The 280,284-nt window shown below is 31.9% G+C and overlaps 11 protein-coding genes across 16 annotated transcripts; 6 read left to right on the forward strand and 5 right to left on the reverse strand.

Annotated features, from left to right (window-relative positions):
* The first annotated feature begins 232 nt into the window (after window positions 1–232).
* Window positions 233–91,941, forward strand: LOC130453330 (cardioacceleratory peptide receptor-like). Its single transcript, XM_056793005.1, has 9 exons — window positions 233–428; window positions 58,962–59,097; window positions 61,601–61,704; window positions 68,647–68,740; window positions 73,724–73,819; window positions 78,065–78,259; window positions 79,335–79,424; window positions 85,859–86,039; window positions 91,710–91,941. Exons 1-9 carry the CDS (start codon window positions 348–350, stop codon window positions 91,870–91,872), a joined length of 1,140 nt encoding a protein of 379 aa, XP_056648983.1. The 5' UTR covers window positions 233–347; the 3' UTR covers window positions 91,873–91,941.
* A 3,095-nt stretch (window positions 91,942–95,036) lies between these two features.
* On the forward strand, window positions 95,037–97,879 carry LOC130453336 (methylthioribulose-1-phosphate dehydratase). The gene is made up of 4 exons (XM_056793017.1): window positions 95,037–95,259; window positions 96,119–96,446; window positions 97,425–97,551; window positions 97,616–97,879. The coding sequence occupies exons 1-4, from the start codon at window positions 95,160–95,162 to the stop codon at window positions 97,775–97,777; spliced, it is 717 nt and encodes a 238-aa protein (XP_056648995.1). The 5' UTR covers window positions 95,037–95,159; the 3' UTR covers window positions 97,778–97,879.
* Window positions 97,880–98,019: 140 nt separating this feature from the next.
* LOC130453323 (ubiquitin carboxyl-terminal hydrolase 30 homolog) lies at window positions 98,020–107,050 on the reverse strand. Its single transcript, XM_056792992.1, has 7 exons — window positions 106,632–107,050; window positions 106,393–106,562; window positions 106,054–106,332; window positions 103,746–103,964; window positions 103,534–103,686; window positions 102,136–102,326; window positions 98,020–99,721 (listed from the first exon to the last, which is right to left on the reverse strand). The coding sequence occupies exons 1-7, from the start codon at window positions 106,888–106,890 to the stop codon at window positions 99,607–99,609; spliced, it is 1,386 nt and encodes a 461-aa protein (XP_056648970.1). The 5' UTR covers window positions 106,891–107,050; the 3' UTR covers window positions 98,020–99,606.
* Window positions 107,051–108,364: 1,314 nt separating this feature from the next.
* Window positions 108,365–135,039, reverse strand: LOC130444220 (alpha-N-acetylgalactosaminidase-like). 2 transcript variants are annotated; one of them, XM_056779288.1, is made up of 10 exons: window positions 134,878–135,039; window positions 126,863–127,040; window positions 125,608–125,782; window positions 121,478–121,652; window positions 119,910–120,004; window positions 117,626–117,787; window positions 115,937–116,134; window positions 114,644–114,808; window positions 112,794–112,866; window positions 108,365–108,470 (listed from the first exon to the last, which is right to left on the reverse strand). In XM_056779288.1, exons 2-10 carry the CDS (start codon window positions 127,018–127,020, stop codon window positions 108,436–108,438), a joined length of 1,236 nt encoding a protein of 411 aa, XP_056635266.1. In that variant the 5' UTR covers window positions 127,021–127,040; window positions 134,878–135,039; the 3' UTR covers window positions 108,365–108,435. The 2 variants fall into 2 exon arrangements, with proteins under 2 accessions (XP_056635266.1, XP_056635258.1); XM_056779280.1 differs by lacking the exon at window positions 134,878–135,039 and adding an exon at window positions 133,107–133,440.
* A 2,064-nt stretch (window positions 135,040–137,103) lies between these two features.
* LOC130445230 (telomerase Cajal body protein 1 homolog) lies at window positions 137,104–151,960 on the reverse strand. Of its 2 annotated transcripts, none has more exons than XM_056780784.1 (5): window positions 151,387–151,960; window positions 146,957–147,234; window positions 146,701–146,873; window positions 146,460–146,624; window positions 137,104–137,389 (listed from the first exon to the last, which is right to left on the reverse strand). In XM_056780784.1, exons 1-5 carry the CDS (start codon window positions 151,740–151,742, stop codon window positions 137,171–137,173), a joined length of 1,191 nt encoding a protein of 396 aa, XP_056636762.1. In that variant the 5' UTR covers window positions 151,743–151,960; the 3' UTR covers window positions 137,104–137,170. The 2 variants fall into 2 exon arrangements, with proteins under 2 accessions (XP_056636762.1, XP_056636770.1); XM_056780792.1 differs by lacking the exon at window positions 137,104–137,389 and adding an exon at window positions 137,404–137,600 and having other exon boundaries at window positions 151,387–151,958.
* Window positions 151,961–152,138: 178 nt separating this feature from the next.
* On the forward strand, window positions 152,139–159,427 carry LOC130445245 (uncharacterized). 3 transcript variants are annotated; one of them, XR_008910032.1, is made up of 5 exons: window positions 152,407–153,614; window positions 153,695–154,035; window positions 154,106–154,381; window positions 158,784–159,007; window positions 159,062–159,427. XR_008910032.1 is itself a non-coding variant. In XM_056780812.1 (4 exons), exons 2-4 carry the CDS (start codon window positions 153,550–153,552, stop codon window positions 154,360–154,362), a joined length of 663 nt encoding a protein of 220 aa, XP_056636790.1. In that variant the 5' UTR covers window positions 152,139–152,399; window positions 152,467–153,549; the 3' UTR covers window positions 154,363–156,030. The 3 variants fall into 3 exon arrangements, 2 of the variants coding, with proteins under 2 accessions (XP_056636790.1, XP_056636782.1); XM_056780812.1 differs by lacking the exons at window positions 158,784–159,007; window positions 159,062–159,427 and adding an exon at window positions 152,139–152,399 and having other exon boundaries at window positions 152,467–153,614; window positions 154,106–156,030; XM_056780804.1 differs by having other exon boundaries at window positions 158,784–159,427.
* On the reverse strand, window positions 156,271–156,826 carry LOC130445261 (B9 domain-containing protein 1). Its single transcript, XM_056780827.1, has one exon. The coding sequence runs from the start codon at window positions 156,824–156,826 to the stop codon at window positions 156,278–156,280; it is 549 nt and encodes a 182-aa protein (XP_056636805.1). The 3' UTR covers window positions 156,271–156,277.
* LOC130445221 (gamma-tubulin complex component 6) lies at window positions 157,748–181,105 on the reverse strand. Its single transcript, XM_056780775.1, has 15 exons — window positions 180,895–181,105; window positions 180,625–180,845; window positions 177,635–178,094; window positions 177,376–177,584; window positions 177,032–177,321; window positions 175,205–175,427; window positions 173,113–173,347; window positions 172,068–172,260; window positions 171,490–171,977; window positions 168,953–169,371; window positions 165,881–166,275; window positions 163,975–164,278; window positions 162,289–162,405; window positions 159,403–159,647; window positions 157,748–158,079 (listed from the first exon to the last, which is right to left on the reverse strand). The coding sequence occupies exons 1-15, from the start codon at window positions 181,040–181,042 to the stop codon at window positions 157,776–157,778; spliced, it is 4,251 nt and encodes a 1,416-aa protein (XP_056636753.1). The 5' UTR covers window positions 181,043–181,105; the 3' UTR covers window positions 157,748–157,775.
* A 33,190-nt stretch (window positions 181,106–214,295) lies between these two features.
* LOC130445270 (chitin deacetylase 8-like) lies at window positions 214,296–220,945 on the forward strand. Its single transcript, XM_056780835.1, has 5 exons — window positions 214,296–214,593; window positions 216,360–216,562; window positions 216,680–217,063; window positions 218,711–218,903; window positions 220,669–220,945. Exons 1-5 carry the CDS (start codon window positions 214,429–214,431, stop codon window positions 220,858–220,860), a joined length of 1,137 nt encoding a protein of 378 aa, XP_056636813.1. The 5' UTR covers window positions 214,296–214,428; the 3' UTR covers window positions 220,861–220,945.
* Window positions 220,946–229,473: 8,528 nt separating this feature from the next.
* LOC130447661 (chitin deacetylase 8-like) lies at window positions 229,474–238,988 on the forward strand. The gene is made up of 5 exons (XM_056784617.1): window positions 229,474–229,675; window positions 231,581–231,783; window positions 232,721–233,104; window positions 235,484–235,676; window positions 238,733–238,988. The coding sequence occupies exons 1-5, from the start codon at window positions 229,511–229,513 to the stop codon at window positions 238,919–238,921; spliced, it is 1,134 nt and encodes a 377-aa protein (XP_056640595.1). The 5' UTR covers window positions 229,474–229,510; the 3' UTR covers window positions 238,922–238,988.
* A 1,632-nt stretch (window positions 238,989–240,620) lies between these two features.
* On the forward strand, window positions 240,621–279,789 carry LOC130442142 (vascular endothelial growth factor receptor 1-like). Of its 2 annotated transcripts, none has more exons than XM_056776225.1 (26): window positions 240,621–241,033; window positions 244,345–244,466; window positions 246,189–246,372; window positions 246,550–246,686; window positions 246,740–246,902; window positions 247,431–247,579; window positions 248,867–249,014; window positions 250,527–250,653; window positions 251,937–252,118; window positions 253,664–253,818; window positions 254,124–254,265; window positions 255,875–256,051; window positions 256,106–256,258; window positions 257,602–257,726; window positions 260,694–260,856; window positions 260,933–261,039; window positions 263,079–263,229; window positions 265,508–265,732; window positions 268,318–268,486; window positions 269,009–269,130; window positions 270,278–270,438; window positions 271,832–271,954; window positions 272,508–272,719; window positions 273,583–273,688; window positions 277,216–277,426; window positions 279,104–279,789. In XM_056776225.1, the coding sequence occupies exons 1-26, from the start codon at window positions 240,964–240,966 to the stop codon at window positions 279,439–279,441; spliced, it is 4,122 nt and encodes a 1,373-aa protein (XP_056632203.1). In that variant the 5' UTR covers window positions 240,621–240,963; the 3' UTR covers window positions 279,442–279,789. The 2 variants fall into 2 exon arrangements, with proteins under 2 accessions (XP_056632203.1, XP_056632210.1); XM_056776232.1 differs by having other exon boundaries at window positions 253,664–253,809.
* The last annotated feature ends 495 nt before the right edge of the window (window positions 279,790–280,284 follow it).

A 280,284-nucleotide genomic window follows, 5' to 3' on the forward strand; every position in this document is an offset into this window, starting at 1 on the left:
CTAACAGTTTGAACTTCCTCTTCATCGATCGCAATCGTATATAAAACTGGAATCAGTAACACAAAATAGCCACATAATTATTTTCATTATTATTCTTGTAAGGTTTCACACGTTTGTCTAAGGGGAATTCGTAATAGTCTCAAATTTTTGTTATAAATTAAAAAATGCGGAAAAAGCGCATGTGTCAAAGCTCTTTCCGCTGATATATAACTTTAAAAATTAGCAACTTGCCGACAGTCGCTCTCCTTACTTCGTGTCCATAAACCACCGAACGCGGAACGGTAATATAGGGTATCACTTGTTTAAAAATAAACGTACCGTTAAAATTTTTTGGCGCTATTCGAAAAATGGAATCTGTGAAAAATGAACTAAAAAATGATACTATGGTTTCTAATGAAACGAGAATTGATCAGTTTTATTTTTATGAGGTAAATATTCGTTTGAAATATTCAATTATTTGGAAAATGTTCTTTGCATCGATACCTCCTACTGTTTTTCAAATTTACACGACGACAAAAAATAACACTTGTTTTATTAGTATTGAACACTATAAACAGCATTCAATGGAAATACTTTTGTGGACAAAAACTTTATAGCGTGATTTGATTGTTCAATATCTGTACATTGTAAGTTCGACAATATTAGAATTTAGAGTTTCCTATAACTTTGTGAGAATTTTGAGTATATTTGTTTGTTAACTAGCAGTTTCACAATTTTTGGCATGAGGTGTGCCAATTTGAACTCTAGTTTAGCATTTCTAATAGAGGGCGCTAGTAACACTTGATTGATGGGAATGAATCTAAAAAATTTTTTTTCGGCTTGATACTTGAGAAGGAATTAAAAGAAACATCAATTTCTACGAAAAGTTCAATGTGTCCAATTCGTTTACATCAATTTTATAAAACAAATTTTCCAAATCAAATGAGATATAATAAACTTTAAACTAAGTTTCGACTTTTCTTTAAGTCTTTATCAAAATATAATATTGACACTGACAATTTGCTTATTTATATTGACTTAAAGAAAAGTCGAAACGTCAAAATTTATCTTTCTTTTAAAAACTATCAAAAAAAAACTAATTTTAAAACAGAAGAGATCTAAAATGAAGAACATTTAGATGCATTAATATATCAAAAGGTCTAGGAAATAAGAAATTGAAGATGAAGAATGACATTTCATATAAATATTGAGGTTGCCTAACCTAGTTGCTGTTCAATGGTTTTTTGCAATGAAAATACGGTAAATTTTAGGATATCCGTTAAAAGTGACGTTGAATTTTATAGGTTAGGTGAGATTAGTTGGTTACTGATGACGTCAAAATTTAGAGAAGTTACATAGATCACGCTAAAGTAATTGATATCAGTATTCTTAAGAATACACAGATTATTTTAAACAATAAATGTTGGTTCGAAAAGCAGGGGTTTTTGTAATAAGTCGGGTTGAACCGCGTTGGAATTTCAAAAATTCTGGACGTTTCGGCTCCCAATTTGGAACCATTGTCAAGAGAAGTGTAAGGATAGGATGATTATTCGTTCATTAGTAAGAAGTGATCCGATTGCGTGGTATCAATCTGTATACTCTATGTAACGAATTTCCCTTTTTTTAGTTGATTCTGCTGAAATGAAAAAATAATCAATATAGAAAATAAACATCAATAACACTGTTGACATTAACACATTCACTGCTGCGACAGAAAAATGGGTGGTTGAAATGACCTCCAAAGACATCTCTGAATTCTTGAAAGCTATAATTAAAAGAGTTACTCGCATTACGAAGAATCTTTATAGAAATATTCCGTATTCTCCCCATCATGGCATATAGTGATCTTGGTGGCCACTATACTGAATCGATCAATCTAAATCTAAAAACTAGTTCAATTAGGCACAGGCGTACCTAAAAACAAATGGTGATATGAATAAGGTGATGAATAATAGTGAAACTTTTGCCTGTTAACCACACAACCATTTTTATTTAATGTTGCTTCATCTACAAATAGTAAAAGTCTCTCTGTTGATTAACTTCACATAATCATTGTTCTGCGCAGAAATTTTAAATTATTTCTAGAGCTGATCAATATTTGGATTCACCCTGTATAAGATTCAATGAATATAATCTGTAATTCTGTAACACCCTAAAAATAATTTTAAAATTTGAAGACTAATAACGGCTATAATTCCTCAAATTTTCAAATTGATATCTCAAAGAGAAAATTAGGCACTCAACTTTATCATACTAATCAATCATCCTGTATATGTATTATGACCTTTTAAAAAAACGTATTTGGAAAGAAAGCATCTGTCGAGGTATTATATGCTGTCAATAAGTGTCCTCTAAGATTAATTAATTTTTTTGACACAATTTAGCACGGATGATGAATTATATCAGTGAAATAATTATTGGTTGGTGTTCTATCTTTGATTTCAGTGGAGCAGATTGAATAGTGAGATTCTATCTGTAAGCTACTTACCTATATATCATGTTGTTTATATATTCCGGAAAGCTTTGGAGTAACTGATTCATATATGGTAAAGGTGTATAAATAGGTATAATAGATATATGAGGGACTCTGTATTCCATCCCTTTGATTGAATCAATTTCAGTGTGAAATGAGTGATTTGTCATAATTATGAAGGAAAGACAGCAATATTTAGAATTATCCGAAGAACTAATTGATAACAATGCATTATTTGATGAACTTACCAATGATCCAACCATCCAAACAATTGAAAATTATAACAAATTAATAAAAAAATGTTTTTAACAGAAAACAAATTATAGAATCTCAAGAGAAATTGAGAAACTCTAACGGTATATGCGCTAAACTTTATTGTTTACCAGAAACTCATGAATCTACATTATAAGCTAGACCAATTGTAGTGTCAATGAAACCTCCATTTGAACCTTTTACACTGGTTAATAGAAATTTTTGCAAAAATTTATAACTATATATTATAGCAAAGACTCCTTCAGAATCAACTTGTGATAATACTCTGTTCAGATATTTCAGCCATCCTTTACCTTCGAACTTACCAAACAAGTTTAGTAACTTCTCACTAAAACGTTTACTAGGTAGCATTTATAGTACACCAATTTTCGTCATATATTTCGCTCCAGCTTGGCAAAGTAACAATTTATGGGAAAAGAAAAGACAGGCTAGATGCAGAATTTTACGCTAAATTCGATGGTAAACAAATATACAGGATGTCCTTAAAACTTTACCTTAGTCCACAAGTCGTTTATATTACCTATTACTATTACCTATAATTTTCCAGATCTCATCTTTTTTGTTGCTCTTTCTTTACTCATTCGCTCTATATATCCGAGCCACTGTATTCTTGTAGTTTCTATAATCGTTTGAGTTTTATTTCAATATTTAAGTGTGATTCTTGTCAGAAGACCGTCTTAAAAAAGGAGAAATATATTCTCCGCTGTAGTGAGGAGTGTCGCAGAAATTTTTGCATGAGTTGTACTGGACTGGACAAGACCATAACAAAGTGGCTCTATAATCAAGAGTACCATAATATTAGATTTTTTTGCACCGTTCGTGATTCTCCAACTCTAAGCTCTAGTTTCCTGCTTAAAAAAGAACATCTTTTCAACTACCTAGGAAGTATATGACATTCTAAGTGACCATGACTCGAAATAGAAGATTTCATACCAAAAAAATTGAAGATATACGCAGTCTCCATAACAGAAAGTCTGAAACAACAATCTCTATTCCAATTAGTAAGGAAGATGAAACAAGACATTGCTTTGGATCTGCTCAAGTCAGGTTCACGACTCACCAATAGAAGTGTTATCAAAAGAAATATCTGATCTTAGACGAAGTATTAAACAAATGACACTTATGCTGGAAAAGTCTGCTGCCAAGACTAAGAAAAAGACAATAACAACGCAGACCATCCATACAAAAAAAAAAACGAAAATACAATTGTATGTGGTGATCTCAATATTGATTATTCCAGTGTATGTGCTGATCAATAAAATCTTCAGTCAACTTTTTATTCGTTTGATATGGTCAAACCTGAATAACCAAGCTGAATAACTATGACCAGTTCTAGTACTATAGACTATGTCGTGTCATCGTATGATCCAGAATCCAGCGACTGTACTGTCTTTAATTCAGGTCTCTCCGATCATCACACAGTGTTAACAAAAATCCAATACTAAAAATTCTTGTCGCAAATTATGCCGTATTTTTTCGAAAAAAGTTTTCAAAATTTTAAGCTCCGTTGTCAAACAACTAACTTGATAATGCTCTCTGGTGATGCGGACTACGAACTTTCTAGATTCATAAAAACACTAACTAGTCTGGCATACAATTATTTTCCCTTTAGACGTATTAAAAAGAAGTAATATTAACCCTGATCCACTAAAGGCTTACGTATATCTGCAAAGAACATGTTATCTTTATCTCACCTAAGCAAATTCTTGGATAGTGTCTTCTTCAAAAATTACGTAAAACTATACAGGAAAATATATCATGAGGCAATAAGAGCTGCCAAAGATATATATCTAATAAGGAAACTAGCTGATTCTCGTAATATTTCCAAAGAAACATGGTCCATTGTGAATGATCTAAGAAATGAGGCTTCTTTATCGAGCATAATGTCCTCTTCACCTGATAACCTCAATAATTACTTTGTGAATGTAGCCAAAAATTTATTAAATTCTATAACTCCTTCTCATGATTCGTTTTCATATCTTCCTGATGCTAATGCTAACTTGCACAGTTTCTTCTTTATGCCCGTAGTTTTGCCGTATCTAAAAAATATCTCCTATTTTGAGCTGAGATCAGTTTCCAAAGAACTCCACCTCCTCAACACTATTATGCCCTTATTGTGTCGTATCTCCGATATTCCCTTCACTTCTGAGATACGTGTGATGTGAATCAATTGAAGTGAATCTTCAAACTACAAATAAGAGCTGTTAGATATTTACTCGCACTAAGCAGCAGGCTCACTGCAGAAACTTCTTTAAATGGTAAAAAATTCTGAGTTTCCTTTTTTATTCATCTTTGAATTCGTTTGCCGAATTCGTAAGCACGCTTCTCCAATTTCAGAAAGATTGTTGCACAGCTATACCCTTAGAAACGCGCAGCGAATTAGTTGAGGGCTCAATATTTTACAATGCAAAAAATGCACAATCACTTGCCCATTGAAATCAAAACATCTTTTTCCGCATTCCGCAATAATATAAGGGCAAATTTACTGGTAAGTGCATTCTACTTTGTAAACAACTTCTATTCTAATAATAATATTTAATTCCGGGAATGCTGCATACTGGTTTAATTTTTGCTATGGTCTTAGTCCACAAGTCGTTTATATTACCTATTACTATTACCTATAATTTTCTTATTCATTGTGGTTTTCTTCTCTATATTGGAATTTTATCTTATTGGTATCTTTATTTTTATTTGTGGTTTTTTAGTTTTTACAAGCTTACTTAGAAAATTGAAATATATCTTTAAACATGGAAACTTTTTTAAAATACCATTTTGAAAGAAAAATAGGTTGTACTTGAGACATTTTTTTAAAAGAAATTATTGGATAATTAGTTTGATCTCATCTAAGGTGGTTTCACATAGAGATTTCTTAAACCTATGACAATTAATTAAAGTATTTTCAATTCTCTTTTCAATAAATGTTCTTTCCTTATTGTATGTCTCGATGTTGAGTGGAAAGTCAATTGATGTACCAAAAAATGGAGACTGCCATCTTATATTGTATACAATGGGAAGAATCAGCCAGGTTATATCTGCACGTAACGGAGTTTTTCTAAGTTTGTAGAATTCGTTGTTGTACTGAAAATAGTTTCACTCCATACATGTTCGTTTTGTAAATATACTTTTATTATGTCCACTCCCAAAATATTAGATATCAGCCATTCCTCAAGGTACCTCTCTGTACTTGTCACTTTTTTGATAAATTCTAACGAATTCTTCAATGACCAACTCTCCGGTTTGATGCGTACGGTTTCAAACTCCCTCGATAACCATCTGAAAAAAATATTAAAGCTATATGTACAAATTGTTGAAGCAGTAGGTCTCATTGCCTTTGTACGTTTGTGAATTTTAGGAAGGCAATAGTGCTTTGACAATGTTGAGTTACAATCGGATAACTTATATCTGAGTGTTCCGGTGGCAAGTGACTATTTTTAAGTGTTTTTTTTTACTTGTAATCATTTCATTTGAAATAGTCCTTTTTGTCCATTATAATAACCTTGTTCCCTTTATCAGCTGTCAAGTGAAAACCATATTTCTTACAAACTCCTGACAATATCCAAAATTATTTTTGCTGACTCATGTATTTTCATCCTAAATAGACATGTTTTTCGAGATCTGACTTCTGCACGCCTCCCGGACAAAATTCCTAGTGTCATCAGGAGGATACTGAATAGAACTTTCAATATATCCAATCAATTCACTAAGATCGTTATAACCAGAAACAGCAAAACTCAAACCCTTATGCTTTTCGGGGAAGAAAAGATTTCAACAATGTTGAAGAAATTGACTTGGGCTATGGTTTTTAATTATTCAATTTCAATAACTTGGTTATCGAAACTTGTGTCGGACAGTGTAATTGTGAGTATTGGTGTAGTGATAGTGTAAACATTGTGGTCAGTATGAATATCACCAAAAACTTCAACTTAACTGGATAAATAATAGATAATAACAAATGTTTTTTATCAATCATTGTCAAATAGTGTAATTATTTTTGAGACATATTGTTTATATCTATTCAACTATCTATCTATTATTATCTATTACTATCTATACAACTATCTATTCATGATTGTGTGATGTCAAGTTTGTGGAATGGTTAAAAACTGTTTGGAAATAGGTTGTCCTAATTTGCGCGATTATGATGGGTAATGGATATAGATATTTTTTCATCATACTTGGTAATTATTTTTAACATATGGAATCAATTACACGTATTTAATGAATGTCTTAGTAATTGCGCTTAACAATAGACATAATTTTATGTTCGAGATTGTTAATCGCCAATAAAGATATCTCACTTCTAATGTTTAATTAATACAGAATTTATTAATCACTGAAAATAAAAGAAGGAAATGATTTACTGCTTTATAGAATTTTGACAAATTTATATTTTTCTCGATGAACTTCTGTGCTAGAAGAAGTGGCAATGGTGTTAGAAGAAGAACTTTGACAAGTTTTAGTGGAATTTCTTTCCAAAAGTTTTTCAGTCGTCTCAAGTAATTCCAACTGGCTGTGTAAGCTGTTTATTATTTCTTTATAAAATGGAAAGTGATGTATGTGGAATGTCTTAAAGAAAATAGTAGTATGCGTATTATTAATGCATTATTGTTCATATTTATATATACAGTGTGTGTGTAGTAACTCACAGAAAAATAGTAGTATGCGTCTTTTCAATACATTCTCGTTCATATTATTTATAAGAATACATAATGTGTGCCAAAGAGCTATAGACATTTTTCGATAGGTCGATAGGGTGGTTTTCTGTCTTGCCAACCAAGGTTCTTCCAATCAGAATAAGATTATAAAAAATTATTGACCATACAGTGGACCTTGAGTAGATTTTTTAAAAGTTTAATTCAGTTCTAACTCAAGCTAATGAGGTCTAAAATTTAAAACTGAAGTATACTCATCATTCCGATACCATCATTCGATTATATACTCCGGTTCCAAATCTTCAATTGTTCAACGTTTTCCTATAATAACATTACGCAAAATACGCGTTTGTCTTTACCATTGGATGATTGAGTCAATAAATCGGTTCGTAGTTTTTCAGTAAGAGAAGGGGATGATACAGAAATCGCATTGTCATGATAGAACCAAACTCTTCTTCTACAAATGTAGTTATTTTCTAAATACTATATCAAAACGTGTAAGTAAACACCGTGACCATGATCTTATAGGATAAAAAAGGCTTTCGGTTTCCTCGGGCTAAGTCCATTGTTTCGACTGTATTTTTATTTCTGGTGTATAATGCTATACTCAAATTTCAACTACTGTGAAATATCAACGTAAGATTTCACTTAAACTACGTTAGAAAAGTTCGTTCCAATGTGAGCGAGTTTTTGATCGCGGCACCCACCTTACAGATAGCTTATCCATTTGTAACCTTTCATGCAAAATATTTTATACCCATTCGGACGAATCATGGATCAATGCTTATGAACCCGAAACTTATCAACAATAGACTCTATAGGTCTTTCAATATGATCCTCCAAATCCAACAAAAGTTGTTCGTGCACATAACACTTCGAGGAAAATGATCGTCTGGTTTTTCGGAATAACTGGACACGTCGATGTCGCCAATGTTCCATTAAAGAACGGTCAATTCTGAATGGTACAGGTGCATTTTTTTGCAGCATTGTGTTCGAAAAAATCAGGCTAATCAATCGCAGAAGACGAATGATTCTCCACCACGACGTTTAAACGCATGCAAGATTGTATTGATCTTAATGAAGAATTTTAGAAAACAATGAGCCCATTTTTCATATGTCTATCTCAAAATTTAATTATAAACCCTCATAGTCTCTTTGTATTAGAAAATAATTTATCTGACAACCTTGCTTTTTATGTTTTCACATTTATTTCAGGTAAGCTATACAATTTTGTTTTTACTCTCATCAACTTAGACGGTCGAAGAATCCAGTTGTCCAATTCCATTGATAATTTTCATAACAAAAAGCTTTTTTGTAGAATGGCACTCCAATATTACCAAGCACGTTTTCGACCACATAATATATTGTAGATATTCCCACGACGATATTTTGTTAGAAGTATATATGAAAATGGATTTAATATGTTTGTGAGAATGTAGGTGGAATTACTTTGGAAGCTTTTTATATATCGACCTATTCTAAAATATTCCCCATTTTCTAGCTGTCAACATCGTTATTGCAAACAGAACGCTTTGAATATTTTCCTATTTATAAATTCAATTTCAACAGAAAGTTTCATAATAATATCATATTTCGAAGCTACTAAATCACTTTATACTAGTTTTAAAATCGATGCGTATTAAAAAAAATCTAAATGATATTTATGTCTGGAATGAAATCCGAAGACTTTAAGAAATTCAAAACAATTTTGATTTAAGGTTCTTTATTCATTTTATATAAATAGTGATGTAACTTAGTTGGGACGATTATTACTGTATTTATTATATTTATTCATAATTATTTTATTTTCTAGCAGGAACTATTATACATAATAAAAAAAGGTATTTGAATATTAGAGCGAATGATAACTCTTTTCAGAGGTTTTGAAGAAAACTATTAATGATACTAATATTGCTTTCGCTTATTCTTAATTCGTGGAACTTGGATTTTTAATATCAATTATATATCAAAGAATGTACTGGAATACTGGAGTGGCGTTTCGAATCTCTTGCGGTGAAAGTGTTCGAACTCTTTTCTGACATTCTTCCTTTATAGTTAGCGGCAAAGCATACACGATATCTTTTATACGACTCCAAATAAAAAAATATAATGGGGTGATATCCGGTGAACGAGGAGGTCATTGATGCGGTCCATCGTGTGCTATCCATAGGTCCTCAAAAATGAATTCGGAAAAGTTATTTAACTTAAATAATTTTCGAATATTTCTAGATATTATATTATAGGTTAAAGAATGTCCTGGAATAATAATTCAATTCCATTCACTCACATTCATATATCCTATTTTTAACCCTTTTTGTACTACTGAATTTAGATAAGGTGGTCTGTTGATTTTTGTGTCTATTTAGATTGTATTTCTAATAAAATTTTCATAACTTTCAATTAGCCTATTTGATTTGAAGTTCGCATACTTTCTTATTTTGTTGACACTATATGATTCGATGAAAAAATTAATAGAATATTTTTCAATATTTTTTGATTCAATTAATTTTTATATAATCTATATTGTATTTTACAGGATGAGTAATCTGAATTTAAACGTACTCAAGGGAGCAAATGGTAACTGTTTCTAGATTTTTTCCTTGTAGACATAGAAACATCAGTTACAGTTTAATAGCATATTTGAATTCCAATTTGACAATTAAGTCAACTCTGAATGAAATACTGAACACACTGTTCACACTACCACTACACCAACACTCCCAGTTACTCTGTCTGATGCGCGTTCGATAACCAAGTTCTCAGTCTTTAGAGAATAAAGGTAAACTAAGACTTGAATTACCTGTTTCATTCTAAATTTCACAACCAATAAACCTTCTCCCGCGAACAAATAATTCCAGCGGAAAAACCATCTGGCGGGAATCTTCACATTTATTTCTCAACTACTTAACTATAGAGTGGGCTGTGTAAGAAATGGCCCTTTGTTCCTATTTAAACTGCTACCACATTAAACAATTCCAATGGTTTCAAATACATCCATGAATATATTTATATTTATTTCATGATTATAACTGGGAGCCTGATCGGTAATACTCCATTTTTCAGTCCGTTAATTTTTTAAATGAACTAGGTGCTCTTTCAACTGGAAATTATATATTAGAGCAATTTTTTTTCTTTTTTGCCCTGCACCTTTCAATCCTGTTTATACAAAGGGATTGGAAGGAATTTTCAACAGAGTAGGTTTTAAATTAATTTATAAATCCAACTATACATTAAAATAATTGTTGGGTAATCCTAAGGATAAAATACCAAATTTGGAATAGAATGGTAAAAATGAAATCAATTGTAATGATTAAGATGAAAAGTATATCGGACAAATTTCATGTCCAAATTGAATCATATATTGTACATTGTACATTCTACGTGTATGTAGCGTGTTAATAATAAGAACTAAATATACATTTAAAGAATTAACATGCAATTTATTGTTATTGAGACCATATGAAATCGAGACCGAGTGCATATAAACACAATAATATACTGGTATGACATAAAATACCAGAGTGTGTAGTGTAGTGTAGTGTAGCCAACATTTTAGTATTATGTTTGGCGACAAATTCTTCTTTTTCCACACAATTAATTTTTGATAAATAAGAATTCTAAAATAGGTGTTTTTTAATTTGAAACGACAAATTTTTGTAGTTGATTACGTTAGCATTGTTCAAACGATAACGTAATCGTTGTTTTCTATTCAAGAAATTGTCTAGTCTGACCTCAACTGGAAGGGTTTTCAATAATGGATTTAGCATTGTCACACTCACCTAACTAATGTTTATACAAGGAAAATGAGAAGGTAGTCTTTCAGAAAATAATCACACAATGAACTAACTCAATATCAGATTAATTAATACGTAATAATTTTCAACTAAATTATATGCTCAAAGGACCTTCTACCGGTGTCTTGGAAATGAGTGGATCGACGAATACATTATTCTCGCATTTCACCTAACAATTTCCAAAGTACTTTCATTAATTTCGTCTATAATTCGGTCTTGCTGCTCTTGAAGATGTTGTTGGCGTTTGGAAACATATTGATAGGACTTCTTTTTGCAAATATTGCAAATGATGGTTCCCTTTGATTTTATCCAAATTTTGCAATTAATGGGTAATACGAGGGTTGCTATATATTTACAATTGGATATGGCTCTATGGTTTCCAAATATACTTCATTAATATCAATACACTTTTTCATACGTTTGAACCAATTGTCGAAGCATTTTTGCATTCTGAATGAGTTACCTCCAAAACATGTAATTGGAACGCATCAAACGCTTCTTCAGGTGTAGAAAAACGTTGATCTTGAAATTTATTTTTAATCTACGAAAATAAGAAGAAATCATTGGGTGCCAAACAAGAACTATACGGCTGTTTTGACTGTTAAAAAACGTTTTTGTTTGGACTGATGTCTAAGAGATCGCATTGTGGTGGAGGAGAATGATTCGTCTTTCGCGATTGATTTCCCTGAGCGTTTTACTAATACAGTGGTGGCGACATGTCGAGTTATTCCGAAAAAACAATATCTCTGCAACTAGACGGTTTCTCACCATATGTCTCAAAAAATCAACAAAAACATTTATATTAGAGATATTATTATAAGTGGACTGAGTAAGGAAGTTTATAGTCGTGACTACTTCGATTCCCTCACCTCACCGCAATATATTGTCTGTGATGGAGATGTTTCGAGTATGAAATTAATTTCATGATTTTTCCCTCTTCTTTATTGCATAGCACGTTTTGTTTTTTTTTTTCTTAGAACGATACTGTATATAAAATTTGTCTAGTCTAATAATTCCACTTTGGCTGTTAACGGAGACCACACTATTATTAAAGGTGGTAATAGAATACAGGGGTATAAATCTTTGCCCTATAATAACTGGACTAGCGTACGAACTCCTCGCAGAAAAGGGTCATGGTTACTCTCTCACGCTTCCTAACTGGATTTCTTCACAGAAAACCAGCGTATTTTGTGTGTAACTATTCTTCAAAAACAATATTTTTTATTATTGATAATCATCCAAGAGGTTGAAAGCCTGAAAGGACTCCAGCAGCTTTGCGTCAGATATTGATATTGGACTTTCATAAAAATCTTCATCGATACGATGTTTGGGCGTTTTAGCAAAATTTTTTCTCGGACAAAACCCAAAGAGTTGCCTAAATCAACATAGCCAATATGGTCACATTTTTCAAATGTACTACGTTGAAAAATTCCCTTTGGTTAAATTTTGATTACTTACTTTGATAACGTACTTTTTCAAAAAAACACGGCTATTCAGTAACTGCTTCAAAATGTGTGAAAATACTGGGAGATATTTCTTAATCTCAGTTGCATCATTATGAGAACAACAGTAATAGACCATAGGTGCATTAATATGGTGCAACATCTGTTAAATCCGACGAGGATTACCCGTAATTAAAAATATGTTCCCAAACAAATTTATGTCGTCCAGAGGAGATATTCCATGGTCTCCCTGCAGCCCAGGCTAGCTGAGTTCTTTTCATTATTTCCTCAGAATTCGAGCTTATGTGAATAAACCGGACCATTCTCAAATTGAAATAAAACATTTGTCAAAAAATAGATGACATTCCCGGCGCGATGATGAGAAATTTCAAAAATTCGAGTGCCAATTTTAAGTATGCCAGTAGGGAAATTTTCACTACCAGGACGAAATAGTTTTTTTATGTTCTGTTATGTTTTTTTTGGGCCAATCTGAATCATATTTTAACAGTTCAAATAAGAATGAGTGTTTAAATCCAAAAAATGTCCTGTTTGTAGTAATGTAGTGTTCCAAACAAATTTTCAATTTCATAAAATATGGGAAACTAAGACATGAGTTGACATTTGTAACTGGAAATGCTTCGTGTCATAGAAAGCAATTAATTCTTCTCATTACGTCGAAGTAAATTCATTAATACTACTATAATGTAACCAAAATAATACTATCCTAGTTCTCGGGAGAACTTCGCTCTTCGCAAGGTAAAAGAAAACTCCTTATAATTGTTCACGAGGGTTGATACTTAAGTTGATGTGAATATGTCAAATCTGACATTGCCATCACAAAGTCTTTTGATTTATTTTATTTAAATAAGTTTCTCTAGAAACTATTTTAAAATCAAAAGAGACCTAAAATCAATAACATTCCATTCAGAAGCATAAATATATCAAAAGGTCAAAGAACATTGAAAATATTTTTTACCTATTTAAAAAACTGTAATTTTAATGTAATTTTAAGCAATCTATATTCTACAAAATGAACAATATACCAACTGTATTCTAAAAGTAATTGATTTTACTTTTTACTGAAACTTATATTAAATAACTATATATTATTATAGCAGTTATATTAAGGAGGATAAGCAATCTGACTAAATTAAAGTAAAATTATAGAAGAATTTTTGAAAGATGATTCTGATTCCAGTTTTTAGTATTTCTTTTTTGCTTGAAGTAAAGATCTGTCATCTGGTTCATGCATATTTTCATAATAATGAATAAAGAACCTCATTAGAGACGAATTTTATGAAAATACTTGCCAAATGTAGCATCGTAGTTATTTATTTTTGATTATTTTAGGCATCTGAAAGTTGACGGCCTAATATCACAACAACATACATTTATTTTCAGAAATAAAAACAGAATTATCTAAATTAATTCCAACAAAATGAATAAATGTTTTATATTCGAACAAATAGACAATTTCTGTGTGTTTTATTAAAAAAAATTATTATAAATAAAATCTGATTCCAATTTCTATTACTTTACTTGCTTCTTCGAGTAATATATCAATAATCCTGCAGTAAATGACTCGGAAAGGTTAAATGGACTTTTCACGAAACTCAGGTCAAATTTCAATTTTGTAATGAATTGCCGTAGATAATTTACTATCGTCATAAACACTGTTTATAACTTGATTGATTATAACGTGTTTAATTTAAAAAAAATAGAGTATATTAATGTGGTATGTGTATATGTTAATGGATCTGTATAGTATTATCATAGCTTTGAATTTGTCATAACCACAATATATTAAAGGTTCAGCTTTCATACACTCAGGGGGTATGAACAGAAAGTAGATCGAAAGTTTCAAACCCAACACCAAATGGAAACAATTTTTGTTATATCTCTTTGTTTTTGTATAACAGATCTTTTTCTGATCGCCATAGCTATATTTAGTGTCTAGTGTATGACTAACATTAGTTGAGGGTATTATGTTCCAAAAGTGTCCTAAACCAGATCTAAATATGTCCAAAAAGGTTTACTCATATAATTTTGTTTGAAAACTATAAGAAAACAAACTAGTCACATAGCATTATTAGAGATTCTGGATTTTCTAAAATATTTGAGGTTTCATTTTAACTTCAATTTGTCTTCGACGGCAATTCTGTTTAAGTGAGTCTGAGCCAGTTACTACAAAAATTATAATTTCAGTCAAAATTATACATTAAATCAACGGAAAACCTTATTTTGGAGCCAATTGCAATCAAGTTGTATCTATATGCTTGAGAAAAAATTCCATACGTTCCACAAACTTGCAGTGATATTATTAACATATTATGCAACGATCATGTAATAATGGTTGTTAATAGTTTGTGGGGACGATAGTAATTGTTCTATATCCGGATATGAAATATTTTAATAATATAATAGTTTAGCTATATTTTCTTCACTCGTTGGACTGATTGCCACAATATTGATAATCATCCAAGAGGTTGAAAGCCTGAAAGGACTCCAGCAACTTTGCGTCAGATATTGATATTGGACTTTCATAAAAATCTCCGTCGATACGATGTTTGGGCGTTTTAGCAAAATTTTTTCTTGGACAAAAGAGTTGCCTAAATCAACATAACCAATATGGTCACATGTTTCAAATGTACTACGTTGAAAAATTATGAGTTAAATTTGTTAAATTTTGATTAATTGATGCAATTATTACGCTGGTGGAACAAGATGGTTTATGAAATTTTGAGTTCTTGATAATTTTTGATGTGATTTTGAAATAGTTGATTACAAAACTGTTCAAGTTTGAATAAAATTTATGAAAATACCTATTCAGATGCATTTACACCTCTTCAACCTTATACGAGATCCGGAAGATCGAAAACACTGGCTGGATGCATTTTGGCAATTGGAATTCATGTAAGTGTTTAAATTTGCAGCCTGCCGTTATTTTCCACACTCTCATAAAGATTTTATAGACTTCTCAAATCTCAAAAGCTCCTCAAATGAGAGGATATTATCACTTGCTAAAGTCTTTCCAGAAAATGAAATCTATAATAGAAAAATTCAGAAAAACTTATCCATATCATGGACTCTCTTCAAAAATAATATCAAGCATTTTCATGTGAATAAGAATGAGTATATATCTATCAAATGTTTGAAACAAAAGTGAATCAACACCAAATTAATTCCAAATTAAATTTTAAAGTCGTTCCGAATCCTTACCGGCAATTTTATATTGTGTAAATGAAAATTGACTACACCAAAATCTTATTCTTGAACAATCAAGAATACGTTTGTAACATGACCCAAAAATGAATACAAAATACGAGTGGATAGCAGTAATATAAATGGAATATCATCGTTGGACTTTTGATGTGAGTGAATTTTGTTTTACATTATACATTCGTCTTTCTTATTACATAATACGATCGTTAAGATGTGTCTGTGTCCAGCCTGAAGTACTTAGAAGATTATCTTTAACGCTTAATAGAGTTTGAGCTTCATATTTTTGATACATTAAGATGTTCAACATCATTTTGAATATTTGCCAGTTTCTCTAATTTTTAATGTTACTTACTGTTGATCGACTGATAGATCTATTTGGTTAATTTGCATTAATCAAATTGCTTGTACCTTTGAGTTGGGTTCCACCTTTAATTTTGATGTACTTGGCAAACCATCAATTGATATTCCAATTGACATGAGATCATAAACTTATTTTATTCATTAATAGCAACTTGGATTTTTGAGGGGCGGATGTAATTTGGGCGCTAAAGGATTAATGTACTTTTTACAACATGTAAACTAGGCGCCAAGACCGAAGGGTCATTTTAATCCTGTGTGTATTTTAGGCGCTAACCGACTGAAGTACATGATTTATGAAATACAGTTATTTAATAAATCACCGCTGAGATGTACTGGAAAATACCGAACTACCTGAAAAAATGTTCCGATGTCGCCAATTGTTTTGTAAACTACGTCAAGGAGAGAAAACAAGGGAATTTTTACACTGACAAAGAAGAGGACAGATATATGGAATAGATTATTGGGTTCTCGTTAAAAATTCATTTCATAGTTACTAGAGCCTTACAAGGTAGCGATAAAACTTTCAATGTGACAATCTGTAACTAAATCTCGTTCGTCTAAAATTTATATATATATATATATATATATATATATATATATATATATATATATATATATATATATATACATATAAAATTATATGATTCTTTTTCTGCATGAGAGTCCTGCGTGAACATAATTGTCTTCTAGTTCCATGGACCGGATAATATTTCAGTTTGCATAATTGTTTGCTGCAACATCTTCTCTATCTGATTCGACGTCACTAAAATCAAGGAAGGTATCGAACGGTTGACCTAAACTATTTGAATCTACAAAGCCAAAGCGTTAAAATATTCCGTAAAGTTCTTAACCAATGAGAGCAGCGGCCTTTTTTTTCTTCAATGTCTTCGTCAAATAAATGTTCATCGCAAATGAAACAAGTGTTAAATGTTGAGTACAATTAATCAATCCACTAAGTTATTTGCTCGATTTGAAGAACTCTTGCATTTTTCGAGAGTGGATAAATTCAGAGTTTCATCAGAAAAGATATTTTCTAAAATTGCCAGAAAAATTGAAGTCTTCAACTTTTCCGATACCACCTTAATCGAAAAAAAGATCACGAATTTAAAAAATTATTAATTTGTTTTTATACTGATTATGAGTTTGATATGTGATAAAAACAATATATTTATTATTACAATATTCTGTACTTCAGGAAAGGTTAGAACATTTGAGAATTGTTGAACTTTTCGTGAATTGAATGACTGGCCTAACTTACCGTACATCTTCTTTTTGAACATAAAGCTTCTGCTTTATATGAAATTCATGAAAATTGAAATATTCGAGGTAGCGTTTCAAGCCGTGTTCCCATTTGGAGTTTTTGCAATTTTTTTAATGTATAAAATTATTCGTCAATGTGTCTCTTATTTGAATGTTTATTTTGACTTTTAAATTTTCTTATATATTTTAGGTACAATTTCAACTTCTGTACGGATTTTAATTCAAAATCTGATTGAAACATGATTACTTGGTTGTTATTCGGTTCCGTTTTTGTGATTATTCAATATTCTTTGAATTTCCAATTTCTATAGTTATTACGAAAACGTTCATATTTTTTTTTTCAATTAGATGATTTTTCCAACATTTATCCTAACAAACTAATCCGTAATTGGAATCAGTGAAAATTCATGTACAATTTGTGTGTAAAAGTTAAAACAATGGAAGCTTTTTTCATTATTACTTTTCAAATAAAAGTTATTCTCTATAACATGGACTAAAACTTAAAATATAACAATTATCAATATAACATATTACACTACACGTAATTGAGTCATATAATAAGTAACTTATCACTAATACTTAACTAACTTATTTAAATTCTGCCTTTCTATTTCGTACTTGCCGGGAGCTGGAATCTGCTCTTCAAGTTTCTCTAATTGACCAAACTTCTCCAAACTTGCTGATCCTCGTGCGTTCTTGATACGAGCAGGCTAGCGAATAGTTTTCCAGCAGAGCTAACAAATCGCGTTGTTGTTTTGTAATGATACCTTATCTAGCTTTCCGGTATCTCCGGCACCCATAAATTTTTCGAAGGTAGGCTCAGGCTGCTCTCGCAAATTCTCCACTCCGACCTGTAGGCCGTGGTGTCCCGCTAGTCGATTTTGGTAGATTACTTTCGGTTTTCCATTGAGAATCTTGCTTATGCTATAGATGATATAATTGACCCTTTTCTTGATTAAGTATGGACCTTCCCATGAGTTTTGTAATTTTGGAGAAAATCCCTTTCTCCTCGCCGGGCTGTGCAGCCATACATTATCTCACTCTTCAAAACCGACTTCTGTGGTTTCTGGGTCATATCGTTCTTTCATTCTGTGACTGGCTACTTGAGAATTAGTGCCTCATGCCTCAAATTGCTTAACGTAATTAGTTCAAGATGTCTTACCATCGAACGTTGAGTCCTTGATTTATCTTTGGTCTTGAATAGTGATTGTGGATTGCAGGATTTCATTTCGATCTACTTTTCTTCTATTAGAATATCTTCTGCTCTCAAATTTGCAATCTTTCTTTCAATTTCTTGATTTTCTCGTCCATCTGATTTTTAATCGTTGTCATTTCGTAATCCATACCAAATTGTATCTTCACATTCATCGTTTTGTCAATATTCGATTGTATCTGCTCATTCAGCGTCGTCATCTTATTCTCGATATCCGATTTTAGGGATAAAATTCTATTGTCACTTTTCAATGACAAAATATCCGGAGAAATATCATTCCTCAGATACGACATACCATCCTTCATTTCAGAAATTGGCGAGATTAAGGTGGAGGACTCCTCTTTGAACATATAAGTTTCTGGATCAAATCCGTCACATACCAGTGCCACTTTGAATCTTTCTACAAATCCGCTCTTCTTATCGGACGTTTCCAGCTCGCGATTCTCCATTTCGGCTTTCTCGGTTCCGTCTCTCAATCATATTTATGCCACTATTTATTTACAATACCCCACACCTGACACCAATGTAATGTTTTTCTTAATTATTCACACTATTTTTGTTCGTTTGTCTCTTACTTATCTTCATTCAAACACTCACACTAGACTCAACAAACTCATATAATAATTAACTTATCACTAATACTTAACTAACTTATATAACTTATTCAAATTCTTCGGTCACTTTTTTATTTTGTTCCGTTCACTATGACTAATAATTACAAACTAACTAACCTCGAAACGACAAGTAAAGATAAGAAAAATAAACAAACAAAAACAAATAACTAAAAAGATTAGCTAAAAGAATTATGTAAACACATTGCTTGCTATAATAAGAGAATATATAAAAACAAACCTCAAACGAGCTCCGCGGTTTATAAAAAGTATATCAAACGTGCCGCAACTTCGCCAAATTCCAGAATTTCATTATAACCAGACCGGACGGATTCCATGAGGATGAGTTCGTAACAATACTGGAAAGATAAAGTACATAAAGGTTGTACTTTAAAATTCAGATTAAGCAGGGTTTTTAAGGTAGACGTTTCTCTTCATGTAATCTTTTTATTAAAGTTTTCTGTAAGCTTCAAACTTAAATAAGCGTATTTGTATATAATTATACCTTTGAAATTGACGGCGGTGCAATACCGGATATATTGGCTGTTATAATAAATAAGCTAATCAATAGACAACAATTGTTACTATATTTGGTTTCAATTCATTTACGAAGATGGTCTCTTAAGTACTTGCTCCAACAAAAAAAAAACGCGGAAACGGAAAAAAAAATATTTACTTTTCAACGTAATCTCCTTTTAGCTACATACACTTTTCCCAGCGTTGTTCAATAAATTCGATTCCCTTTTTATCATGAGTCGTCAAGCTCCTCATGGCCATTAACTGCCGACATCACCTCTTTGTTGTTGTAAAATCTTTGATCAGTCAGAGAGCAGAAAGTGATCCAAGGGGTTAAATCTGGCAAATAAAGTGCATGAGGTAGCAATTCAAACTTTATTTCATTAATTTTGTCCATTGCAATAACGGATGTGTGAGCTGGTGCATTGTCTTGATGAAACAACACTGAGCCAAATGCGGCCATATTTGCTTGATTTTTTCGCCCAAACGTTGCAATAAGTTGTAGTTTTTCAAGTCTATGAAAATTATTCCAGGCACATCCCAAAAAACCGGCGCCATGACATTGCTGTAAATGGAACGGTCGGTTCTTTCTTCGGAGTCATTTCTCCCTTTTCAGTCCATTGTTTGTACTGATACAGTTTGTGTTTTGTTGTTTGTAGATCGTTTACGTTGATATCATTAAAATCCAGTGGTTGTATTTCAGTACGTCTAGTTAATTTGCTAAGTTTGGACAACAGTCATAGTCAATCCTTACGGGATGAGGTAAGTGAAGAATTACTTTTGTTTTTCTGATAGTAGTCTGTATTTTGGTAATGCCAACAAAAGCAGAACACCCTGAGTATAACTGTAAAATAGAATTTTCATTTAAAGTTGATGTTTTGATCGCAGTTAACTGTTATAAAGTGCTATTGAAGTTTGTCATAACTAATCCTGTGACCAATATTTGGTGTTTCAATTAATTTTCATTTTGATCGGTTTTTGATATATTGATGCAATGTGTGGTATTAACCTTCAGACACGTCAAGATTAGCGATTATTGATTTCAGTATGCTACCAATAGCATTGATTAAACGTCTCTTATGCCTTTTATGTCAAAAGATATTTCATTAAATTTTTCACCGATAAATTTCGCCATTTGTTGCAATAATGACAAATGTGATGGATTTTTTTCTACTCTATTTATACGATTTCTATTCGTGGGTTGAATTAATAAACACTGTCTCTTAGGTTGTTGATTTATTTAAATACTTCACACTACACTTACTTATAATATAATACATTTCTCACTATCACTTTACTAAATTAAATAATTTATTTGAATTCTTCGATTACTTTCTGTTTGGGTTTGTTCACTATGGCTTTTTATTATGAAGTAACGGATCTTTCATTTATTGTTCATGGATTTGATGGTAGGGATATTATTTAACATATGTGGAATTTTGGGTATTTATATATGTTTTATTTCATTAATGAAAGTTAGTGCGTTTTCCTTTAAACAAAATATGTCAGAAAAATCAAAACAAAGTTGGGAGATTAAGTCTCGTTCTTCATCGTTAACCTGGTCGAGTCTTTGTTACTTTATTATTTCCAATATTCTTTTGACACACATTTCTTCAGTGGATAATTGAATATTATTTACAGTATTTATTTCATAGGTTTTAAAAATAAGTCCTGGAAATGTTATAATTTTTAAAATACAAGTTAACATTTAGCACTGAAACGGAAAATTCTTCTTTTCCATTTATTTTAACGGAAGCGGTCTAGCATCAGTATTGACCAAGTCGCATGTGAGTTTAAAAATTTGTTCGGTTCTAGGTTTAATGGAAATTGTATTTGGGGAAATTTATTTTCAATTGAAATATTTTGAGTTTCGTTATCTGTAACTTTGAACAATTTTGAAATCAGCTATTAGTTGTTTATTTTTAAATCAACCATGCGAATCATTGACTTTAAATGGAGTAAGTGTAGATTCATTAACTAACATTTTGATTTATTATACTATCAAAAATTAAATTTTCGGGGTATCGATTTCTATAATTTTCGTTTTAGGTTTGAAAATTGACAATCCAGCACCTGTATCGATCAGGATTTTGAAGCTATTTGTTTTATCTTTGATGTAAAATAGTTTTTTTGAATTAACCGGTAGAGGTTAATTCATCTGTACAATTTGTTCAAGACAATCTGATTCTATATAGTTTAAATTCATGGTTTGATTCTGTGTAGTGAGATCTGGGATCGACAAATTTGATTTTAATTGGTCGGCGAATCTGGGGGTTTCGTTTCCAAAGGGACTTGTCGAAAATCCAGATAATAATCATATTTGGATTCAGGAGTTTATCGGAGTCAAAATTATCAATACTGTGACTGAAAGTTTGGCTATTATAAGTATAATAGTCATAACGGTGATGATAGTTTTGAAAAAATTGATTTCTGTTAAAATAAGAAGTTCTTTGTTGATTTCAATTCGTGTTGGGCCTGAGGTCTATAATTTGATTTGGTCTAATTATACAGGATAATTTCCATTTTGCTACTTATTTTGAAATTGTGAGTCCGGCCTAATTTTGGACTATTTATTTTGTGAATTCGGGCTTTGGTACGGTCTGAAGAAACCCGGAGCTAAATTTTGAGATTTTCTTTGACGTGTTAGATATTAATTTATTGCATACCCTATTCTTTCACAAAAATTTCATTCTTTGGGTGGATTTTGTCTAGACCTACGAATAGGTAAATTATTTGAATTACGATTACCTTAAAGTTTGTGGCTTTCGTAGTAAGTTAATTGAAGTTCTTTTTTTATTCGTAAAATAACTTAAAGGACAATTGGGTTACAAGCATCAGCCAATTTTTGGATCCAAACCAGTTAATGAGGTATTTAGGATTAGGGATTCTACAGGACGTGTTTGGACTAATTTTTGATCTCTGGTTACAAGTTGTTGTTTACTAATATTGAATACATTTTTTCTTCTATAGTTTGTAACTTCGAAACAAAAATTAAAAACAATTCTTTTGCTAATTGTTCCATTCTTTGGAGGTCTCTAGGGTTCAACATTTGTCGCCTTATTGGCTGGAGCGACTGGAGCTCTTTCTGTGGTTGGAGGATCGTTGGCATTAGTATTGACTCCGCTACGTGTTTCAGGCATTGCATTTATAATACAAATGAATAGATTCAAAATAAAAAAAAATTATGATAATAGAACCTGAAAAAATAAATGAAAATAATTCGCAAGAGTGTTGAGTGAAATGGAACGAGATGATTCCTACGGTAATATTTTTATTTCTTCGTTGGCAACTGAAATCCTGTCCGTGTCCTTATTTCTTAGACTTGATGACATATTAATGCTCTTGATTTTAGGTCTCTTCTGTTTAAAAATTAGTTTTTTTAATAATTTTTAATTTTTTATCAATCTTTCAATGTAGAAAAGGGGAATACTGGAAAGTTGTAACCTTTTCTTGACACTAAATTTATTAGAAACGACAATAATAGAATTTTGATTGATTGGTAAAAAGAACCAATGATTTCTAGAAAATATATAAATTATCATTTATATCATCCACACAATACTAAGATAAATTCCATCAAACAAAAAGAGTCCTCAAAGTTTCTGATCCAATAATTCTTAAAAAGAGCCTTCAAATACTTTATAAACTTATTATTCATATCTTTTGAAACGAATTCTGCATAACACATCAGACGCTGACATGGATATCGAACCGATATCAACTTTACATGTTAATCCGCATTTCTATCTCACCTTCTTATACATTTTTATATATATGAAATCAGTTACTCCCAAATTTCCTGGAATCTTCAAACACGATATTAAGATAGAGTACAGTCACACCCTTAACATTCAATCTATTTTTACTAAAATGAAAGGTTAAACACCAACCAATAAAATACCTAGAATAGTACATGAAATCTCTGTTCAAATTCGAAGCAGACATTGGTCCGTCGAAGAGGACACTCACCAATCAGATAACCTTTTACAAAAGCGCTAGCGTATTATATCCTTTTTTTTTTCGAAAATGAATCACGCTAAGAGACCTAAAATCACATTGATGTATAAACTTATGGATGCAGCTGCATATTAATTATTGTTTCGATTATGAGTGACATTTTATTTTATAGGCCAGGTCGTTATGAGTGAAGTTGATTTCATAGGTTAGGTAACATTAATTGTTTTATGTGATAGAAATTTTTTTCTAAAAGATTATAGCATAGATTACACTAAGTTGACTTAAATTCTTATTAATGCATTTATCATTTTGGGCAATATAGAGTCATGTGGGTCAAGTGTGCGCAGCGTCTAAGTGTGCGCATTCAAAATATCTTGAAAACTGTAAAGAGCTTAGGAACGGCAACCCCCCTCTCCAGTAACTCGCAGAACGTTCTGCAAAGCGTTCGTATCGTAGTGGCTGCTCGCGCGCCGTTTTGTTCTGACAGGTAAACGAAGTTTTTTGCTAAAATATTTACGATATTTTGTCACATTTGACGCGTAATCTTTTGTAGTGATGAAAACTTTTTTTGAAAATATGCTATTTGCTATCGAGTGCGACATAATGTCTAGTCTATTTGTCACTGTTTAAGTTGTTATGATGACGCAATAATCATTGAAATTCTTACAATTCTGTTTCGATGGTTTGGGTTAAGTATGTGCAGAAGCTTGTCGTGAAAGCGTGCTCATACGCACCTTTACCCCGCTTATATATCTTTGTACATGTGTTGCTATGTTTTGTTTCAGAGTACAAATATGAATTTAAAATGCCTGTAAATTATCTGAGGAAAGCTTCGGATAGTTGAATCGTCACAGATGAACAGGTGGAAGCCGCAAAATTATTAATTTCAAAGGGTGCTAGTAAAAGAAAAGCTTTTGGGCCTCTGGAAACAAAATTCGCTCACAAATGTGATAAATGGCTAAGCTACCATCCAGGCCGCGTGATTGGACAAACAGTAATAGCTCAATTGGTGAATGAGGCCTTCCAAAAAGTAGCAACGCTTAGCAATGCGGTTTCAGGTTTCAAAGTTTCTGGAATCTGGCCAATATACAGAGACCTCTTCTACACAGCTAACACAAGAAGTTTTGAAAAGTGCAGGAACGACTCCACCTTTACCAGATATTACATAACCTTTCTACATCAAGTCAACATTTACAAGATCTGCTGTTGATTTCTGAGCATATATTGGCAGAGCTATTCATTGGGTCAACCGGTACAACGAAAAGCAAAACAATTATTGTTAACATTATCTATTAATTGAATGTATTGAATAACTTTAATTTTTTTGATAATTTTCTATTGATTTGAATTGGGTCGAGGTCGGGGCGCCTAGAAATCTATAAAATTGTATTAATTGAATAGGAAAACGTACTTCAAGAGCTGAACATTGTTTTGTTGTTACCCTACACAGCGATTCGTAAGATATAAGGCCAATAAATTGTAACAGTTCAAATGGAAATGTATAAACGAGTAGTTTATTTCAGTAGCAGTCGGAGAACAGCTGAAAATAGTAATTAAACAATCAATCAACTCGCTGATTCAGTGAACTAGTTCAATTCTGATGAATATTTAAATATAAATTTCATTTTAAATTCTAATGTCATGACACTAATTGTAGGTATTTATTGCGGTGAATAGATACCTAGTTTTTCGAAACGTTGAGTGCTTATACGAGATTACACAAATACTTTAAGATAACATATCTTCCTTCTTTCCTTTTAGGTTATTCAAGATTCAAAACTCCAATGTCAAAAGAAGTAAATGATACTCTAAACTACCCTTGATCATTTTGATCCACAAAAGTTGCTGTCACTGTGAAAACAGACAATACCTATGAAAGTACCGAGAAATCCTAGTTGTAGAGCATTTGATGATGAAACATTCCAGTAGTCTCAGTCCCATTTAAAGAAAGAGAGCTTGAGATATTTCATCAACTATATATAAACTACTGACACACAAGTCTTCTCTGTTATACTTACTGATGAAATGCAGAAATACCAAGTGTAGTGTAGTTGAATATAATTATTGTAATCACTGTTAAGCAGAGCGATCATTTGAAAATAATGTTCACAAAAAAGAGCTCACTCACCACTCGGATAACCTCGGACATTCTATGAATTATGAATCTAACAAAGTTTTGACAATTAAGAACAACTACCAAAACTGCCGATTTTTAGAAACAACATTACTCAAAAGGATCAGTGAATTGATGAGAAAATACAAAACATTTTCTCCTTCCATATGTACAAGGATTTTCGTAACAACTATCTTCTTCTTCTTCCTGCTGTGTATAGGCATCATTGCCTGTTTTTTTTTCACATCATTGCCTCTGCTCAGTCAACTGGGAGGTTGTCACTCCATCTTTTCCTAGGTCTTCCAAGGCTTCTTTTCCTGCTGGAGATTTGTCCCTTGATATTTTCACAATTCGTTCTTCCGTCATTCCGTCATACCCAATCATTGATGTTATCTATCCCGCATGTTCGTCTTATGTTTTCACTTCTTTCTCTATCCATTAGAGTTCTTTCCGCTATTCTTTGAACTATTTTCATTTCTGTAATCTCCAATATCCGTTTCGTTTTAGAGGTCTCAGGTCGGGTCTCTGCTGCATAGGATAATATAGGTCTGATTGCAGTCTTATATATGCGGGCTTTTGCTTCAGTTCGAATGTATTTATTTCGCCAGATTGTGTCATTTAGGTATGCTGCTGCTCTTGAGGCTCTTGTAGCTTGGTTTCTTACTTCCGTCTCCACGTCCCCGTGTCCAGATATTTCGATTCCCAGACATTTAAATTTCATTTCCTGGTGTATTATTTTGTTATCCCAACAAGCTTACATCTGATCCGTGTCTTGGAAGTAACCATTGATTTTGTCTTTGCCGCTGATATTTTCATATTGAACTTTTTTGTTCTCCGCCAACAATACCGCATCGTCTGCATAGCACAGGATTTTGACCTCTTTATTTCCCATTTTGTATCCTCTTAGTTTGCGAACTTGTTTTATGATTTTATCCATTACTATGTTAAATAGGAATAGAGAACCAAGAGCACACACATAAAAAATAAACATCGAATCCATGTGGGACACAACCATAAAAGAAATATTTAACAACTATCGAATTATTTAAATAACTAGTATGTTGTTTTAAGTCATAGAGGACATGAAACATTATCCAAATATTTCACTAAACTGAAGTCTGAAACAAAAAAAGTTATATCGAATACCTTGTTATAATTGTGACGTTGTCTACATAGAACAGACAGCTCAGTATTTAGAAAATAGAGTAAAAGGTCATCAATACGTTAAAAAAATAAAACTGCATTAACGAACCATGAAATATCAAAAGAACATAAATTCAATTATAAAGATTTGAAAATTCTTGAAATGGAATCGAATACACGAAAAAGGAAGTTCTTAGAAATGGTTCGCATTGTGATTAGTGATTAATGAATAATCACTGCCGTGATTAATAGGTATTATTAGGGTCGAGCAAGCAGACGTATAATAAGTACATTATACAACAGACGTCGATAAACTAATGAATTATGTTATAACAATATTTTTTTATTCTCAACAAAATAATTTCAATTTTTGAAAAGCTGCATGTTGCTGAATCTGGTAGGCAGATAAGGAAACTTCGAGCGCCTCAAAGTTCTAGAGTAGAAAGCGACTTGTAGCACATCGGGTTGCCTTTCCGTGTCACATGTTTTTTCTCTCCACATCTTTTTGCAGTACTTTTCGTGCTTAACAATTTCTCATTGAAACGAACTAAGCCGTCAAAATAAAGAAAAAAACTATGATCATGATCTCAATATCCGACATCAATTATGGACGTTTCAAGCAAGATTACGTTAGATTTTTTGACACTTTTCAACTCAAAAGGATATAAAACATTTTATTGCTGCTGTCAAGAATTGTTAACCGTTTTATTTGCTCACACTCCATATCTAATAGAGTGTTTCAACACGTAATAAATGTTTTAATCAATTCGGTGACACTACGTCTTGCATACATACCTCACGCTAACAGGTAATTTAGTCTTTCTTGTCGCATTCGGATAATACAATATTGCGGCGTGTTGACGCTTTTGAATGGAGGTATTAAATAATTCAATTTGTCAAAGTGAATAAGATTACTTCGCAAAGTAAAGTTTTCTACTCGTTGCTACAATCATCATTCAGACACAATTTTGTAAATTGTATTCGACTATTCACTCAAATGATATGTGACTAGTATATAACAAAAGCCCTTATTCGAATAGCGCAATCCGTAATTTATATACGGAAAAGCTGCTCCTGTTCACTATTTTCTATGTGTAAGATCCTTTTTTTTTCTTCCGTATTCCGTAAAAATCACATGAGAATTTATCTCGATTCTTAGCTGCTAGATATCGGCAAAAGGACTTAATTTCAACACCGAAGACGCCAGTGTCGCAAGAGAGGGACATATAGTACAATCTCGTAGAAGCGGACGTAACTGTGAGATTTAGATAAACTGCATGTGGTAACTGTAACTCCTCTCCTTTAATTGCTACCAGCAAAAGTTGGCTTAACGACATTCAACGTGGTCTTCCATCATCATAACGCATTCACCACAGTCAAATTAGTTACATCAGGCTACGAACTGTTGCTCTATCCATTCGCTTGCCGGTCAGCAGTTTCGAATTCGATTTGGTCAAACTTGAGGAATGCATATTTTTCAGACGGATTGAGGAAGTTGGTATTTTGAAACAATGTATACGGCGGAAGTGATTATATTTATGTTATTCTAAATAAATAAAAACTTTTTTTAATCTAGAGAAACACTCACGTAGTCGACATTTTACGACGGAGTATGAGATAGATTAGTGTTTCCCAAATTGTTTCGGCGATGCCCGACCCAAGTCTTTCTCAACTTCTTATGCCCCTCTATGTAACATATACTAGGAAATTGTTAACGAAACACCGTAAGTAAATTTTCAAAACATATAATGGAAAACTAAAATTCAAATTAATTAAAAAAGCTTGAATTGAAACGAATTCTACGACTAAATACACACTTGTCTGTAAAGAAAAGAATTGCTCTGAGACTATGTTGGAGTCAGTCAGCTAACCCGCGACGTTTGAGACTGATCTTCACCCTCCGAGTTTCTTTTTTTGCTAGACATCATCGGACCACTACTCCTCTAAGCTCATCTTCTTCTTAAATTGAAGCTCTTTGATTCAGATGCGTACAACTGCGTTATTTAACGAGATTGTAAAGTGTCTGAGGGTCCACGCAGAGCCTGCCGTCTAGAAACGTTATCTTGAAGATGCTAAAAATTCAATTGATATTTTGATATTTCAGTTTTCCATCGTAATCTAGCATTACATTTAAATGGCCCAATCAAATTGACAATCTGTGGGAGCGTGGGCGCCATGCTGGAAAACACGGAGATAGATGAAGAAGTTTATTTATTTTTTGGGAGAACTTTAAAACATGAGTGGCTTAAGCTTTTAAGATATGGGAACATTGGTTTCAAAAGTGCATTGGTGTAAATGGTGATTACTATCAGTATTAATAGAATCATTGAAATAACTTGTCGTTTTCTTGTATCTCAAATATATAATTTCATTTACAGGTTGTTGTACCGTAGGTAAAACTAACTAAATTCTCAATCTTTTTTTTATTTATAGTTTCATCGATACAGCTAACTAGACTTTGTTTGTTTTAGAGGTTGAATAATATCAAGTTTCTACATTTGTTGCCCCGCGTTAAATTAGTACTGTATAATAATATGTAAATTACTAATTAATATACAATCTAAGTTATTTGAATTTCAAATACCATTCATATATCATGTGATGTACAACGGACTACATCTAACTGTTTTCAATGAAGTACCAACTTTACTAAATTTTGAATTAGTTCAATGAATTTTCTTACAAAATTTCTTACAAAAATATAAACATAAACACTATTACTTACTAATTTCTGATCAGTGTAATATAATTATAATATTAAAAGGGTTTTACGTATTACGTATTCACTATATTTTATAAAACGTCCTGTCTTTGTTGGTTTGTTCAGCTGCAATTTCTGATTTAGTATCAACTGACTTTTGTTCAGCGTAGTAACTAGAAGTTTTGCATACTGATTTGCTTTTGATGAGAATACATGATTATTAGAAGAATAGTGTAAGAATCAATAATATCGTGTGAATTAATTAACTTGATTTGTGAATAAAACTCTAATAGTGATAATAGTGATAAGGTAATAGATATTTTCCATTGAAAATAAATTCAAAATACTTATCACAAAATTAAAAGCGATGATAATAAAACGGAAATAGTTTTGAATAACTAGGATTTCATGTATGATTCAAGCCGCAAAAAAATAATATAAAAATGATTGAAATAGATATATAAGATGTACTTACCATTGAGAGCACCATGTAGACTATCACTGACAATTGTATCAATTCTTTTGTTCATAATCCTGACCACGAAAAGCTTGAGTAAAAGGAGATTGGTAGTTCATATAGGGACTACTATTACTTCGTAGTATAATTTCGAATGTGTTGCGGGTTGAGGAGTCAAAATGAAACTGTCCAACAGTTTTTTAGAATGCCAACGTTTCGATCTTTTATTTGATATTTATCAAGGTTAAAAATATATGGTACATTATAACTTATATACAGTATGTCCTATTCTTTTATATATACATGTATAGATATTTATATTGTTACACTCTCTGATTATTGTTATACTTTTAATTTAACATTCTTTTGCTTACTTGTTTATCTTTATCTACGTTTGAGTTATAATGTATCATTTATTTTTAGCCTTGATACGGATCAAATGGAAGATCGAAACGTTGACAGTTTAAAAAACTTTTAAACAGATTTATTTTGAGTCGTCAAACCGTTACACCATCCGAAATTATACTAGGAAAGACAATAATACTAACAATTACTTTGTAATAATTAGCTGAAAAATTCCCTATTGAATAAAGTTGGCATTAATTGTCATAGATACTAACGTACAGGGTCCTTCACGACGAGCTGAATCGATATGTATATGGGAAAGTACTGCGACTAGTGCTCTGAAAATTTGCTTGCATGGGTTTTCCAAAATGATCGTTTCAGCTAAAATAATTTAAATTCTCTGAAACTTCCGGTTATACTGGAAGTGCACCCAAACTTCTTATTTTAAACGGAATGCTATGGTTTTTCAACATTAAATCACTCGGTAGTTCTCAATTGTTTAAATATGCTTTTTAACGAATCCACTGCAATGAAAGTGAGCCTCATCTCTGGAGCCGTGAAGTCACCATTCTTTTCTCCCTGTGCAACCAAACTATTCAGGTTATTGAACATACTTAAAATTATCAATAAGTTTCAGCTCTTGGATTGAAATTGTAAAAATTCAAGTCTTTAATCAAAATTCGCATCATTGATCTCCATGAGATTTCATTTTTCATTTGTAGAGGACGATAGCGAATGGCTTTTTTACCACACTATCACGATCAATAGCAATGCAAAACGAACTGGAAGAGAATTCACAGGTATTTTCACGTCTCATGGATACACAGTTTCTATACAATGCTTCCAATTATGGACACATTTGGTCGATTATGCCAAGAAATTTAACAAATGTGATCTGATTTTAATGTCCTTTATAATATGCTTCAATAATATTAACGTGCTGTTCCTCCAATAGGACGGCAATGAGAAAGGTGAAGCTTGAGACCTGATTCGAACAATCAAGATGTAGCTCCAAGTCAAGCAGTTATTTCAAAAAAAAACTAATGAAAAATCGAATTTGACGAGAGACGAATTATTTATTTAGAATCCAATATGATATTTGAATATTCGAAGGTCGTAATTTATTCGAATCTAGTTGTAGCAAGAAACATTGTTCTGTTAGGAGACCAATGAGAAATGGTTTGGTTTGATCCTAATATGGATGCATTGTACGATAATAATAAAATCAGAATATCATAAAATTTGCCTTGAGTGGCGTTATAAGTTATCAAATACTTTATACACTGCTGACATCATCACTGACCGATCACTATGATTATAGGATTATTTCAATATTTAATGGCATACACTATAATTATGTTTATAAACTGCATTTCATCACAGGATATTTCATAACCCGAGTTAATTAGTTGCTTCCATGGAATTTATAGAAACATAGCTATTTACATGTGAAATAGATGTAAGATAAGCTAATACTCAGGTACAGAGTACAGTAGTACAGAGATACAAATTCATATAAAACTCGCAATTTCGACTTGAATATAAAAATCAATCATTATCCAGATTTATTTCCCAAATTATACAATTTTATCATCACTAAATTGACTCCTCTCATAAGAAAATTGATGACTGAATTGAAAGTGAATGACAATGAAAGTGAATGAACCAATTCCAAATAATATTTAGAAAATAATGCCGAGATATGAATGAAATGCTTCTTATCACGGTAAAAGTCGCGTATGTTATTGTTTTGACTTTATGTACCAACTAACGGTATCCAGTCCATGCTCACTCAATGTCTTTTTCAATTCAATAAGACTCAAATGATAATGTAAACGTATCAATTTAAATATCCCTTCACATTTTTTCTAAAATAAAGGATACTATAGATCATTTTCATAATTATATCAAACATTGACTCTTTCAAACTTTGTTAAGTTGAATAAGTTCATTGAAAACATGCAAAATGTTAGTCATAATTATATTTTCGGAAAATTGTGTGTGAAATCATTTTTTTGCTACAATATATAAAATGTCTTCATGTCATAGACTTCCATAGATACCATCTATATAATTAATTACTTCAGACACGTACGCGCCGTGTGGGCACTAAGGTACATGAAACAAAATATAAAATCTATCCCATATATTTTTTGTTAATATTCATATAGAATTCGTTAATTCTGGAAGGTTCTGCTCATAGCTGAATTACCTGCTGTAAAAGCTTACTAATGATTCAACGTCTCGGTCTCTAGAAATGAAAAATTCAGATGATATGCCTGCAAATACTTTTTGAATCTCATTTTCTGAAGATCTTATATCATTAAAAAACTGTGATAGCTTGCTGCTACTGCTACTGCTACTTGCTTCGGCTTTTGCTAAAAGGATTGCCGATCTTGGACGTTATGAAGGATTTTGTAAAAATACGTAGAATTTTCTCAAATATGTTGTATGGAATCAATATATTTGGTGATCCAGCAGTTGAATATAATACTACACTTGTGTAGGCACTAATAAAAGGACATGGTCAATATTTGCTTGTAGTTTGTGCTTAATTTCGTGGATCAAATACCCCAAATACTTTGAAAATTGATGCTAATTAGACAATTTCTTTCCCATTTAAAACTCAATAAAGCACTTTTAATAAAACCGTTTGAACAGCCGATGTGTAGTATTATCAGACTACGCCTCTTTCCTGTTGGGGGATTTAATCAGTAGATAAATAATTTGTGAAAGCCTGTTTTTTACTTGTAACAGTTTTATCTTGCCAAAATTTATTTGATGTATTTTTTATCTAGGTAAAATATATTTCTCCTTTGGCAACTCATTTCTTTTATAGTCTTTACATCAGTCATGTCAAAAAAATAGACCGCGGGCCGCGTCCAGCCCCTGGGCCGTTTGAATAAGGTCCGTGATCGAAATGTGTCACAACAAGAAGTATCATGTTTTTTTAGAGCTTTTAGACTTCATTCGATTCCTCTACGGATGTTTTAAATACTCGTACTCTTAAATCTACGGATGTTTATAAGTAATTTCAAGGGAGGGAGGGCTAGACAAGCGAGAGAAAGTATCGCCAACTCTTAGCAGCAAGCGGATATATCCTATTATTTTGGTCGAAAACGATAGAATCTTCTATGCGCTTTGAGTCTAGACTATAACCTTCCTTAACCATATAAAACGAGTGCATCGCCACGACGTGAGTCAGTTGAGTCGAGTAATCGAAACGAAACGGTTGGAGAAGGATTTTAATTGTACTGCGAAGTAATGATTCTGAAGGTATTGCGCATTTGTTTCTGTCGTGCGCGTGCGATATCCATAATTGTTACGATTTTGCCATAAACGTAAAGTTGAAAGTGTGTGCAGAGTTTTCAGTCTAAATGGGAAATTGTATATATAGAATGGAAAGGTAAGCCACTGTATTTGATTTGTAATAAAACAGTTGCTGTTTATAAGGAGTTAAATTTGAAGAGACACGAAGATACGAATCGTAAGTCAAAATTCGATTGTTACACTGAAAAAATAACAATCGACACATTGTTATCTTCATAATCTAAATTTAAAGGTCAACAATCGATGTTTACTAAAGCTAATACAGACAGCGAAGATGCCCTGAAATCAAGTTTAATAGAAATCACGGAAAGATCAAAACTTCTCACTGATAGTGATTTTATTAAGGACTGTATGTTGAATGTGGCCGATGTTTCCTTTCCATTTCAAAAGTCAATAATTCAAAATATTTCGCTCTCAGAAACACTGTTCCTTCTAGAATAAATGATTTATCTCAACATTTGGCTCTTCAGCTGAAGGAGAAAATTAATGAATTTACAAACTTTTCACTAGCTGTTGACGAGAGTCATGATACTGTTGATACAACTGTTTTTATACGAGGCATTAACAGTAGCTTAGAAATAGGTAACTGAAGAACTATTGAAGTGCGTTCTATTAACAGGTACTACAATAGCAAGTGATATTTATTCTGCAATTGAGCAGAATATGAGTTCGATTGGAATATACGCAGTACAACTACGGATGGCGCTCCTGCCATTCCGGCGTTGTAACTAAATTAAAACAGAAAACGTCAGGAAATTTTGTGGGATTACACTGTGGAATTCATCAGGAATCATTGGCATCCAAACATTTAAAGATGGACCATGTCATGTAACCTATAATTAAAATTGTAAATTTTATAAGGAACAGAGAACGAAATCACGGAGATTTCACCGAATTTCGTTGGCTCAGTCGAGGAGTAGTTTTAAAATATTCAAGCTTTCGTGCTAGGTAAAGGCAAACCAATTGATTATGGCAATGACTGGTGGATTGATTGTGCCTTTTAGGTAGATATGAATAAATACTTGACTGATCTGAATATAAAGTTACAGGGTAAAAATCTGATTGTCACTCAAATGTATCCATATATTCAAGCCATTGAAATAAAGTTGAGGCTATGGGAAAATCAGGTAAAAAATCAAACTTTGGACCATTTCCCTCATTTAAAATCACTTGGCATAGTGAACCAAAAAAAATTGGTTCTTCTGAAAAAAATTCATCAATCGTTTCGAAGAAAAATTCAATGAGATTAATGTTTTTACATTTTATACACAATATTTCAAGATTACCCGAAATCAAAAAAGGCATGCAGTACGCATTCTCTACATGTTTGGTAGTACCTATTTATGTGAACAGATGTTTTCCGTCATGAAAATAAATAAGAACAAACATCGCACAAGACTTACGAATGAACATCTCCAATCAATTTTTAAAATAACTACAACGAATATGATACCTGACATCAATGAGCTAGTCAAAAAAAAAAGAGAAGTCGGTCAGTTCATTTTTTTATTTTCAATTTGGCCCATCCACGAATTCAAAATTTAATATATGGCCCTCTGCTAAACTTAGTTTGACATCTCTATTCTAAATAATTTATTCTCCATACTACAATATCGTTTCTTTCTATTGAAATTGAAAAGCTTTTTCCAGCGAGAACCTATTTTGTTTAAAGGTGTGCTACGACTTAATTCAGGGGGAACCTGATCATCTGGAACCGTGACAAGAACTTTGTTTATTGTCGGAAATTCTTTTCTAAAGAAGAACGCATGTACTTTTCTTCGAAGTCTTTCTTGCAATTGATTTTCCACTTGAAATTTTCATTTTCCAGGATTTTTACGTGCTGTTTGAAACTCACCACATTTCTCTTCTATAACAAGTCTATAAATCATAGATTCTCCAACACTAAACGTACTACTAAATAATTCCGCTGTGTTATCATTACTTTTACATACATGTTTGTAAGTTATTGAAAACAATTCAATATGTAAAAGTACCGATTTTGCGGCGTTTACGTTGTTTTTACAGATTTATCATAATCACACTAGAATTCACATTAGATCGTACAATGTACTTTGCAAGTTGCAACTAAACTAAAGCGTTAAGAATACATAACTTGCTCCTTATTATAATAGTACTTAAAATGGCCGTACTTAGTTTTGATTTCGTAATTAGGTTTTATTACTCTCTCATAACATGGACTAGAAATAAGGTTTGGAATTGATTACAAAAGATCATAGACATAACGTCCAGCTGTGATGATATCTCAAATAAATATGAATGGTGATCGACTACTCAAAACATTACCTTAAAATACGCCTTTTAACCCGTTGACAATCAAACACGTTATGTCGTACTGTGCTCCCTGTGCTATATTACATGCAGCACGTGTAGGTCCTTAAGTTGTAGAATATTACTGCTAATACGGATAGATGGCTTCTGGGGAGTGAATAAATATTAATGGTGGCTTACAAAAACAGAACATTCATTGAGGAATGAATAGAAAATATAATTATTGAAAATTTATTTAGAATAAAAAAATAAAAGTACAATTTTATACTCTGAAGAATATTTCAAAACAATTTTCCACACATAAGGTTTCTCTCCACAGATCGGACAAAATAACTTTTCTCTGCGTTATTTTTAGGTACACTTTTGTTCACTGAAAAAGCAAACATTACATTTTTCCTGCATAAATCAAAGTTACTACCCAATGTGACAGATAATTCAATGATTAAATTTAGTTCAGTTAGAGTAAAATTGTATTTAATGCCTTCTCAGTAAACTGAAATCTATAAAGTTGTTATTATTGTCAAATTGGAAGATGGCTGGACTGAAAGGGTTGAAAATTATGGAATAATGGAATTTTTGTGAATATCTAGCTGATAATTAAATATTGTTAAACATGGCAAAAAATGTCAAGTAAATTCACACAACTAAAAAATTTCAAAAGTCTGACTCGAGACTTGTATGTTATTTTCAGGAACTCAAATGTATATATATATATAACATGGTTCATGAGTTACTGATTTTTTTTCTAAAGGTGGTAGACTCTCTAAATAATGAACCTTTCACAATCTACTCTATTCTCCAAGCAGGTTGAATTCCTTCTGCAACCAATGCGAAGACTTATTTTTTCCTTAACTTTATTAGTTTTATTTTAGAAAAAGTTTCTTTTTGAAAAATTTTTGTGGGCAGTACATCATTTGATACGATGGGGCAGTGCTAAACAATTCGTTGTTGTAATCATGCATTCGGTTCCATAGAGAGTCCGCCATTTTCCAATTTAACAAAATGGATGTTTAAAACAGTAAGGACATTCTGTTTAGCTTTCTGTTTTCATACAGACAAGACCATTTCTAAGTTTCCTTTACTGTTAGTCCGCAATTTTATTGCGTTTTCAAAGAAATGAAAATAATGGAGTACAACTGGAAGCATTTCGATTCATATTGCCCCAAAATTCCATTATATACTTGTTTGTGCTTCACTAATGTACAGAAATTTTATCATTGCAGCACTAACGTCTTTTTCATTCCCTGTTAAATTTCCGTATTGTTGTGGGTTTTGCGATTTATCCACAGCATATGAATTAGTATCTTCGATCAGAATGAAAGGGACTGTTTCTTCGAAAAAAATTTCCATTATGTCATTACTATCTCTTCGTCAAATTTTGATTGATTTAAACTAGCATACTGTTTGAATTCATTTTTCGTCAATCAGTGTTTAGTTAGATTCTTGAGAATTTAGTGAAAGTAATAATCATAAAGCAATACACTCATGAAACATGTTAATGTAATGGACCCGATAATATTAGCTATACTATTGACAAATATGAGCATATATTCCTTATTCAGCTTCAGATAAGCGATAGTTCTAACAGTTGTGATGGTTGATGAACGAGAAGGTCGTTAAAAACAGTAAGGTTAACTTTACACCGCAATAAATCAATAAAAGTTAGTCCGACTCAATCTAAACACGTACCATTAGCATATAACAATATAATAATATAATAAACCTTGTATCTATAAAACATTCATCTTATAAATAATAATGATAATATTTGTGTGAATATATATGACAGCACAACAGATGAATAGACACAGACACATATGTAGTTGTCGACAGTGACATTGCTATCAATGCAATTACTGACCAACGTGTCAGTAAACATAATATTGTGTGATTTAATGTGTAAGTTGAAAATATACCAGTGATTTATAGATGTGGTTACACATGGCGACCCTTCAATCACCACATGGCGATCGTGCAAACTTTTAGTGTAATTACAACGGCTGCATCGTTCCTCAGGTACAATGTGAAAATTAGTTAGCACATATGGGAGATAGATTCGAAATAAGAGGGTCAGGACAACGGAGTGGTTGAAAACAACTTTATGATAAAGGAGAAAATTTCTTCAACGCGGACTGATGTCCGTTATTACATATCGTAACAGTTGTCATGATAATAAAGCTCTTATGATTAGTTTGGAAAACCCACCGTACACAAAAGATTAGAGATTTTACAAAAAGTATTAGAGTACAGAAGGAGCAATAAATTAAAATTAATGGTTGTTGATTTTAATAAGCAAGAGAGTGAAATAACTGATAATTCAGTAACTCCTTATAATTTCTGCTAAAGCTAAAACTGGAGTAATTAAGTAATAGTACACAAACTCTACGTCGTTCGAGGCGGTAAATTGTAATATTAATATTCCAAGAAATAAGTATAGTATTATTAGAAACAATAGGCGAATAGTGAAAATAGCTTGAGCTATGAATGACTCTTTAATTCTGCAAGTAAAGTATTACCAACTGAGCTCAAAGGTGAAGCGGGTAAGTTACAATCATTTCTGGATTCAAGAGATTCATTGCAACTAAACACAAGAAACGAGGAAAATGAGGGTTAATTAGATCTGGATTAACAGGCAAGGCCAGAGGATTAATAAACGCGATAAACACAATTACAGACATTAGAAATAAACTCAAGTCTGGAATAAGAGGAGATAATTCTAGTCTTCTTTTAGCTAAACTAAAGAAAGTACGTCAAAATGGTAAGAAAGAAATAAGTTATCCAGCTGAAGTGGGCAAGTTGGCAGAGAGAATAGAGACAGCATACGTATCAGAATAAATGGCCTGCAAAGGGAAAACCACGACAGAAGCGACAGTTACGGCAGTGACAATGGCGCCACAGCAGAATTCTCTAAAACGAAATTTTGCTAATACACAGGAAGTACTATAAAAATTCGTGTCAGCTGAAGGCATAGGTAAGCCGCAAGAAAAGACATACAGATACAATTATAACCGTGAAAATGAATATATCAAATATCAAGGCAGCGACAGGAAACCCAACAGAAATAACAATTATAATATCAACAAAGATGTAAGAGTATGCGAAAGAGCTAAAGAGGAGATGAGTGGAAATCAATTACAATTGGGATTTTGAATGTGCATAATGAAACAAAAGGCGAAATCACGAATAAATCCAAACAAGCCCATATGATAACACAATTTTATAATACATACGAGAGCAGAAATCTCATTAATTAAAATTTTCAAAAATTTCCCACATCGTTTAATTAAAACTAACGATATAATAAGTACTAGAGGTACAAGCAGAAACCCTAGGCAAAGTGAATATTCTATATAATAATAACGGAGCTTTCCATCATTGTTTTTTTGAAGTGAAAAAATTTCCCTATAGCAACTAATGGAAACATAGGTAGAGATTTCATGAGTAAAAACAACTGCATATTCGATTATTCTCAATTACACATAACTTGCAAGTTTACAAAAAAATAACTATTTAAATTTTCGATAATCCAGAGTATGATATATTAGCGATACCCTCCAGATATGAGGAGTACTAGAAAATTCTGAGAATTGGAGAAAAAATACCGTCGTAGAAATAGCACCGGGAGTATTTATTGCCAGATCAATCATATCAAGGAAAAACCCATATTTCAGAATTCTAAATACGAATTTTGACTGTATTTCGATACAAAGAACAGAATGAAAGCACAACAATGTTTATGAACAAAAGATATCGGATATATTAAAAACTATCGCACCTAGCTCCCAAAATCGACTAAATTATTGAACCCTCAATTTCAGATTATAATAGTCCAGTATTGCTTGTCTCGCTTGAAACGGCACAGATAAATTTCCTTCCCCTCGAATAGACTCAATTTTGGACCAGTTAGGCAGGTCAAAATGGTTTTCAGCTTTAGACCTTAGGTCAGATTTTCATTATATACAGAACAATCTTTTAGAAAGTACATTTCTATTATAACAAAAACAGGCACTTTTCGATTGACAAGATTACCATTTGAATTAAACGTCTTAACAGTTCTTCGAGGATGTCAATAACATTCTCAGGCTTAACTCCAGAAAAATAATTTCGTTATATGCTTGATATGTGCTGTTCGACGCATGTCACAAATTCAATTTTAAATTAAATCCACAAAAATGCCAATTGTTCGGGCGAGAATTCACGTATTTAGATCACAATTTATCGAGTGGAGGTGTTCTTCCACCAAGGCGGAATGTTCAGTTAAGGAAAAAAATCTAGTTTCGAAAAATTTTAGCGATGCTAAAAGATTTATTGCATTTTGTAACTATCACAAGACGTTTCATTCCGAATTTCGATTAAATATGTCTACCCCTAAACCAACTTTCAATGAAAAATGGGAAATTTGATAGGTCGCAAGAGTGTAAAAACTCATTACAAAATTTAAAAAACGGTCTAATCACCCCACCAATTCTTAAATACCCAAATTTACATAAACAAATTATTCTTACAATAGCATTGATCTAACCGTAGCATATGGATCTCGAGGTTTTAAGAAAAATGAAATTAACAAACCCACAATTATATCACGATTTATAGTTAAAAAGGATAATAAATCTCTAGTTCATCTGTTTTCAATGGAAGATCCAAATTCGAAGCTCACCAGAATTAAACTTGACTATAAGAATGCAATTTTGAAATAGCACAAGCAAATTCAGCGGACAGCATATCAAGAATCTCTAAAGAAGATAGGAAAACGCCCAATTAGAACAGGATCTTGTTTTGAGCAAGAGGCAAATCATATGTATTAGAAAAACCTTTAGTGATGAATTATTTAAATAACTTGAAGGCGCATAAATCGTCATCCTACATTTTGAAGATAATTCACCTATAGGAAAATTCAACTTCGATTTAGGGCGAATGTTGGAAAAGCTTGATAAGGTATCGGTAAAATTTGATGTGAAAGAAATGAAAATATACGTAAGTGATTAAATATTCAACAAGTGCACAATGAAAAAATAGAAGATGCTAAAACAAGAGTAGATAATATACAATTATGTATCTGCGAAAAAATTTTAAAGATCATAAAAAAATACCACAACGACTCAATATTTTGAGAGCATGTTGGAGATAATAGATTATCAAAGAAAATAATGTCTATAAAGGCTATACCAGGTCATGAGGAAAAATTTATTATTTTACGTACGACAGTTACATCATTCGAAATAGTGTGTACAAAGACGAAACAGAAACCGTTACTGTATCACAATACTGTATCTAAAAAATTATCCGATTGAAAACAAAGAAGCACAGACAATTGCAAAAACAATATTTGACAATTTCACACCAACATACGGTATAATAAAAGGAATAAGGACAGACCAAGGAACAGAATATAATAATGAAATCATGAACTAGCTAGTAGAATTATTAAAAATTGAGCAAAGCTGCTTATCAACGAATCGAAAAGGAGTTATGAAAACCTCCACCGAACGTTTAACAAGTAAGTGAGAACTTTTATAAATGAATCCAGAGATAATTGGTTTAAACTTGTGAGAATGTTGAATAATTGAAAACCTAAAATATCTGAGATTTTGACTAGAAGAAATTGAACTGTCCTAAAATTTCGGAATGCAAAATAATAAATTAAAATATACATTATTATACGAATACGATCGAGCAAAAGAATTTTTACTAAGACATAAATTAATTAGGAAAAATAAAAGTGAAAGAGGCTCTTCACCAGTAAACTGTCAGATTTATCTCAAAATAATAGATAAATCATTCATAAATACCTAATGTGGTTTATATGATAATTCTAGTGTTGTGTAGAGAACATTAACCATGTGACATTAACAGACTTAAAAATAAACAAACAGTTTAGTGAATAATAAACAAGATAATGTAATGTTAATATGGAAAAACTATCAGGGATAAATTTCCTCTTCCAAGATGAGATGATGTGATGGTTGATAAACGAGAGGTTAACTGAAGGCCGCAATAAATCAATCATTTTTTGATGCAGGTTATCGTCGTTATCTTTTTCCACTTGTCAATGTGTTTACATACTAATTTCTGATTATTTATTTTTATGTTCCACTCCTCTTTTGAACAGTTTCACATATCTTTATTTACTTTGGATTACCATTTCTTATCCTTAACTGAGTTATTTTCAGTTCGAACAACTATTCTAACATTTCATGAGTACGTTTTTTTTAACTTGTAGTAAAGCTTAATGTACATGCACTGCTCAACATACGCATTTCACGTCATTCACTGAATAGCTAAAGTAGCATACTATAAGATGGAACTAATACAAAATTGTCACTGCTTGTCTGAACATAACGGCAATAAGTGGGTTTGCTACTTAAATTTTGAGATAGGCACATAAAAACAAATATTTGTAATTGTATATAGCTTCAATATTTATCAAAATATTCTCCATTACGATCAGTACATTTTTACATGCGATTGAACCAATTGTCGAAACATTTTCTCCGTTCCGATTGAGGTACCTCCAAAACATCTGATTTAAAAGCATCAACCGCTTCTTCAGGTGTAGAAAAACGTTGACCTCGCAATTTATTTTTGATCTGCGGAAATAAGAAGAGATCATTGGGTGCTGAACAAGGACTGTACGGCAGATGACACATCAATTCCATGTTCTTCACCACTTCAAAAACGTTTTTGTTTGACCTGATGTGTAAGAGTTTGCATTGGTAAATAATTATCTTGAAAGAACCATACAGTTGATTGTTATTTAGCTCGGATTCATTGAATTTTGCTATTGAATTTTTTCAGAATTTCTTTACACCAATCGACACGAGCTTTTTTCTGAGCGAATGTCAAATTATGCGGTATCTAAGGCATGTTAGTGAAACTAATTACGCACAGCATCAATTCCTCGATTGAATTCGAAAAACTAGCTTCCACGTTGGCTTGAGATGGTGCTCCATCACCAAAAGTCGAATCAAATTAATCGGCACACTACTGTTGGATTTATCCACGTAGAATGTCATAGAAAATCATCGTACGAAAATGTATAATTCCATTTTTTGATGGCTATGAATGTTTCAAGTATCTGTGAAGAACTCAAATAGCACTCGTATGATAACATGTTCTGAGTTCGTCAAATTTTATGATGGCAGTATCAGTTTTGACATAGTTTTATTAGTGTTGCCATATGTCAAAACTTAAGCAGCAATCCTCGTAGTGAATTGAATATATAAAAATTTATTCACTGTCCTTTTTGATCGCACTTCGTGATGTACAACTAGCTCATTTTATCGCTAATAACTTTTTTCTTGCGTTACTATCAAATACTCTTCCTGAATTCGTAATCGACATCGTCACTAGGCTCTATAAATATATGGATGACTGAGAAAGGTAAATCTCTTGGTAAAATCATTCCCGTGTTTAGTTTAATAGATTTTTTCTCCTCTCGTGCATTTTTTTCGCTGGTTGGATATTTGGCGCAAACTTCTTATAGAAGGGAGAGAAATGAATACCTCATTTACTAGGGACCTTTTCGGTCGGTTTAATCTTGGTATTTAAAGTATCTTAAACCAACAGATCTTTCAAAATTTATCAATCAAATGTGAAAACAAAAAATATTGGGAAAGATGATAATGATTTGAAGACTTATGACAAAATACGAGAAATCAGTTTATGAAATTTAAGTAGATTAACTTGAGATACACCTTGTCTGATTTGATTTTTTGAGCTTTGATAATTGTATAATGTACCCATTATACGTCTGCTTTCTTGAATAAATCATTAATCACTACACTCAGATACTTTTGCTACAAAAAATCGGTTTTTATAATTGAAATACTACTAAATGTTCACAATTTAGGTAAGTACACAAAAAAATGTAAAGTTGAATTTTCCTAGACCAGACTCGAATCCATGACTTATAGTTTGATTGTACAGAGAATTAATACTGAGCTATCAAAGACATTCCAAGTATTTGTCGTATATGTGCTTCATAACGTACTATTATATTTAAAACAATTAATAAATTGAACTACCTTTTGAAATAATATAAATTTGACTCAAACCTGTCAACATTATTGCATGTTTAGATTTCTCATATAGTAATTTTGTCTCTTAATGTCTTTATTTTAGGTCTCTTCTGTTTTAAAATTAGTTTTTTCATCAATTTTTAGAAGATAAAATTTGACGTTTCGATTAATTTTAAATCTTTATCAAAAAATTGATATATCAGAAATTAAAAAATGCTTAGACAATTGGTTCAAAAGCATGCAAAAGTGTTTTGCTCTTAATGGAGTATATTTTGAAAAACAATACATTATATGTTTCAATTTTGGAAGTTTATTATTGACAGTTTTATTAGGTGCTATTAAGCGGCCAGGAATAATTTATTGATCGACATAATAGCTCAAATGTGAGTATACAAAAATAGCTGCTACTTTTTGATCCCATAATACACCTTATAATGGAATGGAGAGGGATGTACTGCCACACCCGATATCGTACCCTCGGATATCTATTTATCTTGATCTATATAATATTATCTTGGTAGCAAAAAATGCCATCTTGAGATACTTCACTCCAGAACCAATTGATTTCTATCGGTTCTGCCCTGAAAATTTTCATATCAGATGAAATTATTTTGTTAAGTCATATTATTGACTAAAAATACTTGTTGAAAACTAAATCATCAGAATTTGATTTGAGAAAGAAAGTTGTTTCTGACCTTTCATGTTCTCGTTTTCCACGTTTATATTTTTCCCAAAAACTTACAACATTTGAATATAAGAGAACTGGAACCTTGTGAAGTCGAGTTTTGATTTTCTTGGTTTCGGGAATTCTGCTTTGGAGATTCTGTATGTACATGAGAAATAATACTGGAGACTTTATCATTTTCATTCACAATAATTCGAACAAATGAAATTTCTATTACCTATAAAAATTTTTAATACCTCGCGTTGCCTTGTAATAGCTTGATAATAAACTTCAACTTTCAGCAAACGACATTCAGTTAAGTCGATCAGTTAACATAAATAATCCATTTACCTTCTGTTTCAGACTGTTGCAGTATAATTATTCCTTTGGGTTGTTAGGTTGGATTTAAGTTCGTGATTTAAGTAGAGAAACTCGTCGCACCCAGTCCAACGTAACGCGTAATACCCTGGTAGTAACTAACATGTTTCTTGCGGTTTTCCGAACTGTCCAGTTATTTAGGACAATTTAAGCCAACAATATACTATAATAATATGCTATTTTGTAATATTTATTCAAAAAAATATAGAATCAAAAACGAAAGGTACACACACATATATTTCTCGAGATACTTATGCTAAAAATAATTGATTATGTGGTGGAAACAAATGAAATGCGTTTTATTGTTTTTTCTGCTCTTTTAATGACGATGAAGCTTGAGCAAACAAAAGGGTTGCCAATCTAGAACAAATTAGTTTGAAGATACAAAGATACGGAAACTGTTGAATTCATCTTTATAATTGCTAATATTATAGCTCAAAATTGAATTGAATCTGTTTAAATTGAATTTGAAACAATTATGCTATTTTGTGGAAAATTTCTGTTTTATTAGTTTTATCACGACCCAGTTAATGGATAATTGTTTTATGCTTGTTCCAATTATTGTAGTTTATATTTAATAATACACAAGGTCTATATTAGTGAGAGACGACATATATAATTGGAACCAATAACCAAAAAAATATTCATTAAAGGACGAATTAAAAAGTAAATATTTCTCCAATGAACATCTACACATTCATAAGGTTTCTAAGTACATACCAGAATACAGCCAAATTTCCAAATTCGTGCGACAAAATTCAGGAGGTGATTGCTAGTGTAAAAGTTAGTTGGGTCTTTCATAAAACAACATCTCCTCAGCTCACCCCTTCTCAAGATTCCACCTTTTAAAAGGTGGTGAGTAGAGTTAATATTTTTTTTCTAAAATTTCGGTTCGCAAAGGACTTACAAAATTTCTGTTCTATTATACGGAGGTGAAATTAGCAACACTCACTTTATTTCATATCAAAAACCAAGATGTTTTATGAAGTTTTATGAGATAAAATTACAAATTAAAATCCTGGTTCTCCTAGAACCAATAGCTGCAGATAAAAAATAAAATCAGAACGCCACCTTACTCATAGTAGACATCTTCCCTTCTGTATACTGCCTGTGTATAATCTTTATAATTTTTATTTAAGCAGGTAGATGAAAACACCTACCTCAGGATTGATTTTCAATGAATCCATAAACAAGGATGAAGATGCTTTCCAATATCTTAAATCGAAAGTCCCAAGATTAAGGGATGAAAATATTAAATAGGAAATTTTTGTGGGCTCTCAAATGCGCAAAATAATGAAGGACCCCGCTTTTGGTCAAATTCTGGAAGGGAAAGAAAAAGGCAGCCTGGAAAGACTTTGAAATTGTGGTACGAGAATTTCTATGCAACAAAAAGACAAGAATTATCAACAATTGGTGAAAGAATTCCCTCCAAAAGTTCCATGACCTAGAATGCAATTTTATATATAAAAAGCAAGCACAAGAGGGTGAACACTATTACACTCGAGTAGTTCGAATGGCGTGGGCTGTGTAGAGATTCCTGTGAATATTGATATCGAATTTCTCTTGGTTGTAGGGTTAGGGAAATACGTGTCAAAGAAAGGACTACTTACAAATTGACGTTCTGGGCGTCAGCAGGCATCTGTCGTGCTTGTATCGGTAAAGCAGAATCAGTTCAGCGAACTCTCTTCTATAGTCTAAGTTCTAAATTAGTGAGGAATATTCCAAAGATTGATGAATCTGTGCCTTGTAGAGGGTTATAAAGTATTGTGTCGTATAGCTTTTTGGTCATAAGGAGGGGTCTTAAGCTGCTTGATACTGTACGGTTCTCTAATAAATTTCCAATAAATTTTCTATAACCTACATAAAGAAAAAATTTATTGGTAGTTGGTGCTTTATTTAGTAAACCCGGTATTCCGATTTTTCATATGCTTTTCTAATAAATAAAACTAGTGAATAGAAAGTGCCGGTTTCATCAAACTTATGAATTTTTCTTTGGACATGACATTCTGTTATATATGAACATCTAAATTCAAATTTCGATAAATATTTCTAGTATCCTGATTTGTGAATCAATAAAATATATTATAGGGTTATTGCTCACCGACATGCACCATTAAGCAGCTGTAAAATTTATATCGATTTGGCTATCTTTCAAATCTTGGTTCTCCAAAAATTCGCCCTGATTCATGAAGATAATTTTGCAAACTGTCCAATTCAGATTATCCATTATTAGGAGCGTCGATTGTTAAGAGGTTTTGTGAGACAAGGTTTTACATACAAATTGGTGATGAGAAATGAAAACACTTTCTGTTAGTAGAAGATTTTGTCGACAAATGTTTCTCTTTATCGGGTGACTGAATAAAAATGCAGAATACTATCTGGGAAAATTCTTTCGAAGAGATTCGTAAAAAAATTTTCACTTTAGATATTTATAAATGAAAAAGTAGGTTTGTTTGATAATAATAAGAATCGTGTAGGTGGTAACGAAGTTCGAACAAGAGCCCTCAGATTATCAAATTATGACAATTTTTATAAATTAATGAGAGAATTGTTAATTTCAACTGCTATTTTTGAAAAAAGCCAAAAATGCTCATAGTACAGATGAGAGTAGCAATTATGTCCTCGACAAAAACCTGGAAATTATTCTTAAGTTTGCTTTTTACAGCTAGAAAAAGTTATGGTGGAAATGTACGAGCTAGGGAAGTTATTATTAGTAGATATAATATCGTTCGACCACTAGCTCTGTCTTATGTTGAAGTCAATGTCAGGAGTACTATATAGAATTTCTTGCAACAAAAATTTAGGGATATGAGTTTTTATGCGAAAGTTTGTTAATTAGTCTTATAGACGGTATTTTTATCTGTTTATTGAATCAATTTTAGTATTTGGAAAATGAATAAATGATCATTGACATATTTTTCAGAACTTATTCCTATACAAGGCGATTTGAATTACAATGTCTGTATTTAAAGTCAAGACAATATAACAATTGATTGACATTTCCCCTATCCATAGTAAACTGTATAAAGGGTGATTGATTAGTGTGATAAAGTTCAGTACCTCCTTTGTCATTTAAGATTTCAATTTGGAAATTTGAGGGATTATAGCCATCATTGATATTAACGTATATTTGGAATCAGCTTGACTTTCCTATAACGATGATATAGAGTTGTAATGTAGTTCACGGGTTATTAAAAATGAAATCGTGATAAGTTAAATACCCTGTACAATATAAGAGAAATTCAAGAATGGAATTATGGAAAATTATTTTTTCCCTCAATATTTATAGAATCTGATACAGAATTAATCAAAAGAACATTATGTTCTTGCTTTTTTCGAATGAATTCCACCATGCATTTCATGTTGGTATCGAAAGGTACTACCAACATACTCCTTTTATTATTAGTTCTTAGGATATTTCCATTTTTCTTTGCAAAACAATGATTATGTACCTATATTTAATCATTTAACAATTAATTGTGAGCTGGTTATGATTTATTTGTCGAAAATTACATTTATTTATTTCTATTTGGTATTAAATTGTGAATATAGTAAAAAACACACGAATATCAGAAATAAATAACAGGAACGAAATAATAGAAATAAAAAACTCTCTACGTACACGTCTTGATTACCACAATAGGTATTCAAAATGACTTTCAAATACATTTATAAAAGAGATAATTGAAAAAATTTCAAAACATGTCATACAAAAATTCTGATTTATTGCGTATTCTCTACATAATTAGAAGTTTATCGATTGGAAAGGATTATTAACCATAATATCCATTGTTATATTTATAAAATTCTATCAAAATTTCAGTTAAACAAAAAATTAGAGGTTCAATTCAAAGTATATACTTATGCTACAATTGGTGTAGGGGATAATGTAGGTATAATAATTTTCTGGAAACAGTAAATTCTACGAGAAATACTGTTCTTTAATTTCTGAAGTTTTCTTTTTCTAATTTTGTTACAATTTGACAAATTTTTTAAGAAAAGGGTAAAAATTAAGTTGCTACTTACTACTTTTCCATTATAATTGTTACAATACCTTTGAAATTAGTTTGAAGTAAACATTGATTGTGACGTTTAGAATACTTTTAGTTTTTGTGACAAAATCAAACCAGTAATTTTATACCTTTAAAAACTGTAATTACCTACAAAACTCAAAATAAACAAATTAAACAAAAACAACTAACAATAAATAAGAAAGAACTAAAAACTATTTTATTGAATGTTCAAAATGACCACCATTTACTTCCATACGTATTGAGGTATGCATAATAATCAAAAGCTTTACTAGCACGATCTAACATATTGACATCAGCAGTTTGTACAACCTCCTTAATTCTATTCTTTATGTCATCTTTATGTAATCGCCGGTGGTTTGTACACTTGTTCTTTGACATAACCCCACCAAAAAAAAATCCATTTTTGTAAGGTCCGGTGAACGAGGTGGCCATTTATGGAGTCCTCCTCTACCTATCCATCGTCAGGGAAATTCATTATTTAAATGTGTATTGATCAGTTGGGTATAGTGAACTAGTGCACCGTCATGTAGGCACCATATTCGCCGCCTATCATAAGAAGGTAATTGCTAAGTAGTTGGGGTAATTTGTTTTGTAAGAAATTTAACTAAACTTAACATTCATTTAACATCAAAAGAAATATGGGCCTATGACATGATTCCTAATTATTCCACCCCATACGTTTAATAACCACCTTGTTTGACTGATAGTCCGTAGGTATACAATACAGTTGATCTGTTGCATAATAATGGAAATTGTGTCTATTGACCTAACCCATTTTTATGAAAAATTGCTTCATCGGCAAATAATACAAAATTGAGAAAATCTCAGTTTCGCTGAATTTGTTCTTGAGCCCACTCACAGAAGGTTAACCGCTTTTCATAATCATCATTCAATAGTTCCTGCATTCGCTGTATACGGTAAGGATGCATTTTGTTCTTTGATAGAATTTTTTGGACGACAGTTTGTTTTGATATTTCCCGTGTCTAGATATGGGGATCTTCCTTGACTTTCAACATTACGGTCATCTCTTTGTCCTGTGACATTGCATTCTTCAACCTTTCGGTTTTTTCGTAAGCTACACTGCGAGTTCTGGTAAATCGTTGGTTCAAAATTTCCAATTTCTCTTTTCTTAGCTTTCTTCTATGTGTAAATTTCTGTTGATTATTCCTTTATGCGAGTAAACACTTCTTATCAGTTGCACCCAGTACAAAAATCATATCTGTCAATTCTTGTATCATAAAGTTCATGATTTTAATTGCTTCTTCGTTCTTTGTAATACGTCTAGATAATATCTAATCTTTGCTTAATTTAGATTTGTATAGACCCTATTTATTTTATTACAGTTTTTAAAGGTACAAAATTATTGGTTTGATTTTATCACAAAAACTAGAAGTATTTTAAACGTCACATTCAGTGTTATTAAAAAGTGTCGCGAAAAAGGTGAATATTTTAAAATGATAAACTAAAAATGCAGTTTTCTTAGAACCAGTCAATTTTAGAGTGTACATTATAAGACATAATTTAAAGGGATGAAATAGTTTTATAAGATGGTAGTGAAATCTCCTGAATTAGTGCTCATCTAAAAAATACCCTAAACCCCAAACGAAACTTCTATTCTGTTCAGACATTTCAGTCATCCATTACCTTCGTACTTACAAAACAAGTTTAGTTACTTCCCACTAATAACGTTTCCTAGGCAGTATTTCTGGTGCACCAATTTTCGTCAAATCTTCATATATTTCGCTCCAACGTCGCGGCGTCACAATTTATGGAAAAAGAAAAGGAAGGGATAGATGCAGAATTTTACACTGAATCTGATGGTGAACAAATATACAGGATGTCCTATTTAAAAAACTTTTCTCATGTTGTCACGCTTAGGCTGAACACACTGTATACCTCAAAATATTCTAGAAATGTGTATATGTGTAAATGTAACAACTTTTATTCAGAAATTTGTTTTGTACATTTGATCTTAAGTAAGTTATTACACTTCCACACACTAATGGGCCACTCTGTATATATATATATATATATATATATATATATAAATTGTAAAGAAGTCTTTGCTAGCTATATTATGAATTATGAGCGTTTTTTTATTGGAAACGTGGTAAGGAAACACCAAATTGGATTAACTTTAATATATTTTCCGAGCTTTCGAATACTTATATATTCATTGTCTGGGACTGAAATTATAGTTTAATACATTTTGATATTGTTATTGCTTGTAAAAAATTTTAAACTCATAAAATTGAAAATTCAATATTCAAATTGACGTTGATAGAAATATTGATTAATTGAAATATTGATTCTGGTTACTATAGGAATTTTGTTTAATTGTTGATTTTTGTTAAGTTAGATAAGGATAAGTTTCAGTGAATGATGTTTAATATTGATTGGTGAATTTATGAATAAAATTAAACTTCATTAGCTTAGGTCGTTATATGTGAAGTTGAAGGTGAGGTTAGTTGGTTGTTAATGGCGTAACCTTTTTTTCGAAAGCTCCGAAAATATATTAGTTAGTTAGTCCACTTTGGTGTTTCATTGCCACGTTCCCAATAAAAAAACCGCAAAGACTTCCTTACAACTCACATACATCAATCAACTGAGGATTGTGGTGTCATGATTTCGGATTTAAAAATCAATACCTATTTAAATTGATACCTAACATGAATATTGAATTTATTAAATCTGTTTTTTTTTCAAATTGATGTAAAATTTCATTGGTTGGATTATGAATTGAGTTGAATTTTATAGGTTAGGTAAAGTTAGTTGCTTATAATTTGTTTTTCCATTTTTTTAAACAATTGAATCTACACCAATTTAACAATCAAGTAATGACTATTGTGAAGATAAAGCAGAATTCTTTTGGAAGAGGTATAACTCGGCATTATCTAAATACAGCAATATTTTAAATATTTTCAAACATAGTCACCATTGGAATTGTATCATGAGATTAATATTATCAATATCTCTCTGTCGTTGAACTCTGCCGCCTGTGAATGAAACCATCGTGTGATTGACAATGTTGTTCTCTCTTCAGTCGTGAAGCGATGGTTGTAAATCACACGTCTCTGCACAAACTGAACAAAATCATTATTAATGAGGGACAGTCACCAAATGTACTCTTCATCATGAACAGTTTGAAAGAAAAACTGCGTGCACCATCTGCTTACTCATGATTTTTGGCCCATGAACAAGACATACCTGTCTGGCTGACATATAATTAATGCCTCACAGTTATGATACGTATGCGCAATTCACGGATAATAACTTTACATGTTTTTTATATTGTATTTCAAAAGTGGCTTCATTCATAAAATGGTGATATAGACAAAAGTTGTAGGAAGTTCTATGCTCTACAATATTTATAATTGACAGCATTAGAGCCATAAGAAACAAATGATATTTTCAGAATCGACTTCGACTTTTACGGCAGTAAATCTGAAACTGAGCTTCTTTAAATATCTGGTGATCTCACAATTTTCCTAAATCTTTCTCATTATAACGCATATTTATGATCGATCTGATCCTCCCTCAAATTCTTTAGTAAGTAGATTGTAAAATAAAAAAAGGGACGTCAAATTAATTTTTCATGTTAGATAAAGTATCAGCGATCCTCATGAAAATCATCTAAAACATCATTTTTTCTAAAAATACGTCACCACATAAGTTAACGTATTGCATAAACGACGACGCAAGAAGCACCCATCTACATAAATCTGCATAAAATGTGATCATATTATAATTTCAGCTCCTATATGTTCCATTAGAACAGACATTAACTACAATAACAAGATTCAGAGAGAATTAAAAATGTAATGATTATTCATTTAAAGTGAAGATTTGTGCAAATGAAGCAATCAATCTTAATTTTAGCATTTACGGATTTGATAAATCCTCTACAATCAAAAGATTTACATAAAAAATGGATTCAAAGAAGTAGAAAAAATGATTGGGAGCGATAATAATAGCAACGAAACAGAAACAAAAATTATTGAAATCTTAGAAACAAGGCTGACATCTTTCAAGTACTCGTACAACAAATTTTTGATTTTGTTCTGAACTGAAAATAGAAACACAATTTGAATAATCAAAGTATAGCATAAATCAATCAGTGAAATAAACAAAATAATGATGTCTTGAAAAAAATGTCGATTTTATTTTCCTTATCAGGGTGAACCATCTTCGTGTGATGACAGCATCACTTGTTTTTCAATCAAGGCTCCATTTTTTCAATCTCCTGATTTCCTCTGATTCTAAAAATGCTGTTGCCTCAAATTGATATGAGTTCGACAGGAGTATACAAATTTTTTAAAACTTTAAAAATTTCTTGTATAATTTGGTCTTTAAGCTGGTGGATATATGGATATGGTGTGGTCTTTAAATTGAGCAATTCTCTAAAAAAAAGTCTAATGGACTCATATCAGGTGATCTAGAGGGCCGTGGCACTTTTCCTATTTTCGTATCCTCCGTTATGGAAGGCTCAGTTTGAAAAATCGCCCATAGTTACAACTGCACGTAACCGTTCTGTTGTAACGAGATTAGTGAGTTCCTACATAAATATCAGAAAAAAGCTGGATCACATTAGTTGTAGTTTGTGAGAAAATCAGATATAGCCGCCCTATAAAATTTCATCAAAATAAATAACGACTAATATTTTCAATTGGAAGCTAGAAAATCCTGTAGAAAACATTATCGAAAGTGTTTGGTTACTTTGATAATTTATATGCAATATTTTTCACTATTTGCAATTTTCACAATTTATGTGAGTATTTTTTGTTATTACAATCTATTTCTAACTTAAGTGAATTAACGTGTAAATTTTTAAATCCTAAGCTCTTACTTATTAATATACATACCTTAGAGCCTAATAATATAATTTTAGTAACACTGCCGTTAACTTGTTACGAGAAATTTACACTCACTAACTCAAACGGCTTTTTCAGTATTTAGTTTCGTTTCCATGTTGTAGTAATCGTTGTTCATGATTATTGGCAAATGTACCTTAGTCATATCAACAGTTTCTACATCGAAGTCTCTAAGGAAATTACTGAAAGGCATCTACAATGTTTCTCTATACTCCATTTTGAAGATGTATCACTTTGTTATCTAGATAAATATCCTAAAATTTATCCATGAGGCACCGAATTGAACGTTTGTAATAAAGAAGGTATTATTCAGTATATTTGATGGTTGTCAACGACAAGAGCTTTTATGTATGCCAGTCATACATTTGTAAGTTGAATAACCAGTTTTTGTAGTAACGATAACATGAACTAGAAAAGACAGAAACGAGTAGTCGCCATTATTACTTCTAACATCGGCAACCCTTTCAGCAGAAATTGGAGCCGTACGTTTCCTCTTTTTTGCTTCGGTGCTTGACCGTTTATGTCCATTCACATGATTTTCCATCAATATTAATGGGTAAATGGTAAATATCCCCTGATCCGTTTAAGTCTTTCTGTGATCATCAGAAACAGTAATCTAGAACTGCTCTTTGAAGATTTTGACTCATTTGGAAGTCAACCTTTAAATTCTATATTATTTCCTTTTATAGATATAGTTTTGAAGGTTCATTTGATTTTACATCGAAGTGAAAAATAAAATCTCGTACTCATATGCACTACAGAATTTATGAAGTATGAAATTTATTTTTTTTTTTGGAAAATATATCAATGTTTTTTATACAAATTATCCTAATAATACAGTTTTTTACTTGTCTTGTCTATATTATCTTTCGTTTTAAATTATTTCCTGTGCATCGTTTTACATAATGTTATAATTATCTTCAAACATTTACAAAATTAAATACATCGTAAAATATGCTGGAGGGTCAAATAATAATTTCATGTTTTATGTGCAATAAATTTTTACAACCAATAAATTTGATTTTTCCAAATGTTATCAAATTTAGTTGTAAAAATAAATATTTCCACAATTTGTTTACAATTGAGATATATCTATTTTGTTAATTAATTCTGCGGAAAATATCCGAAAAGACAACAGATATTTTAGACTTGTTCATAGCTGTAAATATTTTATTTACACAGATGATAGATTTTATAATAACTTCTTATTAGTTTCACTTAAACAAGGTGATAATTTATAATGGTAACTGTGGGAAACTCTGTTATTATAAAAATTTGGAAAAAAATAATTAATAAAAATTGTAGACAACGATATGCTTTATTGCTTATATAATTGTCCTTCAGAAATGTTAATTAAAATAACCATCGATTGTTTTCAAACCAATTTTATTCTTATTGATCTTAACTGATCTCGTGAAACATAGAGTGCATACTAAAGAAACTGTAGCCCCCGTAAAGGGGATCAATAAAGATCGAAATCAATTCGTAAACATTTGAAGAGGTATTGATAAACACGACAGCATATTCTGCGAAAAATTTGTAAAATTGCTACTATTACGATTACGCCTTATATGCGCAACATGTGGCAGCCGAAAGTCGAAATCATATTTAAAAATTAGCATATGTAACTCTAGAAAAACCATTTTTCATATCTACGAGGGTTACTACTTATATTTTGAGATATTGCGGCACTGATGGGAGTATTGCAAATTTGACATAACCATCGTAAAGTTGGACATTTTGAATGGTGAACGTATTCAGAATGTGTTGTAATACGAGAGATATTTGAGTAGTTCACAGAATCTTAAAACATTCATCTTGGTCAAAAAATGGAATTGAATCGCGAACATTTTCGTGCGATGACTTTCGACGAAGATAATCGCACTTCGTTGATGAATTTCGTGAGGGTCGTCCAAAATCGGCCGTTATGCCAGTATATATCGATGTAGTGCGTAAACTGATCATCATATGACATATCGTAAGATTGAGGCATATTCGGTCACTAGTTCCACTTGCATGTATTCAATACTGCATGAACATTTCATTGTCAAAAAGGTTTGTTCGCGCTGGATACTCCATAATTTGGAAATTGCTCAAAAAAAAGATGAAAAAATTCAATCGCGGTGCTACTAAAGACGTCTGTAAGATCATCACTAATCATGGATCTATGCACATGAACCCGTAACTAAACAACAATCGACTGTATGGGTTTTTCAAGAAGAGCTAAAATTGAAAAAAGTTGTTCGCACACGAAGCACTTCGAAACAAATGGTCGGAATAACTGAACATGTCGCCACAGTTCCATCAGATCACCGTAAATCGGTAAATCCTATATAGGACACACTCAATGATATTTCCTTATACCCTCAGATTAACAAAATTGCGTTGTCAACGTTCTTCTACTGAAGAAGCGGTTGATGCGTTCAAATTATATGTTTTGGAGGTACTTCAGTCGGAATGGACAAAATGTTCCGACAATTGGTTCACACGCATGCCAAAGTGTATTGATCTTAATATAGAATATTCAGAAAAACAATAAAGCCATAAACAATTATAAATATTTGTATTTCTTGTCTATCTCAAAAAACTTGAGTAGCATCCCTCATTATGGCTGTTTTCTGAAACTCACCTAGTTCCTAAGTGCGAGTATTTAAAGTACACACTTATATTCCATTTATTTATTTTCCAAGCGGATGAATATAGTGTTAAAATTATAAAATCGGATACTACTATTATAATTGTTATACGATTGGATAGATTCTGGGGAGAAAGATGTGTTATAAAGCAATAATAAGAATTGAAATTTTAGTCTACTGAAACTACAATTTAAAAATGAATATATTAGTCTATGACTAAAAATCACTTCAAAACTCGAAAGATATAAGAAATCTGAAATAACGAGAATGATTGAAATGAAAATATGAGAATACGATTCAGGATTTGTTAGTATGTAGTAGCATATTTCGATTCAACCAAAGCGACGGTTAGTTAAGAAACTTTATTGAAGTTTCTAAATATAGTTCAATAAAATCATATCAAACTTTTGATTGACATCTTTAATTTATCTCATTGTATAAATAAACAGACAAGACACTGAAAACTCTCGAGTGCACACATTTTCTCATATCTTTACTTGCGCTCAATGCATTAAAAATTCTTGTTTAGCATTTGACAATGAAATGTTTCTAGAGGCAACTAATACCAAACATATAACCGACATTTGTAACCATGAAATTTTTTGTTACGAATGCAGTGTCACCTAATACTGTGGATAAATCAGTTTAACAATGGATAAAGGATAAATATATCAATCAAATCGTGTAAAATAAGAAGTGAAATGGATCCTTAATGAAACGATAGAAAAAAATTTCCAGAAAGGTTTCATGGGAAGGTCCGGCGATTGATAGCAGAAGAACTAAATATTAATTGCGGAATCGATCGTAATATTACGAATGCGTTGCATTTTCATTAATCAATAGTGACTATAACGAAATGATTCACAATCAAAAAAGCTTGATGAACAAGGGAGTAAAAACGATCACTTATCTATTTCTTTGCTACCATCAGGTAGTCCACAAGAAGTTTTTTCACAGATTGCGTCCCGTTGCTCATAAAATAATCATTTTGGAAACTCTTGTGATATTATAACTGATCATATAATTCATTATGGAATGCTTCGAAATAACTTCCAGCTTAGAAATAAACGATCAAAGCGCACAAATCATTTGAAAGCAGTTTGTTGCACAGTGACAATATATAATTAATTTTAAGACAGAAGATGAAGCTCTCGAAAAGAAGCGAGCCAATAACACCGACTATGAAAAGGAGGAAATTGTGAAAACTGTTCAATCTAAATTCGAAAAAAAAAACAGGAATTTGGCATAAATACGATTAAGCGTGCAGATTATGGGAATAATATTTTTCCGAAATAACACAGTTCAATGATATAATATCTGAGAAAGTATTCAAATTTTTTATCATCCACTACAAGACTTATGACCTCGATATTATTTGTATTTATAAAACACCTGACGCTGACGTGTATAATGTTTGTCACAAACTACTAACCTTACTGGAGTCCTTACCTCTTAAAAGCAAACTAATTCAATATTGATTAATTCAGCGTGTGTGCTGATCAAGAATTACTTCAGTAGATTTTCAATTCTTTTGGTATGGTCGTGCATATAACGGTACCAACGGTACTGTCTTCAATGCAGGTCTCTCCGATCATGAAGCAGTAAAATCCAATACTAAAAATGCTTCTCGCAAATTACGCCGTATCTTTTCGGAAAACAGTTTTCTAAACTTTTAGCACCGTTGTCAAACAACTGACTGCTCTCTGGTGATGTAGACTTAAATTTTCTAGTTTTAGAAAAAAACTTACTAGTCTGGCATCCAATTTTTTCCCAAAAAATTGATCATAAGAATGACGTTACCACTTTAATTAACGTTTCATTTCAAGATGGCATTACTCCCAATTGTCTTAAAACGGCTATAAATATACCTCTGCATAAAGGAGGAGATGAAAATCAAGCATAGAATTATCGCTCAATTGTCATCCTTCCCACGTTATCTAAAAACATAGAAAGATTGGTCAAAAAGCGGCTCCTAAATAATGTCTACTCTAGCCTACTTCGACCAATTGTGGATCAAAAATTTATGTATTCCGTTTATTTGGAACACTACATTCATGAACTTTGAGATAAAAACTCAGATTTGAGATAACTTTGAGATAAAACTCCCAATTTAGAAGTGTCTTTTTTCGGAAAAAAATACAGCCTGCAATAAAAATTTTCTTGTAACTCAATTCAACATCTTTTCATCATTGAACAAACAAACAAAATACTAACAAAAACTTTTTTCTAGGTAGAACAATATACAGTCCTGTGGTTGTTACTTATTGTGATAGTAGCTGGGAATTTAGGAGTTATCTATACATTGACCATAGGTGGAGCAAGAAAAAGTAGAATGAACTATTTTATTGCTCATTTAGCATTTGCAGGTAGGTATATCTTATTGCAGGTAGGTATATCTTAATGACATATATACGGAGGCTGCTACTTAAGTTTTCAGATGTGGCAACACTAATATGAATATGTCAAATCTGACACTGCCATCATAAAGTTTGACATTTTTAATGATAAACATACTCAGAACATGTTGTTATACTAGTGCTGTTTGAGTTTTTTCACATATAATTCATCTTGGTTAAATAATGGAATTAAATGACGAACATTTTCATGCGATAATTTTCTATGACTTGACGTAGATTAAACCAACAGCAGTGTACCAAACAAATCAACTCGGTTCGACTTTTGGTGATGAAGCACCATCTCGAGCCACGGTTTTCCGTATTCAATCGTAGGTCTTTCAATACCAGCCAAATCCAAACAAAGTTATTCGCGTACGAGGCACTGTTTTTTCGAAATAACTAACACTAACACGTCGCCACCGTCCCACTAGAGCAACGTAAAACGGTCAATTGTAAATAGTACACTATCATTGGTTTGTCAGAAGGGAAATCATGGAAATCCATCGTAGAAGTCGAATCATTCTCCATTACGACAATGTGGGCTCTCATACATCAGCTATAACAAAAAAAGTCAAAACATCGAAATGATGGGTCATCCGCTGTACAGTTCTTGTTACGCACTCATTGATTGCGCTTATTCCTACAGATAAAAAATAGATTGCGAGGGTAACGGTTCTACACCTGAAGAAGCGGTTGATGCCTTCAAATCACAAGTTTTGGAGGTACCTCAATCGAAAATGATCTTAATGGAGGCTATTTTGAAAAACAATAAGTATTTATTTGCGAGTCCTGGGCTTTTTTCAGGCATTGAAGCAAGTTAGGAAGTCCTTAACTGGAATCCCTGGCATCCCCCTCATCACGGTTTCCCTCGATTGATGCAAACTGCTCTTCTATTACTTCATTTTTCTCTTTGAGGAACAGAAAAAGACTCAAAGATCCGGCGAATAGTGTGGCTGTGATTGCACAGAAGTCTTTTTAGAAGCTGAAACCTCAAACATTCAAAACGCAGTAGCAGGGTACCCAATTTTCGTGATATCTAGCCGCAATCTGCCTGAAAGACTGAATTTACGGTCTATTTAGGTGGAACGAACTCCTTATATATCAACTTGCTGTCAAAGAAGCAGATGAGCTTCGTTTCCATTTTCGAATTGCTCTAGGAAGCTTTTTTGTTCTTAGATCATTTGGTGATAGACTTTGACACCTCGATCCCAAATCGTACTAAAAAAAAACAACTGTACTCAATAATCACAGCAAGTAGCAACATAGAATCACTTCTAGCCTGTTCCAAACAGTCTTCTGCGATTATTATTCTATATGGTTTGTTATTCTGAAAAGTTTTCATCATCACGTAATGTTAAATTAAAATCTTCTTTTGCATATCGCGATTGATATTTAGATCGTCTGCTATCATTCAAATCGTTTACCAACAATTTTGATGGATTAAGACGAGTACACACAACACGTTCATACTGGTCTAAGTACATCAAATCACGACTATAGTTGATGGCGACTCATGTTTTTTTTACAGAAAATGGGACATGTTGTTGATGAAAATACTGATAAATATTCTGGGCGTTTAATGTAAGGAAGCAAAATGGCGAGAAAAAGAAATATTATAGTTTCAGAAGTATAATTTTTATTTTTACAGGGATTGCAATACTATCCTCAATCCATTTATTACCTTCAAATGATGCTATGCTAAGAAAAAACAATCAAAAAAGAAACAGGAACAAAAATAAAGCTCCGTTTTCCCAAATTACGAAAAATTTATCAAAGCAGTAGAAGTTATGATGAGAAAACTGTAATTCCATAAACCACAAGTGTTCACCGCTTAAAGAAGAAATATTAAATACATTATTTTCCATTTTTATAGTGTAATTCTCGTAATGTCCAACCATTTTATTCTGTTAGTATTTTCTTTCTCATTCAAATTCACTAAATTCGAGCTTTCAATTTTTTTCATTCGATAAATATTCGTGCATCAAAATAATCAGATGATGATTGCATTCAACCTGTTTGTTTTTACAAATTGCAATCGTTGCAGTGGTGTCAGTTTTTTTGTAAAAATGTGAGAAAGAACTCTTAGAATTAGAGAAAAAGTCATTTAAGTTGATGCACTTGTGCAATTAGAAATTTGTCAGATTTTTTTGCAAATTTTTTGGTATATGAAGGTACTTAGCCTACAAACAAATTATTGAAAAAAAGCAATTTATTTTCCAAAATAGTTTCCCTTCAATCTTGACAATGTTTTAAGATACACAACCCAAAATATTTTTTTCGAATTCTGCGGAGTGGCTCACATTGCATTTTTATAGTTGAGAAATATTTATACCATTAAAAAAAACAAGTCTCGCAACAGAAATAAAATTGTTTTCCCAAATAGACTTAGTAGTTTTTTGATATCTCAATATACAGCAACACATATTCACATGTTATTATGATTATAATAATTAATATATATTTCAATTTCTAGATCTTGCAGTTGGACTCATAACTGTTTTGACAGATTTAATTTGGAGGATAACAGTTAGTTGGTATGCCGGAAATATTGCATGCAAAATAATAAAATTTCTTCAGGTGAGTATTACAAATTGACTTATTTATAATTAATCCATAATAAGATGAAATCACTTCAATAATGTTTAGGTACTTAATCTATCTTTTTATTACTACTCACTACTATACAATTAAACGGGTTACAAGAGATATTAAGTAAACATGTCATCGTCCTTGAAGATCGGAGGAAAATTAATATTTATTAAACCTATATATATAGGGTGATTGGTTAATATAATAAAGTTCAGTACCTCTTGGTCCTTGACATAACAATTCGAAAATTTGAGGGATTATAGCCATCATTAGAATTCATATTTTAAAATTATTCATAATCTTACAGGGTGTTCCAGAATGCAGTTACATTATTTCAAATAAAACACATTACAATAATATATGGTTGTGATATGTCCGACGGGTTATTTAAAAAGTAATAACCAATTTTCAATAAAAATCGTAATAAATTTAATACCCTGTATAATGTGAGAGAAATTGAAGAATCAAGATATGTTGCGGCCAAAGCATTCAAATAATAGTGAAAATTTTGGAAAATTATCTATTTGGTTAATATTCATGGAACCTGATGCAAGGTGCATTAAAATACTAAATCATTATTTTCTCGGTTTTTTCAAATGATTCTCTACATCATGAAGTATCAAAAATTACTACCAATATACTTCTTATTTTATCAAGGATACTAAATTATTGGAACAAAACACAACAAACTATCCCATTTACTACAGTATACGTACACGTATTGATTATCAAAATAAGTGCTCGAAATGACCTCCAAAGACAACTATGCATGCTTGAAAAGTAATGAAGTTACATTACGGAACATTTCTATAGAAACATTCTGAAATTCATTCCGAACTCTCTCCATCATGTCATCCCTTGTTGTTGAATGTATTTTTTACACTTCATTCTTAATGTGACCCCAGAGAAATGAGTCCATTTTATTGAAATCTGGTAGCCTAACCAAGCAAATTATTCACCCAGTTTACCTAAGTATAATCATTTGAATATACGTGAACACGCCCACCATCATGCAAAACCACATCCTTTGACGTGTACCAAGTGGGACTTTTTCCAAAACAGAATTAATTGGTTTCCAAAAAAAATTTAATCCAATCTCAGCATTTTAATATTTCTAAAGTGAAAGATTTGCCTGTTAACACAACGTTCTATTGAACGTGGCTTCATCTCCAAGTAGAATACATTCCAGGCTCCGTTGATTAATTTTTCGTGCTGGTAGTAATTTTTCAAAATGAAGCATCAGTTAATTCCTGTTGCAAGTAAATGTGGTAAGGGTCTATTTTGTTTTTATCAAGGATCCTTTACACATCGTAGAAGCTCAGTAACAGCCAGCAAAACATTAATTCTATTTTTTTTTATCATAGGAGTTTTTAATGGTTCAAGCTTTTCACAAAACAATATTGTCATGTCATGTCATTGCCAAATATCAGTTTCTAACAAATTAATCACATCCAAATCACAATTAATTTTTGAATGATTAGATATAGATAGATAATCATTGTTCTGCAAATAAAAATCAAAATACCTCAGAAAATGATAATTCTAGGAATAGACAATGCTTGATAAAAAAGTAGTATGTTGGTAGTACTTTTCAATACTAACATAAAATGAAGGTTAAATGAATGAATGCGAAATAAATAATTTTCCAGACTTTTTACTGATATACTAATGTTTTGGCCATATAAATTACAAGCTTTATGGAGGATTGGTTATAACTTTTTAAATACACATCATAACTCTATATTATTGTAATGGAGAAGTCAAGCTGATTCCAAATAATACGCAATAAAGGTGCTACTCACGTGAAATGTAGACAAATCAGATTATACTAGTAATATGATAATCCTTCAATTATAATAACTTAGACAAAAACCTGAGTAAAATATTACAATTAATCAATTAAACATAATTTTAATAAATTTTATTTCTTGAATTTAATGATAAATCCCTTAAATAGCCTAATTAGTATTTCTTAGGAGCCAGCAGCCATCTATTAAAACGTTTTTAGCCTTTATGAGGATTTCGGAACAATTGCATTAAATTAATAGAATCACATTATTATATACAATATATATTACAAAAAAATTAACTATAACTAACACTTCGCACGTCACAAAAACACTAGCACAATGTATACCAATACTAAAGTACCCAGTTTTGTATCAACTTCTTAATATCCACTAATGTAGAATGACCCATTTCGGGCTCTGAACTTTAATTAGAAAATTGATTCAAACTTGAGTCATCTGTGTAAAACGTTTAGAAAATAGGTGATTTGTGACCAATAGAGTTTTGACTATGAATCTTTCCCAAAGATATTACTCGCTATTTTTTGCCGTCGTACAAATATCAACATAACTTTTACACAGTAGTGCAGACGTGCGTCGGCAATCCGCCCATTCGACGTTGCTCGCCGACTTTCTTAAGGCCCCTCCACACTCTCGCGAGAATCTTGCGAAACATGTGAGAAATGCGAATGTGGAACCGATTCCCGTATTTTTTTCAAGTTCTCGTGCTGTTCTCCGGCAAAGATGGAGATTATACAAGGTGGAACCCGACTCTTACTTGAATACGATGAGGAGTGTGGACTCCGTAAAAGTGCAGTCGGGAGTCACTAATATGTTATTTAGGTTATTTCAGACTACTGGAACTTTGGATATAACTAATATAAATCAAAATTTCAGCAGGATACCATACTATGTAAACACACTCTTTATTACTTCAAACTTAATTCTTTATAGTATATCATACAAAATATAAAGTCTGATTTATGGAACTAGGAGAAAAATTTCTTTCTAAAATTCCTAGATTAAATAAGCATAAAATTAAGAAACCATTTTTATTACATATATTAGATAAATATGTCATTTTATAACTGGCTAATTTCACTTTGTTTAAAGCAATAAAACGTACATCAAAGAACAATTATTATTTTATATTTGGAGAAATAATTTTGGAATATGGGCAAGCCTAATCTAAAGTAACATTTTTGCAATATTTATTGCAAAGCATAAAACATATTAGAATAAATCTTCCAATAAAACTATAAATATATATATATATATAAAACAATAAAAAAAGATTAAAATTAAAACTTTGTACAAACAATTACATAATCTATAACATTCTTAGTTAACTGCTAAAAAATATCAAATATAGAAAGTATTGAAGTGGAAGTATCCACCCTTACATAAAAATATTTATAGTTCTCATTTTAATAACGTAGCCAAAATAGTTGACTTCTCATTTTTATGTTAGTATGTCAGTATTGCAATTGAAGAAATTCGTAAGTGTACTTACGAGTACTACCTTATCTGATTATTCTGATTTTTCGGGAATATAAGCTCTTTAGCTTTATTAAAATAACTAATCTCGGTTGGAATAAGGTGCTGGTAATTAGATTAGCAACCTGTTATAAGGATCTGTACCACTTTCTGTAAATCCCGCTTCCAAAATGACATAACAAAATATTTTTTTATGTAAAAAGCAAGCACAATAGAGTAAACACTCGAATAGTGCCTGTCATGTGGAGATGCCTGAGGATATTGATCTTGAACTATTGTAAGCTGTAGTGTACGGGAACGACGTCCATTGGTGTTCATAACCCGCGCCTGCCTATCAGAAGGTCTTGTAAATACTGCTCAAGGTGGTGATCGGAAAAGTATTTGCTCCGGTAGTATTAGTAAAACTGAGTCGGCGATCTTCCTCATATGCTCTAAGTTGTCCAAGCTATGGTCAATTCAAGATCGCCTATTCGTTGAATTGCTCTCTTCTGTATTGAGTCGAACTTCAAATATACGAGGAATACTCCAAAGATGGATGAATCTGGATCTTGTCGAGGACAAGAAGCTTTTACGGAGTATATAGCTTTTTGGTCCAAAAGAGGACTCCAAGCTTTTGTGAAGCTGCGTTATCTAATTCAGCAATTGGCATTAAGAAACATATTGGCAATCAAATTGCAAATAACTCTCCACTGGTTAATTAAAAAATTAAAGAATATCAAAATAATACAGCATTCGTAATCCATACGCACTTCTTTTAAAAGACAGTTATAATATATTATAATTTTCGTATAAAATAACAATTATATAAATATGATTAATATGTATACACTTATATTTTCACCGAATTACCTTGCTCATAACTTCTAAACAGTTGAAGGTAAGAAAGAACATTTTCTCTTAAATGTTTTATCTCACCATTATGTTAAGAACATTGTGTCATACTGGCTATAAAAGTATGAGGGCTCAGACTTTGACGTTTATACAATCTTACGATCATAAATAATGATTTTAATATGAAAACTTATCAGTATAAATAGTGCTGCTCTTACCAATCCAAATCAGAATCGGAATCATAAGATAACTGTCCCACGAATATTTATAATGAGTGGCCCCATCATTTCATCAGTAGTATTCTCTTCTTTAATTGTCTAATTGACTGTCTTCTCCCAGTTTTCAGGCTTAAAATCATTTACAGCCTTCAACATCATTTAAACGAACTATTTTTCTCTTGAAATTTCTCCCTTTATCTATGTTCAATCAGGCTTTGTTCTTAATGATATGGTATTATCGTCATTTCGCGATTTTATATTTTCTGATTTTTTTTTCATAGAGAAAATACAATACAAAAAATACATTTCACACAGAGCTGGAATGGACCTTGATATTCCTTGAATTTAGCCAATTTTGTAAATATTTTTTCAACCTCTCTGTTGTGAGCATTATCTATCACCTTTATACACTTTTATGAAAGGAGATCTATGATTTGTACAAACAATTTTTTGAAGACATGAGCATTCATGTCCTCATAGTAGTCAACGGTACCAGTAGATTCAAAAGTCAATAAACCTCCTTTAACAGACCTACCTATTATCAGTGTGGTTTTTCAAAATTTTTACTTGCAGTTTGAAATTCACCAAATGTCTCTTCTTCAATAACACTTTTGCATTAACGTATGTCTATGAATGATGACAATATTATTGTCTCAATAACTGTTTCCAAATTAACCATAATTACTCTATATATTCATTTACTATAAAATTCAATAGACTGCACATTGCATGATGAAACTTAACTAAACTGTAAAGAATAGAACTTGGACCTCTTCACTAAATTTAAAAACACACAGTGATATTTTCGGTGAAATTTGATGGGAACAGATTCTTGGAGCTAAAATTCCTAACCTTTTTGGGTACATACTCGTAGGTACTCATTGAAAAAAATCTTTTGATCATTACTCAGGGACTTTGATCGGTCCAAACTTTTTATATTGTTTTGTACTGGTTATTAAAGACCGAAAAGGCGATCGAGATCACAATTGTGGAGTTCTGGATATAACTAAATTTTATACAGACGGTATCTGTCGTCTTTTAGAGTACTTAATAAAGACGGTTGAGATCTGCCCGTGTCTACTGCAATTTGGCGTTAAGTATCAAGATACAAAAGTTTTGCGTTATCCAAAACATCCATCATTTTAAATTTTTACTTACATGTCTGTTTGGGTACTTTGCGTGATCTATTCGTTTGTTTCTCTAGCTATGTATTTTTCTATCAAAGTCTTTTGATAAAAGTGAATTGTTTGCAAAATATTGAATGTATATGATCATTTATCTTCGCTTTCCACATATAGGGTATGGCGAGAAAAGTCTTGATACAGATCTGAAATTATGAAGTTATATGTTATGATTAGATTAAAAATTATTAATAATTAGTTATTTCGTAATTAATTAAACTTTTAGACAAATACTTCTATTTGAAATAAATTATCAGCTTTTATTATTTTTTTTGAAGCCTTACATTAATGTCAAATAATTCAATACACTGAAACTGTTTATTAAAGAAAAAAACAAAAGACATTATTTTCTTAATTTTCAAATAGCGGGACTCTTAACATATAGGTTTTGTATGTGACATTTCCTGTAGCATCGAAAACAAACGTCAACTTTGCTATTTTAAACAGAACCTAATATTTTTTATTTCACTTTCGAATTCTACTTGAAATTTTAGATCAAATTTGTGCATAATGTCTTATACCAAAAATAAGATGTTGATATTTTTTAAAAATTTTGAAGAAATTCTAGCCTACATTGAATAAGCATATCTCCATTGATGAAGATACTTACTGCCATAAAATTATAACCAATAAACGACATGCTCTTACCCGATAACTCCAAATGTCCAGCTCATTAATATTTCATACAGAGTGTTTTAATATTAGCCGACAACATGCACAATTCGAATCATTTGTCTTATCTCATGTCTTATGGAGAATGTGGAGTTATATGGTGTGATAAAGCAAAGTTTAGCAAAAACTCATGATTTAGTCGACACAATTTCCATTTTTGGTCTGATGGAAATCCTTATATTATTGGAGAAAGCTAGTTCTAGGATAGCTGGAGTGTAAATACTTTTCTACAATGAGAGACGATGAAATTTTAACATAAAAACTCTCTTACAAGATATAACTCAATAAATTAATTAATAATTGTTTGGAAGGGTGCTAATTTTGAATACATATTCTTAAATTTCATTTCATATTATATTTAGCTTTTTTTGTGGGTTAACAAATTAAATTTATACAAAATACCTAGGCAAAGTTTCTAATAATATCCAAAATGACTAGTTCTTTCATGCTTTTCATTTCTGATGAAATAATATTACTATAATGAAATATCTCTAACGTGATTGAATGTAAGTATAGGGATTATCGATACCAAAGAAATACGTTTGAAAACATACAGCGGAAAATTCAATCAAGTAAATGCGTACCGTGAGATTGAGGCATACTTGGGAATTAGTTTCACTCGCATACATTAAATATTACATTATCAATGAAGCCATATCATTTCATTTTCATTTTTTTCATTTATATATCTCAAAACTCAAGTAGCAGCTCCCGTATAAATCTTAAATTTGATATTATTTTCAGGTCGTAGTCACATATGCATCAACATATGTTTTGGTGGCCTTGAGTATAGACAGATACGATGCGATAAGGCATCCGATGAAGTTTTCTGGCAGTTGTAAGTATGTAATTATTTAGTAATTATTTTTATTAATATTTTAAATTGTATAATGAAATAAAATTATTTCAATAGATCTGTTGTTAATTATCTTCTCAAAAACTTCACCCTTGGTACATGTAAGTGATATTAGTCTAGGTCTAGGTTCTAGGTCTGATTTCGGCATACGTGGATTAGGAAAGGGAATTATGATGTCCATGCTTTCGGGAGTTTTTCTTTTGTCATTATTAGATTGTATATCTTTGTTTGGTTATTCAAATTTCTCAGAAAAATGTGAGGAATATTGTCGGGTGTTTATAGAGTATTGTAATGTATTTTCGAGTTCGTCAATGGTTATTGTAATGTTTAAATTGTTCATTTGCTGAATATTGCTAATGTTTATTTACTGCTGCTTCTCTCTTATTTTCATAATTCAAAGAATCTTTTCTATAGTTTGAGTTACTAGAATGTTTTTTTATTGTGTGGGATTGTTTTGGCTTAGATATTAGACATTTTTTCATATATTGGACATTGGAGGTGAGCTATATATGTTCTTTCCAGAATTTCTGTTCTGCCTTTTCAATAGTGGCTCTCTAGCATTTAGTTTCGATTGAGTTTGGCTCTGTTCGGCTCTTTTTTACATCTGTTAGGTTCTTTTTTACATCTGTTAAATGGTTCTTTTGATCTATTTACGGCTTGTTTGCAGTTATAGTTCCATAGGGCAACCGTGTTCGTTCGCTGCGTATTATTAAAGGTACTTCTTTATCGACGTCTACGTTCTCATTTATTTCATAGAGATTTTCTTGAATGAATTCTCGAACTTTGCTCCAATTTTCTGAGTTAATTTTCCATTTTGTTAATCGATGTGGTACAATTTTCTCTTCATTATCCATCCCCAGTTTTTATGTTATGTCTAGTTTTTTTGTCCCTCATTCAGGAGAGATTGTACGTTTTCAACAGTTTTTCAAGTTTTTTTCTAAAAGGTTTTTGTTTAGGTGAGCCCCAGATATAATTGTGGCATTGAAATCTCCTATTAACTGATGAGCTGATTTGCTCTAGTAGCTCCTCTGTCGAAGGCTCGTTATTTGAGGGAATGTGTAATTTACACAAAGAAAAGGTGATCATATCTTTCACTTTCACAGCAACTGTTTCAATTCCTGTTGTAAGGTGGGTTGGTGTGACATCTATTATTTTATTTGAAATAGGCATTTTCGGATTATCGGGATTTATCTGTTTGAGAATTTTGTTCCTAATTTGAGTGCATCTATTTTTGATCTTTCTATCTTTTGAGTGAGGATATATTGTGGTAAGTAGGTCGGCGGCTTCTATTATTCCTTCAGTATAGATTTTCACAACACAGGGTCTATGCAGGTTAAAGGATAATGATTGTCTGTTTCTTCGAAAAGTACTTTAGCAGAACTTAATATTTCTCATAATGTTTTCTTAGTATTACCGAACTTTTCAATTTTCTTATCGATTTTTTTGGTTTTGTAAAAGTAAGTGGATATTATGATGTTTAAGGTGGCGGTGAGAGTTCCACTGCAGCTCTTTTATTCTGTGGTTTAGTTGTTTCAATTTAGGTTTTTCCAACTTTCGGTGTGCGTTCTCCACTTTTTTCCATTTTTAATGGACGTATACTCATTTTGAGATATACTGTTATTCACTTTTGGGTATCATTTAAATTTTTCAGTACGTATCTGGCTGAATACTTTCTACCAGGTATTGAATCAGGATTTGATTTAAGTTGATTTCTTAATTGTCTATTTATTGCAGTTCAGTTAAACTATTAAACTGGAATTCTCACTGTTTGTTTTGATTCACTTTGGAATTTATACTAATTAGTTTTAACTACTTATTTCATTTAACGTATGGGAAAATATGACTGTACACTACGACGGTTCGATACAGAATAAGAGTTTGTTTTCAAATGATTATTTTTACACAATTTATGAATATATTTATTTGACGTATTTCTTTCTTTCCCTTTGTGAAATTACATAACTTTCTTTACGTTACGATTAACAAAATATATTTTGATGATAAGAAAATTTGTCAACCAAAACACACATTTGGGTTTACTGTCGTTTAATCAAAGTTATGAAAAATAACATATATAAAAGAGAAACTTTCAAGTTTTTCAAGATTGAATAGGATTTGAAATGTTTCAATACCTTAAAAACTCATATCAAAATTGTGTTGCGAGATTCCTGCTTTAAATGAATAGAATAAAAGTAGAAAGTGATATCAGAAAAGTACGTCGTACTTCTAGAATATGGTTATTCAAAGTTTTCAGTATTATATTGCATTTTGTTTTGAATACAAAAGAAACTGCATAGAAATATAGATATTTCAAATTACAGTTGACTACAGTTGGAAACTCTCTTCGAAATACATTGAAAATAACTAAAATTATTTATGAAGAGAGTGGATTATATGGATGAAAGTTCATGTCTCAATAACTAAGAAAATGTAGTGTTTGCTATTGTTATACATGCTGGTTTGGTCTCAGAACCAATGAGATCAATTTCTTAAAATTCAGAAATCAGCAGTCATTCACGAGGGCCAATTCCTTGACCCATCTCCAACGCATTGTCACCAAATATTAACAAGACAAGAAGACTCACTCTCGTTGGAATAATTGAAGTAAAGCTTACAAAAGCGTGCCGACACGACCGGGTATTCGCAGTTATCATTGTTTATATGATATTGTTGCAGAGCTGTGACGATTGGAATGAATACATGCTCACTAACGGGGGCGATTCGAAGATTAGTGTGCAAAAAGACCAAACTGATATGATAAATATGAGTTACGTGAGCAAATGAATTCATTGATGTTTTAAAAAATTTCCTATTTGAAATAAACAGATTTTTAAATATGTAAAATATTCAGTTTGAGGTTGATTGATGTTTTTGAAGACTATGTTCTATATTTCGGTTTGCAAATTTAAGTGTGAAATATATACGCAGCATTATGTGGAATCTTTCCACAAGATACATGAAGACTTAAGACAAAAAAGGCACATTTTTATATGACTCAAGTTCTGCTCCGACATTTCCATGACAACTAAATTTTCAGCAAAGAATATTTCTAGTTGTTTGACATTTTCTACGATATTACGTGAATTCATACCTCCAGAGCTTTTGTAACTGGAATATGCTCTATGCTCTAAAAAATATCGGCTCCTTTTTCAAAGTATTTTCGTCATTAAACATCATACAGGTAACACAAGAGTGTTGCATTGTACATTTTTTCATTAAATAGCCAGTAATATAAACCAAAGCATTACTGTCCGTAATTGAAAGATTTCTATAGTCGCATGTAAAAACTACTAAAAAAATTATTACTGGTTACCATTTGTAAATCGATATTTTTTTAGAATATAAGGAGTTATTTTGAGAAGAACTTTATTAATATTTTTTATGCAATTTGCACCTCCCACCTCATCAAAATTTTTCAAGTTGAATAATTTTATGAAACCTCTACAAAATTGAAACGGGGTTGGATACCTCGAATCTCTGCAACAATTTCTTGTCAACCTAAGAAAATTCTCTAAGCAATTTTGATTTAGATTTCTTGTTAAAAGAAATTAATATTTTATGCATTTCAGGGTTCCCTATAAAAAAGAGAACTTATCGTTAATTTCCAACCATTCGTGAAATCCATCTATACGTTTTCCACATATATAACTGTTCCATCGTTCTGTTTTACGTCTATAATTATCTTTAGGCCATTCAACAAACATCTTATATCTTCAAAAAATTGTGATTGTTTCTCTGTGACCATGAATGCGTTAAAGTTGTTAAGTTAGCAACAACTCAACAAATCAAATAAATCATTGTTTGTTTGTATCAATTTTGCAGCAAGCGTTGCTTGTGGAGGTTAAATCTTGTAATTTATGTAAGTATATAGGGTTACTTCAAGAGAGCGACGAAGAGTTGCAATGTCCTTTTTCTTAACGTGCTCAGAAAAATATCTATACAACATTTTTTTAACAACCCAATTGATAAACGAAATTCGTAAGGTGAAAATTGTTTGTTTACCAATTTTCTAAAGTTACATCCTTAATCTGGGACCACAACCATAATATTAAAACCCACTCGATCTAGTTTTCTAACACTTTTATATATTACATATTTTATTTAGCGAAATGTAACTCACACACTCTCAATTTATAACTTAACTAGCAGACCCAGCCACGCGTTGCTGTGGCTGAGTGATTTAATTTGAAATAATTCTAATGACAATACAATTTCTCTCTCTTCTGCTTGTTCAATGAAATTATATTTGCATCGAGTTGTTACACGTTCTCACAATTGCCCATAAAATAGATCTGAAGAAATTTTGGATCTTCATTTGGCATTGACATGAATGATCCAATTTTATGATATACCTGGCCTTGAATTTTGAATGTTGTCTCAAAATTACGACCATCAGATGACAAATAACAAACTTTGGATGCTCCAAACGACGTCATTTGGAAGCAAGAATTAAATTTTCGTGTCTTACGCAAAAATAATTTTGATTCATTTGAAAGAAAGAAGGGATTTCAAAGGTTTAGTTCACCAATACTTATCTGGTGAGATCCGAGAGTAAAAGATGAAGTTGAACATGCTGGCAACTCTGAAAACATTCGTATTTATATTCTCATAAAAACAAGTAGATTTTGAGGAACAATTAAATTTTAAGAAGAGGGACAAATAAAGTTTATAGCTGTATAGCCTATTACAATTATGTTATTATTCAACCAAAGGAGAACAATAATTAGTTTGTCATAACACTCATAACCGACACTGCCTGTTTTATTCTATTCATGATTAGTATTTTTTTGTTAACTAAGTAAAGTATAACTAGTGTGTCATTTAGACCAATATATAACATAACAATTTCGATGATTACTTTTCTTAACTTTTTCAAAAGTCATCATGAACAAGTTCACTACTATTACTCACGAAAAACTATAGATATACGGAATTCATCTGTTTTAACGTAAAATATTTTTTTAGGGAGAAGAGCGAAATGTTTGATAATAGCTGCTTGGTTAGTTAGTGTTTTATTCGCGATACCAATATTAATATTATATGAAGAGAAATCGATTCAAGGTAATTATTTCTTTAATTTCATTAATATATTCCACAATTTACAGAGAAAATGTTTGTCAAAGTCACATTTATCCGCAAATCTTATTGGTGAAAGTAGTGACGCTTGTTAGTTGTCAAATTTCAATATCAGACATTTAATCAGCCGTCACATGTCACTCTAACATGTGAATTATCATATTAAAAGCTTTGTCAAAATCATTTGAAGCTCATTCAAAAATGGTCGCCGTAGGGTAAATAAGTGCTTTTATCTACGTTGTTTGTGAAGTTATTAGGTGGAGCTTAGACCTGATTATTCACAGTTTTATTGCAATTGCACTTCTTAAAAATTACTACTAAGAGAAGTGCGAAATTTCCACCCGGCAACGTGACTGCTGGATTTTTTGGAGTGTTGTTTTTGGTGAGAGTAAGCATTAAATATATTCTGAAAAGCAAGTATATTGCAAACTTGTGGAAACATTCTGTTTAAACTAGTTGTTTTAAATTTTATGAATCGATCGACTGACTGTAGACTGACTAACAAAAAACTGCAAAAATACTTAGTTTGAGCTTCATTAGTTTCAATGAAACATATTTAAAAACTATCTATGAAGTCCTCTCAATATAATTATACAAAATAACAATACAAAACAACTCAACAAAAATCAAGAGAAATTAACACCGGTACATGAGAGAAAATCGATTGCTTACCTCACGCCCGTCATTTTGATATATCAGCTGTTTTCTTAGTTTGCCTGATAACACAAACTGTCAGACAATGAATCAGCTTTGATAACAGATATGTTATATGTCACAATTAAACTATGACACAAGCTGTCAGGCATTCAATCAGATATTATATGTTATGCTTTGACAATAGGTATATGTCATACTTAAACTATTACACAAACTTTCAAACATTAAATGGGAATCGTAATTCAGAAAACTTATTACATGTGAACTCTGATATAGTAGTGACATTTGACGTGTCTCGTCGTATAACTGCGTTTGCCTTTCCGAATTCTTTCTAAATAACCAATTGTTTTAATTTAGCAAAGGAAACTTCATTTCATTATTTCCAGTTGTGAGTTTTTATAGCAGATCCAACAATTTCTGTGTGGTTGCGCCGTATTACTAATGAATTGGTCTTCAGGTGATGTTTCTCGTCACATTTCGGGTCTATCCGGTCCCTCCTTTATTACTACCATTATCCAAAGTATGTCTGTTACTTCTATTTCTTTTTATATTCTTAATTTTTGTGTGTTTGAAAAAATAAGTTGTGTCCCATTCTATTGCTGTGCCACTGGGGGGTGCTCAGTGTTTAGGATGTGGGATGGCTCTAACTGCTACAAATCTTCATTTTTGATTTCATATGATCTCAGGTATGATGCTATAGAACACTCATATAGTTCAAGAGAATGTGGATAGAGGTTTTTTCTCTATGTGGCATAATCTGTACATTTGAATTTTCTGTTAAAACTAGCGATAATGCCTCGACAAGACCCCTGTTAATATTCGTAAATTGTTCTTACTTAGGCCGATACGTTCAATATATCTTCATTAGTCATAGTTTCCCAGGAGTATCATCCTGTCTCACCCTCTGTAGATTATTGTGTCTTTGTGTATAGTGACTGATTTTTTCTTTATTTACATCCGTTTTTAGTGTTCTCTTGACTATATGGCCAGTAGTGAAATATATTCTTATATTAAGACTAAAAACAATATAAGTAATCATAGGTATTGAGAGAAATTCTCTTTATAATCCTCATTACTATACAGAGCGCTTTCAATAATAATGCCATGGAATTAGTCTATTTTCATGCATTTTAACTGGTTTATCACTTTCGTTTTGAAGAATACAATTTACACCGTCAACACTTTGAATGGACCTGTATACCTAGATCCGACTTTGCTGTATTTTCGTTCCTTAGTACCCCTACGTCACCGGATTGTAAGAACAATTTTTATCGTTACCATCTATACGTTTTTTTAGATGCTGCAAGAAATTCGCCAACGCGTTTATTGTCTAACTTAGTGAATTTTACTTCTTGATAGTTAGCGTTATGAATAGGGTCTACCGTTTGATTCTAGGTCTATCTTCTTGATTCTAGGTCTACCTTACTGTTTTTGGCCAAATATTAGCTCCAATAGTGCAAAATCGTGGTAATATTGTAACAAAAAATGTAATATCGACCCTATCACCCGATTCCGTTTGAGCTTTGTTGGGGTACATTCTTTTATACTCGTTCGAAACTTTAGGATTTCTTTCACAACTGCCCATAGTTTGACTGTTATAATCAGTACATAAAAACTGTCTCCTTCTTCTTCTTCCTTCCATAATAGGTCTAATGCCTGTTTCTTCTTCGATATATTTCCTCATACTAGCTCTAGATTGTCACTCCACCTCTTTCTGTAGTTGACCTTTACTTCGTGTTGCAATTTATTCCTTCATATTTTCACCAGTCTATCATCTGTTGATCGACTTATATATTGGTTCCATTGGTTCTTACGCTATTATACGCATTTGTTGATGTTACCTGAGTCACATAATCGTCTGATATTTTCGCTTCTTTCTGGATCTGATAATATATTGACCAAACTTTCACAGTGTTTGGTTCAGGTCTTGTACGCTCCTATTCCTGTTCTGTCTAATCCTTTGGAGCCATCCGTGTGTTTTGATCACAGGTCTAGAGATATGCTAGTAAATTAAATTTTGTGATGCAATTTTCTGTTTGTCCATAGACAGTTTCAGGTCTTGACATCTTCTTCTTATGAAGCTTTTCATTTGTTTTCACTGGAACCATTGCGGTGAGTACTTGATTGTCCTAGCCACATTCGTAAGATACGTATAATCTATTGTTGAAATGTCAATATGAAAATCTGGAATTTTGGAAATCATGACGATGAAATCTGTCGTGGAGAAAATATTCGCAAACGACTCAAAATAAGCAGCTGCATGAATCGCTATTTTGGCTGATTAACTGACAAAATAACTAAAAGGACTAATTTCAAAAAGAAGAATTGGAAAATCTTTCTATTATTTTCAAGAAATCAGAAAGTAATGTTTCTATCCTCTTCTGCTAATCAAAGTTCAAAAAAGTAGGAAGGCATAATTTTTAATTGATTTCTGAATAATGAAATTCCTGTTTTAAAAAAGTAAATTGACAATTCCCACTGGTTCACGTTAGTCCTCGTCTTTTTTTTTTTTGGAGAAAATAAAAATCCTTAACGGTAACGGTATAACCAGAGGCAGATGAGTACAATGAACCGTACCAAATAAAATGCTGCAATTTCTCTCAAAAATAAGATCTTGCAATGTTCAGAGAATGTCGGACATCTAAATATTCGTCAACGCTTATTAGCGGTTTACTCTGCAGGGTACTCTAGATTAAAACTTTCATCCTTGTTGTTCTCTCAAGTATATAAAAAAATCTAGGTAACTGGGTAAATTGTTACGTCGAATTTTGCCATCTTCAGAAATAGCTGACAGCTGCTTTTTTGTTTTATTTCTTTACTTCAATACAGTTAAATTGGTGTTTTTTCGTGCCATAAAGGTTTTGGCTTGTTTGCATCCATCAGGCTGGCGCCATGCCCATCCACAACTTAGGTATTCCTCAATTCGCGATTCCTGATGCAGGTCCAAGCCCTGTCAACGGATGAATCAGTTCCACCATCGCTTGTAATCTTATTGTGCTCCTCATGGTCTTTCAAAATCAGCTTTGATTTTGAGGGGTGCTTTGCAGTGTCACTGTCCATACAAATATAGAGTATTATATTGCGCATAGAGCTGGGCTATGGTGTGTATGAAAATTTAGCTCCATCTACCTATGAGTAGCCGCAGTTACGTAGCTCCGCGTCACTTACAACCTCGCAGTAAGGGTGTCTGACGGACCTACTTCAACTTTACCAAATATAAGCAACTAATCTGATTACTTGTACATTTGAAAGAGAACGACACAAATTTCAGTTTATGGTATCGCAAAAATATTCTAATAAGTGAGAATGTGAAGCATACATTCGATGAACGCGATCTTAGGAACGAAAGAAAAGGGGCCTCCCTGATAAGTCTATTCCCCCTACGCCGTAATCGAATAGGCATATATAAAAACCTTTTACTGAGTTGACCATAAATACCCATAATGATATTTGGCTGTTTCTAATATCCAATTTAGGACTCTAGTATAGTCTAGTCCTGCTATCCATGAGATTCTTTTTGACTATTGTTATGATTTGTTGGTGTAAAACATAAAATTTGTGTGAATTTTTTAGGACAAACTCAATGTTGGCTAGAGTTCTCGGCACAATGGATGTGGAAACTTTATATGACTTTGGTTTCTATAAGTCTATTTTGTATACCAGCTATCATCATCTCAACTTGTTATGCGATTATCATAGTCACAATTTGGACTAAGAGTACTACTACTTTCCATAACTATAAGAATAAGACAAGTGGAGAAAAATCAGGTAACTTTTTCAACATATTTTATTTTCGTTAAGAAAGGGTATGAGCACAGAAGGAAATCCGGATATGAACACAGTTTCCTAGTGTAATTGTTAGTGTTGTAGTGGTAAATAGTGTGTTCAGCATAAATATGATAAATGATTCCAGAAATTCTAACTTCATTCCTATTAAAAAAAATTTCTTTGAGATAATTAAAGCAAGTATTTGTTCAAGAGATAATTCATTAACGTGTAGTCAAATCTCTTTTCATTGAACTATTTCTTCAGGTTTGGAAACAAGAAAAATAGTCACTCGAAACTCAGTACAAACATGTCAGTTTCTAGCGTGAGCTTATACATATTTCAATGTATGAGCTCTTGCAATTAAGCTATTTTTCACTACATTGGTCTTTTTCAGGACAATAAGAATTTGGCATGACTTGTGATAAAGGTCATAGAGAAAAGATATCCAGTGATACCTCATTTCGCGTTTATTGAGTAACTTACACAAGCACTAATACAAAACTATCATTTGTGGGGTAGATCCTGCTGAATATATATTATACAGAATGAGTGTGGTACTCCTTTCTGTCTTTATCAGACTTATGATTTCTCATTTGCCATCTATAGATATAATTTCCTCACCGTAGACACTGCTCAAAAGTTTTATAAGAGGGCTCGTGTAACTAAAGAAAAATTATTCACAGCAGTAATCATATTTTAATATTCATATTGCAGGTGACCTGTTTATTAATGTAAAGCAAGTCGTTAATGTTAAGACCGAAATGATGAAGACCAAAATAGGTCGAAACGTCAATATTTTTACTTTTTACCTTTTTCAAAAACTTTCAATCAAAATCAAAATTCGATCTATCAACAAAAACTTATCATTGGACTATTTATAGTTAATATGAAACCATTAGGATGGAAATTCATTTTTATTATTTGTGAATATTTTAAAAAATTTGCTTTCATGTTTATTTATTAATTAAAATTGAAAAGACTAGGAAATCTGCATTCTTTGAATTCACTACTTTAAATAGTTATTTTTATTGATTATTGATTATTGATAGAAATATAGTATAAATTTACCTTTAAGGTTCGGACAACTTGCGGAGAGCCAGTTCAAGAGGAATTATACCGAAGGCAAAAATCAAGACTATTAAAATTACTTTTGTGATAGTATCAGGTAAATCAATACATTTATCTAAATTTTTGTGAATTATAGATCTATTTCCAAAGTTTATTTTACCAAAATACGAATGCACCTATCGAACGAAAATGAATTAAAAGTCATGCGCCTTTGCAACCCAATAGGAAGTAGTATTTGCATTGGCTTAACTCCTGTTATTAGTTCAATATATAAATTTTTATATCAACAATTTATTTAAATTAACTTTATAATAGTTCGAACTGAGTTTAAATTTCATTTCACAACTTGTATTTGAACGCTTAGATTGTTTATATAGCAATTTAAAAGATTCAGTTAAACATACGAAACTTTCTGCATAATTACAAACTGTGTCAGTTTGTCAAGATTATCCACCAGCTTTGTGATTGGATCTACGATGTTTTAACTTCCAAATTCATACTCTTTGTAATTAAGCAACCAGTTATTTGCAATTGTAAACAGAACACCGTAAAGTGAATCTAGTTTATCAAAACTATAGTACATTATGCCAAAGAATTTTTTATATGACTCTTTTGTCGAACATAAGATTGTAAATGTAGTGTGAGATGAAATAATCTATTTAAATTTATGAAATAAGGGGGCCCAAAGTGATTAGTCGGGCACACATTTTCGATAGGGCGAAATGATAATTAACCGCAAGTTACTGATGAAACATATCAGTTTAGTATTTACACCACGGGTTAAAAATTTTTGCCTGCCGCAGAGTCAAAGTAACAAAAAGCGGAGCTCTTTGGACAAAATTTCTCTGATACATTCACTCTCCACTATGAAATAGAACCATGAGGAATAAAAAGTAATCAAGCTCTTTGGTTCAACATTCATTATTTTTTACCATATGTTCCCAACGTATTATTTTTTAACTGTGAAGTATTTCTTCCATGGTAATGATTTTAGTTCAGTCCCTTTGAGACGCAAGAGCGTGCTGTGGACCAAGACATCCTTTTCTGAAGTTTGTATATGAATTATTTTTTTTTCTCGCAAATTCAGACTGGATAATTGTTTCTCAATTTTAGAGCTATTTTCAATAAGATAAGATCTAAATTTTTACTCAAACTCACGGTAAATTGAAAAAGTTTAATAAAATATTCTCGACTTCAACACGTAATCTTTACCTATAACGTCTAAAGAAACTAAGAAAGAGAATAGAAGAAAAGGCAAAAAGAAAAACAAAGGAAAAGAAAACCAAAACATTGTTGTTAATAAAGAGCTACTACTTTTTCAATCTAGGATAGAACTTTGAATTCATCGCTATTGTAAATGTGAGCCAAAAAAATTTTCAATATCAATACTAAAAATATAAAAGACAAACAATAATTGAAGGAATGTCCTGCCTGGTAGAATAACCAGCACACTTGACTCCAACGGAAAATAATTGAATGAATAATTAAGAACTAATTTGTTTTCTAACATGACGAAAAAGGAATGTCTAGAAACTTTCTGACCTAACAAGACGTTTTTTCATAATTATTTCTGTTTTTCACACTTTAGACAACGATGCTGATCTTTTTAATCCTTCCAAGCAATAGTTTCTGTATTTTTTCTCAAAATTTTTACATATGCAATAACATTATAGTGTGATGGGAAACAAGGAAAAGTCGCTTTGAGCCAGATCTGGTAGAAACGGTGGCTGGTCAACCAATTCGAAGTGAAATTCGAGAAATTCGATCTATCTATGGCGATCACCGAAGTGTGAGAAGGTGCAGTCATCTTTTACCTCATCAAGCAATAATACGTTATACTCTCTGGACATTCTTTTTGAAGAAATTCGATGTGGAAAATGTCATCTCACAAAAATGTCCCCTGTTTCCAGCCGATAAAACTGTCTTTCCCTATAAGCAGTGCAGGTTCACACTTTGCTATCCACTGCCTTGGCAATTTTTTCGTTCGACAAGAGATGTGAAAAATCAATTTACTCAAACCGTCAATAAGACCAGGGAAATGTTCATTTTGATCCAAATTGATCAAACGCGACAACCAACGCGCGGATAGCTTACGAATGTTTCAGTCAGTATATGAGTTATTTTGATAGTAGTCGATATACCTCTTTAACCTTAACCAGCCGGTGGTCCAGTACCTTTTGGTGAACTTTGTCGCTGATTATCGACAGTTAAGATGATACCGTTAAAATTGAATGCAATTGTCCAAAATTTTTTGGTTGTAAATGAAAGTGTGAAGACGTCGTACACAGTATCCAACTCCGGTTTCATTTGCTCAGAATATTGCCTTGCAGACAATAATATTCAATTCTTTTAATTTACAAAAAAATTCTTTCATTTTCCAAAAAAATTCTCACAACGACTCACTTATACGACTGTGAACTAGAAATGAAGCTTTCAAAATGGATGAAATTTAAACGAGAATATCTCATGATATGATAAGTGCTGAAATCTTCAGGTTGAGTTCGAAAACTCGTAAACAACCCTAATAAATAATATTATATATTGTTCCGCTGCCTAATCAGTGATATCAATGCTTCAGTTTTCTTTCCACGAGTCTTCTTTGTTCCTTTTTCTGTTATTCTCGGTCAACTATCTCTGCAATTAATCACTCCATATCAGAACCAAAGTTAACAACTTATTAGAAAAACTGACTAGTGGGTATAAGGAATATCACTGCAAATAGGAAAAGACAAACTTTAAATTGTTGCCTCCGGAAGCAAAAACTGATATATACGAGGGTTGCCACTTCTAGTTGCTAAGCAAATAAAAACAGATATTTATAATTGGATATGGCTTTATTGTTTTTCAAAATCTTCTCCATTAAGATCAATACACTTTATCATTGGTTTGAACCAATTGTGGGAGCATGTGTGATTATGAAATGTGTGATTTGATCTCATCAACCACCTCCTGGGTTGCAGACAAACGTTGACCTCGCAATTTATTTTTGATCTGCGGGAGTAAGGAATCATTAGGTGCTAAACAAGGACTGTATGGCAGATGAACCATCAATTCGATGTTTTTAAGGTTCAAAAACGTGTTTTTATTTCAACGTATCGATTGAAAGACACTCAAATAATATCATAAGCATTCTTTTTTAGCATATTAAGTGAGACTGAAATATTTATAAAACGTAATCACTATTTAACTTTTACTCTGCGAGATGAGGATGTAAGAGATTTCTCAGACTTCGCATTATCAATAAGCAGAAAACTATACATTGGCAAATTTGCTGAGTGAGAAAATCACTCGCTTCACGTTTTGATTCAAATATAATCAAGGTGTTTGGCATGGATCCATTTTTCTATCCTGTGTGAACTATAGCTAATGGCTGCCCCTTCGACACTTGCTTTCGTAGCCCTTCGTTACTGGGTCGATCCTCGTAAAAATATTGCCTAATATTGTCTAATGTTATACCGCTCCTGCAACAGCTTACGTTTTGTCTTTATTTCGCGTCATCGAAAATCTTTATCACGGAAGATTGTACTTCTTTTAACGTTTCACATTTATCGTGTTGGGTATGGAATAATGCACTCTCTTTAATATTTTTCACTTGCTTGATAATGATTTCTGATGATGCTCTAATACCATCTGATTGTGAAACGCATCTTTTTTGCCAAAGTAATCAATACATCACCACATTGTGCTGTATACTGTACATAAAATTAGACAAGGTGAACTGTATTATTTATATTCACATATCTTAGGCGATTTATATAAAGTTTCAATATTTTAAATACTTCTTTTTCTACTACATTTATCTTCAGGAGCTCTTCCTTTCCTGACACTTTTCGTATAAACTTGGCATTGTATTTGAAAGTCTTATTCTTCTTCGTTGACAGATACATGTAGCAGAAAAAGGATTCAAGTTCACTTTCAATCAATAAGAGATTTTAAATCGGCTTGAACAGTAAAAGCAGCAAACGAAAATAGAAAGAGGTGTCGTATTTTTTCAATAACTACGTTGTAGAGACTATTATAGGAATAAGTCGATTCGGGATACATTTTAGAGGAAAAGAATGACGATGCTCATTTTAAGCTGATAGGACAAAATAAAGTAGAGAATATACGGGCTCAACGTTTAATTTAAAATTTGGAATTAATCTTTATAACAAAATAAGTGAGTTTCATGTGAAATTAGTGAAAAATTTGTAAAAGAAAAGTGTTGTAAATTTAAAATTCCATCTACTCAAGAAAATGTATCTTTACGTTATAGATGCTGTATAAATTGTATTTATTGTATATAAATTATCTCTTGTTTTATCAGCAAATACTTGTAAAAATTAATATTGTGGCAACGTCGCCTAGAACGGTGAGACGTTGGGAGAAGTCTAGAAATACAGTCCGCTAAACCTATTTCAAAATCTATTTTCTTCCAAATTGACTTTGATAGAAATATTTCTATCAAAATCAATTTGAATATTGAATTTTGAATTCCATGAGATCAAAAATTTTTACAAGCTTTAATAATATTAAAATTACCGGAAATCTTAATTAATTATTTCCCAGACGATGAATACAGAAGTATTCGAAAGCTCGGAAAATATATTGAAGTTAGTTCACTTTGGTGTTTCCTTGCCACGTTCCCAATAAAAAACTACTTGTATATATTATCTCTTCTGTTTCAAAATTAATTTTTTTTGATAATTATTTAGAAGGAAGATTAAAATTGACGTTTCGACTTTAAGTCTTTATCAAAAATGATATTAACACTGTCAATTTGCATATTTATATTGATCAATAGATCACCTTCATAATGAATCTCTAAATAAGAATGAAAATTAATTTTTTCTTCCCATCTCAAATATATAGCAGTTGTCAGTTAAATTTTCAGTAGTTTTATTAGAATTTACAAAATAGAGCTATAAATTTTACCTAAATTATTTTGATCTTTTTTATTATTTACAGCTTTTTCGTTCTTATGAATGTGAACCATTTCTAAAAATTCTCTTTTTCGTGTATTAGTTTTCGTTCCTAATTTTTAAATTCTTATAATTGAATTTATGTTTTTTTGATATTTCATGGTTCGTTAATGCAGTTCTATTTTTTTGACGTATTAATGACCTGCTAGTCTATTTTCTAAATACTGAGACGTTTGCCCTATGTGAGAGCGTCATAATTAGTACAAGGCACTTGATAAATAAATTACGTCTTTAGTTTTATGGTGATTTAGATTTTAATTTGGTGAAATATTTGGATAATGTATTATTATTTTAGTTTATCATTTTCATGAATATGTTATTTATCATTTTTTCGTGATAATTATTTTCTTTCAATTAAGTTTTTGCTTTTTGAATAGCTAAGCATCTAAATTCAGGAACTGATAGTTAGATAGATATAGATCTATCCAAACTAATAATCATTGATCTTTTTTTTGACATAGGATGCCACGAAGTTAATATGTTGACAATCAAGTTGGTTTCGTATACAACTTGAGTCTGTCACCTTCTGGCTTCTGTCTCTTAAGAAAAAGAAGGAAGATTGATCCCATTTAGGTCAATATTCTAGGACCTGTAATCAACCCAAATACGGTTATTAAATACATCGGCGTTTGTATTTACAAGAAGTTAACTTTTGGGGAGCATATTCGGCGGACTGTAGTTTAAGTGGAGAGAACAGTTTCAGTTCTCTCGTGCTTAATACTGAATGTTGAAAAACTAAGAGCTTTAAAAAGGAAAATCCCAGCCAGTGTAGAGCATTCTCAAATGTTATACACTGTTCCGATCTAGCACGCGATCACAGAAAATAAATCAGTGGTAGAAAAAACTGCACAAAATACAAAGACTTCTTGCCATTAGAATAACAAGGACATACGATCCATATTACTAAATGCGGCAGAAATAATCGCTGGAATTGCTCCGATAAATCTCATAATCAAAGAAAGAGGCGTGAGATACGAGGACCAACAAAACGGAAACGCGCAAAGAAACCCTGATGCATATGTGGCAAAATAGATGAAAACACTCCCAAAAAGGACGCTGGGCCTACAATTTAATACCTGAGATCAACCAATGGATAAATAGACCTTACGGCGATAGCGATCCAAGCCTTGTCGAGGTACGATTATTTTTGAGACTATCTTTACAGAAAGAAGCTGGGCGATGGGAAAAGTTGAGGCAATAGTACAAAAATATCACCTGAAACAGCTTCCACTTAAAAAAAATGAAACTAGCCTTGGTAGCTTATCCGGAAAATTATAGAGATTGAAGAAAAATAATGTAAACAAACGGAAGCAATTTCCAGGATGAGGTAATGCTATGAGAGATTTGTTTTTTTAGCCGATCGGCGATCCCTCATTAACACCGACGAAGCTCGAATCGAGCACAAGATCTTTTGAAGATTAGGTTTTATGACAGTGTAAATTGCAAGCTTTCGAATACTTATGTATTGCACATGAAATCTTTGAACAATATTAAAATAGAGTACAGTATATATATTCGTATTGCTCAATTTTGTCGTCCATCACAATATATAAATGTTTTTTTTTTTTAGTTTTTATTCTATGCTGGAGTCCCTACATGATTTTTGATCTTCTTCAAGTATACGAACAGATACCTCAGACTCAAACCAATATTGCGATAGCAACATTCGTACAAAGTTTAGCGCCGCTGAATTCTGCAGCAAATCCCATTATTTACTATATATTTTCAACGCACTTTTGCCGAAGTATATGGTAAGTAACAACAGAAGTTATTAATATCGTTAAACACAGTTATTTCCTTAGAAATCCATCACAAACGGCTGAAAGAAATATATAATTTAGATTTATAATATAGAATAACATCAAAGAAAAATGAATGTTCCCAACATACTTTTATTTCAATACACTAGTAAATGAGATTGGTCTTTTTCGGAAATGGTATTGATTATTATGTATTATTAAACATAATAGCTTTGACCACAGAGTATAAACAGAATCACTGTTTCAATTTGCTTCGTTATTGAACCCATGTCGAACCGTCTATTCGCTCTGCGGGAAAAACCATTCTAAATGTTCTAATCTGGAAACTGAATGTATTTGCAACAAACCGAGAATATCTGAATTGATAGTATTTTTGAGGGTTGAGCAAAATAGAATTGTCACTCGAAAAACTCACTTTTTTGAAAACACTCTTGTTAACTATAACTTTTACAAGAACTTCAAAAATATACACAATTAACAATATGATAAAACTAAGACTAAAGTTAGAGCGAGTAATTTTGGTTTGGTTGATTTATATAAAAATATTGTTGACTCGAAAATTACATACTGTAATTAATGTTTAGTAGATTTCGATTTTGCTGAATCAATAAAGACAGCATTCAATATAATTTGCTTATCCTAACATGAAGAGTTTCTGATACTAATTTAAAGGGGTTCATAACTTGCATGAAAAGCTTCATTGTATTATATAACTGTTTATTTTGTAATGACGTTTATCATTTAAGGTGAAGTGAGCTTTTCAATTAAAATAGAGTATCAGAACACAAAAACATCCATTTTAAATAAGAGTTTTAAGTGTAAAAAGGATTTGAAGTGGTTGAGTACCTAAATATTTAAATCAAAATTGTGTCCTGAAACTGTTGATTCACGAGTTAATATAAGGAGTTAAGAGGAGGAGGTTACTCAGTATCCTATAAAAATTAATTTTCAGTTATTTTCACAAAAATATATTCAAAAAATAATTGTTCTTATCAATATTATTACTTTTGATAAATAGTATATGTTACTGACTAAGTTAGTGATGATTGAAATTTTGTCTCGTTCAGTTGATGAGTCTTATGAACAACTCTGAAAATAAAGTTATTCAAAATATTTGTTTTTCTTGTTGTTGGAAATACTCAAAAATGTTTGTCACTGGATTACTTTTCCTATTTTTAAGACAGAATGCCATTTCTGTAAAGGATGTTGGGGGAAAAATATATATTATTTTTAACATGTGTGAGACAAGATAAAATTCTCATGAATAAAAAAAAACATTACCGAGTGAAATAGAAGTCTGACGGTAACAGAATAAAAATAAAAATAGAGACAAACAATCTTTTAGAAGCGGACAAAGTAGAAAAATTTGACGGGAAACGGATAACTTCCTCACGTATAGATAACAAACTTTTAAATATTTTCTAAAACTGATCAGCCGTGTACCACAGCAAACCATTTAGAAATAGCGACATCAACGGGCCAAGCAACACCGGCATATAACTGTTGAAAACGTGAATCGTATAAATAGGACAACTCATGAAAAGTATGTAAATCACCATTACTATAATCACTCACAGATATGTTTCCTCAACGAATCAATGTTTACAATTTTGGTTCATTGGCGCCCTGGTGAGTAATTTTATCTCGCCTTCCTTCCGATTATAATTATGGTGGACACTGTCATCTTAGTTAAGGGTATTGGGTGCCCACACATTATGGAAGTATTGTAGTTTTGTAGTTTTTTGGCTTTTTCAGAACTCAATATATTTTTACACTGCACGCTAGTGTTTTATTTGCTTGTAATTTTTCACAATTGTAAAGTTTCTGTCCTGATTTATTCAAAAGCACTTTTAGACCTAAAAGACGAGATATTAGTTACGTTGATTTAACAGCACAATGTATAGTAAAATATCAAAAACACGAGCAAGAGTTTGAAAATCATTATGATTTCATCTATATTAAATCGAGTATATGTGTCAAATACAGAGCATTTCAAAACTTGCAATCTTGAACTTATTATCTTTTACGAACTTCTAACGTTGATTGACTTGCCGAGATTTTCTTCTTGTATAATCTAGCACACGCTTGTCGACTTGAATTTTGTTATCCTACCGGAAAATGAACTTTTTAAAAAGGAAAAAATACATATAATTATAAAAAAACTCATTAGTACGATAGATGAACAAATCTTGTCCCACACATTATTTGACTTACTATATTAGTCTGTTCCGATATAACTTTCTAATTGAATTCTATTTAATATTTGATAATGTATGAAAATACAGAATTTCTACTATTGAAATCTTTTCGAAATTCAATATTTTGAAAATGAATTCGAAAGAGAAAACAATGACTCTCCTGATTAATGCCTCGACGAATATTGAATCACAACTCCTTTGAAGATCGTGATGTCAATCGACCCTTTATTCGATAATAGCCCCTATGGCTCACAATTGCGAGGAGATGCTGTAACTACTGACTAGTTTCAACGTCATTACGTCTCATCAGCAGTTTCCGGCTTGAGACCCGAACAGAAAACAACGTCAAAGAGCGTCGCTATTTGATATATGTAGTTAAACATTTTCCGGCGAACGATAAGTGGTGCAATCCTCACTTTCAACTGCGAACTATTGGTCAGGTAGAAATCTACCGTAGACGCCAATAATATAGATTTCAATAGTGTGTGATGTGTGGAATATGTATCACAGTAAAGGATTTCTAATATTCACTTCTGAAATAATTTCGAAAATCAATATTTTGAAAATGTATTCCGCCGATCTTCAAAGGGGAAAACAACTACTTTACTGGCTAATACCTCGACGAATATTGAATCACAACTTCTCTGAAGAGCGGGATGTCAATCGACCCTTTAGTCGATATTAACATCCCCTATGGTTCACAATTGCGAGGAGACGCTGTAACTACTGATTAGTTTCAACGTCATTACGTCTCATCAGAGCAGTTTAACAGCCCTCGTTCGGGCTTGAGACCCGAAGACAATGTCAAAGAGCGTTGCTATTTGGTACATCTCACAATGTGAAATATTAAAAACATTGTTATCATAAGTCAGTCGGAGGTTTGGACTTGGACTCACATGTCCATTGATAAAGGATGATTTTGATGATAAAGGATGATGTGTTTGAGTTTCCAAGACGAAAACATGGATATCAGTGAGAACATACTTCTATGAAACGAATTAAAAAATGAACTTCAATTCCACATACCGCCAATGATATTATTCAACGAAAAGCATATTAAGTCAATTAGGAGTTAATCTTAGTTATGATTCAGAAAAAAAGGATAAAATGTGAATGTTAATAATCTGAATTCTATATTTTCTCTCCAACAAAGCATGTTAATATAGAAAAAACAGGTATCTTATATTTTTTTCCAAATTTGTATTTTTGAATCACTTGAACAATCAAGGAACAATATAAAAATTCTGTTACAGTAATATTGTCAAGAATAACTTCATCAATAAAAATTAGGTAGATTATTACCTTTTGTTATAGATTTTTGTTTTATAAAATAGTAAATAAAATGAATGTTTGCCTCAATTTATGGACGCATATATTTTGTCTGGACAATAGAAAAATACTTTCTCTCTCGGCATTATTTACTTTCGTAGAGTAATGTCTAATTTGATGTCATTCTTCCCAAAACTTATTATAGACCATAGTGAAAATACGCTTTGTTAACATAATAGATATGAAACTGTGTAGAAACGACTTTTTTATGCGCGTTGAGATAAAGGACGCGATGTTATCTCATTTAGATAATGACCTAATACTCTAATAAAATTCAAATGGAAATTGAGCTGAGGCAATATGTCCTTGGAAAATATGGATTTAGTATTTGATATAAGTAACAATTACACTACCTAATGCACATTTCATCAACTAATTTAGGGTCATGTAACGTGCGTGAGGACCTCGGAACCGCAATAACGTTGAATGATGTCTTCATGATTGTGTTTAATGTCGTAATTTTTCAATATACGAAACTTTACAAATAGTTCTCGGCTATTAGAAGTGAGTAATATAGAATTGTCTTAAAAGAGGGAATATCGAATCATACTACACGATTGTGTTATTCATCAATGAACAAAAACAAAGCCTTTATTAAATCAATGATCTAATCATCCACAATCTTGAAGATCTACAGAACTCTTTCTAAATTAGATAAAACTCCTGTAGGTATCTTCATCATATATTTCACCTCTTATTCATTCTTACCACATCAGTTTTAAATACAAAAATAGTGGTGCATGCCTATTTGAAGCCACTTAATCCCTGTTAGCACCGTATGACTTCTTAAAACCTATCATATACAAGACATAAACACTAAACTGGATTCAAGAGCTCCAACTAATCTTCAACCGATATAGATAAGGGACACTTCGTTGTTCCACTTTCTCGATGTTCAAACTGTTCATATTCTCATTTAAATACCACAACATTCAACTTCTTTGTCACCATATTACAATTGAATATCAATAGATCCCAAACTAGTAAAGAGGAGTTCAGGTTCTGGCATCTCTTCGTTCCGGATCTCTAGCACCAGCCAACGATCTTATTAGATTCATATAGTTAAAGACACTCTAGTGCTCTCTGGCGTCATTCTATCTTCCAGTTGCAAATCACCACTCAGATAAATTCGAGCTGTAGTCGCCGATAACATGAAATAATTTTTTCTGATATACGAGATAGAATAACTATTTTTCACCCGATGTTATTTAGAATGTAATAATTTGAGAACGTGGTCTGCCGTTCCACAAATGAAAAAAAAATTGTGTTCCTGACTACTACTGCGACGAATGTTGAAATATATCTTCTTCTGTGAAAACATTTACCAAGTAGGCTGGTGTTATCAGTATTGTCGGGTTCACTGTCGTAAGCCTTTGATTTAACTTACCTCCACATAAACAAAAGTGAAGATATGGGGTCCAATGATCGAGTTGGCCATACCAATAAATCCTGTCCTCCCATCCATCTACCACAATAGTCCTCCTCCAAATACTATAATAGTCTAAAAGAGCAGCATCTAGATATCAAGGATTAATGATTCTATTACATTATGCTACATCAGCAGATGAACCTGAGCAGTTGAATTAGCTTTATAAAAAACAGGTCCAATTTGATGTCCTAGGATACTTATCAAAATAACTGAATATGAAGATGTCTTCAACAGGTCCATAGGGATAGTATTTTTATCAGTAAAACATGGAAAAGTGTAGTCATGAAACGACAATAAATTGGTCAGAATTTGAGAAACCTGTTCCTCTAGATAACTACGTACCTATTACTTATGTTTCTGTTATTAAAAATTTGAAATCGTTCGAAATTGTTTACTTACTTTTAGAACAACTAGGGTGTTCTAGTACTTATTTCCAAATTTTTGGAGGTATTATCTCAGAAGCTATCACTTATAGTGATAGGGATATTGTCGTTTTAAAAAACTAAAAGACGACGTATTCAGAGATATGGTTTGTCGCATTAGAGGCAAAAGTAAATTTAATACTTTGATGTGTTGATGAAACATTCCCTAATAACGAAATTTCAATGTTTCTCATCCAAATAATCATACTCTATGTATATTTCTACATTTAACTACATTCTAAATCTATACATAGGAATATTAATTTTTATTCTTCATTTTTAGGATATTACCGCCGTGTAAATGGATATGCAGGAAAAGGAAACGCAAACCTAGAGATTCTACCATTACTACGCAAAGCAGTAGTTTATCAGAATTTTTAACCAATAATCATAAAAAAAGAAATGGAACGAATGTTCGCACTCATACAGTATTAATAAATGCCTAGAAATCAATATTCTATTTTGAAAAATTATATGTCTATTAATGTTGTGTAATATATGTTTTGAAAATGAAACTTGTTTTACGAAGGTTGCCACTGAAGTTTTGAAATATGGCAGTACTGATGTGAATATCAAATCTGACTTTGCATCATAAAGTTTAATATTTTTAATGGTAAACGTTTTGTCATAAAAGTGCTATTTGAGTTGTTTACAGATACTTGGAGCATTCAGCTTGGTCAAAAAATGGAATTAAATCGGGATCATTTTCGTGCGATGTTTTTCTATGACATTCGACGTTGTAAGCGCACGAAATACTTCGAAGCAAATTGTCGCCTATTTTTTCCGAATAACTAGATATGTCGCCACCGTTCCTTAGACCTACGTAGGAAGTCAAAACATCGAATTGATGGGTCATCTGCCGTACAATTCTAGTTTGGCACCCAATGATTCCCGCAGATCAAAAATAAAAGTCGACGTTTCTCTACACCTGAAGAAACGGTTGATATGTTCAAACCACATTATTTGGAGGTTCCTCAACCGGTATGGAAAAAATGCTAGGACAATTGCTTCAAACATACGCAAAAGTGTATTGATATTAATGGAGATTATCTAGAATCAAGTGATTCTTGTTAATGTTTTTTTTTTTGTTTTGGATTCGTTTTTGTGATTATAATTCAGGATTTGTTTTCTCTACAATGTTTGGATGGATATTTGCATTATTATTGAGTGTGATATTTAATCATTCTTATGCCAGCGTTTTGCAAAAATTGCGCAGAAAGAGAGAGAGAAGAGGATGCAGCTTCGGCTACATTATTTTTTGTCGTTGGTTGAACTGTTCAATAAGTTGGGCTGATTACAAGAAAACGACACAAAATCAGTATGGCGATTACATAACATTATCATCAGTTGCTGGGAAGGTTTAGTAGATCAATACTAGTAGCCGAAGGGGAGAATAAGGCAATTTTTTTCTTGGGAATTAGAATGTCTTCACTAGAAGTGAAAATTGTATTGGCAGTATTAAAGGATTGACTTTTTCAGTAGGTAAGTGGGTTAGATACAGTAAATGTTAACTTGTTGAATGGGTGAATTTCGGGGATGGTATATAATTGCATGGTTTATGAGGGACTTCGTGGTACTGGAATATGATGCTTAAAAATAAATAAATTGAGTGGGGAAGTTAATATAGTGTCTTGTGGAACACCACTTAGGATGGATAACAGGTTCAGATAGCAATGAATGACTGAATATGTCAGAAGTACATTTTGAGACGAGTGCACACGAGCTTACAAAAAGTCCAGTCTACCAGGCATGGTTAAAAGTTTCCTGAAATTCCATGAAAATATGAGGGCAGCAGTATCTTTGGTCCATTGTTTTGGTTATTACCATAAAATAAGTAAAGGGCAATTTTGTATACTTTGATTGCCACTAGTTTTGTTCTTTATTATTTGGTTTTGTTTTGTAATGTTTCTTCGGTAAAGAATTTTTCGTAAAAATTTAATTCACTTAGAATTTATAACAAAATTATCATACTAATTGAAACACTACGGCGAGCGTGCGGCTGTGTCCCGGTCACAGTATATAAGAGATTGTGAGCCACAACGGCGAGTCTCTTTTATTTCAAAACTATGTTTATAGTTTTTTTTAATCATATTTAAAAGATAGATAACTAATCAATTAAAAAATAAAGCAGAAACGAAACATCAAACATAAAACATTTTTCCTTACATTAGTACAAGGACTTCCCACCAATTATCGAAATGTTCATTTTTATCTTCCTTTCAAAAATTGTTGAAAAAAACTAATTTCACAACAGAAGATGCTTAAAATCAAGAACATTCGGTTTTTGACCAATAAGTCATTGCGAACTCACAATTAATTATTAAATCATTAGATATAGGTACATAATCATTATTTACAGACAAAAATCAAAGTATCTCGAGAACTAATAATTTTAACTATGCTTCACAAAAAAGAAAAATGTTGGTAGTACTTTTCGATACTCATTTAAAATACAGGATGATTCATTTGAAAAAAAAAAACGAAAAAATAATGTATTAGTATTTTCATTCACCCTGTATCAGATTCAATGAATAAATACGAAATAAATAATTTTCCAGAATTTTTACTACTATTCGAATGTTTTGGCAGTAACAGATTTTTTTTCTAAAATTTGTCTTTAATTGTACAGGGTATTGAACTTGTTGATGTTCAAGGAAAATTGGTTAGAAATTTTTTAAATGCCCCGTAGAATACATCAGAAACCTACATTAATGTAATGGGAAAGTCAAGTTAATTCCAAATATGGAATATAATATAGGGTGTTCCATTTAAGAAAATGTAACTTTGATATGGCACAATATTCTGGAAAACCTTGTAAGATTGTAAATAATTTTAAAATGTGAATACTAATAAATAAAAAAAAAACAACTAGCTGTTGATAAGGAACGATGAGTGAACTTAAATCGTGAATATCTCATTGGATACTTAAACCAACCAAATTTCGTGTAGACAAATATGAATTAATTATCTACATCTTCGATTTCTCATCTTTGTATAAACCATCCGACAATGTTTGGTCTTTGTATTGCAATTCCCAGAGCTACTTAACATTGAAAAACTATAGTGGAGCGTTATATATAATTAAGGTTATAATCAATAATCAGTAGAATTATCGAAAAGGTATAAATAAAATAAAAATAGCATAATGCACAATAAGCACAATTTTTGTCTATTTATTCTGACAGACCTAAGTGAAAATACAGAATCAACTTGACCTCGAGTTATTTGTGTAAAATGATGATTTGTAATTGTAACGCGAAATATGTCTCCATAAAAAAAGAGGCTGACGGCACATACCCCACCAAGCATTTCTAGAAACTTAGTGAGATCACCAATGTTCCTTGTGGCTAAATTCAGTTCTCAACTCATTATTGTACAAGCAATAAATTATTATAATCGTTTGAAATTTAAATAAATCTAATAAAAAATCTTTTTAAAAAAGCTACTTCTCGTTATCAGAATTCACGTAAAAAAAGCTACTACGTTAAAGGGTGCCCGTGAATATTTGAATTAAAAATTTTGTGGCCAAAATACATAATACAAACTCGATTAAATAACTATTAACTACGCCTATGGTTTTTGTTTATATTTAACTCGTCAAACATAACCTGATAAAAGTAAGATAAAAGGTTAGGTTATAGGTTTAGGTCAACATAAACAGATTTGTAGTTAATGTACAATTAAAATATTCTAATAGTTTAAGATCCTTTATATTATATTAAATTTCCGAAATATGGCCTACAAGAATCCCAAATATTCTGAAGAACATCCAAAAAATTTGATTCCGGAATTATGCCGTCAGTTTTATGATCTAGGATGGGTTACAGGAACTGGTAAGTGACTATAAAAATGATGGCTTTTCTCATTAAAATAAGAAAAACAAGTATAATGGGTCTTATCCTGGTGAGTACATATACGGTCAAAAAAATGGGGTACAGTAATTTCATTAATTTCTATGGGAAGCAAAGATGCAAAGGAAATAATTACAAAATCTAAAATGTATGTAGCTATATAAGTGATGATCATTCATTTCTATTGTAGACAAAGTAACAACTTATATACTAAATTTTCATTTGATATTGAAGAAATGTGAATTGAAAATTGTTCTTCAAAAATATATATTTAAAAATTAGTATATTATTAGTTTAGAAACTAAGCTTTCTGTTTTCAATATAACTATCCTTTTAGACCTCTCTTTTCATACTTTTTTGAAATTATCTCGAACATAACTGTAAAAAATATGTATGAATAGGGCAGGTTCGTTGTTCAGTATTACCACAGGCGCCAATCTCATCCCTTAATTGTCATACCTGGTGTGTAAAATGCCGGGGAATGATGCACGAAGGTGTTCTATTACATTGAAATAATGCACCCATTCACAGGTCCACCATTGCAGTATATTCTCCAAATTTAACTACCAGCAATTAATAGAAATGTATCCATTAATAGACATCATTAAACAAAGATTTTAAGTGCGTTAAAATAAACATGTATTAACTTTTACAAAATGGTTGAACATTGATTATTTAATTGGGAATTATTGTCCAACAAAACATGAATCCAAGACTTTTCTAGGTTATTCTACTTTTTTCCATAAATTTATTTTTCTCCATATATAACGTAGAACTTTTTAATCTATAATTTTTATTATTCCTCTATTTCTAGAATAAATAACATATCAAAATATTATAGGTGGCGGGATAAGCATAAAGTACGAAGAAAAAATATACATCGCTCCGTCGGCTGTACAAAAAGAAAGAATAAAGCCGGAAGATATGTTTGTACAAACTATAGATAATAAAGATTTAGAATTACCGCCGCCTGAAAAGAAATTGAAGAAAAGCCAATGTACACCTCTATTCATGTGTGCATATACGATGAGAGGAGCAGGTGCAGTTATTCATACCCATTCGAAAGCTGCTGTATTAGCCACACTTCTGTTTCCTGGAAAAGAATTCAGATGCACACATCTGGAAATGATTAAAGGAATCCGTAACCAAAAAACGGGAGTTAACTTTAGGTAATATACTTTTAACTATATAAGCAATAAACAGAGTGTATCATGTTAAACTGTGGATAGGTATTAATATATGTCACTAATATTCCATAGATATGGTTTTTTTGATAATTAATTTTATGCACCAGGAGATACACCCCAAATATAATAATTGATAAGTCGCCGAGAATTTCTAAAATAAATGTTTAACATTTAACTAAAAACTTTTTCCAATTTAGATTTATTTCTTTGTGATTATTAGACGCAGAAATAGAGTAGTCGTCACGAACCATTGCGCACATGTTGATTTAAATGAATCTTCGTGAATTCACAAACGACTCTCCTGGCATGTAGGGTAGATGTAAGATGTCCACAATTGTTTAACATTTCTAACGTTACCCGCGCCATTCTTAGTAGCTCTGTCTTTCAGAAATTGTCAAGTGTTTGTGACACACAATGAGTAGCAATTTTTTGCCACGAATATGTAAAATTCAATTTGGCTTGGCAGGAGCCTCTTGGATCTTCTTTGGGTGTATGTCTCAATGTTTTCAATAGTAAATCAAGAACGGGCCAGCGATATGTCCTCTTTTAAAAGCGCTAGTATTGCCAGGGGAAGGAAAAGAAATAAATGTATTGAAAATCAGCGAAACAGAAAAGGAACAATGAAGGTACAGAACAAATACCATATACACTACTCAGGCAGAAAGGAAGGCCAAACAGCAAAGGAAGGAGTAACAATTGCAATAACAAAGAACTTGAATAGGAAAGTAACTAATATAAGGGACATATCCATATCCAAATATTGGTTGATGCCTTGTATATTCACATTTAATAATATAATTAGCAGTTTTTTCTGTAAATAGACCTCTACAGTAAAAATAGTGCTAACATACATTTCCAAACTATAAAAATTACTAATAAACCACGCTTTTCAATCGAAATTATTGAAAACTTGTCAAAACTGGTCATCGCCCCATAAATATTTAGCGAATATTTGTATAGGTACGATGAAGAGCTTATAGTTCCAATAATTGAAAATACACCATTTGAAGAAGACTTGCGAGATATGTTAGCCGAGACAATAAAGAATTACCCATTTACATGCGCTGTACTAGTCCGTAGACACGGGGTGAGAAAATGTGTATCAAGTATATTGAAATATTTAAGTGTTTATTGTGAACTTCAATTTCCAGGTATACGTTTGGGGAGATACTTGGCAACAGGCAAAAACAATGACGGAATGTTATGATTATCTTTTTGATGTTGTAGTTAAGATGAAACAATTAGGACTCGACCCCAGTTTAACACCCGATCAGTTTGAATTGAAATATCAAAAAAATCAACATAAAATTTGAAATGCGATATATTTGAGATACTTTTGGGGCAACGATGGATGAAACCAAAATTATTTAAACTCAGTTAAATGGAAAATAAAAAGTTTTTTAAAAAAGCAAAAATATTAGTAAATTTTATTATTAGCATATTCATATATTTTGAATTATATTTTATATTATTTATATATGTATGTATATATATAAATACATATATAAGGAGTGGTTTCTTATTGGGCACGTGGCAAGGAAACACCAAAGTGGACTAACTTTGGTGTTCATTATTAATCAATACTCAAAAATCACCGGAAATCTTTATTAATGATTTCCCAGACGATGAATACATAAGTATTCGAAAGTTCGGAAAATATATTAAAGTTAGTATTAAAGTTAATTTTTTGAGAAAACATGTCTTTAATTCGGCTGCTAGTGCCATATATCCAACAAACTAGAAATCTATAAGATCTTGGAAACTTATAGAAACTGCTTAATTTGAATGAAATCATTTGTCTAAATTTAATTCACTCCATGTCAAGACGAAAAAAGTGGTTAAAAAAACGGAGCTCTAATTAATTACTGAAAATTATGTTTCCTATTCAATTATTTCTTGTCAAATATTTTAAACATTTGTTCTGTTATTTAGTGTTTTATCATCCTTATAAGTATTAATTTTATTCTGTATATATCAAGTTTCAAGCTTAATTCTTCTAGTAGAGGGACTGATCTATCCGCCAAATCATTACCAAGATATTTACTGAAATCAGACCAGATAGTAACCTAATTCGTTTTTCTGGAACGAACCAATACGATTTGTTTTCATTATGTAGCTCTGTTTGGTAATAACATTAGAAGACTTCATCGTTTTATCTTCATTGTTCCATTGTAGATCACTATGATTATTTTTTCTAATGTTCAAGTTTTTGATCAGGTGTCCATATCAGCTCGAGTTCTCCTAGATTGATTCAAAAGGACGGAATAAAATATGTATTTGTTGTTATGGATACAACAACCAATAGATATTTTTTAGTATCAGTGAGTGATGGACTTATTGTGGTTTAGTAGTCTTCTACTCCGCTGTAATTTTCAAACATACCTTGTAACGAAAAAATGAGTTTGAATGTAAGGAATTACAAGAGTCAGCTGGATGGAAAAGGTTAATAATTATGGTGAAATGAATTTTTTTTCTGTAAATACTTATTTGATAACTAATATTGGTAAACATGGCAACAAATATCAAGTAAATTTACACAGCTAAAAAAATCCAAAAATATGTTCCAAGACTTGTATGCTATTTGTACAATGTACAAAAGTGTATAATTGAAATTTCTACGTGGAGGTTATTTTCAATGTCCTCATTTCCCCTTTTCACATTTACCTTCCTTTTAAACTCAAACTCCCACTTCTATAAATAATATTTCCACTTTTAAAATGAATTTTTCATTTGTAAAGTGAAATTTTTCATCTTACACAATCACACATTTCAAATTAAAATTTGTAAGGCTCCATGTTTATTCCAATACACATTTTTACTTAATCTAAAAACAAATGTTATTCCAATAGAAAGAAAAAACTTTTATTGCTGTAACATTTTTTAATTAAGTATTAAATTTCTGATATAATCAACACATTGAGTAATTAAATACAGTTTATAGCCTTTTTGGAATTTTATTTTAGTTTATTATAACTTATTTAACAGTTCAATGAAATTGTGTGCTAATAGTCTTTGAAAAGGTGAAATTCGATAAAAAAATAATATTCTATTTAAGGAATGATACGCACTATAAATAAAAAAATATTTTGTTACATCCCAAATAAACACATCACAAGGAATTTTTTTTTTTTTTGGTATCGTTTCAAAATATCCCAGCCATCGTAGAGCTCTTTTCATAAAAAAGCATATAAGCTGTACTTTGTAGTACCTCATCGACTGATACTTCTCTAATTTCAACATCTGAAGTATAATACCACCTATAACAAAATCAATATTGTAATATGTCACATAATGTTGAATCGTCTAAAGCCAGCGTAAACGTAAAATCACGGAGGCTAGATAGGGAGGAGGACGATCGCTATATGGTTTTCGACAGTTACTGTGTCCGGTAAACGGAGGATACATTTTACGACTTATCGTGTATCGTGAGATCACACGATTTCATGTTCAATCATATGATCTCATGATATTTGTTCTTATTCTCACGGTTTCTTGATTTTTGAAAATTTACATATTATAACTATAATACTCCAACAGCACTGACATAAGTACATGAAAATAATATTTTATTATGTGTACAAGGAAAAAAAAGATCAATATTTAAGTGTCCAAGAGGCCTATTAATAAATCGAAGGAACAGAACCATCGGTGCCCTTCAAGAGAAGAAGCGAGCTGTTGTTAAATTAAAACTATTTTAGAAAACTAACTATTTTTGAAACCCCTATAAAAAGAAGACAACACCAAGTCATTAGAGATGGCGCTAAACTTAGAAATTGTGACATTCACCTATCATGGAATAGTATTTCGAATATAAATCACGGCTAGGAGTAGTGTATCCAAATTTTTTTTTTTATTATTTTAGGTTATTTATTGAAATTTCACACTCTAACCTAACCTAATCTTCCGGCGGGCGGTCCCTCTTTTATGACACCAACAAGCGCGCGTTGTACTGAGTACAACACAAGTTTATTTTATTTAAAACCTTCATGTTAATGTTTATTTCTACATTACTTTTGCTTAAATAGATTATTTCATCTTAACTGAGTTTCTTACAATCTCACACGGTTTGTTAGGGTACAACTAACTCAACTTTGGGTTGTCGAAGTGGAAAGGCGATCATTTTGGAACAAATAGTTCAAACTGAATTTTCTTCTTATCTTGCAAACATCACATTTACGAACTATTTTTGTTTTTATTATGAAAATACCAGGTACTGATGGTCCAAACGTTCCATTGTTTAAGAAGGTTGGAGAAACAAATGCCAAAGTTCAAGAGTTTTTGTGCTTTTTCTTACCTCTTGATGACTACAAAGAGTTCTTAGAATTGTCAGATTTTCCTATATACAATGGATGTTGAAAAAGTCAAATTTCACAAAACAGGAGCCTTTCGACATGCTCGCTGAATGCCTAAGGAGATTTACACTCTAAAAATTCATATATTTCGGGATATTTATGAATTAGATACACAACTGAAAAAGAACCTAAAGATTTGTTTATTTATAATGTTTTTAAAAGTTGTTTGTCAATACAGAACGATTGATAAAAATTTTGAAATCTGTTCTACACAAATTTAAAAAACACTTAATTATGGTATTTAAATTCTGAAATAGCTGCTCTTTGACATTGTAAGGATTTGTTCAAATGATATATTATTTTTGAGGTAAAAAATTTAGAAAAGAAAGAAAAGAACGGTATTGATTTTTTATTAATTCGGATTCGTTAAAACTTTTCGATAGATTTGATATGAGGAAAGATTTTATAGAAACTAATGCTGATACGTAGTTGAAATGATGATTTTTTGAATGGTCTGGCATAAGTTAATAATTTGCAAGTTTTAAACGTTGTAGCCGAAATAACTATTCAATTAACAAAAGATTATATCATTAGTTGCAAGAGTAATACAGAGCCAAATATCCTACTGCAACTGAAAAAAGTTTGACAAAAAAAATTGTAGAAATTTAAAAAATACTATAAATATTTTGATATTATTATTTATAAGCAAAAATATACTTTTAGATCCAAATTTTGTATTTATTTATTTCATTACCTATCTGTAGGCGTTTATAAAATGAAAATTTTGGTGGAAATTAGAAAAAAAAAGATGAATTTAACTATGTATACAACTCTATTATTCAATAATGTTTAAACTGTAAATTTTATCGAAATAGCATTCAGATCTTTTTTTGAGCATTAAATTTCCTACAAGAAATAGCCTTTCAAGTATTTTTACCTACAGTTATTTCAATAGAAAAAAATTAACTACAAAAAGTGAAACAATCTCATGTTATTTGAATGAGAAATGGATTATGATTTAGGCACGGGTTAATGTGTATATTAAGGGCTAGTTTGGGTCTGATACTTTTTTGTGAGGCATTTGAAGACCAAAGCTTGTTTTGGGAAATAACAGTCACCCTATTCTTTACCCTTTCCATACTCTATAGAGTATACCGCATGGATGTAGAAGAATATCCAGCCAAATTTCTGATCGCTTGTTGGTTTTCATGATAATAAATTCGTTGGGAAACTTTTCTCTACATATGAAACCAGTTTTCACAAAACGAGATATTGGAAAAATAAATTTATCTCAATTTCAAATTATTTTTGATCAAGTAAATTTGCGGTTCCATTTATTTAACTGATTTTGTTGACTTAAAAATTGTATATATTCTCACCTGCTATTTTGACATCCTCTTCTGTATGTTATAAAATGTCCCGAATGAGCATTACCTGTATGTACAACAACGGCGGCTAATTGATACACGTTTCTAAATTCGTTTGCCATATCGCTTAGAGAACTTCCCGTCCAACACAACGGCGTACTACTTGAAAGGGGACTTCCACCTTCGCTAGTACTTGTATAAGCCTAAAAAACGTCAATGTTCAATCTAGAAAAATAGGAAAGTTCTAAAATTTCGAAGACAGTTATATTCTATTCATAAAGTACATGGAATAGTTGGCGCCGAACATTTTCTATTGGTTTATTGTCAAATTAAAGGATTATAGGGTAATATTAAAATTAGTCAGCACTTACTTTCATTCGGTTAACAGCTGTGTTTTAAAAATTTTAACTTGTAAAGAAGATAAAGTGGCAAATTGTCATTCACTCCCTTAAATTGAAGGAAAACAGATAGTGTCATAAAGGAAATTAACTAAATAATAGAAAATTTCAATAAGCGGTTATATGAATACTTTATAACCCATTATTTTTATACCTAAATTAAACCACACTCAAATTTTTGGGGCCACCCAAGACAACCTACATAGAACTACCCTACAGCTTAAAGAAGCACTTAAAGAGCTCAAAAAATAACAAAGTAACAACTTTTTAGAAAATATCTCTCTTTTAGGAGAAAAAATTTGTGTGTATGGAAAATTACTAAAAAACTGAAGAAGAATAATCATTAGTAAATGAGCCAGAAGTGTAGAAAAGAAGTATTTGTAACACATTTCAGCTACATTTTCATACTAAATACCAGAGAAGTCACTGACAAAGAAAATAAATCTATCCAAGACACGCTTGATGTTTCCTTGAAATAAGAGAGTTACAAGCTAATTGTTTTGAGATATGGCAACACTGATGTGAATATGCTATTGCCATCATACACACCCTACCATATGAGTGCTATTTGAGTTGTTTACAGATACTAAAAACATACCTCTTGGTCAAAAAAATGGAATTAAATGGCGATCAATTTCGTGTGATGATTTTCTATGACTTTCGTCGAGAATAAATCAACATCAACTCGCATCGACTTTTGGTGATAAACAACATCTCGAGCCACTGTGTTTAGCTGGTTTTCTGCATTCAATCGTGCCTATCACCCTTTTTGACTGAATTATTCACGAGTTATTTTGAAAAGCAAATCAGTCAGGAGTTTCAGTATTTTTCTAGGGTATGGTACAGGTATATGCATGATATTTTCGTTAAAGGCAAACGTAGCGCTGTTTTTCATTACGTTCCACTGATGGAACGTATTCTACGCGTTAAGAGGGGACTGTACAATATTTGAATATGTTGACAAGATAATCAAAATATACAGTAGAAAATTAAGTTAAGTAGAGATACTTACAGAATTTGTTACTTTCCTTTGATAATGGGCTTGAATGAAGGTATAAGCAGACATTGACAGCCTCATAGGAAACTGTACATAATCCTGTCGTTTCGATACACCACTACTCTGCCATGTATTTCTTGAAATATGGATACAAAGGCAAACAGGTAACTGAAATTAATCGTTTTACACTAATACTTGAAACGAATTTTAATGAGGATGAAATTTACCTTTCCAAAATTGAGAATTTTTACTTGTTTCGATAGGATCGGTGGACGCGCTGGATCTCTATCACGATTGCAACCCTCACAGTGTACGTCATTGACAACCTCGGGAGTAACAAAATTGGTAAGCAGCTGATGTAATTTGTGCCTACCCCATCCAAGATCCCCGGCACATGATGGCAAAGCCAAAGATAAACTTTCAAATTTATCGTAACGAACTGCAGACTAAAATTAGAAAAAGTTGGTTAAAGTTGAAATTTCAATTACAATTTACATTTTTCTGCATATAGAAAATAGTTTTTGATAAACTGAAAATTTCAAAAGAATAACTTCTTATTACCAAAAGACACAAGGGAAACGCCGAGTGGATAGCAGCCGAAGAGATGCGATTAAATATTGTTCCAATGCATTTTCATAACTTCACACTAAAGTAAATGACTGACGTAATCCAAAATACCAACAACTGGAAAGCACCGGGAGTTGATAGCATCCAAAACTTCTTATATAAAAAATTCTTAAGTGTAGACAGGGGATTAGCGACGAAATTTTCTTACCTCCTACAGAACCCAGAAGATACCCTAACTTTTCTAGCACTGGGTTCCACTCATTTGCTCCCAAAGAACTTCCAGACGAATGACCCCATTCAGTACAGACCTATCACGTTCCTTCTCACTCTAAATAAGATACTTAGAGTTTGTATCACTAACAGAATTTATAGGCACGTCAAGGAAAATAACATCTTATCGAGTGAACAGAAAGGTTGTAGAATAGATCACCAAGGGTGCAAAGAAGAGCAGATTTGAGGTGGTGATGGAGTGTCAAAAAATGGTGTTGGAAAAAAAATGTGTCAATAATTAGTTTATATAAAATATTTATTTTCATTCTTTTGTTTAATTTAGATATATTTAGAAGAGTTTCAAAATATTCTAGTACCCAATTGTTTTCTCTTAAGTGTTCATAATTGATACATTACCATTTTTCCTTGTTAAATGGGGACATAAAATCAAAAGTAATTCAAGAACATTGATTTGTGTCCTTAAAACTAGAGATATGATAATTTTTCAAGTTTTAACACTTTAACAACCAAGCCATTTTATTGAAACTTTCACTGTACCAAATTGGTATTTTCTCCCAAAAGTTATATTCTAAAGATGTTATTATCCACAAGGATTGTAAATTTTTTTAATGTTTCTCCCCTTACTTCACCATTGCTAGTTATTTCTTACATTTTCATAATTATATTTTAATTCCTCTTTGAAATTTAAACAAAAACGAACCTAATCATTGCAAAAAAATTCTATCTAGATGCCATATACAAACACTGCTCACTTACTTTTATATTCAGCAAAAAATGTAATTTTACCTCTCTTTAAAGGTATAATTTGCTGTAAAGTACAGCCGTACTTACTCTTTCCCCATTCTAAGGTTTTTATCCGTTAGGGATCATGTAACCCTTATTCACCTTCAACCCCTATCCTTTAACTCAAATTTGAACAATCAAGATTTAGACCCATTAATTGTTCAGTTATTTACCACTTGTACTAGACGGCATAGAATGTTATCAAGTGAATTCAGTGTTTTGAACTATTTTGTGTGTATTTTATTAGCTAATATTTATTTTTCTCTAGATATCTGAAACTTTTTGTAGCAGATAACTTATACCATATGATAAAAAGTTGTATTCAATATTAGTGTCCTTTACAATAGTTAAAAAATTTGGAAGAATTTCGGCTTCAATCTCAAAAAGAATTATGTGCATCAACACGGGAATGTAAGCTACATGTTCTTCACATTATCAAAAATATTATCATCAAAATTTTTTGTTAATACGTTCCTTAAGGAGTGTCCTTTGAAATAGTTAAAGAAAATTTGAAAAAGAAAAACAATATGAATTCATATTCCCAGTATTTTTTGGCCCTAATTACAAAAAAAGTTCATCCTAGAGTTTTAAATATGCTCACAATACACTGTCATCCTTTAGAAGTAATTTGATGTTTTAACTGCCAATCAATTTCTGGAACGAGCTTGTTTGTTAATCTCAATGCCAGGTATATACACCCACCCACTGCAGTAGTAGTGTTAAAAAGCAAAGAGAAATATTTGTAATTATAATGATGTCCAGGAAATAGGAGAAAATATTTTAAATTTTTGTTAGTTTCAAAATCTAGAAATACAAATTGATAATTGGAAGAAACTGTGGAAATGTTTGGAAAAAAGTAGGGACGTCATAAATAAACTTGACATAGCCAAACATTTATATTGTATTCAATATTCTAACAAAAGCACCCGACTCATATTAAAATAAATATTTTACCTTATAACCACAGTCAGTGCATCTTAACTGGCTTGTCAGGGTCCCAGTGAATGGATGACTAACTGGTTGTTGTGGAGGTCCGGTCATCTGAAGAGCTCTACAAGATCTGGAAATCCACCTGTTTCTTCTAATAGCTCCTCCGCGCCAACCAGCACTCATAGGTCTACATAATTCATTCAATGACATAACACTACCTAAAGAATCAAAAGTTTCTTGCTCTGCAGGACAATCTTCATTTTGTAATTCATTCATGCCTAATGCATCAGACAAACAGCCAGCCTAAAATTTGTCCATTATTCGTTGTAGCAATGAAATATAACATATTCAAAATAATCATACCTTCCTTTCAATCTTCTGAGTTTCTTCATCTAGAGTAGTCAAAATTACATTCAACAATTCGTGTGCATCTTGCTCACCAGCAGGTATCACCCAACCTAGTCGTTTTAAAGCATTTATAACTGCAGCAGGAGCATAAGTTTCCTGGACAGATTTATTGGTACCATTAACAACTAAAGAATCAATATAATTTCACACCACTGTACTATATTTCATTCATTATATTTATATATTTTATTTACCTGATAACACGGTGGCCAAAGTACTACGTAGGCTAGTTTCTTTCACAAATTTGTCTTTTTCTAGCCAAGTAATGAAACTTGGACAAGCTGCTAAAGCGTGAAGTACAGCATTCAAAAAACAAGTTTTACCGAGGTTCACTAAGCCCGCTAATCTACCTCTACCACTTCCAGAATTCGGGGAAGGCCCCCAAAATATGAATGCTCCAACGACTGCAGCTGCTGTTAAACCAGCAGCTACTAAAATTCTATCAGACTCCATAACTGAACAATAAGCTTACATATTTATTAAAATGAGATGTAACATTTAATCTAAGTAATTTATGAACATTTTATATGAATTAATTATTATACGGAGTAAAATTCAAATCATAACAAATTTGGTTGACAATTTTATACTTAAAATGTCACATGTCAACTGTGTAACCATAGCATAGAACATAAAATTTTAAAAATATATTTTGTCTATGTGCCTAATGTGCCTATATTGTTTTTCGTATATCAAGCAGCATGTTTTCACGTCGTCTGCGAATTGTATTAAAAATAAATCCTTATATGATTCTTGATCTTCGCACATGATGTAAATAAAGACTACAAGGCGTGCTATATCGCACCAGCTGGGTAGCAGCCAATGAGAATTCGCTCCCAAAACGACGCGCCAATTTGGGATATATCATCGGCTTGAGTGGCGAACCTCGTAACTTGGTAACACCAAATTTTACAGTAAACACAAAATCTTAGCAATGAAAAAAATGAAGATCTGTTTTTTAAAGTATTTTTATAAAAAGATTACTGGCATTTTGTCCGTATGATTGTAGCAGCGATGTCTCCACAGGAATCATGTAAGAAGCTCGAGTTTTCTGCATTCAATTCCTGTACAACTGTAGATGTACCAAAACGAAAGAAACATTGGGCTTCTAATTGAATGTATTTCATGGTTTGTTAATGCAGTTCAATATTTTTTAGTATTCATGACTTTTCAATCTATTTTTCAAATAGTGAGATGTCCGCTCTATGTAAACATTCATTACAAGGTACTTACTTCTTCGTTTTTGGTTGTTTTGTTTAGTGAAATATTTCTATACTGTATTAAATCCTCTATATATCATATTTATGGAAATAATTCGATAGTTGTTGGGAAAATCCATGAACATAGGCAAGAAAAAATGTTTCATGTGTGGATATTTAGTTTCTGTTTTGTTCCTTATTTGATTATAGTATCATTTTATCCTTTTTTTGAATATATTAATTATCATTTTGTTAGGATAATTATTTTCTCTTAATGCAGTTTTTGTTAGTTAGCTAACAGCCAAACTAATAATTACTGATCTTTTTTGTGATATAATGTAATGAATTGAAGTTTAAATATCTTGAGGACCAAGTTAGTTTTGTATTCCATCCTATCCTCATCTTATTTTTAATTTTATAAAATTTTATTATTTTGTTCGATGATTTCGATTCAATTTTTTTATGATAAGAATTGAATATTTGATTGTATTCTTTTAGAAAATTGTTTCAAGGAATATCTTCATTTTAGTAGCTTTGATTATTTCGAAATTGTTTCCAGCTTATTAAACGCTTTTTTTATTTTAATTTTTATTCATTAAAAATCTGGTAGCGTTTAATTATTCAACAATAATTATTCATATCATCTGAGTACTAGTCATATATAATCTAACTAAGGCTGAATTGCACTTCCTGAGAAATATTCGGGATTCTTAAGGTGACAACAATTACATCGATAGGTTTTGAAACCAAAAATTATGAAAACTTTTATTATAGAAGTATATATAAAATTGCATCGAAATTATTTCTGTTGAGTGACTACAAACAAAGCACCACCTGAAAAAGATAAATCACAAATTAGAATCACATTTCACATATTTGATGTTTGAGCCTGAGACCATTTCGTTGTTACTCTTCCTATTATCTCCAGCAAAATGAAACTGGCAAAACATTTATTAGGACTCACGTAAACAGATTTCCATTCGCTATCTTAAAAATGGAAATCCAATTTTGTAAAAATTAATTCCAATTCATGTGTCTTCCTACGCCCTCGGTTTAAAGGTACAACGACACCTTCTTGCCATCGAACGAAAATTACGAAAATCTGAGAGATTTGTTGATTTAATTTCAAAATCAAGCTGACAATGTAAATATAACATTGGGAAGGATGAACGAATTTCTTCAGTTCCTGAAGATGCTTTTAGGCTAAATGTATATAACTGGATTTCAGATACAATATATCAACCAAATGAAAACCGTTTTGCCAAGGATAAACAGCTGTCTTCGACCCAAGAAGATTTCATCAAATGAAGGCACAATTGCGAGAAAACTTCTCAGACAAAGTAAGAGCATTGATTTGGACAAAGTCAAACTCAGAGAAGAAATTATAAATGTTTGGCCCAGCAAAATAATTGTATACGCATTACTAAGAAGAAAATAGAAAAAAAATATGGTGAAAGCCTTAACTGAAGAAATTTCTAAGAGCAGAATTAAGTAAAGTTTCAAAATGAGTTGATGTAATAAGAATTGTGGTTTTTTATTCTGAGCTTAGTGTTCAACACATAGAAACAACACATCCGTACAAAAGTTACAGTGAGAGAAGACATATTTATTATGAAATATATAATTCTTCTTACCTGTTCTACCATTACTACTAACAGAGAACTAGTAGCGGTTTATCCATTGTTATCCAATTTTGACACTCTAAATATTGTCTCAAAAGTCGCACAAAATATCATGTCTGTTTCGTAAATTATTAAAAGTAAAAAAAATCATCCAAATATTTATTTCCTGTCAACTTACCATTTACTTAAGTGGTCTTAGATGTAGTCTTCTAAAGTTCATGGACTTTGAGGTCCAATATCGCTCAGGTATCAACTTACCCAAAACGGATTATGTACAAAACAAAAGTTTTGATTTTATATCATAACAACTAACTAAAGAAATTCTATCGGTTTGATATTGTCCTCAAAAAACACAAACATTCAATTTCAAAATATTCCCAGTGGTTCACGACCTTTTTGTTCTCGTTTTGATAATGATAGGTATCAATTCTAATTCGATTCGACTAACACAAATATCTGCGAACGAGTTAAAGTTAATTAATACCAAATTTTCAACAATTTAGCAATTTTCCATTATTATTTTAACAGAACCAACAGTTTACCTTTTATGTTCATCACGTTGCGTTATAAATTAGTTAAAAATATTGTTTTATATCTAAAATGTTTTCGGAAATATAGTATTTAACGTTTAAATCTTTGAAAAATGCGTGCGTTCAAGTTTAGAAGTACAGAAACTCATTTTACATACTTACAACACTTGATTCCAGACATGCTCTGGAGGTTTTTAGTAGGTCTTTGTAAATATTAAAATAAATAAATAGAAAAATATAATCGTTTCTAGTTACTTCACATCCCCCCTCTTTTAATAGTAAAGGGAAAGCCAGGCACGATATTCACAGTGATTCGAAAGCTTTAGAAAACGGACATTGGGTTTTGAGTTCTAAAATTTTTATTCTAGAATGTCCCATGTTGAAAATATTGAATTACAACCCCTTTGAAGAACGTTATGTAAATCAACCTTTTTGTCGATATTAACATCCCCAATGACTCGCAATTGCAAGGATAGGGAGTAACTATTGACTAGTTTCAACGTTATTACGTCTCATCAGAACAGTCAACACCCCTCGTTCGAACTAGAGAGCCAAGAGCGGCGGAATATATTTTTTGGAATATTGATTTCTGAAATTAGAGGTGAATATATATATATACATTAAATTTCTTCATCCATTTGAATATAAATTCATTTTTTCCCTCTCTCTAATATTTGTAGAATAAATAAAAACAAATTAGTAGATATCTTCAAAACCTAGTATTAGAATCAGTGTATTTACCTCGAAATTGCAATAAAATGATATTATACCAGGTAGATTGAAATAAACTCATTGATCAAATTATGGTAAATTTGGCTGAGGTTTTGTCTATCATTCACAGAATATTTATCTTGTTTTAGTTGTATCTTTTCTTTGATTAATAATTTTTGGTAGTTCGTGTCTTGAGCTAAGATTTTTGTTTTTTTCAAAATCAAAATCAATCTTCGTACATTGCAAATATAATCCGTTTTGGAAAAGTTGATACTTGAGCTATATTGGACCTCAAAATCCAGCAATATTTGAGGACTACACTTCTAGATAAATGATAAGTTGGTTGGAAATAAATACTTGTATATTCAGGAACTTTTTTGACTTTTAATAATTCACGAAACAGACATGATATTTTGTGAGACTTTTCTTTTGAGACAATATTAAGTGCGGCAAAATTGATTAGCAATGGAAAAGCGCTACTAGTTTTCAGTTGATAGTAATGGTATAACAGGCAGTTATTTACAAGTGTAAATCATGTGATGAAACATATGTCCTCAGTGTAACTTTTGGTACAGATATGGTTTCCATGTGTTGAACACTAAGCTCAGATTCGAAAACCACAATTCTTATTACATCAACTCATTTTTAAACTCTACTTAATCCTGCTCTTAGAAATTTTTTCAGGAGGCTTGCGTAACTTCGCATATCAACATAGTTTTTATTAATGATGGTACTCGTTATTATTGAGTAATGGGACCATAATGTTGATAGTTGTTTGTTATGGAAAGGCCGGCAAATATTTTCATGGTCGATATTGTCGTCAACATGAAAAACGTGCCGTATCAATTCCTAATCTAATAATTCTTAGTTGATTTGGTTCAATATAAGAGTGAGAAATTATTTATATACAGGATAATTCTTAGTGTGATTAAGTTCAATGTCTCTGCAAATTCATTCTGTACTCTCTCCATCATATCATCCCTTGTTGTCGGAAATATTTTGTACATTACATACTTAATGTGAACTCAGAAACATTGGCCCATTTTTATAGAAATCTAGTGACCTTGGTGACCACCATTTTTTCCGATCCATCTTTCAGGAAATTGTTCATTCGGTTTACCATTAATTAATTGATTAGCTTGAGCAGGAGCACCATCATGCATAAATCACATACTTTTATCGTGTTCGAAGCTGAACTTATAATAAAGATAATTGGATTAGTAGAAAATCTAAATATATCTCAGCACAAATACTAGTCTTTTTTCAAAATCAACTTCAGTTAATTCCTGTTGCAAATAAATGTGGTAAGGGTGCATTCTATTTTTGTCAACAATTCTTTGCACACCGTAGTAGCTCAGTTCTTTTTCGCTGGAAATACTCTTTAAATTTTCGTGTGGGTTTTCAGTCACTTTCGTTTCCTTCTGTCACAGAAGTTTCCATTGGATCATGTCTTTCATAATTAACTGAACCTGTGTGATTTAACTAACTCTCCAAGCATGCTTTTGTAGGTTGCCACCTTTCAAAATAACGTTCATTGTGTACTCTTGTTGATAGTAGGGCGTTTATATTGCATTCTCCCAATATCCAGATCATACACATAATTTTATCACTAGCGAAATTCATTTTTACCCAAGTCCAAATTCTTGACAACACCAACTTATGTACCAATACAATAAATCGAAGAACAATAATGTACATATTATCAAATATCAGGTTTTGCCAAATAAATCATTGCCAACTCACAAATAATTGTTAAATGATAATATATAGGTACATAATCATTGTTTTTTTCAGAAAAATCAAAATATCTTGAGAATTAATAATCTGAAATATAGAAAATGATTGATAAGAAAAGAAGATCGATAGTATTTTTTGCTACTCACATAATTCATTTGAAAAATCCGAGAAAATAATGTATTTATGGAAAATTGGTTATACTTTCGAAATTCTACATCACAACTATCCATCAATTTGGGTTTTTAACAAATGCACAAATGATGCTATATTCTCCCTCCTTAGTAATGTAAACTCTAGCCTAAACAGCCATCACTCCTCTGCAACAACTTTTTGTGATTTTTCTAAGGCGTAAATCATAATATTTTAATCAACAAATTGCACTTCTACGCTTTCAGGGGAACACCTCTCGCAAGGTTTAAGTCGTACCTTACCAACAGAAGTCAGCTTGTAAGGGTTGATACAATGATGTCTTCTGAAGCGATGAGAAAAGTGAAATATTTTATAGAATCCGTAGAAAACCAATTTTCCTCCGTTTTCATAAAAATAGTTGAACTTACCTGTTGGTTTTATCCTTGTAAATATTAATTCTTTGTCATTGACTATGACTGATGACGTTGATTCGAAAATATTCTGAAAAATAGAAAACTATCAGCTAAAATACATGTAAATAAAGACCTTCAACACAAATCAAATCAAAATATTTACTATCTTAACTGAATTATTCATAACATAAAATGTCTGCTTATTGAGTTACAGTGGATTGTGTTTAACAGGTTGACAACCATAAAAGCCAGGTAGGATCGTGTGAAAGAGAAGTTTAAGGAAATATCTGAAATTTTGTATATATGTAGCAAAAAATAATTATACTAACACGTCTTTTCCCGTGATCCCAAATAATGTTTTTTCATTTCAACAAAATTGTATGCTTGTCTCAAATCTTCGTTGCTGATAACTAAGCGGACAGAGAAAAGGTAAATTCATTTTTTGAAAAAGAGATATAAATATACCCAAGAAAACCACACAATTTATTCTTATTTTTAGATAAATAGTGATAGAGGAAATCCGTATTACTAGCTACCAAAATATTCTGTATTAACAAAATGATCCTACAAAATTTCCCATTTAAAAGTGCTCACGTTTATTCAAATTAATTCATAGCATTTTTCACCGATATTCCATGAGAATTCAGCGAGATCGAGGAGGCTTTCAAAAGAAGCCATTTCAGTTTTCAGTAATTCACTTAATGTTGTAATTAAAATTGTTGAAATAACGTTTTTACGTAACTATTTATAGATATCAGATTCATATTTCATGCTTTTTTGAAAATTTGGTCCCTTTAGTTCCCTTTTTTGTGGCATTTTTTTATCAAAAAACTTTGAACACACTATTCATTAACACCTCTACATTAACACTTACAATGACTGACATCTAACGAGCCTTTAGATAACCAAGTTATATTCTTCAGGTACAATTTGGTTAATATTTTAATTAAACTAGGTGCATTTAAACCGGCCATTCACAGTACTCTTAGTTTGCCCAATAAATTTAACAACACTCTTTTCCAAATAAACTTTCTTATCCTTAGAATTATCTGATAATTGGTTTAACGTATTGTCGGATTTATAAACTGGAATCAAACTTTAATATATTTTCTAGTTTTTTTTTGTACAAACAGAATTGAAAGGTCCCAGAACAAACTTTTCCTGTTCTTCATTTCAATTTTGGGAAAGGTAATTTCACGAAGGGAATTCTTAAATTACGACAGTTATTATTATCGAAAATCGATTCTTTTGAATCGTTCATCTAAAAACCGCTCTTTCGAACGATTCCAAAATAACTGCGACTCTTCTTGCCTTCCCTCACTAGTTCATTTTTCTCGTCTATCCAGAAAACCGACCGACTCTTCGAGTGAGTCGATTCTTAAGCTTACTAGTTCTTTTACGGACATTTGATTCTTCCGACTAGACTAGACCATAGACTTTTGTTTACTCATAGAGCCCTAGATCGACTCCCGGTTCTTTTTTCGATTAGTTTGATTTGATTCATATTCATTAGTTTATGTCAGATCCTTCTACTTCTTAGTCTTGAATTTCCTGAGCATTTTATTTTTGTTTTATTAGGTATTGTTTTGATATTGGTAACAAACATGCGAATAATATAGTTTTAGGTCATGTGCTATTGGGGTACGTTGAAAATCTATTACACGATGGAGCTACCAACTTGATTTTATGCAAAAATTGCTTGCAAACTAACTTAACCTTCTGTGTGGTGATTAGAATATTATATTTTATATGTTAGTTTGGTTTTTATTTTTCATAACGCTGGACTGTTGTGATGTTTCGATTTTAAAACGACTTAATGTTCATAAGATTATATGATATATTATTAATTTTAAATAAAAACTTACTTTGATGTGGAACTGATTGGAATCCGTAATATTTAGTTCTCCTAACGTAAAATTGAATCTATATGGATAACCATCTACTCTATGACTCATAATGGCAATTGCGAAAAGTTTCCTTCCATCTTCTTTAGGTTTCAATGGTTTAGTCCAAATATCCATTTTATCCTTCTAAAAAATGACATATTTTTATGAAAAATGTGAAACAGTAAGAATCTACTCATACAAATTTATGATGTACAGGGTATAATGCGCTGAGTAGACGTGAATATCGACAATCTTTCGATATGTTTTTCTAAAATCGTTCGCATCAATGTTATGTCTGTATTCATTTTAACTACAAGTACAATAAAAAGTATTAAAGAGTTTTGATCGCTAAACTGACATACCATAACTGAAAAAGCACGACAAAAATAATGAATTTTACAAGTTTTGCATGACAACATGAGATTTGTGGGCAGGGGCGTTAACCTGCAAAAACAAAACAACTTTGGATATCTTTCCGCGTCTTATCTCTTTAATTTTTTCCCGTAAAGTGCGCAGTAATTTCGAATAGTAATCTCCAGTTATTGTTTCTACCCTTATTCAAAAAATCAATTATGATTACTCCATGGCAATCCCAAAAAACTGAACTTTTCCAGCAGATTCTGGATACGAAACTTCTTAGGTCTTGGAGAACCAGAGTGTCGCCATTCCATCGATTGTTGCTTTGTTTCTGGATCGTAGAAATGTACTCAAGTTTCATCTATAGTAATAATTTGGTTTAAGAAGTCTACATCGTTTTCAAATCGAGCATAGATCGAACGCGATGCTTCTACCCTTACACGCTTTTGGTAAACATTCAAACATTCGGGGATCCATTTTGTAGCAATTTTTCTAATGTCCAAATTGACGTGAACTATATGATGAACGCATTCGTATGAAATATTCAGTGCTTCAGATATCCATTTTAGCTCAATTCGACGGTTTGATAAAATCATGTCATGAACTGCATCGATATTTTCGGGGACTGACACAGAAACTGGCCTTCCCGACCGGTCGTCATCTTCAATGGAAAATTTACCCCTTTGAAGTCCAATTTTTCACGGTCGCATACGAAGGACATTGATCACCAAGGGTATTAAGTAACTCTGGTTTACTTTTTTGACGTCAAACATTACACTGACCCTTCTAATTGTTCGTTGCTATGGTAAAGCAATATTTTGTTTATGCATTGAAGTAGTCTAGGCTAACTAGATATCAAGACATCCTCGTAGTATATAGTAGTATAAGTAGCAACCCTCGTAATATGTTACTCACCTTTAAGATAAGCCGACCCATAATTCCTAAAGGATCCTGATTAATTGCTATTGCATCTTTATTAAGAAGAATATTTTTAAATTTTGGTTCAATCGTTCGTAAATCAACTGACATTATGAGGGGGGCAGCCATAATACTCCAAATTGCCATTTGAGCTTTACTCTGTTCATAACTCAAGCCATAATTTCCTATTATGAGCTAAAAGCAGGAAAGAAATATAATTACCGTAATCCTATTAGTAACTCAGTCTGTTCCTATACCTTATAGTGGAACTCATTATTAAAGTATTGCGTGAAATGGGCAAACACCGGAGCATCAGAAGCATTGTACGAAGAAGATGCCAAAGTACACAACACAATATAAGGTTTTTAACAAGAGTAAGGTAAAATGTTTTAGATACTACGCATAGAATATCAGATCTGAAACATATTGCTGAAGATTGTACAGTTTTCGGAGAATCATCATCGCATTATCATTTTCAGACTAGAACTAGGCAGAAGTAAGAGAAGATAACTATCTTGGAAAAATATAGCACGAGTTTACGGGTAAACTTAATATACATCCCAAATTGAGGAAATAGTATTGGAGTGGAAGTTGTATATAGATCAATTGTGGAGGCATTTGATTTGAGTAGTCAGAATTTATAGCGAAGTTGTAGTAGCATTAGTTACAAAAAAAAGAAAATCGGAAGGGTAGATTGTATGAGATCAGTGTAATGATTGAAGTTGAGGGGCCTCCGATCCGTGGGAACTTGACAAAATCACTGATATATTTTTACACATTTGATAACAACTAATTTTGTCGAACATGAGTACTGACGGTGACCATGAGTACATTGATCACAACTGTCAACAAGGTTTGTTAAATATTAGTATCGTGTTTCTAACGGAACGTGTCTGTTAATCAACTAGACTAACACGTTTTTCTTTATCGGGACCTACAATCAATCTTACTATTTCTTAACGACCTTCTGGCTCAACAACCATCACATCATCTTCTCTTAGAAGAGGAAAATATAAACGCGAATAAACACGAAAACGCCTAAAGCAAAAATGCTTCTAATGGTTTGCAGAAATGGAGAAATTGGGAAGGTAATTCAAGGGTGTACCTCGCAATCTTAAATTTATAATCATTTACAGAGATAGTGCTTGGAGTAGCAAATGGAGCTTATCGACAACCTCCCCAAAATTAGAAGGCACACCGACATACGTAGAATGGAAGAAATGTAAACATGCCATACGGAGACTAGCGACTATGGAAGTAAATAAGATCTCCACACTACTACATAGCTTTGTGGGAAGTTTATCAAAAAGAATGGGATATTCTCAAGCAGAAAAAATGATAAGCAACAAAAAGAAGCTCAAACATCTTTCTGACTATCAGAGCCCCTCTGTGTAATCAGCGACATTGCTGAAAAACTACGATAGAAGATATCTGCACTAAGAGTTCAAAAAGGCGGCTGTATATACTGTGAGTTTGAAGAGGAATTATCTATTCATATCTTTGCTGAATGTAACGTACCATAGAATCAGTTCTCGGAACCTGGGAGCAAATTGGATAGTACTTACAGGACCTAAACTGGAGTTCCAATAATCTATCATAGGGTCGGAAACAAAATAACTACTAGTTACATGAGAATTCTCTTTCATGTTTTAGTGAATCATCACTTTATCAAGTTTATATACATACCATATCTGGATCATTCCAATGTCCAGGTCCTGAAAATGGCGCAATACGATCTTGATTTCCACTAAACCAATCTAAAATTCCTGTAACACTTTTCCAACTGTCGTCAATATCGTCCCAGTTTCTCCATAAGTTACATGTTTCAGCAAGTGCTGAATAATTCGACTATGAAGAAGGAATAAATAATTATTGTTAATAACATGAATTAACAAGACTATGAATACTGAAATGAACATTTCTTCAAATTTTATAAAATGGTGTGAATAAATTCGATATGGTCTTTAATTGATTAAGTTTTTTCTATTGTCTCTGTAATTTGCCCTTTTCCTTTATGATTGTGCAGTCTTGTAGTATTCTGGAGTGTTCTCAATTTTTCGGACTGTGTTTGAAGTACGTACTTAATCGCTGCGAAATAAACACTTTGATTTCGAATAACCAGTGAATAAATAATCATTTATTTTATGTATTAAATCTAAATTATATTGAAATTTTGAGTAATGAATATGCCAAAGTTTTGGTCAACTCAGAAAAACAACAAAAAACGTCTATTTTTAGAAACAACATACATTGCGGAAAATGATCAATGCATCAATAAAAAACTGATTTAAATAACCTTAGTGTAATCTATGTATATCTCTTATATTTTGAAAAAACAAAATCTATAAAAGAAATTCAACGCCGTTGACAACCAATTAACTTCACTTATATATGTGACATATAAAACAAAAAACGCGACGAACCAATGAATAAAAGATCTGATGTTGAATTATCTCAACATATTTACATATTTATTACACTACAAAAATATACATTCTGCCAACGAATAGTTTGTATTCCAATTATGTATTGTTTTGAGTTAATGAGCGGCAGACAGTGAAAGCTCTTCTGTTTCCCAACTTAATAAACAATTTTAAGACTTTACAACAAATTTTCCAACCCAGGTGGCACAGCTCGGTTATGGGTGCTGGTGGAAGATTAGGTTCATTTGGTTTCATGTTCACAATTTTTGTTTTTGATCCTATATTCACAATAACAACCATTTTCAAACCATTTCGACCGCCTCAGAACCGATTGCTGAATTTTGCATACTTGTTGCTTAAATTACAATAATCACGCTGGAATCAGTAAGGTAGTAATAGAAGCGGAAGCGGCCCGCGGGCCGTATCTTTGACATGCTTGACATGACTGAGTAAAATTACTTGGGAGTCCTTACGAGATTTTATGTCAAAAAATGACTCGTAACTCAAATCATGAACCTTGGAATTCTGCTTGTAACTTTTCTTTGCCGTTTTCATAGCGGATTGGGGTTCAAATTCCAGTTCATAATTAGAATTGGTAATCAGAATCAAAGCTAATATTCAATTTTTTCACCATCTTAAATATTTCCCCTTCTTTTTTCTCTTTTCTTAACACTTACTCTTGTTTCTTCTACTATTCAGTTTCTTGATACGTAGATGTCAAGCTTTCGTGCCGTTTGTTGGTAGGTTGGCCGGGAGGTACCCTTGAACATGGTCCGTCCAATATCTTCGTCTCGATCTCGTGAATCGTACTATATCCTGAATTCTTTTCTTACAACTTTGCTCCTTATTTGATCTTTTAGGTTCACTCCTTTAATAGTTCTCAATATTTTCATCTCTGCTACCCTCATCATATTCTTCGTTTTTGTTGTGCCCGCTCGAGTTTTCCCTGCATATGTAAGTATAGGTCTTACGATAGTTTTGTATACTATCGGTGAACATATTTAATTGGATTCGTACCTTTGTTGTGAGTTTTTGGCCCTTATGATCTCGGCTCCTAAGTATATACATTGCATACATTAGTGAATGGGGTTGTTGTTCACATGTAATTTACATTTTGTTTCCAGATTATGTCTTAAATAAAATATTTCAAGAATTAATGAACAAACAACAACTGAAATATTGGTTAAAAATTCGATTTTCTGTGCCACTTGACTATAATCAAACTTTATTTTATTGAAAACTAATTCATACATACCTTACTGACAAATAAATGAATCCACTGTCCACACAAAATATTTTCACAAATTATTGTCTTTAAAAGTCCACTAAATTGAATTGACAATGGTAACAATTACTGAATAGATATATTAAATACCTACTATGTATAACTAGAAACTAAGGAAAAAATTGAAACGAAACAAAAATCACGCGCTACTAAAATATTCTCAGTCGGAAGAATTCAAGCGAACGAGAGCGCGAAAAGTGTTAGGATAGGTATTTCAAACCTATAATTGTGTTCCGCATCAGAACATATGTTTTTTACTTACTTCCATATTATTTGGTTCTTGATATGCAGGCCAACTACAGGAATAAACTATTGGACGGTTTGTTGCATTTAAATATTTACCCATTTCGATATAACCTACAAACAAGTAAGTTTCAGTTCATATTATGACGAAGTGAAAATATCATAGTTAAAATTTTCAAAATAGCACTTGTCGAGATGACAAAGAAAAGATTAGGGCCAGTTTTATTAGGTAGAAACGATCAGCTGCTAGAATACCAGCTACGTCATTATGTTCACATTTTTGTTTTGTATATATTTTTATGCCAAACAGAACCTCACTAACATTATGTTGGAGTTATGAGGATGTGTGTTATCTCTTGGCTATACAAACGAATATATTTCTAACTAACGAATTTATTAAGACTTGTTGCCGTTCCCACAGCTTTGAAGAACCGGTAACGTCACTTGTTCTTGTCACAAACCTTCTATTATTCTAGTAACCTAACCTCAAGAGCCAATGAAAATTCGCTCCCAAATTGGCGCGTCGTTTTGGGAGCGAATTCTCGTTGGCTGCTTCCCAGCTGATGCTGATTTTAAGAATAGTGAATGTTAGCACCGTAGCGTTTGTCAATGTAGGATGTCGATTCCTTGCCATGCTCGACTATTTCCTTTGTTACCTTGTAGAAATAACAAGAGCTGTCGAAAGTTTTTCAGATGTTCCTTCGGTAGTAATTCTCCCTGCAGTGTCCAGTGCGTATGCCAGTAACTTTCCTGGGATCTTTTTTGCTCTAATGAAATGCCTTTGGGTCTAATAAGACAAAAAAGGAAAAAAAGAAAGTACCTCGAATCAATACCCTCAATGTTGTTTGTAGAATGAAATCCGCAATAATCTGATCTGATAGGGTGATTGATTGGAGTGATCCAGTCCAGTAACTCCTTCGTTCTTTGAGATATCAATTTGGAAATTTTAGGGATTATAGTCCTAGTCTTCACATTTCAAATTTGTTTACAATCTTACAGAATGTTCCAGAATGCTAAGCTATATCAACTATGTTGTGTTCTATGGGGTATTTAAAAAAGCTACTTACAGGAACGAAGCAATGAAAAAACTATTCTATTTACTACAGTAAACGTACGCGTGTTTATTATCACAATAGTTGTTTGAAATAACCTCAACAGACATCTATGCATGCTTGATGCATTTCTATAGAAACATTCCGAAATCATTCCGTATTCTCTCCATCATGTCATCCCTTGTTGTTGGAGGTATTTTGTACATTACTCAATGTGACCTCAGAAACATGAGTTCATTTTACTGTCACTGTACTGGACCATTCCTTTCAATCTATCTTCCAGGAAGTTCTTTGTTCACCATTAATTGATTGATTAACGCGAGCAGGAGTACTACATCCTTTGACGTGTACGATCTAGGGCTTCTACTTCGTATTCGCACATACATACAAAATTATGTCGCGACATTGCGTATTCATTCACTAATAAACAACTAAGAAACGTGGAGAAAAAAATATAGAAAATTAAACATCGTATTACGTTAACTTATGCTAGTTTATACGGTTTCCTAAATCAAGAATTATAACAACATAATACCTTTATCAATGAAAATCCAGTCAGAGTTGCAGCCATCAAATTTCAAGTAATCTACTTCCCATTCAGCAAATGTATCAGCATCAGTTTTTAAATGGTCGATACTGCCCGGATAACCTGCACATGTTTGTGTACCGTAATCTGCATATATTCCAAATTTCAATCCTTTGCTGTGAATCTAAAAAATAAAAAAAGTTAATTGTGATCGTAATCTAATGGATAAGTTCATCTCTCCTAAACCCATCAGAAATAGATAATAACTATCTCTAGTTATAATGAATAGTACTTTTTGATTATTTTACATAAAGAGACAAAGTAAGATTACGAAATCACAAATCTATTTTGATAGTGTGGTTTTCAAAGTTGCCACTGTTTAGTAAAACACTGGAAAGCTCAAAATTTAGTGAATGTGCGACAAATTCTGCTAAATCGAATTTTCATAGAAAAGGCTACCATATTGTTGTGAACGCACCGCGTATATATGTATATTTCTTTCTTGTTATTAATCTGTTCGCCGCATATACTGAATTTTGTTACCGTGGCAACAAGCTGTATTGTGATTTCTATTTTTAGACCTTTTTTTGCTGTCGCCGTCGGCTAGCGCTGGGACAAAAGATAAATAGAAAAAGAAATGTAACACTTGCTTATGTATTTTGTTGATGTCAATTAGTAAGAGTGGATAAATGTTAAATTTAGTTAAATAGTAAATACAGTCCACTAGTTATTGGTTTATAGTTTAATGATGTAGTAAAGGTAAATAAGAAGAAAGTTTAGTGTTTTATTTGCCATTACAAATGAACTAAAAAATAACGTAATCAGGAATCTCCTGTACACATATAAATACGGACTGAAGAGTTTTTATTCAATACTTCAATTGTTGTTAATAAAGATAAACCAGATTTGCTTGTAGCAACTATGAATTAAAGATTATCTACATTTACGATTGCTGATCCCTTCACTTCACTACGCTGCCAATCCAATGTAACCTATTATGTATATATTCAATCTAGAAACAGACAAGTCAGAACCTGTTGAAACGTGCCTGAATTCGAGAGAGTACAAAAATTGATAGTGACCTGTGATTAAATAAAAGCATTTAAAGAGGTTGACTTTAATGCAAATTCACAAAGATTTAGTAGATACATTAGGAAAATTTACAGTATCATATCATATAATGAAGAAGTGGTATCGTGGGTTTAAATATGATACGACTGCCGTGTACAGTAGAAGATACAGGTGCAGCAACCACAAATGCTACCGCATCCGGAAATATTTATGATCCAGTATTGCAATAGCTACACGTATTTATTAGATACATAGTGGTGTTCCATACCACGTGGTACATAATATACTTACTGCCTGACTGAACACGAATGTTGACAGCAAAGTCGGAAACACATTTGTCTTTTTTGTCTTCTAGCGCAGTACGAACACGATAACATTTTCTAGCAAAACTAGTATAAACTGTATAAATCCATTACTATGATGGAGAGACCAAAATCCATAACTTGATAGAATGTTACTAGAGGAATATTTTCAAAAAATCTTCTAAAATCTCGCTGGAGTTTTCCTTCCCATCCCCTTTCAAAAGTACAAAATCCTAAAATTCACGGAAACTCTAATAACTCCTTTAAAAGTAGTTCGATAAGATCGTGATTTTTTTCATTTGTTATTGAATGAATTATAATATTATTCAATAGTTTTATATTTTCGGTTCAAAACTATTGATTAATTTGAAAAAATATGATAAATGATAAATTAATATCATTATTCGTATGAACTGGGATTGAAATGGACAATTAATAATAATATTATCGACTCATATATCGTTTGATATACTAATAAAATGACGTTATGATAATTAAACTTACTGTATAGTTAGTCAAATACTTATTAATGTGTTTTATCAGAGGTATAGCGATAAAAGGTATATTTTTTTTAAATAGATTATAATTTTGGTAGTTTTGGTTCGAAAAGAGCTCCCTTGTTCCTTTATAGGCCTTTCCATTATCCACCACCCATGGACCGACCATGTTTCGGACTGGCAAAACCAGCAGTTGTTTCACTTAGTACTAAGTGCTTTAGACCATTATCCCACCCATCCGAATTTATTTGGCACTCAAGCAAATTTTTTTTTATTATATTCACAAGATATGAACGGCATTACATAATATTTACAAGATATTTACATGTTCAGTTTTAGTCTACAGAAATGGATTCACATCATCTTCTTCGGGATGAATTAGTTCAAGTTCAAGCCTGATAATCCCATGCAGTGCTCACACATTGGAAAAACGGGGCAAATTTGTTTTTTTGCACTCACAGTAGCTACCACACCTTTTTTGCAAGCAACTGATAATTTAATCCACATTTCATCGGGAGCAAATGGTTTGATGCTTGTAACTGGTTTCGGAGTTTTTTTCAAACCTCTATTGTGTTGAATGTTTCGAGCTTTTTACCCCCCACTCTGCGGCAGTTTGTTTCCCAACGACGACAGATAAATAAGTGTTGGTTGCAAGCTTGACACGTTGGTAATAGTAGTACTAGGAAAAATCTTGACTATAGAGAAATTTTGTTTGTCAATGTCACAAATCGGTGAGGTCGTGCCTTGTTTAATGAATAATATTTTTCTAAACCATACAAACGCAGCATGTATTTCTCTTTGGCCGTTACCAAGTCTTCTTTCGATGCTTAGCTCCGAAGTTCAGATGTTGTAAGCAAATCCATTGATTCTATTTTTCAAATGCCATGAATATAAGAAGTGTGACACACGCCGTAAATGCATGGATAAACAATAGAAGCTGTCGAGAGTTGTAGGATCGCTCTCTTCCGGCCGACAGAGGACAGTACTCTCTTTTCGTAATAACCATGTTTTAAAGTTGATTAGAAGCGTTTATCACTAATATTTTCATCTATCAATTAACAACACAACAATATAAAACGCCACTTGAGATGTTACTTGCTTTTAAGATGCTGGCCGAAACCTAAATATGACCAATGAATCTATCAGATGGAAAAGTGTAGGCCTAATAATCACAGTACTACATATCTCACATGACAATCCTAGTATAATAACCAACACATCATAATTCAGAGTTTCCACGATCATACTTTAACAGTGACAGCAACTGCCGCACGAGATGTTATAGCCCATTATTTAAGGTGATTGATTAGTATGATAAAGTTTAGATCCTCATTTATCCCATAAGATATCCATTTGAAAATTTGAGGAATTATAGCCAACATTAATCTTTACATTATAAAATTATTTATAATCTGACATGCTATTACAGAATGCTACGCCATATCACAAGAACTGAGCTACTTCAGTGTGCAAAGAAATCTTGACAAAATGCACCCTTACCACATTTACTTGCAACAGCAATTAACTGGAGTTGATTAGCATTTTGTAGGTGTACTTCACGAAATGTTAATCAACAGAGAGAGTTCTATTTGGAGATGAAGCCACATTTATTGATAATGGTTGTGTTAACAGGCAAAACTTTCACTATTATTCATCAACTAATCCATATCACATAATGACATAGGCAAACTAAATGGTCGTTGAATGTGAGAGGATATATTGTTGGAGAATATGTAGTAGGACCATATTTTTTTGAGGAATCTTTCAATACTGAAATGTATTTAGATTTTCTAGTAATCGAAGAATGTGGTTTTTGCAAAATTGATACCCTATTAACGCTAATCAATTGATTAATGGTGAACTGAATAAACTATTTCCTGGGAGATAAATCAGAAGAAATGGTCCAGAACAGTGCAAGCAGATTTCAATGGACTCATTTTTAGCGGGTCATATTAAGAAAGAATGGATGATATGATGGAAAGAAGACGGAAATGTTTCTATAGAAATGCTCCATAAATTTTAAATCTAATGTATACAAATAGTAAATAATATTATAACCTAGTCAATAACAAATAAAAATTAAAGTTTCTGTGAATGTTATCATTTTTAACCTATGAGGAAGGCTGGGAGAGAAAACTTCAGCAGAATTTTTGGCGAATATATTGATTTACCCTAATTTTTTACGAACTTTGATATGTTTTGATCTTCATTGCTTTGGCAAACGCAAATTTATATCATGGCATGAATCATGAAACAAAACTCAACTCACGTAGTCGGAAAGATTCTTGATTCCGTAAGGGAATCTATCTGGATCTGGCTGCAACCTTCCATTATTATCTCTCTCTTTGGATGTCCAGCAATCATCTATCATTATATATTCATATCCGGCTTCAAGATAACCATCAGAAACCATATGGTCAGCCATAGTACGAAACAGCTTATCACTGTAACAGATTTCTTTTGATCATTGACTTTTTCATAGATGATATTTTCAACGAAGATTTTTCCTACTTAGAAGCAAAAAAGTTACAAAATAGGTAAACTAATTCCTAAGGAGAAAAATATTAGGAAAATTAAGAACCTAATACCGAAAACAAATTTTTTTGATAAAGATAAACTTTAAACAAAACCAAAACGGATTACAAATTGAATAGATACTAAATGGGAGGATTAGTTCCGAATTTTGCACAAAAATTCAGTCAAGGGCTTACCTGTGACCAGAATTTTAATCAAGATTAAATGCAGCACCGGTCATCAACAGAACAAGTAATAAAATACGATCAGATATACTTGTAATTTTGTCACTAATTTTAAAAATATAGTTGAAGAACAGAAAAGAAAATGAAATGCCTCTCAAAATTAAAGCTGAAAAATTAATTATTAATTTCGAATAGGATTAAGGATTGAGGATTAAAAATAAAACTGTCCAAAAGTTTTTCAAAATGCCAATGTTTCGTTCTTTTATTCGATCTTTATCAAAGCTAATAATATATGGTACATTTTAACTCAAACGTGATGAACATAAAAAGTAAACAAAAAGTTGTAAAACAATAATCAGATAGTGTAACAATATAAATATCTATATATGACATTGCATCTAAGACAAACTATATAAACTAAACTTTTTAAATTATTATTAGACGTCTAATAATGTCATAATTTTTTGTTTATTTGTTTATCTTTCCATCAAGGTTTGAGTAATAACGTACCATATATTTTTAGCCTAAAAAATCGAAACATTGGCATTTCAAAAAACTCTTGGACAGTTTTATTTTGAGTCCTCAACCCGCAACACCATTCAAAATTACATACTAGGAAGTAGTTAGAAAACAGCTCAAACATCGTCCAACCTTTCTAGATAACGGCAATTAGTTTAAAATGAAGTAACTGATTTTAAAATTTCATCTGATAATGAAGTAACTATAAAAATTCCTTGAGGCATAAAACCATTGAGGATAAACTCGAAAGATTAATCGAGTAGGCTCGTTTAAGTAACGGTATATCGCATAATATTGTATACTAACCTAATACATTCATCTGGATAAGCTTCGCAATCAGTTAAGCATCTAAATCTTTCCCATTGCATCCATCCCATTGGTGGAGTTCTAGCAAGTCCGTTGTCCAAGCAATCCACAATCATAGGAACAAGTAAAACTAACAACTTTTTGATCGTATTATCCATAGTTTGGCAACGGTTTCTAACTATAAAAAATGTTCGTATATTTTTTCATCAATTGTCCAGTCGATTTATAATAAATAAAAGACATTATGGAAATTTAGAATTGAGATGACCAGAACATTAATTCAAAGAAGCTACCAAAAACAGCAAAAGAATTCGACCCTTTACCAGCGGAAGTATTGAAAATTATAGATGAAGAAGCCAAGTAAGATTTGATCCTTACATATTTTTGTTAATTGTAGATATTCGGCTGTTATATCATCCCCAAAATTATTAGAGCTCAGTAAGTTCTCAAGATACGCAGGGTCTGCGGGATCGGCACGTTGGGAAATGCAGGAAAAATGGATAGTTAGTTAATATTTTCAGAATAAAGAATAAGAATAGGTTAAAAAATAATGTATGTAGGACAAACATCGTAAGGTACATGCGGTTGATTCTTTCCATTACATTCAACATAAAATGGGTAGTCTCCAGTACCTAGCACATCGTTTGAATTTTTCACCGAACCTTCAAGGATAAAATAAGGAAAAGACTTATTGAGGAAACGACTGTATCTCACAGCATGATTATAAAATTATATATGAGTTTATTAAACGTTATACTCGTAGGTTAAAAAAATAAGAATAATGTGAAATTATTTTTTTTATTCATATTTAACGTGCTCGGCTACTATGGCAACTTACACAGGTGCGATTACAATTATATTAATATATACATACAACATACATTAACACATTATCAATATATACTTAATTAGTGTTCTATATTTTATGGTAAAGATTAGCATCCCATAGAAATTGAAGCACGAAAGAGATTTCATCCAAGTCATTCAGGATGTCTTTGTTATTGGTCTTGAATTGGACCTGCAATCTCTGGGGGGCATATTTGTGACATTCAGTTTATATGTGTTTTATCGTCAAATTGGAACTACAGCTAGTGCAAATGGGTCTGGCCATAGTAGACATCAGATAAGTGAGGGAAAGTCTTGAGTGTCCGATTCTTATCCGTCTTACAATAGTTAAGTCTCGTCTGGAGAAACCTGTGAAGTTACTTGATTGTTTTTCATTTAAAGTGAGATTTTAAGTCCTTATATTGTCGGTGATGGTATGAGTTAAAGCAATTTTTGCTTTTTGGTCTGCTAATTCGTTACCTACGATTCCAATGTGGGAAGGCAACCAGATGATAGTAATTCTTATTTTTAGTGATGCAAGAGTTTGGTAATAGTCATGTATAGATTGGACAATGGGGTGATCGGTAAATATATTTTTAATAGATAAAAGCGAGTGAGTGTCTACATATTGCAATCTGCTTATAAGGAAGGGAGATGAAATTGATGGCTTGTAGAATGCTAAATAATTCACCTGTATGAACGGCTGAAAGTTGGTGGAATTAGAGATGATGTTATTGGAAATTGTGACGTTATAACTGCGCAGCCTATTCCTGTTTCATTATTGGATGCATCCGTATATAAAATAAGATCATAGTTGCCACTAATTGTTATTTCCTTAAAAGCTTTTTCGATTTGTTGTTTGGGGGTTGAGTGTTTGTCATATCTCGTAAGGGATGTATTGACTTTAGGAAGGTCAATGGCCCATGGTGGGGTAGTGGCAGTAGGAAAAGGGCTTGTTTGTGAGAGGTCTGTGCCGTCTGGAAGCTGTGATAAAATAAATGGGACAGGCTTTATTGGTGGAATGATTGATGGTTGGTATACATTTAGTTAGAGGTGGTTATAAATAGTGGGTAGACAGGGCTTAGATGATACAGATGCATCATAGGAAAGAAGTAGGTGCTGTCCATAATCCAATTTTGAGCGAATTAAGGCTCTATATATTTTGAGGGGAGAATTTTCGTCAGCTTTCCGATGCTTATGTGAGAGGATTTTGATAATGTTAAATAGTTTGTAGCATTTGCCTTTGATTTCCATAATATGCTGTTTCCAAGTAAGTCGAGAGTCGAATATTAGGCCTGAAATTTTACAATGATCCACAACGGTAAGGAGGATGTTGCCAATGTCAAAAGACACATGGAGATATTGTTGATGGTCTTGTATTTTTGTTTAAAGTATTTACTGCTGACTGAATTAGACTAGTAATAGTTGTGATAGATGAACCATGGCTAAAAATTATAAGGTCATTTAAAACATACGTAATGGGGAAAAGGAGACCAGAGCAGAGATCGTTAATAGCTAGATTAAATAAAGTGGTGCTTCTAACGGACCCATGACGAGGGGACACCGTCATTTTGGATATAAGTCGACCATGGAGTGCCATTAGCAGAGACTTTAAAGAATCTAATAGCTAGTAAATTCTGAATAAAACGAAATATGTGACTGTGGATATTGAGTGAGGTTACTTTATTTAAAATTGATTCTCTACTTATGGTATCAAAAGCACCAACAATATCGAATACCGCTGCAATGACTTCTGGTTTTTTGTAAGTGCCGCAGATATATGGGATTATAGAACAACTAGATTGTCTTGAGGCGACCTAGTTCACCGAAATCCGGATTACTCTTTAGAGAAAACATTGAATATTTCAAGAAACCAGAGGAGGCGTTTATTAACCATTTTTTCTAATAATTTACAGATGGTACATGTGAGTGATATGGGGCGAAAAGAGTTGGGAGAGGTAGCAGCTAGGTCGGGCTTCTTAATAGGAATTATCGTAGATGTCAGCCATTGGTTGGGAAATTGGTTGGTGGACCATGTAGTATTCTAATCGAAAGTTTTTTCAGGAATATATAAAGGATATCATCTGGTCCGGAGGCAGTATTTTTGTAGGTTGATAGGGCTGAGGATAGTTCTAAATAAGAGAAAGGAGAGTTAAGATATGTAATATCTTGGGATTTTGTCAGATGAGGACAGGGAGCATCATCACAGGCGCTTTTTCTATCACAGAATGGGGGATGGTAGGGGATACATTCGGAATTAGAATACGTTTAGCTGTCGAAATGAGTCTTCGAATGGGAATTATTGTGGAATTGATATATATGTGTTGGTGGTTTCTTAGGAGCTCGTCTATAAGTGCGGCTGAAGATAAGTATAAACAGATACGGTTGTTGGAAATTCTTGATGCAAATGTGATATTTTTCAGGGAAACGATATTGCCTATGGCTTTGATGTAATCAAATAGAACGGGTTTCGGGATGGAATGCATGACAATTGCTTGCTCAGGTTTAGGGAATGTAGGGGAAAGGGTCTTTGTTAGAGTTGCATCAACATAAGATTTTGTGTTATGGAGTGGGTTTTGTTGTGATAAGGATATTGTGTTTTGGTTGTTCATAGTAGTCATTTTGTGGGTAGTCCTGGATGCCAAGACAACAATTTTAAAATTGTAGAAAGAATCAGGAGTCCTGAGGACCCTGCGAATTAAGTTGTAGGAAAAATAACAGTACCTGATGTGCTGCTACGGCACTGGAGAGTTTCTGATTTCTGCTGGTGATATGGTGTGGAATTTTAACTCTCATATCAATTTTTATGGTCGCATTCAGTTATTTACTTTTAAAAATTATCAATAGAGTAAAAACGATAAATATGAAATTTACACATAGATAACGTTAATTACCCAGATACTCATTGGCTACCTGACTAGGAATGTGAAATTGTTTGAAAATGTATTCAACAATAAATTGTTATGCATTTGGTAGTGTTGAGATTGTTAAATGTATTAATAGTCCAAATAGGATTGGCAAACCCATTTCTCAAACTCCACTTTATGGTTTATTACAGTATGGGGTAAATGTAGTATATGTATGTACACTAGCGGTCAAAATTTTTTTGCTCACTCTATAGTTTGTATGATACATAATAAATAAAAATAATACAATATATTTATATTTATGTTTTATTTTATGTTTTGCGCCGTACAGTCCTTGCTTGGCATCACATAATTTCCTTTATTCTCTCAAATCAAAAATAAATTGCATGGTCAACGGGTTTCTATACCCGAAGAAGCAGTTGATGAATTCAAATCACATGTTTTCGAGGTACCTCAATTGTAATGGAGAAAATTCGTTAATACTAAATCTCTAATCTAGTATAGTAAATCAATTGTCAATTTCTGGCGTCATTTTTAAACTTATTCACATTCAAAAGAAACAAAATAAATGATAAAATAACTAAATAGGTTATATACACTGTATTGGTGGAGCGACTTATCAAGCCTAAGTTATAAATAGCTTTGAATACTTTTGATGCATCTGTATGACTAATGAAATAAGTATTATTTGGTGTATTGTTAGAAAATATGGCATTTTCCGACCATCAGAAGTTATCGTGAAATATATGAACTTATATGAACAGCCTTCCTTTAAATATCTGTGCCTAAAGGTTTACAACAAACTTTTCCAACTTCATCATCTTTGTTATTATTTAAATTATTCTTAAAAAATAAATTGTACCAAGGCAGAACTTTTATTTTTTAGTGTATTCCAAATAAAGTGGGATTCGAGAATCTTTTCCCCTCAATTTTTTTAACTATATTCCAATGTATTCATAATTTTTTCTAGTTCACTTTAATAATAAATATCTTGCAGCCCAGTTCGCTGCCCTAGGATGTATGTAACAAATCTAGAAAATTTAAAATTCTAAGGTAACATAGGTCTATTATAATAAGGCATAAATAGAAGCTTTTAAAACTAAAATTAAGCAAATCTTAATGTAGAACCATAAGAAAACCAAAGGTGTATACTTTCAAAATTCGAACATCAAGTTACATATACCCATTCTCACTTTTAGTCCACTTTTTTTTGATATTTAAGAATAACAAGGTACCATGATGTTAAATACATATTAGAATGTTTCCCGTAGAAGAGTCATAATCGTCAGCCAGAAATTAAAAGGTAATACCTCGAAGGTTAAGAACAATTTGTACAGAAATTTTCTGTACAAATATTAATTAATATTCAAATAAGCCAGTTAAAGATCTATGCTATCTTTGTGTCGAGATAGATTTAAAGAAAAAAGAAAATATCTAAAAAAAATTATAGAAAAAGAGAAAAAAGACAAAGAGAGAGAGATAAATATTTTTTCACACATCTCAGCTTAAAAGTTTGTTGTGCTGCTTGGTCAGCAGCCGTACAAAAGATTATCCTCCTGGAGAAGTTAATTTTATGCAGCAACAGCTGAGTTCCACAAAATCACAGCTTAATGAGTTATTCTATTGTCCATATTTCACAAGTCACGTTTAAAGTTTAAAGAAGGTAACAATGAAAGTTTCTGTTGGACACTCATGCAACTTAGGAAGTCGATTGAGTACACTTTGCGTAAATCTGAATACTCACCTCTGGTTACTTTGCTTCGGATCCTTATAAAAGTTAATTCTAAAAAACCTTATAGCATACTTCAAATGAGAGATCAAGATCAAGATACTGAGGAAAAATGATTATGCAGTGGGTGGTACTTGCACAAAGTAAATGAAATAAAGTCAGTGTTCAAGTGGGTGCCAAAAAATGATGTAACTTTCTATGAAACTATTTCTAGTAGACTAAGTACAAATAAAAATTTTTCAGTATAAGTGTTTGAGGAATTTGATATATTTTTTAATTTTGGTTTGTTAACTTAACTTTAAGAATTAAATTGAGGGTAATTTTCATTTAATTCCAAGTTTCCAAAATTTTTAAATTTTCAAAACTTATTTGAAAGTAACGGAGTCCTATGTATTTTTGTTTAATTTAATAAAAACCAATAAAAAAAGAACCTTTAGATTTTCTTTATATACCATGTATCATTAACTTATAAAGATATAAAAAACACAGTAAGAAATTAAAAGCTATTTGAATTTAAATAAATCTTAAGGTCAATTTTATTTATATTGCGTTTCTTGAAATTGCATACTTATAACATAAGTCTATGTAATTCTAAGGCAGCAATTTGTTGACACTTTATAAACTTCATGGAACAAGCCTCATCAACAGCACACAGTGAAGTATAAAAATAAAAAGATTGAATTTGAGAAAAGGGCATCAAGTTGAACTTATGTATTGCAAATAAAAAGATTTTTTAATATAATAAAATAAATAAGCAATTAAACTCATTTAAGATTTACCATCTCCCATTTTTCATAAAAGAAATAAAAAAAAACACACTTACATGTAATTTCAGCTCCTATATTTGAACTAATCGAACTACACTAATAATAATAATATATTACCATTCTAGAATGATAACGGTCCTATCGGTGTATCTCAATGTTTGTTATTGTTAATTTAATATCCTCATTCAAGTTTACAAGTACTGCTCAGCAATTTGGTCGTGGTTATAAACTTTTTATTCCTGTTTGACCGCTTTCATTAATGTTAAATTGATAGCATTCAAAATAATATAAATCGATTATAAAATATTATTTATAGCTGATGTAGACTTAAGCAACCATATCTAAAGCTTCGAATCCAAATTTATTTACACATGATCACTTTATTTGTGTGGCTTAAATGTTAGTATATTTGATGGGTGGAATCAAAGAAAACTCGGAATCAGACATTTTTTACTTTATAGTATTGAAAATAACTTCTAAGCAACCACTAAGTTCACAAATTTTTAAATCAAATCACAAAATTAATTGACAGTTATTTGATTACTTCACAATAATACAACCACCAGTCAAAATCAAAATACTTTTTCCCTTGTACAATAAATTACCATTTTTATGTCGCATAGTAGGAAAAATTTGCTTGTAATTCAGTATTTTTCCGTTTACTTGAGCCACAAGAAATATGTAGTATTAAGCTGAAACTCCTGTCATTCGACTCAGAAAAAAAAAGAACCAAAGTGGCACTTGTCTTTCAACTTGACCGTGACCTTCGACTTTGGCCTTGATATAAAAATAAATGATGTATATTAAAATATCAAAGATCATATGAAGCATGTAGATACATCTAACTGTTTCAAGATAATATGTTTAAAATCCACATCACCCCATACGTAATAGTTAAAAATGTATTCAAAGGGCGACCTATCTCAAAATTTTCAGCTGTTCAGTGTTCAGTTAAATGATAAAGCATGTCATTAAACATTCCTGTGTGTGAAATTTTGAAATTAAACCTCAATGATAGAATACGGGCAGCAAAAAATTAAAACTATGCTTGAACTGTTTATGGCACTCTCATCCTACTTCGAAATGAAATTTACAAAAATGTATCAAATGGTGAAAATTACACAATTCTCTACTTTATTTGAATTCAAACAACGTAAATATTAATTTCCTGGTACCTGCCAGGTACCATGTAATCCAGAGATACAAGGTCTTGTGTGTAAATGACTTACTTAATGGGAACCATTTGGATCTGTGATTTATCTAATTGGGTGATACAAAGCTTTCCTTATTTTACCCTCAATTGATGTGATTATGAAGAATCATAAACTTAGCTACTTAACTAACTTAAGGATTATTGTATTCATTAAGATTTATTGTATACGATCCTAATGGGGACCCACATCATAGTTAATTGACTCCAATTGTTTTTTACACACTTGAAGTTCTATTAACGTATCAAATAATGTAATTTCTTTTATGTCGATGTGACTATAACGCCCATACATATATTTATTTATAGCTTAGAAGAAACTCTCCAAAATAAAGATAAGGTCATTCTCAATCAAAAATTAGCTATTAAATCGCATCAAGATCGCTAATCATGATTAAGTATATGGTACCTCTATATCAGTCTCATAGTAAAGCACCATACGAAAACGAAAATTTGAGATAGTCATCCAGTAAATAGAGGTCATTAGAAAATTCTAAAACATCCGGAATCTTTACATGAAAAGAAAACCACCCAAGATTCTGATTACCGGGATTAAAGATGAAGACACATAAGAGAGTAATTCCTTTTTATGACATTGATAGTTTTTCGATACATACTGAATAATATGTTGCATGACCGATTATTCACACGTTTCCGGACATGAAATTACGAATCTCAACGGAAGTAACGGCTTTTGGCATTAATATTTATTGGATATACTCCGTATATGTTGGTTGACCGATTATTGGCATTCACATTCCAAGATTTAAAACACGACTAACCTTAACTGGTCATTGGCACTAACATTCCCAGATATAAAATCACAAATCTCAACTTGACCTTGACCTTTAGCCTTGACATTCTCGATATGAAAACAAATGATGTATATTTAGATATCAAAGATCATACAGAGCATTTCTATACATCTAACTATTCCAAGATAATATTTTTAAAATCCCCATCACCTCATCCGTAATAAACATTAAATATTTCTTAATTTTCGCTGTTATACGAAAATTGTAGTCTAACAATTTACCGAAAAATGAATTCATTTAAATAACTTTTTCACGATATGAATACTATTGTCACCTTCGACGCTCTAACTCTTTGAGGTTATTTTAATATAATAATTTTCTATTTATAAATATTTATTTTTAAAAACATTGCACGAATCACGAATGTATCCCAGACTCAGATGCAACCTCTCGTGTGTAAATTGACTTACCTCCTGATGGGAACCATTAGGATCTGTTAATCATCTGGCTGTGTGTTACAAAGCGTTCCTTATTGTACCCTCCATCAATGCATGGTCTCGGATTACAAAATTTTTGTCTTATATTAATGTGACTGTGAAGAATCATTGATTTAGCTACTTAACTTAAGGATTATTGTATTCATTAAGGTTTATTCATGTTGTCTGTGAGTATTGCCGTATCGCCCGCAAAACTATAATCAGAGCTCTCAAGAGCGTTAGCAAAGACATTCTCTACATAGAGGTTGAACAGCATAGGAGACAAAATACACCCCTGGCGTACCCCTTTTAAAACTTTGAAGTCTTGATTGTCTGATTCAGCATAACCCGTGCTTTCTGGTTCCAGTAGAGGTTCTGAATAATTCTTATATCTCTGCTGTCGATGTTGGCGCCCTGCAGCGTTTTTATCAAAGCGTCATGCTTAACGATATCAAATGCCTTCTCGTAGTCGATGAATGTGATGTAAACGTCTTTTCGTTGGTCAATGCAGTAAGTATTTAGGCAAAAAACTGCCACAATTTTACTAGTAATGTGTATTTATTAGCGCGTTTTTGTCGATGTGTCTACCACTTCTGTTTTAAAAGCAGAATTTATGTGATACGCTTGGGTGTATTTGGAGAAGTCAATAACAGTTGAAAATGTTATCAGTTACATTATAAAAAAAATATAGATGAATAATTTCGAAAGGGTTCGAAACCATAGGGGTAATATTCAATTGCATGTGCATTGTGTTTTGTTCATATTTATAGGTTAGGTCTAAGTGTCCCGATTCGCTGCTAAAAGCTGTTTTCTCTACGTCTTCTTCGGTCATCTCGAACTAATGGAATCCTGAGGCTAGATCCCAAGTTGTAGAATATTGACATCTACCTAACTTAACTGATAAGTCCTCATTTTGTAAATAGGAAGAATGATATTAACAAACATCCAGTTCTGGTATCAAATTCTGAACAACTACAAGTCCAACAGGAAAATATTGGGATACTTTTTTGGAAAACTAATTTTGATGGCGAAAACCAAGACGATGACTTCGACACATTTGTCAACAAGCACAATACCAATTTCCCAGCAAAAAAACTTTGATGATATTCAATGGCATTATTACCTTAGGTTCCTTGAGTTTGCAATGATTTGCAAGTGATTATCCACAAAAAGCCATGGAAGATGATATAAACCTTCAACATTTTCCTAGCTAGAAATTGTATCTAATTGTAACATCTATTTTGAGAATAAAATATATTGGCTTAGTAATGTCTAATTCACTGTTAAATCTTGAATATATTACAACACTAGAACGTGTAATGTAGCAGACGAATGAGTTATTGTCAATAAGTTCTAGTAAATACAATGTAAATGAAATGTTCTGGTAAAATTTTGTTGGAAAAATTCAATTAACTGATGAGGAAATGTGACATGGTGTTGTTTAACTCCGAGGTATATAAATAAAAACAAGAGAAAACAACTTGTCTTACTTCGAAATTATAAGATGTCGCTTGCAACCTTTTGCTTTTTAGTAATCCATTTATATTTTGACTAGCATTCAGAGCCTTCGCGTCGTCTGAAAGTCAAATAATAGCATAAAATAAAACGCAAATACAAAGCAATTAGTTTATTCGGAATTCATAATAAAGAATATTTTTAGAAAATTATATCTTATGATCTTAGGAACGGGTCGTAGCAGCTTTAATAATTGCAGTTAATAAATCGGGATCTTCTTGTTGTGCTCCTATCCACCACATAGACAAAGCATTTTCGTATTGCAAAGAATTTCTAGTGTGATGTAACGGATCCAAAGTATGATGTTGACCTGAAGCAGTCGCCAAAATGGGTCGGTAAGGATGTAGGCTTACTCCGTTGCAGCAGTCACTATGTAACGCCATCTGTTAAATATATTCAAATATCAATACAATTATTGTGAACAAGATTATAAACTTTACCAATGCTTGATATCGAGAAAAAATATCAGTAGGTACTCCTCTGGCATACTTATGTTTACAGATAAAAGTGATTTTTGTTTAAGAAGCAACAAACAAAAACGAATTATCCTGGATGTAAATCCTTGGTTAGAGGAAACGGTGACAATAATACAGCCTGTAAATATTGCTTACATATTACAAAAAATATTTACATCAACTCTTCGATCAAATAAAACTAGACATAGCCATTCTGTTTTTTTTTTTTCTAACAACGGACATCTATTATTTATTTCGTACAATAAAAACAGTCAATTTGAGAATTGTAGCTATAGTAATGAAATTAATTGAGAAGAATAGTTGAATATAAAATCATGACCAGAAAAAGAAGTGATAGGAATTTAATCAAATCTCCAAAATAGACTAGATGAATGAATGGAAAGAAATGAAGAACGATACAAATGACATGATCGGAATAATAGGCAGTACAATAAGGAATAGACTACACAGTAAGAGGGTTGCTACTTAAGTTTTGAGATAGACAAATAAAAACAAATATTTATAATTGGATTTGTCTCTATTATTTTTCAAAGTATTCTTCATCAGGATCAACACAGTTTTACATCCCTCCAAAACATGTGATTTTACCACATCAACCTTAATCAGGTGTAAAATCTCGTGATCAGGTGATCTCGCAATTTATTTTTGATCAGTGGGAATGAGAAATCATTAGGTACCAAAGGTCAGTACGGCGAAAACGTTTTTATTTGAACTGATGTCTTCTGCGATTGGTTACTCTGATTTTTTCGGACACTTCTGGCCAGTTTACGTTGATCTAAGGAAACGGTGGCGACATGTCCAGTTAATCCGAAAAATCAGCTGGCCATTTGCTACACAAATCCAACAACTTTTGTTGGATTTGGCTGTCTTCAAAGACCCATACAGTTGATTGTGGCTTCGTTTCGGGATCATATGTATAGATTCGTCACCTGTTACGATCTTATAGACATCTTTTGAAGCACCGTGATGGAATTTTTTCAGCATATCATTGCACCAATCGATACGAGCTTTCTTTGAGCAATTGTCGAATTATGTAATATCCAGCGCGAACAAATCGCGAGTGGAACTAATGCCCAAGTATGCCTCAATTTCTTGGTATGTCGTATGACGATCTTGCAATATCAGTTTACGCACAGCATCGATGTTTTCTGGTACAACAGCCGCTTTTGGTCGACTTTCACCGTCATAGGAAATCATCGTACGAAAATGAAGCGACAACAGGTTCGAATCGCATATTGGTAACAGCTGAATGTAAATTTGAAGTAATAAACAAAAATAAAAATAATATGAGATAAAAAGGTTTAAATTAAGAAATAGAAATGAGAAAAAATAATTTGGAATTCTTGATTTGAAGGAAAGTTACATTAGAATGGGACAATTGTAAGTGAAACAGTAGAAGAAATTTCTGGCAGAGCAAAGAAGAGGCAAAGCAAAAGATTATAAAGAATTTTGAGCAGAAATGATAAAAAAAATTAACTCAAACCCAAAAAAAATAACAGAAAATTTTGGGCAGGAATAAAGAATAAAAATAAAAAAGCAACAACAGAATGATTGAAAGTATTTGACAAAGAAATGAACATACCTAAAAAACTGATGACTGAAGAGATAAAAGAGGCAAAGAAATAGCTCCATAAAAGATCAGTAAATTAGAGGGACCGGAAAGTAATGTTTCTGCGTGCGTCAATATTTGAATTTACTTGTCAGCTAATTGTTAGTCTAAGTCGTGTCAGAGAAACTTTGAAGTTATTGTGGCTGGTTCTATCATAAATAATTGAGAATTACAGGTTTTTTGCTATTTGGAGTGAAATGGTCAGCCAAATACCAGAAAAGCATTGCATGCTTTTGGGGTTTTGTTTGTTAACGCAACAGTAACGAGCAAATACATTAGGTATTAGACGTTGGTAAGTGCCAATGATGGTTCTATAGATTTATACTTGGTATTTCTGATCTCTCTGACTCCTATCGATCAATAGAAGATCAACATTAAGCAACGCTATGATAAGAGTAGGAATGGAGGCAAATTCATGACACAACCGAGGAACTCTCACATACCCTTAACCAACCCCTGTCGATCTTTTTAGAACATTTACAGCATATTTCAAAGCAAGTGTTTGGTTCCTTTGTAATCTGTCCGAAGAAAGCAAAGCAAATCGATTCATCACACACAACGTATTACTTTAACTGGCGACGAAAAATGGGTCCTGTATAATATTCCAAAAAGCAATGGCTCTTTTCAAATGAATGGGCATCAAGTAATGTGAAGCAGGATTTACATCTCTTCTATGTGTGGAGAATACAGGGAATTGTTCATTTTTAAATGAAAATACCTGGACAAACTGTTAATGCAGATCTTTATTGTGAACAATTGGATTAAATGACCAATGATTAATCGTAAATTATCTGGCTACTGTCAATAAAAAACACGTTATTTTGCAGCACGACAATGTAACATTGGCAAAAATTAATAAATTATGGTCAGTACTGCCGCATCCATGATTCTCAACCGATATCACATTTTCGGATTTCCATTTATTCCAATCGTTATATTTCCTTGGTAGTAAAAAATTCAAAGTATATGAAATCCACTCAAACACCAATTGATTTTAATTTTAATCAAAGCTCGTCTCGATTGGTGCAAAGAAATGCATGAAAAATTAAATCGCGGTGCTTCATATGATGTTTAAAAGATTGTACCAGGCGACGAATCATGTATCTATGCTTATGAATCCGAAACTAAGCAACAAAAGTTGTTCACGCATGAAGCACTTCGAAGGAAATGGTCAGCTGATTTTTCGGAATGGCCAGAAGTGTTCGAAAAAATCAGAGAAACCAATCGCAGAAGACGAATCAATATCAACCACGACAATGCGAGCTGTCACACATCAGTCCAAATAAAAACGCCGCACAGTCTTTGTTTGGCACCCAATAATTTCTTCTTATTCCCGCAGATCAAAAATAAATTGCGAGGTCAACATTTTTCTGCATCTGAAGAAGCGGTTGATGTGTTCAAATCACATGTTTTGTAGGTCGGAATGGAAAAAATGCTCGACAATTAGTTTAAACATAAGCAAAAGTGTATAGATCTTAATGGTTGGAAAACAATAAAACAATATCTAATTATAAATGTGTGTTTTTATTTATCCATCTCAAAACTTAGGTAGTAACCCTCATAACTTGGATAAAATAGGCACACTTTGTAGGTTGTGAATATATTGACGTTTATTAAATATAAATAAATTTAATCTGGTTGCTAAAAATAAATGAATAAATCTTAAATAATATCAAATATCATTTTCGTCTTTCTAATTTATTTATCTCCTATATATAGAACAGTGACAATTTATTTAGAATTTACATGATCGAAGCGTTGACTGACTGCATCAGGTTATTTATTATAAAACATTAACCCCTTATCATTGTTATAATCGTCATTTGCTGTTATTTAAAAAAATTACAACTACTTCAAACTGCATCAAATTTTACTAATATATATTTTAACAGTTTTCTGCAACCAATTAATTTAAAAGTTGTACGAAGATCGAGATTATTTTACAAAAATTTATGTTATTATAAATTTTTGTTTACAACAACGTTTCCAAAAGTTCCAACTTAGTTAATGCACAACTAATCATGAAGACGTTATAATAGGCCGGAAAATAAAAAAAAACAGCTATCAGACGTAACAGACGAATAAAATTTCAGATCAATGGCAAATAATACAATCAAGAGAAATAGTAACACACCAGATGTTAATAGAAAAAGAATAAATAAATAAAAATTGGAAAATCACCAAACAGCCGAAGAACGAACCTATAGAGTTATAAAACATCACCATACTGTAAAAAAGGAAATCCAGAGAACCCCATAAGTATACTTTTTGTAGATGTGAAGCTAGTAGAAAACTACAAGGATGTCTACAAGATAAGAGCAATACAAAAACAAGATAGTCGAAATAGAGCCAGAAACTAATAAAACACCATATTACAATTTTCAAAATACCAACTCTAGGGCCACTGGAATAAATTTTACATGTGTAAAATGTGGAGAATGATACAACACAGCAAGCAGAATGCAAAATGCAGAAAACCTTCAACATATGCATTGTGGAAAGCTACCGAAAAATATATATAAAACATTCATCCCAATCAACCTCTAGTTCAAGCTAATGTCACTATTAGCTTCATGAACAATAATACTGACACAAATACAAAATAAAATCGCACAAGGTACTAAACTCCTTGAAGAATTCAGAAAAATCAATTTTAAACACCAATTTTTAAAGGTGATATCTAACAAATGGGTGTGCTGAGGAAATTTTGTTATAGGAAAGACTCATTTTAATTTCATTCGAGCAATCACCTCCTGAATTTTGTCGCATGATTTTAGTAACACCCTGTATACGTATAGTCTAAACGTAAACAGTTTCCGTAACAACGGTTCAAAATTCTATTATTGCCCGTCTCCCTCCAATGCGGACGAGATATGAGCTTTTTGGCTTAAATTGTTAGTTCCTCAACATCAGCTGAAACGTGACATTCTTACACAATGAACTCCGGCAATATTTTAAGGATACTATGGCGTCAGTAAAACTATTTTGTCTATTTTGCATTAAAAAGAGCAAGAAACTAAACATTTTCACTGCTGATATAATGCAGAAAAGTAGAATGCTTTGAAAATACGGCAAGATAATAATTTGGCAAAGAGTGCTATCAAAGTCGAATCAAAATCAACAATATCAATTAAAGTGCTAGGAACAACAAAATATTTTACAGATGAAGAAAGATTTGAGAAACTCATCAAAAGAAATAGGATCCCGAATTTCTGGTATACCGAAACAAAAAATGTGTGTTGTAAGATCAGTCATATGCAAAAGAGATTAATCACCAAACAAGTGTTGCGTAATTATTTATGATAGCTTTTACATTAAGCATTCCATCAGAGGCGCGCCCATTCAGTAAAATTTAACAAAAATCTTCCGTAAATAGTTCCAAGACTGTGTTGGATCTATAAAGGATGATGAGCATTCGTCAAGAATTAGAGTTAGTGAACAACGTTTTCAAATAAATGGACCTGATAAAAACGTTCATCAAATTTTTAGAATGCATTATAAAACATTTCAAACAGTCGCTAATTGAATTTAATGGCGCCATAGCTCGGAACAAAAACAATTGTCGTCAATTATCTGCAATATTATAAATATGAAGAGCCATTGTTGACGAGCAGGTAACCTGCACGATGTGCAGGTTACGAAGAAGCAGAGGCAAACATTATTTTTTATATTTGCCACTTGAGTTCTGATACTCAAGTTACAATACGCTTCTCGGATACCGATATTTTATCATTATACTGGGAAAGAGTTTACATATCTTTCAATTTTATTTTAAACTTTAGGAAAACATTAATAGTTAATATATAAAAAAATATTTGTAAATTCAGTTTACTTATAGTTAGAAAACACCAAATTTAAGGGCATTTCCTCTATATTTCCATGGACTATTTATTATAGTCCAGTCATTTGGTAGTTCTATCTGGAAAGTTTTCCGGGAGTTTTGGAAATTAGTGGTTTCATAAATTTCAACGTGCTCTTTTCGAATTTTGTCACCTGTTTTCTATGCTGCTCATATTGGGAAAATGGCGAAATAACTCCTTGCCAACTCAATTTACGATGAAAGTTATGTAATAAATTAAACAACGGAAAAATTTCTACAATCAATGTAGAACCTTTTTTTTTGTAAAATGAATAGCTTTAGCGTACGAGCGCCGCAAATTCCACTGGTTTTAGACAAATAATTCATTTTCACACCACCATGAGGTAGAGTGAGTGACGCGTTTTTTGTGATATCCCCAATAGGCCTAATCCACTTTTAATGCAATTACAAAATTTAGTCCATAATCCTAGGCTTCGCTATTTCTGATGGACCAGGTTTTGCAAGTTCATCATCTTCGATACTCAGCAAAATCACATAAATAGAAATTTCTTCCACGTAACTAACGATGGAATCATCAGCTGTTGCAGTCCTTTTGTTCCCCGAGAATAGGCTCTGTATCTTCCTCCAAATCGCTATCTTGTAGTGGAACATGCGAATTATAACAGGTACTATTACAATTTGTGCATGTAACAGAACAGAGTAAATGTACTGCATTACAGTGTCTATCTCGTTTACACACGGACCTCTTTTTTTAATTTCTGCAGTTGGAGGTGCGTGCTACATTTTTTTCAATGACGAATTGTGATATTGTGAATCGACCAAATCAACCAAATCATAAGCATGCTCGAGACGCTCAGTAATCGCTCGACCCCAAAAATCATTACGAGCTCTAGCAAGTTTTGAAATTGTGTTTTCCATCCAGAGATTAATTTCTAATTGTTGTATCGTTTTCGACACGCATCGTGAGTAAATATCGATTTCAGTCCCTCCAAGAGTTTGCCCTTGTCATTCTTTCTTTGATAACTTGACTTACGAAACGTCTTTTATCCTTTTTCCTTTATTTTAATCACCTCACTTCCATGTAATGAATTTTCACAAATGAAACAGTTAGTTTTATTCGATTGATTTTAAAAATGCGAATGATACTGTAGAACGATAAATTGGTACTGAGTATTTGAGCTTTGTCGGCAGATGTCCATATAAAGGAAGGGGTGGGCGACGCCAAGGCGAATTCCAACACGTAGGAAATATTTTTCGTTAATACATAAAGGGAAATACATAAATTATATGAAATGTTCTCTAGTTTAACTTATTATATAACTATTTTCATTGTAAAATGAGTTATCAAAAAACTGGTTTCGGGCTACATTTTCTCAATATGTCGGCGAGACGAGATGACAAAGTGAAAATAGGGAAAGAAGACGTCGAAATCTATAAATTTAGAAGAATTATGACATGATGCGAAAGAATTGATTTAGTTTCCCTAATTACCTCGGATTAATATTGTTTTCTTATGAACTTCCGCTTATTTCGAATTGGTTATTGTGGGTGATAGTCACCTACCCTTCTATAAAGTTAATCTGTTATTTCTTTTGTAGTCTACTAATGTTGTTTGGTTCTAGTAGTGATTGTAATAAGACATGGACACATATATAGAATTTTTTACTGGCTCGTTATATTATATTTATACTTGATTCGCTTGTACATCCCAATATTTCCATTTTGTATAGCCATATTGATTCAATTATAGTTTTGTACAGTAGGATCTTGTTTTTAAAAGATAAGTTAGATCTTCTTGCGATCGCACAGTTTATCTCTTTGATATATAGACCAATTTATTTCTTCTACGTAAGTCTTCTAGTTCCATGTTGTTTAGTTTTGTTAGTAGACAGTTCCTTTCTTATATAATCTACATTTTGAGCTAATATTTATCTTGATTCTACTTTTTACTCACCATTGTTGGGTTTGGTGGAGTTTCATGCCGTTTGGGATTTTCAAGCGTCATTTGTATTACTGTTAAATTGGAATTTCTTGAACCGTAGGTGATATTACTAAATACTTTTTACACTACAACTACACCAACATCTACAATTACACGTCTGATGCGCATTTCGATAATCAAGTTATCATCTTAAGAGACTGAAGTAAACTAAAACCTAATACTTTGACCTACCTACGTCAAAAAATATTCATCCACCAGGAGCTTCGAAATACACAACGATTAAAGACAAACGTGATAAAAATGTAGTGATCAGTAAACGTGATTAACAAAATACTTTCCCAAAGATAGCAACTCAGATCAATAAATCCAAGGATATACCTTTGTGTACTTTTGTTTCGAAAAGGAGATTGAGAGAAGCTGGCCTTTATTTTAGAAGGGTGGGTTTAGATGATCTGTATATGTTCTTTAAAATATCAATTTTATGTATGTATCACGCAAAAACTTTTGACGGGTAGTGTAGGTCAAGTTATTAGGTTTTAGTTTACCTTCAGTCTATGTAGAAGATAACTTGCCATTTAAACGCGCGTAATTGTGAGTATTGATGTAATGGTAGGGTGAATAATGTTTTTAGTATCAGTATTACTGTGTCATTATGGAATGGTCAATGATTGTTTTTGCAGACACCGGGAAATCAGCTGTAAAAAGACATACAGTACTGGTTCCAGAGCACTGCCCTTGAGGATTCCTGACATTATGGGAATTACCTGAGGTTTTGTTACCTACTTTAGTTTTGAGACGTCTATTTTAGAAGTATATGTATAACTTTCAAGATACTGAAGTAGAATTTCTTCAATTTTATAAAGCAATCTAGGATAACAAATATTATCAAACGCTTTGCTAACTTTCATGAATACAGAGGTACAATAAAATTTTTGTTCAATTGCCCTATTGATGACTCAAGTTATTTTGTTTTTTGTTGTATAGTGGAGAGGGCGTTGTCGAAATCCAAATTTGAGGTGGGGGATCCACGGATAGGCTACTAGATCAAAGTATATTCTGTTAAGAAGCAGTCTTTTGAACATTTTGGATATCGAGGATAGCAGACTAATCAAGACGGTATGATGACACTTCATATGTATTGTCTTTTGTTTTTTCACTCTTTTCTCCTCCAGTTCTTAAACTTAAATGGTGTTTTCTGCTCTATTAGTGAATCTTAGATTGTTGTTCTTATAATGTGTCCTTATAAATCACCTGTTTGTTATTCATTTTTTTCTTGTTGCTCTTATCTAGTAACTTTTCTTAGATTTTTCATTTGGAATGCACTTATTCTTGTCCCACGTTTCCTCCTAATTATCCAATTTTCTGCTACCGAATTGCACTGCTATGGTGCAATAAATTTTTATTGATTCATTCACCCTGTGCCCAGTTAATTGAAACCTTAATATTAAATAGATTCTTTTATACCAAAAATATTCAATCAAAAGTGGCATTTCCCTTAATTAAAATGAATTTTCAGAAATAACTTCTCTAATGAGTTTCACATTTGTTACAATTTAAGGATGTTGATTCACTTAATTAAACAAATTACAATCGTTTTTAGACTTACTTGCATATGCACTGAAGGATAAGTTTGCTCAGTCACATTCCACACTTGTACCTTACCATCTGTCCCTCCAGATACCAACCATTTACCATCTACACTTAGGTCTATATTTATCTTCTGGTTGGTGTTGACTTCACGATATAAACAAAACATTGGTCTCCCTGGAACCTAAAAATAAATAATGTTTGAATAATACTTCTACAATGTTATCTTATATATGATAATAATTTATTTAGTTTCTTACACGTAAATCCCAGCAGATAATTTCTTTGTCTTTTCTAGCACCACTGTATAAACGGAAACCATCAAGAGAGAAAGTCATCGTTGTGATACCCCCTTTGTGGCCATTTAATTTGCAAAGATGTCGAAATGAGCCATCACTTTGAGATACAAGATCAATTGTATTCTTCCATGTTCCTGAAAAGAATATCGAAAATGTAGATGAATTTAAATTAAAAAAAATTATGTCAGTCTGTATTAGTCTTATAAAAACTCCTTACCTATAGCTACTACTCCAGGTTGTGCTTGACTAGCTACGAGACAAGACACTTGGTGAGGTACGGGGTATTCAACATATTCTCTACCAGGTCTGCCTGTAGCGAATATTTTAACGTTTTTCTTATATCCACAAAATATGTTCTGGCCATCTGCAGAAAATGAAACACTCATAGCAGGTTCCAATTCATCTTGGTTGTTATAGCCTCTGTAAGTGCATCTTAAATCGCCAGTAAATGCATCCCACAGATGTATGGGACCGCCATGGCCGCTAGATAACCAACTAAAAGAGAGTTATATAAATAATTTTTGAAAAAAATAGGAATTGCTTGTACCTACTACACCACTATTAAGAAAATTCTCCACGAAAAAACCAAGTCTGAAAATTATTCAGAAATTAAATTATATTTTCCATAGAAGAGTTTCATACCACAAATTTCATTGAGATATGTAGTAAGTATAGTGTTTTCGAAATATATTTTGGGAAAAACTTTAAAAACAGAATTAACGTGTTGTTAACTCAATAGTTATTAGCATTACAAATTGTATAACATCTGTTATAAAATAACATTAGTATATTAGGAAGATAAAGATATGAGCATCAACAAAACTGTTAATGCTCAAACTCAATACTTATGGAATATTTACAAATTTCAAAGTTGTGGATTTATTGTTCTTTTTTATTTCAGTTTCAGTTCGCTCATTTTTATTACGCGTTATACCGGATGGATCACAAGGAACCTTACATACTTCTACCATACGTAAAGTCCCTCGAGGAGGATATCATGAGGCTACTAAACAGTGTTAACTAATCTTCTTCCTTAATTTACAAGGTGATTTGTAAAATTGATGATAAATTTTAATTGGCTCATTTGATTTTTCAAATATATAAACGAAAATGATAAACTGTATCGAAAAAATGAATACACTTTTTACATCACCACTACACCAATACTAACAATTATACTGTCTGATGCGAAGGTAAACTGTTTACTTTCAGTCTCTGAAGACGATAACTTGGTTATCAAAACGCGCGTCAGACAGTGTAATTGTGGGTGGGTAATTGTAAACAGTGTATTCAGTATGAATATCGTCAAAGTTTCCAGAAATTCCAACTTAGTTGGATCGAATAACGATAAACACCAAACAACAAAAAATAGTAACTAATAACAATAACCAGCAACAATGTAGTTGAGTCACAAAAATAATAACTAAAGAGGAGATGCTTGATCAAGTACCAAGAGTGCCCTCGAACGTATGATTCTTGGGCACCCACCAATGACTTGGTCTGCAGTTTTTCCCTCCGCATTGCACCTACGGCATTTCGGATATTCTATGATACCTATAGCTTGGATATGGCGTCTTAGATGACTGTGTCCGGTTAGAAATGGAGCAGACGGCTCTTTTATGTGTTCCTTTTTTGTTCCATGCCAGGTGTGTCTATACAAACGAACTTAACCTAGTAGTCAACACTTACCAGGTAAAGCCAATCCATCATTTTTTTATGTCACGTACTTCATTGGGATATGTAGCAAAATATGTTTTTGAAATATATTTTGATAACTATTTTACAAATCAAATAAAGGTGTTGTGAAATGAATATAATATTATTATTAAATAATTTAAAAGCAATTCTTGTTAAGTCAACATCAATATATAACCAAAAGCTTAACGAAACTGAGAGTGCTGAAATTTTACCTTTCGCTCAGTATGATACTGCTACAGCCTGTATTGAGCTTAGTGATTTATTGAAAAAAATCCAACATTAATAAATAATGGATTAAGGTAGGTTTGTGCTTTCTTATCTATTGATGTTATGAAGTTACAGAAATTTTTTCTATTGGTCCGGGTTATTCTAGGTTTGTTCTTCTTTGTTCCAACACAGCATAGGGCTGAGAATAAAACTTTTAGAGAAAATTTAAAAAGAAAATTGATGTGGCATCGCGTTTTCAAGGTATTGAAATTCTGACAATTGTTCTGTATTGTTTCAAAACATACTGTTAAATGAAAAAAAATCATTTTTCACAAATAATCGAAAAATAATTTATTAGCTATTGCGATTAAAAACGTTGTTTTGAGTTGTTTCACTTCCAGAATATTGGTTTCGAAAACAATAACTATTTTCTGTGATGGGCAAAAATATTGACATTTTATATCTGTTGACAAGTAACAAAATGTCTTTTTCCTCGGGTATTGTATAAACGCATGAGCAAATATAGATATTCAATTTTAGAATATTTTATTATACAATAAAGTTACATTTCCTTTACATCAAGAGAACAATTACTGAATGTGCATTGCATAAATGCGTTCCTTAAACTATTCCATACAACTGTCGAATTTTCTTATATTATATTTCTTCCTGACCTTACAACACCCGTTGATATACTTGTTCGCCAATCTGGTGTTATTTTAGCACTACTACCACACGTTCTAAACATTTTATTAGCTATTTATGTCCTGTATGCTACCGATTCATCAACGTACACTTGAGCGACCGCTGTTGACTTCCAACCGCCACGTTTTTTTAGTGTAATCCAAACTCCCTCAGATTCAACTAAAAGTGTAGCTCAGATGATTTTCAAAATAAATGACCTGTATATGAGTTAGAATCTTCAAGTTGAAGAAAATTAGCGACTGTTTAGGGAAACCTATCAAACTGGTTTTATCCACAACCTGATTGATAAATTTTCCATTGTGATATGAAGCAGGTTGCGATCCTATGCTGCTGCGTAGACAAAGACCTATGTACATTCGATAAAATTTAACATACATACATAACAATATTTTTCAGTGACTACAAATCTCCTGTTTACATCATTCAATTAGTAACATTCCCGAATTATCAATATCTTCTAATATACACGACTAATTTCACAAATTTGGCAACAACCTTAACCATTAATGAACTTTATCGAGAGCATTATTTAAAAAATCACTAATTTATGTACTTGTAAAAATTGTAGCTCAAATTTTCAAATTGGAGGATAATAGAGACACTTGACTTAACCACACTAATCAATCACCCTGTATAATAATATCCAATCAATGTAAGGTAATAAAAACTTAGTATATAGTATGCAGCTAATATAATACTGCAAGGTGCTGATGAACCATAGTGGTGAAGGAATCTTAAAAAAAGTAGCAAATAACATCACTATAAATTCTTAGATTTGAGTGCTATTTTGTTAAATTTGTTTTCACGACTGTTGTATAATGTACCCATTATAAGTCTGTTTGCTCGACCTAAATAATACTCATTAATCAAGGCAGTGATTATTGAATGAATTAATTTAGCTATAATATTATAGTTTTGGAACAAAAAATCAGTTTTCAATATTTTATCATGTAAAATACCACTAAATATTTTCAATTCAGTTCTCTACACATAAAAAGATTTTATTTTAAAGTGTATTTTCTTAGACCAGATTAGTAGACTAAAAAAGTATATCCTTTTTTAACGAAAATAAAAAGAACTTAATTATACAAGAATAATGGTGTTTATTTCAAGTTCAGATATATTTTATACCACCCGAGATCCATTCCAAATATGTAAAATAGTAGTAGTAGTAGTGAAATGTGGCATAGGTATCGGTAATATGAAAATTATCCTACTTATTGCAAGTCTGATTATTTGTATTACTTAAAAGATGCTTATATATATAATTAGTATTAATAAAAGAATATGTCATTATTTGATGTAGGTACAATGCCATGAAAATTTCATAGTATTGTGAAATGGCACTAAAGACACTTTTTTTTTAAAATTCAGTGAAAGCTGAAATATTAATATAAGTATTCTGTTGATGTTTACTGTGATTGGTAAATCTTTAGTGTGATTCTATGTTTAGTACAATGTTTAATTAAAGTATATAAATATTACTAATTTTGTTAATTTTATTGTCACAAATTCTCTCCCTTGGCCAAATAAAAATCTACCTAATATTGGTGTTTTTACACTGTCCAATGTATTTATCCTGGCCTTGTAAAAAGTAATAAAATATACATAAAGTGACTTGCCCTTACATGAAAAGATACATAAATATGACAAAAATCATAATATAAGTGTTCAATAGGAAAACTGCAACTTTTCTCCATAGCTGTATTCTCTCTGTACTCTTATCGTAGAATTACCCATATACAATACATCAAAATATATCTTACAGTGGCAATTAAGGAAGTTAAGGGTCTTAAATCACTTAAAAGTCTAATTATACCTACTACACTTTCTAATATAGCAATGCTATCTATTTAAGTTTGAAACCATGTAAACTTAAATCCAAAGCCATAAAAACTAATGTAAATTACTCAGAATTAAGTACATATTTTTAATAATAAATTTGTTACCCTGTTTAGAAAATATAAATTTGTTTTATAATTAAAAATGGGTCAAACATTTCTCGCTTAAGAACTCTTGTTACATAATGTTACTTACCAGCATGTAGCTGGATTACCACTATTCATACCAGGATACCAACAATAATCATAAATAAGTCCTGCTTCAGGGACACTAACTGCTGGAATTAAAGGTACAATGGGTCGGCTGCTAGGAATACTGTCACCTGTATATAAATCACTGGGTAGTTCCATGACATGCATTCCAGCTCCCCTAACTACAGTAAGTAGACAAGTCCCATCTGGCGACCATTTGCATCCTTTAAGGTAATGTTGATCATCGTAATTAGGCCATTGTGCTCTGGCTAACTCTAAAGTAGAATTTTCAAAATTGTATTCTGCATATTGGAAATTTGTATAAGAAACAGAATCACTTTCATACACTGCCTCACTCATATTTAATTCTTTATAGTACCTACACAATCAAATTAGAACTGGACTATACTTAAATTATTATAATAAACTCATTAAAGAAGCGTCACACTTAGCATAACTTCAAAATTCGCAATTAAAACAAAAAAAATTAAAATATAAACAATTTTTAACTTTTTCTTTCCAATTACAATTTCCAAGCTGTTAAACTGTTCAACATGACAGTCGACATTAGGTTCGTTCCAACAAGTAATCCCGGACAAATCGGAAATTAATTCAGGGCTACAAAATGAACATAAATTAATTAATTATTCCGGTTTCCAGTTTTTGGCCTATTTCTGATAATAGCTAAAGTGAACCTAATTAACTATAATTTATTTTTATGCGTGAAATCGGTACTTCTAAAATAACAACTAGTTTTTCTCCGAACTGTTGTTAGCTTATACATTTTTTCGAGTCTCCCTCATCTCGCTTATTAACATATTTAATCCATCGCTTATTAAATTTTAAGCTATGGTTCTGTATTTAGATCATGAACGATCTATATTAATCTGATGTAAAGTCTTTATCACAAGAATAATTTGATGAAATATAAGTCAATCTGTACAAAATGTTAACAAAAGTGTAAATTATCGTCGGTTACGTCACAAACCCCGTAATTCTGTAACACAAAATTTTACGGTAGGCACTAAAAACTTGACAATGAAAGAAATTGATTGAAGACTTGACCTGTTTGTTTTTAATATAGGATTGAAATAGTGGCAAGATATTAAATTTCGAAAAAATTAAAGAAAAATAGTTCAAGTAAATTAACACGAAGTGAGTTAGCTTTAAATAAAATGGCGGTTTGGGCTGCAAGATTTTTTCTCTAGACTTTTAAATTGTGATGGATTTTTTAGCCTTTATGAGCTTTTCTGCTACATGCTTTCAGAAATTATCCTAGGGTGCATTCCACTAAGCACTCACTACAATCACGACCATGATCTTTCACGTTCCACTTAGTCCAGAACGTTATGATTGTAAACCTAAGTGGAATGGATTACAAGGTGTTTTGAGCTTTGAGATAAATATTAGAGAATGGCAAAACAGAAAAAATGAAGTGAAAGCTTTAAGATGTTATATTATAATTTGTAAGTTATTGAATTTTTTTGGAGAGTGCTCAACTGATTTACATCGTAGCCGCGATTTGGAACGCCCAAAAGAGTATTTCAGACGCCGTGAACGCTTAGTGGAACGTACCTCTAATGGTATCAAAATGATGATATAGAAACATATATGTAATACTATTATATGGACAGTTGGTTTGGGAAAAATGCATGTATGTAATACTTTTAAATGGACAGTATAAATGGGAAGGAATGTCCCTCTATTAAAGTGCTAACAATTACTATTTTCTCTCTCGTTCCGGATACCTCGTTCAGGTTGCGCATGCTTGATAATGCGCAGACCCGCGCTGAAACCTAGGAGGAGAGAGAAAGAGTTATCATTCTTTCTTCCTTAGTCGAAACAGCTTCCACTTATAGAAACTGTCCATATAGATGTATTACATATATAGTAAAACTCCTATATATGAACAGTTGGTATGAGGAAAAAACGTCCTACGTTACGGTGTCGATAATATTCATTTTCTCTCTCGTTCGAGAGACTTTATCTATACTGCGCGTGCTTGAAAATTCTGTAAAATATGTATAGACCGAAAATAATTGTAAGAATAATTTTGTGGTTATAATTAGGTTTACGTATTTATTATTAATAATATTTTGGAAAAATTGTGCTAAGTTCTTTAATTTTTGGTGTTTTAACATCTCAGTACTTTATTTTCAATAACCATATGGCGAAATCATGTTATTTATGTGATAGAAAAGCATCTCAAGCTGATAATATTTCATTGCACAGGTGAGCTCAAATTATATCCATTTTTGTAAATTAACAACTTTTTTAAGTTCAGAACAATATTTAAAATTTTACAAATTTAGGTTTCCAAAAAATTTGGACATACGTATAAAATGGCTCAATGCTTGTGGTCTAACTATTAATGATGATGTGAGAAGAACTACTATATGTTCTAGACATTTTAAAGCTGAAGATATTTGTCAATCTAATATTTTTGGAATGGTTAAATCTTCGATAAAACGTAATGCAGTTCCTACAATTTATATTCCAAATCCAACCAATATTAATGCAAGTAATAAACCACAGCTGAACAGTACATTAGAAAATTTCAAAGTTGAAACGTCAGAAAGGAGCATTAATTCTGGTGTCTATGAAAAAGATTTTATTGAAAGTAATTTCATAAAAATTGAAGATGAAAATAATGGTAAGAATAAAGGACATATCCTATGAATATTTCACAAACAAATTTCATACTATTATATATTTATTTTAAGTTCCAGACAAGAATACGTCTCCAAGTCAATGTCAAAAACGTAAATTTTTCGACCCCCGTTATGTTAGTGAAATATCACCAACAGATTTTTCGACGCCCAAAAAAGCTAAAAGAACCCTTGATTTAATTAAACAAACTGATAAAAGAAAAACAGAAAAAATAAAACAGTTACAGAGAAAAATTAGAAATCTTCAACAAAAAGTTGAATCTTTGCAAGATTATATAATTCATCTGAAAGAAAACCATGTTAACAGATGAGAGGGGTAATGCTCTGATGGTATAGTATATTATTATATTATATTATTATAATGAAAAAATTTAACTAATAATTTTGTAAATAAGAATATTAAAATTGATATTCTATTATAGATGATAGAATATTTATCATCGAAAATAAAAACAATTTTACGTGTCTATTTTTTTTGGGATTTAGCTCCTTTTGTTGACAATATTGTTTTGTATATTACAGGCTGTTTCATATAATGTCTATTAGAAGTATATAAACTGGTCACAATAATATTAAACAAAAATTAAGGTGAGGAATTTGTTTACTTTTACTAATGGAATTTTTGTTAGTGGCAGTCATAATGCAATGGCAAGAGACTTTATAATGTCGAGCAACGTGCAATATTCATCTATACAATATTTTGAACTTACATGAATTTGCATGCGATTTCTTCCAAAGTCAAAATATTTCATAGATCAATATTGTAAACAAATTTCTAATGTCAAATTTTATTTAATATTTTGTGACCAGTTTAAAATTGAAAATAACAAAGCTAAGTCAAAATGAACAAGAAAAAATTGGTCAGTGATTTACTGGAACTAATTATATTTGCCACTGCCCCGCTTTTGGATCCTTATGCGTGCAAGAAATATTACATCTTTCATTGCATTGCACGTTGTGTTGCATTATATCAAACGGCCTTTAGCGGGTGAAATCTCGTCATTAAGACTTCTAAGTTTTGATTTTTTTTCCATTTGTTGCATCTCAGAATATTTGGGTGCCAATTTTCTTGATTTTTGAACTTTATTTGGTTCCTTTAGAAGGTTGCTTACATATTTTGAATTGTCCGCCCAATTTTTGCAAACTCATTCCCAGTTTTCCGTGAGCTTCTCTAACCTTTTTTGTTTTTTTTTGCTTTTCTACCTAATTATATCTTTCTTTCACTTGAAATCAATTGAAATACCCGTTTGAACGCATCGACAGATATCGTAAATTGTTTGTCTGGCTATTCCCATTCTTACGAACATCTTGATTTTGTTCAGAAAACTTATTGTTATAATAAATTTCTAACAGGGATGTAATATTTATACTTGGGACAGTTGACAACTCCCAAATTACGAGTAATAATTAATAAATTCTCAGCATACTTCACTTGCTAAGCTATCTAAAAATGTGCGGATTTTTTGTCCCCACATCCTTATCTCAATAACCACGAACAATGTGGAAAAATATATGAGACCTAAATTGTTGAACGCAAAAGAAGAATGAAAAACTATCTCAAAAGAAATCCAATTACTAAAAAAATGTTTTTTGAAAATAGCAGGAAATAAAATTTTGGTCGATAATTTGAAACTTTTTATGTCCTCCCCACGTATCACATAAAAAATCCATCAATCTCGATTCATATACATTTCCAAATGTATATAATGACTGTACTATTACTTCAGAGACGGTTTGTGATAGCTTTCAAAAACTTTTGCGGTGTAAATAATAAGATAGATCACAACACTTTTCAAAATATTCCCTTTGAGATTATTGTCCGAAATTGGTCTTCTTCTCATAAGGTACTGTTTTATGATTGCATTCTTCAAATTGCCAGTTGTTTGAGATAGTTAATTTGGGTAAAGGTGCTGAATTGTGGCCCGATAAATATTTTTTTCGAATTTTAGTTGATTTTAATAAATGAAACGTTTAACAAGTACTAAAGTGTTTAATATTATAACCCAAACCAAATGAAATTCCAATAGTTTCGTTATTTTATTTAATCTAAGCTTGAGTTTAACAAAGTAAACCCGATAAAAAAAAGTCAAAATTTTTAATTGTGATGTAAGGTAAAAATTATACACTTCAAATAGAAAAAATGCGGTGTAATCCATATCAAATTTTTTTGTAAAAACATATACAATAATTTATTAGAAAATATCATGCCAATATGAAAACGAGGAATTAATCTTTGACTACTCCACTATCATAACCCAAGTTTTGAAATCCCTGCGTCACAATATTTATAGAAATTTGCCCATGTCCTGCTGACTCCATGAGTAACAAATTAATTCCTGCAGTAGTAGCCAACATTTTGGGTTGCAGTAATTCAGGTTGATAACCAAAAAACGATGCAACATACCCCAACAACGAAGACGCTTGTGGTTTAGCAAAGAGTACATCCAACTTATGAACACCCGCTTTAAGCGGTACATGACATCTTCCGTATCCTGCTAATTGCATATTTTTATAAACACTAAGAATTATTTGTGGCCAACCATAAGGATTTGTGGACTTAAATTGTATTTCTATTGGTAAGTTGAATATTATTTTATCACCATTATTATTAACATTAACCGTTTGGGAAAGTCCTGCTTCTAAGCCATTCAAAATTTTCCAATCCGTACCTGCTACAAATTCATATTTACAATACCAAGATGTGTTACTTGGTGCCAAAAGATCAATCCATTCTAATTGTCCTGAAATATGAAGTAAAAATGTACCATCAGACATCTTTTCAACAATATTATGTATTGTTTGTATTGAACAGTTTCCTTGGTTACCAAACTTTTCTGTACACTAGGGCGGAGTGCAGACGAACATTTTTTCCTACGACCGTGCGTTTTAACCCACAACGTAAATTTTATTGTCGAAATTGTAAAGTAGTGAATAAATTTTGAAAAAGTGATTTTGCACCTTCGGTGATTTATTTTACGGATTAGAAAATTTTGAATGGTTTAGAAGCGGGACTTTCCCAAACGATTAATGTCAATAATAATGGTGACAAAATAGTATTCAACTTACCAATAGAAATACAATTTAAGTCCACAAATCCTGGTTGGCCACGAATAATTCTTAGTGTTTATAAAAATATGCAAAAAAAAGTTAAGCTACCGCATCTTGTATATTGAAAAGGCTACACCATCAGAAAACCTTAATCAGATAGCACTTTTCATTATGAAAGTGAACATTTCAACATGCTTTGACCTAAATCAAAACCATCGACCTATAGAGTATTGGCTTAAATTATAAACAGAAATTCATTCTTCCTACACTTTTCAGAAATTCGAAAATTGGCTCTTCAAAGAATATTATAAGTAAGAAAATTTGTGTGTTAAAAGCAAACGAGTTGAAAATTTCATAACTTCAAGTAATTACTATGAAATATTCTAAAACAGAAATTTCAAACTTGATTCGTTCGAGAAATAATTTCAGTCAATTTGAAATGTTACATTGTCATACTCAAGCAGACGAAAGGTGTGTTAGGCTTGTCACTGAAGGTATCTGAAGACGATAAGTTCGTTATTGAAACGTGCGTGCAACGGTATTAATATTACTCTAGTGGTAATAAAGAGTCTATTCGAATATCAAATAATAAAATTATTCACAAATATACTTGGTTAAAATGAGGAACGGGAAAAGGAATACAACTTGTAAAAATTAATAAACAATTTTATTGAATTTAACCAGTATTAACTTTAAGAGATTCTGTAAAATAATAATTGATGTCCAACATTTCTAATAACTGAAGTAAGTGAGGTTGATAACCCGATTTAGCAACTTTTCTTATAACTTTAAACATATACAACACAAATTCCTGAAAATTGTTGAAAATGCTCTTTAATTTATTGAAATTCGGATGAACATAATCACCATCTTGACAAATCCAATTTCTTGATCGTAGATAATCGAAAAATTTCAGAATTACCATGAACGTCTTGTGGATTATATTCTTGAGAGCTGTCATTTTTTGTGTTAGTAGACACCTGCATGAAAATTTCTATATTAATGATAATAATACGGAGTTTGTAATTAAATATAGCAACTTAATAATATATTATTAAAAAAGAATAACTTTTTCACGTTTTCAAAATTTTTTTCTGGATTAAATTCAATTTATATATTGCTACATTAGTGGAACTATTCTATTTTTTGAGATTTTTCAGTTGTTGGCCTGTATTCGAAAAAAGGGATTTTATTAAAACAGTGGGTTAACACTATAAAAAAACAAATGAAAAAATATACGTAAAGGGCCTAAAATTATGAGATTTATAGTCACCTCCAGAAAAATGGTTTCTAAGAATTTTAGTAATTAGAATTTGACTAAAATAAAAATTTTCAATTTGCGTAAAAAGTGAGGAGAAAAAATACAGGGGCACATTTTTAGAACTGAACTATACTGAACCAAATTTATACTTTTTGATCATCAACTATTATAATTGACAATGTATAAAAAAATTTCCAGCGGGAATACCACTAGGATGATATAACAGAAGAATATTTACGTTATTACCAACATAAAAATTGATTTTACACACCACATCAATAAAACGCCCTGGTTCACATCGGAAGTGAAATAACTAAATAGTCAAGCAAAAAATCAATCAAATGCGCTTTTGGTTCGAAGTGAGCTTCGTCGTCTTGAAAGCTGCTCGTCAGTCAAATTGATACGGTCGGTTTTTGATTTCAGCTGCTCAAAATTTTACGGTTGTAAATGATGGTGTGAAGTCTCCATACATAGTATTTTAGCGATAGAGATGATATCCTGCACTGAGCGGAGGAGAGTTTAGGAGATATGGGCGGAGAAAGAGCATAGGTTGTTAACAAATTTTATGGCATGCATCGACTAAGGGAGAATGGACCCACTGACTTATTTCGCGGGTGGACAACCGGCTCAGCCACTCCCACGGTAAGGTGAATACTTGACCTATAGACAGTACACGGATGCTTTAGAGAATTCTTTCACAGGTATAGGCGTGTAAGTATTTTCGGGAGTGCCCGACATGTAAAGGAAGCCACGAAAGTGTGGAGCACATATTCTCCATATACCTGCGTTTCAACATGCATCGTCACACCTGCCAAGCTGCAATAGGAATAGAAGTAACTGCTGGAAATATGTTGGAGACTTTGCTATCAACAGAGACTGCATGGGCAGCAACGATCACATTCAACGCTGAGGTGTTGAATTCGCTCTGAAGGGAACAAGAGTCGTATAGCTAAATTCTCCCTCGCTGGGCTACTGCATTCCACCCGGAGAAAAATACATACAAACGTATAGCAAAATAATTTGAAATTGAATCGTAACTTACATAAATAAAATATTTTTTATGTACGTAGTGTGCGTTTGATACAGTTCATCTAAACTGGTAACACTCGATAAATTTTTCTCGAAAACCGACCAACTTGATTGTAATACCTCGCCTACAACGTAATTTTGTAAAGTTTGAACGAATTGCGTCATAATATGTCGACATTGATGTAGTTTTCTGTACTGCGGCGAGGCCATTAGATATATCTCTTTCTTACCAGTTTCTCTTGCAAGAACCTTCAATTCCTACAATATTGGAAATAATAAAATTCCTTCTATTAATTGAATACATGCAAGAATACATAATAGTTATGAAAAGAGCGCCAGCGAGTTTTGCATATTACGCAAGTTGAACAATATCGCTCTTTTCATAACGTGTTTACGTACAATGTTTATCTAATTCCGCGCTTTTATAATATTTAATAGAATCTTTAATTACAATTAAAACATTATCGTGAAATCAAGTGGTGTTAGAAGTCTTGTTGCTGTGGAAACAAACAATGATTTTTCAAAACAAATTAGAAGTAATTACTTGAAATGTCTTCAGATAGCGAATAAGACATTCCATTTGAAGTAAGAGAGTCAACAAATGCTGCAGTGGGTAGTTTTAATACCTGATAAATCAAGAAGTAGGTACGCCCTGTCATTCCAAAAAGGGTGCGATTTGGAAAATATAAAGAACATTAACGAAAAAGTACTTGCTTATTTTGAAAATATTAAAGGCCTTGACTTTGTGGACTACATATTCAATGTTGAGATCTGAGCTCAATGTGCGCAAAAATGTCGATATCAAGAAGTACACTGCTGGAAATATTGCTAGTGTCCATCTTGTTGACCTTCTCAAAAAGTAAAGAAATGTCAGATTTCCTGCTGTAAATCCAGACAGATTTTTTGTGTGATATTATAGTGGAAAATGTGGCATACAACCCGTGGGCATCAATACCATTGGAAAATTGCCAGAAAAGATTGCTCAGTACCTGGGTCTACCTAATTTTGAAGGATACACCGGACATTGTTTCAGACGCTCATCAACGTCTCTCCTGGCAAACTCAGGAGCGGACATTCTGAACACAAAGCAACACGGATGATGGATATCCAACAGTGTAGCCGAAGAGAAGAATTTCAGAAAACATTCTGAGCCAAGTCGCTGGCATACATGTAGATATCACAGCTTCAAATGAATTTTTAAAATTAGACAAGAAGTTTAAGAGAATGTTCATCCAGAAAATGGACTTACTTTAAATAAGTGTGTCTTTTATAATGTTGCTTCAATGTTTATAAATCTTAAAATACAATTGAGTTAAAATAATGAGTTAATTTCCAATTTAAATAATGATATAATTGTCAGTTTTTACATTAGTGAATAAATTATTCTTTGAAACTTAAACAGTTACGTAAAGTTTTTACATAACTACTTTTCATAATTGATATATGAAGGTTATGAAAAGTGTGACGTTTCCAAATGTCAAGGAGTGACTTAGAGTGTCACAATTGCTAGCGGAATTAGATAAAATACGTTTATTAGTTAACAGACAAAATAACGGGAGAACGGTATTTTATTTCAACAATAGCATTCAATAACAATACACAACAAAGAATGTAATACAATATTCTTCATAGCATACGATGGTTGCTACTTAAGTTTTGAGATATGGCAACATTGATTATCATGGTGAATATGTCAAATCTGGCATTGCCATCATAAAGTTTGACATTTTTAATTCGAACTTACTCAGAATGTGCTGTCATACGAGTGCTATTTGAGTTGTTTACAGATTCTTGGAACATTCATCTTGGTCATAAACCGGAATTAAATCGCGAACATTTTAGTGCGACGATTTTTTATGACTTGACTATGACGCGGATTAAACCAACAGCGCTGTTCAACTCTCAAATGTAACAAGGGGGGTGAAGGTGGTTGTGGGTGTCGGAAGGTTGGGATTATGTGCTCGGTGATTTGAGCCAACTACAAGGGGAACTCCTGCACTAACTCTCTCCAACCTGAAGAGATTCGACGAGCCAGAAGACCTAGACTACACATATGAGGTGAAGGACTCCGAAGAGGTCATTAAAGACTTTGTGGAGTCTAGTGGTCCAATAACCTTCCATTTTTCCATTTACTTTCCCCCATTTTTCTTATAATGAAATAACAAGAATTGTATTTTTTATTATGCCGTCTTCATCTTTATATCAATTGAACGAATCACAATCTATATAAAACCATTTTCCAATATTATATTTTTACATATTCCATTCCATTTTAATAACACTAGTTTTGCCCTAGTATTATGTTTAAAATATGTGTAATAGCATTAAACGAACTGTCATCATTGATAATAATTATGATAAGAAATGACGGTTGGTCCAAAAAGTTCACTTTTGGTTCCATTCTAAGCAGGATTTCTTTCTCTTTAACGACTTCGCCGAAAAATATGGAAAACTGATCCAACTTTGATGTGCAGAGTATTGGAACGAGTGGTCAGAAAAATGTTCGACCGGTCTCAAATTTAATGTTCTGAAACTTTTATAATAACCATGTTTTCGATATTGCTAGTCCTTTAAGAGATATTACCGTAAAAATCCCCCTTTTGGAGGTACCTTTCCCCCTACCCACATTAGTACAACTGCGGTGAGAGAGAAAACCTAGTATAGTCATATTGGGGTAGAGATGTTGACATTGAAACAATAAAAATTTTTGTATCAATTATTAACACTACTGGCCTTTCGATTCCTCATCGTAAACTTTTGCTGTCGAAAATCTTTGAAACTTTTTCTAATTCTTCAACTAAGAATAGATACACTTTTCCTACGTAAAGAAGAATCATACTCTATAAGTTCTTATCAACATTATTTTGATAAAATAAATTCGATATTAAATTGTACTTACCATAAAGATTTGCTTCAGAACCCAAGATACCCTATTTAGTTTCATTAGAAATTTAAATACTTCGTCGTATTTTGCTATAGTATCTGTAGGTAGTAAAATATTTAAAGGCCAACTAACCTAAAAAATTATATTTAAATTTTATGGAATTTTTGGACACAAAAATAATCGAGTCAACATTTATTTAAATCATAATAAATTTTTAATTGTCTGGGATTTGCCTTAAAACTAAATTGAGGGAGTAAACGAGATTAAAAATCTAGTTTAGAAAAGAACAGAGATATCATCAAAGTACTCAGGTGGTTCCATAACGACAGATAGATCTGGAGTTGTAGTCATTAGAGTTCAGAGCTCCAATTTCATAAGACCCAGGTGGTCATGGCATTCATGGACTAGTTAAATGAACTAGATAAAACGAATAAAATTACCATCAAATGAGTTTCGGGACACACTGGAGAGGATGGAAGTAAAATGGCAGACACACCTGCTACAGTCATGGTAAAACAGCATAATAACAGGGATCCAGAAGGACCAATGTATGCTAAAAAACGACCACGAGAAGATATCCTCAACCATACCAAATCTTTCGAGTTTATTTTGGTAACTTTTGAATTTATTTCCCGACCTTAGTGGTAATAATAAATCTTGGATAATGATTTCCAAACTTTTAGCGGGTGAAAACTTGTTAGACTTCTAAGATTTTATTCTTTCTTTTCAATGTAAAAAGCACAAGAGTGTAAACCCTATTACACTCAAGTAGTTCGAGTTATGCCTGCCTTGTGGAGATACCTGTGTATATTCGCATCTAGTGGCCATAACTCCTTCGAATATATGGTACAAAAATCATTCACTTGATTACTATCTTTAGTTATTGAATAATATATTATTTCAGCTAAACCTGTATTTACATTCGTTATTAACGTTTTCAAAATTACTCAAAATCATATATTTATTACCCTTATTAGTGCATGATTTTCTGTAAGATGGTTTTCATGGTAATTTCAACGAAATTTGGTGGTGATTAGTGTTGAATTTATCCAAGAAATGGAGGAAGGTGAAAATTTTGCATTAACTCCGCCGGAACTGACAGAAAATGCAAATTAATTCTCTATCTAAAAACTTTTGCCGAAATACTGAATGCTTAAATCGACACTGAATTTGAAAAATAACATTTAATAAATTAATAATGCTTATCAAAAGGAGAAAAAAGATAAATATGGAAGAAGTCAGAACTAATTATTGTAAGTCATTTTCATTATTGTTATACTTTTATATATATTTTTATATTTTACTTGACCATAATTTCAGTCCCAGACAATGAATACATAAGTAATCGAAAGCCCGAAAATATGTTAGATTTAGTACAGTTTATTATTTAATTTTTCCACAATCCCACTTCGAAAACGCTCAAAATCTAGCTGGCAAACACTTAGTTCTAATTCATATAATTAGAAATATAAAAATTAAGCTGGACTGAATATTTTTCTAAAGTGGAGAAAAATAGTGTACCACTTTTAACCAATTTATTAATCATAAAAATAAGTTACAAGGTATTGCACGTTTGTAAATTTCATAGTGGTACTTATTCAAATTGACAACCAATATGTAGCATTAAATTGTGATTATTATTCATATATAAATATATGGTACATTACCGAGACGAAACTGATTAGAAAAATTTATACATACCTTGTAAGTTAGTGATATACAATCTAAAATATCTGGATTTCCCAAATCAAAGCAGTTTGGCATACTGTTGATCTTAAAAGATAAATTAGAAGAAAATTTTTGATTTTTATTAGACATGTCCAAAGCACCGAAAATTAAATCTTGTAGCGCACGACAATTAATAAGCTGTGCTGGTGAATCAGCTTCGTAAAGTCTCTTAAACAAATTATCGTTGATATGCCTACCGAATTCTCCGTCGTGAAGAAAAAAATAGTCTCTTAAACTTGAGAGATGTTTCAAATATTCAAGATCTTCAATGAAGTATCTAAAAAAAATTAGCTTCTGAACAATAGAAATTTGTTCCCTTCCCCTCAATCATCTATAAGGGTTACTACTCAAGCTTTGATATATGCCAAGACTGACGTAAATATGTCAAATATGACATTGTCATCATGAAGTTTAAGTTGTTCACAGATACTTAAAACATTCATCTTGGTAAAAAAATGGAATTACATCGCGATCATTTTCTATGACTTTAGATGTGAATAAAACCAACAGCAGTGTACTGATCAACTCATTTCGACTTTTGGTGATGAAACACCATCTCGAGTCACCGTTTATCGCTGGTTTTCCGAATTTAATCATGGTCGCATTTCGCTATAGGATGAATTTCGTGAAGATAGTTCAAAATCCGCTGTTATGCCAGAAAACATCAATGGGTGCGTAAACTGATATTGCAAGATCGTCATGTGGCATACCGTAAGATTGAGGCATACTTGGGCATTAGCTCCACTCGCATACATTCAATATTGCATGAACGTTTGGTTGTTAAAAAGATTTGTTCGCGTTGGATACCGTATAATTTGACAATCGCTAAAAAAAAGATTGTGTCGATTGGTACAAAGAAATGCTGAAAAATTTCAATCGCGGAGCTTCAAAAGACGTCTTTAAGATCGACCCAAAACTAAACAACAATCGACTTTCAAGTTTACCCAAATCAAACAAAGTTGTTGGCGCACGTAGCACTTCACAGCAAATGGTCGCCTGATTATTCGGAATAACTGGGCATGTCGGCACCGTTCCATTAAAGCAACGTATAACGGTCAATTATTTGCCAAAAGCGTTTGAAAAAATCGGGGAAACCAATGGTAGAAAATGAATTATCCTTCTCCACGACAATTCGAATTCTCACAAATCAGCTCAAACAAAAACAGTGAAATCATCGAATTGATGGGTCATCCGCCATACAGATCTTGTTTTGTATCTAATGATTTCTTATTATTTCCGCAGATCAAAAATAAATTATGAGGTCAACTTTTTTCTGCAAGGTTAATGCCATATCCAATTATAAATATTTGTTTTTTTCTAATTTATCTCAAAACTTACATAGCAACTTTCGTAGAATGAGAAAATTGCAAATTTGCACTTGAACTCGCAATCAAGGCGACAACGTGACCGTTAACGCACTTTTGTTATAATCGTTGAGCTACAAAATTCATATATGAAATTATCATTAATTTGATTGATACATTGCAACGATCAATAAAAATTCAAAGCCAATGCTATTAATATAATTCTTTCATTTTTTTAACATCAGTAGCGTCATCTTTCAGTTGAAATCTTCTTCGTTTTTTGTAGCGCCATCTATTTGTGAAATTGTAAAGTTTCTTGTTCATGTATAACAAACTATTTAATTCATGTGATGTTATTGATTATTTTTCCAAATTTATTATTAAATCATAAATTGTCAATAATAACGAGATTTCAACTCAGAAGGTTGCTGGAAATTTCATCGGAATCTTCCATATAAACCAGACAAACTAAAAGTCTAAATTATTTAGTAAATATTTGATAATATTTAATTACGTATAGTGAATGTTCAATTACGAATTTATTTGTAAATAAGAATAAATGTAGAAAATTTTACCTTAATAATTCGCCATTTATTAACTTAGTTTGAGTCACAAGTGGTATTTGAACACATTCGTGTAAGAATAACCGCAACGAATTTGTGAAAACTCCGGATACCTGTTTTCTGTCAACCCTTTTTGAAAACACATTTTTTTGCATGCGATCTGTACTTTTACTTAAATAAATAGGCAACACTGATTGCGCTTCATGATGTTTTTGGATAAAATTAAAACCCTCTTCGATTTGTTGAGTTTCAGATGTATGTAGGTCGGTTTGAGGAGTATCACAACTACGAAATACTCCAGTGCTTGGTGTTATTAATGGACTATAGGGTACGTCACTTAATGGTGTAGAATCCACAGACATCGGGATCTGTCGATCTGTATCATAATTGATCGATTTTTTAGAAAACTGAAATATGGAAAAAAATGTATATCATTAAAGAAATTACTACAATTTCGAATTAAATGAAGATTTTGTTACCCGAGTTTTAGGAAAAATTAAATATTACATTCGTGTTCAGTAGTTTTAAAATCTAGAAATGAACTGTCCTTAACAACTAGAATGACATTGAATTTTCATCTGAATTCATAGACGACGTCTACTATAAAATACTTTATATTTTTTAGCAAATATTTCGTTCTATAAATTGAAATCAACATAATAACCAGTATAAAATGAATATTTATATATGACGATTATAGTCCTTTAAAAAAATCAAACTACTCTCCTACAGAATAATTCGAATATACAGAGTTACATTATTTTCAATGGTAAATTACTTTATTTTATTGTGAAATTAGAAACTATTATTGATAGCACTAGACAACACTCAAAGTTATTAGAACCAAATTTTTTGTGCAGTTTATTGGTAGCGCCTCAAAAAGTAATCGTTTCAATATAATAAGTAGTCATAATCAATTATTTTCACCAAGTTACCTTTGCAATTTAGTTGACAGCTGAATCGTGTAAAATATCACGCTAATATATCAACTCTCTCGACTTATTTTGTTATATTTGCGGTGAATATACACCTAAAAGCCAAAAAGGCTATTACACCTTTAATTAAAAAGTTCTATCGTATATATTTCCATCTAGATATTCGCAACCAGTATAAATATCGGATGCCACATATCTACCGTATCTCATATCATAGAAATTTGACCGGTTGATCCAATGTACAATATTTAACAATGCGTTTGAACTATTGATATGGTGCGATTCTACTAATCACATAAACGACTGTTTACAGTTCCTGTTACCCTGTACATTTCATCTAGAAAGTTGTTAATAACTGATTCAATAAATATTAAAAGAATATTAGGTTAAAGATGGGAAGAATATGATTTTTATAATTGGAGCATGTTCTCCAAACCGATTTTCATCAATAATCTATACTGGGATGAGATATTTGAGAGACTGCCAACGATAGTGTGTCACTTACAAAAGCCAAAACTCATTAAATGTCATTATGGAAATATAAAATATACAGTTGAAAGTTGTTCAGTTTCTGTTTAAAATCCAAACACAAACCCCCAGGATTATTGCCGACAATTTAATCGCTATTATTTCCGTGCGATGATTTTCTATGACTTTCGACGTGGATTAAATCAACTACAGTTTGCAGATCAACTCGCTTCAACTTTTGATGACTAAGTATAATCTTGAGCCACCGTGTTACCGCTGGTTGCCAAAATTCCACTATCAACAAGAAAATTTCCACGATATAGCCTCAAATCGAACAATCATCTAGAACTACATTGAATCTATATTAAAATTTTGAATCCACCTTTTAAACTCTTAATCCCGAAATGGCAGTTTTTTTTCAAAATATATTGTTAAAGAGCCTTTCACTATCTGCTCCTTATTTCAAACAAAAACCAAAGATTATTGTGCCAAAACTCCGGCATTTCCAGAATTCAACACAAAATCAACGATAAATTATTGTATTTTCAAATTTCATAATTTTTTCGATGGCCTTATCGGTTATGACACTCTAAAACAACTAGGTATCGAACTAGATCTCAAAAACTTAGTCCTCAAAGCAACTAAAGCTCAACTTCCCCTTTCACATTATGAAAGTAAAAGAAAATTATTATTTTTCGTTAGAATTAAACCGAATTCTATCGAATCTGCAAAAATTCCTTTAGATATTCATAATGGTATTGTTAGCATACCGCCACCGCCAACCAAATTATTCAATTGCATAATTATAGACGGAATTCCTCGGGCAGAAAATGGTTATGCCCCTGTAGACATTATCAACAATACAGATAATATTGCAGAAATATACATATACGAACCCATTAAAATCACTCCAATTGTATGAGTATGAAATTTTTCATGTATCAGTAACACCCTCTTTTAACAATACTAACAACGCTAATGACATAACAGAATTAATACGAACTTCTCACTTGAAGTTTCATATTACCAAAATTTGTAGTAAAAATTCTGATATATTTCATAGAGTATATTTTCCCTTAATTTTCACAAATCAAGTTAAACACCCTTCTTTCTGCCCAATCTCCTCCTTCTCTCTATCTTTTCTTCTATTAAGTGTTGAAGCAAATTGTACCTTTCGCGCCGTATCACATATCCCTGGTATGCTGTTTACCTACGCTTCATGTGACCAGCAATCCAGGTTCGCTTACTATTCTCCTCAGAATTTCTTCGTTGATCCACATTTCAATGGATACATAGGCTTATATATATATATATATATATATATATATATATATATATATATATATATATATATATATATATATATATATATATACTGAGTTCGACTACTTATCGAACTTTTATTATTGTGCCTCCTATCCGCAATCCTCGGACTAGCGACCATATTTTGAATAATAGCAAATTCGGAATCCAATACAAAAGTATTTTATTGTTATAAATGACACCATTCTATAATTGACACACAAACTTTATCTTTATCGTATCGAGTATTCAGGTTAGCTGAAATAGTGTGTTCAATATAAATATCAACTACGATTCCAGAAATTCCCTTTAAAACATTAGGTACGTTAAAAATACTGCTTTCAACTAAACACAAAGTGAAGAAAAGTTGTATAACTACCTGATTTAAATTCAAAGATAGCGACTTCGATTTCTTAACAGTGTTGATTTTACTGTTGCTCCTGGAAACTCTATCATTCTCTTCGTTGCTGACATTTTTATTTAAAAAATTCTCATTATCCAAATGATAGTCGAAACAGTCACTAAGACCCATCACTTTATTTCGGTTTAAGGTAGCTGCGGTTACCATTGGAGTTTTAATTATTTCAGGTGTTACTTCTGTACCAATTTCTGATGATAAGACTTTATTTTTATTGATTGCAGCTGCAGTTGACATACGAGTTCTAAAAATGTTCGGTTCCACTTCCATGCCAAATTCCGAAGTTAATACTCTCAGTTTATTTTTTTGTGCCTGAGTTAGATGAGTATCATCAATAGTAGTGGGAAGTTGAAGTTTAATTTCCTCTGTACACTCAAGTCCTAAAAACAAAATAATCGTTTTACTACAATGCTGGAAATCTAATACAGGCAAATTACAAATAATAGATTAGTGGTGGATAATGAAAACAATTGAAATAAGAAAAAAATATTGATCACACATCAAATGAGTCAACCCTTAGAGAAATTAGAGTGAAGAATTGCGCAGCTGGACTAATAAATCCACTTTACAAACTTCTTTCTCTATCTCATAAAAAAAATGACGTTTCTCAACAACAACCGTCCGATTGCCTTAGTCCCAGCCATTGCCAAAGTCATGGAGAAAGTCGTTAACCAGCAAATCTTGACTTCATCAGCGACCATCAATACGGCTTCCAAAAACATGGATCAACTGGGGATCTCCTGGCCTATGTTACCAACGTATGGACTGAAGCTATAGAGAAATATGTAGACATATCGATGGATTTTGACAGAATTCTGCATTCCAAACTTATAAATAAATTTAAGATAGTAAGGTTTGTCGTCCTCACTCATCGACTGGATAAATAGCTTTCTCAAAAACTGATCCATCCAGATCGCTATCGATGGACACACCTCAGAAAGGTTTGAGGTCAACGCTGGTATTGGCCAGGGATGCATCTTGTCACCAAATCTCTTTCTCCTTTACATCAACGATCTACTAAAAAAAACTGCAAAGCCGATCTACAGCTTCACCGACGATAGCACACTGGCGTTCAAATAAACCGCCTCAATAAACTCTGCTAACAGCCAAATCCGTAGGTAACAACATATCACCACCATCTTAGAAACATTTAATGCAGCAAAGACCCAAACTGCTGTATTTACAAAGAAAACTGGCACTGCAGCTCAGGATTTGGTGCTATCTCGAAATAAAATATCAACATCACCCTACATTCGCTTGTTAGGTGTTCAGATGGGAAGCAATATGTCCTGGTATAGTCACGTGTCCGAAATAGACAAGGCAGGTTCACAAAAACTTGGAGCCCTCTATAGGGCTAGGAAGTTATATACACTGCAACAGCTTCTAGTTCTACTCCAAAGCCCAGATTCGCCTATCTTTGGAATAGTGCTCGCACATTAAGAGCGCAGCTAACAAGCATACCCCTGAGGATGCTGGACTTAATCCAGAAGATAGTAATACTACTACGACAAATGGTCTTACGAGATACAGAACTTTTGTATTCATTGTAGTTTAAAAATGCTGTGTAAACACTATAGCCAATTAGAATTTATGGTCAATTTCACAAAATCATCCTGTAAATTAATAAAGAAGAGGTGTTGACACTTCTAGGGTAAGATATCCTCCCTGAGGGACTTTACATTTAGCAGAAATATGTTCCTCATGACTCACACTGTATACTACAATTTATTTCATGCACTTCTAGTCCTTTTACTTTCTTAAACCCCTCCTCCACCGATACTAAATTCTTGCCACGCCCATAGACTCAGTTGACAACATACACATCCAATAACAGCTTAAGAGAATAAGACTGGGTAAAAATGTGAAGGGACCTTACAAACTTCACTTGCGAATGTTGTTTCAGAACTAATAATGATGTAGTATTTCCATCTACACGCGTAAAAATAAGCTGTATTAGGAATTTTATTAATAAGTTTTTTTCTTTCTCTTCGTCTAATGTAATCATTGATTCATAATGAAGTTGAAATGTGGATAGTTGAAGCAGTGGAGAAAAAAGGAATTTAGGGACTTTGTTGACAATATATATATCGAATGAATCAATTCTTGAAAAAAAAGTTGGAACTATATCTGAAGACGCTAGACTGCCTGAAAGTGCAGAATGTCCAAGGTATAAAAATATGAATAATACCACAATGATACCACTTCTATTAACAATGTTTTTGATATGGAGCTGAAATATGGATAATTGAAGTAACAGACAGAAAAAGCATTTTCACATTTTCTAGACAACGCACTGGTAGACCAACTATAGTGATACCAATTTGGAAAGTCGAATATTTTGAGAAATAACAATATAATTAAGAAGTAGAGGGTACTCTGAGGTACTTTGAGACAAAGTTATTGGAGGGTACGAGTAAACAGAGGAGGAAGTACCTGTATGAAAGTATACTAATTTTCTTATCAATAAAAATCATACTGTAGATGATACTAAGACCTACCCAACTCTTGTGTCATAACTTTCAGTTTATTTTTTCTGGCCATTTCAAAATTTTCTATGGCTTGTTGTATGGCAGGTGAAATGGTATCGATGTTTGCATTGTCATCTCCAGTTTTCGTATTAGCGTTAACGATATCCAAACAATCTTCAATTTCGATAGTTTGAGCACCTTTAATTTTTTCTTCTTCGTTATCTCTGGTATTTTCTTTAATAGTTTCCAGACCTGTTTTGGTACCTTCTTCTTCTGGAATAGAATAAAAACTGTCCGTTGAACTATTAGTCAGATTTTCCTGTGTTAAGGAAGAATCTTTTACTATGGGATCTTCAAATTTATCTATGGTGATTGGTGTTAAGGAAACGTCTTTTACTATGGGATCTTCAAATTTATCAATGGTGATATTTTTAATCGATTTTATGTGTGTTTCAATTTTGTATTTTTTCTCCTCGGCCGATTCACACAGTTTGGTATAGAAATCGATTAGCTTTTTTCTAAAAGTAAACATTTTTAATTATATTTAAGTAAATATTATAACACGTTTTAAAAAAAATCTGTTATTTCTCATATTTTCGATAACTTACGCTTCTTCTTTAACAAGATTCTGTCTTTTGAGTTCTGTTCTAAGATTATCTTCCATTTGAACAATTTCTTCTTGAATTTCTCTAGCTATTCTTATTTGTTTCTGTTCCATAGCACTGTCATACTGCTCACGTAAATAAGCCATTTCTTCCATCTTCTTCTCATTTTCTACTAATATTACTTTTTCCCTTTCAACTAAAAGTGATAAATTTAAACAAGAAAACGAAGAAAAATATTTGAAATATAGTGTGTTCATAAAGTATCCCAAATTAAAGAATAACTACTTTCACTACTACAGCCCTTAGTGTGCAAAATCATATGAAAAAACTCGAATCAGAGATTCTATTATCAATTATTATGTACAATTTTAAGATATATATTAAAATTATACACCTCAAATATTTGTATTTATCAATGTAATATGGCATATCACGTTTTTCGAGTAATCAAAGTGTGAAATTTTAATAAACAGCTAAAAATTGTACATAAGAGTTATAAACATTTTTCGGATTCGATTTTCTTTGCATTGACCATTGTTGTCGAAACCAATAATAATCACAATTTTGCTTTTTATTAATGACTAATTACTAGGACTTTTCATTATATGATTTTTATCGCGTTGCTCACGCAGCGCTTTAAATATGGTATCAGATTTGTTCACACCACGGTAGACAAACTTATACTCAACATTACTCCTAAACAAAACTTTTTCAACTTTTAGACAAATCTCATAAATTTTGTCTGATCTATTTATATTAAAAATTATTGTTTCAAAATTCAAAGAACGTAAAATTTTGACCTTCGACATTGAGTAACTTTTTTAGTATACATTGGACACAAGAGGACTCCTTGGAGCTCATTTCTAATGGTAAACTTATTGTATTATTGAAGATTTAATGTATTAAATATAATTGAATGGGGCAAGTTGGGACGAAATATTTAATAATTAGTCCTTAAATACAAAAGATATGTAAACAAAAACATGTAAAAGGTATTGATAAAAGGGTTGAATTACAGACGTAAGCACATTAGATGAGTAATACTCACATTCTAATCTTTTCAGCGTAACTGCTCTCTTTTTGGCGATTAAACCCAATAAAATAGGATGTTCCTGATTATTTTTGAGCAAAACTTCATCTATGTTGAATCTCGATCCATACTCCTCATAAAAATCCAAATAATAATTGATTGTATTTTGACGTAGAGCTGACAGCTGATCCAAAGTTACGCAACATGATATTATAGGTGGTTTTTTACCCATCAAATATAAACGAAGTTTACTCTAGAAAAAATATCTAGTTTGAAAAAAGTTGATAGTAGTTACTTTCAAATTAGAATGTGCTTTATATGATGTATGATACCGATTCTCTACTTAAATAACTTAAATAATATCACATTCAATAAATATTAACGAAATAATAATTCCACAATTGTTACTAGTGTTCTATTCGAAAAGATGTGGCGGCGATAGATCTTCATTCTTTCATTTCTCTAACATTGTATTCCATTTCATAACGATGTGTTATTATACTGGTTAAGTTCAATATGTATTAACTCATATATGGTATCAATCTAAATAATGACAAATGAATTTTAACCGATCAATGTCACAAAAACTTGTACAACACAAAATCCAAATTCAACCGCCTTTCAAAATTACGGCAAATAAAAGTAAAAATAATCAATTTCTCAAAATCCAAAGGAATCAACAAGTGAGAAATATGAATGGCAAACAGTCCACAATAAAAAAAGACGCAACATACGTATCTTGAATCAATGTTTTAATTCGTTCTTATTTTTATTACAATTGATAAGGTAAGTGCAACCACCAACCGGACCTATAAAAAGATTAATTGAATAAAGGGGAACAATAATTTAATATTAGAACGCCCTTTAACTATAAAATTCTTTCAAGCGTAGAAACAATTGTAAATATTGAACCCGCAAAACTGCAAAAAAAGTTTGGTATTTGTTCTCAAACAAATTACGATATCCTATAAAACAGAGAGTTTCCGATCAGCAAGGGAATTCGTTTAGTGACCTCTAGTGGAATCGCTCCCAGATTCAGATATTTTCGAAGCCAAGAACTTGAAAATAGTGGAAATATTTTTCGGGCGAATGTGAACGTAGTGCTTAGTATATTATTTTTTTGAGTTAGGCCGATTTAGTTTTTTTGGACGGTTCTTGTCATTTACTAGGCTTAACATTTGAGACAAGGTATGGCATGTTGGTAAATGCACAAGATAAACATAATTTTGTAGATTTTGGATTTATATATATTTTTGGTTGTCTCTGTTTTTTTCCTCAATTCGTACGGCTCTTTTGTTATTTAAATATTCTTTTATCGTTGAAATATAATTATTATCGTTAGATCTATTGTTTCGATACTTGAGCAAAGAGGGCACCTCGTTCAGGAGTTTGTAAGCCTTGCCGACTCACAGGATTTTCATAAGGAGTAAAATAATCACCTAACGATTCCCCCTCCGCTCGGGCTAATAAACCACGTTTTATTAAAAGAGTAGCAGATAACTTCATTACCCTCATGCAGTTTCGTCACTGGTGACAGCGGCTGTCTTACTCAGGAAGGAATCGATTTGATTGTTATACAAGGTCAAATCTACAGCTATTATAAATATATAGCAAATTCACAGTATTACAGTAGTGTACACAATTATTATTCTCTAGATAAGCAAATATATATTGCCCAAAATCACCAAGATACAGAATTGGGTTTGCTAGCAATTTAATGTCTTAAATCTTGACTTTGTTGAGAAAAAAAAAATGAATAAAATACTAGAACTAACCTGTTTTCTCTTTACTACAATGTAATAAAGAGGTGAATTTCAAATTAAATCAATAAAAATGCCGAAAAAGTCATTTCCGGAAAGCGTCTTGTTATACGATCTTCAACAAAATATTAATGAAAAATTGAAGATATTTAACTCCTGTTATAATCGCTCGTTCCCGAAATGACTGATGCGTTCTTGAAATGATAATAAATGTTTCCAAGGGCGATAAACTTTGAATTTTTATAAATTTATTTCACAAATTCGTTGCTTTTAAATTACAGCGTAATGGAGACTCTTAATAAAGAAAAACAGACTTTCCTTAGCTCATTACAAGTAAATAAAATACTCACCGAATGAGCACAATTCTTTAATAAATTCATTGATTTTCCACATAAAAGAATATCCGATCTCAAATCAACAAGAAAATCGGGTATTATATCTTCCTTGAAACCATAGCTTCTCGTCCAGTATGTTCTTCCTCTCGAAACAATATATTTTGGATTGGCTATTATGAAATATTCTCCATAAGGATCATTTAGTGTTCCTTCTAAAATCCATTGTTTCAGAAAACGACTGAAAATTATAATGTCATTAACTATACAATAAATTCTACATTGTGTTTAAATGTCTTTTAGATTAAAAATTAAAAAAAATTCATCTGCAAAAGTTAATTGATCTTGACATTAATTTTAAGTAATATTAAGGAATATTATTAAGTCGTACGGCATTCAGAACTTCGATAGCCGACGACTGGGGGACCATGAAAAGTGAGCTCAAGTATAACAATAATAAACAATTAAATTATCACGTAATTTTTTAATAAAGCTCCAAAGGATGACAACTTGCGAAAGATAAATATAGTTTAAAAAAAGTTAAAAACCACAAATGAAACTAAAAAGTTGTAAGTACTTTTTAAAATAAGCTTAAAACAATAAATCAATAGATCACTTACAACATAAATATGAAAATAAAGATAAAATAAGAATCTGTTTTAAAAAGAAAAATTAGTTTTTCATTTGTTGTTACATTTAAAAAATATGTAGCTGCAATATATAAAATTATTCGTAGTTGTGTTAAATTTATAAAATAAAATTATAAATTTCTAATTTAATTGTTCAGTTTTTTATCACTGACAGCTTTGTCATTCTTAGGTCTAAAAATTCTCTTTATCTTGAATTCGAATCAGTTTCAAGAATTTCTGAGTGTACGTTTTTCTAATATTTCATAATTAGTTAATGCAATTTTATTATTTTTATCATATTGATGACCTTTTAATCTATTTGCTGAATACTGAGACATTCATTCCATAACAACAAAGGGTGTAAACCTGGCCCCCTAAAAAGTTAACGAAATTTTCATGAGAACCTCAAGATACCGAATTTAACTGCTAGTTTATTGAAGTGTCTGCGACTTTTCTTCCATATAATGTAAGCAAAAGACGTCAAATCTTGTCAACACGTATCCAGACATCAACGCTTGGTCATAGAAGTCAAGTTTAGTTTTTAGTTCATTACGTGTATCAGTGGCCGTAAACTATGGATAGCGTGAAGTTCAAAAAATATGGAAGATAAAAATAAGAGTGAACTATGCACATAAAGCTGGATGTCAAATAAAAAATTATTGAATGCATTGACAACAATCCTAAGAAAATGAAATTGGGTATCGCAAAAGATTTGGAATTGCACCTAACTTCAAAATCGACTGCTATCACTATTTTTTTCTGTGAACCAATTGAAAGTAGCCAACGAATCTTAAAATGCTGACTGAAAAATTCAAACATGTGATTGGAAATTTTTACAATCATTCATTGCTTTGTATGGGTCATTGTTTCAATTGTTGTCAGCATTTTCTTGACTTCTAACAAGTCGTTAGTAATTATATACTACATTTTAAATGCAATGAATTTAAAATTTTGAACTTTAATTTAGGATTGAAAATGAAAAATGTACTACATATGTATTGACAAATAGTATGGGAGTTTTATTTTATTCTATATATTTTATAACGCAGAATCAGCAGGTTAAACATTGATCAAAAATGACAAACGTTGCCTTTGAACCTCTATATAGCGAAATTCCACCAATCAAAATTCGAAATAACGAATTTTTTGTTCAGTCCCATGAGTTTCGTTATATCGAGGTTTGACCGGAAAATTAATAATAAAAAAATTAACTTACCTAAAATAAACTTGACAACAAGGATACAAAATCGAATAAAGAACGTAAATTACTTTCTCATTGTTTAAGCTCAACACTTTGTGATATAAGTAATTTAATAAGGCTACACCATTTTCAGTCTCTTCGGAAACTGTGTATGGTCCTATTTTACATACGGACGCCAAAGTATTTACTTGTAATCGGAGTTGATAAGTTTTTTCGTGAAATTGCAAAAATTTAACTGAATCCGGTATGCTACAAACGGCCGTTTGATAAAATTTTAAGTAACGATTAACGCTTTCACAAAATTCCTGAAAAAATACGTTCAAATTAGATTTTTATAATATTTTTTATACAGTACTCACTGTATATACGTATCCTTGGTATTTGTACTTTCCTGTTTCGATATTTAGAGTGCTCAACTTATTTAATGCTTTACAACAAGTACCGGTAAAAATTAAGTCTTTGCAATAATGTGTTAATGCTTCTGGGGTTATTGCTTCGACACTAATACCGGGAACTAAATAAAACTGACCGAGTTCATCAAAACCGAATGATTCTGAAGCCAAACCAACTGAAAACCTTTATTTAAGTACTGGCATGAAATTGTAGATCATAATTTACCTAATAAGCATTTTAAATCTTTTATAAACTCCTTCCGAGGTATCGTTCTAGTATTAAATACTGCACCGTCTTTAAATAGCCTGAACATATACAATGATTCCAAATTCTCAACCCAAAGAGAAGATAGAGCTCCGAGCTCTGACATAAATGGAGGTTCTTTATCCGGTTCTGGATACCCGAAACTTTCCCATGTCCTTCTAGTACTGTACTTTAATTTTGAGGCCAGTTCCCAAATATCTTCCGGAGTTTTGCTCGGAGATTCATACCCTTCATCTTTGAATAACTCATTAAATGTGGAGTTTTTTATAACTATATTATCATTTGAAGCATCTGTATACTGAATAGTATCACATGTTTGAGAAGATTCCTTTGTATTAAAAGCTTTCTTGAGCGAATATGGTAGTTGGAACATTTTATTGAAATTTTCAAAATCTTTTATAGGTGGCAAAGACGATAAATCCTGTAATAAATAATTTTCTTATATTTTATACAGGGTGATTGATTAGTGTGATAAAGTTCAGTGCCTCTTTTGTCTTTCAAGATATCAATTCGAAAATTTGAAAATTATTTACAATCTCACAGGACTGTGACGTATCAACTTACGTTTTTCAATATTTTATTGTATATTTGGAATTAGCTTGACTCTCCTATATAATTTGATACTGTAGAGGTTGGTTTATTAGAAAAAATCGAGAAAATAATGTATTGGTATTTTGATTAATCCTCTAAGATTCAATGAATATTACCGAAATATAAAATTTTCCAGAATTGTTACTATTATTCTAATGTTTTAGCAGCAGCAGTTACGAGTTTCATAAAAATTGACTATAACTTCTCAAATACCCCGTAGAATACATCACAACCCTACAATATTGTAATGGGGAAGTCAAGGTGATTCTAAATATTCAATAAAATATAGGGCGTCTCATTATCATCAAAATATAACTATGATATGATACAACCCTGTAAGATTGTGAATAATTTTAAAATTTGGAAACCAATAATGGCGATAATTGTATAGACAATAATTGAGTATGTCATCATAATATTTTTGATTGTTTCGGTCTTAAATTTTCTAGGGGTCCCTTTGGAATGTAGAGGGAAGTAGATGTTGGCGATGTGTCGTGAAAAACAGAAACAAGAGAATGGTGAGTACATTCGACGAGGAATACCTACTTTCTGATTTAGATTTTAGCGACAGCGATATCCCGTTATCTCTACTGAAGCGAACGGCGCTATAGATAAAAGGAAAGGCAACTACACCATTGCAAGAACTTGTTTCTGTAACTCCCCCGTTAACAGAAAAGGTCCATGGAATTCCTAAAGAAAGTTTGATAATGCAAAAACAAGATGGAAAAGAGTACAAAGAAAAGTGAAAAGAAACTATGGTGAATAATACATTACAGAGTCTGAGAAACTGAAAAAAGTGTAGATTGTGTCAACCAGTAAGCAGAAATAAGTTTAAAAGCATTTTCTCCATTCTGATTGATGTACCTCCAAAACAAAGGATTTGAACGCAAAATTTTTCATATACCATCTGTGCTCAAATAAATAATGTATTTTAATTAGTAGTGGTAGTAATTATTTTTAACTATTGCAAAGGACACTCATTAAGGAGCCTATAAACAAAAATTGAGATGCTAGTATTTTTTATAATATCAAAAAAATTTCTTGAAGTTCACTTATAGAAATGTATAATATATAAATGTAAAAGAGAATGTAGTGAATTTTTTTGACCCTTTGGTCAATTGCAGTAGAAAGGCAAAATATTACTTTGAAAGGATAATAGCACATGCTCAACAAATACCAGATATCTTAAATTTAGAAGTAATATATTTTAATTACCCCAGATGCCTGTAATTGTGAAGTGCCATTGTACATTATGCTGAAATTGTTGTTAAAAATATTATAATAGATATGAAATGTATCCCAAATGATTAACGAAATTATGTAGTCTATTACAATGTCATTATATGTTTCCTCTATTGACTTATAGTCCCAAATGTTCAGTTAATTTTATAGAATTTATTTATGACAGAAATCTGTGAATAACGTCACATGGGTAAGTATTACACTTAGTAAAATGAACTATAACTATATTACAAGCATTACATGTCAGTGGCTGTAAATCTTTTGATTGATTTATAATATATAATTTATAATATTTATAATATAATAATAAACTTTAGGGAACTTGGTTCCACAAACAGCCCTAAATGCACTGGAGTATAAGCCTGGTTTGTAGTTTATATCAAAACTTCAAGTTAATTTCCTGAACATTTTTAAAATTGATATATCTTTGTCACTTAATGTAAGACATAGAGAAGGCTAGTAAATAAGCTGAAGGAGTAAGAAGATGAAAACTGAGCCAAGTCTGAATAAAGTTCTGCAAATCTTGAAAGTTCCACATTATATGTAACTATAATATAGATAAATAGTCAATAATACATTAAATAAATATCTTCTACAAGCAATAATCTACTCTTACACTACACTAGAGCAATAAACAATTTTTTGTCTAGTTATTATGCTACATTTAATAGTTTGGGCACAAGTAAAACCACGTAAAAGAAGCATTCTTAAGATATTACAGAATGAAAAATTATTTGATGTACCAAAACTAATAAATAAATCTTCCTTGATACTATGTCTCCTTGATTAAGTAGAAAAAAGCTGCATCCATACAAAGTAACAAAACAAAATTATAATTGTTTATATTACATCCCTAAAGAAAACTTAATTTATGACTAGACTTATTTCTAGCAATTATTGTGTGGTAGATGTATATTATTAAGTTAGAAAATTATTTTAGAAGATGTATCTACTTCATTGCCTCAAAGGCAAAATAATATTTCAACACCGGTAAGCAATATACCATTTCTTCATTCTAGCAAATTAAACTGTGAAATGTATCTTGAAAACACTTTTTTAAAATACATTTTAATATTATGTATCAACAGAAAATAGATGAAAATAAAGTTTTTGCTTACCAATATATTTTCATTTTTTGTAGGCACATTTCTTAGAGCCATTAAAAATTGAAGTATTCTGTTAAAATCATCTGGAACGTCTTTATAACATTGCCGAACATTTTCTACAGTTGTTTTCAACTCATGTGCATGATTTTTCATATTATATTCATGAATAAGCTGAAATTCCCATGATAAAAAATTGCAATAAGGATCTGCCATTCCTTTTAGGTCCTGAAAATCTATAAAATAATATAATTTAAGAAAAACTTCGATATTTCCGTAGCTAACCTTTTTTGCATTCGGAAACTCTTTTCTCTAATAATATTTCGTAACATCTTGTTCTTGCTAATTTTATATCTCTTGGATCATTATGAAATTTTTCACAAAGATTAGTTATCAAGTTGAAAACACTATCGTTTTCCTCTTCACTATACATTATTTATATTTGAAATTGTAAACAAAAAAAGATTGAGACAATTATTTGACATTTCAATCAACTGTCGTTGAATTGTTGCCAACATGGGCAAACATAGCCAATACAACTTTATGCAAGTAAATACATGATTCTAAATTCGGTTGTATTCCAATGCGAAATAACTGGCTTCCTTATATGCCAAAGATCATTGAAATTTCTTAGAATGTATTCTTAGAGAATATATTTATTAGAAATATTTCATGGACTATTTGCTTCTGATTGTAACCGATAATTCCGAATGAATCGCCAAAATTTTATTGAAAACAGATGAATCGGGAAGAAAGACAAATGATATTTCACAGAGGTTGGTCTAACTATGGAGGGTAGAGGTAAGGAGAACCATCTCTGTGCTCCAGAAAGTGTCCATCAAATTCTTTACGTTAGGGAGGCGCTACTATCGCATGAGTGTAAATTTCAAATCAAGTGACGACTCTAGTCATTTAATTATTATTATTATTATTATTTGAAGTTGCCTTTCTGCTTGATTTTCTTGTCTACAAAGACGTGTTTGTCATTTTCAATCTTCCTGTTGCGCTGTCGCACCAGGGTTAATTTTTATTTATTGCAATCTAATTTTCCGCTATTTAATTTCTTCTCCCGTCTTTTTCTCGGCGTGAGACGAGATTTGCTTGGGTTAACTAGTCATTTAAATTTTTTTTAACACAGCATATTCGAATAATACGGACGGTAGACTGAACTGAACGATCACATGATATTTCCTCCGACAGGAGCGCCATTCTGGTCAAATTTTGAATTATAATTTACCGTCTACAAGTGGACAGTTTTTAAGCTAAGCTTCCAATGATATGGTACTTCTTACCTCTACCCTCCATAGGTATAACATATATGTAATACTTCTATAGTCTCTATAAGTGGCATCTGTTCCACTAATGATGACAGAATAGCAACGATTGTCGGCACCATAACGTAGGGACGTTTTTTTCCTTACTTACTGTCCATATAGGAGTATTGGGATATAATAGAACAGATACGCTCTTTTAGTCGATGATGATTCGTAATGCAAATCTCACAATATTTTCGCATTTTGCTACCACCATATTTGAACACTACAATCCACAGTATAGACTTTATTTTATTATATTCCAATGCTTTATAATTTGAATATAATATATATATATATATATATATATATATATATATATATATATATATATATATATATATATATATATATATATATATATGGGAACGTGGCAACGAAACACCGAAGTGGACTAACTTTAATATGTTTTCCGAGCATTATGTATCCATTGTCTGGGACTGAAATTATGGTGAAATACATTATATGAAATATGCATAAATTTATAACAATAATAAAATTTTACTTCAATATATGCTTGTATAAATTTGTACACAAAAATCGTAAAAGCCGTTTCCGAGATAATTGAGGCGCGTTCCATAAATAAAACTCACTCCGTATAAATAAACTGTTTACGTCCCGTATGTCGTTCAAGTTCTTGTAAAATTTGTAAAAGCCATCACAATAGTCTATTACATATTTCTTATCCTATCAAACCTGTATGAGAAAGTGAAAATGCATCAAGCTCCGAAAGTATTGTTTGTTCTTCACGAAGCACTTCTTTCAATAATCAAGTATTATTGTCAACCGTTTCTGTTTGCGTATTTGGCAACAACTACAAATCTCACAGACCAAGAACTCCTGGATGCAAGAAGTCAATTAGCTTCATCACTTTCAGTAAATAAACTAAACCTCGAATTATCAAATATCGATATCAAAGTTTGCGACTTAAACCAGGCCTAGTCTGCTGTTAAAAGTAAAACTGTTGTAAATGTGCAAAACAATGTCACCATTAAACTGTTCTGTCTAGTTGTGCCAGAAATAACAGGAGTAATTTTTTGAAAATACTACAATGAACTCATTCATAGAAATAAAAAATATTCGGTTCGTGAGAAATTTGTCATTGATATGTTTTTCCATTATTTTATTGGCTGTTATATTTGAACTGATACTCTCTTCTTCTTCTTTAGAGCTCTTCGTGCCCTTATATACATTTTCCACTACTTCATTTATTGGACGTACTTATTCCTGCCTTCCTTGTTTCTGTGCTACTTATTCTAGCCAGGTTTTCCTGAGTTTTCCTTTTCTTCTTCTTCTGTTACTTTTTATCAGTCTTTCTGATGTTCTCTTCTCCATATATCCGTTTAAGTTTAAATATCTTCCAAATATTTTGTTTTCTATTTATTTGAGCTTAAACTTATCTTCACTTATTTTTTTGATCCTAGCGTTCTCTGTTATTTTTCTTAATTGTTTCATTCCTGCTCATTATCTTTCTCTGTGTCTTCTTGTTCTCAGATTTCACTTCCATATAATAAGGTATAGGTACTGCGTTCAATACACACTTCATTTTTATGTCTTTATCGATTCCTTTTTTCACAGAATATCGTTTCATTTGCAGAAAAGTATATTTGATCGGCTTCTTTTACTTTATTCGCTATCTCTATTGATGTTTTTCTATCCTTTCTGGAACTAGTTCTGATATCGTTAGTCACTTTAACTGTTCTTTGTCCTTTCATTATTAAATATTAATCATGCTCCCTTTTTTGATAACTTATATACTCTCAGGTCTTCTACTGTCTTCTTTCTTGTTTTTATTCTTCTTCCATCCACTCAAATGTATCAGCTATTATTAATATATCTGTAGTTTATAGTTATTTTGTATTATTTATATCTTCTTCTTCTTTTAATGCTTATCCATTAATGGATGTTCGCGTCCACATTTTTGATTGCTTTTCTATCTCTAGCGGTATGGATCATCTTACCAATAAGTATATGAACATTAGAGTATTAAAACTGTATTCTTGTTCTACCCCCATCACAATCCTGATATTGTAGATTTTTTCACTTTTGTTGTCCGTATCTTTTCTCACTAGAAGTACATTTTTCCCATTCCGTCCCATACCATATTTTTGTCCTCTCTTTCATTTAATGATGTAATATTTTATGTACCTATGCCCATTTTCTTTTCTACTTTGTGTTCCTGTGACTTCTGAGAGAAAAATTTTAGAACTTTGTTTTATTTTCAATTTATTTTTATCAAAGGCTACTATTACTACTATATCACTATACCATAAATCATAATTTCTAGATTTTCCTTTCTATTTCCCTCCTAAGCTCCTTCTCCGATTTGTTTTCAAATTCCAAGATCGTTCTTCATTTAAATGGATTCTATCTGATAATGATATCAATTCATTTTAGTTTCTCAATGCTCCTATCTTACCTGAAAAGCCATCAATTTCTATTAGATATACTTTGTTTCCTAGTTTTTGGAAATTTCTTATCTACACTCTCAAACTCAATGCTTTTGTATTTCCCACACTTTCTTCTATTTATTTTGTTATTTGTCGTGTCTACTTCCTGTTGTCATCAGATTTCTCTTTCTATTCTGTTTCTCCATCATTCCTACCTATCTGATCAGTGTATTAATCTCATATTTCATTCCGTTGTTCTCCTTTTTGATTTTTTGTATCTCTCCATTGTTCTCAATATTTAATTCTTCGATTACTTCTATTCCTCCATCATTTTTATAGTCCTTGTCATAAATTTCTCATTTTTATTACTTTCGCACCATTGTCAAAGGTTCACCCATGACTTTTCACCTCTCTACCTAGTATTTAGGCATACATTTTACTAACTTTCCTATAAATTCTAAATCTTAGAATTGTTTGGATTTGATGTTTATATGTGGCTGTTGTACGTGTACCATATTATTTGTCTTATGGTTCTGAATTATTTCCAAATATATCTGGCTTCACACTACAATAAAGATACTAGCATTTCATCTTATTTTACTCGTAATACTTGCGTGTATGAAACAAGTCACGTTAATACTATTGAAAAATATGTTCAATCAAATATTTAATAGTTTTATTATTAGATAAAAGAATAAATCGAATAGTTTTAAAACCTAATACATAACCGTAGTTGGTAAGTTATAAATTCAACTGCGGTAACAGATTGAATATGATTTTCAATCGATTTGAAAAATCTATGTGACAAGGTACATTTTTATTGGAAAATATTAACGAATTTGGTTACATTGTTGACTAATATCCTTCTAAAACTGGCAATATATTTATACAATCAATAATACTATGATAATTCATTCGCTGGAATTGCAGTTTATAATTCAATAATGCAGGATATAACCACTTCAGAATACTACCATATTTTTGCATGGTTTCAGTCAGGTTTATAATCTTCCATGAATATCAGTTTATTGTTCATTAATTCTTAATAAAGAAAATGGAGAAAATACATTTTTCAAGCTTAAACAGAAACTTTGGGAGCTTTAACCCTTTCGATAGTGTAGGGACATATTGTCGTAGAGACATATATTTAATAATTTCTGAAATAATTTGAATGCATACAAATATATTGAGATCTGGGATTTTAGTACTGTTCGGTAAACAAGTAAACGTAAAGCCACAAAAATATGCCACATTGAAAAATAAAACCATTATGTCATTTGCAGCGATGAATAACTTGTAGTACGTATTTAGTATGAGTTTACCCACCACATACTTTATACTTTCGAATACATAAATAATAAAAATTTCACCTATAAACTTGACGTATTCGCAAAAATGTTTCTACTAACACCATTGAAAATGACTGAACATTATCGGAGGCGATAAAAACATGTTCATAATGTGAGTTTTTCATTTAAGATTTTGAAAGGACGTGCAGATGTATGCTATGTCATAACCAATATTTACCAAGAGCCAAAATACATTGATTGAGCAAATCAAAGTTCAGACAGTGATCATAATCTGCCTCTGTTTAAATTGAGAAGATTAAACTCTCAATCAACTAAATCTAAATGGTCTTGTGGAAAAATCAGGAAAATTCCATCCGAACAGCAGAAAGAGGACATTTTTAAAACATTACTAAGGTTCAATCTGCATAATAGAAAACTACGTTTGAGTCCGTTAAAGCTAGAAGAGTAAATGTGTTTCAAATTGTAGAAAAATAAGAAATTGAAAACGAATTGGTTCTAGTCCGGTTAAAGTATTGAAAGACAGAACAATCTGGTACTGATGAGCATATTGTTAATCATACCCATAAATTAAGTATGAACAAAATTAAATCGTATGTAATAGAACATAAAGAGATAGTTATACAAAAAATGATTCCATCAAAGAAAAGCATAAAAAATACATGCTTACTCACCATTCAAGAGAGTTTCTTTGTCCTTTATTATCCTTTATTCAATATAGACGACAGGCTGAATAACAGATGTTAATATTTATCTTTTGATTGAGTGTGCTGAGTTCGAAGTAATGATCGTATTTGGTAGTACCGGAAACCAGATTTTAAGTAAGCATTAAATATATAATTTGAAAGAAAAGGTATAATGACGCGTAAAAAATTTTGTATTTATTTGTGGAAAAATTTGAGTAACTTTTGGTGCAGTTGGTATAGATTGGTAAACAGTACAAATATGAAAGTTCTTGTATTAATATATAATAATATTTATGTGGAACATTTCGAAAGCTTCTTGACCTTAGCGAATGTAATTTTAATCAACTGTACCTGCTTCGCTATGTGACCATTGGATTTTATATAACATTGTACTTTTGGTATTTTAGGTGGTTAGTGATTGTAATATTCTCTCTAAAGGTTCTAGAAATTCCAACTTTCACCTATATCAAACCAAATCTAAAATTGTCTATATAGCATGAAAAATAATCGGTTTTGGAGAAGTTTATAATTGATGTTTGCATAATTTTATAGTTTGGTAATCTATTATCTTTTGCATTCATATTCTAAAATTATTATTAGCTGTAAATATGAGTTATGTGCCCCAATATTGGTGATACTAGACTTTATTATTTTAATACTCGCGTGTATAAATGAAGTCACGTTGAGATAATTGAAAAATATGTTCATTCAAACAATCAATAGTTTCATGAATAATGAATATAATAATTCCAAATTCCAACGCGAAACTAGTTAGTAAGTTATTATGTATTATTAGTATCTCGTAACTGTGGGAACGGATTGAATATGATTATTGAAAAAATTAAGAGAACCAAGTTAGAGGACACATTTCTATTGACAAGTATTTACAAAGTTGGTAGCATTGTTGGCTTGTACCCTTCCAAAACTGGCAGTATATTCTTACAATCAATAATAATGATATGTGCGAATTTTTTTACTGTGATTTCAATCTATCAAGTCATATTGGAAAATATACCTGCTCCAGAATCCTTTCATATTATTGGATCGATTTATGCAGGTTTGCACTCTTTAATGTATATCAGTTTATTCTCATCATTATTACGAAACAGAAAAAAATGGAGGAAGTTCTTTCAACATTTTTCCAGCTTAAAGAGAAACTTGGGGATCTTCTATACTTCGAGATATACTATTATATTGAAAAGTCTTTTTTGGATATTGTTCATATTCACAGGACTGACAACTTATATACCTAATTTTGGAAAAGCTTCCACATCAGCACTTCTTATGTGGATGATTATGTATATCATGATGGTGATTAATACTGCTTTTGTATTGGAAACTTCAACAATTGTGGTAAAGAGATTGATGAAATGCAATAGAAATTTACATACTGCATGTAGAATAAAAAATGATTTCTTGAAAAATTTGAAAGAAATAGAATGTACTTACACAAATATTTATTTTATCGTCGAATTTTTGAATCATATTTTTGGAGTTCAGATTCTAATGATTCTAATATTGGATTTTATCGAGACGCTTGTTGATATAAATATTAATTTGACATTTCCTGAGAGTGCAAGAATAACATTGAATTACATCTATCTATGTTTGATATTTGTAAGTATTTATAAACCATTCAATTCAATATTAATTGTATACAGTATGCTCTTCGTTTTGCTTAATTGATTGTTTATAAAATAATTTTCAAAATCGCGACATAATTACGGCATTATACACCTCAAATTCCAAACACGTACTTAAAATGGATGTATTTTTTGTTAGTCGTAACATTAAATGAGGAATATTATGTCACAGAAAATACCCAATAAGAAGGTCGACTTGCATATAAATTTCAGCAACACAAATTTAGTTCTTACCAATCGTGGCGCTAGTGTGATAAAAATGTGTCCTTACTGTCAATATCAATTGTCAAATAAATAATCATTTGTTTTAAATTTCTAAACGGTTTCATGATGTGTATTCTAAATAGGAAGAATTTAATAAAATTTAAAGCTCAACATCAAATTATCACTTGTGTGGAAATCATTTTCTGAAAATTGATTTTACAAGCTCCATTAGAAATCATTTGACGTAAAGCTATCCCACCTATTCCTACCTCTCATCTGCCTTCATTGTCTACTTCCATTTCTGAAGATCACAGTTACGCCAATGTTAATGACCGTATAGTAAACTAAGAACATCCATATTCTGTGAAGTACAGTAGATACTGATAGGATCGTCGAAGAGCATCAAATTGATAGTCCGTGTCTTCATGCCTCTGGCAATTTACCTATAGAAGAGCCATTGAAGTTTCCAAGCTACAGATCAAATTAGTAGTTTTGACAACCAAAAATCGGGTGTTCTGACTGTAGCTGGAACTAATAAGAAAAATTTAACATCTATGGAAATGGTAATGCATCAAGTTCATCGGAACACAACAGTCAAAACATCAAAATTGAAAAACAGATTGAGGAATAACAAAGAGCAGTTAAATATATTGAAGAAGATTTGTGAAATTAGAACATCTGAATGTCTAGAAGCTTAATACTTTTGCTCTTTCTATGTACAAAAGAAGTCTCTACAACCTTCTATATATATACAAAACATAATATCTATTTACACATATTATTTCAAATTTCATTATATGAAATGTTGGTTTGCCGTTCCTCAAAGGAGAAAACAACTACTTTCCTGGCTAATAACGCGAAGTATATTGAATTACATTTCCTCCTAGTTATTTGAAAATTTGTTTATTTATGCAGCAAGTTTTCAAATATGATTTTAAAAAAAAGCCTCCAAAACGCGAACCATAAAAATGTTTAATACGATCCATTACAAGTCGAAATAACGAACGTCAAAGTTTGCTAAGTACTGACAGAATACTATAAGGAATTTTGAGTTCGTGATTGATTCTTGAAACTGTAGCTTCCGCCACCAAAATGCCGTACCGCTGTCAAGCTATAGTTTCATTCCTCGATGGGAATAACTCTCATTTTTATACATCTTCTTATGGTATTCTGTTAGTATCTAATGGACTGACTTTCGTTATCCCAACTTTTTTCAAATTATTCGGGTTTTAAAGGTTTTGTTTGATAATTCACCGCAAAAATTGAAATAAACTTTCTAAATCAAGCGTTGATAAAATATATAATCAAGTTTATTAAACGACAACTTGGATTCTGTCCATTTGCAGCTAACTTCATATCAAATTTGTTAATGTTCAAGGAATAAATAGCGACTGAGAAAGAAAATATTAAATCGACGCGGATAGAAGGAATATTTAACAGAGTTGGTTTAAAATTTGGAAAAGAGTGGTATATATGAAATTAGCTGTGGTGTCGTTAAAAAATGTTTTCAATAATTGATTGTTGAATCATTTCAAAGCATTGAAATTGCTAAATGTAAGAGTAGCTTAAATAGAGGCAGAGGGCCAATTACTAACAACCCACTCTATAGTTTGTATAATCTATATAAGAAATAGATGTGAACATTCTCGCCAAGGAGGCTTTCCCGCTGGAATTAATTTTCGCGGGGGAAGTTTTATTGGTGCAAAAATTTAGTATGAAATAGGTAAGTCAAACGGGTGGCATACGTTGTAATTGTGAGTGGTGGTGTAAATAGTGTATTCAGTATAAACACCAATTTGTTTTGGAGCATTTTCTTTATACATCCGCTTGTTATAAATTTTATTGTGTTAGATTTTCGTGAAATTAAATACACCCAAATATTATAGAGCACGAAATTTTATTTCCTTTTTTTTCATAAATACATATTACTATTTTAATTTAATTCAATCAATTTTCTTCGGACTATGAAAAAAATATTTTTTACAATAATAGCAAACAATAAACTTGTATGTCTGACGGTTAATAATGCTGGAAATTCGAATATTCTTGAGTTTTTTTTAATATAATTTCTAGTGAACAACAATCAAAACAATTCGTAAATTTTAATAAAAAAATAAATTTTTCATTCAACCGACGTGAGGAATAGTTGAAACATTAATTTGTATATGCTTATTATCACTTACAGCTATACAAAGAAATGAAGATTCAGTTTATGGTTTATTAAGCGAGTAAAGGTGATTATCAGTGTTGATTTGTAAAAACTTATGAGAATTTGTACAAAAAAGGTGATATCCAAGTTTAAAAAAATATATAATGTGTGATTTTCTGAATAATTTAATAATTAAACAACCAACATTGGGGTATCTTGACTAGATGCGTCGGAAGGTGTCAATACCGAAGCAGCCTTATAATTTTGATATGGAATGCTGAATTATTTTGTATGTGATCGCATAAATATTTCTCGATATTTAGGTTTGGATAGGAAATTAATTTATTATATAATTGATACATACTAGTATATTTTACTTACCTAATCTTATACACTAAGTCACAAATTTATTCACTAATATTTATGTACACACGTAACTAAGGTAATCTAATTTATTTGAATAAACTTCCTAGTTCACTTGCGACTATTCCGACAACATCTCAAGTTGACCTACTCACGGCTGCTAGAGCACTGCTTCATATACCCAAAAGCACATTCTATATCCTTGATTTCTGGAAGTTTTAGTTTGCCGTGAACAAACAAAAAGGCCTTTCTAGAAATTGCCTCTCTAAAAATAATCAAAAAACATAATGTGATAAATAAATTGATCACAAAAAATGGGCGACGCATTCGACAAATTTTTATTTCGATAACATACTTTATACATATCATATATTTTTTAGGGTATGTGCGTCATGTTAGCCGTTGCAGGAGATAATATAGAAAGAGCAGGATCGAGCATTATCAAGAAATGCTACATTCTGCAAACCGAATTTAAAGAAATATCCAAAAAGGAATCATTACAAGATCTTTCCGTTTTTCTAGAAGACCTGCGACCCGCGCTGACTGTTGTAGGCTTCATTAATCTTAATAGAAATGTTATTCCTTTATTATTTTCGAGTATTTTATCTTATACTATCATAATGATACAATTGAAATATCAATAAACTTATAAATAATAGCTTATAAACTGATTTTTCACTGGAATTATTTTCTCTATTCATAGTATTTCAAATAATATACTGTCTATTAAATAATATAATTTCGATGGTTATATACAGGATCTTTTTTATAGGTTTTCTGGATTAAAACTATATGTATATCCTAGAATATTTGAACATAAGAAGCCGCGCAAAATCCCAGATTTCTAATCCGCTTTCTGCACATGAAAAATCTAACTAATACCGTTTTTCCAAAAAATGTTTCGAAATATTTTATGCAACATTGTTTATTTAAATTGTCACTGTGATTAGTTCCTTAGATACCAAATTAGCAATGTACATACAAGTTTTTTGACATCACTCCAAAACGAAACAATAAATTAGAACTACTAGCTGGCAACAAAATAAAATTGTTACTAATAATACAGCAGTTAAAAAATTTGTTGTTTGGAGCTTCTCGGACGATTGAGCTGTAGTTACAATAATCTTCTACCAGCTAAAAACACACCTTTTTCTCTACCGGCACACATGGAACCGTTCATAGCGGTTCCTATAATATAAGAAGCCTTCCCGAACACAACACCACGGTTTTATGAATAAAATTTGGATGTTATCATTTTTTTTGCATCAACCACGCAGGGTTATTAGCGAGTAATTGAAGATTAATACATTCGGAATTAGAATCTAAATTTCAATAGATAGTTTACAGTCTTTCAGGAAGATCATAAGTTTCTTTGGGTCTTCTTGAAGTAGCTTCTCCAGTGAATGTGATAGTTGATTCATTTTTCGTTCCTTGTCATATTTTAAACAGTTGAGGGGTGTTTCACAGTTAACTTACTATTGCATATCCGGCACATTGGTTTGTGATTTCCCACTAGTAGGTGGTGTGTGATACGAGAAAGGATCATTTGTTCACTTCTACTTACTATATTGTTGGGGTTATAGTTGTGATAATTTTTAACAGTTTCGTAAGGTTTGTGTTGGTTCTGATTTGCCATTTCTTGAATTTTAATCTGTTATATATGGACCTTATACTTTTAAAGCCAATTTTCTTGCTTGCTTTTCGTGCTTCTAGGATGGCAAACAGCAGCAGAGTGGATAGATGCAGAAGGAGATAGTACAAAGGATTTTGACAAGTTTTCGAATACCTAGGCGATTCCAGTTTCATCTTGGTTTTTTGAAGAGTCTGTGTATACCTACTTCATAAAAGTTGTCGTATTCGCTTAAGTTTGTTAGGAATTCTTGTTTTATTATGTTTCTAATTTATTGAGGTGGGCAATTTGAAATTTTTTTAAACGATCATATATGACGTTACAGACAGTATTTCTTGTATTCGATAATACAGAAACCGCGTAACGAGATGCTCAGATATTGTCTTCAGTAAGTAGTGTTAGCTCTCCAGTCTCTCCCTAAAAGCTTTGTATGGGACTTGTAGGATGGAAACCCAAACAGATGTGGAGTGGTCTGAATAACTTCCAGTAACTGTAGAATCGTTTTTCTAGAAGAATTGTGGACGATCGCTCCGTATTCAAATATAGATTTAATCACTGTTTGTATATGTGTAGTAAACTTGAATAATCTGCACCCCATTTTTTGAATGCTAGTGACCTGAGTAAATTAATTGCAGGTTCGCAATTTGTCTTCAATATAAGAATATGTGCTTTCTATGTTTATTTTTAATCGAATATCATTCCCAGGAAATTTACTTCTTCCATATATTCTAAGTTTTGGGCTGATGTTGAGTTCTTCTTGAGAAACATATCGGTTTTGTTGTCGATATATTGTGGCTATTGTTTTTTCGATGTTTCTATGTGTTGTTATAATATTTTTTCCTCTGCAATTTACTGGTGATTTGCAATTTGCATTAATCGGATTTATCGCTATGAGAAAAAATGTTGTACTGAGATTCGACACTTGTGGTATACTATTTTCTTGTGTCTTCAACTGGGAGTATATTCCATCAACTCGCACTTGATACTTTATTTTAGAAATTTAGAAATATATTGTAGAAATATATATTAGAAATATGTAGCATCGTATTGATCAGTCGTAGAGTGTTTTTATTATTGAGTATTTCCAGACTATATCGTACGTTGTAAGATTATCAAAAAATATTACGATGCAGTTATTGCAAAAGCCTCATAATGTCTGATTCTAGATCTATAAGATTATTTAACGAGTATCCATTTTTCGCCACACTGTTCGGGTATTATCAATTTTTATGATTCAAGATGCCATAGTTAATTATTTTCTTAAGAACTTTACCCACGTTACACATAAGTGATATTGGTTATTTCTTAGAAAAATAAGAGGAATATTGCCAGGACATGCGCAGGTGTTTTAGAGTATTTTAATGAATTTTCGAGTCTGTCAATGGTTATTGCGATGTTTAAATTGTTCGTGTTCTGAATATTGTTGATGTTACTTTGTTGCGGTCTTTATAAACAGTGTTATTGAGCTCCAGAAAATTTATTATGTAGGAATGTTTTGGTTTATATACTCTTTTGAATGTTTCCAATATAGTGGACATGAGGGTTGAACTATTTATTATGAAAAATATTCTTTCCACTATTACTGTTTGGCCTCTTTAATAGTGTATCTAACAGTGGCTCTGAAGCGTTTGAATTCGATTGAGTTCTGGACTGTTTTGCTTCTTATGTATGTATGTACGGATTTGGGGTCTCGTATACACTGCGGCCCAAAGGATCTATTGTATCCCCCTTTCTTGCAGCGATACTGTGGGATCCAGTGTTTACAGCTGATCAATTAATCCCACTCCTTTCAAAAAATCTATAATGTGGGATGGCTTCAAATGCCAGAGATCTTCGTCTTCTATTCTATACGCTCCCAGGTATAATGCTCTGGAGTTCCTTAGTGTTTTTCACTTCGAATGTGGATAAAGATTTCCTCCTCTGTGCAACAAAACCTGCACGCCGCTTTATCTACTAGGCCATGTGTTTGTTGAGGCGAGTTTTAAGATGTTTGTTGAGGCGACAGTGCCCCGATAGAACTCCTGTTAGTATTCGTAGATTGTTCTTACTTAAGTTGATACATTCTGCAGATCTACTCTGGTTATAGTTTCCCAAAAGTGCCCTTGTCTGTCTCTATAAACCTTCTTTTCCAGTGCTTTTTCTATTGCTCTGTAGCTGACTGCACAGAAGGGTTGAGGTCCCATGAAGGGTTTGTCGAGCTCATCAGCTATTTCATTAATTGTAGGGTAATTTAATTTTTCTTGCCTACCTCGTTTAATTTTTCTAGGCAATCCCAAACAAGTTTGGATTTTATGATGTTGGAGCTTAGAGCTCTAATAGCTGCTTGACTATCGGATAGAATGATAATCTCCTGTTTATTGCAGTTCCATCTACTGTTTTTGATTTATCCGTATACCATTTAATAGCATTTTTGTTTATTTCTTGCATGGTGCTTTGGTCCCACTTGCTTTTACAGTTTATTATTGAGGTAAAGTTTTTGCTGAAAGCTAAACTTTTTCTATTTGTTAGTTTGGTAAAAAAAGTGTACTCCTTAATCGATGTCTGCGTTTTCATTTATTTCATGGAGGTTTTCTTGAGAGAATTCTCGAAATTTGCTCCAATCTGCTGATAGTTATCACTATCGTATAAATACGTTGATACATCCCAATTTAGTTTTTGTTAGAGAGGTGGATGACATATTGTCATATTGATAGCAGAGTCATCACCTTTTCTTATGCCATATCCAGTTTTTTTGACATTTTAGGTTTCCAACTGTTTTTCGAATTTTTTCTCAAAATTTGTTTGTTTAGAAAAGAGTCCCAGATGTGACTGTGGTCATTAAAATCTACTACTACTAACTGACGAGCTGGAATTGAATTTTGTAGATCAGTAATCTCCTCTGTTGTAGGCTCATAATTTGGGGAAATGTATAAGTTACCCAAAGAAAAGGTCAACTTCTTCAATTCTTGTTATAAGTTGGATTGTATTTTTGATATAGGTCGCTACTCCACCACTACGTTGGAATTTCTGGAACCCTTGGCTGTATTCAGCGTTCATCACATGTTCCGTCGATACATACATACATACACTGTCCAATTTGGTCTATGTCAAGATCATCATCTGCTAGTGCAGTTCTCCATTCCCTTCTGAGCTTGATTCTTCTTATGGCCTTCTTTCGACTTTTGCTGGATTCTACTACAACTAATTTCCTCTTTTCTTTCCATTTTTCGCCTTGCTTAATTTTTCAATTGATATTTCTAATTTTGTTTTATAAGGGGATGAAGTTATAACTTGTGATTTGACAGGCTTCCGTCCCCTTGTAGTTACTCGCTTCTTAACCAGTGGAACAGGTGAAATGTCCACATTGGTGGAACAAATTGTCCTCCTGCACTCATTGCTGCAACTACAGTTACTAAAGAACCCCGCGCAGCCGATGTTATCGAGAACACCTGGCGTTTTCCTTTCCTTGCAATAACTTTGGGCAATCTACTTGGAACGACAGAAAGGCCTGTTTCGTCCACGTTAAAGACTCTGTGGGGTCCAAAGTTGTGTTTTCAATACAGCGCCTCAAGCTGGTTAAAAAATCGGTGCCAGTTGGTCTACGCATAGACAATTGCTCCTTATGCCGGTTTAAAAAAGCATCTAACCAAATGCGACCGGCAATTTCATTTTTAAAGAGATACTTTATATTATTTCTAATTGACATTGTGACATTTTTTTTGTCAAACCATAAAACTGTGCTCCCATTTTGAGAATATAGTCGACTAACTCGTTTTCTGCATCACGTTCAAGAACTGTGCTTCGGCCTAGGAAGGTTACTAGCTTTGACTCTCTTTGCCAGCCTTTGCAATGAACTTCTTGGCACATTAAACGTTTTTGATAAAGTTTTTAAGCCCATTTGTCTATTATTGACAGAATCAATAGCCTGTTCCATATGTTGAGTGTTTCATTTTTTTCTCAAGTTTTTCTCGACAAATTTTCGATCTCCTCCTGGCGAGGACATGATTACTACCTGCAAAAAAGTTCATATAATACCTTGGTCCGAATATGGGCCCTGGTCCATATTTAACACACTTAGGGGTCTCATATTACATGAACTACAATTCGCTATACTCTCTAAGACAAACAGCAAAAGTGAACACGAAAAATTATTGAGAAATATAGAAAATAAGGGATTTAAACTTAGATTAAGGAGTTATTGGAACGATCAAAACACATCAATCACAATAGCTTAATATAAGCATGTAAGATGGTTTCGGGAAACGGTAAAATAGGTATTGACAATATGTAAATGTAAACTCAAGCCTGATCTGGCAGATAGCGACACGGAGCTTCGAGATGAACCCATATTGGGTGCCTGGCCCATATTCGGACCATCTCCTCTAAATACAATTAAAGTAAAAAAAATACAATGGTACAGACACATTAAAAGAATGGAAAAATGGAAAAACTAATAACCCTACAATGGTTTCCGGGAAACACCGAAGCGAAGGGAAATGAAATATCTGGTAAACTCGCTAAAGCGGGGGCAGACAAGACAAACATTCTCTCGAAGTGTAAAATACTAAGGAACTCCAGAGCACGATACCTGGAAGCGTATGAAATAGAAGACGAAGATCTCTGACAATTGAAGCCATCCCACATTTTAGACTTTTTGAAAGAAGTGGGATTAATTGATCAGCTGTAAATACTGGATCAGTATCGCTGCAAGAAAGGGGACACAGTAGATCCTTCGAGTCGCAGTGTATACGAGACCCCAAATCCGTACATACATACATAAGTAGTAAAACAGACCAGAACTCAATCGAATTCAAACGCTTCAGAGCCACTGTTAGATACACTATCAAAGGGACCAAAAAGTAATTATAGACAGAATATGTTTCATAATAAATAGCTCAACCCCAATGTCCACTATATTGGAAACATTCAGAAGAATATATAAACCAAAACAATCTTACACAATAAATTTTCTGGAGCTCAATAACACTATTGATAAAGACCGCAACAAAGTAACAAACATCTTCACAAGTGAATACCAAAAATATTCTAGCGACAAAACATAATATCATTTAATAAACAGTATATTGTTTGAAACACTATGAATAGAGAAAATAATTCCAGTGAAAAATCAGTTTATAAGCTATTATTTATAAGTTTATTGATACTTCAATTGTATCATTATGATAGTATAAGATAAAATACTCGAAAATAATAGAGGAATAACATTTCTATTAAGATTAATGAAGCCTCCAACAGTTAGCGCGGGTCGCAGGTCTTCTAAAAAAACGGAAAGATCTTGTAATGATTCTTTTCTAGATATTTCTTCAAATTCAGTTTGCAGAATGTAGCAATTCTTGATAATGTACAATCCTGCTCTCTCTATATTGTCTCCTGCAATGGCTAACATGACGCACATACCCTAAAAAAAGTATGATGTGAAAGAGCACTGATTAACTTCCGTAAAATAAGTATGAATAAGAAAATGTTTATAGAGAATTTTTGATTTATCGCTAACTACATTCATTTTTTCATTTTATTAAATACTGTTGCTGAAAAATATCTGAAGTAATCTATTCTATTTTCAATTGTGTTTTCTCATGGATTCTATACTGAAAATTCAATTTATTTTGTGAGTAGTATAGTCATTCATAACAGTGGCGGAAGCGACAGTTTCAATAACCTAAAGAATCAATCATGAACTCAAAATTCCTTATAGTATTCTGTCAGTACTTAGCAAACTTTGACGTTCGTTATCTCGACTGGTAGTGGATCGTATTAAACATTTTTATCGTTCGCGTTTTAGAGGTTTTTTTCAATTCATAACTGGAAACTTGCTGCATAAATACATGGACTATCAACTTCATGCTCTTCGACGATCATATCAGTATCTACTGAACTTCACTGAATATGAATGTTCTTGGTTTACTATACGGTCATTAACATTGGCGTGGCTGTGATCGTCAGAAATGGAAGTAGACAATGAAGGCAGATAGGTAGGAATAGGTGGGATAGCTTTGAAAGTCAAAATTTTTCTAATTGAGCTAGTAAAATCACTTTTCAGAAAATGATTTCCACACAAGTGATAATTTGATATTGAGCTTTGAATTTTGTAAAATTCCACTAGCGCCACGATTGATAAGAACTAAATTTGTGGTGCTGAAATTTAGATGCAGGTCGACCTTCCTATTGGGTATTTTCTGTGACATAATATTCCTTATTTGATGTTAGGACTAACAAACTACATCCATTTTAAGTACGTGTTTAGAGTTTGAGGAGTATACGTATCTCAAAAATAATGCTGCGATATTGAAAATTATTTTACAAACAATCTATGAAGCGAAACAAAGAACTTACTGTACACAATTAATATTGAATTGAATGGCTTATAAATACTTACAAATATCAAAAATAGATAGAGGTAATTTATTGTTATTCTTGCACTATTAAATGCAAATGTCAAATTAAAATTTATATCAGCAAGCGTCTCGATAAAATCAAATATTAAAATCATTAGAATCTGAACTCCAAAAATATTATTCAAAAATTCGACGATAAAATAAATATTTGTGTAAGTAAATTCAATTTCTTTCAAATTTTTCACAAAATCATTTTTTATTCTACATGCAGTATGTAAATTTCTGTTGCATTTCATCAATCTCTTTTTCACAATTGTTGAAGTTTCCAATACAAAAGCAGTATTAATCACCATCATGATATACATAATCATCCACATAAGCAGGGCTGATGTGGAAGTTATTCCAAATAAAGGTATATAAGTTGCCAGTCCTGTGAATATCAGCAATATCCAAAAAAGACTTTTCAATATAATAGTATATCTCGAAGTATAAAAGATCCCCAAGTTTCTCTTTAAGTTGGAAAAATGTTGAAAGAACTTCCTCCATTTTTTTCTGTTTCGTAATAATGATGAGAATACACTGATATACATTAAAGAGTGTAAACATGCATAAATCCATCCAAAAATATGATAGTATTCTGAGGAAGTTATATTTTCCGATATGATTTCATAGATTGAAATCACAGTAAAGAAATTCGCACATATCATTATTATCGATTGTAAGAATATATTGCCAGTTTTGGAAGGGTACAAGCCCACAATGCTACCAACTTTGTGAATACTTCTCATTAGAAATGTATCCTGTAACTTAGTTCTCTTAATTTTTTTAATAATCATATTCAGTCTGTTTCCACAGTTATACTAATAACTTACTAACTAGTTTCGCGTTTCATTATTCATTTTATTTATGAAACTATTGATTGTTTAAATGAACATATTTTCCAATTATTTCAACGTGACTTCATTTATACACGCGAGTATTAAAATAATAAAGTCTAGTATCACTATTCATATTAGGGTCATATTATTATGTTAATAAATTATTATTATTTTCACACAATGAGAAATATTACGGAGACCAGTGGAGTTTGAAAAAACATTCAGTATCATTATTGGGAGACACAACTGATATTTATAGCTAATTATAATTTTATTAATGATATTAATACAAAAGATTAGAGGTTACCAAATTATGACAGTACGCAACATCAATTGTAAACTTTTCCAAAACCGATTATTTTTCTTGCTATATAGACAATTTTAGATTTGGTTTGATATAGGTGAAAGTTGGAATTTCTAGAACCTTTAGAGAGAATATTACAATCACTAACCACTTAAAATACCAAGATTACAATGTGATAAGAAGTCCAATGGTCACATAGCGAAGCAGGTACAGAAGATTAAGATTAAATACGCTATGGTCTTAAACTTTCGAAATGTTCATGTTAAATATTATTATATATTAATACAAGAACTTTCATATTTGTACTGTTTACCTCGCGTATTGATTACCAATCTATACCAACTGTACCAAAAGTTTCTCAAATTTTTTCACAAATAAATACAAAATTATACCTTTTACTTCAGATTATATATTTGATGCTTACTTAAAATTTGGTTTCTGGTACTACCAAATATGATCATTACTTCGAACTCAGCACACTCAATCAAAAGATGAATATTAACATCTGTTATTCAGCCTGTCGTCTATATTGAATAAAGGATAATAAAGGACAAAGAAACTCTCTTGAATGGTGAGTAAGCATGTATTTTTTATGCTTTTCTTTGATGGAATCATTTTTTGTATAACTATCTATAACTATGTTCTATTACATACTTTTTAATTTTGTTCATACTTAATTTATGGGTATGATTAACAATATGCTCATCAGTACCAGATTGTTCTGTCTGTCAATACTTTAACCGGACTAGAACCAATTCGTTTTCAATTTCTTATTTTTCTACAATTTGAAAAACATTCACTCTTCTAGCTTTAACGGACTCAAACGTAGTGTTCTATTATGCAGGTTGAACCTTAGTAATGTTTTAAAAATGTCCTCTTTCTGATGTTCGGATGGTATTTTCCTTATTTTTCCACAAGGCCATTTAGGTTTAGGTGATTGAAAGTTCAATCTTCTCAAATTAAATAGAGGCAGATTATGATCACTGTCTGAACTTTGATTTGCTCAATCAATGTATTTTGGTTCTTGGTAAAGATTGGTTATGACATAGCATACATTTGTACATCGTTCCAAAATCATAAATGAAAAACTCACATTATGAACATGTTTTCATCGCCTCCGATAATGTTCAGTTATTTTCGATAGTATTCGAAGTGTCAGTAGAAAAATTTTTGCGAATACGTCAAGTTTATAAGTAAAATATACAGATACAGATGAACTAGTCATGATTGCTCTCCTTTAAATATGTATAACTGGTCGACTATGTTGTTTATCCATTCGAAAGTACAAAGTGTGTGGTAGGTAAACATATACTAAATAGTACTACAAGTTATTTATCGCTGCATCGGACATAATGGCTTTATTTTTCAATGTGGCATATTTTTGTGGCTTTTTTGGGTCTTGTGTAATGTACGATTTATGGTTATACGGAATGAAAAAATAAAATAACACACATTACTTATTACTATCCGACTTTTGGATACATTGAATATCAATATTTTACCATACTTTGAAGGGTAAGCGCATAAATATTATTATAGGCACATTAAAACATGAGAGGCAGTGAAAATCAGTTCAAATGAGTGTTCCATGTTATGTGCATATCGTATAAAATGTAGTGTATTATAAATGGTTATATACTCGTGCATTGGGCATTAGTTTTTAACTAAAGCTGAAGTTCGTATGTCTATAAGATAATTATGAATAATAATTTTTTGTATATGCACATACATATATTGTTTAACGTAATTAAGTTAACTGTGCGCTTTCCCCTAGACATATTAGTATGGATCTTTATGTTGAGGATTTACAGATTGTTTTGTACTTCAACAGTTGGATTAATGTTTCTGGTAAAGATGTCAAAGAATTTGAATGTTAGAAGAAATAAATCCGGAGTGACTACCATGCTACGATACGTTAACAAATAAATATCCAAGAAAAACGCAACAAGCCGAATGGCATGCTACAAACCCAATAATTAACACTATTGCGACATATAAGACCCATTTTTGTTTTTGGAAATAAAAAGCTCATGAAAACTATTACTGAACACTTAATAAGTAAAATAAAATTATAAATAGCTCTCTTGGCAATTCCGAGCATAGCATATATAAAACTAATTAGTAATAAGCGTGACACGTGTCTACTGTTTGCTAGCAACATCTAGACTGACATCATTTTATAGAAAATAAGGAGACAGCAAACAGAAACATAACAGATAAGTATCCCAGATCCGAATGCATTTTTATGCATTTAAATTATTTCAGTAATTATTAAAAATTATTTGGGACAATATGCCCTACAATATTGAAAGGGTTAAAGCTCCCGAAGTTTCTGTTCAAGCTTAAAAAATGTATAATTTATAACTTACTAACTACGGTTATGTGTTAGGATTTAAAAGTATCCGATTTATTATTTTATCTATTAACGAAACTATTGAATATTTGAATGAACATATTTTTCAATAGTGTTAACGTGACTTGATTTATACACGCAAGTATAAAAATAAGATGTAATGCTAGATATCTCTATTGTAGTGTGATTTGGAAATATTTCAGAACCAGAAATATAGAGACAAATAATGTGGTACATGTACAATAGCCACATATCAACTTCAAATCCAAACAATTCTAAAATAAAATACAGAGGCGAATTAGGAAGTATTTTCAATACTTAATTTATAGGAAAGTTGATAATATGTATGCAAAAATCCTAGGTAGAGAGCAGGTCATGGGTGAACCTTTGACAATACTGCGAAAGTAATAAAATTTATGGCAAGGAATATTAAATGACGGAGGAATGAAAGTAATCGGGGAACTAAATGGTAAGAGCAATAAAGAGATACAAAAAATCAAAAAGGAGAACAACGGAATGGAAGATTAGGTCCCTATGCATACCTAATGAGATTGTATTACTCTATACATTTCTGAAATAAACTATAATTATTCTATTGAAAATGCTCCCAAGGAAGGAGCGAAACGTTAAGTTATACATATAAATGTGGTGATGATGAATATTTTATGTTTTGATGTTTAGTTTCTGTTTTGTTTTTAAATTAATTGTAGTATCTGTTTATCTTTGGATTGAATATGTTATTTATCAGTTTTTGGAAAAGGATAAACAGATTCTACAATCAATTTGAAAACAAAACAGAAACGAAACATCAAAACATAAAACATTTTTCCTTACTATATGTACAAGGACTTCCCCAACAATTATTGAATTATTTCGATAAATATGATATTAGTATAAGTCATAGAGGACATAATACATTATCCAAATATTTCACTAAGTTAAAATCTAAAATACCAAAAAACAAAAGAAGTAATATTATATATCAAGTGCCTCATTAGGTTGTTTCGAAATTATAACTCTCAAATTGGTAGAAAGGAGCTAAGCTAGAAAGTTTGTATAGATAGGTTAAGTAGAACTGGACTGGAGAGATAGACTAAAACTTGTAGAATCAAATATACGCTGAATTTCTCGAAGAATACGATAATCATAGTTTAAATGCATCTTAATTAGGCAAATTTGTAAATTATTCATTTCATAATTTTTGGTATTAAATTACATCCTCTGGCGGTGGACCTACAACTCTGTAAATAATTTCCAGGTTTTTCTCGAGGTCACTTTTGTTATAATTTTTTTTTCCGAAGCTGTACTATAAACAGTTCCCGAGATAAGGCCGAGAGCCATTCTCATCGGGACACATGTTTTATGTTTTGGTTCTGTTTTGTTTTTTAAGTGATTGTAGTATCTGTTTATAATTTTCTTGAATATGTTATTTATCATTTTTTCCGGATAATTATTTTCTTTCAATGCAGTTTTTGCTTTTTGAATAGCTAAGCATCTAAATTCAGGATTTGATACTTGGATAAATCTATCAGCGAAACTTATTTCATTGATCTTTTTTGAGACATAGGATGACTTGAATTGAAGTTCAAATATCTTGACGACCAGGTTGTTTTCATGTTATTGTTAATTTTATATAATGTGACATTAAGAAAATTGATTTAATTATTTTTATTTAAGTTTTTTGTGAAAAGAATTGAATTTTTCATTTATCTTTTCAATTCCATTCTTTGGTACGGCAGTAACGCAATCATCTACATATTGGAAAAAAAAATGGAATATCTATATCAAGTTTGCTAAGGACAGTTTCTTCCATTACTAATTGTGCTATAACACTTGAAATGGAAGCTTCCATAGCACTATTTTTTGTAACGTAAGTTCAGTGTTCGCTTGTGATAAAAAAGCCAGTTATGTAGCGACAAAGTTTAAGAAGACAAAGAATTTTCGTATGCTGCTCTTTAAATTAATAAAAGACTGCTGTTTGTGAATCTATACACCGAACATGTCTTTAACACAATTACAGCCTTACATTTCACGGTAATATATCTTGGGAATAAATTAGGAATAATAAAAAACAAATACGGTCCTCTTACGTTAAATTTGAGATTATTTGTGTGTGTTTAGAGAAATTTTTGTAAGCCCAGTAATTCATTTGCGTAGATTCATGGTACCATTTATAAAAACTAGGGGGGTCGCGAAGCCTTAGTCGCCAACTGAAAGAAAAGGCAAGGAACACAATTTTAGTGAGAAGAATGGGCTTGTTTATGTTTTAAAAGTTTATCAAATCGTGGTGTTATTTTTGAAACGTTAATAATCAAATCATAGCAGTCTATTTCACTTTTTAGTCTTAATGTCTACCAGTCTACCAGTCTACCATTGCAGAAAACGTCAGTCACACAAGTATGAAGTGGCGAATAACACTAATAATTTTAGAGCTTCCCTTGCTAGCTCTGTATATTCGTGTTTTTTTTTCATTACGACCTCCAAACATAAATACACTTCTCTTCATTAATATAGCATAAAAGTCTTGGGGCAGATTTTTGCAATTTTTTATTTATGTAAAATAACTTTACGATTACTGTCATGTTTACCAATATTAAGTTTTCAGGTAAGTATTTACAAAAAAATTTTCATTGTACCATATTTATCAAAACTCTCAGTCCACCCATCTTCCAATTCGGCAATAATGGTAGCTTTCTGAATTTCAGTTAACTGAAGAGGCGTTACACTTTTACTTCAACTGAAGTCAGCTGAATTATATATCACTGATAATGACATTGACATTAGGTAGGAACTTTAATTTACGCAGACAAAATGTAAGTGTCAGCTTTTCAGTGAACAGTGTGTACAATAGTCTTATAGGAACAATCAAGCAACAAGCTGAGGGAAAAAAAATAAACGACCGGAGTTAAATGTCCCATATTTTATGTCACCTTTATTTGAAATTACCTGTTATATCTTATATTATTATATTCTCGTCATCTCAAACTAATCCTCAATTTCAAAAGAAAAATAATATTCATTCTCTCCAGATTATAACAATTTTTCATGGAATTCAACTACTAGTAAGTTTTCCTTTAATTTCTAACAATATTTGTTTTGTAACCCTGATAAAGTATTAAACATTTTGAAAATATAAACATAGTAAAAAAGAGATTAACTTAAACAAAACATTGGTTGTTTTCTTTTGAGAATAGATGTTGTTGATTACCCAAAATTGCCTGTATACAAGGTGATTGATTAGTGTGATACAGTTCAGTGCCTCCTTTGATCTTTGATATAACAATTTGAAAATATGAAGAATTATAGTCATCATTAGTCTTCATATTTTGAAATTATAAATAATCTTACGGGGTGTTCCAAAATGCTGTACTGAACCATTTCTTCCGATCCATCTTTGGGGCACTAGTTTATTAAATCCACCATTAAATCATTGATTAGATTGATTAGTTGACGAATAATAGTGAACGTTTCGACTGTTAACAACAATTTTGATTGTAAGGCGTTTTTATTGCATTCTCCCAATATCCAAATCATAAAATTCTTTTCTTACTATGCCACTGTATGTAAATCAAAGTTTACGATGACGAAACGTTTGTTTAGTTTTTTGTTATAATAGCCTAGGTCTAATCTGAAATAAGGGTGATAAGGATTGCTGGTAATATGGAATATTAGTATTCCATATTTATACCAAATTTTCTTTAGGACGCCATGAACGTCCATCTCGTAGAATAAACGGAAGCAATACAAGGGCCACCCAGGCAGTGAAAGAAAAAACAATGGGATATCTTAATACATCCAAAACCTATAGGGTTCCTCGTACAACACTCTTTCGTCAAATTAATACATTTCCATCAGATAAGACTGTAGCAACTAAGCATGGAATAAATTTTGCTTTAGGACCAGAGCTAGAGAAGCTACTAGTTGATTTTATTTCAAAACTGGAGTACACATTTTCGGACTCACAATGTTAATTCTGAAGCACTTGGCTTATAAATTGGCCATAAGGAATAAAATCAAATACCCATTTTCTACATCTGGATTAGCAGGCAGCCTGGATTGATTTTTTGAAGCGACATCCAAAATTGTCAATAAGGAAGTCAATGGGGACATCATTTAGATTTGTAGGTTTTTGTAAAGAAAGAGTTGTCGTCAAATGTCAAGTTGCTTCACTAACTTCAACAGAGAGAGGCTCTGATTACAGTTATTTTTTGAATGAGTGCGACCGGAAACTTCATCCCTCCCTTGGTTATTTTTCCTAAGACAAATATGAAATTATTAAGTTCATGAAGGGCAGCTTCTCCTGAGTCCGTAGAAGCTGCACACCCATCCGATTTGGTACAGTCCTCTATTTTCACCCAGTGATTCTGTCACCTCATCCAGTACACTAAACCAAATGAAAAAAGCCCCCTTCTGTTAATTCTCAACGGCGCTCTATCAACAGCCACAATATCAAAGTTATCGATTTTATATCTGCCTCCTCACCAAACGTACAAGCTGCAGCTTTTGGATAAGTCCTTCATGGGGCGATTGAAAGTATATAAAAATGAAGAAATCCATATATGAAACTATCAAAGAAGAACGTAGAAGACGTAGATTCAAACCAGAAGTTTGTTCACCCTTCGAAATATCTCCAGTCCCTAAGCATCCATTGTGATTACCTCGTTATCATAAAACTAAGAAGAAGGCGATAGAACGTGTCGTTAAAAGAAACTTGTCTTACAGGAAATCCTTAAAACAGAAAATTATCTCAAAAACAGGAGAAGTCAAAGTACAAATTGAAACGTCAAAATAATGCAGTTTCTGCTGATAAATCTGAAGATTCTGATAAAGATTTAAAAATTATGCCGAGACAACGGAAACCGAATGAGGACGATGCTATTGTCTAGATGGTAGTTGACTTGAAAAAATCCTAATAAGAAACTAGAAGGAATGAGATCAAACTTAATAATTGTCGTTTGAAAGATGCGATTTGTAGTCGCGTCTATCCGTCAAAGCTGACAGTATGATCACAAAGGTGGCGACACTTTATTTTAGGCACTAAGTTCGACCAAGGCCACATGGATCCATATTCTCTATTCAAAGTAATGACAAGAAGAGAAGGTACACCATCAGAATTCAATTCACAATATTTTGGATAACGGGAACTAGACTTAATTACGATAAATACAGATGACGCACCCGCTATGGTCAGGTCAAAGAATACCTAAATTAAGGTGGATTACGACAATGTTATTTATTTTAACCCATAAAATACTGGAAAATTTTATTAATGGCGCTTAATTCAAATTATTTTAAGATAGCTCATACTGTCATCTCAGAAACAGAAGCTAAACACCTTCCAAACCTAAACCACTTACTGAACACACTATTCACACACTACCACTACACCAACACTCATAAATACGCGCGTTTCTATAATCAAGATATTGTCTGAGAGACAAAGTACAGTTTACCTTCAGTATCTGAAGACGATAACTTGGATATTGGAAAGTACGCCAGATAGTATAATTGTGCGTGTTGGTTGAGGGTTGGTGTGTTCAGTATGAATATCGCCAATGGTTTTCGAAATTACAACTTAATCTAAATCACTACGGAGAATATAGCTTTTACGACTTGTAAAATATAGAACAGTGTTTAGAACAGTGTGAATGAATTATACTAGTATTTTTTTAATCAGAAAAATATTAATTTGTAAATTTAAAGAATGATCTGCAATGGAGATAAGATCATAGAAATATTCCATATCAAAAGTATATCTCTTAGAATTGGAAGTCATCATCAAATATATTGAATAAATAACATGTTTTTACAAAGTATTTATGGTCTTTCAACTTCACCAAAGTTTTGTTGAATATCCACCTGGAGGGATTCGTCCTTTTCGTTGAGGAGTTGGTGGTTCTTTATTTAGTTCGGGAGTCTTCTCTGAATTTGTCTGTGACGAGGCAGTATTTGCTGGTGTATTTTCGGCAGCATCTTTTCTTGTTGTATTCGCTTCGTTGTCGGTATTACCAAAGATATTTGTCTGTGCACCACCCGGTGGTTTCAATACTCTACTTGAATTTCTTGTAGATTCACCCAAACCTACGTTGATGCTTGTTGAGGTCATAGTGACTGAACTTTTAGTGAAACAAGATAAATTTGGACAATACGATTTTATATTGGTAAATACAAGATATTTTCTGCCGCATTTAACGGGAAATAAATAACCCACTAATGTCAAATAAATTCATTAATGTCAAATGTTATTATTTCATAACTTTTGTTATCAAGTGCGGTTACGGTTAGTACTTGACATGCAATCGTTTGAGATCAACTTATATTGATGACTTTTGTATTTTTATATTTGAAAAATAGAAATATAATGTTGAGCATACAGAATGGAAATCAACGTTTTCAAAACATTTTCAGATGATATAGACCAGAGATCAAGAATCTTCTGCCCATATACAATTTTGTATGAAGCCAACGAGTCATTATAGGAAACTATAATTTTTATGCGAATAAAGAATATTGTAAAATTGTTAAAAGTAATAAGGTTATAACATAATAAAAAAATGATGAACAAAATTTTGATCAAAAATATACCATAGACTGTATATTTAAAATTAAAAAAAAAATTCATTGCTATCCTTGTTCTTTTCTATTTTTGATTCACGTCTAGTTACTTTTTATATTACTTACAAAAGCCGTTTTCTGTTAGCTGTCTCACACATATAGGACGATTTGAATGCTGAAACTCTTGTTAATGACTTTTTCAAAGCAAATAAATTTATTTGAAAAACTAGCATAACAATTCAGTATTTCGTCTGATTTACACTTTGGATTTGAACAGTACATATATGTATGAGAGGTGAAGTCGCAAATAAATACATATATCTCCATTCAAAAAGATTTCGCGGAATCATACAAATCTAGAGCAGTTGGACCCGATTCTTGTGACTTTAGGTTTAGTTTAGTTCACTCAGATAATTTGTACCATCAGTTAGGAACGTCAAATTACCAATAAATCTTTTATTATCTACTTCAGGAAAGCTTTTGTAATGTAAATGATCTCATTTTTCTTGAGCTAGCGTATACTGCTGTGTAATAAAATATCTAAATATTTCTGGTACAAATGATTTGAATAGTCTGTGAGAAATAAATAACGATCAGCAATACTAAGTCTGGCTATTAAATAACGATACTACACGCCTATAGGACGCCCTAGACAGGTGGGGTGAAAAACGAGTAGTGCGTTGGGTATCTAGATATCTTGTTTATGCACGTCCCAAAACACGCTTCCGCCACTATTATAGTATTTGCGCAGTAGCGGTTTGAAACGAACGTGTTTTTTTCTCATGCCGAAAACCATGTGCGACGAAAAACAGGAGCAATGTATCAATCCTAAATTTCTCGATAAATTGAAAAAAACTCTAACTGAATGCTATAAATTGTTACAAGAGGCCCATGGGCGCGTGTTTTAGAGTGGTGTAAGCGCTTTAGTATTGACCGAGAGAGCACTGAAGATGACCAGCGCCCAGGTCACCCTGTGACTGTTTCAACTCCGGAAACAGTAACCAAAATCAATCAAATTGTGCGTGTATATCGTCGAATGAGCCTCTGGATACCTGTCGAAGCTGTAAACGCCGATGAAGAGACGGTTAGAAAAATTTTAGACGAATAATTATACATGACAAAAGTCTGTGCAAAGTTGGTGCCAAAAAATCTGATTCCTGGCCAAAAGCTCTTGCATCAACGGGTCTGCTCATATTTCCTTGAAAGAATAGAAAAAGATTTGCTTTTGAAGGGACCCGATTTGAGTCGATGAAAGCGGTGAAGCAAAAAACAACACAGCTCCTAAAGGCACTCACCAAAGAAGACTTCCGACTTCCAGCACTGCTTCGATCAATAGAAAAAACGTATGGAAAGGTGTTTAGCGAAGGGAGGGGGGTATATTGAAGGAGAGCATTCAAATGTAGAATAATTTTTATAATAAAATCCTTTTTCGTAACCAGTCTCGTTATTTAATAGCTAGACATCGTAGAGTTGACAATTTTTACAACAGTATCCATCATGGATTTTAAGCTTGTGCTCAAGATCTCCGCGTATAAACTTTTTTGAATAATTCAATGAAATTTCAATAGTGATCGACCCGTTTATAGCGGCTCCATCTATAATTATGTGTTTAAATTTACCATTTAGAGAAAGAATCAATTGATAGTTTTATGAATAATTGAAAATCGTGATTATCTTTCTTATTTTTGTCTAAGGCCAATACAAAGTAGAAATATTGAGCTGTCATTAAATATTAGTTTCTGAGGTTAGAGAGATTGAAAAGGCCATTGGCATATCAAAAAAACGCATTTGCCATATACTGACTGAAAAATTATACACGAGTAAATTATCTGTGCGTTTTTGAACAACATTTCCCAGACCTTGTCGCTGATAAAGAATAATTAGATTTTCTGTATCAATTCATGATTTTAAATTAAACTTGAATCCACCATACTACTACACTCCTGGATTGAACAAATAGTCAAGACAGTAGATTACACCAAAAAAAGCATGACCGATTTAATTGGTCGGAAAAGTAGATTTATAAAATCTGTGCGATTTTAGATAGGCAACTTGTTATACGTTGCCTATCTATCGTGTTTTTGAAGACACATATCTGTATAAAATTAATTATAATAAGTACTGTGTTTCGTTATTGGTAGCCATTTCATACTTTTCCAAAATTCCATTCAATTGACCGCTATAGTTTATTTCACTTGCGTCATTGCAATAACCACTATAACTCATATTAACTTTGCAGAGAAGACTGATAAACTAGACTGGAGCTCACCTCAATTTGTAGTCTAATCTAAACCACCCCTTTCTTCAAAACTGTATTTATACGCAGGATATCAAAAACTAGTTTCCTGTATAATATCTGTATTTTCTTTCCAACTAACTAAGTCAAGCTGATATATCACAGCATTCTGGAACATCCTGTAATAGTGTAGAGTGTGAATAATTTAAAAATGTGTAAACTAATGATGGCTATAATCTCTCAAACTTTCAAATTGTTGTCTCAAAGGACAATAGACACTGAACTTTATCCCACTAATCAATCACCCTGTATATATATTTTATACTATGTGTATTAATGGGGTCAATAAACTATCTTTACAAAATTCTTTGCAAAAATTGGTCTGGTTCAATTTACAACGAGGAAAATAGAGATAAATAATGGTTAACCGGTTAGATGTTCGTCAGACTCTCAACTCGCATCAGTAGTAAAATAATTCAGTTATGTCCTGTAATTATGAAAATGAAAGATAAGAAGTCATCTTAATTAATACCAGATATTAACGTTTTTTATCGACTAATCCATCATTCTCAATGACTTTCAATGTGACATACTTTTATGAAACTAAGACTAATTCAATATTTGATAAACTCAGTAGATGGTTTTAGGATATGAATGATTAAATTTCATAATATTATCTGACAAAAATATGGATTTAAAATCAATAAATCATCTTTATATATGTAATTTGATGAATATATACGGGTTAAAATTCCTTAGTATACTAAAAAATGTCTTCTTCTTCTTCTTCCTACTCCATTTAGGCAGATTGCCTAATTGATGGTAAGATTATCACTCCATGTTTTTCGTGGCCTTCGCATATTTCTTCTTCCCAATGGTGAATTGTCTCGTGCAATCCTCACTATTCCTCTCTCCGCCTGCATAGTTGCTTTGTGGAATGAGTAGCTCAGTAGTAATGCTGCCGGCCTCAAGCCCGGATAAAGGAGGAAGGTTCCCAGGTTAGGTTACAATAAACATTCAGTATTTCCCAGAAAAAAATTTTGGATAATAGGAAAAGTAGTTTTATGTAATCAACCTATATTTATTTGAAGTGTTGTTTAGAATCTGCTGGTAATGTAATAATTTTTATATGATATTTGGATTCCACTATTCGTACGACAGTGCTTTGCACCTTTCACATTTCTCCACCCTCCTTTGGTCCCTACATCTTAGGTCCAAACTTCGTTCCAGCGGGGATACATCACCGGCCAGTTTGGTACGTCGCAGGGTTAGAAAGGGCTCCACAATGCTGCGAATTTTGAAGAAGTTTTATATCGATTATAATATTAGGATGATTAGGCTACATTTGATGAGGTCTTTACGTCTTTCTTCCAAATTAGCACAATGACCCTATTATCCATATTGGTTGAAAGAATCTGGCAGCACTGAATCTGCTTCCTGTAATCCTACATTGAAATAGTCGTTTACATATTGTGATTTGATTCCACTATTTGCAGGCCTCATTTCCATTAACTATTCACCATTCAGTGGTACTTGAAGAGTAGTAGTATTCTAGTTCTGCTTATTGTTTTATATTTATTTCAATATAAATTAAATAGAAATAAACTAACCACTTCATCTTGATAAATACGATAGTAGATGCTATAAATGGTTTATAAGGAAGAGGCCTTCTAGGCAACTTCCCGAAAAAAGTATTAATGAGGAAATTTCAAGTGTTTTGAAATATCTAAATATTATGATATAAGAAAATATAAAATAATATCATAATATTGTTATTTGTTTTATTTTCTGATAGCTATATAGTGAGGGAAGTTAGTTAAAGTCTTTAATTGTTGGATCTTTTACTGTATCGACATGTCATTTTCAAAATTTTTCAATGGCAAATCATTTTTTTTCCACAAAAAATAGATTGCATTTGCATTGACTTTCGCTATTTGGTTATATTGGCTTCTTTATAGACTATAATCAAGAAAATATAGAACAGGATTAGGTAAATTCTTGAAATACAATTGGTTTTATCTGATAAGCTAATATATTTATCTATTTATATTGCAGTTCTAAGTAGTAAGATATGATGTTTTTCATTTCAAATAAATAACTTCCGAAATTTTTATTATAGATCTCAATTTACAAAATTTTAAAAGCGGCTTCGATTGGGAAATATGGATATATTAATCATTTTACAATAAATTCAACTTTTTCTGAAAACTGAGACAAAATGTTACAAACGAGTTAGTATCTATTTAGTATTTTGCAAACGAATAATTGTACATGTTTTGTATGAATAAATGAAACGTATCTTTTTAAACAAACAAGAAACAGTTTAGGGCAGCCAGAAACAAAGAAATGGACCTCGAAGACTGTTGAATACACAATCAAAATTTTATTTGCCAACAAGAGAGGCTAGTTACATCTGGAAAAACATCTCAGAACCTCAAAGCTTCAAAATAAAGCATGGACTAAGATAGACAAGGCCACTCAGTCCTTTGTTGGATGGATGATATGATTGAAGCATAAAAAAAAGAAGTTTGAGTAGTATGCTGATGTTGTTCGATAAATAACCCCAAGATATCGGAAAGAGAATTAAAGAAGAGAAATATGAAGATTAAGTTGAAGAGTCATAAGTACTAAGCAAAGAAGAAACTTAATTTCTGAACACAATGATATTAGGGAAAAATGGGAGTGGAAATGATCAAATATTTAAGCAATACAATGACAATACACAGAGGAGAAACATACGATACAAAATTAAAAGAAAGGTTCTCGAAACTGTATCATGCACTTTCAAGGTCATTCGTAGAGAAAAAAAGGAATCACTAGCAAAACCATAATAACAGTACACTGACCAAGATTAACACATGGTAGTGAAAGCTGGGAATTACCAAACAGAATAGCAAGCAGAAGAGAATAATAAGTGTGACATGGCTAAAATGATAAATCAGAAATCAATTGAAGCTATGTGGGAAGAATAATCAAATAACAAAAGGAAGAGAGGTTGACCTATAAGAAGCTGGAATCAGCAGAATCTCAGAAATTTTGAAAGAAGACAAAAAGAAAGGACCGAGCAATAACTGACAAAAAACATTAAAAAATCGGACCATTTTATTCATGAAAAGAAGAAAAAGAAAATCAGTTTTAGATTTTTGAGTAGACAGGGGCTCATGATTATATATTACATATATATATATATTTCAAATAAAAGGGAGATAAATTTGGTTTACTATAATTTTTTTAATATGCAGAAAGCGTCAATAGTTACAACAAAAATTTTAAAATTAAAAATTTCAAGTTTTTGGATAACAAAAATATAAGATAAATGCAAATAATACGTATTCTACTCAATTCTATTCAAAATAGCTGTCGATAGATATGCATCAAGCGATAAGAGGATACCACTACTCCTTAATGTACTAGATTTGTATATATACAAATACATATAAGTATAAGAAATCAACTCAAATTTCGTATTTGAAATGAGGCATCAAAAGCGTTCGGTGTGTGTTTTTGTTCTTTTACTAGCCCAGTTGGTGATCAGCGATAAAGCTGATGATTGCAAAACAGATGTCTGCAACCTTCCAGAATGCCGTTGTTCAAGTGCAACATCACCTTTTGGCTCTGATATCGACAATTATCCTCAAGTGAGTTATACGTATTTACACAAATAACTTATAATTGAAAATATTCATGCTTCGATAACATATAACGATGGTCTAATTCTAATACTCCGTAACTGTATGTTTCAATATTTTATAGGAAAGCATTTCTTGGTTTATGAGTATCAAAATTTTTTCTAGGTATGCTATGACAATAATTAGCCCACATGCGTTCAATTTCCTTGCTTAATTTCTCTTCCACTTTTTTTGCTCTATCTGTGCGTATGAAGCGCCTTGTATTTCATTTAAGGATTCATGGCAAAAGATTCTAAAGTTTGCCGTTAAAATATATCTTGTATTTAATAACTGTTTTCTGAAGTCACAGTTTGTTCGCTTACGTTTCTTCCTGGTCATAGTGTGTTGTAGATCCAAGTTGTTCTTTTTCCACAATCTAAGAAAATCATATGCTACGTTAATAGCAGTTTAGTCACTTGGTAACTCAAAGAAACGATTTTTTGCATTGCGCTCTATAAGTGAGCGGACAGCACACTACATCTGATTGTGACTTGTCTCTAAGCATATTTGCTTAGTATGTACTTTAGTTGAATAGACTGATTAAGAAGGGAATTCAAGATAATACTGTTACGTTTTGTTAAAAACAGCCTGAGTACACATTTATAGGGATATTCTTATTGTACTCTTATTTAATAAAATTCAGTATACTCTTAGAGAATGTCAATGCAGATTGTCTTCGTTTAAGTTCAGCCGCTAGTTCTTACAAACGAGAGTGTGTTTGTCATAAACAGTAAAATAATGTACAGCTGAGTTTTTAATGTCCGAAAATTCACACACAATATGTATCCCTGTTTTGCTAGCTTTTGGTTTTTGGTTTTGAATCCAAAAGAAATATCGCACCTATTTTTCTGCTGATTCAATGCTTAATAATTAATTTCACAAGATGTTGGAAAATAAAGACGCTTAAAAATAGATTTAAAAAATCGTTTTCGGTTCTCTCTCCTTATAAAGTGTTTAATAAAAACGTTCTAGGTTCAATTCAGAGGAAATTTTTAGGAAAATTAAGACGATATCTTGGTCAAACTATCAAAATCCTTTAGCTTTTTTGCGTTTCTCGATACTTATTCTTGTATCCTATATTACCAGTTAATTAGTAATGTTAATTTCATGCTGTTTTTATTGTTTTTATCCAATCGTGAACCATATCCTTTCCTGGACCAAATGTCCCTAGAAACATTTCATTATACGTGAAATCTAAATGTAAACTCAACAAAACGGATTGTCGTTGATGATGCTCTACGGGTTATTAGAATTGTCAAATTTTTTACGCAAATAGTTTCCAATACCAATGGTGTATCTCGACTCATGGCAGAATAAGGGTAAAATGGACTGGCCTTAAATTTTTTTTGTGAAGATACGTGCTAATAGAATTAGACCATCGAGATTTTGGTCATTTCAGCTAGAATATATTTTATAGTTATAGCTAAATATTTGTAGAATTGATATTGTCTGCACCAAAATGCATAATGCATTTAGTCATTTATTCCCTCACCAATAATTTTCATGATGTAATAAAATTCAATTCTCTGCCTTATCATTTTTCTTGAGTTTTGTTTGCTGCCTTCACTTCAATGATGAATATGAGAAATGACGAGACATTGGGATAGACCACAACACAGGTCGATAGCTAATGCACCTTCATTTAATTGACGATGTTTTCTAACACCATTGATAAACTAAATATAAACATTCTTATTTGTACTTTCTTTTTGATAGATTTGATTTTTTATTTCCAGCTGATCGGCTTAGCTTTTGACGAAGCCGTAACTGATGAACTTTATACAAATAGATGGGTTCCACTACTTTTAGATGCAGATCGAGTTAATCCGGATGGAGCTGGAATAAGTGCCACTTTCTTTGTTCCTCATGAATATACAGACTATAGAAGAGTAAACGATCTTTACAATTTTGGAATGGAAATTGCAGTACACTCCATAACGTATGTATACATGTACATAATCTGTAGAGTGAAATCATTTGAAGTACGAGAAAAATAAGAATATTTTTTATAAACATATTAATTTACAAAACTTTAAAATGTATAAACGAATTACAGCAAAAATAGTGAACAATCTTATTGGAGAACAGCATCTGAAGACGTTTTGGTTGCCGAATTTCAAGGCCAGAAGCAAATTATTTCAAAATACGCTAACATTCCTTCAGAAGCCATAGTTGGTGCGAGAACACCGCAACTTCAACTTGCTGGTGACAATTCAATTAAAGCCTATGTTACTGCTGAACTTAGTTACGATAGTTCATGGCCTTCTCTACCATCTTCAAGGTTCTTCCCGTACACATTAGATTATGCATCCACACAAGCTTGCCTTTTAGGAGCTGAATGTCCCACTGGCTCGTTCCCTGGATTCTGGATTTTACCTATTAATGATTTGCAATCATCAGATGGTACAGGGTGTAATAATTTAGCTTCCTGTGATATCAGGTAATATATGAAAAACTTTTATCCCTATTAAGGACCACCATATTAAACATAGAGAAAGATAAATGTAAAATAGCTTCAACAAAAATGGGATATTTTATTGTTGTTATTCACAGTTTAAAAATCCGTTATTTCTTGAGTTTCTTTCTGTTCTTTCCTTCAATGTGAATATTTCGAGAACCTGCAGGATAAATAAAATGGGTTAAATTGTTCATATTGGTTATATGAGATATTTACGGGGTAAACATAACAAGGCATGAATATGATAATTGTTCTGCTGCTGTGTTATGGATGAGACTGGTCGTCGTATGAGGAATATAGTCACAAAGGTAGGTACAAGATTGGTTGAACTAATCAAAAAAAAGCAGAAACTATTCACAGTTGTATTTAATTCACTTGATTGTAGAATTAACCAATTCATGGTCAATATCTCCAAAAAAAAGTTAAAAGTTCTGTCTTTTCTTTTCATATCAACTATCAACAACAGTTAGTGTTGATTTATATCACGAGTGAAAAATGGAATAGTGAGATTTTATAGTATATCAATTCGCCGATCTAACGTCTACCTCATTTCGTGTTTATATGTCTCCATATGATTTTTTAGCTGCTAAAGCGGTGTTTAAAGTTAAACTTCGTGGAAATGGTTATTAAATGGCTTTTGGAATAAGATGATTAACTCTATCAATATTTATGAGACATTGGCCGCATTCATTGAACGAAACCATTGTTTAGCTGTTATAAAACTAGCAGAATAGTTCGGTAACACATCGCTGCAAACTCAACACGTTCTGGAGCGGACGTCATGCTTCGGGGGGCCTTTGATTTATACTAGGTAGTGGTAGCGGAAGTTAATTCCTTAAATCAACTCTCTTCTATAATCAAACTCTAACTTTCATATAAGAAAATGAATCAATTCGTTTATGAAGATGAGAAAAATTAATTGGAGCTATAATTATACTCTATAATTTCATTTTGAATGATAATATACCGTATTTCTTAAAAAAAGAACTAGACAAACTACCACCACATTTACAATTTAATGTAACACTTGTTAAGTTTAATAAAGCCAACCAAAATATATTTATTCATATTTATGTTGAAAATACACCTGTCATGAACTCACAATCGACAGAAAATAAAAAGACTTGACATCAAACTCTCAACATGTTCCTGACCGCTACCTCTACGCCTGCTGATTGCGATCATTATTTATGTATCGATTTAATCAGCTATGACAGTTAGATATTAAAGAGCAGAGTCAAATATAGGACTAGATATGTTTTCTGTTTTAATTTTACAAAGTTTTTTGGGTAGAAAGGATGGATGGCAACAAATGGAAGTTGAGGCAATCACAATTAACAATTGAGACAACTTGAAACTGGTTTGAAAGAACCTCATTTACAAATCACTGCATTTCCAAATTTTTTGTAAAAATACTAGCATTGGTGTATTTTTACATTTATACGACAAACCTATTCATGTATTCCAACAACACACGGCAAAAGTTGGATATCTACTCATTTCAAAATCCTAAATTCTTCTCGGATTAGTTTGAAATTTCTTGTTGTAACGAACGTATAAAATATTATGGTTTTGTAAACTATTATCATGTATTGTGAATGGTATTTTACAAATATTCCACGATTTTAGTGGAAGTGCTGATGATATCGCTAATTGGTTGACCGACCAGATAGAGCAAGTGAGAACTACTACGAAGACCCCAATGACATTATCTATTGATTCATATTGGTTCAATTTTACTACTAATAGTTTTGAAGGTTTGACCAAATTCATGAACAACATGAAGGATAAATCCGACGTCTTTTTCGTCAGTCAGAAACAAGTAAGTAATTTAATTTTATTATATACCATTTTATATAGAGATAGCAATTATTTGCTTTCTTATTTCAAATTCAATAGAGTGCGTTTTAAATAGAATGGAAAAGTTGATACATGCAAATTTTGAACTTTTCTTTTTAAACTGCAATACAATTTTAGAAACTTCTTAACAACTTTATTCCAAATTTTGAAATCAATAAAGGCAATAAATTAGGGAAGATCAAATATTTTGGCCAAAAGGCCCCTTACCCAATATGAACTGATACATCACACCATAATTACCAAATTACTTTGAAAAAAATTACAGGTTGGTTGAGTTAGTCAACTTGGGTATTCTGTGAATATTCTTTTCTTGTTAAATTTTATTTGTAAAGGATGTTTCTGTTTGCAAAGGCGAATATCATTAATTCTATTTTAATTGTGATCAGATCGTCACTCTGCAGCTGTAGATTTACTTTGTTAAACATACCAAACATATAATTAATGAGATATAGACCTTCTTTACGATTGTTCTTTTTTTTTGTGTTTCTTTGTTTTTTTAAAAATATGTTTTTCCATTTTATAGTAAACTATTGTTATGTGTTATAAAATTGATAACAAAGTATCAGTAGGACTTGAAAAAATAATAATTTATTTCAATTATCTTTTGATTTTAATTATATGAAAACATTTAAAAAATCGAGAAGTATTATTAGACAAAAGAGTGAATGAAACTGAAAATAATTGAAATTGTTTACAATAATCATGAATCGCTTGCTAATTTTAAAATAATAAACAGCTTGATCTAAACCCACGATGAAACCTCATTTTAACTCATTCGTAAAAGTTCTTCCGTCACTTGTAGATGTTCTATCGGTGTCTGGATTTATATCAGAATGGCTATTTAAAATATCAATCCGTTGAATTTTTCTTAGCAGCATATATTTCCATTGCTGTCCATACCAATTCAGGATGGTAAGGAGGCAATCTTAATACGCTGTGACACTTGAAGGTAATGGGATCATCATCTACCTAGGTTTATGTATTTGTTTGAGGGGGTATAGTTTCTGGTTCTTCGTCAAATGAAAGGTGTTTCTTATTGCAAAGATTGGGTAATTTCTCTTTTAAATAGTTATCATAAGGCGCATTCTCAATATCACTTATACTTCCGGTTTGTAGATTAGGTATTAACTTTTCAGTTTATATGAAAGGGGTACGCTGGTACACCTCCAGCATTTACTATTATAAGACGAACGCCTTTGGAAATAGATGTATTTGTCTATCAGTGGTATTGGTACACTATACTTTCAGTGTGAATGAGAGGAATAACGTAAGTTTTATTCAAGGAAACTAAAGGATGTTCTGCGTAATGGTTATAAGACTCATATTATTGACTGCATCTTTAACCTTGGAACATTCAAATTTTGTATATTAAAATATCAAAAAGTGCAACCTAAAGATAAATAAAATCGAATATACCTTCAAGAGATCTTTATTGTGGGAGTTTCATCTTCTGCTTCTTGCTTGTTTATAATTTCACGACTTTGTCTCGTTCAAACTTTATTTTCCACCGCCGATTCCAAGTGCACGAATACAATTTAGAAATGAACTCTCTGCATTAATTAGGTAATGGGACTGGCTTGTTAACGGCGCATTAAAATTTTAGGGGTCTTTCTACATCTTTTCATTATTGATCAATGCCAAAATGACTGTCAAGTTATTCCTTCTGGGTGTAACGCATGTAATGTCGCTGAGTATTTGCACTATTTATAATTTTCGTTTCGTTTCAGATTTTAGATTTCATAAAAAATCCAGTACCAGTATCAGAATTTAACAGTGACAACACTCCTTCCGATCCAGCAAACTGCCACGAACAAAAGTGTCAATTGAAGAAGGGTAACGAAGATAGAAATATGATATCTTGTGTGCAATGCCCAGCTGTTTACCCATGGCTCAATGATCCTGATGGTAATGGTAGTTGATTTAACGGAAAATTACAAATTTATGAATGATATTCTTATATGTATTATCTTATGAAATAAATAAATATAAGTTGTTTTCATCTTATTCTTGATTTTTGTGCTATATCGTTGCTCTCTAGGGGCTCATTCATACTCATCATCTTGACTGTTCACCTCGGGGAATCATCCATGAATCAATTTCATCGAACAGATTATTTACCCATATTTACTCAAATATAAATTATATTATCAATTTTTCAAGATTAAAAATATTGTTTTTTGAAATATTGTGAATCGGTGTGGAAAAATAATTCATAATGGCGAACGTATTGAAAACTGATGATGAAAACCTTGATTTGCACGAAAATATGCAAACAAGGATTCTTTTGAGTGATTCATTTTAGATGAATCCAATGTCAGTTACTACTATTAAATTAGGAATTAGAAAAAATAAAATACTTATGAGAAAAAAACGATTTATTCTTTGTCATTTATAGTTCTGTTGTCTGGCGCACAATCGAATGACTTCGGAACATGGAAAAGAAATTGATGTTCAATTTGAATGGTATGTCGTTCAGAATCATAACGATTTGTGCAATAAATAAATAATAATTTTTAAAGTCAACGCTTTATCTAGATTATACAAAGTTTAATACTTCTCTACCTTTATAAAAGAGATTACTTCTAGGCGCAACAAACTTTGTTAAGACTAACAAATAATATATCGGTCAAACCGTAAGATCCTTACCCAATAGAATCTTTTCTCATAAAAAGCTATTGCAGACTACATTCTGAAACATGTGCACTGGCTAAACATGTTAATTTATAATGATCATCAGATGGATTTTGACACTGCAGGCAACTGATAAACACAACACAAAAACAAGCTTCCCAGAAATGGTCTACATCTCTGAACTTTACAACTGTATCAAGAAAAAAACAGGTATTAACCATCATAGTGGAATTTACTATTTTCTTCTTTTACTAGATTCTCGGGAATCACATGATTTTAACCATAATAATACTTTATTAAATTTAACTTGACAATCAATGAACTGATGACAAATAGGACCCAGAACTTAGAAGCTTTTAGGGCTGATTCTATACTGTAAATGGTCATTGGATCTGTGGAGGGTATTCCCCCACTATACTCTTTACACAAGTGCGTATCATACACGCACTAAGGGTTTTCTATTCTGAAGTGGCCGATTTACTAACTAAACTCGGTTAAGTTTCTCTAACCAATCTAATTGTTTCTATTGGAATAATCGAATATTTGTAATTTTCAACATCCTTCCTCAAATAAAGTCAAATGTCAGTACTATAGTTCCGGCGCATTCCATTTCTCAACTCAATCTTATTTTATGATTCTGAAATATTTGTATCACACTATTTTTGAGAAAAATTTATTGTATCATTCTAATATATTAACAATATTTTACATATTTTTAAATGGTTTTTTGTGCTTTGGCTACTTAAGTGATTTCAGAAATCATAATCAATATGTATTATTCATCAATCATGTTTTAGTAATATTACATCTGGGAAACCATCCTAGTTATTGAAGAGTCTTCATTTACAAATTTACTGCAATCCCAATATCCTAGTTCTATATATACTTCATATTTATGTCACATTTGAATATTGATTTTTGAAACTTATGAATTTGATTATTTTGTTAAATGAGAATAAATTTCAATACGCCACTTTCCTCAATTAACTAAATCCTCCTGAGTACACTTTGTACAAAGTTTAGTGTTTGCCGTCTAAGTATAGGAAAAAGTAACTTAAAACTCGGAAGTTGTAATTACGGCCGTGGTAAATTCGAGTTAATCGTTCAACAATAATCAATTTTTGTTACATCTATCCAAAATAAGGTACCGACTATATGTAAGAATAGCTTATAAAATAGCAGGGGCTTCACCGATGTTTTCAATTGTGATATCATGGTCGCATGATAGCTAAAATTTCAATTATTATTTCTTACAAGTTATAATTTACTGAGCTGGAAAAATGAAAGTGTCAAATTCTAGAAAACAGTGAACTTAAAATTATTTGTTTATATTTCGTTCTAGTACAATACATGTTAACTACATTTAGCTGTAAAAAAATTTATTTGGGGGAATTTCATCTATACATCTTTTGGAGAATTTTTATTCATATAACTCTTTAAGAATGTTCAACTATACACCCCACAAAAATTATCGCATCACTGATATTTTAGGATATTTTTAATACTCAATTTTAGTTTTTGGGACAATTTGTATATGTATCAACTTAATAGATATTTCTGGTTTCTTATTATGGGCAAAAAATATCACAATTTCTACCAAATTTTTTTGGAAGCAAAAATGCTCGAGTAAATCATTTCTTTCTCGATCGAGAACTTTCTAAGCAAATTGTATAGGGAAAATTTAAATTTATTTTGTTAATAATGGATGTGTTGTAACGTTTAACAAGGCATGTGACGAATGAAGAAGCCGCTAGAATCATCGCGCTCATACAAGATGGCCGCAGTCAAAGATATGTCGCCGGGGTAATTGAAGTTCAACAAAGCACCATATCCAGAGTTGTTATTCGCTACCAAGAAACAGGGCAGCTAACCAGAAGACCCAGAAGGGTAACTTCGGTAGTAGATGATCGTTATTTGAGGTTAACGGCGTTAAGAATTAGGCATACCACCGCTTGAAGGCTGCAAACAGATCTGTTGGCTGCTCGTAATGACCGAATAAGCCTACAAACATTTCGATATAGGCTGAGAGAAGCAGGTATAAGAGCCAGAGTGCCAGCTAGAGGTCCTCGTCTTACCAGAGAACATCGAGTAGCCAAATTCAAAGATTCAAAATTCAAGATTGGTCCAATATTTTAATCACGGATGAACAATATTTTGTCTGTATTCATCAGATAGACCTGTACCAGTATATAGGCGACGTGGTGAAAGGCACGATCAGGTTAATTTTTGTCAAACTGAAAGCTCTGGTGGTCGCTCTATCATGGTTTGGGCAGGAATTTCTTTCGAGGGTCGCACGAAGTTAGTACCAGTGAATGATGGAAGACTAAATGCTGACAGGTACATAACTAATATCCTAGAACCCCCCCCCCCTATATACCTCATATCGGTGACAACTCTGAGCTAATGCACGATAATGCTCGTCCACACGCTGCTAGAGTAGTTCGGCAGTATTTAGAAGAGGTCGAGATACCTACCCTAAATTGGCCTGCACGTAGCCCGGACCTTAACCCAATAGAGCATTTCTGGGACCATCTAGGATGTTCTTTTCAACATGCCGCATGGATACGTCCAGAGCCTATTTAGAAGCCTTCCAAGACGAATGGAAGCTGTAATTAGAGCTAGGAGCGGCAACACACGCTATTAGAAATTCATTGGCTGGTTTTAGTTTAAGCACCGTTCATTTTTTTGTATAGATGTTTTGTACAATTTTTTTGATATTTTCTATGTTTTGGTAAATCAAACTTTTTGTCCTCTGTAGATTAAACTGATATAAAATAAATGCTACAAAAGGCGTATCTATTGGTGTTTTAATTTGTAATAATAATAAAATTCGAAAAACAGGCAACACATTTAAAATATTTAAAAAATAATGAGTGATGCAAAAATTTTTGTGGGGTGTAAATATATCATTCCAAGAACATTTATTTTATCTACGAGTATACATATTTTCAAAAAATATATTTCTATATAAACGTCATTGATTGATTGGAACAAATAATTTTTAAGGTGCCAAAATAGGTTTTTAAAAATAGTACATTATGTTACTAGGAGTAGAAGGTTATCATTATTGTTGAGCCCAGATTCTTGCACTGCCTTTTTTTTTAAGCGTAAAAATAATATATTGAAATTCTTCTTCTTGAGATATTTTTATAATACACTTTTCAAAACTGACAAAAATCAAATTAAATAAAAATTAAATGACAGTTCCTGCATACTTGTTTACAACGCCCGTAATAAGACGTTGCTATCGTTTCTCATTATTTTGTTACTAGTAAAATAATAGGTTATTTCTATCTGTCGAAAATAATATAGATATTATATGTTTGAACAAAAAATACATATTCTAAAATCAGAGGTAATTCATACATAAGTTGGAAGCAATTTACTTATTAGCTACAACAACTTTGTTAAAGAAAACAAAACTGAAATGGGATGCACAAAATCCGAAATAGTAACGAAAATATGGCAATTAACTTTTCAAATTCTCGAGTAGGGTTTTTCCATTCGGACTGACACATTTGAAATTTGAGCGCCATATCTCAATTATTGTATGTTTTGTCTCTGAATGCTTACTATGTGAATTTGTCTTTGGTAAAGGAGTTAAAGGTAAAGGTCGTGAAGTCGTTAACAACTTGCCAAAGCAAAGGCGAGTGCGGGGAATAAAAGAGATGCTTAACTTAGTTGAAGACCTTACATTTGTCGAAAGCATCTTTATAGGTGACGTAACGCATCCGCTATCCGGAACCAAAAAAACATCTTCAAAGTCAGTCTAATATCAATGTGCTGTTCTACGTTATTAGTGTAGTGTGACTTACCATGAATTCCTTCCTAACTAATTACTCTAGTGTTATAGATTACCTTGATATGCTCATGATAATAGAAATTTTAGGTCAGAAAACAATAGAAAAAAATAATTCATATGAACCATAAAATACCAATCATGTGAAACTCAAATCTTCACAAATTGAATTAGAAGAACTCTCAGTTCAATATTCTTAGCTGTGTTGGAACATTGCAAGCACTACAAATATGCATTGTAAATTGATTCAAAATACATAAAAATTAGATGGTAAGAGAATAAATAAGCATTAACAACTTAAATTAACAGTTAATAAAAAATGATCAATAAATTCTAACAACTATTCAATTGTATAAATTACGCCAAAGCTATGTTATCGCTAAGTGTAACCAATGATCAATCATAAAAAGTAATCCAAAATGGCAAACTTGATCTACTCCTTTCGCTAGCGGTGAATATAGGAAACGTTATTTCCTTAGCACTTTATGTGTCAAGGTCCTGTAGCTTTGGTTTCGGATAGGCACTTTTGTACCATTATTAAAGATCATTGTAAAATGATAATAATTTGATCTCAACCTACTCGTATTTTAATAGGCTGTGCTCCAAACGAGGGAGTGGTAGATAATTGAAAATCTACGAATTCAAAACAAAATATTTCACTGCAATTGTACCGTTTAACTGCCACACCTGGTAAACCAGCGTATAAATAGCTGTTTAGTAATCAGTATTTTAAAGTCCCTAAGTTCACGAACTTTTCCACATTTTCGTATTTGCGATATTGATGAACCTCCTGGCGCGCATAATTTAATTTTTTAAATTTGTGACATCTACGGTTTTCTACCGAGACTCATCTTATCTAAAGAATAGAAAAACAATTTTTTTAATTGATATCATCATTTGTATCTAGTCTGTTGAATTTGAATTTCTTGTTAATTGTTCATATCAATTGTTTACCAAGAACGATTGGTCTGACACCATTGATAAGAATCAAAGAGTGTATATACTGTTTTTTTCATTAGAATTTGTTATCAATAAAATATACATTATTTGTTATCTGATGAACATTCCGTTCTACTATGTTACTAATAGGAGGATGTGAGTACTTCATTTTCAAGAGCTTTTAATTTGATGTACAGTCGTCACATGTAATTTTGTGAATTTAATCTATTTTCAAATCATAAATTTTTTCATCTAATCAACCATCACGAAATATGCATACGAGATTTGCTGTATATTATTGTACTGATTTTCTCCATACCATCTTCAGAGACTATTATTAAAAGTAGTCACCATCTGATTGAATCACATGTTCCCATCATTCTGAAATAGTCCTAGAAGTCAGTTTCCCAAATCAATGCATTCATCACATTAGTTTGAACAGTCTCTTCATCATGGAACTGGTGTCCTTTGAGCGGCATTTTAATTTGTCGAAACGTCAATTTTTATCTTTCTGGTAATTTTAATTACTAAAAAAATTATATCCATATAGTAACTGACATGTAACCTAAAGGAAAGTAATTCCGTTTCTGTTGAAAATTTGTAACAAGCTGTTATCAATCAAAAATTTGATGAGGGAAAAAACAAAATGTCTGGATTGCCATAAGATGCATATACGTTATTAAAAAAAATGTGAACTTTGAAGCGTCAATATTGGAAAGAAAGATAAAGGGCAAACATCCTCAATAAAAGACAGAAGGTAAACTTATGTGTTTTGAGAAACGAAGCTAGTCCCCACAGATATTCGGGAATCGGGAAGTTTCTAACCCTGTAGAAAATAATATTGGATGGCTTTGAATTCTACATAGTTACAGAGACTGGGAAAAAACTGATTGTAATGTTTATAACAAAAGGTGAATTAAAATAATGACAACAAAAAGAATAATTAGAATAAGTTTATGTTACTTATTTACCATAACACCATCCAAATATCAATATATGATCCAACTGAAATGGAAAGTCCTAATTTTAATACAAAACAAGTTCGAATGGTGTACATTGATAACCAACATTTGGTGTTATGTTAAAAAATGCAAAATATTCCATCAAATTGATTGTCTATAAGAGGATATACCTAAGTGCTGACATTTTCAAGTTGAGGTCGGACCTTTTCAGAAACCTTTGCTGATGATTGTCATTTTATTTTTAGTTAGAAATAAGTATGAACAAGAAAAATGCCAAAAAAACAATTCAATGAAAATAAATAAAAATTGTACACGTTATATTAAAAAAATATTGATCATCCACTTGTGATTGATTTGTATTAAATAGAGTCGAAATGTTTAAAAATGCATTTTCTGTTTGTCAACTTAAAAATATTTTCCCTTATCGTGTTATCAGTATACTGGCCTTGGTAACGTCTTTCAAATTCAATTACGACATATTATCTTTAAATCTCAAATTAGAGTGAAATATGTGCATATTTATATACATTCTGATAACGCAAAAATTCCAAATCATGAAAGTAATTACAGTGTGACAACTTTCAGCTCTATGGATTCTAAGAAAAAACTACTTCAATAAAACATTGTTTCTGGATAGGTTCCAGATATTTTTTCTTCACTTGAGAACTATAACAAATTTTCGATAAGATATTAATATGTAGTAATGACAGCGTGAATATATTCTTGATAATTGCTTCTCAGTCAATATTATATTTTCTTCATTTCTGCCATTAATACAATTTGTACTGTACCACATAAAAAGATAATATGAGTCTTAAGTATATATACATTGTATTCTAATTAAACACATCTTCAAATTTTTAAACAAAATTTCTTAAAAGAATATTCAAATATTAACATCAAGAAAATATCATTATTAATTCCGAATTGGTGCCAATAATATTAAATGACTCTTAATAATTTGAGTTGAATGTCGAACAAGTGCAGTATCTTTAGTACAGATTCCAATTTCCATTGGGGATAGCTACCTTGAAAGAGTGGTTTATTTTACAACTCTGCAGAACAAGGTACAGACATTTTTTCTGTATTTTGGGGTATTGCAGTGGATATCGATGGTAGAACGGGATCTGTGAGATTGTCTCATGAATTTCTACAATTCTAGGCACTCAAATGCTTTTCTCAGCCTCAAATAGAACTGAACATACAGTTCAATATATGTCAAAATTAATATAAAGAAAATTCCATATGATTTTCAATTTTTTTTACTTTAATAGATTCGCGTGTATCAAGTAATTGTCAAAGTAATCCGAAATATGTTCAGCAGACAACATAATTTGAGAATACCAAGAAGATTCTCTATAAAAAATACTGAGAAGCCTTTCAAGGGCAATAAAAACAAGAGTGTACGGAACAATTGTTAAATCAGCAGTTAACTATGCCTAAGAAACATGGACAATATCTGGTAAAGTGTACAAACAGAGAATGATGATACCGAAAATAACACAAATAGTTAGAGCACACAGAACAAGATGGTTAAGATACGTTGCCAGAATACCACAGAAGAGGATTGTGAGAATGGTATTGGAGGAAGGAGAATATGAAAAAAAGAACAGGAAAAATTACTACAAGCTGGATACAGATTAGATGGGAATGTTCGAGATGATATAAATAAAAAACGACCGAAGAAAGTTAAGAAAAAGTGTTAAGAGGATTAAAGTTAGGGTTTTATTTACACAGTCATGAAACCATTCAGTCCTGGTTTATATGTGTAAGGAATTTTTTGGTGCGAAACTGAAAAATGGTGAAATCAGTTTTGTTTTGAGCAAATATTTCCTATAACCAAATGCTATTTTCATATATTATTGCTTATATAAGCATGCGCCATAATATATTTTTTGTTGACCGCTGTAGAAGTAGCAAACATGATAACTCGTCATACCCAACTACGCTCTATGATGAACTTTAAGAATTTTTGGCAACATAATTTGAATCTTAACTTATTTAACCAAGGGAAATGGTTGTAATAAACCGAGTCATCATCATATTTTATCTCGTATAATTTTGGTAAATTAAAATTAGCTTATTGATCTAACTTGATTTATAATGATGTTTAACAAGTACTTTCATTCAATATTACCTATCAATAAATATGTGATATATGCGATAAGAAAATATCAGTAATTTTAGAATACTATAAATATATCTATGTTAAGTGCATGATGACATTTGGTATCTAAAATGAAGCATCAAATCCGTTTGGTGTGTATATTTATTCTTTTTCTAGCGCAATTCGTGATAAGCGACAAAGCAGAAGATTGCAATTTAGATGCATGCAGCCTCCCAAATTGTCGTTGTTCAAGTGCACCATCGCCTCTTGGTAACGACATCGATAATTATCCACAAGTAAGTCCAAAAATAAATAGAATTTGAAAGTAAACATTTCGAGTTTGATTATAGCGTTGAACAGTTTGGATCAATTGCACTATTTTTCCTTGAAAAATAAATAATGAACTTTTATGAGTGATAACAAATACTTTGTGCCGCATTTGAATATCTTCTCGTTTTGTTGAACGTTCGGCTTTACAGATTGCTGGGTCTTGTTATATGAAATTTATTGAAATAATTAATTTTTTATTTACCAATCAACTTCCTCCCAAGAATCGTCCAACGTAACGTCTGTTCCTTCCTATGAAATGTTTGATTGAATCAATGTTTGAATTGTTTGAACAAAACATTTTATTTCAAAACATTTCTTTGAAACTTGAGTCGTGAATGTTTTCTCTACTAAGATAAATCACCTCCATTATCTCTATGCATGTAAAAATTAAGTGGAACATATAGTTTCAGTTCCAGTTTCATTTTGAGCATCACTACAGTTATTCTACCATACCATTAGCTTATTGGTTGACCTTCTTCTTAACCGCCTTAGTGTAGGCAATATTCCCTCTTTCTGTCACCTCTTCCCATAGCATCCACCACGTTTTATTATTAGGGTTGCCATGAATGGTGTAGTTTAAAGCCCATAGCTTCCGAAAATGGAAGTTCTATGAGTTTTTTAGGTTGGTGATAAATGGTATTGCGTTTTTATGTCTCTACACAATAAAATGACTTCGTATAATCTTTGCTATATCCCACATATTTAAAGAAAATTAGACTGCTCTGTAGCATATATTTGATCATTTGAACAATCCTATAACGGGTAATGTAGGCATTGACGCTTTCTGACAAATGAGCCTTATTTTTTCTACAACAATGTCGTTGACAAATGAGGAGTAACTGAATATTATGAAGCTTATTTGCTAGCACAAATTTTCCTTGAAAAAAAACATCAAATCACATTTTTATAGGTCGGTATAATAATTTACAGCAATTCACTGCGCAATGGAAAGACTGACTAATAAGCTCTTGGACAATAATGTATCAATTTCGCTTTCAAACCTGAACATTATTCACTCAAATAACTAATAAAAATGTGTATAACATAAGTGGTGGAACAAAAGGTGCTAGTAATTATTTAGCTTTATAAACTGCGACCTAGCACAACATGCATGCGCGCTCATCAGTCGCCCGGCAGAACACGAGTGCTGTTGTGCTATGCTATGGTTTATGAGACAATCAAATCGACCTAATTTACATTATAATTATCAAGCATTTCTCAATAAGAATACCTTGCAATTCTTTATATTTTATTGAATATAGAAGTTATACCGTTCCACTTTACACACTTTAATGATCATTATACATTATATCACATTTCGTTGAGATTATTTTGAGAAATCCATGATATTATTTTAGATGTGTTAATCAAGTAGTACGTATGCAAATTGTTGTTACTATTAATAAACGGGCTTCGATTGGTTGCTAAATCGTGGATAAATTTGGTTCAAAGATTGTAATGAAGCTTGACATTATTACTAACTTGTATGTCCAGTATAACTATTTTTTCAACATTCCAAATGTGTGCGAGATTCGTGATTGGAGAATAAATTACTAGAAAAAAATATTTTCCTCAATATTCTTTAATTCTCGTATTTACACATGTCAACCAAAAGATTGCGGCTGAGAAAACCAATACAATATATATTTATTAAGGAACATATACAAGCAGAAAAATGGAGTGGTATGATCTCGTACAAGACACAATTGGTAATTGCATGGAGTTTCAGAACATTAACAATCCACAGATATTCTAGTTTTAAATGTATTATAAAAAACCTGCTACTAAACACATTTTTTTAATTATTTCTCGAAATTCTGATATTGGTTGAACGATGAGAACCATTATTCAATTCAACAATTTCTTTTCAGCTTATAAGTTTAGTTTTTGACGATGCTGTTACCGATGAACTTTACACAAATATATGGGTTCCATTGCTTCTCGACTCGAGTCGGGTGAATCCCGATGGTGCCGGAATAAGTGCCACTTTCTTTGTTCCTCATGAATATACGAATTATAAAAGAGTCAACGATCTGTACAATTTTGGAATGGAAATTGCTGTGCATTCTATAACGTACGTATACTAGAAAATTAACTAATAAAAATTGTAGGCAAAGACATACTCTATATCTGGAAAATATATGGTTTGATGAAATTGGACCTAGCCTGGTTCATTCAAGAGCGCTTGTTAATAAAATTAGTAACATTTTTTCCTAAATTAATTACTAATTGCCGACATATAGAGCCTTGATAAATGGGTTCTGAGATCCAGAAACATCAAATAAGTGTTTTTAATATGATTCTGAACTGGCCAGATGATTATTTTTCTCACAATTGACTAATATCAACTGTCTAGTGGCAGTACAAACATAACTCATTTTAAAAGTCATCTATCTTTTCAAATATCTAGCAAACATTACCTTTTTTCGGCAGTTTGTGATAAATTTGATGAAAACTGTGAACAAGTTTTGATCATTAAAAACACGTTGTGATAGTATAATCATTGCCTTTGTGACTACGCTCCAGGTTTTCTTAGTTTTCATGTAATATCACAGTAAATCCTTACTCTATTGTTACACCTTATTAATTTTCAGAAATACAAATAAAAACAACTTAAGCATGCATGAAGGCTCATACTTATACTGATTTGTATACTGAAACGAGGCGTACTGCGATTCTAGCTGTCTGGAATTTTTCGAAAAAATTGTCCTCATGATAATTTACAGTCATGAATCATACATTCAATAAAGAAATTCATTATCTTCCCAAGGTTCTAATTTTGAAACTTTCGGGATATCTGGTATGAAATCTAAAAACTCATCCGAGGTATAACTTTTTTTGGAAATGCTCGCGAAGATCTAGTTATTGATTTTTTATAACATAATAACGGGTATTGTTTTGTATTTTAAATAATAAGTAATGAATAATTTGAGAAAATCATAAAATTCAATACTTTTTCTTAGCCTTTATGTGATTATGTGTGATTATATCAATATATATTTTCTTTATAGGAGAAACATTTATCAAGATTATTGGAGGACAGCTTCTTTGGATACATTGATTAAAGAATTCCAAGGCCAAAAACATATTATTTCAAAATTCGGCAATGTACCATCAGAAGCCATAGTCGGAGCAAGAACACCTCAATTGCAACTTGCTGGAGACAGCTCCATACAAGCTTATATAACTGCTGAACTCACTTATGACAGTTCATGGCCTACTTTATCATATACAAGACTATTTCCCTACACGTTAGATTATTTATCTACAGAGTCATGTCTTTTGGGAGCCGAATGTCCTACCTCATCATTTCCAGGATTCTGGATTCTTCCTATTAATGACTTGCAATCGACAGATGGTACACAGTGTAATAATTTAGCTTCCTGTGGTATCAGGTAATGTACTTTTATTCCTGTAGATTCCAGCATTTCATCAATAATTCGTATCAAATTATGAATAATTCAAATTTATAATATGAAAATTGACTCTTTTTAGTTTGGTGGCTATGACTGCTATCAATTGTCCATACATGATTTTAACTTATGAACTTAGAATGCTGTAAGTGGTTGTATGAGGCGAGTCAAATTCTGGAATGTTTGGAATTTTTCGCCTCTTGAATTAAGGAGGGACACATTTTCATGAAAATAAGTATTTGAAGAAAGAAAAATATTTATTTTACCAGAAAATGAGTGAAGACATTGAATTAAAAAATACATTTTTTCACCATACTTTGAATAGGTACCCAAACATTTCGAAAGACTGGTTTTATAGGATAGGGGTTTATTAAGTTTCTTAAGAAAATAATATCGTATGCTTATTATGTACAATCAGTAGTTTTTTCTAAAACGTGATTGGTTACCAAAATGTAACATTTCCTTTTTATTATTCCAACACTGCGGAATGCTATAGTTAAAAAAAATATCTTCAACTTTTCCTCATAAGGAATGTTCCTAATTATAATATATCGACCCACGATTCTCCTAAACTCTCGAATGAATTCCGCTGGAGCCTGCAAGTACAGTTTAGCGCACTCGAAAATCGAGTCTTTTACGCTGATAAGTCTTTCATTTTAGTTCCAATAAAAATTGTAGAAATTAACATATTTTTTAACAACTAAAATAAAAAAAAATTTCCAGGATTTGTCGTTTTTGTTTTGAATTATAAAAACTTAATGAATCAATCACAAACTCAAAATTTTTTAGTACCTAACTTACCTACCAAAATTAGTACCTAGCGAACGTTGACATCCCTTATTTCATTCAGAACACACTATTTACATGACTAGGTCAGGAACCAAGGGTTTTAACTTGACACTATAGCCAATAGAAATGTTTTTAGTATACGAGCAGTTTTTGAACACTACTTTAATTCAATACAATGTATATGAACAAACTTATAGAATGTGAAAATCTGCACATAAGAGATCGCTGTATATATTTTCAACAAATGCTCCCTTTACGAGATAATAAGTTTGAACAAATGAGATATAACATTAATTCTTACCTTGTCTTTCGTCAAATTCGATCATATTTTTCACGTTGTTTTTTAGTGCGCTCATTTTTGCTAATCGATGTCTGCGATTGACGTAAAAATATCAAAGTGCAGATTCCTGAAAAACGCCTCTTGTCATGCTAGTTTCAAGACGCTGTTCTTTTAGGATATGCGTCTAAAATAATGCGTGCAATAAGCAAGTTTCATTCTTTTTTCTTACATTTTCCGGAAATTTTTCAAAACACATGGAAATTCTAGTAAGTCTATCTTACTGACTATACTATACTATATATAATATTTTATTCTTGGTAATTTCAGGCCAGTTTTATTTCAAAATGGAATCGACAGGGAAGTCCGGGTGGGGCGCTTTGAATAATTGATGTACTTCAGATGCTTACTTACTATCATTTGATGAATCAATAAATTAACACATCTTCAGTCATTCTGATTTGTATTAGTGATTTTTTTCCTTCTTTTCCACTTATTTCAATTGGAAAATTTCAATTTCTTATAAACTTCACTCGGTCTATATGGTTTCATACTTTCATACTCTTACTTTCTGAAATTTATTTCAATTCATGTGGAAATAAAGGATTATGTTGCTATTTGTTGGAATACTATTCAATCATAAATAAATAATTCGAACTGTCAAAGCTGTTTTCAGAAACGGGGAGCGAATTCACAAATATCAATTGTGCATAACCGGCAAAAATCAACTTTATAACAATTATTTTAAGAATCTGATTCCAGTCTACTCGAATAATGAATCCACACAGTTACAGCCCAATTAACTTGAGCATGCACGTCACAAGTTACGTACCAGGGGTCCATTACTGAAATATAACACTTCAAGGCCAAGTATCTCAAAAATGAACTAAATATACTTGTTTTTATACATTATATCGAAAATTTTAATCCCTTCATAGACGAAATACCAATTTTTAGAGTTTTTCCAGTGGTTCACTCCTTTTCCCATGGCCACTCGCACCCAGAACAATTTTTTCTCCTTAAATTACTCTATAAAAACTACTTGTGTATGAAAAATCATCACTATTGGTGTTAATGTCAGATTTTATTAAAATATTGGCTAGTGCGCCTCGACTATACAACTACACCAACACTCACAATTACACGTATGATGTGCGTTACAGTATCCAAGTTCGTCTTCAAAGGCCAAAGATAAAAGTTGAAAAATATATTTGCAGACCACAGTGAAGTGTTTAAATATGAATAATATTTAAGTGGTGATATTGGATAATATTTTTATATATGTTTAATTTCAGTGGAAGCTCTGAAGAGATCGCTGATTGGTTGACCGACCAGATAGAAAAAGTGAGAACAACTGTTAGGGCCCCAATGACTTTGTCTATTGATTCATTTTGGTTCAACTTCACTGCGAATAGTTTCGAGGGTTTTACAAAATTCATGGACAGAATGAGGGATAAATCCGACGTATTTTTCGTCAGTCAAAAACAGGTAACAATCAAGTAATTGTTGGTAAGGTACTGTTGAGTAATCAGGCAAGTTAAGTGTTTATTATAAATGAAAAAATGAACATATCTAGAGTAGAACTCAAAACTTAACAACTAAGATATTGTACTCCTCAATTTGGCCTAAAATAACTTGTTACAGGCAGATAATACGGCGAAAAAAGTGGTCGAGGCATGCATTCAGGGCATATGAAAACTTATTATTTTCCAAGGGAAAAGGCTACGTACTTCTCGAATACTTATACGTAAAGTATTTTCCAATTTTTACAGTAGATATTCTAGGTGATTAATTATGGGAATGGGGAATTACTAGTCCGATGACCTAACTTAGTGCACCTTTCACTATTGGCATTTGAAATTACATTTTTGTGAGAAACCTGACAAAATTTTGCAGCTGATCCTTATAGCTAGGTATCACTATCAAAGAATTTGGGAAAAAAATCTATTGGCCAGATTACACGAGGAGGTTTGAAAGAATGGAAGAACCGTCTTGAGCTGTCAATACAGTTGTTTTCCACAACAACTTCAGGCCACATACATTCGCCAAACATTGAGTGAAATTAGTTGAGAGCTTTGATAGATTCCTGTAGTCCGGATATTGCAGTATCTGACTTTGATTTGTTTGAATATTTTCAAAACTTTCGTCATAGAAAAAAATTAGACAATAAAGGGGGCGTTGAAGAGTTTTACACCAAAAACTAGGGAAAAGAAAAAGAAATCAATTGCTCAGATGTATTTAAATAGCATAAATTTTTATTAAAGATGATTCAAAAATTTAGTAAGAATAGGAAAATATTTTTAGATGATTCTTCACTTCTCTCTTGATTTGACTTCTTAGATAAGCTTGAAGAAGAGATGTTAAGCTTATTATTTCCTTCGTTATCCTTCGCACTATCTTCATTCTCATCTGTACCATTTATTTGTACATGCTCCAAATGTAGACGGCGATAAGTAGGCAGACTTGATTTGAATAGGTGCTCGAGGACTGCAGAATGATTAAAAGGGTAAAAACATGTTGCAATAAAGTTATTGAGTATGTTATTAGGTTTGTTCCAAACCTGTAGTCGGTACCATTCTTGGAACGGTTATCGGAAGCGTTTATAGATATTTTCTGCGCAATCTCCAGCTAAACACGGTTCTTATAACTGTACTTGCTATCTTCCAAGTATCGAAAAAACCGTCCTGGAAACGGATCACAAACGATACCTAAGTCGGTTGGAATGCAAAACAGAATTGTTCGTATAACGGTAACCGCCCGTTTGGAACACGTAATCTCTATTGCGCAGAATCGTCACCGTACCGAGAACGATTTTTTGATGGGTTGGAACGAACCTATTAATTTTCTTGCATTTCTGCCGAAATGTGGTCAAAACAAATATTTCTATATTCAACCTCCTTAATGTGATTCAAATGAATAGAATACTGATTCATCCATTGGTTGCATGTATGAGTCGTGTTACGTAGTAAACACAAAAGCTTAGGTGATCAAAAACTGAACTTACTGCAGATGCGGATATAAAATGTTCCAACAATATTTAAAAAATACATGCTGCCTTTTGGCGTCATCTGAACAGCGAAACCTGTTGATAGTCCACCACAATAGGCAGGTTTTAGCGGCTATACTTCAAACAAGATACTTCAGATCAGTTCTGCCTAATAAGTTTTCCTATGTCGCAAAAATCATTTCCAACAATGAAATCATCAAGTGCTCAAGATTTCTTCGAAATACAATAAGGAACTATTGTGAGGATTATCTGTCCCCTTCCTTTCCAGTTAAATAAAGTTCTCGATTGAATTTATGAGGAATGCCAAATCTCATAAAATTTTTATATACCAGACTATTTTCAACAAATCGACCTCAAATCCTTTATAACCCATCATCTATTTAGTGTATAACATCATGCATTCAAATAGGCACGAAATCTATCATTCACTTTTCGAAATTACTAGGATGTTTTTAAATGGAGTGTAGAGGAAAGGAGAACCATCTCGGTGTATCGAAAAGTGTCTGTTGAAAGGAATCAAATTAAGGTGGCGATATAGTACAAGTGGAAGAATTTTAACAAGAGCGCCACAAACTGTTGGAGTAGGATACTGAATTAAATTCTTTTTTCAAAGAAACTATTAATATACAAATTCATTCGAAAATTGTACTTAAAATACACTGCTAAATTCATATCATTTCCAGTTGCTACTCTTGCGCTATTTTGGCGAGTCTTCGAATTATAAGCTGCTGTTCACAGCTGGACACTTTTTCAACTACTACCCCATACAAAACGGTTATCTTTACCTCTACTCGCTATAGTTTCTATATTGAAGTTATCACTTCACCAAACATGAAATTGCCTATCCATAGCTATCCGCATATACCATATATGTAATACTTTTATATAGACAGTTTCTATAAGTGGAAGCTGTTTCGACTAAGGAAGACAGAATGGACGATTTCCCTATCCTCCAACACTCCAGCTCGGTTCTGCGCATTCTCAATCATGCGCAGCACATATAAAGTGTCTCGAACAAGAGAGAAAATAAATATTGTAGACACCGTAACGTTTTTTCCCATACCAACTGTCCATATAGTAGTATTACATATATGGCATATACTTATTCACATGAATTTCAGTCTTCACAACCCAAATTTCTTTTGGGAATTAGAGAAACCGACCGTATTATCAGATCGACTTTTTATCAACAGTATCTTACGGTTTTATATGAATATACAATGTGTGCTGTCGAGTCATATAGTTATTATTCTAATTATTCTTTGTTTTCACACATCGGGTCATTTATTTTCAGTCAATCAAAATCTATGTTAGTTTTATCAACTTATACACGAATAAAAGGAAATATGTAACACTAATGTAACATAACTAGATTGACCATTATTTTATTAAAATAAATCATAGAGGTCCATTGCACCACAAAGTAGCAATGCCTTTACCTCTATACTTCTGATTTGAATCAAACCATGAAAAAAGTTCACAATCGAACTCATTAAAGGAGATTTTTATTAATTTTAATACATCGGTTTACTTACAGGTATTAGATTTTATGAAAAATCCAGTACCGATATCAGAATTCAACAGTGAGAACACTCCCGATCCAACAAATTGTCACGAACAAAAATGTACTTTAAAGAAAGGTAATGAAGACAGAAACATGGTAACTTGTGTGCCATGTCCAACTGTTTATCCCTGGCTCGATGATCCTGATGGTAACGGTAGTTGAAAATAAAATAATAAATTCATAATATTTTGTTGTTTACTGAAAAAATAAATAAATATGAATAGATCAATATATTTATTTCATCTATAAATTACGTAAAATATGAATCATTATATGAAATATGGAAAATTCACTTTTTTATAAATAGTTTTATTAACTGTGACTTTTACAAGAAATTTAAAACTATACACAATTAACAATATAACGAAACTAGACTAAAACCACAGTGGACGGTTACCTTGCAAACTTCTCTGCATATCAAGGAGTCGACCCCTACATTCATTGATGTTAATTTGCCTCCAGTTTTTGGAAATTGCGCATTTCTTTTTACTTCTTGTTGTAAGGTTATTCCTTATTTTTTGGCAATCTGTTTACCAGGCTTAATATTCTAAATCATTTAAAGCAAATGGGATATCCTGCCGCCGGAACAATAAGGGTACACAGAATTCCAAAAAGTTGCCCTTTAACATCAAAAGCTATTATGAAGAAATACCAAAGGCTCCAGAACCGGACTTAGGCATGGGCCAACCCGGGCGTCTGCCGGGCGCCCCCGCTGCGGGGGGGCCTCGCGACGAGCCATATGATTGATTTTTAAACATATGAATGCAAGCGAAAAAATATATCCATAGCCAATGTTCAGAATCAACATAAATTTTTTTATGCGCAATCATGCGCAATGAAAAATCAACTTGATGTAAGAATTCACGTAAAACACCCGTCTTACATAGGCTCCTTAAGTATTTTGGCCCGGGGGCCACGATGACTCTAAGTCCGGCTCTGAAAGGCTCATATTACTCAGCTCTTGAGAAAAATAATGGCGTAATGTTGGTTATATGGGTAGACAATAATATAGTAACAGAGGCTTCTACCTCTTATGGAGTTACACCTAAAACTAATGTAAAACTTTTTCACAGATAGATAAAAGAATTGTGCACATCTTTAGTAAGGTATAATATTTCAATGGGCGGTACCAATTGAAACAATGAAAAAATATTCAGATATCGGATAGCATTACATAACAAGAAATGGTGTTTCTGTTTATTCACCTGGTTTGTAGATGCTACTATCCAGAATAGGTTTTTATCCAAAAAAGCAGTAGCACAGCTTCAATTTAGAAGACAAATTGTGAAAGCCTATTTTGAGAAAGCCAACATTCCTCAAAACCTGAGGGCCCTCCAAGTATGACTAATTCTAGCAGTTCTTTCGGTAGGGTATCAGATGACATCAGATTTGAAAATACTGGGCATTTACTTTCAGCTATTCTAAATGAAAAGAGGCAGCGTTGTGCTGGAGAAGATTCCAGCTCAAAAATGCGTACTATGTGTATTAAATGCATTGCTTAAATTGTACTATTAACTTTTATTCCCAATTTTAAACTTTCTGTGTTTCTGTGTTATAAATAAATAATATTTCTCTAAAAGTAAAAATATTGGACATATTACATTGGACAGTATCAAATATTGTGATATCGCTAAAGACTAACGTTGCCATATGGCAATACCCGGTTTAAAAAAAAGTATATATATAAATTTTTATTTTATTATAATTTTTATGGTTCACGAAAAATTGTGATTTATACTTTCTTCAAACGCGAATTAAAAGTCAGAAATATAATTATTATTGTGTTTAAGTAATTTCATTCCAGCTTTTGCGCAGATCCGAATACAACGTTTATACTATTCACTCGGTTTTTGTTTCGTTTATTATAGCTGGAAACTCTTGCATGGCAAGTTTCTAATTAATAAAAGTATTTACGCAACAAGCAATCTTTATAACTACTAGCAAACGAATTGTATTTAGAGAAATAAGTTTCACAGTTATTAAAAATTCCAAAACAATCAAAAATAATAACGAGGATATACAGCTTATAATTCTCATGTGGATTTGGTTTCCGACATGCAGATAAAGGAAAACAAGTGTCTTATATTCACTTTTGTTGATCCTATCATGTCGCTCATCGTGAGTTGCCAGTATTATTAAACTCGTCGCGAGAACATAATTTTAGCTATGTACTTTTTTATTCTTAACAATTATTTGCTCTAATCATGGCGTTGAAGAACAAAGTGATATTTTCAGTAATATTGATAAGTGAATTCATGATTAATTTTTCAATAGGTGAGTTTTTAAATTGCTTAGATCATATTATGAGAAAAGGATAGTAATTTAATTATATATAAGACCCAGATATCTTACTGATATCTTTCGAAGTAGATAACTATTCGACATTTTTTATGCGTTTTTGTTCTTATATATAAGACTTAAAGGAAACTCGAAACGTCTATTTATATTCATCTTTTAAAAATTATTGTAAAATCTAATTTTGAAACAGACTCATTTCAGTCTATCAGAATATGATACTGATACTGACAATTTGCTTATTTATATTGATTCATAGATCACCTACATCATGAATATCAAAATGAGAATAAAATCAAAATAAAAATTTGTTTTTATAAGAAAAATGAAGTTTTCCTTAGTTATTACATCTCAAATATGTAATTCGTTGTTTTATCAGAATTTACAAAATAAAGCTATAAATTTTACTTAAATTATTCAGGTCTTTTTTATCATTTATAGCTTTTTCGTTCTTATGAATGTAAACCATTTCTAAAAATTCCCTTTTTCGTGTATTAAATTTCGTTTCAAGAATTTTTGAATTTTATAATTGAATTTATGTTTTTTTGATATTTCATGGTGAGTTGATGCATTTCCATTTTTTTTTATCGTATTGATGACTTCTTGGTCTATTTTCTAATTACTGAAATGTCTGCCCTATGTAGACAGCGTCACAATTAGTAGAAGGCACTTGATATATAATATTAATTCTTTTATTTTTTGGTGTCGTATCTGTTTATCTTTTTCTTGAATATTATAATTAATCATTTTTTCCAGATAATTATTTTCTTTTAATACAGTTTTTGGTTTTTGAACAGCTAAGCATCTAAATCTAAGTATAAATATCTTGAGGTTCAAGTTGCTTTCCTATAACATTCTGTTATTTTGTTGTTAATTTTATATAATGTGACAAAAAAATTGGATATATTCGATCTCGATTGTGAATTGAAGTTTTTTAATATGAAAATTGAATTTTTCTTTTATGTTTTAAATTTGATTCTTTTGTACGGCAGTAACGCAATTATCTATATATAGGAAACATACTGGAATATTTATATCAAGTTTGTTCAGGATAGTTTCCTCAAGATCTTCCATTACTAATTATGCTAGTACACTTGAAAGTCAATTAGTCCTCGTATATCTAACAACAATGTAAATTGAATAAAAATCAAAATATGAAATAAAAAAGCAGTTTTCATACTTGAAATTCGAAGTGTTTATTAATTGTGCATTCCCACAAAATTTAGAATAATTGTAGATCATATCGATAAAGCTTGGTCTTTATCTTTGTAAAGTGTCGCAACTTTTATGTATTTCTATTTAAATCATAAATATTTTTAGGAAAAATGATAACAGCTGGAATATCTACCATAAGCTTCCAGGATGTACGATAAATATTAATGGTTTTAGTGGTAATCCGTACGTTTAAACTAACTCTTAATCACAAATTTTCAACAATGTATAGTTATAGAAAATTCAATACAAAAAAATATATTTCATTATAATACTGTATACTAAAAAATAGGGAGAAGTCAGGGAAAAATTAAATAACTGAAAAAATATTAAAAACAGAAGTGATGCTTCTATAGAGAAATACGAAATTATTAAATATTATAAGATAAAAGCAAATGCCCGAAGAATAGTCGATATCATAAATTTACTTGATAAGATAACAGTGTGACACTAATAGAAAAAGAACTTTCAGATACATTGAAATAGGTAATTTCTTTAACAATATAGTATAGAAGGAGAAAATGTGGATTTGATGAATTTCTAGAAAAAACATCAAAATAATTTCTAATTGCTAAAGATATACACCTATACTTGGGATTACTATTGAAAGACATTTCTACTACACTATTAGAGTATGCTTAGGGTGGCTATTGATTATGTTAGTACAAAAATTATAATGTTACGTGGATGATGTCATACAAACCTCTTTACTGCGTTTTCTAAATTGGTTTCGTTACTAATACAACGTACTATGTAGTTATCCCAAGAATCTGGCATTAGTTAAATAATCTTACTAGTCAATAATAGTCAAAAACTTCTATTTTTGAACAATTATCAATTTTTGATAATTTTACCGTGATATCAACTGTTCAGGATAGACAATTAGAATGAAATGTTTTAATTATAGTTAGACCATGTAATCATTTATCTTTGTGTTCATAAATGTTTTTATATAAGCTCCACGATGACCAGATTTTAATCGAACATTATGGGAGGTAATTATCGAATTTGCATCTTTCAAACACCCTACAAGCAAACATCGACTCCTTTTGTAAATGCCAAGATTTGTGTAGAAGTCTACTTAACTACGGTGTCACCATCTATTTTTTTTGTAAATACTTGTTAATACAATTAATTATGTAATAAACACAGACCTATGAAAGATTAACCGAAAATTGAAAGAGTGATGCCCCTAATTGTGGGCAGCACATTATACAATTTCTTTAAAAATAGGATACGTTTTCTTAAGTAGCATGCTATGAAAATAAATGTCATGTCATTTATATTGTCAATTTCTTGAACAAAATATTGTCTCAACTTTATCTACGAATATGTCTGATAGTAGTGAAAGTAATGAAATGAAATGAAAAGTAATGAGAACTCCACCGGAGATTTTAGAGAAAGCTCAAGTTGCCATAACGTCAAATCCTTTTCGGAAAATGCTTTATTTTTTAATTACAGAAATGGATAATGCATAAAACAGGTTGTGGGGATGAACACAATCGGTAATACACCACGTAAAATTGCTGAATATCTTGAGCTGCCGGAACCAAAGCAATATACCGGCCATTGTTTCAGGAGATCATCAGACACTATGATTTGTTGATTCAGGAGGTGATATGCTACCATTAAAATGACTTGGTATCTGGCAATCTCCTACAGTAGCGGAAAGCTATGTGAATCAGTCTCTTGAAAATAAAAATGACAACTCATTACGAATATCGGAGGCTATTACCAATTATCAATCTTCGTCTTCGGATCGAAGCACAATCGATTTAAAATAATTATTCAATTGTTATTAACAACTAATTAATGGACGTAGAAAAAGTATAGTACGTTACACAAGTTGTAAGCCCATTACGCACACATGAAATTTATGCACTCGCTGCTGCCATTATCTGATTGGAATAATTTACTCTTCTTTGATTTTTCTTGGTTTACGCACCTTCATTATTTTTCTATAAAATCCAACAACTTTTTAGGGTATTAGGAAGTCAATACTGATGTACTGATATTCTGATTTTTTCCATCTGGAACGGTGTGTGTAGTAACATATTGATATAAATCTTCTGTTCCAGCAATTAAGCAGAGACCTAATATCTTAAAAAATGGAGGAGAACATACTATCGACCTGAATTCAAACTACACTCTTGTTTGTGAAGGAAATAAAAAACTAAAGTGGACAATTCCTAAAGTACAGGTAAATTTGTTTTTATAATTAGTGTAGTGGAGGATTCAGTATCTAGAGTTCATTAGGGAAAAAATATCGCAAATAGGGTTTTCCTGCTCGAGTTCTCTCAAAATTCTGCCATGTGCAAGAGTGAAGGAAATATCCGATTGATTAAATAGTTTTGTTTCAATTGATGACAATTTAATTAAAGGGGACTGACAGATAAATAAGTCGACAAATTCGAAAGCACACAAATACGCACACACGCACACACATACGCTCATAGTCTCGCAAGACAGATGCCTAACGTCGGCGGCCCAAAGCAGAGCAGAAGACTACTATTATCATCAGTTGTCACATCGGTGCTCACTTATGGAATATCCATTTGGGCAGATGCGCTGGAGCTGCAAGAGTCATGGAGAAAGGCTGGACCAGTATATCGTCTAAATGCCGTAAGACTAGCCAGCGCCTTCCGCACAATATCAGAGGAAGCAGTCTTGTATCATTTCCGGAAATTTGACACTCAGAGTTTTAGCTGAGGAAAGAAGGAACCTTTACCAACGAAAGAGGTCAAGTACACTAAGTGCCGTGGAGCTTAGAGCTGAAGAACGGCAGAACACCATCACACGATGGCAATCGCAGTGGGATGCCGCAACAAAAGGAAGATGGCTCATACCAAAGATCGACGTTTGGCTGAATCGGAGTTATGACGAGGTCAACTATTATCTGACGCAGATGTTGTCGGGACATGAACATATCTTCACCGCTTCAAGCATGATAATTCACCGGAGTGCCCGTCCTGCCCAGGAATCAATGAAGACGCAGAGCACGTTTTCTTTGACTGCCCACGATTCTATCCACAACGAGATGAGCTGGAGACGATCCTAAAGAAGAGAATCCAGCCAGAGACAATAGTAGAAGAAATGCTGTTATCAGAAGCTGCCTGGAACGCTATCAATTCGTTTGTCACGGAAGTCCTTACGGAACTGCGTTCCATTGAAAGAAGAAGAGCGAATGACGTCCACTAGAAGAAAGAAGATATAAAATCTTAGCTACCAGAAGGAAGAGCAGCAGCTAATTCCTCCCTCTGCGATGTAATGCCTAAAAGGCAGGTCCGCGGGGGATGAGAGGATAGAAGATAAGAGGTTTAGGGTTTAGTGAGTAGGGGCACTAGCGCCGCAAAGTCGAGTCTCACATATCCAGGCGTACCACCTATGCCTGGAATCTGTAAAAAGGATTCCCCCCTTTTATAAAAAAAAAGAAAAAACACACATACGCTCACACACATGTACACACACACACACACACACACACACACGCTGAGTTTGATAGAGTTCAGGAGAAATGGGCGGAGAAATAGCATAGATCACTGACAAACGTTATGGGACGCCTATACCAAGAGAAAATGGACTCACCAGCTTATCCCGCATTTAAATATCCGGCCCCATTGCACAAAAATTTTACTTCATTTTTTATAAAGATAAATGTTTCAGGTATCTGCATTTAACTGAAATAGCACTCGTAATATAACACGTTTTGAGTAAGTTCCCTATTAAAAATGTCAAACGTTAGTTAGTGTTGCCATATCTCAAAACAGATTCTTTTTTCTGTAGGCGAACTTGTAATGTCCCTAAGAATATTAGTGAATATATTTGCTATTTTTCAAGTAAACACCCTCAATATGTTCCAATTGTTATGAACAACCATGTATTCAAATTAAAAAGATTTTGACCTTATCTTTTATTGTTGAAGAAAGAAAATATGAATAGATGGACAAGATTTGAGACGGAAGAAGTTCAGTACAGAACTCAATACAGACTAAGTTTGCATATATATAATATGTCCTATCCATTTGTCGGTTTTTATAATTGTTCATTCGACAATAGTGAAGATAACAATAGCAATCAAAATGACGGAATATATCTATTCGTTAACGGTAAGTTGCTCTACAACTAATCAAAATTTTTTTTTGTTTGAACTAAAATTTGTTAATAAAAGAACTTTGACATTGAATAAAGGAAATTTATTCAGACCATAGAGACTTTTGTCCTTGTAACTCCCCTGGTTATCATTTTTATTGAACATATGTGGAATTTAATCTTTACACTTGTAGATGAGAATAATTTAGCAGTATTTGATAGAAGCTTAAATATTTTCGTTAGAAAAGGTGACATTGCTGAAATGCCTTGCCGACCAACATCACCAGCGGTTAATGTTAGTCTAAAAATGATGGATAGGTGCTCGGGAGAGGTAATATTTATGTAAATTATGGATATTTTGATGAAATTTTTTATATTTTCAAGGTTCCATTGAACGTCCTTACTAAAAATCACAACATGTACAAGTACAATCACTATAAAGGTATTTCAACCAATGACACCAGAGAATTACAAGAAACTCTCTATATGTGTATATTTCAAAGAGACAAGAAAAAAATGACAATAAAGACTTTCTTAACAGTTGAAGGTGCGTACTGGAACTTTCATTGAAATTAGAATAAGTGAAAAAATGTTCGTGTTAACTGATGTATTTGAGTAGTTTATTAATTTTGTAAAGTAAGTGCACTGTACTTTGAATTGGAGAATAAAATAAAAAAAATCGACTATATGTTTAAATATAAGTCAACCTGGTACAAACACGATCGGAGAGCTCTTCAGGCTACCAAGATCCTTCTCAAAAGAAAGACGAGACCACTGTGAAATTTGGGGTTTATATGCAAGATGCGGCTGAAATCGATGGTTCTAGTAATTCTAGACTTTTCTATGATCGATGATTCCACATTTTAGAATATTCGAGAGAGACCCGGTTTCGTTAGAAAATCAGCACAAGACAAGAGAAAGGCGGTTTAAAAAAAACATTAAAATTTTGAGTGAAAAGTTATAAACCGTTATTGTCATATATTTTTGATTTGCTGTAATAAATAATGTAAAACTTGCGGTGTATTGAAATACTTTTGATATATATTAAGGTTATTTAAAATACTTTATTTTTCAGATAGCGTTTCCTCTCTTTCTCCCCCCGTGATTATGGATCAAAATAAGGGACATACAGTTGTAGGTGGAAACATACATCTAAATTGTAATTTACGATATCCTGAAGTCAATAAGGAATTTTTATGGATACCACCCAAAGGACAAATTAACGTAAGTATTTAGTTTGAATTTTACTAATAAATACATTTTTCGATTCCATTTCAAACCGCTGTTTCGTTTTGATAGATGCTTGTCGTTTAAATTTCATTTATTTATTCGAGATTGTGGGAAACAAAGTAGGTGAGGACTTAATTAGTATATATTGTATGAGACAGATATGCAGCACCAAAAAAATCACGTTGGTTAGATATCATAAACATAAACAATCACTAATCAGAAAATATTGGTTTTCTCTATGTTTGCCATGGAAAACTGTCGTTGATAGTTATGACGATCAGTCACCAAAACATTGTTATTTATAAAATTAAATCTTACTAATTAATTGTAGTCAAATATTGGATACGAACATGTTATTTACCTTTAGGTTAGTTTAGTAAACTCCAGTGTAGCTGTTACGCGTATACAGAAAAGCTTCCTATAATACACCAAATAAAAATACATTTTGACCTATTGAACGACGTTGTCGAGAAACTAAGAATGTGAGACAAAAAAAATCTGGTAAAACAAAAACAACAAGAACCATTAATAAAGAAAATATTATTTTAAATTGAGTTGATCAAGTTAGCAAGACAAACAAATACGTTTTGTTCAAGTAATCGGAAGATACTTAAAGAACGACTGCTATAACCAGACGATCTATCGGTTAGAGTGTAGAGTTGTCAAATATTACAAAAAATAATAGCTTTCAATCCAAATTTTTCAAAATGTATTTTTCTCATGGACGAAGCCATTTCTAGAATTCGAAAGGATGTCATATTATTAACACGCATTTCAAGTTAATGTTTGAGTAGCAACTATAGCAAATTAATAGATTATAAGATTCTAGTGGTGATTTCTCGAATGTTCATACATAATTTATCAGTTATTTTGGATTAAAATGGTTTGTAAACCATATTTTAAGACGTTGTTGAAGAGAGAGGAAAATTTCGTCGTAAATGAGATTAGGAAAATGTGATGAACTTTTTTTATTACACTCATACCTAATGTGACATGATATGACAAAATATATTCTCTTCTTCTTTATTCCCTGGTATACCAAGCCATTCATTAAATTCTTACTTTTCAAAATGCTCTGCTCATAGCCACACTTTGGGAATATTTGCATTTCCAAAAAGCATGTAAAAGAAGAAATCGTTTCTGCATATATGTCTGTTCTATGGAACCACATAACCGATCTAATTAGAGATGTAAATTGCGAAAACGGTTGAATATCATTAAAACATTTCACATTTTATTATTTACCACCACACTTGTTATATATTTTTTGTATTTCCCTAGACAAAAAGAATGGTAATCAAATTTGACGATACAAGAAGCTCCTTATTAATAGCTAATGCGACATTAGACGACAGGGGAACTTACGTCTGCAATGTGTCTGACCATCAGGGCCATTTTAATGTTTCAAACATTACAGTAAATGTTTTTGGTAAGTTCATATCTTAGTATAATAAGGTACTAAGTTACTTGATTATCTCCATTTAGAGTGTTCGCTTGAAAAATGTGATGCCTCTTGTTTCAGTTAACATTATAAATTAGAGGAATGTACAATGTTCTGTAGAGGCAAATTTCAGTAATGAATGATCAGCATTCTATATCGATTTCACTTCACATTTCTTTCAGTAACGAAGCTCAGTTTTATCGTTTGGAATACTTAATTACAAAGTTCACTTTCATCTTTTGGAATATGCAGTTCATTTACAAAAATCACTATCTTTTGGGAAACAAAATGTTCAGAATATTGCGTATGTTATTTTCTCATCCAGTGAGGATTCTCATTATACCAATTAGCCTCAATTTTGACAACTAACATGACCGTGAAGGGTATGTGGATGTGGGATGTGGATTTTTTTGAAACTCAAGCATAATATCCAATTTCGTATCATCACTTATTGCATTGGCAGCTACTTTTTTATCTGTCTCACATGACCAAGCTGTTCCTTGGGATATATGCGACAAATTAGGAAATATTTGATGAAAGGAACAGCTTTCATTTGTTACTATGTGTTATCTCCATAACCAATCATTTGGAGAATGATTATTTTGTGCATTTCTGTTAACGAAATTCAAACGATAATGGCACTGATACTAACCACTACTGTCAAGAAGACAGAAAGAAGTTGCTGACACTAAGAGCTTCAAACGAAAATAAACAAAAATTTTTTGTATATTTTATGTAATTCATATCAGTAAACACTGGAAAAAAATATTGACTGTAACTTAATAATTTTGTGAAATAAAACAATGTTCCTTTCTTAAATTTATCTACTAAATCTGGAAACACGTCGACTCGTGGCCATTATAAGAATTATAAAAAAGCCCCAACGTGTTCTGAGCGTTTAATATTTGCTAGAATCCCGTGTGGCTGTTGTGAGAGAGTCGCTAACCTAACCTAACCTAACCAATATTCGATAAGGCTTAGGCTAGGTAATGGCTAATATTTTATTTCAATTTTGATTCATATAATTCGTGTAGTAGCTGTCCCAAAACAGGTACACCGGATTTTGCGGCTCATTTATAACAGCCACTACGCAATTGATAAAAAAACTGCGACTTGTTGGCTTTTGAACAAACAATCAAAGCAATGGATGCATGCACACTCGCCCCCTACCCTCAACAGAATTTAACCATTTGATAACAGCACAATGGACAACTGCGTTGACCTTTATGATTACTTTATTGACAAATCTAAACTGAACAAATATTGTAGTAACAAAATTATCTTGTTATCTGCTGGATACTTCGTCGAAACGTCAAAATTTATCTTTCTTCCAACAATTATTAAAAAAAAACTAATTTTAAAACAGAAGAGACCTAAAATCAAGAACATATATATAATAATAACAATAATAATATTCATTGATAATAGTAATCAAAATCGTGCGTAAAATTATGTAATAATTACCTGTAAAACTAAGATTTGTGTGTGACTTATTTTCAGATAAAACAGAACAATTCATTTCGATGTACGACGTAGACAATTCCAGTTATCGGGAAACAAAGGACGGAGATGAATATGTGGAATTAAAAGCTGAGGTATGGGGCCATCCACAACCTAATTTCACTTGGTAAGTTCCATAAATTTATAGAAATGCTACCGGATATCAACACAATTCTTCTTTGGAAACGTTTATTCACCATTACAGAACTTTCTAAATACACACAAGTAGTTGGAAAGTTTGAAGGACGAAATGACGGGAAAATGGCCTAATATGAAGAAGAAGAAAGTGCTGTTTTAACAACACAATGCACAAATGAAAAAACGAAAGACAAAATGCATTAATTAGGCTTCGTATTGCTTCTACCTCCACCATATTCTTCATTTCTGTCTCTCAGCGATTTTCTCCTATTCTGACATATAAAAAAGAATGCTTGCTGGACAAAATTCGCCAATAAAGAAGTTATTCTCAAAACTAAAGCCTTTGAGGCAGAAGACTAATCGTATGTGTTGCAAAGGCCGGTGCAGTACAACGTACCTGAGAATAATCCGTATAATACTGTATAATTAAATCTCACGTACGCAGGGAACGGTATTCCTCGAGTAAACTTAATTTTCATGCTTACAATCGAGTAATGAGAGTGTTGCCTGTCATGTGGAGATGCTTATGGAGATATTAATCTTAAACTTCTTTAGGTTGTAGTGCTCGGTTAAGACGTACCTTGGTAACTGATTCCACAGGCTTGAACTTCTTCAAAAAAAAATAAGTGCCGATAAATTGGAGCTCTGGGCGTCTGCAGGCGAACTCGCTGTTCATAAGCCACGTCTTGTAGGTCTTGAGGAAACTGCTCTAGGCGGGTTTATATTAGACAGCTCGGAAGAGCATGTGCCGATTGGCCTTGGTAGTATCGGTAAAACTGAGTCAGGTCGGCGACTATATCTTACTACAATACTTAGATAATTTAGACAAAATTTTGCAACTGTGTAGTTGCATTTATTCATGTTTTCCGCTTTGTTTTGATCGAAAAGCAAACATTAATTAAAAATAATGTCAACAAATACCACTGCAAATTCAACTTAAAAACTGTATTATTCATTAATATATTCACAACACACTTTTGGTACAAGAGCTGGTAACGTCGTATTGTTATATATATATATATATTATATTTTTTAATCCAAGTAGACTAAATTTTAATAAATTTATCTGTACAACTCGATGTTTGTACATAAATTCGTTCAGAAGAACAGAGTCACAGATAAAACGTTGATATTATTAAAATATCCAGTTTCAAATATGATCATGATGTTGCCACAAGATCAAAGGCAAGAAATTATTTGTTCTGTGGGTAACACTTACATTGTCCCTACTAAGTATATTTTTTAATAGTGAATAATGAGTAATAATTATAGGTACAATAATACTGGAAATGAAATTGCCTCAGAAAACGACAAGTACGAAGTAACTTACAGTCAAGAACTGAACATTACTAGTTTGAAAATTAAAAATATCAATATAGATGACTATGGTAATTATACCTTAATTGGAAACAATGGAATCAAAAAATACCTTCCATTTTTCGTGAACGTTTCAGGTAAGTTATATTCCAATGTTGATTTATAAAATGGTTCCAAAAATGATTTATCACTAACCGTAGCCCCATATATATGAAAATTTTTTAACATCTTGGTCTTATCGGTAAATACTAAAATTTTCGAAAATCCTCTAGCTTAGATGAACATATCAAATATATCATTATTTAAATGGACCTCAACATATCACATGTTTGAATTCTGATTGAAAATTTAGTACAACTTTGAATAATAGCTTCTTGACGGAAATGAAGAGGTAACGTAGAAATGCAATTTAAAATAGTGATTCTGGATATCTTGATCTACTGATATGATATTTTCGGATCTAACACTTTATAATGACCAAAACCAAAATGACATTTTAACCACACTATATATTTTCAATATATAAAATAATTTTCTTAAATTGTGTTAAGAAGTTTCTATACCTTTCTGAAGTTATCAAAACTTTATCTTAATAATAATGATTCTGGTGTTCGTTCTTGACAGATTTACAAAACTCAACTAACAACAGGAATGTCTATGGCTAAGCTATTATTCAAGTGTAGTGTTCAATCATGAGATCAAATAAAATTTGTATATCAATTATATTAATAATTTTAGGTTGTTAAAGTAATTTATGATCAAAATAATAGTAAAACATTTTTTGAAAAATGTCAACTTTTACCCACGATAAAATGGTTCTCCCAGGTATCTTAATCAATAGTAATATTTTATTTTAAAAATTATTTTTGACGTTTAGTTCTAATTTCGATCTTTACCAAAATTATCTATTGAAATACTCCTGCAAACAAGATCGTATGTATATTACGAAAATTGAATAAAAATAGAAAATAGAAAGGTCTTAACTGTGAAAAATGTACGATAAATGCTAAGACAACAAAGAATTTGTATCCTACGAATGCTTTTTCAAAACAAAATAAAATGGAAAGAACAACACCTTCCCAGGGTATGCGGATGATATTTTTGCTATATTAAATACGAAAAAGGGAATACGTTTTATAACTCAATTCAAAATGTCCATCTATAAAGTTCACTTATGAAATGGAAAATAATGGACAGTTATGAATTTTAGATACTTTAATAATTAAGAGTAGTAATAGGCTAGAATTTGATGTATTTAGGAAAAACACCGCTAGGTAAAGTACCTCTCGTCTGATTCTCTCCAACATAAGATGATGACCAGACAAAGGACCTATTCCTTACTCTATAGTTTAGTAGTTAAGAAGCTAATGTGAAAATTCCAGCCAAGGAACTTTATTTGTGGAAAATTTAGTATAAAATAGATAAGTGAAGTTAAAAGCTTTTTGTTTACTTTCAGTCTCTGAAGACGGTAACTTGGTTATCGAAACGCTTGTCAGACTTTGTAATTGTGAGTAGTAGTGTGAACAGTGTGGAAATCACCATCGGTTCCAAAGATTCCAACTTAGTTGACAGTGATGGCAGTAATGTCGTAACACCTGCATTAGCTTTTAATTATTGTTTCTCGACATTTTTTTGAGAATACCGTTTGGAATTAGATAACCTAAGACTGTACATTTTTTTAGCCAAGCCTTCTGTGTCTCTTAAGACCGCCCATTTCCACTTATTACGCGAAGAAGGTACTGTGCAATGCGTTACTAAGGGAAATCCCACTCCCAAAATAACGTGGGAGGATGACTCTTATCTGAAACTAAGATATGGTAATAGCCACGTAAGTATAGTAAGTAGGTTGTTTTTAATATACATAGACAAGGTATTTCAGCAAATCAAAACTGATAGAACTTTGGTTAAATATTTATGAAATCATTTATTAAAATGAAATCAATTTTCACTGGCATTTTTTATGTTATTAATAAATACGTATTGAGTGTTTACCATAAGCCACCAACTATTATGATTAATATTAATTCAATATACAATTTTGAGAACGTTTACGTCAATAGCAGAGGCATCTAGGAATGAAAATGTATATAAAATGACACTATATTTACTTTTTGCCTTCAAAGCATGAACTTTATTTTTTAGTCAGAAGGTAAAATAATAAAGAACAATCCACCAATATTAGTTTCTGAACTAAAGATAAATGCAACTCAATCAGTAGCCGTAAAGTGTATTGCAACTAATGTAATAGACTCTGTTTATGGAATTATTCGATATAATGTTACTGGTAAGTTTATTTCACAGATTAAATCAACACCGAAATCATACTCTTCAGTAGCAAACTAACCAACTAAATTAAACAACTTCCCATCTAGAAATCAATCTAGGTTAGAAGATTACTTTAAGGCTGGCTCTAAGTCAAACAATACATCCAAACAATATAATTTTTGGAAGAGTGGAAGATACGATTAGCTTTTTTTGTGTAACATATATATTCCCCCAAATAATCAGCCTACGACCGAACAAATTACTGAGCTACTAGAGCAAATTCCAGCTCCTCAGTTAATAGTAGGAGATTCTAATGCTCACAATCAATTCTGGGGCTCCCCTAAAAAAACTGCTGTTTTAAGGAAAACTTGAAAAAATGTTGGAAGCGTACAATCTTAACCACCTGAAAGACGGACAAAAAACTAGACATGACATAAGAACTGGCGATGACTCTGCTATCGATCTAACGATATGTCATCAATCTATCTCACAAAAGCTGAATTGGGATGTATCAACGTATTTATATGATGGTGACCACCATCATATAATATGAAGAGGAAATTATATCGCATCCAACAACAAAATGGGAAATTAACTCAGCAAATTGAAGCAAATTTCGAGAATTCATTCAAGAAAATCTCCATAGAATAGATGAAAATGCAGATATCGATGAAGAAGTACAATTTTTTACCTAACTAACCCCAACTAACAGGTTGTAAGGGTTGATACAACAATGTTATCTTGCAAGCCAATAGAATGTGGGTGCACCAAGGCTTAGTACTAGCCCCTATTTTGTTTCTTCTGTTTATATACGACATCGCCTATCAAAGACATCATTGGTAAATTATATCTATTTGCAGACAACACTAGTTTCTCTTGGAGGAACCCTGATCTAATGGCACTTCATAGGGCCATATTTAGTGACCTAATCATCCTTAAATCATGGTGCAATTCTAATCTTCTCTGTCTCAACGTTTCTAAAACCAAAGTTTTATCCTATAAAAATAGTTTGCAACCTTTTTTATTAAGTAACACCACCATTAACGTCGCTGAAACTGCGAAATTTTTAGGGCTTGTTATTAAGTTATTACTACATAATTTTCAAAATGAAATATTTTGTATTTGCTAAACAGTACCAAAAGTGGTTTAAAATTCAATTGTTTAAATTGCTAAATTAATTGAGTTAATTTTAAAAACGTTTTGCTCAATATTACTTGGTACGTGAAAATAAATTCACAGCTTCCAAAACATATTCGTTTAAAATTTCACTACAATTTTGCCAGTAGTGAAAATAATTCAAATTATTTTTCGTTGCTCCGAAAATTTTTTGCCGAGCAAACCTCAATTATTATTCAATTTTGTTTCTATTCTAAAGACGGGGTCACCTTAAAATACACCAGAATAATGTGGCACAAGTGGCGAATCTACGAATTAACTTAAGTTCTCTAAAAATTCTTGTTTACTTTTACTAAAATTAGTTCTATAAAAATATGTTCTCACTAAGTAGCAAACCCTTTGATTTTGAGGAAAATGCTGTAATATATGCTATTTGAATGTATTCTGCACGATGAAAAAATTGATTGATTTTGAACTTGGAATTTTATTTAGGTACTTAAAAAATTTTCTAGATGTTCTCGAAGGATTTGATATCTCTGGATTTGCTGATACGGCAATAGTTAATTTGGTCTCCAAAACAGCTGTTTACGCTATAGGTGAAAATGTTTCTTTGAAATGTTCAGTTGATGCTTCATATTACAGTGATGTCGCTTGGTTGTTAGATGGAAATTTTATTCAAGAGACCAAAAGTGAGTGATAATAGAAAATATATTCCCACTTACTCATACTGGTAATGTTTTCAGGAATGAAATTTAAAAATAGTAGTACTAATTATTCATCTAGTATAACGTTAAATATTGACAATAGTAATAGAGATGACTCCGGAATATACATTTGTCAGGCATTAATTCGCAACGGAGGAACAGAAACTAAGTACATAAATCTTACAATAACAGGTAATATTGTGAGGAATTTCCTACTTTTATATGACTGTATATGAAACAAATGTCACTATTTTGAAAAAGCGTGAAGAATATCCACGATTTTCTTCAGACAAATCGGAATAAAACTTACAGTGGGCACTTACAACCATTAATAATGTTACTGGGGTGAATTTGAAGAAATGCGATGAAGAGTAACTCAAAAATACAAAAAAAAGTGATTGGAAAACGGCGGTCAGTTACTCCGCTTTATAAGATCGGATGGGTCTGACAAGCGTTTCGATAACCAAGTTATCATTTTCAGAGACTGAAGGTAAACTCTTTTACTTTCAGTCTCTGAAGGTGATAACTTGGTTATGGAAATGCGCGTCAGACAGTGTTATAGTGAATGTTGGTGTAAATAGTGTGTTCAGCATGAATATCACCAACGATTCCAAAAATTCCGTCTTACTAACAAGCGAAACCTTTTAGACCTATTAGTCTATCGAGCATTTCTCGAAAAACCATTACACAAGTCACAACATGCAAACTAATTGGGTAAATCCAAGTAGATAAGTCTTCGCGACGTAGTAGTGTATATCACGAGAGCAACAGAGCAAGTCACCAGAAAGGTGCGGCTTTGGGCGCTTTTATCGACATTGAGGGAGTAGTACAGTAAGCAGCGATATAATCCAAAACAGAGAAATCTATTTTAGACTGAATCCATTTCATGCTGCAAATACACCTTTGCATAATAAGAAGATGCCTCTAAGTCAGGATATCCTCTTCCATCATGTTGACAATGGTTATTGATAATTTGCTGGTTGAGCCAGAAAGGTCATGGGTGCACAACAGAGGTCATGCCAATGAAAGAACAATTCTGGTCCAAGACCATAACTTTCAAATTCTGAATGAGAGCTCCTTCGATCTTTAAAACAGAATTGTGTTTCTCTAATGAAGTTAGCTATCTCGGTATCACAATGAATAAGATGTTTAACTGGAAAAGCCAAACTGTAAGTCGAATAGCAGTTGCCATTTTTTGAGCAACGATCATTTTGTTCCCACGAAGCATCTACGCATTAACCATTTACATGGTGCGACGCCCATTATATTATTAAGATCACAGTGATTTGAATTTTGTTAAGAAAAGTTAATTCATGTAGATGTTTTAGCCTCTTACAAATCTGTACCATGAACTTGCAAAGAGTTTTTCGTTTTTTTTTTTCGTTTTATATAAATGATTTTTAAAAGACCTTTTTATACATATGTATGTAGGTACAATAAATTTTCAACGGTGTCCTTGTTCAACATCAGTCCAATGAACAGTCTCTTTTTCAACTTGTACCTTAAAAACTTCTAATGTCATATATGTATTATAGATCCAATCAAAACTGAAATTATATCTACAAACATGGAGAAAGAAATGGTTGAAAATTTTCCAAAATCTATTACAATGCGTTGTATGGTTAAAGGATTGCCAAAACCCAAAATTTTTTGGTACAAGGTGAATATGATTAGTATATTTTCCAAAATTTATTTTAAAGAAGTATCGTATATTGATTTTAATCTTTTTTGTATTATATTTAATATTGCTTCCAGCTCAGAAATGTAATAAATTTTGTTTATTATTACATGATAAGGTATAGAGTGTTGAATTGCTTTTCATATATGAACCTCGACCGTAAGTGGATATTGTGATGTGATGTGCACATCTATCCAAAATACAAGAATGTACTCGATGTTTAATTGCCGAATATAATAAAAGAGACCTGGATTGTTACAAATACATTGCAACCTCTTATAAAGCGATTTTGTGTGAAAGATAGATTTCAAATATTTCCTCATAATCTAGATGAAAATCTAGAGATTATTTTAGAGTTCACGGGTGTGGAATTACTCATCCGATCCAAGGGTAATCCAATAATCCCTATTTTGCTGCCAATATTCTCTTTACAAATGAAAACAACAAGACAAAATGTGCACATGTGGGATAATGTAAATTCACATTATTCAAGTGCAACATGTTATTTTCGACCTGTAAGAGATATCGTTTTTTTCTAGAAAATAAACTTCCAGTGAATGTAACATTCATAATAAAACGCTGTATGTAATTCACGTATGATGGTGTTTGAACAAATTTTGAAATAATCCTACAGAACTTCGCTCGCAAGAAGAAAAAGAAAAACCCATATGGGCATTGGGCATGTTTTGTCTTGTTGTTTTTATTTGTAAATAGAATATTGGCAGGAAAATATTATTCATTATTCACAATTTTATTTCAAATTAGGTAGTCAATGATAAAAAAATCGCATATGATACAGACGCAATAAATTCTCCAGACATAATTACTAACATTTACTTGATGGCACCTGGCACTGATTTCTGAGTTTTCGCCAATAATTTTAAGAGTCTGGCTGTACAAATATCAGGAGCATCTTCAAACTTGAATTTGATCACAATTGCGTTCCTGCTGAATCGTGTGTATGCATCAAATGCGGACCAAGTCAAAACAAGCTTGTAAGACATGTACGCTCGATATCATTATCTTGCACAAAATTGTTTGCCACATTGACTTGTCGGGTTTTCATCTTGTACGACAATACTATCACCCGTTGAAATATTAGAAACTATAACAAGTGGATACAGTACTTAACACAACTTATACAGTATCCCAAAAATTTCAAAATTTCGAAAAAAACTTTTTTTATTGTGTGCCGACTACTGGGAAACCGAATTCGACCAGAAGGAGTTAACCACTAGTCACCAATTTGCAAATCCCTAGGTTGAAGTAGGAAATAGATGATGAATATTTACTCAAGATGAATTTTCACAGATTCATTGTGAAATTTCAAAAAAAATTAATTTGTCTTTCAGCTTCTGAACAACGATACTTGTATTGTTGGATAAAAAGTTATAAATTTGCTTCTGAGGCACAAAAATTACACATAACAGCTCCCGACATTGTCAAAACATTTTATCACATTACATCTTCAACAAATCCTTACCAAAAACATTTTATTGCGGCTATAGCTAAAGTCTGAACAAAAATATTTTAAAAAGAAAGTAGGAGATCTACAAAACGCTATACAATTACCTAAAAAATATTCAGAAAAACATATTGAAATTAATAAAGGAAGACCAACGGTATTTTTCTACAAATTTGAAAATTTTCCAGTATAGCACATATTATTTTTGAAGGATCACATGTGTTAACTATTACAGATGTTGGGAGACTTACTTACCAAACGGCCGAGAAAAATGGACTGAAACACAACTTTAATAGAACAATTAAAATGGGAAGGCCTGGTATTACGCCTCCATGAAACGACATAAGGACAAGGTTTGCCGAATGCTGGCAAAATATTTAATGTTAATGAGAGCTGATTCGAAACAGTGCAAAAGAAGTCCAAAAAAATTGTAGGGGGCAAGAGAAAAAAGTTGGAGCATTAACCAGTACTAATAATAAGTGTTAATACAACAAAGGTCACCTATGTAAGTGCAGCTGGTCAATTTATTTCGCCCATGGAATCCGGTTACAACAACCGTGAGCTGTTCTGTCAATGGTTGGAACATTTTGCTACTGTCGTTAGCCCAACAAAGGAATATAAGTTCTTGCTGTTGCTCGATGGACACAAAACATACAGCAAAACTTTGACCCTTTGATGTTCGCACACGAAAAAGGCATAGTTTTGCTGCAATTACAAAACAAAACAAGAAACTTAATAATAAAACTGCAAACAATAAGAAAAATATAAAAATTGAGGACGACAGTGAAAAGTCGACTAATGAAAAAGAAGAAGTCAAAGTCCTTGACGATTCAGAGAGTTGCGATATAACTAGAATCATGAAACTTCACTACTAACCCCGATGTTTGTGATGATTATCTGAATTAATATTTTTCAAACTTATTCAGAATTTTGTCTTTTTAGTCAAAGTTCGATTTTCCATTGTTTTTTTCTGTTTATGTTAAATTCTCTAAGATATTACTTCGTCGTGTCATATTTTACACCCTGTAATTGATGAGGTCAAATATTTATTGTCAAAAGTTTAAGGTAAATCCTTATAAACTATAGAATTCAAATAGCCGCAAAGAAAAAAATTCATCGGGGATAAGTCTGTCAGGATATATATAATTAAACAAAACGGTTGCTTCTTGTAACGATCACTTTGTATCTTCAAAATCAACAATCATCATTAAAGTAATTCTTTAACGTACACTTAACTCTGATACGATTGATAGTGTATTCGTTTCAAATAATTTTTAAAATCGAATTTGATCGAACAGTTGAAGCTAACAGCAATAACATAAATATTAAAAATATATATAGTTACAAGCCCACTTCTTTCTTTTTATAAGTTATAACTTTATAAATATAGAGTGATCAATGAAAAATTGAAAATTTTATTTGAAACAATTTTGCATAAGTTATAATTTAGCCATTAAGCCTATTAGTATGTAATATTATTACAGGACGGTATTGATTTCGAAGTAAACGGATCTAGAATACAATTTGAAGAAGAGAAGCAAATTCTTATATTTAACGAAACCGTGGCAGCGGATGCTGGAAATTATAAATGTGTTGCTGTATACAAAAACAATCGTGACTTTCGTGAGGTGACACTTAGATTTAAAAGTAAGGATATCGCATTCATTTCCTAGTGGATTATCATTATCGATAATTTTAAAATACAAACTAAATTTTATTTCAGATGCCCCACAACCTGTACAAGATTGGTTAATTGTTATAATAGTATTACTTTTGTTTGTCCTTGTTGTTGTAGTTGCCTATTTGACACTAAGAGTGAAAAAAGAAAGGGTGAGCTTATATTCGTTATTTATTCTCATTTTAATCCTCAAAAATTCTACCTGCTGAACGTCTGGCTATACGCGAAGCTTTTAAACACTCCCCTCATTGTTTCAGATTTTCTAAGCTTGCATACAAAAACTTATGTCCGATCACCCTACTGATACCCAAATACAAGATCTCTTTCATATCTCCAACTAAAAATACCCAACTGGGTACTGGTTATAAAAAAATTCCAGGTATTGAAAGAACGGACCTGTTACCGAAATGACCTCTAATTACCTCTACGGCAGTATTTTATATCAAAGTCGTACGGCTGTAAGAACATGCTCCATGGGGCAAGTCGGCCAGCGGCGCTTTTAATAAAGTAAAGCCATCGTAGAGACTGGTGATCGGAAAGCACGGTTAAGTGGTAGCGGGACTCATTATTTCGATTCCTTACACTCCTCCGTTACGGAATATTTATTTTCGGTGGACGTTAATGAGCGGGTGGCGTATGCAATGACATGTTCTCCTTCATCCGAAGAACGGTTGATATTCTATTCTATTCAGTGGTCAGTGCAGTTGTGCTGCAATATCAGAAAACGATGGTATGAACATTTTGTACCAGAAAGTCGTTTCTAAAAAGCGACATTGGCCTCGGTCATTTGTAGGAGCGGTCATCTCGGCGATTGCGGTTGTTTTATCTGGGTCCGTGCAGATTCCTTCTTTTGTCACAAGATGGCCCAAAAATCTGAGGGATCTCTTACTAAAGTGGCATTTCCCAATACTATGATATCGTCCAGGTAATCGAAGCAATAGGAATCCATGTCTGGTCGAATTATTCTATCCATGAGGCTCTGGAACGGGACAGGGGTGGCAAGTAGTCCGAAAGGCATCAACTAAGAGTGATACAATCCTCTGCCTAGGGGAACTAAGGAGTACAGATTTACACGGGATTGGTTTTTCTGTGACAGGCGGAGTAACGCGATAAGTGAGGCATCTTGATGGCTTTGCTGCGCAGACCACAAGTTGTCGCAGCGCTCTTGCAATTACTTAACTATGGACACGTAAAATCCCTAGACAGAACTTCATCTTGCTTACATATCGAGCAGAAAATTCAGGGGGCTGCTCATTACGAAAATGACCGTGTTGTCCACATTGCCAGCATTTTCGTTTCTTAATAAAACTACGAGCTAGGTTCCTTGTTGTGGGGGCGGATCTTTGGTTGGCGGTCCTAGCGGTTACGATGACAGAGGCTGGGTGAGGCTGGGTGGAATCAACAGTGAAAGTGGTCGGGTAAATATGGCTGCGTGGTAACAGTGTCGAAGTATGAGGCTCAGCTTGGTATAAATTGGATATTCGACGGCTGTGCTTGGGCTAGCTCGATCTCGATGCGTAGTAGTTAGTTTTCCTGGGCGGATGCAAAGATTCGGTTAAAGGCAATACAATTCCTGTTCCGGGGTGAGGCTGAAATGGCGGCTGATGAGGGTCTGCATGTCGGAGATATATGTGATGGTACTTTCCTGGAGCTGGTGAATTCTCCCGATGATGGCTACTTCCATATCGAAGAGGTAGTTGAGCTTGCACAATATCTGCGGTCGTTCCAAAACTACAGGTATTCTGTGTGGAAGCTCGCTTGAAATTTTCCTTAAACCCTTCCAGCAAAGCAGTGGGGTCTCCCGTTCCATGTATTGGTTACCAAACAAAGTTAGTTTAAAAATGTTGTACAAAGCGCCCCGTGCTTTTATAATAGTAACATCAAGAATTGTTTTTTACTTTTTGACTTGATTATTGCTTAAAGCATCCTTTTCAATTTTTCTAAACTATAATTTAATTTTTTGTTTAAATGATAGAAAAATATCTAGTACGTGCTATTGTTATAATCTAAATATACGTATTTTATATAAAGTAATACATTTGTTATAATAAAGTAGGGTAGCTACCACGGGGCTATCCAATAATAAACGAAATTTTATATTTTATAAAGTTTTGTAAAAAGACTGGACTAAATTTTTATTAAGTTTCCGTTTTATTTATTTTTTAATCATTCTGATGTATTTTTTCTCTAGAAACTCAAGAGAGAGTTAGAAATATTAGGCTTAGCTAATTTTGAAAAAGGTGCTGTAGAAAATATTAATCCTGAATTAGGAATAGACGATCAAGCGGAGCTCCTGCCCTACGATAAAAAGTGGGAATTTCCAATTGAACAGTTAAAATTAGGTAATTTTTTTCTTTATTTGCCAACAATACTTTCAATTAATTTATTATAGTTAACTAATAATAACATTGGTCTACATGCTTTTTGTTCAGTTCAAATAATAAGGAATATGTTCCAATATGTATCCTTTTTTGTTCGCAGGTAATAAATTCTCTGAGGTTCTATTAAATTGGACTGTATTTGTAAATAGAAAATTTTCATAGAGTGCATTATATATTCTTTTATTTGGTATAAATTAGTGTTTTGAATTGAATGACTCTGTGTTAAGTTTTAAATAATTGTAACGGCAAAAATGATAAGTTATACGAGCCGCAGCTGCAAAATTTATCCTGACAAGTTAATTGTGGAGAATTTATGGTGAAGTCATTTTGGTATTGTAATCAGAATTGTAATCGTAATCAGAAATCAAAATAAACAGTAGGCTCCCCATGTATGCTATGACAGCTGTAGCGAGTCAATAGTTCAATGGATGAAAGAGAAGAGAAGAAATATCCAGTTCCAATAGTATGACAGAGACTGAAAGTTATTCCGAAAAAGGAAAGCTTGAGATCGAATATCCAAATTTCCAACCTATTATAAGACCTGTTGCTCAGAATGCCGACTTACCAACACCAACGGTGCCTTTATATTGACAATATATTCTTTTTGAAAGTAAAGAAGTTAATAATGGTTCTTCAAAATACTTTGGGGAATAGTAATCGATCCCTCAATCACATCTGGTTGCATTTCCGGCGAGCTATAGTTGATTGTTCACAAAGAGATTTACTACATGATTGGTGGTTATCAAGGCAACAGTCATAACTTCTCACCGTCTTAAGGAGTGGATCTCTCTTGCTGGGGGTGCAGATGGTTCAATGCAGGAGCTCGATATCAAGTATTGTTCTTGTGAATGGCGCTTGATTCATCGAAATATAGTTTAAAAGCTGTGTTGTTACATAACAGAGATAATAAAAATATAAATAGGAATAACTGTGAAAAATGTGTACAAAAATTTTAGAAGCTTAGGTATTTAGAAACAATTGTGAGACTCTATGGAAGAATTGACGAAGATCTGGCTAGTAGGATGAATAAGACAATATCCACATACGTGGCACTATACACAATATTTTTCAACAAAAAGGAGATAACAAAAATTCACACAAATGAAAGTCTACGAGTCAGTACTACTACTAATGCTATGGTTGCGAATCCTTGGAACGAACTAACAGGTTAAAGTAAAAAATGACTAGTTGTAAAATGAAGATACTGCGAAAAATAATAGGTGTGAAAAGACCACATATTAAGTAAGGAGCGATACAACTAGACGTCAATTGAACGTAATGTGGTGAAACAAAAATCTAACAAAAACAGTTGAATTGGTTTGGACCATCGTGAGAATGAAGAAAGACAAAACAGTTAAGGTGATATGAGAAAAGAGGCAGACCTAGAAGAAAATAGAATACGGAAATAGCAAACAACAAAGAAGGCTGAACTGCAGACAGGCTAAACAGGATTCAAAGGATAAATGAAGAACAAATATCCAATGGTAAGAGCGGTTGCGAATTAGTAAGATAATTGGTTTGTTCATGCGTTGCGATCTGAAATATCTATAGTGCTAGAGCTTTACTGTACATGTGCAGCTCTTCCCATAATCCTAGAACATTGTTTTTCTTTTTCGAGACGGCTTCAGAGAGCTGAACTTTTACTTCGATCTGAGTCAAATCGGATATGTAGAAACGGATAATTGCTGTCTAGATGCAAGCAAAAATTATGTGATCCGATGTTTCGCTTACGAATTATGGGGTCGCGCTCCAAAATCTGATGTACATATCATCCAGTTACCTCAACTCATAATAACAATAATAGATGCCCTATGGTATTTATCGTACCACAACATCCAGATGTACCAACAATACAGAAAGTTGTTATAAAAAGAAACAAAAAACATCACAATATCATGCAAACTCACAATTAGAAGAACTATTAGTACCAAGGCACAACAAACAACTAAAGAAAACGACGCCAATAGTTAACATGAGGCGTTAGAGGGTATATTGCTGGACGTAAACTTCGCTAAAAGAATAAAGATTCTAGAGAACCCGGAAAGAGTGAAAAAAATGAAGTCTTATGTGATTGAATATTCAGTAAAAAAGGGCATAAAAACATTGGAATATATAACCTCACCATTATACGCAATAAGCGATATAAGAAGTTTGTGTTGATATAATTAATAACCCAATACATTCCTCCACCTCATATTTTTCAAATAATGCAATAAGATGAATAATTTATATATTTCAGGTAAGCAATTAGGATCGGGTGCTTTCGGTGTAGTTTTAAAAGGAGAAGCTAAATATATAATAGAAGGCGAACCAATAACGACAGTTGCAGTGAAAATGACCAAAAAAAATGCAGACAACACCTATTTAAAAGCACTAGCTTCTGAATTGAAGATAATGGTTCACTTAGGAAAACATTTAAATGTTGTCAATCTACTTGGAGCTTGTACAAAAAATGTTGCCAAGAGTAAGGAACTGAAAAGTTTATTAGTTTCATTATAAAAATAAAGTAGTCAATAAAAGCAATTGAGATATCATGTAGGCAGTATTGATATTCACAAAATATTAATGGAATGTGTCAAGTTTTATACAATGTGGCTCATCTACATTGCGAAAACCCTGCAACATATCAAGTTGTTAAGCCATGATCTACATATTTAGCACTTTATGTAGATCTAAGTTACATTACTCTGAAGACTTAATGTTTATTGTTCCCTTTATCAGAGCTGTATCCAGCATTCACAGCTTTATAGGTTCACAGTTATAACTAAGATGGATCTTGTCTTCTAGAGGTGTAGTTTCTGAAGCACTCTTTGCGTATACTTGCTGTAGCGAGACATTTTAGAACTGGTTAATTGGAATTTCTTTATTATCCTATTATAATATACACTCGCCAGTTTCTGCTAAATCTAATCTTATTAAGCTCTTCCTGCGGCGGCAATACCCTTTAAGGAAAATATGGAAAAGATGTATTTTATGCTGGAGTTATCTAGCCTGGAAGGCACCTCCCCCGTGCTTTGTTTTGGTTTTATTTTTCTTCTGAAACGTTTTACTATAAGAGCGTTTTTCTACACCTTCACACTTTGGACAAATAAAAGATGTTCATTCTCCATTTTCCTTTTATGCCTGTAAGATCAGGAACCCAGATTGAAGAGATCCTTCACTATGGTCATCTGATGTGGTGTACACTCTAGATTCCCGATTCATATGTAGTCATTTACTAATTTTCCTCCAGCTTTGTTTTAAAACGATGTCAAAGCATAGGTGTAAAAAATCGAGAATCGGCCCTTTCAATTTTTTAGGTATTTTGGGCAGTACTGGACTGCTATTAAATTTAAAGACATGAGAAAAATCTTGTACCATCTCTTCCTGTAGGAGTACTGTGTAGATTTCATATACTCCTAGTAATTTATATAAAAGTGGTCTAACGGAAAAGTGATTTTTGAAAGTTTGATTACACTCTGGCTCGGGGATTATATTGTTAGTTTTCGTCAAATTTCTTATGCCATATGAGAAAATTTTATATAAATCTGAGAGGTAGATTAGATTTAATACTAATATGAAGAAAATTGATAAAAAAAAAACAATTCTTAGTGTTGATAAAACATTAAATAAACCAAGAAACGTTACGCCAATATTTTTCTGAAAGTGATTCATTTCATGCAATGATTCATAAGTAGCTATGTGCTTTTAAAAATGGCCATATTAACACGAACGATTCTGTCACTATTTGTCGATCGTCGAATAAATGTGCATGATATGTCTACCGAAATAAATTAAGTAACGGTTACTATACAGTATTATGCATAAAAGATATTGTATGAATAAGCGATCTGCACAGAGGGTGCTGTGATTGCTAAATGCTGAGCACCTAATTTGAAAATTCAAGCGATGGTTTGGATACTTAAAAAAAAGTATCGTTTTTGGCCAATAAGGTCATGGTCACAGTGTTTTCGGATTCCAAATCTTTATTAACTATTATATAAAAAAGAAAACAGTAACAGACCAATATTATGCTAATTTGATGACACGTTTTGACGTCAATTTTATGGAAAAACATAGGCATTTATTGAAGAAAAGAATTCTGTTCCAACACCATAATAATGCTATTGCTGCAGATCAATAGTCTCCTCCGCCATATTTACCTCATATGGTTTCCTACGATTACGTTTTCTCTCCAAACTTGTACAGATTGCACAGAAAAACGCGTATTCGTCGAAATTTCCAAAAATACATTTTCTAGATGTTCTCTCCTCACACTTAATTAAGTTTGTTATTGAAATTTACTTTCCGTCGTACAATTGATAAATCGATATTTCTACTAGTACAATTATTCTAATCCTTCTATAAATTTTTATTTGCTATTTCTTTACTTTTTGTGGATTTGACACATCTCGATTTCTTATCATTATGGGGTTAATTAACCAATTGCTTTGATTTCATACCGTTGGCCTTCATTTGAAGATCCCATTAACTTTTTTCCTGGAATTTGATAGATCAACTTTTTGAATAAAAAAATTGGTGTAAGGTACCGGTTTTGAAAAGGATTTTAATGCTCTTTTTAGAGATTTTTCGTCGCACTTGGTTCTCAATTTATTCATTTTTGCAATTGATAATAACATATACTCGACAAGACAATAGTTTCTAATAAAATCTTATATTACGATTATTATATATAATATTCCTATTCTTGAAAAAATATGAATGCATAACTTGTATAGTGATCATCGAGATCTCAATAATTAATAGTCCTTGATTGACTTTATCACTGTTTTTAGCTGTAGCTATAAGCTAAATGATCATTGAAATCATATTTCCACTTTCTCTTTTAAATCAACTATTGATTTTCTTCTATTTTCTCTGATGAGAGGCGTGATTCTGTATATAAGCTCAAGACGAAGTTAGATACTGAAAATGAGATCATATTCTGTTGTAATTTGCTCAAATTTTTCTCAACAATTTTTTTTCGGTGTAAGAGAAATAGCAAATAAGTGGAAAAGTATTAGATGTTTCATTTTGATAAATTTATGTATATATCATTAATGTTTTTAGGAGAGCTGTTGGTGATTGTTGAATACTGTCAATTTGGTAATCTACAAAATTATTTACTGAAACATCGCGACCATTTTGTAAATCAAATCGATTCGCAGACGGGGAAAATTAATTACCTCATTGGCCAGGAACTTCTAGATAGAACGTATTCTCTATCGAGCAACAGAAGGTAAGATTTCTATTTTCAACATAATCCCCAGTTTAAATATTTAGAATAATGTCAAGTTAGTTAAACATCTTTTCGCTTTGCTAATTTTTCATCTTATTATTTGAAAAATTTGAAAGCTGCTGTTCTTTTTTCCTTTACACATAAATGAGGGTTACAAGTTGTTTTCTTTTCAACTAGAGCTTTGTCTTTCGCTAAGGCCATATATGTAAGCTTGTTGTTGAGTTTTAGAAATTTAGACTCTACATTTTTTCGAATAGATCAATCATTTTGTTAACGTGATTATAACACTGGCCGACAAGATTATGAAATTGTATAAAAACCCAATGGCTCTAGTAACCCCGTAGTAGTGGGCCATATCAGTATATTCTTTCCACTGTTTCATGTAACAAAGAGGTTGTTCACTCTAAAAACTTCTCGCAACTGATAGTACTCTAAGTAAAAATATCAAAATGCGAAGTGTGGAAGTGTCTATCCGTCAAATTGTGGACTTATTGTTGGTTAAATAAAATCTTATTTTTTCAGCAATGTTAACTCTCCCTTGATGAAATATGCAGCTTTGGGTTTTTCGGATTCTCGAAGTGCTATGGGTGATTATAGAGTTCATCAAAATTCTTTTAGTACCGAAATTACTACATCGAATCCAGGTAAATATAATTTATTTATGAAGTATTTTTCGTATGGTAATGGAAATAAAATGTAAAATTATCGTTTCAAAACTGTGATAGTCTATCAATTATTAAGTAGGTACAATATCCATAACCTAACTAAAACTAACATCTTTCTCAGAATTATGAAACATATCTTGTTTACGTAAGATTTACGGCAAACTGTATACTCAAATTATTCATACCAATTGAATTGTAGGAAAAAAATTCCAATCGTTTCACAAAAGCACGATCAAATGATTTTGAGATGTTATTATTTTAACTGGACATCAGCTTTGTAAAGGCACATAGTTTCTTATCACTTGATATCAATAATGCTTCGATCAATAACTTTAAAATACTTTCTTCGTCGTTATCAGATTTTGACATTTTCATTTTGTGTACAAATTTGAAGTGTAAAATGATGGTTTGTGAAGTTACACATTGTCTCGCGTTGTCTATATCTTACTATACATACCGTCAAACTATAGGTTTGTTCTATTGGCAGACTAAACTTTATCGATGTAAATTAGAGTTACATTCAACATTAACTTCATCATCAGAGCTGTTTTCAGCATCCACAGTCTGCCATCCAATTGTAAAGTGTTCCAATAGCGAGCATTCTTTATGAATGTTTTCAATAGTGTGAAATTCTAGAGCTAGGTCCATTAGACCTCATCAGTCTCTAACTGAGGAATAATATAAGAAAACCAACGAAAAGGGGAAGTATTTGAAGGAACTTTTTGAAATGAAGCAGTTTCATAGTTCTTCTCGTTCGGTTTCCTACTTCTAATAAAAAGCACTGATACTCAACAACTCATTGGCTCATTTATTTCTTTAATTCCTACATCATAGTATTTGGCCAGTTCAAGTTTTCTTTAGCACTCAGCTTCAAGTTGACGACATGGCATAGTGCTTTTATAGCTGTATGACGAACAGAACGAAATGATTTGTCAAATTTCTATAGCAAATATTTCTTATTAGAAGACTATAAGTAACCTATGAATTTGAAACGTAGATCACATGATAACAGAAATAGATACTTAATATAAATATATATACAACAAATGTACTAGATGTTTGGATGGAATCGTATAAACAAAAATATCGTTTTAGTAATCCTATTACAAATTTGAACTTTTTATAGGCGATGATGGCGTTCTACTCAGTAACAATAGTACACAGCCAGAGTGGCGTTCAAATTATAAAGGGGATTATAAAGGAACAGTGAAACCTATAAGTACGAAGGATCTCATCATATATTCGTTTCAAGTTGCCAGGGGTATGGAATATTTGGCTTCACGAAAGGTATATACATAACATACACTATAAAAATTCACCATTATTGTAAATCACTTAATCGAACTTCAACAAATATCACAGTTTCTTATAGTATAATACCTGGGTTGTCAAATTAGATTCATGACAGCAAATAGACCAAAAAAAATTTATATGCTGCACATGTTTCAACACAAGACTCTCTGGAGGTTCACATGTGTCAAATATGGACGTTTATACGATGGTTGTCTGAAAAGTTTCCGACTAAAAAGAATTTCTGTTCCATAATCATTTCTACTTTTAACCTAGTCTCCTTTAAAAGTCTATTCTCTAAACTCTTACAATTCTAAATCATAGTCATCTTTCTTCATAAAATAGACATTTGCGTAACTTCATCGTTTGATGGAAATCCCTCTCCTGCAAATGAAAATACAGTGTTAGGAAACAGAACAGAAGTTGCTAACTAACGGTTAGGTAGGTATCATTTTTTCGGCCAATGAAGCTGTCTTTGCCTTTTCCATAGCAGGTTTGCCTTTCGCAATTGACTGTATTTCATTCATTCGAATGAGCTTTTGGTCCCATGTGAGCAACTCAACCCGCGGGTAGCTTACGCATGCATAATTTTTCAGTCAATACGAGGATTGCTACTGTTGTATTGGACATTTCGTTGTTTTTAAAAAAATACTCCATTGAGATAAATACACTTTTGCATGTGTTTAATTCAATCGTCGAAGTATTTTTTTCCTTCAAGAATTTGTTTATGCTTTCTTAAGTAAAAAATTAATATTTTTTGGCTTTGTAACCATCAATCTGCTGTTTTAAATATGCAAAAATGTCTTATATATTTTGATATTGACGTTATCGTGTATATATATTACCTCCTGATGCTGATCTTGTATCAAATCCATCAAATAGATTATCATGACTCCAAGACATCCAACGTATGTATCAACAATTTTGGACAAGTTTCAACCGAAAATATATTTCTCAACTACATAAGCAATATAAATGGAAGGATCCAACAAAACCATTATTAACGAATGGAACCCTTGTTCTAATCTAACATTGTAACCAGCCTCCATGCAATGGCCTCTAGGTTAAATCCTGCAGCTCTCCCAACAAAAATATGGTGTCTCCAGATTTGCAAAAGCTCAAAGCACTGCAGGAATAGAGAACCGTTTAGTACGGCATTTATGACCATCTTCCTTACTTCTAATGGAAGAAGCTACAGACACCTATTGATATATTTTAATTAAGTGCTATATAAATGATTTAAATTTAATTCTTTTCCTTAATTCTTTAATTCTCCATAATTTTTACAACTTCTCTAAAGCAATAACATATATTATCATCATAATTGAAATTAATTACATAACAATATCTTTTTCTCAAAAAATCTTATAATATACCAATATGACTTCAGGTACTACATGGTGACTTAGCTGCTAGAAATATTCTCTTGAGCGAAGATAATATCGTGAAGATCTGTGATTTTGGACTAGCTAAGAGCATGTACAAAAATGATAATTACAGAAAAAAAGGAGACGTGAGTAAACCTTAATTTATCACTTCAATAGAATATTTGAAACGTGCTATGAAACTATACGGCTTCAATCTTAACTGTGAATAGTAGAGTGTTAATTTATACAGCTCAGTTTTCCAAAATCATATTTCAGAAAATGATAAGTATATGCTGAAGTCAATGTACAAATATTAGTTATGATAAATGAGGTGAAGACATTGATGGAATATAGTCTAACGGTTAAACAGCCGCACACCACCGTATAAAGGATGGTGGGTGGCACTACGTATTATTGGGTAACTATTGCTCTAAATGTTTCTGGAAGAAGAAGTTAACTGTGTCTCGACATATGTTTCTACAATATTCTAGAATTATTGCAAGAGAGGAGTATTATTGGAATAATATAAAATTTCAGTGACCGATTGCGAAAATTCGCGGTACCTATACAGTATACAGTATAGAAGCAAATTAAAATTTTTAGATTGGCATGAGATTATGTGTATGAATGAGACTTTCGTCATATTGTGATGAATTAAATTATGAATCTCAATATTGAATAGTTAAATAATATTTTCAGTGTCCTTTGCCAGTGAAATGGATGGCCATCGAATCTATTAGAGATCGAGTGTTTTCTACACAGTCTGATTGTTGGTCCTTCGGAATAGTTTTGTGGGAATTTTTTTCTCTGGGCAGATCACCATATCCTGGGATACCAGCAGATGAAAGACTATACCAAAAATTGGTGGACGGTTATAGATTGGAGAGCCCTGATTATTGTCCAAAAGAAATGTAAGTGGTTCAGAGATAGATCAAATATCAAAGTTATCAATTGCAATTATATGGGTGAATACTGATACTTCATTCCTTGTACTTTTCTCCTACACATCCTCAGTTCCCGTTGCAATTAATGATATTTACGTAATTTTTGTCATCCAAAGACTTTTTTCACCATCTCTCACTTGTATTTCTGTATGGCGAAACTTCTAGCATCCGTTGTTTATCTAAAAATTCCACGTGATTCAACTGGGAAAATATGTTATATTCGACCAACTATAAATTTCATTTCTTCATTCGTTATTCTTTTTAACACTTCTTCTGTGTTGATTCCGTCGTATTATTTTCTCAGAATTCTCCTTTTTGATCGTTCTTTCCATAGTAAATTAATTACGTGTTTTACAAACCTAGGATACCCTAGGTCCGATCATTATTACGTTACTTGATCTCGTTAATACTAAATAATTTTATTATCCTTTGCCATGCTAATGATTCGGTTTCATATTTTTGTAATCTGTCTCGCCTAGTATTACTCATAAATATATTAATTATTTAACCATTTCAAAGGCTAAAATATTATTTTCCCCAATTTGTTATCTTTTTTAAATGTTCTATATTTTTTTATGTGTCATATATTACCATATAGATATCATTTTCAATTATTTATTAGTATTTACAGCTTTCTCCTTGAATCTTCTACATCTTGTTCTTATCATCAGTTATTTCTCGTTATTGATTGATTTGATCGTCGATCTTTCCACGTGATTGGTTTTGCAGAAGCTATATAGATATGTACAAGTAATAATTAACTAAGTGAATTCAATTACAACAAATCTACACCTACATAACTTTGATCTAATCAATTTTATCATTTTTAGCTACCAAATAATGACAGAATGTTGGTCTGTTAAACCAGCTTTGAGACCGAGTTTCACGAAACTGACTGAAAGAATTGGTACTTTACTTGAGGATACATTGAGAAAAGTAAAGTTGTTATTATCATTACATTTTGATATATTTCATTATTTGAGCATAATTTTTATCATGCGTAGATGTTTGCCCCCTTCAGATTGATACTATAAGAAAAGTATTAACTGAATATTCCACAATTTAAGAAACATACAAACAACCATGAACTATACAATACTAAAGCTATTTTGAAAAATATTAATATTGACCTCCTTCTGTCATCCCTCTTCATCTATGGGATGAATTTTTTGTAACTAATTTGCTTAAACTAACATCGACAAGCATTTGTGTATTGTTAATCCACAATTATTTTCATTGATTAGATTGATTTTACGTTGACTATACTCGGCGCCAATAAAATGAAATTTTTATCTTCATCCCTTTGGCTGGTATTCGATCCGACTTTTTTTCAAATGCAATTAAAAACCTTTTGAAACAATGCCTTTTGTTTTTTCGTTCTTTTCTTAATTAACTTTCGTATAAAACAAAATTAGTTCGATTTCAAGCAATTTTAAGTTTGAGTGAAGTATACTTGAATAAACCTACTTTTTATTTAGAGAGAGTAGTTGACACCAACAATCATCGTTTTTGAGAATAGAAAAGACCATACTTGATATATGTGAAGCTCAAATAGAGAGTCCTCATAAAGTAAATGTATGGGTATTTGATACATTTTTTATGAAAACCGCTAAACGATACATAATGCCACATGATCAAATTCAACCCTGACTGACCAATAAAAACTACATTTCTACGTATTATAATACAAATCCCTATTATCACCTTTTATATACTCTTTTCGAGGCGATACAGAAGCTTTCCAACGCATATCCAATTCTCGATACATTTATAAGCATCGGCTGCGATGGTCCTCAGAACCTTGAGCGATTTTTTTAAGGTTTCAATGGCGCGTATCTTAATGCAAATTTTCGAAATGAAGAAAAAATCACAAGAAGCAAAATCTGGCGAATGCTATGGCTAAGCAATGAATCTCGTTTCTTGTTTGTCTAAGCAATCATAATCCAACTGGAATATGATGGTGCTGAAAAATCTAGGAATTGTGTGCCCACCATTCCGGTTAGTTTAGGATTGTTTATAGTGCCACACCACAGTAAACGAGGAAAACGATGAGTATCATCTTGATTTTTGAGTAGATTTGTCGGTTTCGGCTTATTTTTGGAGCTATTGCTGGACAGCTTTGACGTGATATTCATAAGCTCACATCTCTTCACCAGTAATGATGAGTTCAACAAATGTAGTGTTCTCGGATACATTGTTAAGCATCGGCTGCGATGGTCTTCAAAACCTTGAGCGAATTTTTTTAAGGTTTCAATGGCGCGTATCTTGATGCAAATTTTCGAAATGAAGAAAAAATCACAAGAAGCAAAATCTGGCGAATGCTATGGCTAAGCAATGAATCTCGTTTCTTGTTTGTCTAAGCAATCATAATCCAACTGGAATGTGATGGTGCTGAAAAATCTAGGAATTGTGTTCCCACCATTCCGGTTAGTTTAGGATTGTTTATAGTGCCACACCACAGTAATCGAGGAAAACGATGAGTAGCATCTTGATTTTTGATCAACTTTGAGTAGATTTGTCGGTTTCGGTTTATTTTTGGAGCTATTGCTGGACAGCTTTGACGTGATATTCATAAGCTCACATCTCTTCACCAGTAATTAAGCATCTCTTTTGAGACCTCTACTTAACTTTTTTTTTCAAATATTCAGTTCTTTTGGTCTTTTGATCTTCTCAATACTCAAAACATTAACCAAAATATGTTGAGTTGATCGAAAAAAGATATAGAGAGCATCTGCTACCTCACTACACTTATGCAAGAATGTGTTGTCATACAAGTGACATTTGAGTTGTTTACAGATACTTGAAATATTCATATTGGTCAAAAAATAAATCGCGAATATTTTTGTGTGATGATTCCCTATGACTTTCGATGTGGATTAAACCAACAACAGAGTGCCGATCAACTAACTTCGACAACAAAATAAAATGTATGACCACATCCAAAAGTCCGATAAGATGTAAGCTACTCGTTGACGAACAGATAATTAACCAAGTAATGAAATTCACAACGAAGTAAGGGAATAAGAAACTAAAGCCTTAAGAATAGCAGCATGTTTGAACGATATCATATGGAGAAATAAACATATCAGAATAGAAGCCACATCGAGAATATACAAGGCCACGGTAAGACCCATAATGACCTACACCGCAGAGACACGGCCAGAAACGGCGAAAACCAAAAGAATGAAAAGTGAGAATATCAGAAGATTGTGCAAAAGAGATGACGTCAACGAATGGGTTCTATCAAGAAAGAAAGAATGGAATGAGCACATAAGTCGTATGTATAACAACAGACTGGTCAAGATAGCGCGCGATAAATCCCCATTGGGCCGAAGGAGTACCGGCAGAACCAAAAATAGGTGGAGCGACAACCTTGAAGCAGGATAGAAGGCAAGGATGTTTAAGATAAAACAGGCGACTACGCCTAATACACGGAAGAAGAAGAAGATGAAACTAAGTAAATAAACCGCCTGCTATAATAAAAATATATAAAAAGCGAACATCAAAGGCCGAATTTAGAATTCCTGGTATTTCAATCGTACATAAAAGGTTGCCGCCTTTGCCGAATTCGAGAATTCCATAATAGCTGGACAGGGCAGGCTTATGGATCCATTTCGCGAACTATTTTGTAACAATAAATTGCAAGGTCACGGTTTTTCTACAGCAGAAGAAACGGTTAATGAGTTGAAATCATTTGTTTTGAAAGTTCGAATGCCTCGATAATTGGTTCAAACGCTTGCAATAGTGGAATATTTTGAAAAACAATAAAGCAATATCCAAATATGGACATTTGTTTTCATTTGTCTATCTCAAAGGGCAGGTTGTTACACTCGTACAAACTATTCACATCATAAACAAACAATGCCAAACACACACTCATTGAGTTATGGCAGTGAAAGTTCATATGAAAATTAAAAAAGTTTTATCAATTAGGAAAACAATATTAGTGGTTCGAGTAGCTTGAATGCCCATGTCTGGATAAAGTTTGATCAGACCAAGTATTTTTTTAAATTTGAGATGTGGTTTTCAACGGAATAGAAATACTATGCCTTTAGATTCCTATGGGAATAACTGCAAAGCGAGTATTATAAAAAAACTATATCGAAGATTAAAAAAAAGCAGAATTAGAATAAAATAAAATAACATTCTGGCTGCGGTTATTTGGCATATCTTACGCCTACAATCGGAAGGAAGATATTTTTAATATCTTATACGTTAATTCACTACAACAGTATGTATCTGTGACTTTTTTTGTTTTTAAAATGAATTCTAATTTCCTAATAATCACGAAAGTAAACAAAAAGAAGGATGAAATTCCATTCAAATTATTACTGGTTGAATTGTGATAATTGGCGGCGAGCAAGACGTCAATATAAAATGAAATAAAAATAATTATAAAAGAAATTCATTTATTTTAAGACTTAAAATCTTTATTTATACAATATATTTGAATATTTTTTTAGCACTATGTAGACCTCAATGATCCATACCTTGCAATAAATACCAAAATGATGCAATCGTATAGTGATTATCTTTCTATGTTGAGTCCACCCAATTTCGATGTAATTGTAAGTCCAAATTACGTTAATGATATAATGACAAATTCGTCTCCTTCCGAAGATGGTTACATGAGTATGAAACCTAATACCATCTTCAGTCCTCGCATTACAGATGGTGAGTTTTGAATATTTTTTGAAAAATTCATAATAAAAACCCGATTTTTACATTATATTGCATCAATCGATAAGTTTTCGATGTGATAGAGGGTACCACAAATACATTTTTTATGTTTTTCTCAATAACAACAAACTAACCAAGAGTGCAAGGGAAAAGAATTGCATTTCGAGATTATATTTTTGATTTCACCCAATATACTAAGTTAATTGTTCGCTGCAGTTGTAATCATTACGCTTTATTTTAGTGATTTGTTTTATACCTACTTTTGCTGTGTTTTCACAAATGTTGTCAACTAATTTCGGGAAATGTTGGTACCACTACACCAACACTCACAATTTCACTGTCTGACGCGTTTCCATAAGAAAGTTATCATCTTCGAAGACTTAAGGTGAAATTATTATCTTGACTACTAAATTTTCCCATCAATAAACCCCTTCCCGTGAAAAATAGGGAAAACCCCTCGGGCGGGAATTTTTAGATTCATTCCATATTAAACTTTAGAGTAGAATATAAGTAATGAGCAACTTTTCGTTTTTATTCAATTTATTCATGAGCGAATGGTAGATTTTCATTAACATATAATTATAATATGTTTAGAACAAATATAACGATAATTTCTATAAAATATCATATAAAGTTTCAAAAATACGGTTTTCCATTGTAGATAACTCCAATAAAACCATTTTTTTCACTATTTCAGGTATAACTTTATTATATCATTCTATTGAATACTTTTTAAAATCAAGAAATACCAAATACGACATCAAGTGACATCGAAATATCCCAGCATTGATTGTTAGTTAGTTCTAAATGATTTTTACTGCGATATTTCAAACCAGTTTTCAATCTATATATATATATATATATATATATATATATATATATATATATATATATATATATTTGTTGTTGAAATTTTGGAATGTCTTAATTCAACAACGTAAAAAATAGCTCCCTGTGTAGATAATCGATACTGTTAACTGAAAAAAATACCTTAGAGACAAATAAAAATATTTGGGTCACTCTTTTCTAAGACAATCAACCATAATTGACTGATATACGGTGTTTAAAAGGGACACTACAAGTACAAATGATACCCAAAAATCAGTTTGGTTTCAAAATGGTTTCACTATAAAATAAAAACGTCCAGAAAATTGTAATGGTAACCACCATAAACTAAAATTGGGAGAGATTGTAGATATCGCAACGATGTCAAATGAAAGCGTTTCAGCCTCGTTTCTAATAGGTCCTAATAGGCCCCGTTTTCGGTCCCGCTCAAAGCCTTCAAAAGTGGATATAAACGTAATAATCGGTTGACTAAGTTATGGCTACTGTATCAACCAACAACGATTGTTATTTGAATCGATGGAAGAAGCAAATTACAAAAGAGCTATTTAGAAAAAGACTTTTCCGCAACAACAAACATTGTCACATATAAAGCTTTGTATTTCTGTATTAATAAATAAAACTTGTTTGGTTTAAAACATTTTTTGGTGTACTACACTATTGATCGATCGATCTTTTAGAAAGGTTACTTCAATCAAGTTATTTTTGGTTCCAGAATATGTAGTTCAATTATTAACTATCTTTTCGCTACACTTGCACGCTCTGTTCTTCATTAATTTTCTTTAGAAAATATTTTACTATTAAGTAAATAATCAATTCAACTTTCAGATGGAGAAGTATTTAATTTTGATTTAAAACACAGAAGGAATCGTTCATCGAATGAAACCAATGGTCATGAGTTGATGCCAATGCTACAAAGTGACGTACACGACAATAATGATAAAATTCTTCCTGCTAGTCCTGCTGGAGTATCAAACCCAAGTTACCATCTACCACCAAAGATTATGGAGAACGACATCAAGGACAAAACTATGATTTTAAAATCAGTTGATAACTATGTGAACATGCCGGAAAATAAATGTTTAGTGAAAGAAAATACCGTGGATGATAGTGGAAATATTATGAACTTGAACGAGAAAAGAGGAAAATATGGTTGTGCAAATTAAATTAACCAAAATTTAAACAAAAAGCAAGTTCAAAATCTATTTTTGTCTGAGGACATATTGTAAATATACATTAAGTACTTAGTTCAATAACATGAATCAAAAACAATGAATCGGTTAAATTAAGTGCCTTAAGCTAGAACGAGAGAACATTTATAGTGTAGTAGTATGAATCAAATAAAGTTTGTTTTATAAAGTGAACGGAAATATTTTTAACGCATTGATATAGTTGCTTATGAGGTGATGTAATAAAAATATACGCAGTTATAGAACTGGAATTCTTTTGCATAAAAAGCGCTTTAAATATTTCCATGAATATGTCAAATTATTCGATTAAAGATATCAAATATATGTATTATTTTTATTTATTTCCATGGCCTTTTTTAATACTTACAAAAAGCAAGATGGTGAAGGATAGTAACCATAGTAGAAAATACAAGAACTATTTTTTTATTCTTTTTGCTGATATATAGATTGAATTGATCGCTTTTAGTATATATAACAGAATTTTTATCTCCAAAAATATTGGCAAGATATTTTTTTTTGTTTTCTCAAGTATTTAGTTTCCGTCATATTCCTATGGAAAGAAACGATTAGTATTTACAGAAAAATTGAAATGCTAGAACGACGTCCGGCTTCAAAGTTTTCCTGCGCATATTTAAGCACTAATTTTTCAATTACAATAGATCAAAACCTTCCGACTCTTCGTCAGTTATATTATGATGGAACGTAAAACTCATTTATCTAAACGACATCCCACATATTGCTTACTTTGTTTCCAATCACAAATCCTTTTTGTTAAACTTGTTAAAATCGGACACCAGCAGTTAATCAATCGAAACGAAA

The sequence above is a fragment of the Diorhabda sublineata genome, chromosome 1 (genome assembly GCF_026230105.1).
Source record: "Diorhabda sublineata isolate icDioSubl1.1 chromosome 1, icDioSubl1.1, whole genome shotgun sequence".
NCBI lineage: Eukaryota > Metazoa > Arthropoda > Insecta > Coleoptera > Chrysomelidae > Diorhabda > Diorhabda sublineata.

Excerpts from the sequence above, each read along its gene's own strand:
- LOC130453330 (XM_056793005.1), top strand. The coding sequence starts at position 348 with ATGGAATCTGTGAAAAATGAACTAAAAAATGATACTATGGTTTCTAAT. Across the intron at positions 59,098-61,600 it reads TGCTCATTTAGCATTTGCAG|ATCTTGCAGTTGGACTCATA; the intron begins GTAGGTATATCT and ends TTCAATTTCTAG. Across the intron at positions 68,741-73,723 it reads GATGAAGTTTTCTGGCAGTT|GGAGAAGAGCGAAATGTTTG; the intron begins GTAAGTATGTAA and ends ATATTTTTTTAG.
- LOC130453336 (XM_056793017.1), top strand. The coding sequence starts at position 95,160 with ATGGCCTACAAGAATCCCAAATATTCTGAAGAACATCCAAAAAATTTG. Across the intron at positions 96,447-97,424 it reads AAAACGGGAGTTAACTTTAG|GTACGATGAAGAGCTTATAG; the intron begins GTAATATACTTT and ends ATATTTGTATAG. Across the intron at positions 97,552-97,615 it reads TACTAGTCCGTAGACACGGG|GTATACGTTTGGGGAGATAC; the intron begins GTGAGAAAATGT and ends TTCAATTTCCAG.
- LOC130453323 (XM_056792992.1), bottom strand. The coding sequence starts at position 106,890 with ATGGAGTCTGATAGAATTTTAGTAGCTGCTGGTTTAACAGCAGCTGCA. Across the intron at positions 106,333-106,392 it reads CTCAGAAGATTGAAAGGAAG|GCTGGCTGTTTGTCTGATGC; the intron begins GTATGATTATTT and ends GACAAATTTTAG. Across the intron at positions 99,722-102,135 it reads AGAGGATGTCAAAATAGCAG|GTGGTATTATACTTCAGATG; the intron begins GTGAGAATATAT and ends ATTTTGTTATAG.
- LOC130444220 (XM_056779288.1), bottom strand. The coding sequence starts at position 127,020 with ATGGATAATACGATCAAAAAGTTGTTAGTTTTACTTGTTCCTATGATT. Across the intron at positions 125,783-126,862 it reads TATCCAGATGAATGTATTAG|TGATAAGCTGTTTCGTACTA; the intron begins GTTAGTATACAA and ends AATCTGTTACAG. Across the intron at positions 114,809-115,936 it reads TGGGTCGGCTTATCTTAAAG|AAGGATAAAATGGATATTTG; the intron begins GTGAGTAACATA and ends GTCATTTTTTAG.
- LOC130445230 (XM_056780784.1), bottom strand. The coding sequence starts at position 151,742 with ATGAGTGAGGCAGTGTATGAAAGTGATTCTGTTTCTTATACAAATTTC. Across the intron at positions 147,235-151,386 it reads GGTAATCCAGCTACATGCTG|TTGGTTATCTAGCGGCCATG; the intron begins GTAAGTAACATT and ends ACTCTCTTTTAG. Across the intron at positions 137,390-146,459 it reads ATCCTTCAGTGCATATGCAA|ATGGCGTTACATAGTGACTG; the intron begins GTAAGTCTAAAA and ends TATATTTAACAG.
- LOC130445245 (XM_056780812.1), top strand. The coding sequence starts at position 153,550 with ATGGCGAAATCATGTTATTTATGTGATAGAAAAGCATCTCAAGCTGAT. Across the intron at positions 153,615-153,694 it reads GATAATATTTCATTGCACAG|GTTTCCAAAAAATTTGGACA; the intron begins GTGAGCTCAAAT and ends TTACAAATTTAG. Across the intron at positions 154,036-154,105 it reads AATTGAAGATGAAAATAATG|TTCCAGACAAGAATACGTCT; the intron begins GTAAGAATAAAG and ends ATTTATTTTAAG.
- LOC130445261 (XM_056780827.1), bottom strand. The coding sequence starts at position 156,826 with ATGTCTGATGGTACATTTTTACTTCATATTTCAGGACAATTAGAATGG.
- LOC130445221 (XM_056780775.1), bottom strand. The coding sequence starts at position 181,042 with ATGTATAGTGAAGAGGAAAACGATAGTGTTTTCAACTTGATAACTAAT. Across the intron at positions 177,322-177,375 it reads ACCAAGGATACGTATATACA|GAATTTTGTGAAAGCGTTAA; the intron begins GTGAGTACTGTA and ends GTATTTTTTCAG. Across the intron at positions 162,406-163,974 it reads GTATATCACTAACTTACAAG|GTTAGTTGGCCTTTAAATAT; the intron begins GTATGTATAAAT and ends ATAATTTTTTAG.
- LOC130445270 (XM_056780835.1), top strand. The coding sequence starts at position 214,429 with ATGAGGCATCAAAAGCGTTCGGTGTGTGTTTTTGTTCTTTTACTAGCC. Across the intron at positions 217,064-218,710 it reads TTAGCTTCCTGTGATATCAG|TGGAAGTGCTGATGATATCG; the intron begins GTAATATATGAA and ends CCACGATTTTAG. Across the intron at positions 218,904-220,668 it reads TTTTCGTCAGTCAGAAACAA|ATTTTAGATTTCATAAAAAA; the intron begins GTAAGTAATTTA and ends GTTTCGTTTCAG.
- LOC130447661 (XM_056784617.1), top strand. The coding sequence starts at position 229,511 with ATGAAGCATCAAATCCGTTTGGTGTGTATATTTATTCTTTTTCTAGCG. Across the intron at positions 229,676-231,580 it reads ACATCGATAATTATCCACAA|CTTATAAGTTTAGTTTTTGA; the intron begins GTAAGTCCAAAA and ends ATTTCTTTTCAG. Across the intron at positions 235,677-238,732 it reads TTTTCGTCAGTCAAAAACAG|GTATTAGATTTTATGAAAAA; the intron begins GTAACAATCAAG and ends GTTTACTTACAG.
- LOC130442142 (XM_056776225.1), top strand. The coding sequence starts at position 240,964 with ATGGCGTTGAAGAACAAAGTGATATTTTCAGTAATATTGATAAGTGAA. Across the intron at positions 269,131-270,277 it reads AATTACTACATCGAATCCAG|GCGATGATGGCGTTCTACTC; the intron begins GTAAATATAATT and ends AACTTTTTATAG. Across the intron at positions 271,955-272,507 it reads ATTACAGAAAAAAAGGAGAC|TGTCCTTTGCCAGTGAAATG; the intron begins GTGAGTAAACCT and ends TAATATTTTCAG.